The following is a 271,297-nucleotide window of genomic DNA, read 5'->3' on the forward strand; positions in this document are numbered from 1 at the left end:
ATTTTGACATTCATAGAGAAGGAAAGATATTTAAAGCTAAACAAATACTGACCTGCCACATGGTGACAGCATATTGCTGGACATTTCTCTCTATCTGCAAGATATCTTGCACTTTGTGCCTTTTAGTGCTCAAATACTTTTCTTCAAAGGTTTATTAAATGAAAGCTGATTTAGAAACACTTGTGACTTTGGGTATGTGTTTGTGAAATTCAGTTTGACATAGAATGGAGATAATATTGGTTTACCTAAGGCCATGGAGAAAATCAGCTTCAGTACGGCCAATCCCAGATCAGTTCAGAAGTGTGTGATTTTCAAGTCTGAACAGATATGCTATAAAAATATAAGGAGAACATTTCAGCCATCCAAACAAAACTTTTATGGGAGATCAGAATCAGCCAAGAGATTGTAACCCTAGTGCCAGTGAAATAAAAAATGACAGGACTTATAATCACCAGGACTATTTAAGAATTTTAATTAGCTTGCAGGTTAATATTTAACACCCACGTCATTCTTACCAGGAGTTAGCTGGAAAAGATACTCCTGCATCTTTAAAATATTTGCATAAAATATAATGAAAGCATATAAGCCAAGTATGTTACTGCTCATTTTAAAGCAAAACAAAACACTAATTTCAGTAAACAATTATTGACTGTGCTCTTGGTGGTTAGAATCAGAAGCAAGGAATCAGAGCCAAGGAATCATAGAAAGTCATGAGCTGGAAAGGACCCTCAAAGATCATTGAATCCAGCTCCTGGCCCTGCACAGGACATCTCAAGAACCCCACCATGTGCCCAAGTGTCTTGTCCAAACATTTCTTGAGCTCTGTCAGGCTGGTGCTGTGACCACTGCCCTGGGAAGCCTGTTCCAGTGTCCAACCTCCCTCTGGGGGCAAAACCTTTTCCTGATATCCAACCCAGACCTCCTCTGCCACAGCTCCAGGCCATTCCCTTGGCTCCTCTCACTGGTCACAAGAGAGCTCAGAGGTTACACAAATCTCTGTTGACAGTTGCTACCTTTGCTGGTTTAGGTTTCATCTGTAACACAGAAATGTTGCATGAAGTTCTGGATTCAGCTAGCCTGAAATGAAGAGGTAGAGTTTCATTTCAGACTAGCTGAATGAGGCAGAGGTAGAGAGGAAGAGGTAGAGAATTTCAAGCATAGCATACCTGCTATGCTTAAAATTAGTTAAGGAGGTGTGTACTTTATTTAAGCTAACATCTTCTGCATTAATAAGGATGTCATGATCTGCAGGAACACTGCCATGAGGAAAACACCAAGAAACCAACCCCTCATATAGAATACCTCCCCCACACACAGATTATTCAAATATATAAAAATTTTCAAGTTCATATAATTTCTGCATCTTCACCTTGTATTTTATTACCAAGGACAACTATAGCAAACAATCAAAACATTCTCATTTATGCTAATGTTTTCTTTTATTGTGCTTTTCATTCAGCAGAGTTGTACTAATCTTCCTCAGCAACAGGAACACTTCAGTCTATTAATAGAACTACTTGTTCAGTGTTCAGCTATCAAATGATTTTAAGCATATTTCTTATTCTAAAAATAAACAGTAATAAAAACGAACAGAGGGCAAAACTTAATTTAAAAAGCCCCTAAATTTGCTCTAAAACAGTGATGGAAAATTATGACATTTATGAAGATTTGATGAGTAACTAGTGGTTTGTACCATGTTTGCAAATCATAGATAAAAGGGCACAGATCAAAGAGAAAGATGTGCCTGTGTTAGAATCACGAGTCCAAGAATTGGGCTTTAGTGACTGCTGGCTTGGCTCTGGAAACCACACCCCAGTGAGAACCCCAACCCCTGCACCCTGTGGGAGCCCACAGGCATTGCTGCAACACTCCTGGCAGTCCCCGGGCAGCTCCTCAAAGAGCTGACAGGGAACCACAGGCCCTCCTACCCAGGGGATAAAGGTACACCAAGACCCAGGAACTCTAAACTATAAAACCAGGGAGCCACATTGCCAGGAATGGAAAAATGAAGCTAATGTTTAACTGAGAGGGCAATTAACCAACTTCATGATAAATCAAGTAAAGTTTTCATCATTACAGGCTTTTAAACCATGGCTGAATTCCCTCCACTATAAAAATTTTACGTCAACTCCAAATTATTGTCCCTGCTGTGCCTTGTGATATAATATTAACAACAGCATGATTGACCCCTTAGCTCTCTACACATTGAGTTACCTGCTTCTCTTTCTGAGGGAAGTGATTTAAGATTCCCAATACTCTGAATTTCATCCTTTGCCTTGCTTTCCTACTTCCTACTATCGATTCTTCTTGAAGACCACCATGAACTTCCCTGGCTGGCAGCACAGACCAGCTCCACTGCTCCTCTGCAGTCTGTGATGGATGGGCCTTCCATGGGCAGAGCAGGAGAGGAAATCACTTCCATTTAAATAGGGGGAGTTTGGTCTCTGGGTGGAGGTTGGGTCAGTCATGTTACAATTCTCTGAGAGCCTTCGAGCCCTCCCACAGGAGCCCTCTTGGATTATTTAGCCTAAAAAACAACAGACAGATCTGATATGAAAAGGAAATGGAACCAGTACTGAGGGTCATGATCACAGGCCAGGAGTATGAGTCACTTGTGAGTTAAAACTTAGATTTTCAGCAACTTAGGCTGTCAGAGAAGTCACAGACGTCACATCTTGTTGAGAGCAAAATTAGGGTTGTTGCGCAGGGTGTTCGGAAATAGCACAGTATGCAAATGCAATTAAACCAGTAGCACTGATGACTCTGAGAGACTATGCCAGCAGAATCAGCCTTGGCAAAGCTGGGACTGGCTTTGAGAGCCGTCTTCAACTTCCCTTGTGGAACAGCTACTCCCTTGGCAATGAGGTGTGAAGAGCCATAAAGACAGCCTGTGGCCTTTCACAGCTGCTGTGGCTTTTAAGCTGCATCCCAGTGGGGTTCTGCTGTCAAGACCTTCCTGTGCCCACCCAGCAGGATGAGCCTGGCACCAGTTCCCAGAACTGCTGGGGGATGTCCTAGAGCCAGGGGAATTAGAACACTGAGGACACACAGGGAATGTTTCAGTTCCTCAAGATCAGAACAGCTATCCCCAGACTTTGCTCAGCTGTTTGCCTAATGTGCCTCTAAAAGCAGCATCTATTGCCACATTGTTTTCATTGTGCTGTAGACTAAAGCAGCACCATTTGTTCTGCCCTCAGTGGGCAGAAAACATTGCTTATCTCTTCCACAGCCACCTTGCCTATATGCCAGGACTCCTAAAAGGCTCACTCATCACACTTTCCAACTACTTCCCAGCTGATCTTCTAGGAAACACTGCTCTTCTTTGGACATCTCGATCTAGCTAATATCTTTCTAAAAGCTTCTCTTAGAACTAAACCTGAATTAAAATTGAATTTGAGATATTATATTTCCTTAGGGCTGTGCAAATGTTTGTGGAAGGTAGTTCCACTCCAGCAGCTAAATTCAGCTACATGCACCCACCTGCAATTTTCTTCAGCCTAGCACTAAGCCTTTTTGAAAAAAGGTAGCAGGAGGATGAATAAAATGTTTGTTCTGCTAAAGAAGATGAAACCAAGGAGTGGAGTGGTTTACTGTCATTGCTAGTGTTCAGTCATTATATGGGAAACAAATTTCCCAAACCACAGTATTAAGGAAGATTCTGTAGAGGTCCCAAGTACAGAGCCAGTACAGAGAGGGCAGAGACATTTTAATAGCCAACCTTGCCAAAGATACAGATCCAGACTGAAAAGAACTGTCCTACTTTAGAAGTGTCTTTTTAGGATGCAGAAAGAATACAAGACAAAGTGTTTCAGTTTGGATATTCTACTCTTGTTGCACTCAGCTTGCGAAATGCAGTGCCAGTAATTGCAAGTGCTGATGAGGTACAGAGAAAGCTGGAGAACACTGAGGCATTTAGGGCCTTGTGAATCCCAGTAATGACAGCTGGTGAGCTACAAGACGCACAAAACACAGCCCTTTGATGGGTAAAGTCTTCTTAGAAGTTTAAAATAAGAGCAGGAAATTAAATGGGATTCGTGTGAGAGCACATAGGTGGGAAGGAAGAAATCAAGTGAAACACTGAATAGGAGACAGACAGTGGGAAAGCAAAAACAATGAGGGAGGCAGCAGGAAACCACAAACAGTGAATTAGGCATGGGCCTGAAAAGCAGTAGGGAAAGTACAGTTTTTAAAGAAGTCAGTCTAATTCTGGACAGACCCAGGTTTCACCTACTCCAGATTTCATGGGAAGCAGTTGTGAAGCAGCAGCTCCTGACTTTACTGCTTGCAAACATTACTCTCTGTAATTATTCTCTGTAACGTGTTCCTCCTTCCATTTTCACACTTTGGGGCTTGTGAGCCTATTTGCACTCTCAAATTTTAATTTGTGTCCCTCTGTCTGACATATTGATTTTACTTTTGTTCCCCTATTCTTAGGGCATTTTTGTTCTAGTTTGTTCAAGTATAAGGACAAAGAGTATTTCTGAATGTTCTGGTAGCATGCAAGCCAAATTCTTATGAAGCATACCTAAGTCCTCTTCACAACTTTTAGATGAAGTGTGAAGGACTTTTATGTTCACTAACCATGTTCAAAAGACTCAGAAAGTTTCTGGTCTTTGGTGCCAGCCCTAGTGGAGTTCTCTTGAGTGTACTGAAAGGAATATGTGTAACTATGGACTGAGATTGGTCTAGTTTGACTTTTGCAGCATGCAACACAATGAGAAAGGATAATGTTGCTTTTTCTTTCAGCTCACTGATTATGCTCTGGTCTTGCATTCTCAAACGGATCCACATCCACTCCAGAAATTTTAAGCAAGTTGGAGACAACTTATAACATAATGCTAAAAAGATTTTGGCAGGGAGAAGTGAGTTTTGAAGGACAAAGCAATCACAGTGGGACTAGTTTGAAATTGCTGGCTTAAAGGCAAACAATGAGAAATAACAAGGCAAATCCTAAACTAGCCGGTTCAATCCTTATCCCTGAAGAAAACCCTCCAATGATGTCCCAGGCAGCTGGTTTAACAATGGATAGGATAGGATAACAATAAAACATTTTAAGAATTGGTTTGTTTGGACTTCAGTAGTGTCAGACACCTGTACTACTTTTAAGAAGTTTAACAAAAATATGATTTAAGAAAACATGCAGTATTTGGTTCCATATTAGTTTACCTGGGAGATGATTTTATTTGCACAAAGCCTTTAGTTTGAGGAGCTGTCCCAGATGGATGTAAAGGGATACAGTCCAGAAGCATCACCTTACTGCAGTCTGCTTTGAAGGGATGAGAAGAATGTGTCAGATCTGTTTTGATACAAGGTTGAGCAGTAAAAACAATAAAACTCAGGGATATGACAAATCAACACCTAACACCACAGGGTTTGTCCAGATTGAGGTGTTCACTGTACCTGTGTACAGTGCTGTACCTGTGTTTGACAGTTATTCTGCACAGTATGGAAGATCAAGTATACATAAGCCTATATACATCTATAAGCATGTAAATATATAAATCTCTCTGTATTTTAAGTCACCAACACATCTGCTGACAAAATTTCCCAAATGTATTGTTGCAACATTAGCTATTTCTTCTGCAGGCAGCCTAAAACCCCTCCTCTGAATGATGCCTGTACCTCACACACACTCAGACCCTTGTTAGCAGCAGCTGCACTATTTTCTCCACCGTGGTAGTTCCAATGTGACTCGTTATCACTTACTGTGCCTCACAGATACAGGGTGAAAATATGGTCCCTGTGCTAAAAAGCATGCAAGGACTATAAATGCCATCCGACAAATTTCTTTTTTAAGGCCTGGAGCTGACTAATAATTGCCAAATCCAGAAGATACAACTAATAAAAGCTCTGCTACTGACTGTGTTGCCAGGTGGGGCAGCCAGGGAGACTGCAAGAGAGGCAAAAAAAGGAAGAGGTAAGGAAATCCAAATCAGATGCCAAAGGAGAATAAAGCAGGATGATGTGCTGCAAAGGATGTCATTGACTATAGCCAGTGCAGTATGTTAGAAGTAATGAAGATTTTTTCAGAGTTTACTCACTACAGGAATGCTTTATTCTGCCTTTGATCTCTGCAAATTTCTGCTTGATATCAGTGGGAAATCCCCTTGCTGTCTTTATCTGCCTGAGGATGTCAAAAAAGACTTTGCCAATCACTTCCCAGTGTCAGTCACTATCCAATGAGCACTACTCTAGTTAGAAATTGCACTCCTTCTCTCCTCCCACCCTTCCCCTTTAATTGATACATCAGCTAAATTGCAGCAAATGTTGCCAGACAAACCTTGAAGTTTTCCAATTTTTCCTTTCTTTAAGCCAGATAACCATAGGCAGCAGTGGTGCATTTTGCCTCTGCTCTTCTGCTAATATTCTTTATTCCCCAATGCCAGGAACCTGTAGGGAGCAGAATAAATTGAATTCCTGGCTTCCCTGTATTTATGTTGCTAATGAAAGAAGCCCATGGATACATTCATTCTGGAATCCATACATTACCTGTTTTTTGAGAAATGGGCTCTGTACATTTTTTTCTGGGTAACTCAGCACTGAGTACAACCACAGTTGTAGTCAAACCTCCAGGCTGCTTGCAGCCTTTCTCTGGGAGTCACAGGGATGGAGGGAAAGCTGTGTGACAACATTCAGCAATGCAAGGGTCTGTGTACTGCTCCCTGTCAGGGAAGGGGACCCTGTGGAAGGAAGGTGCTGAGGCAAATGAGCAGCCACTGCAGAGATAACAATAAACATTCACTGTGTGTAGTACACACCATGTGGCTGGGGGCTTTTTATCCAGGTTTTCTGCTTGCAGAGTGGTTGTTAGATATTTTCTGCTCTCACACCAGTGTGCTGCCTCAGCCATGAGAGGGAGAGGGGCCTGGGGCACAGGCTAAACCCCTCAAAACTCAATTCTGCTCCATACTGGAGAAATGCTTGCCTGGATCCTTTCAGCCCACAAACATTACCTTTGCCTTGCTGCATCATTGTGGCCCTGATCTGTCTCCATCGAGTGCCTGCAGTGCCCAAAAGGCCCCTGGGTTTATGGAAAGTTGTGGCTGGGAATACTAAAAGCAGGTAATCATATTTTCTACAAAGAGGAAAAATCCCATTGAGACATTCTCAAATCTTTTTCCTTCCATCTCCCAGAAATGACAAGAAATTCTGCTAAGAAATGCATTTGTCAAAAATATAATTGAAAAACAGATCACTGCCTTAGTATGCCTGTGACTGGAGTGGGGAGTTCTGCTCTTCTCTGGAAATCTGGAGCTGGTGTTGTACCCAGCCTGGCACTGCACGCTTCTGTGAGCAGCCTCTGCCAACAGCTCCCAGGAATGGTTCCTTTGGAAAACTGCTGGAACACATACCTGTGATAACCTAACCAGCCACTGAGTGTCCTCTTTGCTCCAGAAACCCGGATGGAAAAGTACTTGTAGGACAGAAAGGAGAAGGGATGGTTGACCCTCAAGGAGAGCTCAGATACAGCGACTATTAGGAGCCAGACCCCAGCACAAACCCTGAGGAGAACTTTAAATAACTAACCTGCTAGAATAACACAGTGTTCAGCCTCTTTGAATTTCTTTCTGATGTATTTGAGCTCAAAGATTGTTTCTAGAAAATGAAAAGAATAAATTTATTTTTATTTTCCTCAGCCTTTAAAAACCAGGGATGGATTTGGCACAGTGACTCATAGACTGAGCTAGTGTGCACCAAAGATTGCTTTTATACCTCTCTCTGCATGCTAAGGGGCTGGGTCTCACAATACAGCACTTTTTCATTCCCCATTAATTAACTGAATTCTGAAATGGCCTCTGTCTCTCTTGCGTTGCAGTAGATGGCCTGACTCTTTAACTCCCAGTGAACATTGGCTGAAGTTTTCTATCCAGGGATCCAATGCTACATCATTTGAACCAAGACTCCACTCAATGCCCATAGCTTTCATGGCAAATTCAGTCTCCTTCTCAGCTCTGGTTGCTCTGGCTTTTGGAGGGCGCAGGTCTGTTCCCTGCTGAGACCTCAGAGACCTGCAACCTCCAGCATGTCTTTTCTAGACCTTCCACTTATGGTCCTACATGGGCATGAGCATGCACAAAGCCATTTCCAGCTGTTCTGAGATGTTCAGAGTAATTTTCATCTACTATTAATGTGCTGACAACACCTTTGCCTTTACTCAGCCATGGGACTCTCAGTATCTTCGTTCTCAGTTTTTACTCCCCCTCCTTTACCATCTCAAGATGACTCCACACAGCACCTCCTCTTTGTTGCTGGATCAAGAGGCACAGCTGAGAACCACTGCAGTAATCAAAATGCCTTTATTGGTTTCTTGCTCCTATATATAAGATGTTAGGAAGTTAAAGTTTGAACCCCTGCAGGGGCCAATCAGGAAATCATTCGGCTGAAATAGAGGAAAATTAAATTCTAGAGAATATTGTTCTTCCTAAACTGTACCATTAGGACGCAAAAAAATACGGAGAGTCTTGCAAAAAGAAGGTCCAGGATGCCAGAGGAAGTTGTCCCCCAAGAATTCCTGATGGAACATGTCAGTGTCCATGGGTATATTTGCTACCTTGATTCAGTCTGTGTATCTTCTGTGCTGACTTCTAAAGAGCTACTCTGTTGAGACCCCAAATGAACAGTACTCAGTCCCCCCAACAATTTATCCTTGTCTAATAATGGCTGTAAACTCAGAACATCCTTCTGCTGCTCCTGAAAGAGGGCAGATCTTGCTCAAATCTGAACAAGAGCCCCTGAAGATACCCAAAATTGTGAAATTTTTGTTTTGGCCAACTGGCAACAGTCTAATCTCTAGAGGACATCCCATTGTCAGATACATTGTCCCAGTCTCATAGGTGGAGGACTGACCTTAAACTCAGAGACTGGCTCTAATTCCAAGGTCAGCTACTGACCTCTCTCGTCTTACCCACCACTCCAGTTAAACTTATGAACAATCTCATGTTTAAGAATAAAGTAACACTATTGTGTGTGCTAGAGATTTGAGCATGTCAGACCTGTAGTACAAGCCCTCAGGTCTTAGCTTGGATGGAGGCAGTGACCCTGAAGTGTAACTCCAGAGAATTTGTTCCATTGAAGAACCAAGCAAAGTCCTCCTGTCACTTGTTTTATACATCCTCAGAATGTAAGCTATACAGCGACTGACTTTCAACCAAAGAATATTTATGAATGCTTTTTTGTATCCAGGCACTGGGCAGTTGGGCTGAATCTATCTCACAAAATCACACAGCAGCTGAGGTTGGAAGGCACCTCTGGAGCTCACTGAGTCCAACGCCCTGCTCAAGACAGGGTCACCTACAGCAGGTTGCCAAGGGCTATGTGCTGTTGCATTTTTATCATCTTCAAGGACGGACACTTCACATCCCTAGAGCCTCCCCGGGGAACACATTCCATTTTCAAATATCCTGGCAATACAAAGGCATTTTCTTATTTTAAATGGAATTTCCTGTATTTCAATTTATGCCTATTATCTCCTTTATTGTCACTGAATGCCAGTGAGAAGAATTTCTGTCACCTTCACTCCCTCAAAACTGGTATTTATACACAAAGATAAGATCCTCCTGATCCTTTTCTTCTGCTGGATTAGCAGCCTGACCTCTCTCAGCTTCTCTTTGTACAACAGATGCTCCTCATCATTTTCACAGCCCTCCAATGGACTTGCTCCAGTGTGTCCATGTCTCTCTTCTGCTGGGGAGACCTCTCTGCTCACCACTGGTGTGACACAACCTGCAGATGTGTGCCACCAGTGGTGAGCAGAGAGGAAGGATCAGCTCCTCCAGCCAGCCTGCTGGCACTACTCCATCTAGCACAGCCCAGGAGCCACTGACCCTCTTTGCTGCAATGACAAATTTCTGTGTCATGGTCCCATGGGCCCCATGGTCCTGTTGTGCCAAGCTGTTTTCCAGCTGGTTGGCACCCTGTCTATCCTGGTGCAGAGAAGTGTTCCTTTGCAGATGCAGGGCTTTCTACTTCTGTGTATTGAATTTCGTAAGATTCCTGTCAATCCATTTTTCCATACTGTTGAGGTCCCTCTGAAAGGCAGCATGACCCTTTCATGTATCAATCACCTCTTCCAGTTTTGTGTCACTTGGAAACCTCCAGAGGGTACACAGCCAAGTCATCTCTGTTAGCTCAGCAGGTGTTAAACAACACTTGTGCCAATGTCTACCCAATGTTACACCCCAGGAGACTGACCTGTGTCCAGGCTGCTGCTGACCTGTCAGGGTGGAAATGGGGGTGTGTATTCTATTCCTATCTGTTAAAGGTGGGGCAGTTATCTTCTGTTAATTGGGAGTTCTTCTTTATCTCTTCCACAACCAATCTTCCCTCCAGGAGATCTCTTCTCTTAATGGCCACTGACTCTCACTGCAGGACTGATAAAATTACATCATCCCACTGGGAGATGCTCTGCCCAGGGGGAGGAGCCAAACATTCCTACCTGGATAGAATCTGAGATTTGGAACAACACAGGCAGCCTTTCCCACTAGATTCCCACCTGGCCTATCTACACCACCACTGGACCTTCAGAAGAAAACTCCACCCTTCTACAGGATCACTGCTCCAACAGAACCACACCTGGCACTGCAGGAGGCTGCAGCCTCCATTGAATGGGACTGCTGCCACCTCCCTAACCCACAGGGTGTCAGGGCATATTCTGACTGTCAGTGGGTTGGTGGTTTTTTGGTTGGTTTGTTGTTGTTGTTGTTGTTGTTTGTACTATTGCATTTGTATTTTTTTTTTTAGTTTTCCTAGTAAAGAACTGTTATTCCTATTCCCATATCTTTGCCTGACAGCCTTCTAACTTCAAAATTATAATAATTCAGAGGAAGGGGATTTACATTTTTCATTTCAAGGGAGGCTCCCGCCTTCCTTAAGCAGACATCTGTCTTTCAAACCAAGACATGACCACAGAACTCTGAGCCTGGCAGTGGTTTGTTTGTGACCTGCTGTGTTCCCCCTTCAGAAGATACCAGAGTGATTCAAGCCCCTGCTGGAGAGCAGAGTCAGTGAATGTGAGGCTTCTGGAAGCTTTTCCAGCTTTTTTCAGTAGCTGAAGCTGCTGCTTTTTCAGCTCCAATGGCCTTTAGCCATATCAGCCATGTTTGTCTGAGCACTGCCCTTGACCTCTCAGCTGGCTCATCACCCATGCCTAGGCAGAGCTCCATGCCTTTCTGCACCTCACACAGGGCAATTTGCTTGACTTTCCAACCTGTCCTTCCTGAAAATTCTTTATCCTTCCACTGCAGCACTCCAGCCATCTTCACCATCTCACCACAGCTCTGTGATCCCAATGAGACTGTCTGACAAGGTTTCTCCTACAAACAGGCTATTTGGGGTTTTTTGGGGTTTTTTTGCATTAAAGATAAGTGGTCAGGGTTAGCAGCTTTCAAATTCATATCAAACCTTAATGAATAACTCTTAACAAAAAAACCCAAACTTAAAAGATGAACTATATTGATGAAACAGAGCAATGTGGGAAAGATGAAGAGACAGCAGCTCAGAAAACAAATACTCTCCAATAAAACATTAATAGAGTGGGGAAGATTATGATTTAGTGAAATTTAGAACTCATGGAAGCCAGCAGGATCTCAAAATCCCCTTCAGGGAAGAGTAGTAGGAAACGAAGGCAAAGAAAGACTATTGGCACATGGGGAGACAGTCCTTACCTTAGGACTTGGAAACAGAAATGTGCATCCCCTGTGGTGTTTTCCTGCAGATGTAAAGGTTTGCCTTGCTAGGACAGCTGCTTTTGTGCCAGGACTGACTTGTAAAAGCTGTGTCAGATGGAGGTATGTGATTGTTACTATTTTTTCATATTCTTGGTCTATGCAGCCAATTGGTAAAACTTGTGCCTAGATGAGGTTGTCTCCTTGGTATGGTTCTCACTCAATGATTTCTTTTGCAAATACAGAGATGCTAGAAAGGAACTAACACACCCTGCTGTTTTGAAAGTTTTTCAAGGTTTTTTTTTTTTCTTTCTGCTTCATAGCCATGCATGTGTTCTTATGCAAATTATTATGCATTTCCTTCCCCTTTCTTTTTCTCCTAATTATTTTCATGTTTTCCCTATTCAGCTTGGTGATTTTTTTAAACATTGGTAATTATTGGAGGTTTGAATTAATCATATTTGTGTCAGTTTGTACCCAGAAGTTCAAGAAGAATGAGTCCTTTTAGTATGCAGGCAAAAACAGTTCCTTTAATAAAAACTGCCAAAAGAAGAGATCCCCCAGACAAACAGAGTATTTTGTATTAGACAATGTACTGTCCACACAGGGTGTGTTAAAATTTTCTCTGCTTTCCTTTCTCTGCAAAAATTGTGCCCCAGGTCCAGACATGCAGTTCAGAGATGATCAGCTAGAAATATAACGGGACACCTTGAAAAAAAACAAGTGAAGAGTATTAAAAAAAAAAGTGCTGAAAATGTGGGAGCAGAGAGGAAAGACTAAGGCTGAAGTGAAAAGGAGGAGAAGGTTGAAGTGAATCCTTGTGAGAGGAAAACAGTGTCACACCAAATGCCGTGGGCTGAATGGAAGCTCTGGGCAAGGCTGATCAGGGAGACCCTCCCATTTAGTCACAAGGAGCAGAAAGGACCCACTTGCTCTCTAAACTCCTTAGAAAGAAGTCTAAGTGTGGCTGGATCATCTTCTAGGCCCAGACTTGGTCAATGATTTGTGTCTAAAGGATTGTATAGGTGTAATTGACCCTTCATATGACTTTGTCCCACAGGATTAAGCATGTTAAGACAAATATATGAATAAAATAAATGATTTATTTTAATTGATTATGATAATGATAATGATTAGACTAAGAAACTTTAATCAGTATTATTAACTACACAGTATAGATAGTTATAACTACTAATATAGTGCAATATTTATCAAATTAACAATTCCAAAGCTTAAGAATTTTTAACTAGAGATTGCTGCTACTTATCCGTATCAATGACTTTGGGCAATTCTCTTTTGCTCAGCATAGGGAGGGACATCCCCACTCTAGGGAGGAAGCTCCACACACTCCTAGGAGTATGTCAGAAGTCCCTGCCATTAAAAAGTGGGACTGGACTTTTGTAGTATGAAGTGACTGACTTGTCAGTCAGATATTTCTGGGTGAGCTGCAAGGGCCACACCCTCACCAGTGCCAGTTTCAGCTAGAAAACATCCTCTGAATGTTTCACTCAGGGATTGATGGGTCAGGCTGATCTCAGCACTCTCCAATACCACAAGCAGTGTGACCCTACTTCTCCCTCCACTGGTAACTTTTGTACATTGGGCAAAGTTTGAGTTGATTTACCCCCACTTCAGCAGAACATCCGGCTACACCAGAGTTTTCAAAAAAACTACTTTGGAAGTGCTCCTATCAGAGGGGCCTCCCCAGACCTTCATGACAAGGATTTAAGGTGCAGGTATTATCTGGGATGAGGAAGCACAAAATGTTCCCCTGAACTGGAAATCCTTGGAAGAATTCGCTGTCATTATACAACAGCTACAGGACATAACAACCCAGTATGAAGTAAAAACAACTTGACTTTCCTCCCAAGCTTCTTCCCCTGGAGCAATTTTTTCATTATCTCTGTTTACTAGGAAAGACTTAAGGAATAAGTACAAGAATCTTGTCTTCTCGATAAGCCTTAAAATTGGTACAGAGCTTGCAGTGCTGATATTAATAAAGGATCGCAACAGTTTAGCTATTAATACATTTTCTCTGGCAGAGCTTAGCAGAGTATGATGAATTCTGGGTAGACTATGTTATGCTAATTAACATAAATATAGGAAAGCCCTTTTCCCTTCTGAATATCAGAATACTCCAAATGAATACTGCAGTTAACATATGCACACAGGAACACAAGATTATATGTATCACTGACAACATCATCTTATTAGCTAGGAGCATATGTTTTGTTCAAGGAGAGGCTCTGATTGTTAAAGGAAGGGCAGGATACTGGCAGATGAGTTGAAGAAAAGAAGGAGGGAGTGGAGCTCCTTGGATACAGCTCATAGTACAACCTTGGAGACTTCTTAGACTGAAAACTGCCAGTATCTACAAACATAGCTCTGCAGAACCTTCAGGTCCTTTCTGGGGGGAAAAAATGACCCATCCCCCTCCTCCCCATCACATAAATATCAGTTAATTAATGTGAACTGTTTTTTTTTTTTTCCTTTTAATAAGAGCTATCATGTAAAGAAAAAGGGAAAAAAAAAAAAAAAAGAAGCCCCCAAAATGTATCTGTCCCCTCAGGACTTCCTAAGAAGAAATGTCTGGGGTGGGGGGGGCAGGGGGGAGATGTTCTTTGCTTTCATGTAAATACTGTCTCGAAATAAGAATTGGAGAAACATCCAATCCCTTTGTACTCAGTTGACAGAACTAGATGCTGGTATTAAATACTGCTTGGTAATAACCAGGATAACCAGGACTGGGTCACAGTGGGAGCTATAGTGGGATAATGAAGCACAATCCTTCTAATTACAAGACTGAAACAAAACAAAATGCTAATGGCTTCTCAAATCATACAAAGTACACAGACACAGTAGATGCTGCTGAAGGGGAGGTCTCTATATCTTTTCCCTTTGTTTTAAAAACCTTTTTAAAAACCAGAAGCTCTCTGCTACTATGGTTGCTCACAAAAAGCAAAGTTTGGCTCATATCAACTGATGGTACTGATGGAGTCATTTAAACCCCTGAACCAAAAGTAGAGATTTAATGAGCAGCAGGGGCTTTGGATTTGAAGGCATGTGGGACAAGTTGGGTCAAGGGTATCTAACAAAAAGCCAAGGATCTCTACCATGCATTGCTGAAGTGAGCTCCTGCTGGCACTACACTGAATTTATATAGGTTCCAGTCAAACTTTTGTCAGGCATCTGATGGAAAAGTCCATCAGGAATAGTGGAATTATTAGGTGGCCTTGAGGAACCTGCTCTAGGTGCAAGGTGTCCCTGCCCATAGCAGGGGGATTGGAGCTGGATGGTCTTTAAGGTCCCTTCCAATCTGAACCATTCTATGAATTTATATTTCTACTTGAGGCTGAATTGCATTTTCTCAGTGAATGCTTATGAGCAATTTTATATATGAGATTGGCAAGAGGAGGTGTGAAGAAACGGGCAGTAGAAGTTCCTTTCAATTTTTTTTTTCATAAGCTGCTTAAAGAGCCTTCTTCATTAAGAGTTTTCTTCATCTCAAGTTTAAGAAATGACATCAGATGCCATATGTGAAAGACTGAGAAAAGAAGGATATGAGCAGCCTGATATAGCACAGAAGTCAAAGCAAAGTTTCCCACTGTCTGGAGTCTTTCTACCAGAGTCCCACTTTCTGTATTTCTAAATTTTTACAAGTTTAAGCTTGTTTTCTTTTTTTTTAAGAAAAGAAAATTTCTATTTGACCTGTTTTGTGGTGCTGCATCATAAAAAATTAAGATGATACACAGTATTTTCTATTATTCTATATACTCTAAAGATGCATCAAATGGAGTATGTTTTTCATACATGAGATGGTCTGTCTGCTGTAACTTATGCTGCAATAAATTCTCTGGGGGATACATTAGACAACTCAGAATCAGTTTGAAATTACACAGTCCCACTTGGCTCCTGGTAATCACATTGGAGGTGCACTTTGCACCATCCTATGCACAGAACTTCTTGCATTATTCAGACACATCTTTTCACTCTGTTTTCTTTCAAGTGCACAAAACATAGGAGTAGGTTGTAAAAAGTTCAGGTTTTGGTGAGTCAGCAATTGTGATTATGGTTCTAGCCTAAGTGTCTGCCCATAGTAAAAGGAATATATGTATATAAACCTAGGCCACAGGCCTGACTTCACAAGTTTTATCCTTTCTTTTCCAGTTTGGAGGAAGGAAAGGAGAAGCAGAATAGAACCCAGCCTTCACACATAAATTCCTAGAAAATTTTGTTTGGTCTTTTTCGTGAAGTCCCAGACACCTTTATGCAAAAAATGTCTCTATCACCTATTTTCAATCCAAACAAACTTTTACATGTACATACCATGTAAGTGTGATAAAAATTAAAATACTCTCCAAAACCACATATGGGTTAAAGACAAGCTAGTTAGCACAAAGGTAATACCAATAATTTGCTTTGGCCTTAGGGGCAGATGCTTCAGAGAACAAGCGTGACTCCTTCTGCCCCAGCAATAATTTATTGAAGATCTATATTTAGAACCACAGACAGTAAATGTCTGGGAGAGGACTGCAGAAATACAGCTGCTCCAATCACAGTCTGTATCATTTTTATTACCAGGATCTAAGGGTAAGACCTGCTGCAGTTCTTTGAGCTTCAGGGTGGCCTCCTGCAGTCCAAGAACTAAGTGATCCAGGCTGCCTAGCAGTGCTTGGGATTTAATTGCAGCTCACCCCGTGGTCACAGGAGAGGAGAGGTGTCGGCTAGCTGCTCCTTTTGTGACCGGAGAGCCACAGGAATGGCCACTCGAGAACTCCTGAGCAGGGGCGCTGTCCGCGGCGTGGGCGACACAGACGAGAGCGGGCTGCAAAATCCCAAAGCAAAGAGAGAGCAGACACTTGTATGGGTGACGAGGAAACACAAAACACAGACACGACCAGGAACAAGTGCCAAACAAAATGAGGCTGGGGAGGCACTTAAAAAGGGAGTGGGTGTGATGGGAGGAGACATAAAGCAGCCAACAAATCTTTAAGGCCAGGGGAGGAGTATGAAAGACGCTGAACCTATGAGGGTTACACGGGGGAGGGAAGAAGCCCCAGAGGCAAATCAGGTATCCGGTTAGGGATAATTGACACAGAAAATTCTGGAAATAAAGGGGGGGTGGTTACAATGACAGGTAGGGGGAGTGGGCAACACCATAAGGGTGGAGAGAAACTTATAAGGGCATAAAGGGAGGAATAAAGGATCAATCCCTTTGAGGGGCCAGCCACTGGCGGGAAAAACAGGCGGTAAACAACTCGGGGAGAAACCATTTTGAGGGGATTACACGGGGGGGAGAACTGAGGATTGAACCATTTCTTGAACTAAAGAGAAAATAACTATCTTTTACAACAGAACCAACATTAATATTTTGAGAACACATGACGCTACATTTAATTGCTCAGAAATACATTGGGATTTTTTAATATACAAGGTCTTGAATACTGTAGGGTTTTCTTCCTTTACATGTGTTCTCTGTCAACCAGGTAAGGTTGAGATTTCCTCTATCTCACTGCTGCACTGTAAACATTAGTTAAGTGGAGAGCTGGAAGTATTTAATTATTGTGATAATATGAGACCATTATATCCCATTGATTGCAGGTAACTGGCTCTAGGGAATGCACTGTATAAACATCTGAAATGCTTTCCAGATACTAATTATTGCCATATCATTTCCATTTGAAGGTAGGGAAATTAAGGCATGAAACAGTGAGCGCTGAGACTTTCAAACACCACAAATCCCAGTCTTGGCACTGAAATCCTCCCTGAAATTTTCCAACTAATTGCAAAGTTTTGCTCTTTCCAAGCTTGCTGGAAATCTGTTGGGGAAATACAGAGGTATTCAGAAGATCTGAATGAGGCTTTTTAGTTTGCCCAAGTCATCCTTGCCTTCAGCTTTCCATCAGTTCTGTTAGTGCAGAGCTTCTGCTTGTTGTGAACAAGTTCACACTTTTGAGTTGTTTGTTCTGTTGTTAGTTTTAGTTGTTTGTTTGAGTTGTTAGTGTCAATCTGAAAACTGTAACAAGTTGTGTTATTTAATTGTTAAATGTTAAACTTTTAAGTTACCCTTTCCCTCTTACCCTGTATTTGTATCCCTTTCACTTGTGAACAAGTTAGCAAGTTAATACTGTTAGAGTTGTTAGTTGTTAATCTGAAACTGTAACAAGTTGTGTTATTTAAACTGTTGTTAAACCTTTAAGTTATCCCTTTCAGTCTTACCCTGTATTTGTATCCCTTTCCGTCATACTCTGCATTTGCACCCCTTTCCGTCTTACCCCGGAGTTGTCTCCCTTTCCGTCGGGAACCCTTCCCCTGCTCCCAGGAGGACTTGCACCCGGGCTGAATTTTAATGAGAGGCTGAGGGTATTATACAACAAACCAGCACAAAAACTGACTTAAACCCAGCAGAACCACATGAGATCACCCACCAGTAACCAGAGCCAGATCCCGTCCTGCCACCATAATTTAAATAACACCCAGCCTGGATGACACCCCTAAGCTGAGAGCCAACATGGTCTTCCTAAGGACTCTGGTGAGGACAGAAACCCCAGCTCTGCCAAGAGACAAAGCTGCACTCCTCCTCCTCAGCATCGTCCTGTTATAAATGATCAAATCTGCAGCCAAATTATTAAAAAAATTAACAAAGATTTATTAGATCAATAACAAAATATAATTTTGAAAAACCCACCACAGCCAAGGCAGTGTCAATTCCGGAATTTGGCGCCGGGTGAACCTGGATCCGACTGACAGAGTGCCAGCGTCTCCCCAGTGGTTCACCCTGACTGTCTCATTCAGACAGCTTATATCCCGTGTGTTCTGCCTGGGGCAGAAATGACAGAATGTCCTTTTGTGTCCCTTCACATGTAGAACTGGGACCATATAGATACAAAGCCAGTCCAGGTGTCCCAATGGCTCTCTGAGCTTCTCCGGAATAGCCTTCTTTCACACGTACAACTGGGACCATACGGATACAAAAGCCAGTCCAGGTGTCCGGATGGCTGTCTGAATTTCCTCTTTCACATGTAACCGAGTGGTGCCAGTATTCGAGATGGTAGATGCAATCTGCTCCAGGTGCCGGTCCTCGTGAAAGACTCAGGCATTCCTGGGAAGCCCATGGTCCAGGAAGCCTTCATTCTGAAGCTAATGGACTTGATATTATCTTTTATATCTGGTCTGGGAACTAATTGAATAGAAATAGGACTCTGCTCCCAGCCAGGGTGGTCAAAGCCATGAGTTGGATTTTTACAATATTTTATATACACGTATATATATAAATAGCATTAATTAACTCTATAACAGTCCTGTGGGAGCAGCGGCGGTGTGCGCAACCCCTCGGGTTCCCCACCCAGAGCTGTCTTTAATAAAGGCCTTTTTAAAGGAGCTGGTCTCCTGGCCCTGTTTATCACACTGCTGATTAATACAGTGTGCCTGGATGATGTAAGGGCAAATTTTAGAAACTGGGAGCCAAAAGGCTTGTTCTCTGTTGTGCTGTGAGCTGCTGCAGTGAGACCTGGAAATACCCAATTCATCTTCCCACACTTCCTACCCTTCCCAGTGGGACATCTTTCAATGTCCAGTGGCACCAAGTCCCAGCTCTGGTCCAGCACAGCCCAGTCACAGACAGAAATGCTGAAAGGCAGCTGAGGGAGTGGGGAGGAACACGGGCTTCCCTCCAACATCCACAAACTGCAACATCGTGTTAATGCATTTAAATTAATGCTCTTGTAGCTTCCTGGTGAGGCCAAAAATATCTTGTGGTACAGCCACTTTCCTTTTCAGTGATGCCTCCAAAGAACAAGCTCTTGACAGTCTGAAAATATTAATTTTCTTTTTGAGCAGAAAGGTCAGCTACAGGTGAAGGATCTGTGCTGAGAATACCTTTAAACTGCTCTGTCTCTGGCCTCCATTATGAATTGCTGAGAGCCCTTTCTCAAAGCCTGGATATATTTAGACTTTCTTTGATACATCATTTTTCTAAGGGCAGACTGATTGAGCCAAGATAGGAGCAGCTCAGTTGTAATTCAGCCTGGAAGTTGATAGTGATCTGGCCAAATGGATCCTCATCTGCATCTCTTCCTCTGAGCTCTTCTTCTTATTCACTTGCTGGCTTCTGTTCTGAATTCTGAGGAATCCACAAGTCCTACCAGGACACAAAGGAACAAGAAAGTACCCAGGAAGACATTTAAATGCATTCAAATCACTTGAATTTGTGGTATTCAAACTTCAAGAAGCTGCTGAACTGGAAACTTCTGCAAGCAGTAGCAAGTCTTGGGATGAGTTCTGGACCTTGCACTGCCCAAAACCTCTGACATGCAAGGGAAAATAATTTCCAAGACCTGACATTGTGGCGTTAAGAGGAAGTAAAACATTTTGTTAGAACCTGCTTTTTTCCCCCGTGAAATTGCAAAAGTGGGTTTGCAGTATTCTTCTGAAGCTACAGAAAGGTGCCTGAACACTGCACCAGGTAAGTGCCCCCACTAGGAACAAACATGAGGAATGGGAAGTCTCTATGGCAGAAAAGAGTGACCATCAGAACCCCCAGGATGTGAACTTGTCATTAATGTTCTGCAAACAGAAAAATGATGTCTTTTTACCTTAATAGAGCAACAGCCAGCTTAGGTAACCAAAATCTATGGCTGCAGCAGAGTTAAATGTGGTTTCTCTGTAGTCAATCTATATTGCTTGTGCCCTAGGGAGGAAGGCCCAGCACCCCGAACTTCTTCTGCTTGAGCAACACCCCTCAGCCATCATCAGTCTTTGCTGGGTGGAGTTTGGGGTGTCTGAGGCTGTAAATGGTACAACTACTCACACTACATGCAAACATTTGGAGAAAAAGAGATGCTGCACTGGAAAGGAATAAAAATTGGGTTCTGGCTGCTATCATGTTGCTGAATTCAGAGAAATGCCACAAAAACAGTAATTCCAAATTCATTTGCGTTAAAGGACCTCATGTAACTTCAGCAGTACTGCAAGCAATCTCAAGGCTCAGAAAGGACCGTGGGAGTAATCTGTTTCAGTTGTTCAAAATGCTGCATTTTGGCTTTGGCCACTTTTCTAATTTCATTACTACTGGTTTGAACTCCTAAAAGAGAGCTTTGAACTGGTAAAGCACACAGCTCAAACCAATCTTCCAAAGAAAGTTTTTGACTCTGTCTAAGCTACTGCAAAATAGGTAAAAACCCTTTACCCAATTTTTTCTTTGTTATAATTTTCCTATTAATATGTTTTGAATTTGACAAAAAGAAAAATCCCCTCAGCTCAGCTTAAAGTCCCACCATGAATTCAAGAGTTTGAAAGCATTTATCTCACAATGCTTTTGTTCTCATAGCTTGCTGGAAACATCTACCAAAGACTTCAAGATCCCAGTGTACCTGGCTATCACAAATGATCTACCCAACAAAGATCAAGCTGTAATTAAGATTGAGTGCTCCTCAGTTTGATTTCTGTGTCCAAGAAAACAATCACAGAATCATAGAATTATAGAATGGTTTGTGCTGGAAAGGACCTTAAAATCATCCAGTTCTAACCTGCTGCCATAGGTGGGGACACCTTCCATCAACCCAGGCTGCTCAGAGCCCCATCCAAGCTCCAGCCGTGGTCACAGCCCAACATTTGCTGCTGTGAAAATGGGATGGGACAGCAAGATGAACATTCAGCCATGCATGGAAGAAATATTTTGTCTTTTCATCAAAAAGTGATAGAATAGAAGTGATGTTTATCTTGGAGCCCAGGAGGTTATGACACCCTCTTTAAAAACATGAAACTTTGCAACACTGAGTGTGAGCTCAGGCTGCCTGAAGATTCAGACAGATATGTGGCCTTGTTACTCAACCTCAGTGAAAAATGTATCAAATCTTCCCAGTTTACAGGGCTACAGATCAGCAAACAGACATTGACTGACTGGAAACAGCCTGTTCAGTCCCAGCTGCTCCCTGCTGCTGCCCTGGCTGCCCACACATGTCCTCACTGTCCACCCCAAGGACAAAGTACTGCCCTGTGTTAAATCTTCCTGAAGCTCTGAGCATGAGGAACTGCTCAATGCTGAAACCTTGAATAATTGTTTGCTCAGCCTTTTAAAAACTTCTTGCCAAACTTCTCCATTTTCTTGTTTTTACTTTGCTAAATTGAAATAGAGTCAGCTTTCAAACTGTTTTTAGTGAGCAAAAAGCTTGTTTCCCAAGCAAAAAAAACTTTTCCAAAAATTTGTTTCCAAGAAAGAATTATAATAGAAAGAAAGAGCTGAGCTTAGCACATATTAATAAAAAAAAAAATTATCTTTTTTCAATTAGGTCGTTCCATTCAAAAGAAAACTCTGAGTTTCTTTAACTCATTGCTGAAGAATTTCTATAGGTTTTTGTTCCTGTCAAAGTTTTCAGGTGTCAGACCACTATTCCCCTACCTAGGATGTGTCCATTCCTCAGTTAGCCCTGAACTAAATTACTGATGAAATAAATGACAGCAACTTTGGGCACAGAAAGGAACCATCTGGTGGAGATGGGACTAACAGATGTGCTCTCACTGTTGGTGCCTCAATCCACACACCTCAGAACTGCACTGCCATACCCCTTCTTGCTCACCTGCTCATTAATAATGTAGCATGCTTGCTCTTGACATGCAGAGGGACCCCATTCATCATTGCTAGGCTCTGCACAGTAGCAGAAGTTGCAGTCCCAAAGCAGTAAAGCCCTAATGCTCCAGTGAACTGTGTGCACTGGCTTTAGAAGAAAGCGAAGCACAGGGCCAAATTCTCAGGAACTGAGACAAAAAAACTGCTCCCTGAATGGTACCTGGAGTAATATTGATCACAGCCTCACAGGGCAGGAGAAGAAAGCAAGAGCTCTTAAGTGCTACACCTACAAAGTAATTTCCAATTCAGGTCCCCTCCTGAGCAGATGAGAGCCATTCCTACTCCTCCCCACTCTGTCTTCTAGACACACAGTCTCTGTTCACCGTTTCTTTGGATTTTTTGTTATGAAATCAAGCTCAGCAATAGTATGATTTAAGGAGCACATCCATGCTGTCAGGTACCCTGGACTCACCCAGACCCACATTTGCAGTGGCCCAGCAAGGCTGACTGGATGGGTAGGCAGAGGGTTATACCAAAGCAGATCCTTGTTCTCATGGCTAATTCCTAACCAGCCCTTTGGAGCAACAGGAAAGATGATGATAGTAGAAAAATGCTGCTCTGATGGTGCAGGGTCCCACATCATTCAATGTGGGACGTGTGGACATTTGTTTTCCAGAAAAGTGGAAAAATATTTAATTTGGCAGATTCTCAGTGCATCCCTTGTTCACTGAGCTGCAGGAATTATGAGATATCTGGTAGCTGCAACAAGGTTACAGCCACACCATATTTTTTTGCCTGAAGTAAACTTTGGCATTGTGCAGGCTGATCAACATTCATCTTTGTGCAATAAAATACAATTTTCTACAATTAATTATGAACCCTTCCCCTTCTGAACACAGAAGGTGCGAATTATAAAACAGAGAGACAGCATTTGAGAATGTGCTGGTTCTACAGAAGATGTAGGTTTGACAGCATCATCATTCAGAAGGAACCTGTGTATTAGGGTGGGCCTGTTCAGCTGCAAACCAAGAGGAAAAAATGTTGTGAGCTACTGGTGCTGTGCAGCTCACTGCTGCTTTCAGCATGGAGAAATTGCATGGGCTGGGGAGCTGTGCCTGCTTGTGCAGGAAAATGTCCATGTTGAGACAAGCCACCTAAAAGATAGGATATGTGAGGTGTGGACTTGGGGATTTGCTGCTCCTTCAGAGCTGCAGTGCTCAGAAAGCCCTGGAGGAGCCGCTTGTCAGAGACTGCTTCCCATGGGAGAGGGAAGCGTCGTCTTGGAAATGAGTGGGCAAGGAAAAGGAGGCTGGAAATAGATTATCAGTTTTATATTTTTGAAGACAGAAGTTGTCCTAAGACAGGGCAATTTCTCCTTCTGTTTGGGGATGTGATAAGTGACATCCTTGGAATGATTGGAGTGAAATCTTGCCGTTACTAAAGGCAGTGTAAGCAAACTTGCCCTTAGGATCATTGCCAGCCCATGGGATGTGCTCTTCCCAAGGGCTGAATTTGAAATGGGGATGGGATACCTGTACAAACCAGAGCTGGGTTCCACGTGTGAAAGACTGACAGCTGTAAATCATAGTGTAGTTCTGGGCTAAATTCCTTGAAATTAAAACTTGTGTCAGGTGCTTCAATCAATCTTTTGTGAAACTGTGTGTTCAGAAGCAAGAAATGAGGTAATATTTAACTGGGGAGTCTCCAGCCTTGGAGAGACTCAAAAGCCATCTGGACAAGATCCTGAGGTTTTGGTGGCCATGCAGGAGGAGGAGGGGTGGACTGGGAGACCTCCAGTGTCCTTTCCAACCTAAATCAGTCTTTGATTCTGCGATTTTAGGAATATCTGAAGACTTCTTTCACTGAGTTTATTAGGATTCTACTGGAATAGGACTGTTGAGCTGTTGAGTGTTGTAAAGCAGATTGTACCATGAGGGCTTGCCAGACAACTATTTCAGTGTGTGTGATGCTTTACACAGCCACTCACAGCTCCACCCACAGCTGGTGGTGAAGTCGTACCAGTTATTCCATCATCCTCATATTTCTCCATCAGTGATGGAGCCCAAGTCATGGAGAAACACAATTCTGGCACACAAGACACTCAGAGCAAAGGCCTTTTCTGTCTTGCTCCATTAAAAAGGACTGAGGAATTTGCAGTGGATCCGTTTGTAGCAATTTAAAACTGATATTCAGAGGTTTCTACTATATGTAGTGATCACACCTTCCTCTTTTCTACTTCCAATTGTGCCACATGGCCATTCCTATTCTGCAGAAAATTGGAAGCATTGGATAAATATTTCTAGAAAATACCTAAGGTTTGCTGAGCCTGGCTGCTTCTTTGTATGAAAACAGGCAGCATAAAGGAAACCAGAGGGTAAATTTCTTGCAAGACACATTTTTGCAAGAGTGACTTTTACAGGTCTGAAGGCAAAGAAGGAATTTGATGGGAGCCCTCTGTAAAAGCAGTCACAGGCTGCACCTCCTAGTAACTCTATAGTGACTGATGTTGAATCCAAACCACAATCAGATTTCCACTGATGACATTCCAACTGATTATTTTGATGCTAAGGGAAAATATCCAATTGAGAGACCCTCTTTGACAGGGAAATAGAATACTATCTTAGGCAAAATACAGAACCTTAAAATTATCTGAAATGAAATGGAGAAAACATTGGAGTCAGTAGCGATTTCAATACATATTCATCAGAGTTGTCATCTGTCATGATAAGAGTTCAAATGTCTGGATTTGGGGTTGATTGTGTGATGTCCCAGCACCTGGAAGGGACACTCTCATCTTACTTTCATTCACTCATAGTCAGGAGGGGAAGTGAGAAATTCCAGGAGGCTCAGAAAAACTAATAAAGCATGAGACTGAGTGAGAAAAAGTGAACGACTCATGATGACCCATCTTTATCTGCTTCTTTCCTTCCCTGAAGAATTTTTTCAGACAGCCCTTTTACTTTTAATGATTAAGTGCTGCCCTGCCCTGTGTGCTAAAGGGCCATGCCTGAAAATAAATCATGATAAGGTAGATTCAAACATATGAAAGGGTTAAGCTCACTGGGTTGAGAAATGAAAAAGTTTTGGATGAGTAGTTTTTTTGAGAAAGTCAAGGAGTGGGATGGTCAGCGCTCAGCAGAGATGGAAATCCAACTTTTGAAGGTACTGATGTAATGTAAGAACCTTGCTGGCTGAAATCCTTCTTTCTGTCTCAAAAGAAAGGACTATGCAAAATGCTGGGACAAGATTATGGATGCACACATACATTGTGACTGTGACAGGGATTCAGTAAGGGGAGTATGAGTGAATTATGGATGCTCTTTTGATTGGTTTTCAACGATCTTTTAATGGCATTAAAGCAGTGTGAAGTTACAATGTATTGATTTTCTTTTGCCCATGCAGTAATTTGCAGTGGTGGAGATTTATTTTCCACTTTATGTTTTCCATGAAGCTGGCAGGCAGCAAGGCCAATGGCAGCTGGCAGCTGGTCTTCCATTCCTATGGATGCTCTTGTGCTCTGAGGATGGGAGTGCCAGGGACAGCAAAGTGGGCATGGGGGGTTTCTGTGGCCTCATTTCCACACTGGCATACAGGGATGTTTTCTGCTAGGCCAAAGATGCTGAAGTTGCAAACCAGGGAACACTTTTTGTGCTAGCTCTTGACCAGGGGACCTGTTCTGGCAAGTCTTTTCCTCAAGTGAGCACTGTGAAGGTATTTTAGAGTTGCTGGTTTATTTTGTTAGTTGTTCTTTTTTCTTTTAATGAATTTTATCCACTTTGGGACCAGCAACACCAGCCCTAGAGCTATACAGCTAATATAGTCTCTGGCTTCCACTGCACAGAAAACAGCTTGGAGCAGCAGCTACTTTTCATTAGGTTCATCTGCAGTCTGGGGAGGGCAGAGCTGCCTGTCAGAAAAACATTTTATTTTTTTTGCACAGCTTTGGGATTTCATGGATATCTCAACCACTCTTCCACCACCAGATTTAGGATCAGACACTGATCTCAGTCTCCCTAAAATTATTGTTGTGTGCCTGGCCTGGTTTCATGAAGCTCATGTAATGATCTGGATGTCAGTGTGACATTTTTATCAGTTTGACCACCTGCTGATCACAGAATACAGCTTCAAGTTAGAAACTAAGCTATAGATTTTAAAAATAAAGATCAAACCTGCAACTCTGACTTAAGACCAAGTCCAAGAGTGCTTCATGCTTGGCTAGTTTATTCTGTCTTGTTCCAACCAGTTGTTCTTTTTGTTGGTTTAAGCCACATCTTAGATTCCTTCAATGCTAATCCTTAAGAAACAAACCCTCAAAAAAAGTTTGACAAGTAGCTGTAAGGAAGGGGGATGTGGAAGCACAAAGAGGGGAAAGAAAATATTGCTGAACACAGAAGTCACAGGACAAGATTCAGGCTGGGTGTTTGAACAATGCAGCTGAGACAGCACAGCCTGTGTCTGAGCTAGCAGCTCCCCAAATCAGCCCCCATGGGGCTTCAGGTCTCTTAAAGCCAGGCTGCTCCTGCTGCCTGAATGATCTGGGCTCTCAGGGGTGTACTTGCATTGTCTCATTTGGCATTCATCAATAGGGGCTTCCAGACCGTGCTCAGTCACAGTAGTAGATTTTGTGGGCATCCAAGCAGTGAGTTTTAACAAAATTATTAAAAGCAAGGTAGGTTTGTGTGTGAATGGAGTCCTCCTCAAAGCTTTTGGAGCTTCCAAGGAAAGAGCACAAAGATGCTTGAAGGAGCTTACATCAAAGGTTGAGTGGAAGCTGGTGTTAGAGACAGCTAAAAATGGGATTAGTTCTTGTCACCCTAAATAAGAAACTAGAAGCCTTGAAGTACTGCAAAAATTTTGCTTGATAAGATAGAGAAGCCAGAAGAAGGATAGAAAAGGGCAGTAAAATTCAACGTCAGTGCTTACACTGAAATTGAGATCTCACTTACTTCTATGGTTATACAGCTTCACCCTCCATGCACTGGGTCTAGCTCCATATACAAGACTCCTGAGTCAAGAGGTCCTCAAGCTTCAAATCTCTCATCCCAGGAAATGATCCCCGTGGTTCTGCTCTTCACCTTTCTCAAAGCATGCCCTACTAGAGCAGGACGTGACATTTTAGTGACAGTTTCACTCGCAGTATAGACAGTGTTACTTTCTGTTCCTAGTTCCCAGATAGCCTGACCATTTCTTCAAGTAACAAATCTCTGTTCCTCTGACACCGGAGCTCATGAGCAGGTGTTTGTCCATTCTTTTGCACAGTAACTGATTTTCCACTTGCACTTTCTTTCTAGATGGTCCAGCTGAGTGTTTATGTGGCTCTACCAGAATACACTCTGTGTGTTAATGTGATGTTTACCAAGCACTCCTGTGTTTGTCATTCACAAAAATCCAGATGACCTATGAAAAAGCCAAGATAAAGTCATATTATCTTGACCAACAGATGCAATCCTGTTTTCCTCTGATTTTAGGCTATAACCTCTTTGACTGAACCAGTTTTCTGTTTGATGGGGGCCAGCATAACCTACTTGGAGATGCTTATCAGCAGTCCCTCTGCAAGTTCCTGTCAGAGCCTGTTACAGCCCAGCCTCCTGGCTGCCGGCTCCAGCTCGGCAGAAGCACTTGCTTTGGATTACAGAGATCTCCAGTGTCAGCCAAGGAGGTGGATATCAAACCTGAGCACGTTGGGTGCTGCCAGCAACACTTCATAAATAACAGTAATGGAGTGTAATTGCTCATTAAGCCAAATCGCAGCCCTGAGCCCTCCATCTGGCCAAACTCCCTCCAACATCAGCAGGAGCTTTGCCAGCAGGTGTGCAACAGGAATGTGGTCCCCAGCAGCGGTACCATCAATGGGGTACTGTAGAACCACTGCTGGGGGCTGATTCAGATCCCCTTGAAACTGTTGTGTGTCTTTGGATTGATTTAGAAGACTTTAGCCAACCTCCCTTGCTTTACAGTGCTCAGCCAGTCCGGCTACATCTGCGCAGCAGTTATCCCAGACGGAATATGGAGGAGGAGGATTCCTGACACTGAGCTGTGGGATTTTAATTTTAGAGAGGTGATAGAAACTCTTTCCTGTTGGGTCTCAAGTGGTGGCTTGTATGGGCGTGATTTGAGGCTTGAAAATGTCTCAGAAGCCTGCGACTGAAAAACCCCTACATGTAATTGATATTGAAAAGTGTTGTGTCTCTGGTGTAAGTGTTATAAAAGCCAAACAAGCTGGTGTGCCTTCCTATCAATCACCTATTGCTATCTGACATTGGTGCAACCCTTTGCAAGTGAAAATAATTTACTGCCTCCCCCCCCCCCACCATGAAAATTATTTACCATGCCCATTTCGGTTTGAACATTACTGTTGTGGTTCAAAGCTGTGATGAATTGCTTAGCTATAAATTGTCTTTCCTCTCCCCTTCTCCTCCCACCTCTTCCTAATGTAGCACTGGGATGAAGGTTAAGGCATAGGGTGTTATCTGAAGCAAGTGCTCGTTCTCAGTGCCCCATACATCCTCACTAATGCTTATAGCTCCCCTGTGGCACTGGGAAGTGTAATCGCTATTGTACTGAGGTAGAACAGGAGCTGGAGAGAGATAAATGGCCTAGTTATCAAAACTTCCTAGCCTCCCACAGCCCTCCTTGGGAATACAGCTATAAATGACATTCAAATGATGCTGATAGATGTTAGCTGAGCAGGCAGCAGAACATGTGCTGTGCCCAGGCCAGCTCCTTCCTGCTGATAATGCCAGGAGAGCTCAGCATCCCAACCCTGACTGCTGACACTGGAGGCATTGTATTGAGATACCACTCTGCTCCCACTGGCTTCTAGATAAATCCCTGGGGTTACAAAGGTTCAAAATCAGTTGGTGACTGAGACACATTAATGCTGGAGCTTGCAGAGCTGAAGGAAGAAGTGTTTTTTCCTTCTTTGGCACAGAATTTGCTCAGTTTACACCCTCAGAGGGTGAGATATGGGAGGGAAAACAGCCTTTCTTCCACCCAGCTCTGCAATGACAGAAGTGTGGTTTTTGAGTGACCTGGGATTGTTTGGTCGAAAGTACTATGGCCTGTGCTGGGTCCAGAAACCACCTCCAGCAGCTCCCTTTGCATCTGTTGTCCTTTCTGGTGTGTGAAACAGGGGAAGGACTGCTCAGATCATAAATCCCTCAGGAATGGAACAGGAGCAGATAGAGTAGGTGGCAAATCTGCTTCTGAGTCTGGAAGGGCTCTTGGGTGTTTTGGCATCTCTTGAGGAGATACCAGGAACGCTCCCCCATCTGGAGGAGGAGAACCTCCCATGAAAACAACCAGCAACCTATAAAGCTTTGCATTTATTTTATTTTATTTTATTTTATTTTATTTTATTTTATTTTATTTTATTTTATTTTATTTTATTTTATTTTATTTTATTTTATTTTATTTTATTTTATTTTATTTATTTTTTAGTGTATTCAATTTTATTTTTTCTATTTATTTTATTTTTTAAATTTATTTTCTTTTTCATGTTATATATAATTTTATAGTCCATTTTATTTTATCATTTATTTAATTTTATTGCATTTTATTTTATTTTGAGACCCCTTTTATCCTCCCAAGGTGTAGCTATGCGGACGCCCAGCCCTGAAGGCAGGTTTTTACATGACAGCAGCGCTCAGAGGGGATGTTTCTAGCGCGTTGTGGAAGAAAACCGAGGGCATTAAAGGTGTAAGGCACACAAAAGCTTGTCTTTTCCCTTCTTCCTTACAGGCTAAAAACGAAAGGAAAAGGGTCCGCGGCTGTTGATCACATCCCGTCAGGTTTTAGGTCCGAAGATGGACCGGGGTGCGGTTCTCACGGCAAAGCGGAGCGAGGGGAGCTCTTGGGTCGCAGGGTCGGGGCGGACTCTCCGGTCTCCGCTGTGCTGGGACCGGCGCCGCTCCCTGCAAGAGCCTCCCGGGAGGGCACAGGGGCAGCATCTCGGCGGCAGACCCGCGCACAAAGGCGCTGCCCGGCGGGGCTGGGGCTGCCCGGCCGCGCTGCCCCCAGTCCGGTCCGCGGGCGGAGGCTCGGCTCGGCTCGGCTCGGAGCGATCCGCAGCGGCCGCCAGCGCCTCCAGCCGCCCACTCGCCGCCTCTCCCGGCATCCCTCATCCCCATCCTCCGCTCCTTCCTGCTTCGGCGGTGGAAGCAGCCCCCCGCCGGGGGCCGGGAATGCCCTCCCCTCCTCTCCCTCCCTCCAGCCGCAGCGGGGGAGGGGGGCTGTGATGCTGCAGGGGGATCCCCGGGAGCCGAGCGGGGTCTCCCCTTCCGCCGGCTGCCGGGATCTCCCCGCTCGGCGCCGGCGGCCCCGGCGGCGGCTGCTGGGAGGTGGCACCCGGGGGGTGGGGGGACAAGGTGGGGGGTAGCACCGGGGTGGGGGGCCGGTGCCGGTGTCCCCCACACCGCGGATGACTCGACAGCCGGGGCTGGGGGAGCGGGGGGCGGGCGCCCGGCTATTTGCTGGCTGCATACAATGGGCCACTCCCTAACGTGAGGGCTGGGGGGAGGCAGGAGCTGGGAGGAGGAGGAGGAGGAGGAAGAGGAGGCGGGGTGGGGGGGGGAAGAAGGGGCTCGGGCATCGGGCTGGTAAATAAACTCCGCGATGATTCCCCTCCCTCGCGCCGGCCCAGGTGCGCGCCGCGCTCCTGCCCGCGCTCCTGCCCGCGCTCCTGCCCGCCCGCTGCCCGCCGGCGGCGGTGACCTGACGGGGATGTGACCGCCTTCCCCTGCCCACCGCTTCTTACCCCCTCCCTCCAGATATATATATATGTATGTATATATATATATATATATATATACACACATACATTGACAGATGAATATATATATATAAATATATAGAGAAGTCATTTTGGGGGGAGGGACGGGGAACTCGGATCATGGCCCTGGGGTTCCCGGGGCTGTCGCCGCCGATCTGCAGCTCGCCTCCGGGGCCCGCCGGCGACCATGGGGCTGAAGGCGCGGCGCGGCGCGGCGGGCGGTAGCGCGGCCGGCGGGGCGGCGGCGGCGGCGGGGCGGCGAGCGGCGGCCGGCGGCGACCCCGAGCAGGGCTCGCTGGCCCTGGGCACCGGCGGCGACCGCGACGGGACGCTGCTGCTGGAGGGCGGCGGGAAGGAGGAAGGCGGCAAGCGGAGCCCGCCGGGACTGGGGCTGCTGGCGAAGACCCCCCTGAGCCGCCCGGTGAAGCGGAACCACGCCAGGTACCGCCGCATCCAAACTTTGATCTACGACGCCCTGGAACGACCCCGCGGCTGGGCGCTGCTCTATCACGCCTTCGTGTGAGTACGCGGGGCACGGAGCGGGGCTCCCGGGGGCGCGGCCGGGGCTGCCCCGGGGGGCTGCGCCCGGGGCCACCGTTTTGCTTTATCATTCTCGGGGTGAGGCGCTCCGGGGGCCGGCTGTGCGTGGAGCAAGGGTCTGATACGGGGGGTGGGTGCTGCTGAGCGGCTTGATTTCTTTTATGTCGTCGGGTTTTGCAAAAGGAGCAGCTGCTTTTAACTCCGTGTTTCTGTCTTGCCCGTACTTCCACGTTGCCTTGAAGTGGCATTCCCGAGCCTGTGTGTCTGAGGCACTGGAGGAGGGATGCCAGAAAAACCAAGCTCTGAGCGGTTTTAAGGCTCGAAGTGCTTCAGGGGAACGCGGCCAGTTCAGCTCAACCTGAAGCGTGAGGTTCAACTCGCTGTTGCAGACCGCGAGTGAACCGGTCCCTTCCGTAGCTAAAAGCGTCAAATGAAAACCATCGGGTTTCGGTCCGATACGCATCACTCCGCAGTGCATGAAACCCGAGCATTGCAGCGCTGTCAACCAGAAAGTTACACTGACCACAAGTGAACCGAGAGGAAATACACTCTTTTTATGGCCCATAGGTGATGAATCAAGAGAATGACAACTGGTTTGCATTCCTAAAAATTCTGTTGCCTTAAGTTGTCATAAAGAATATCAAAAAAGAGCATTCTGTCAACATCGCAGAATGGAGTTGGCAGAGTCATATTAAAATAAGTGTATGTTTTAGTGTTGCGAATGTGTTTGAAAACCCAGGGGCTCGTCAGTGATTGCGGTGGTACTGTTTTTCTTTGGCATTACAAGGTGTGCAGAGCTATGTGTGACAGAGGATTTAAGCAATGATTTTTGAAATTGGTTTATTTGCCAAAGACAAACAAAGCTCTCTAGGCTTTATGGGTTGTGAGCCTGGATCTCAGGAAGTACTGATCATTGGCATGGTCCTTGCACCTGCAAATAAACAGCTTGAGTGTAGGGCTGTGATTTTATTTTCAGGCACATTTTTATTATGTTCACAGTGTTTTAGCCCTGAGCAAGAGTTAAAAGGCAACCACCACTACTAGAGTGCTGCTTGTGTACCACTCATCCACTGCTGCTCCCCTCTTTTCAGTGTTTATTCATCAAGTATATCTTGGGACTCAGGTCCTGTTTTCCAACTTAAAGCCTGAAACTGGAAACTGGATGCTCTGACACTTTTTTGGTTCTTTCACCTCTTTTTGCCATAGGAAAACTCATGCTGGCAAGCAGGGAGTGACAGTACTTGAAGTGTGTTTTGCTGGGAAGGCTCTTAGGTCTGGAGCTTGCTGTTGTGTTCAGTATTGCATAATCCTGCTGGGGAGAGTGACAACTGGACAGAGGGGCACCCCTTTCATCCTGCCTTGGCCAGCCCACACACATCAGTGAGGCTTTAGCACACAGCAGAGCATTCCAAGGAGTTTGCACCTCTCTGTGGCAGCTGGGTCAAATCTGTGCAGGTTCCTGTGTGCAGGTTCATGTCTGGATATAAGCAATAGGACAGTGGATGTGTCTGGAGGGGCTCAGGTGAGCTGAGAGATTCAGACAATTGGCAATACTATAATTGAATATTGAATTCATTGAATTGAATTGAATTGAATTGAATAAAATAATTTACAATTATTTGCAGTGGTATAAGTATTTCCAAGTTACAGCATTCATTTTAGATAACTCTCTAGATGTGTGGTTGACCTTAATGTCCTTATGCAATAAGGATCACAGAATGGGAAAAAAAATTATTATTTTTGTAAGGTTTGATTCTTCTTAGGAGTGGACCTGACACTCTTTGGTCAACTTCTCTTCGATGACTACTCACTCTTGCAAAACTGAAATGTCAGTCTGACTCACAAAAGTCAGTAACAGTCTTGTAAAAGCCATCAGTGCCAAATTCAATATTAATGAAAAAGAAACAAAACAAAACACTTCTATAAGTCCTTATCCCTAAAGGAAGTAAAACACACAAGTCTGTCAGCCCAGCATAGAGACTCCATCCCTCCCCAGGACATCCAGAGGACCTTGCTGTCCAAGTTGGCCCCACTGAGTTTCTGTACAGTCTCAGCTCCCTCTGAACTCAGATGAAGCTGTGGGGCCTTACCTCACTGTAGGATCCAACCCTACAAAAGGAATCTGCTGAGAGTGATGGAAGAGTGTGCTGAGATGTGGCTGAGAGGCTTCAGAGCTTGTTCCTGCCACTGGATAAGGAAGACCTGCTTGAGAGCAGGGGCTCTGGGGAAGCAGCATCTAAGTTTTGTTACCCAAATTCTTTATTCTTGCCTTCAAATGAATTGTCTTTTAACCTTTTTTCCTTCTTTAAAGGAGTCTCTCTCGTTTGGAGGTGCACTGTGACACAGTGTAGTTCCATCCCTGCAGTCTCCCAGTGCTTCTTTTCATGCTAGAACAGTTTACACTTTTCCTTGGGAAGGTGAGAGATTGCCAGTCTTCCCATAAAAACTATAAATTTGATCTTAATTTTCAAGGAAAGTCCCATTTATGTTACGTTAATGGCATATTATGATTTGTCTCATTTGAGTAACTTTGCAGTAAGTGCCATGCACCCAAAATTAACCAGTAAGATCATGGCTGTCAAATACAAATAACTAGAGAATATACAGCTGAGGGCCAAAAGGGATTTGAGGATGGCTGGATGTGATGAATTCCTTATAGATCCAAGCATTCAGAGGTGTTTAACGAAGAGATGATGCAAAGCACTCCAATATTGTGTGCATCCCAGGGTTTGGGAGGCAGGCAGCTGCTGATGCAAGAGGGTTGCAACTTTTCCATACATGCTGAGGGTGTTGTGTGAGGGGCAGGAGGGGGCTTTGACAAGCTCTTTGTGAAAAATTTGGATGCCACAACTTTTGAAAGAGTGGCACAGATGGGATCCCGTTAAATCATACAGAGATGCACATATGGCTGCAGAGGGTCAGGATCCTGTGTGGATCTCACTGCTGTAATGTGCACATAAAGGAGGCTCCAGGGTCCTGTGTGGATCTCACTGCTGTAATGTGCACATAAAGGAGGCTCCAGCGCTGGCTTTGGTCGGCATTGGGTGCTCTGGAATGATTCTGTCTGAGGAAGCCATCCAAGGAGAGCTCATAAAGGGGATCAGGCCCTGCCAAGCCCTAGGGACAGAGGAGCAGTTGAGAAAGGGACTAATTCCTGAGGGCAATTCTAGCATTCAGCTTTCACTGGCAATAATTAAGAGAAAGTGTTGTGAGATACTTTCCTTGTGATTCTTCCTTCTTCTTTGCTCTGCACAAGTGAATTTATCCAAGCCTATCCTTGGGGATTTGGTCCCTAAAGAAGCCAGCTCTTTCCTTCACCATCTTAAAACATGTGCTCTCTAGTAGCTCTGCTACCCAAAAGATTTATCTGTCACTCATGATGTTCCCCTTTGCTGGGTCACCAGGATTCATGGTGTTCTTGTCAATATGGCAATGTCTTAGTGGTCCTACTTGGTAAGAAAAAAATGTTTTTCCCCATTACAAATTTCATGTCTGTAAAGCTAAACTCTAGCTGAACATTTTCAGTATAAAGTAAAATAAAATAAAATAACCTGAGATTTTCATATGTTTTTGAGATATTTCATTTTGAAATGTCCCTTGGGGGTTGCAGGTCAGGCTGCAGCCTATCCCTGTTCTTTTCTGAGGTCATGTCACTGTAGGTACAACTGATGTTCCCATGATGTTCTGTATTTTCTTTTGTGTTAGGCAGTGCAATATTTTGTAGGAAACCCCTGCAGTTGTGCCTTATGGGATGTGTGCTGTGGCCAGGGAGACAGACTCAAGACCTGTCCGCCTCCACAAACCATCCAAATGCTTTATTTATGCACAGAAGCATTAATGAGTAGAATGAAAAATTGAGACAAGTAAGACTTTTATTTTTCCAGTGTTGTTTTTAGTTGTAAGCACAAGATATTTGGTGGATAAAGGACAGAGTATAGAAAGGTAACATAATACAGATTGTTTGGAATTGCAATTTGTGGAAAATTTTTAACCTGACTTAAAGAGAGGATGAAGGAGAGGTAACTAGGAGATATTCTCATTTTCATATCATCTGCTGAGACAACTACAGCCTCTACTTTAACGGAAAAAAAGATTAGGTAAAGGTTTGATTAGATTAAATATTCCTTTTTGGGGAAGTGTGCAATATCACCTGCACTCTGCTGGTGTAGATCCCCACGATGTACCTGCTGATGTGAGGGGGAAGCCATGGGGAACATTAGAGAGCCCTTGTCTGTTTGCCATGCACATCTTCTCTCAGTTCTGCTTCATACCTGGAATAAGAAGAGGAGGCAGAGTCATGCGATCCATCAAATCAGCATTTCTGGGAAGCACCGGCAAGCACCTCTTGCATGACTGATTGTAGGTGGGCTGTTTGCAGGAAAGAGTGTCACGGGATTTGGGGAACAGGGTGAAGGTCTGGAGGCTTTCCATTATTTTCCTCTTCACCCTTCAGGAGATGCTCCATAAGATGTGCTCACTCCCCAAATGCTGTGAGCCAGCTGGAGGGAGATGGGAGAAGGTTTGGGGTAAAAAGAGGAATAATATGAATCCTTTCTTGGCTCTTTTGGCATGGACTTGTATTTAAGTGAGTCCCTAGAGCAGCCGAGCCAGGCTGGTCCATTAGCAAGTGCCCTTTGCTTATGTGTGTGCCAATATGAGTTCTGCTTTAATTATTTATGCTAATTCATCATAATGCATGGATAAATATTCTGCAGTATACTTTGTAAAAACTAATGAAGTCTTAGTCATTGGAGACCTTACCACACACCTCTGCTATTGCAGCTCCACTGAGGCTTGAGGAGCTGCCCTGGGACTGCGAGTGTCCTGGGGGGATGTGGCTATAGCTCAGCTGCTGACATCAGCTGGCACAACAGAAGAAAGCTGGGATTTGCTGGGGGAATGACAAGGGGTAGCACAGCCTGGGTAAACCAGTGCCTGGGTAATGAGTGGCTGGTGATCCCCAGCTGCAGCTCGGGGGTCCCTTCAGCAGCTCACAGGTGCCCAATGCTTGTTTAAGCATCTAGACTTCCTTTGAAATTGTGGACCAGGCCCTTTGGTGGGAATAATTGTTCATCTGCAGCCTCAAATCTTTGTGCTTGGGCATCAGTGCTCAGAGCAAGACCCACTCCACAGTGGGTGCCCTCAGGTTGGATCGGTTTGCCCTGTGTTCAATGTTGCCATGGCTGCGCTGCCACTTGCCAAGTTTCGGCGCTGCCATGGCTCGTGGGAGCTGCAGGCACAGGGCTGCACGGTGCCCAGGGTGTGCCTCAGCGTCCCCAAGGTCCCTGAGCACCCTGCCGCAAGTTCCCTGCCCAGCTCAGACCAGCCCCATCTGGATGGGCAGTGGAATCCCTGGTGCCTGGCGCGTCGGGGGGAGCGGCGCTGCCAGCAAACACTGCGCAGTTGGGCTTGCAGCGCTGCCAGCTCAGCTGAGGAATAGCCCCTCAAATAGAAGTCATAGTCCCTGGTGTTAGGTCTATAAAACTGAACAGTCCCAAATTTAATCAGTTTGACAAGCAATGATATAGCAAAGCCACTGCAGCAGCCAGCAGATCACGTTTTTCTTCTCTTTTGAGAGACTTGGTGTGAGGAGCAGCAGCATCTCAGTGCCACCCCAGCAGTTCTGGAGACACTGTCAGTGGGAAAGCCCAGGACTAGATTTATCTCCAGCCTGGACTCTGGTCAGAGGTATCACTCTCCATAAAAGCCATCCCAGCCTCTTCACAGGCCTCAGTTTGTTCCTTGCTGCAAACAATGGATCATGGTAGGGCACAGCAGGGTCTGTGCCCTTCTGGGACAGCTGCTGGGTGCAGAGGACACCTGAGCTTTACTTCTCATTTTCAGCTGAAAGAGAGATGAGGGAAATGGTACAAAAATGAGCAGGGAGAGGCTTTCTACACTTGTTTTGCTTATTTTGCTGTAAAATGCAAGAACATTCAAAACAAATTTAATGGAAAAAAATAGTAACTAAAGACTAACTTAAGACTAATCCATTTTAACAGCTGGATTAAAAAAATAATACGGATAATGCCAGCCATCTATCACTGGGTGCTTTTCTGTGCAGGTGAACATGAAGGTGCCCAGCCATTCCTACTTCTCCCAAAGGTCACCTCAGGATCCACTCAACCAGCCCTTTTTTTTTTTTTATAGTCCTTATCTTCAAAGAATCACTTGATTGAATCATTTTTATTTATAGCTTACCCAACATGCAAACCCGTGCACGTATGTAGAACATAATTCTGTATCCCTTGACTGTCATTGAGATGCATGTGGAAGGTCAGACAACAGCATGCATATTCTGAACTGCATATTCTGAACAAGGTCTGCACTTGAGGAATTTGATTTAATAACTGGAAGAAACTTTCTGATCAAAATTGATCAAATGAATATTAAGATAATTTATATGTTGCTTACAAAGATAAACAATTGATGACCTTAAACACAGCCAAGCTACTACCATGATCAGCCTTGCATGGTATCAATAAATGATAATGTTTATTCTTGTGTTTAATAACATTAAATTCCCTTTTTGTGTTTAAGAATACCATACTCTCTTGTGCATAAAACTTTACAGAAGGAATGGATCCTGCTCTTGCTTCTGGCAGATACTGTATTAAATGGGATAACTTAAATATTAATAGCTTTGCAGGGAATAAGCTCCACAAGTGCTGTTAAGTGTATGATGTCTTCTCTCTTAGGATGGTAGCTGGGAAACTTAGTATTTTCTGTGGAGAGAGGGACATGCCCTGGGATATTTAGGTTTTGGTAACCTACTTGGAAAAAGGCACTTTTGGAGAACTTCCAGTCTGGAAATCTGTAAACTGACATCCGCGGTCTTAAGTGAGCAAATTGCATAAATGTGTGTTTAACTTGGAGCAAATGAAAGGTCCCTCTGAAGTCAGGAGGAACCTATCCAAGGTGGCACTGAGGTAATCCAAAGCAGAAGATTGTGACTGGGGTTGAAAGCAGCATGAGGTAACATAATCTTCCTCTGTACAACCAGCTCATTGTTCTACTCAGGCATGGTGGGCTCCTCCTAAGCTCAAGTTCTTCACAGGTTCCATCCCTCTTCAGCCTTCCCACAGCTCAATAACCACCTCTGGTTGTAGTCACCAGGAGACCACCTTGTCCTCCTTACTGGTGCAAAACATGCAGAAGTGAAGTTGTAATATCTTTAACTCTGCTAAATCCCTCTCAGGAGAGATGCTGAGACCCTGACATGAGGCACATCTGGTGTCTCTTGAGATGGCTTTTGCTCTCTCTCCCCTCTACCTCGTGGATCATTTTGCCAGTCTTTCCTGCTTTAATTTTTCTCAGCTGCATGGTGGTGGAGCTGTAGAGATCCTTTGTATGGCAGTGACAGAGGAGGAATCCTCATCCTCTCTGGGTTGCTGTTGTCTTTTACTTCCTTTGACTTCCCACACTTTATTTAATTTCATGGATCCTTGGATCTCACTTGTCCCTGTGTTTTCAGAGCTGTGGCTGAGAGCTGCATGAATGTGCTTGGCACTCCTTTGGCAACCTGGGTTAGTTTGTGATTGTCATGTTGACTCTCCAGTGGTGCTTTTTTTTTAATCTCAAGTGCTTTTATATTTACTTTATTGTGTCCTCACTAGTGTTGTGATCACCTTCTAGATTAGTACCTCCCAATTTTGCTAACATTCAATTTAGTTCTTTTTCTAGATCATTAAGGAAACAGTTAGTAGGGCCAGAACTAACAAACACCATTCAGCATTTTATTAAATAATATCTTCCCTGCTTCCTGGTTAATACAATTTAATTTGTTAGAGCTTTATTTATAGCTCTGGATCCAGTTTTTAATGTCATAGAGTTTCTCCCAGTCATCTGAATTAATACTAAACCAAAGATTTTATGAGATATTGCGCCTGTGTCGAAACTGCAAATATTTCCTCCTGTCTTTTTGTTCAAACCTGAGTTTCAGTCCATGTTTATCTGTTTATTTCTGTAATGTGCTTTTAATTGTTATCTCTCCATCTCAGATTTTTCATGCTTTTGACATGGTGTGTATATCAAACAACAAAATAATTAATTGTTCCTGGTGCCATCCACCACAGGAGTAGAGATAAAGTAATGGTGAAAGCTTAAATATCCCAAACCATCCAGGTTCTAGCTCTTCTGTGTTTTATAGGAGCCATTAGAGTTAGGCTGTACCTAACTTTAGGTCAATGACAGAGATGTTAATCTTAAACCAGAAGACTCTTTCCAGGACATTCCCCACTGACTGTAAATTCAGAGTGTAAAATTTTCTGCCTTTCATGGGGATGGAGGAGAAGCAAGTGCAGCTGCTGAGAGACTGATAGTGAAATCCCCAAAGCTCCTGGTGGGCAGCTGCCCACCAGTTCTCAGCAGTGCAGCATCAGCTCTGCTTATCTTTGCTCCCCTCATGCCCCTTCATGCAGGCTCAGAGTGTTTATGAGGAGGGATTACACCCTAAGGAGGGAATGTCAAGAGCAGCTGACTGAATTGCAAGGGAATTAGTATAGGAAGGTAATTACACAAACTGGAATTTTGCTCTTCTACCTTTGCCAACACTGTTGCTCCTGTGAGATGTGCTGGGAGGATCTCAGTGCACACAGCTGAGGCTCCCTGATCACACCCCAGACACCTTCTGTGCTCTGGCACCAGATGCAGCCCAGGACCTGCCCTGCTCTGCAGCTGTGGCAGCAGCCTTGCTCATGCCCAGAGGAGTCATTGGCCATGTCTTGGCTAATTGTCAGAGCTGTGCCAGGGGTATTCCCAAGCAGTGCCACACTCCGGCTGATAGCAGGACACTGCTGGGTGGTGGGCTTGTTCTGAGTGACTGAGCATAGCTCAGGTGCTGCCACAGACCTGGCATCACTCCCAGGAGGAGTCTGAAGGGGTTCCCTGCTCTGGAGGCAAGTGAGGTCAGTGGTGTGGACACTGGTCACGCCAGCTGGCCTCAGGGACAGAGAGCTGGGATGAGCATCTTTGGGTTAATAGAACTGACATAATTCTTATATGTCAGATCTTACAATTTTGAGGTTTTCCTCCTGGGTCCATGCAAGAAGTCACTTTTGTGATAGAATCTTTGAATAATTTAAGAAAGGAAGAGACCTTTAAAGGTCTAGTCTAACCCTGCTGCTGTGGGCAGGTGCACCTTCAGTTTCAGCAGGTTGCTCAAAGCCCCATGCAACGTGGCCTTAAATGTTTCTGGGGATGGGGCATCCACCTGGGCATCCTCTGGGCAACCTGTGCCAGTGTTTTATCACTCTCATTGCAAAAAAAATCTTCCTTATATTTAGTCTTAGTTAATGCTCTTAGTTTCAAACCACTACCCCTGGGATAAGATCTTTCACTTAGACAAAGGCCCAAGAAATCCTACCTCACTGAAATAATACAGGTTTCACCCTAGGTGTATGTTCCATACAATATTTTACATTCTACCTCTTTTCTCCTTCCTGTTCATGGGACTTTGCCATGGCTTTTGCCTCTTGTCTTTCAGTGCTGCTGGTGCTGATCACACTCCTATGGAGGTTTCAACACTTCACCCCCACATCTTGGCATATTTACAAAAAAATACATTTTAGTATTTTAATAGAAATCCAGGAGGAAGAGCCCGCTGATCATTCATTAACAAACTTCTTGTGTGAAATGGGAAGATGTTCCTGGTTGTGTGGAGGCTGATATTTGGCTATTTGTCCTGATTGTGTCTCTCTCATTACTGTAGATGCTGCTCCATTACCTTGTCAGGTCCTGGGTGCAGAGATGGGATCTGGCAGAGCCTGGCTCCTGACAGTTCCTGTTCTCAGAATATGGTGCTATCACATAGTACAGTGTCAAATACACTGCTCTCTTCAGTGTTAAATTACTTCCACAAACTGCATTTCCTTGCTCTTCCTCAGGGCTTGAGTGTCAGTCTTTCCACAGTGGGATCCATCCATCTAGCACATTATCTGAGGTAGCTGTCTGGAATTCTTTTATAGCTGCTGAAGAAAAACAGGAAATGGAAATTTCTGGAGTGCAATTAATCTCATTCTAAAGACAATTTTAAAATGGGTGAGATTAATCACGTCTTGCAGTGCTTGAAACTCTTCCCTGACTACAGAGGAGACCTCATGGAACTAATTTAAATTTAGGTATTTGCACTGAAAACACCTGAGGAATGGAAGACTTTCTGCCTGACCTGAGGGGCAAGGATCAAAGCTACATTAGGACAGTTAAATGTAAATATGTTCATGTACAGTTCTGTGTGTGCAGTAGGTATTTAGCTTCTCTTTATAGTCAGTGGAGATTTAGTCAATACAATCAGTAGATTTTAGGGTGGAATTCATCCAACCAGATGTGAGGGTCTGCTTTACATGGAGATAAATCACAGCTTCATCTCCACTGAACAACTCTCCCTTGTCTATAGCAGGAGCTGGTCTCTGGTAAATGTCTGCAGTAAAAGCCACGTTCAGACAAATGAGTTGTACCTCTAAAGGCAAGAGGAATATGATTCATATTATTACATGGACTTTTATTATATGAATTCTAATTATATTATGTTATATCAATTCTAATTCTCTTTCCTCAAGAACTTTATATGTGTTGCTACTTAGTATACCAGGCCATGACAGGCCTGCAGCCATCCCTGACATTATGCCAAAGAAAATAACGTTTCAGTAGTTTTAAGGTCTTTCTCTAGTTGAGATTCTGGAGTTTAACTTTCCACCTTCCTTTTGTTCTCTGTTTTGCCTTGGGCTTTATCTCCCTGAGCTCCCACATAAATTTTGCTTTTGATTTCTGATGGTAATTGCAGTTGATCTTGAGGTCACATTCAAACCCAGTACCTGTTGTACTGGGCTTCACATCTAAGGCTGTGATTGACTGTGTTTTCCCTTTGTCTCTTGTATTTACCTGGGCACAGGAGCTACTGTGTTGGAAGTTTGCCAGCATTAGTCCTCCTTCTTCCTGTTCCTGAATTTCTGTCCATTTGCATTGGTCCTCTTGACTACATCACCCAAAATTACCTCCCAAAATCAATGAATGGGAATCACTGTTTTCTAGGTTCCTTTTAGAGATCAGAAAACATTTTGAGGGTGCCTTGAACATTGTCCTTTTAAAGCCTGTAACAGGTGTAGAAGGTCAATTTGAAGGACCTGGTCTGAATGAGGGTGATCATGAGGGTCATTTGTGGGCCCAGACAGTTTTTTAAGTGCTACAGTTTTCTGTATAAAATTGGAGAATTTGCAGATGTGTGAGCACCTCTCAATATTTTCAAGGGCATGCTCACTTTCATACACCAGCTGAAGCAGGACACCAGCATAATTGAACCTAATGTGGAAAATTATTGGAAAACTGTATGAAGTCTGAATGCATGCAAATGCCCTGACATAAAGAAGTGTATTTGGGTGGTGGTGTATTCCTTGAACAGCTGCTAGTTTGTGTTTTGCTTGTTTTTGCAGAAATACTGAGCCAGCAACTGCTTTTAGTCATGTCAGTGCAAATGTAGAGTAAATCTATTACAGTCAGGAACAATTGGATTTGGCTGCTGCACCACAAGCGTGTTCTGGACCCAATACAAAATCTTTTTATCTTTATGGATATTCTGCTAGTATCAGAGGCCAGGATCAAGGTCTTGCACACAACACACTTGTCCTCCCAGTAGTGTAAGACAGCTTGGGAATGAGGTAGATAGGAGAGATGGAGATCCCCTGGCAGAATACCAAGTGAGCACCAACCTATCCCAGAGCTGCCAGTATTCACACCGTGGCGCTCACAGCCTCTTTCCTTCGTGCTTGGAGCTGGTTTATTCAAACATGGAAGCTTTCCTTCCCTCCTTGCTCCTCAAAGACGAGAGAGAATTGTTTCCTCCCTCATAAATCCAGTTAATTGGGTGACAAATCCAGTGCAGGTAAGCTGGGGAAGCTGTGCCAGCAAAGGGCTGTCTTTATGCACATTTCTTGGTGTAGGTCGTGTCTGATATTGGGGCTGTAGGAGGGAGCTGGTGACTGCAATTATAAAACCATTTAAAATGGAAGGTTTTAGAGGTGTCCAGTCCACAGAGCAAGGTTAACCTCAAACTCAAATCAGGTTGCTTGGGGCTGTATCCAGTTGAGTTTTGTGCATCTCCAAGATTTGAACTCCATTATATTGTGGGGAACAATAAATTTGGTTGCTCTTTGCAGAATACATTCTTTAATGTGTTTCACATAATGCGCAGACTTCTGGGCCCAGAGTCATGGAGACTTTCCTTCCTCCCCATTTCATTTAATCCTCAGTGTGCATGGTCAGAAGTGAGGTGTAACATCTAGACAGAGGTGCTGGGCAGGTCAGCCCGTTGCAGAGCAATCAATGTTCATATTTAGCTACAAAGGAAGTTGTGTGTCTTTAGGCTAACTCAAACCAGTATTGTTTGTGTTTGGGGTACTGACACTGGGAAATGTTATGTATAGTTTTCATTAACCAGTAGAATTCATTGAAGATAGGAAGTCTTTCCCAATGTTTTTTTTTTTAACAGATGTAATTTGCTATTTCCACCATTTTTTCATCATTCAGAAGAATCATTCAGTCTCAACTCTCCAACTCCTTCTCACTTTCCCATCTCTTTCTCCCTGTCCCTCACTCAATCCTGTCTTTCCTCTTTTCCTTTGGGGCATTCATCACCTCACTACTGAAGAACAGCACCAGTCACTGGATCCTTCAGCTCTGCCTTTCCTACATTACATGACTGGGACAGCAGAATTGAATTTGACTTAAAATCCCTCAACCTAAATGCTGATAGCAGGGTGATGGAGCTGACATGTCAAGTTGTCTCTTACTCATACATAGCTGTATTTTTCTTTTTTTATCTTTTCTACCCCTCTTTTTTCAACTTTTTGGATTTTAACATTGGGTTCACCCATGTCAGGATTAAAACTGTATCTCTGTTCCCCCAGAGTCAGGACTCACCAAGAATTCCTTTATCCTTATGGAGCAAGGTAGTTTAGGTGCAAGAATTATCTCTGAATCCCCTTGTGATGGGAATATGGCATCCAGGGGTAAGGTCCTTCCAGTGGGCCCCCTGTGACTTTGGGCAAGGCTTTTTGAGTCCCTACACAAACAAATCCTTGTAGAGCTGTTGGGATTCAGGCCCACACACCTGTGAGTCACAGTTCCTGATCACTCTTTGCCCAGGGGTGGTGATGGTGTTTGGAAAAAGTGATTTATTGATGACCTGTGGAGGTAACAGCTTCCTTGGGGTGACTCAGCTGCTCTCTCAAGAAAGAGGGAGTAAGAAGTGGAGGTGGACACCCATTTATCTTCCCAGAAAGGATACAAGTGGGACTAATGCCTGCCCCTGGTCTCAGTGGTAGGAAGAAGTGGTTTAGGAGCTCAGCATAATCCATGGCCTGATATCACAGCTGCAGCTTTGCTCCCAGAGTCAGGATGATAACACCATGTCCTGGTTTGCAGCTCCATTTGCTGCTGGTGTTGATAACCAAGAAATTAAAGATGGGAGCTCTTGGTGTGACAATAAATGGACAGCAACTTTCTGTACCAATTGAGCACTTAGCCAGGGCTGAATGCCTGAGTCACCACATTCCTCAGCAAATGGGATGAGAAAGAACATTGCTCCCAGAGACCAAAGAAGGACATAATCACCTCCAAAGCAATGTGTTTTGGACACCATAGGGAAAATCTGCTGTTATAGAATAATACCTTATAGTTTTCTGGAAACAGTAACTCTAAAGAAAACATCATTAGGAGGAGTGAAGAAAAAGAGATTTTGAGCAGATGGAAATCTGTCTTCATTGGCAATGCTTGTTTTCACTTACTCTATCATGAGTTAATTTCCCAGCAACTTGAAGTAGATAATGTGTTTATTAGCCCTAATCTGAGATTTCCATCAGTGTTTGTTCCAGGCTATGAAGCTGGAGTTTCTGTTTTACTAGAGGGCTTTTTAATTGCATAAATGATGATATAGCATGATTGGAAGGTGATGCAAGATAAATTCAGGCTATACATAAGGCCTAATAGCAGATCAGATATCTGCTGAAAGAATAAGTGCAATAATTTATCAATTTTCCACTTGTCATTTCTAAACCAAACTTGGAGAATTTTCTAGAAGACAGCTGTAGACTGTATCTTAGCTGCAAAATATGGGCTAAATCAATGATTTTGTATATTCTTGACTGATGATTAAGCAGGACTGCAAGGTATAGCCAGGAATATGATGGGTTTGGGGGTTGTTGTTTTCTTGTTTTTGTTTTTGGTTTCTTTTTTTTTTAAATTTAGCAAGAGATAAGCAAATGAACAATGAATTAACTCAGGAGAAGGAGATTTGCTTGTATCTTAATTGTATTGTTAACATCATACTGTAACATAAGAAGTAGTAGCAGTTACAGTAATTGTGCTGGGATGCTTAAGATGAAATGCAGATGTCTTCCCTGTAAATGTCTAAATGTGTCATTTCAATCTCCTCAGATGCTGATATAAACCATGGCTACAGGAGCATTGCTGATGTTGAGCTCATCCTGAAGTAAAGGAGACAGTGATTTACCACACCCTGATTACCAGAGATTGTGCCAAATAAATAGGGATCCCTTGACTGTAAGAGGAAATCTACATTACAAACCCTGAGGTGAATCTCATCCTAATCACATTTTTGAAGGCCTTGCAGGGATAACTTTGTGAAGTACTATGGACAGGAGGATAAAACAAGCCAGCCTTTTTGGCCTTGAGATGACTTTGCCAAATGCTAAAATCCCATGCAGTCTAAAGTCTGAAACACCCTTCTCAAAGCACGTAAATGCATGAACCAAGATCACCAACTTTCTACACTCCTGGATTCTGATTCAGTCTTGTTCCTAAATCTTCTTGTGATGCCCTTTAGGCTCACCTTATGGTGACCTCTGCTGACATCCCCCTGGTTCCATGTGCATTCAGAAGGTAAATCTCATTTAACAGGTTTGCAGGACTGGGCTCAGAAATTGTCTCTGGTCTTTCTGGTCAAGGTAGTCCCTACGCTGATAGCCAAATAATGATTGCCAGAATGTGGTGTGGGGTTTTTTTTGTTGTTTTTTTTTTTTTTTTTTTTTTTGTCTTATTGGAAAGGGCTCTAAGTCAATGTTATTGTATTCAGAACACAAACACCTAGCTGCTGTATCTCTTCAGTTATTTTAAAAAGCAATTGCAATGTGGTGATTTCTTCAGCTGTCAGCTCTCTTGAAGAGTGGGATGTAAGTTTTAGGTCCCTATGCAGTCTCTTTGCCACTGATCCTCTAAAGAGAACAGATGGACCTGTCTGATATCTGCCTTGTCCAGAGGGAGAAAATAATGATTTTCAGCCCACTTGGTTAAAAAAAAAAAACAAAACAACAAAAAACCAAAAAAACACCAGAAGAAAAAATAAGCAATAAAGCCCATGTTTTTCAGAGTGAGGTAAGACAGGAGACAGCAATAGCTCAGGGAAGAATCCAGCAGCTTTGAAAGCAGTTCCAGTGATGGTGACAAAACAGCAGCTGAGCTACAGAAGGAGGAAAGGGAGATGCTGGAAACAAACTTGCAAAAAAGAGAGGCAAGAGGAATAACCTCATTGTGACATGTAGAAGAGAAGGAGGAGGGGAAATAAGTCTATTCTTGTAGGTCAACATGTTTAGAAGCACTAAATGAAAGTTCTGCTTGTATAGAGAAAATGACTCAGTTGCCCACCTGGTGCTTTGGGGGCTGTTCAGGCAAGTTCCCCATTTTTGTCTAATCCCAAAGTGTGTACAGTGTGCAACCTGATGTTGCTGTTGGTCTGCAGGGAGACTCTGTGTGCTCTGAGTGAGCTGAGAGCAAGCCCAAGACCTGGTGAGCAGTGAGGAGCCTTGCCCAGGTAGTGGAGGAATCCAGCTGTTTGCTGCTTGAACTGCTCCTGCTCTGCAGAGAGCCAAGGCTGGGATTTCATTTTCAGGGTGGCTCCATTGTCTTTGCACATGTCATGGTTGTCATCTGCTCTTGGCAGCACAGAGCTGTGAGCTCTGTCCTGACACCCAAAGAGTAGGAGATTGAAGCTTTGTTTGTTATTCCAGTGCAGAGCTGAGCTCTCAGAGCTGATCCTAGGAGAGTGTGCTTTGTGGCAATTTGGGCTGTCCTGGAACAGTGACCCTCCCTCTCTCCACTACGTGCTCATGGGTCAGCTCCAAGCCTGAAGAAAGTGTGAAGAATAAAGAGAGACACGAAAGGAGCTGCATCTTTTAGGTTAAATGTAAGATAATAGAGGCATAGCTTAGAATCAGTCGTTAGGGTTGGAAAAGACCTTTAAGGACATCATTCACTGACTGAATACCACCATGCCCACTAAACCACATGATGAGGCGCTACATTTATGTATTTTTGAACATTTTCAGGATAGTGGCTCCTCTATTTTATTCTCAAAACTAAACTTCATTCTCAAAGCTGAGATTTCACAGGACTGGGAGAAGCACATAATGAGTTGATGATTTCAGCTGTTCTCTGTTCTCATAGCCTGACAACACTTCTCTTCAATAAGTTTCAGTTTCTTTACTTCTGTATTTCATAAAATGACCTATCCTGCAACATGGTATCAAGGTGCAAGATCTTTTGTAATTCTCTGTTATTGCTTTTATAAAATTTACATTATGTTCCCTGCAGATTGGTCATTGTTTGTTGGTTTTTTTTTTTTTTTTTTTAATTTTAAGATGAGAGAGAGGAAAGTCACTGGACTCTCTATGAGTCAGCAAATCTACCATAAAATTAGGGTTTTAGTCTGAGATTAATCTCCATGTCATGACACTCTTTTTAAGCTCCCAAATAATTTTTAGTGGCCATAAGGATATTATTAGCAGTGTGCAGTCATGTGATAAGTCAAAATGAATAGGAGGTGAATGTGATGGCACAGGTTATGTCTGACATACCTATGAATGTGTGTTTGAAATAGTGTAGTACCACACAGTCACTGCAGCCTCTATTCCTGTTTGGATGCAGCAAGTGCTTTTTTTACTAACTCAGAAATTATTTGTTGTGTATTTATATATGTCATAGAAGTTGTGATAATACACAATACTTTGTCCTTGACTTTCAGGGACAAGCAGAGATGAAAACCCATTGGGCTGTGCATCCTGGTACTCCCAGAGTATCCCAGGCTTCTTCCAGTACTTCTAGGTTCCATCACAGTTCTTCCATAAAATCTCCATCCTTCTTCTGATGAGGTGTAGACGCACCTGCCCTCCTCAGAGAGATGCTGCTCACCCTGCCCAGCCATCCCCTGTGCTCTGCACTGCCCAGACAGAGCAAAGAGGCTCCTTGGCCCAAGCTGGGGCCAAATTTGTGCATAACAAGACACAGAAAATGACTGTGATTACCAGCTGGGGAAAGTACAATTTAACAAGAAAGCAGTTGTGCTTACTGTAATAATTAGTAGTCTCAGTGTTTCAGTATTATTATTAGTGTTTTTCATGTATGGCACAGAGAAAAACATCCTGCAAGGGAAGGCTGGAAGGAGCACAGTGCTGGATTTTCTTGCTGGAAGGAGCATAGTGCTGGATTTTTTTGCTCCCACAGACTCCTTCCTTGCTCAAGGGACAGAGAGTGAAAAGGACAGCATGAAAAAAGTGGGCCAGTGGGAAGGAGAAGATGGTATCTCTGGTGGAAAAGAGGGTGGTGTCACTCCAGAACCATCAATGGTTCAATATTAATAAATGTTCTCTGATAACTGGGGATTAAGCCCTTCATGGTTGTTCTGGGAAGACATTGGGAGTTAAAGGTGAGGGATCACTTGAGAGACTGTCCCCTCCAGCTGGCATTTAAATTATGTTCAAAATTTATCTGCAAGGCTGGCATCCTTACTGGCAGTGTCTTCACTTATGCCACAGATTAAATGACTTTCTTAAGGCACCTCTGCTTTGTCACTGTTCCTGAGGTGGGGCTCAGTGAGAGTGCAAGTTGTGGACACACAAACTGCTGTTAATCCTGCTATTTTCACTCACAGGAGGAAAAGACAAACCAACTAAAGGCTGTCATATTTCAAGGCTAATTCAGCTTCTTTTTTATCACTTCAGCTCACCATGGATGGAGCTACTGAATTTGGGACCTGGCAACTGTTTTGCTCATAGTGCTAAAGAGACAGGAGTAAAAATTTTATGACATTAATTCAAGAATATGTATTGTTCTATGGCTGGTGTGGCACACATGGTCAGTCTAGCAGCTGCACTCATATGCAGCTAGCTGCTCATACAGCACAGGGTGGGATATTTTTGATTAGTACCCCTCTTTGCTGGGGGTGGTTGGGTTTGTGTTTCTGGAGGTCCCATCCATTTTATTCTCAAATGTTTTTTAGTCACATCTCACTCAGATTCATATGCAAGCTCCTGGTAGATTAGGTAGATTTATTTGATTCACTTAACCTGAAATCTGTGGTTCCATCTCATTTTCCTTGGCCTATTAACACTGAGAGACTGTAGGATTTAAAAACGCAGCCTGTGTGCATCCTGTGCTCCCACCTGTGAACTGTCTCATCTCTGCCTTTCCTGCAGTGACCCATCTCTGATGGAAATGCAGAGGGTTTAGGGAGGCAATCAAAAACAGAGAATCATATAACACGGAGGTTTTCTTCCTTTCCTGGGCCACCCTGAGCTGTTGAGCTATAGCCTTTCATGGCAGTTGCTGCTGCATTTTGGAGATATATGGGCTAAATCTGATGCACAAACCTCAAGGTGGGTTGTGATCCTTCAGCTGGCAAGCGCTCATGCATGTTGTTTTTATTGTTGATTTATGCAGACAGGCTGAGGTTGGCTTTGTTTCTGGCAACTCTGGAAAGCAAAGCCTGCTTTCGTGTCTCTGGATCCCGTATGTGGTGCTGCTGCAAGCGGGGAGTGGGGGCAGGATTGACACTTCCATTGAGCTGCTGGCCCATCCATCTCTCCCAGACTGCATTGCCTCAACAAGTGGGTTGTGCTGCACAGTGTCTGGTTTAACTGGGGTGGAAAGCAGCTGTGAGGAGAGAAGGGCTGGAAGGGCTGGAAAGGGAAATGAGGTTTTGACATTCGATGCTCAAAACTTGTTACAGTGAGGTGACAGAGGTAACTGCAGCTTGGAGGGTCAATGGATGAACTTTGCTAATTTTTCTGTTATTAAGGAAGGCAGAGCAAGCAAGGAAAATGGAAGGCCTGTTCATGGGAAGTAAGACTTAAAATATTTGTGTGGCAGCAGCAGCAAGAACCTAGTTGTGGTCTGTGATCTCACTGCAAATGCAGATAAAAAACTGCTCTTTGCTCAAAGACTTTACAATTTTAGTGTAATAGGGGTATTTACAAGTGGATCCAGAAGAAGAGGGGTGAAACAAGAAGCATTAGCAATACTCAAAGTTTGCCCTCAGTATAAACTGTTAATAATGTTGTATATACTACAGGAACAGCTTATTTGAAGAAAAGCTATTAGAAAAGTCAGCAAGGCAGCTTCATGCATCTTTGCCTCTTCCAGCTTATGCCAGAGCAACTAATAGATTTGGGGTGAGTGCAACAAAGATCTGACACACGATCAATACAGGCTGGCACAGATCTGTGAGGAGCTGCTCTTCCCAGCAGGGAAGCTGGGCAAGGGAAGGCACAGCAGGAACCACGACTCAGGGCTAAGTCAAGGGGGTCTTGTAGTGCTTGGGCTGTGCTCTGGCACCAGGGCTGGAGCCCAACCCTCAGTGGTAAAGCTTTCCTAAGGACAGTGTGCTTTAAAAAACATTGTGGGTGCTCCCAGTGGAGCTCCTCTGCTCCATGTCAGCTCCTCAGCCTTAGCTGGAAATACCAGGAGATAGATCCTGGATGAAACTTGCAGGGTCCAAAGGGCTCCCTTCAATAGCAAACAATTGGGCACTTTCTGCTGGAAGGTGTTTGTGGTGTCTCAGGAAAAAAGAAAACTATGAGCCCCATTGGCTCTCTCAATTCAGCTGAGAAGGATTTTCCAGAAGGATCCTTTTCTTATCTGTACATACATTGGAGGTTATCCCTGACAACAGCAAAGAAAAATGAGTGAGCAGCTCTGAATAACGTGCTGGAGGCTCTCAGAGAAACAGTGTGACTTCAGTGTAGCATAAGCTGAGCTGAAACTTGGCTGAATACTCTGGTGAAGATGAAGTGAACTAAAAGATAAACTGGCTGGAGAGAGGCCTGTAGTACATAAATGCCAAAAAGATGTTTCTGGCAAAGCCAAAAGACATCATGCCTGTCTTTATCGTTCAGTTTTGTGTCCTTTGGCTCTGCAGCCTGAATACTCCAGGGAAGAGCAGAGGTGGGAAATCAGAATTATAAGTGTGCAACTAATTTTAGAAATGCTGCTATGGCACATCACTGCTCACTGATTTATTTAAATCTCTGGCTAGAAAATTGCTGGTTGTGGAGGAATGAGCTTATTCTGGAGACAACAATTGCAAAACATGAAAAATGAGACGGACAAAATGTCTTTCGGATTTCCGTCGTTTCTCATAGCAGTCAGCTATTAAAAACCCAAACAGCTTCCTTTAAAAAACCCCAAAAGATTTCCAAGGTACAGACAGCTTGTATGCTACAATTCTGAGTTGGACAACTGAAGAGGTACCAGAAGAAGCTGCTCAGTGTCTACATACAACATTAACTTGGGAGTGTGACCATTTTAAATGTCACCATTGATTTCATAAATGGCTCTATTGATGTTGCACAATGTGGCCAGAGAATACATGTATCATAAACAAGAAAAGTCTCTGGTTTTTTCTCCATTTTGGTGTTTTAAGACAATGTCATTAAAGCAGCCATTATTTTCCATTACTCTGAACATGCTGTTGATAGGATTTTCCGGGATTATAGTACAATGCTGATATCTTTCAAAGGACAGCAGCTATCAAACTTATCTCCTGGTGTGTAATGCACTTGTACAGGCACTGGGAGCAACAGGGGCACTCCTGTAAACCCAGGCCTGTAAGGCACAGGCTCAGCCCCTCACAGCTCAGATGGAGAAGGGTTTCCAAGTTGTAGCTGCTCCTATTTCTGCACTACAGTCGCCTCCCAGGCACCAGCCCTGGGCAGGGGAGGGAGATGCGGCGGCTGAGCCAAAGCAGGGACCTGCTCCCCCTCAGAGGTGCCACATCCCTGGAGTCTGTCCCTGAGGCTCTGTGCCTGCAGCCCTGGGCCTCCAATAAACCAGGGAAGAGCTTCCTTATGAGCCCCTGCTGTGTGACAGGACAGTGAATTTAATGGCATTGTTGCCATGGCAGGAAGAACTGAATGGTGGTTACAGCAGTGGTTTGGGCTTGCTACCTCTTTCCACTTCAGGTAATCCTAGTCTCCAGTGCAAAGAATATTCTACCCAGAATTTTTATTTTCTGCTTTAAGTTGTCAGTGCTTTTTTCAACAGAGCATTTTCTATAAATTGATTTTTTTTCCTGGATACAATCAGGTTTTGGACATGAGGGGTTTTGTTTGGGAGGGAGCTTTCCTTGTCGTTTTAGACAGCACAAATCCTTGGATATATGAGCTCCTAAATTCATTGTAAGGTACTGTATTGTTAGCAAAAGAGATTGATATTCCAAATTTTCTGGGCTACCTGGGGAACAGTAGTGAATAAAAAATGTAGTTCCAGAGAAGGAGAGGAGAGCCTGTAATGGAGCAAACATCTTTCACTGTTGTGAGCTGAGTGGTAACCAAGGCAAGTAGATGCTGGAAACAATCAAGTGTAATTGGTCTGTTGGCATTTTAGTAAAACCTTTAAAGCAATAAAAATGTTTTTATGAAAAACAGGTTTGGGCATCTTTTTAAAGGAGGTCTTTAACTGCTGGTTTAAATGTTAATTATGGTTTTGTGAAACATCTCTTCACAGCAGGTGGTGAGCAGCAGAGAGGAGGCCTGGTGCAGTCAGCCCTGTGCCTGTGTGATTGCGTCCCTTTGGAACGCAGGGTTCCACTGTGGGTCCTCCTTGTTCGTGTCCATGCTCTTCATGAAATTTGGCCAGCTCAGGGAAGATTTACAGACCCCTCCTGCAGACTTCTTGGGGTATCTACACTGTGTAGAAATGTGAGGAATCTGTGGGTTTGCTGTATCATGTGAGTGAGGGCTATTTATAGCCAGGGAAGCTGGAAGGTAGGTATTGAAAATAAGCAGATTATGTAAAAATCAGTCAAATAGTCATTTTTCTTCAGGTTATAAAACAGCCTTTGTTAAAGTAGAAAAGCACAATCTTTAAGATTTTTTTTCTGATATTGCCTATATCTTAGTGTTTGGAGAAAGCACAGGGATCCTTCTTCAAAAATAACTTTCATAGATGTTGTTGCTAGCACCTTTTTAGGAGTTAAGAATTGCAAAGCCATTTAAAAATCTTTCTTTTGCATCTGCTCCTACTTAGGAAAGAAACCCAAACCAGCCAACAAAAAACCCTTTAGACCTATATTGTCTCTATTGTGTTATTAGGCAAAAACCCTATAAAAGCAATTTAGATAATTTTTTTAAATCGAATTTTGAGTTATGGGTGACCTGGCTATCTCTTAGAAAAGGTCTCTGAGTGGTGGTGACTCCCAGTTTGAGTACAAATCCTAAGATACTTGCAGAGTTTCCTGCAGTCTTAACCACAAGGGGCCTTTTGTGACAATTATAGCAGCTTTTTACATATATGTTAATCTTCTTTATTTATTCCTTTTGCCTTTGGAAGGTTTATGTTACCAGGCAGTCAGAGAGATGTAAGTGTATGTATAAGCTTTCCAAAATACTGGGAACTGAATACTTTCAGCTCTCTCAAATTTGCTTTTTTTAAAGAAAACTTCGATAATATAGAAATGATAAACTTCTCATTTCTCCTGAGGGCTCGGTTCTGATTCTGCCCGTGAAAGTCTGCTGCTGTTGTATCTTTCCAGAAGAGCAGAAATGAAGTTTTTTGAAACCTAACAGATTCACAGTCTAAAAAAATATAATGGTGTGGGTGAGATTAAGAGGGCAAAAGAAGAAATAGCTGATACAATAAAGTGGGAAAAGTGACAAGTCTGTTCAGAAGGTATTGTGTGAAACAATATCCCATTTACTTGTGAGTATTACAAGTGCACCTGGTCAGTGGGGCTGCAGTGGGCTGCTCATTGCACAGCCATGAGGTAAAATTGATCCTTCCCTCATATGCTCAGGCATCTCTCCCTGGGCATCAGGAGACACTTTATAGCACTCAGACCCCCCTGGCAAGCTAATGACAGAAGGATTTGGAGGAAGGAGATTTTAATTTGTTTCTCTGAAAAGAAGCAGGCACCCATAGAAGAATCCAGGACAGGAAGGAAATCTTTGCAGGCACTAAGCTCTGCTCTCTTCTATCTGAGGCAGGAACATAATGTGGTCTTTTCCTTCAGTGGATAAAGTCTTTGTGGAGGCTGATCAGAGTCTGTCCATACTGGGCTCAGAACAGGAGCAGTGCACTACTGGACTGGCACTAGTTTTGGATGATGAGCTCAGGTGTCAGTAGCAGCTGAGAATGGAGCTCCATAGGGACCATGAAGGAGGCTGAGAAGGAAGCAGAAAGGCTGGAATGCTCAGCAAATTACCCCAAACTGAGACCCATGTTGCTGTAGCCAGGCAGTTCCCAAGAGTGAGCAGTGCTCAGAGAGCCTGGGCACATGTGCACATCCCTGCCGGGTACGCGGATCCCGCTGCTCTGCTCCCACGGCTGCTATTTGAAGCCTGTTCAAGGCTTTTGCTATTTTAGTGGCTCAAAACCTTTCAAATCCGTATCTATATTTATGCACAGCCTGTGTATATTCATTTCTGTCTTTTGCCAATGCTGGTTTTCAGTTCAAACAGCTCTTCTGCTTTTCCCATTCCTCACTTTCCCAGCATAATTAAAGGGAATAGTCATCTTCTATCTTAACAGCTTAGAAAGATAAAGTTTGTGTATCTAAAAGGAAAATACCCTAAAAGCAACCTTGGGATCCTTTTTTGGGAATTTCTTAACCATTTCTTGACACCTTGTTTTATAATATTTTGTAATATTTATAAATACGAGGGACCTTGATACTGGATGTACTTCTCTTAAAGGTTTCTTGAAAATATTTAAACTTGAGTTCTTTTTGTACCCTTATGATTTATTACAGGAAAAATAATATAGACAAGAAGAGTGCCTAAAAATATGCATATTGCTTTTTTCTTACTTTATATTTTAGAATATTGGAAATGTCAAGGCTAATCTTTGTTATTATGGAGGAGGCTCTGGCATGTGTTGAAGCCCAGCTGCTGGAAGCTCCTGAGATCTGTCTAGCTCTGTTCCCTGAGTACTGGGAAGCAGAGCCAGTGGCACTAGAGAGTTCCTTGGTGGCCAATGCCTCACTGACACCTCCCCTGCAACAGCAGCAAAGCCCACAGTCTTGGCTCAGCTGCTTTTCAAAAACAGGCTGCAACACTGATCCCCTGAGGCAGTGTCAGTGACTTTGCCTCTCTGATTAGCAGTTCCATTTGGGCTCCTTACGAATTCCCATAATTTCCCTTATGAATTTCTCCAGACTGTTTGAAGATGCTCCAGGTATAATTCTGGTGACATTTTGCTCTTTGCTTAATCAATTTCTTTTAACATCTCCTCCTTAGGTAGATCTATGCTTGATTCCCACTTTTCTATATTCTTCCTAACAGATTAGTATTTCCTCTAAATGATAACCTTAATGGGACAAATTAACTTTCTAATTTTGATTTAAGTTCACATATGAATGATTCAATGCATGGGATTGTTCAGTGAAGCTAAGCCCCAGCATTAGGAAGGGATCAGTCAAACAGATTATCTTTGCACAGATGTCACGTTTATAGTCCTCCTTTACCATAAACTGCTAAATTAACTGCAGACATGGGCTCAGGTGTGACTGAGCTTCCCTCTTGATTCGTGGTCAGAGCAATCCAGGTTGCAATGAGCTGCTGTGTCAGTAGAGACAATGTCACTGGATGTTTGTGACAAGGCTGGGCACTGGTTTTACAGCATTGGTTTCAGATGGTGGAAATGCATTAATTGCAGAAATCTACTCTGTGATTTCTGGTTCTTGTCACAAGGTAGTTGCAGAGGTGGGGAAGATGCATAAATCATTTTGCAGGAATGCTGAAGCCTCCCATCAAAGCTTTAACAAGAGCAGGGAGACAGGTGATGGGAGCAGTGCACAAAGGGGAAGCATCTGACGCTGTCTCGAACAGCTTTTGTTTTTAAAGCTGTGCAGATAAATGGTGACAAAGACAGCAGATAAAAATGGTTGTGATTGACTGGCCCCTTTGTGTTAGGTTTGGGGCCAATGATTTAATGGAGAAGGAGGAGGAAAAAACCCCAAGTAACTAATAGGCATCCAGGATATTTTAATTTTTTTTTAATAGCTACTAAAATTTCATTAAAATCCAGTGGATGATTATCCTCTGTTATTAACGAGCTTCACTAGATGTCATGTGGAGTTTGGGAACATTAAAAAGCCACTGTAGTGACACAGGGCTGGGAAAAAACATATCAAAAGTAGCCTTTTCTCTCCTCTGGAGTCCATTTTTATTAAACTAGCTTGGAGGGTAATTTTTCTACTTTGTAAGGGAGGAGGCAGAGCTTTGTGAAGAAGGCTTTTTGAAACCTCTGAGTTTTAACATTTTTAAAGCACCTTCTTGAACTCCTCCCATTCTTTTCATGCTCTTCTGAACACCAGGAGCAGATATATAGATAGATACCACCAAATTCAGTGTAATCTCAAAATGTAAGATTGGGTGGGACTTTGGTTATCTTGTCCACTGCTAAACTAGAAACCAAAGCACACCAACATATCTCAGTCATTTACGAAAGGTATTTGTCCAATCTCTTCCTAAAAGTCAGAAATCATGCTGAGTGAATAATGCTTTAGATTATCTACCTCTATTTCATTACCTTTTCTGCTGGACAATTTTCCTCCATTTCTATTTGGAATCCATTTCTTCTCACATTTGTCTCTCTACTCACTTTTGTTTGATCATTGCCTTTTTACTACCACAGCTAGAATTCATGTCATGACCATAATCCATGAAAAATTTTCATCTGAATCACCTTTTTTTGGGTTAATGGTTGACTTTTTAGCTGTGGCAGATGATGTATTTTGTAGTACTGACTTATTCTCCTTGCTTTCTACCTGATGCCCTGTGCATCACTTCAGGCTTCCTTGGTAAAAGCAATCTGTCAGTGATCAAAGAGCTAAACCAAATTTCCCTCAATTTTTTGTTAATATAGTCTAGAATTCAGTTTTATATTATTTACCCAGGATCAGACTTAGCTTGGTTAGTTTGTAATTCTCTAGTTCATCCCTTCTCTACTTATGGGTATTCAAATGATGCTGATTCAAATGCTGCAGTCATTTGAAATTTTGTTTCCCAAGTTTTGTTGAAAGTAACTTTATCAGGAGTTTCTCATCCCCTAAAGGCTCTTGGTGCAAGATATGTGTCTGTTGTTTTTAAAAAATGTTTAATTTTAGCAAATGCTACCTCACATCCCCTTTTCATCACAGATGGCAACCTTTCTGTTCCACCCTCAGTATAAAATTCCTGCTCAGTTTGATATACAGACAAAAATATCTATCCTCTGAACATTTTTACTCTTTTCTACTTTCCTAAGAACAGTTTTTCTGTGTACCTGTAGCAATAGCTGATGTTGAAAAAAATTGCTGTAATTATTTCTATCTGTATTGGTCATTTAATTGTTCCCTTCATTTCCTTATTATTAGTCAAATGTTTTGTAAATTATAATTGTCATTTCCTTTCCATTTTCTTCCTGACTCTATAAATATATAAAAATTAATGCCTTACTGCTATTTCCATATCCCCTTTCAATATTTAAGAAGATGTTTTTTTTCTCTTAGAGCAGTGACATGGCTGGGGATTTCTGGCTTTTGGAGTCTCCACCATGAAATTTGGAAACAGTTCCCACTGCAGTCTTCTTTAAGGATTTCTTCCTTTAAATTTCTGTTTCTGTCAGTAATGTTGCCAATCTGACTACTTTGTCCAAAATCAGCCCTCTCAAAAATTCTTACACTGCTGGTCACTGGTGTTCTCTGTTGGCACACAATAAATGTAAACAGATTGCCCCCATCATCTTCAGTACCTAAGCAACCACTCATTTTTAGGTCATAATTGATTTTCCTTTCTCCATCAAAATAAGGTCTATTATTAAGTTACACTATGCTAGGTGGAAATTTTGCTCTTCCAAGAAATTACCTGTTATTTTTAGAATGTTTGAGAAAATTTAATTGTTCCTTGCACTTGTTCAAAAAAGGGCTCTTGAGTGAGGTCACCTGTAATGAATATGAAGCCCACAGATCAGGTTTCTTAATTCTCCAGTGAGATGGAGAAACTGAAAACAGGCAGTATCCAGTTCTCCTGCATCAGTGAAATTATGATCCAAAGTGTTTTGTTTGTTTTCCTCAGGAAGCTGATGGCATTTTTAGGAGAGTTTACTCCTACCCTGTCACTGTGCTCCACCTGGGAAATATCAGAGCACTGAAGTGAGGGGCTGTGGCAACTTCTGGATCCAGTGGGTTAACAGCCTTCATCCATGCCCCCAGGTGAGGCTCAGCAGGCTGAAAGACTTTACCCCAGGTTTCAAAAGTTTGGAGGTGCCTATTTCTCATGGCAGCACATGACTCTTTAGCTCTTTTCAGTGCCTGGGAAATCCTGAGAAGATGAAGCCCATAAACTTTTAATCTGAAAGTCTCTTTTTCAGCCTCCTGAACATCAAATACCTCTTTCAGGTATCACAGCAGCATTGTGGTGGTTCTTGTTTTCTTTGCTGGTGTTCCTTCAGCAGGAAATTGGAGTTACTGCAGGCACTGGAGGGCCTGCTGAGCTATTTCGCTCTTGGTAGCCTGTGTGACTCTTCACATTTGGTGGAACTGCTCACATGTTAGGTGAACATTCATTCATTTGAAGATGACACGCTTCCTTGAGAGGCAGCAGCAAACCACTGAAGGATTAAACACCACAAGCTTTTGGGACCTGAAGTCCAAAGATAAAGGCTGGCATATGACAGAAGATTCAGACCTGTTTTCTGAAGGATCTTGAGACTTTGGGGAAAACAGGAGAGATGGAGCTCCAGTCTTGGTTTCCTGTTGGCTGCTTCAGGAGAAGTTCACAGTGAGAGAGACTCATCAGGTGCAGGGGATGCTGGGCTGGGTGATGCTGCTGAAGCATCAGCTCTGCTGACAGCCCAAGCACCCCAGCTGCTGTGCTCTGCAGCCCCCCTGTGTTTGGGGCTGTGGCTTAGGGAGTTGTCTGATGAATCCCAACCTGCAGGTCAGGAGACACGTCCAGGGTCACACAGAAATTTACCCCAGGGCTTGCAGTCACACCCAGGTCTCTTCTTCCACATTGGCACAATTTGACCCTGGAGTCTCTGCTCTTGTACAACACTGCTTTGCCCTGTGTGTGGTACACAGCTCACACAACTGTATTTGTGTGTGTATCTGTTCATGACACTCTGTCTTATCCTTGGCACACCAGGGGTGGAAAAGCAATTCTGCTCCTGAAACTCCAAATGAATGTTAAAACACATTTATTTATTTGTAGATGCTAATGAATATTATGGATAAGGGATTCTAGGGGATTTGGAGAGGGAAATAATTTCAAATAAGCAAATTATTTAATTTAAAATTACATTTACTATACAGAATAATGGACAGCTTTCTTGTGGTGCTTTGCAACTTTGAAGTACTTTGCAACTATTAATTAATTAACATGTGCTCTTTTGGAGGTAGGAAACTAATTATTACCAGCCCAGTCTTTCACACAGGGAACTAAATGACAAACATTCATGTTATTTAAACAATTTAGCCATTGTATTGCATGCTCAATTTGTCACTGCAAGTACCACTTCTCCATACAAAATGTGGATTCATGCATATGCAAATGAATAACTTAAACAACTGCATTAGTACGACACATGATAACCATCATGAATAACGCCCAGTGATTTGCCCAGTGTTTTATATCTTAGAACTCCCTTAAAATGACAATTTGTCATCCTTGTTTGTGTTCCCTGAAGGTCATTTGAGATGGATATTTGTCCCCAAATGGGAGTTGAAAGATGATGTGGGCCAGGAGTTGTCTGGGAAGCTGGTCTCTGATGTAGAAGGCTCTGTAGGGAATCCTATTACATGTCGGGAAGAAAAGCCCCTTAGACTGAAGCTGGTGTTGCACATAGCTACACATACTCTTGAGCCAAAATCTCCCCAACTCAGTCCCAGTTTAGACAAAGGGGGAAAGACCAGTAGAGAATCCAGGCTCATTTAGCTGGTGGCAGAGCAGAGGCACAGTGGCTCAGTCAGTGTGCTGTAGCCAAGCTCTCTTTGCCTGCACCTTGTGGTGCTGTTGCTGTAGGCAGCCTAAGCCAACCCTCATTTTAGCCTGTGCACAAATCCTAGCAGCCCTCTGGCAGAGAAATCTCTGAGCAATTTAGAGAGCCTCTGTCTCTGCCAAAAGTCGGTCAAGGGATGATGCTGTAAAGATGGGTGGGACAGATGATTCTGCTGGAACAGGAGCTGAGCACCAGGCTTGTGCCTCAGCCAGGAAACTCTGCTCCTGTGGATCATTTGAGGAGGGTGAACTTACATTTCATCCTCCAGGAACACCAGGTGATCATCCAGCAGTTTGTGCAATGTGTGGACAGGCAGCAAATCTAGACTGAGGTTGCTGCTGCAGAGCAGCGCTGGCAAAGCTGAAGAAGCAAAGTGACCTCCTCAGGATCCAGCAAGTTATTTAAGGCAGGTTGATAATTTTTCTTTCCCAATGTCCATTTGGGGTTTGAGATGCTGGTGATGAGAGGCAATTTTCATCAGAGGCACAAGCAGATGCACAGCTTATCCTGCAGCTCTGCCAGGAGCAGAAGGCAGCGTGTAACTTGCAATGAACTTCCCACCTCTCCCTGATGAGGAGAGAAGCTGTGCCAGGGAGATTTAAGACTCCCTGAAGAAAACAGAAAGGACATAAGGAAAGCTGAGGAAAGCACCCTTGGGAAGGCACAAAAGGAATGTGACAGCTGAGGGAGGAGAAGCAACTGCTAAGTAAGCAGAAGTGTTACCAGGCTCAGACACTTGGAGAGCTCAAAAAAGGCAACAGGAATGAAGCACCTGGGAGTGTGAGAGAGCCTAGGGGATCTGAGCAGAAGTGAAGCAGTGCAGACCCTCCTCAGGCTCCCAGGACACCTGGTCTGTGGGCTGGTGAGAAATTTCCAGTGTGGTCCTCTGATCTCTGCATGGCTGTGTGTGTTCCACGAGGCTTTCTGTGCTGGAACACGGACTGTCCTTATCTCAGCTCCTGACTGTTCCACTAAGAGTTTGCTTCAATTTTCCTATTTTCCAGCAATCTGATTTCCTTTTTCCTAGTCTTTTCTAACTCAGCAATACCTCTCTGTCATCCTTTGGCTTCCCAGTAGCTTCCACACCCTCTGTTTAACCCATCCCATATAGAAACCCACACACACAAAATTCATGACCCTTGGATGACACTTGCATCTCTCCTTGCAGCTCTCCTGCTACCTGCTGTTCCTTCCCCTTATTTTTATGCCTTTTCTGGTATTCTCAGCTTTTTCTGCTGTACACTGTCCTGTCCTCTTTTTACAGTCCCTGGCATACTTATTTCTGTTCCTACCTCATGTCTCTAGGCATTGCCTTCATGCTATTAGCAATAATGACCATGTGGCTTTTTAATTTCTTGATGCATTTTTAAGAAAACCTATGTTTAGCTCTTAATCCTGGCATAGACAGCATGTTCTTGTAGATAATTGGCCTATTAGGTTATGGGTACAGCTGAGTAAATTTCATGCTTATAAAACTGCTTGAGCAGGCAATGCATTTAGCTGACTGCAGACTGGTATTTACCTACTTTCAGGAGAGTAAATAAAGCCTACTGGGTGGCCATCATCATCATGTTATTTTACCTCCCTGCTTCCTTCACTCTGAATTTCATGCAAAAGCCCAACCTCCTGCACAGGCTTGTTCCTCCAAGAGGGTGTTCAATTTCTTCAGCTGCTACCAAAATGAATGGCACAGGGAATGTTCTCTGCCCTCCAGGACCAGACTCCAATTCCCAAAGTGTAAGCAGTTATGAGATTGTTCCTAATGTCCATTCCCACCACAACTGATGATGTTCTGTGCAGGACTGGTAATCCCTTTGCCTGTTGAGCTCCTGTTGTGGATTGTACTGATTTCACTCAACACCATGTAAAGGGAGTGTTTTGGAATGCTGGGCAAAGTTGAGATTCCACACTTTTTTCTTCTATTATTTATTGTTGGAATAAATTCTGCTTTTCTTATCTTGTAAGTCATTTGCAAAACAACCTTCTACAGTAGATGTTTATTTTGAATTCATTAAAAAGAAGGCTACAAGCCCCTGTATCTCCCAGAAGTCTGTGTGCTCGTTGCTATTAGTGTCTAAATGCCAGCTCTGTAAAACTCTCAATGTGTGCATTGCCTTATTTCAGTTTTAACAGTTTAGGAGCATCAAATCATGGAATCACAGAATGGTTTAGGCTGGAAATGACCTTAAAAATCACCTGGATCCATGCTCCCTGCCATGGGCAGGGACACCTTCCACTAGACCACTTTGTACACTCCCAGGGATGGGGCAGCCACAGCTGGTCTGGATAACCTGTGCCTCACCACCCTCACAGTAAAGAATTCCTTCCTAATATCTGTAATATAAGTTGACTTTCTTTCAGTTTGAGGCCATTCCCCCTTGTCCTACCACTGCCTGCCCTTTTAAACAGTTGCTCTCCACATAATGTTCCTTTCCACAAGATTTCTCTCAAGATGCATGAGCAGACCTCTTCAAACTTCTGTGTTGGTTTAAAATTAAGCACAACACTGTAATCAATGTGTTTCAAGGTCTGGGTCTCCAAAATGGTGTCCTAAGCAAAAAGTGATCAAGAGGTGGTTCCCAAAATAATGAAATCTATCTGTTTAATACAAACCCACTATTTTTTATTATTTAGGACTTACCTGTCTGGGTACTTAAAGTAAGCTGATATAGGCAGAAATGAAAGCACATAAATGTACTAAAAATCATTGAAAGCAGATTAGTAATGGCAGTCAACAGCTTAATTATAAGAGACTTACACAAAGATATGGAGAGTTTCTGAAGATAATGAGACCCTGGCAGCTGCTGGCACTTTGGAACAAGCCTTTGTCTATTCCCAATGGACACCAATAACTTACCAGCTGATACCAAAACAATTGCCCAGTTTAGAGCTGTCGAGTACCAAACTGCAGACATGCCATTTGCTTGGACAAATAAACTGAAATTAGGTTGTTGTGTCACGTAAGATGCTTGTAAGAGAGTGTGTGGAGCCTGAGGAAAAATGAGAGTCAATCAGTCCCTCTGGAAAGAGAAGCACAGCTGGAAGCACAGTGAGCCTGCAGAAATAGCTGAGAAACCAGATAAATACATGACAGCATGAACTGCATCTTAGCTGTAGATTACAGACACTAGTTTTTATGGCCTCAGTATTTCCCAGCCCAGCACATCCTTTTATGAGGATTTCCTCTGTCTTTTACCATGTTGCACTAAAAGTGGAGGTTTTTTGCTTTTTCTCTGCAAATATCTCTTTCTCTTTCACTTAAGCAAAAATGACTGGATTGTCGATAATTTGTGTGTCAATTTCTGTGTTACACCACCAAATCAGGGCAGACAGTCCTAACAGTCCCCCAGATTTGCCTGCACTCCCCCCATTATGATCAATCAGCCTGGCCTCTCGTGTCATATGGATTGGGGATTTCACAGTGGGGATTTTCCAGCACCAACCCTGTCCCTTCTGATCTCCAAATGGATGCTTCTCACTCTCTCAGGCTGACACATGGAGACAGTTGGTGCTTGGAACAGAGTAATCCAGATCTCCTCACTCCCACACCCCTGCTGTGGTGCTGTCCCTCCGATAGAGCAGAGCCACAGGCAGCAGAACAAACACATGGATCAGCTCTTCTGGCTCCAGAGAGCTGGTGGTTCCTCTTGGCTGCACAGGCTTAGAAAAGACAGGGAGAATTTTTCACAATGAATTATTTAAAATGAGCCTTTTTGACCTCATTTTCTATATGCCTCTCCTAGCAGAAAGTTGAAGCTAAAGTCATTTGTCACGGCTGAGTGTAAATCCAAGGGGAGCAGATGGGGGTTTCCCTGCCACGTAGCCATGCAGGCAATGTGTGCATGAAAATGGACTGCCTGGCATGAGGCAGGCAAAACCTCCACAAAACAAAATGGAGCTGCAGCTAAATGTTTCATACTCCAACCCCTGAGTTTACTGGTGGGACATTATTTTCCTGTGAACCTCATCCAGGTTTTGGTCAGCCTGAAGGCAATGCCTTCATCAATTAATTCAACATCTTCACTGATTTTTTTCACTTTGAAAAAACTCATTGTCCAATAAACTGTTTTTCTTTCTGGGATGTGCTGGTAATGGCTTTGTAGCATGCTGTGGAAAGGGCTGAGGAATTTTCTGGGGCTGAGTTAGAGTGTGGAAGATTCTCTGTCATTTGAAATCTTTACACGCAGTTTAGTGCCTTCTTGTGTTGTCATGCATTTACAGACTTGGTGAAGAAACTATTATCATATAATCAGTGGGTTCCTAATGGTGATAGAATAGCTTTCTCTCTTCCAGGGAAGCCCCTTTTAGCTTTCATTACTGTGCATAACTGCAGAGCCTGCCAAAGAGCAGTATCGATTCCTGCGCTTCGAGCAGATCAGGGCTGGGTTTGTTGTGCAAATAACAGCCCAGCAGCAGCACTGCAGACACCAGGAGCAGAGTGAGACACAGCTCTGTGTCAGGCATTTGGATTTATTCATTCTGCCTGCTGTTTGCAGTGCACCATGGTGAGCTGCCTTAGTCTCCACACACGTTTTCCATACGAGCTTGACGCACTGTGGGGACTTCTGACTGTCAGCTCTCAATGGAGCATGCCCTTGGAAATGCTGGCACAAGCTCTTAAAGATGAATTATTTAGACAGCTCCACAAACATCTCTGAGCCAAAGGGAAAGATACATCTGCTTGTCATGGGCAGTCAGAACCTGTGATGAGAGCAGAGGGGTTTCCCCGTGCACAGCCCAGCCTGTTGGTCACTGCTGCAGCGCTGCTCAGCAGGAGGAGCAGGAGCTGTAGGAACGGGAATGCTCTCCCCATAGCAGGGGTTTGCTTTTCCTGTAGGCTGTATCACAACAGGAGCATCAGCTGAATCAAAATGTCACACTCTCAGAGCTGGGTTTTGCCGAGTTTCTGGCTGGTCAAGTGCAGGACTGGTTGGACTGGGAGCTGTTGCCCGTGCCACCCCTAAGGCAGCTTGCACGTACAGACAATGTGTTTAATCTGAAATACACTCTGCTGGGGTTTGCAGCAGTTTAAGCCCTGCCTCGAGCCAGTGCAGATGACTGCATTATAGATTTTTCACTGATGTGGTCACATTGTAGGGAGTTTCCTCAATGCAAACACAGCCCTAATGCCTTAGGCAAAAAATTAAGCATCCTGTTCTCCTTTAGCTGTCAGAATGACAAGGTGCTGCCTGTCTGCCTTGGGTGATGAACAATACCTTATCATTTTAGCTTCAGCTTCCAAAGAACGTGAGGTTAGAACAAGAATTTCCTTTAGGTTGAAGTCCTCTGTTCTGGGTAGCTGTGAAATTTCTGATACCTTTCTCTGAACTCTCCTGTGGGAGATGATATGCTGTAACTGAGGAGACCTAAGGTTGAGCTGAACAGGCAGTTCCTCCCCTCCTGCTGGTCTGGGAGTTAATTAATATTTTTATGCGACGTGCAATCATGCAGTGGAAAAGCAAAATGATGAAGTGATTCATCACTGAGTTTGTTTTAAAGATATTTCTTGGTGCAAAACCTCTTTTTGACTGCTCAGTGCTGTATTTTGCACTGCTATGAAGCCTGTCTGGAGGAACTGTAGTAGTACTAGTAATAATAATGACAATAATATTTTCTAGCTCTTTTATAACCCTCCTTTGAAAGATTTCTGAAAGTGCTTTTACAAGGAGAATAATGTGTTAACAGAAAGAGAAAATTATTTTCTTTGGATCCTTTGAAGCTCATGTGATGTAGGTAGGAGTGGAAGTGGATTTTTTAGGCTTTGTATCCTGGCAGGCACCACCTCTGGGGACACCAGCTGTTGTAGGTTACTCCTAGAGATTGAAATGAGGTGTCTGAATTGCTGGTACATTGGGTTTGGGCTGTTTGTGCAGGCTGCAGTTGGAAACTGGGGAAAAGAATTATAGATGCCTCACCTGCAGGTTTTGGGAAAAGAACAACAGCCTCTGCACATCTCAGTCTCTCTGCCCCAGTTTTCTTCTCTTTTGCCTGGGTTCTTCCATAGCTTGAGTAATTAACATCCTGGGTGGGAGGCATTAAGTAGAGCAATGATGACTCTGATGCCTGACTCAGTTTGACACTGAGTGTCAGGAAATGGTGTATTTTCATTGGGAAACAATGAAATCTAAGTCAAAGTTAGTCCTAGGTAGGAAACTTTAAGACCCTGTCTCCACCAGTGCAAGAACTCAGGGTTTAGCCCTGCCAAAGCTCCTGGACTGAAAAGGGCAGTAGATTTCAGGAGCTTTTTCAGACAAGCAAAATATCAGAGGAAGAATCAGGCCTACTCCTCATTCCAGGGATAAAAGCTTTATCCCACAGACAGGTACCTTCAAAGCAGAGATCCTGAGTGAAAGTAGCTTGAGGCTGAAAAAGGGGCATGAGGCAAGGGAAAGGGGGCACATATGGACAAGCACAGGAGGATGCTTGGACCCACATTGTTCCCACACCTCCCTGGGACTGTTAAAATGGCTCAGTGTCTGTCCCAAAGAGGGTTACCTGAGCTGGTGGCTCCCTGAAGGAGAACCAGGACCTTCTGGACATGAATCAAAGCTGATTCAGAGGTTAATCTCCTGGAGAAATGTAATGCTGAAAGGCAAGGAGATTGAATTCCCATGCTGGAACTAAGATACAGAAATTCTTCTAGGGGATATTATTCTGTGTACAATTTGAGAAGAACGTCTGAATTCAGCTTTTAGTTGGATTTTCAGTTTTATTCAGTGCTCACTTTGGTACCTTGAATGTTGTGCATTAAATGCTGTGTACAGGCTCCAATGCACCATGAGTCAGCATCACCAACAGGTGTCCTGCAGAGTTCATGTGCTGTTCTCATGGTTTTTTAAGAACTGTTGCTTCTTACAGGAGCAGCACATTCTGGTGAGATACATTTCCTGCCTGTTCACAGAAAAAAGAGGAGTCTATTTGAGGATTCTAATTTATTGGGAAGATAAACAGTTTATGGCTAGTATCTTAGAGCTTCTTTCCTATTCAATCACAAAATACACATGCTTCTCTTGCTGTTGAGAACAAAAGATGAAATAGTTGCTGGGAAGATTGAATATGTTATTTTCAAAACCATTTTGTTTTGATGTTTTGAGGAACAGAGAGTGTACATTTGAGAACGGTTTAATTTTGTCAGAGAATACTTTTGTCTGTTTGATCTTGCTTTTTTTATTAGGGTATTACCAATCTTTTGTTATGCATTATTAAAACAGATAAGAAGATACAATTCTTGCTTCAGGGTATTTTCTATCCTCACAACTAAAGGCTTTACAGCCAAAGAAACTGCAATTAACAGGGCAAACAAATGGGGGAAGGAAAACAGTATTGTCTCCAGTCCTGAGGTGGGTAGCAAATTACAAGGAGATTAAAGATTTAGGTTACCATACTCTTTAATGCATATACCATGCCTAGATCCAGTCCAAAAAGGAAATGAAGGTGTCTTTAAGTCTTGTTGATCTTGGGTGACTTCTTAAAAGAGCCATGGAATCCAAATAGCACAAGCAGTCAGACATGAATTTGTTAGTTAAAGATATGCTTTTGGACATTTGAACTTCAATATGCAACCTGGGATTTAACACATGCTTCAGATGGGACTGGATTGGGTTAGACCTTTGGGCAGGGATTAGATGGGATTAGATCTTCATGGAAGATTTCAGGTTCTGTTGCTATTTTTGATAGTGACAGTGTGAAGTGCTTCTTCTAGGACCTCCTATTTTCTTGTCTCATCTGCCAATATGGACAATTTTCCACCTCAGTAATGTTTTTATCCTGATCTAACACTTCCTGTTACTCCTTTGTTCACAGAAGATGCAGCTTCATGCTTTTGAGATTTGCTTCAATGTGACTTTGAAATCACTGTTGATACAGATGATTCCCTTTTCAGGATAGAATAATCCCTTGTAGTCTCTTGGCCAAGCAGCCAAAGTATAGGTCAGGCACACTGATTTTTTCAGTTGGTCAATCCTAGATATGTGCTCTATCTACTCTCCTCTTTCAATCCTTTAAATCTCTCTAAACATGGTTTAAAAAAGGCTGTATTATTATTTTTTTTCATCCATCAAAAGACAAAATTTCCCCTGGATGCTTTCTGCTCTTGCAGTCAGAGTCTGCATTGAATTCTGCCTTTGTTGTTAGGTCTGTAGACTTATTTTCTTAGCTTTTATCTGCTATGCAAAGGATATATCAGCTGCACAGCTTCTGCTGTGGCGCTGGCTGAGTCATTCCTGCATTCACAAATAGCCTCTGTCCTGCTGTGCATTGATAATATCAGTGCTCATTGATGACCATTGCTGGGGCCCTGCATCTCTGTCCTCTTGGTGCTGTCCCACTTCCCTTCCAGGCCCTGCACAATAAGTCTGAATTTTCCTCTCCTCTGTGCACTTTGGGCCTCTGATGAATTTTCTTCTCCAGGGGATGGTCCTGCAGTGGTGCCTGGGTGGGATCTGTATCCAGACAGATGATGGGGGCTGCACTCAGGTGTCCCTGGGTGGTGTTGCTGAAGTGGGGGAAGTCTCCACCTCGGAGGCACCTCCTGGACGCTTTGCCAAGTGCCATGCTTCTCTCCTGCCTCCAGCACATTTCTCTTGAGGCCCTTTCCCTTGCATGCTGGGGACGGCTGGCAGATTGGCAAAGCACTTCTGCTCCTTCTGTGGTGTCAGGGGACACGAGAGAGGGCTCACCCTGCACTGCCAGGGTGGGAGGTGCAGGCAGTGTTTGGAGAGGAGGGAGCAGTTGTGTGAGCCCTGTGCTCTGTGTTTGACCTCTAAAGGTCTGTGGGACAGAAGGGTTTCGTTTTCTGCTTGATCCCTCGGACCTGAGGCACAAATGAGGTCTGTGCCAGCCTGGCAATGCCCTTCTGGAGCACACACCCCTCACTGTCCCTTCTGGGCTCAGTTTGAGTGATGCAGCTCTTGCTTGAGCTCCACACTTGTGCACCCCTTGCTGTTGCCACCTCTGCTACTCTCAGTTAAGCTCCTGCTGCCAGTGACAGTTCCCAGGTGCCTTTTTAGCCCAGAGGAATATGCTCCTGAGCATATCCCCTGCAATACTGCCTCAGGAGACAGAGCCCAGCAATCTTCCCAGCTTTGCCTTTTGAACACCTTGGTTTTTTACCCTATCATAGTACTCCAATCACAGCATGTGGCTTGAGCCACTCTTTTAAGATCATCTATAAGTTTTGACAGCTTTTATCTCCTTTCCAGAAGAGTGGCCACTCTTTTTTAAGATCATCTATAAGTTTTCACAGCTTTTATCTCCTTTCCAGAGCTATAATCAATTCCTGAAGATGGAGTAAGTGAAGAAAAGTTAATTTCAATGTGTCCTTCCCAATAACCTCATTTGCATGAAAATAGCTCAAATATTGTCATTAATCATTCCTTTATGCAATCACTTGGACAGCTGACTTTCTTCTGTTTTCCTGGTCAACAGTTTTATAACAGACTGCTCAGCTGAGCAAATGGCTGCAGCCCGGGGCAGGATGAGGAGGGGAGAAGTGGGGAAGGGGGGTTACCTTGTTGCTAAATCACAGCTAATTTGTCCTGCTCTGTGAAGGGCAGGATGGTGAAGGGGTTGGTTAAAACTTCTCCATCCTGTAGTGCTCCAGTGAAAGCTCTTTGCTTGATAATGAGCCTTTCCTACCTGCAGATCAGACACCTGAGCAAATATTTTAACAGCCCTGGAGGGTTTAATAGAATCACAGAACAGTTTGTGTTGGAAGTGACCTTAAAGATCACCTGGATCCAACCCTCCTGCCACAGACAGGGACACCTTCCACTATGGAATCCTGTGGGTGGGAAGAGGCTCAGAAAGGTCATCAAAACTCACTCCTGACTCCACAGAGGTGAACAGAAAAGTTAAACCAAGTATCTAAGGGTGTTGTCCAAATGCTTTTTGAACACTGGCAGGCTCAGGGCTATGACCACTTGCAAAGGGACCTTGTTCAGTGCTCATCCATCTTTCCAGTGCAGTTCACACTTCAGAAGAGCTGTGTGAGAATCTAAGCAGAGGTTTGGAATTGTACATTGCTGGCTGTAGTGGTAAAAAGGTATTGTAGGTCTGGTTTGAGAGAAAATGCAAAGAGAAACACACAAGCAGGGCTGCTTTATTTTTTCATGAGCTTTAAATGCCATGCAAGTGCTAACTAAGATTACTAGATGCTGTCTCCTTTTCCATAGTGAAGCTTTTTGGTAATGGGATCTTTCTTCCAAAATAAAGACCTTTGGTTTGTTAAGGTGTCCTTGTTTAGGTACAGTTCCTAATGTCACCCACAATGAAATTGTATTTACAACAGAGCATCTTACAGTTACTCTACAAAGGACAAGACTCTCTACCCAAATTTGTCCCATTCCTTGTCCTACACCAGGATTTCACTGCTTTGCTGTTTGAGGTGCCTTTACCCACTTGGCCACTTCCTTCCCTACCAGTGTTTCCATACCCAAATTCAGACCAGGTTGCTCAGCACCCTGTTTATCCTGGCCTTAAACTCTTCCAGGGCTGGGATTTGCCTCTCCAGTTGGAGGGACACCATCACAATTAGAGATATTAAACTGGGCAAACTGGGTGCCAAGTGGGAAGAGAGCTGTGCCAGCACTGGTCTTTGCACAGAGCATCTGAGGCCAGGGGAGTTGGCTACAAATAGGCAAATTTTTGTTTTTCTTCCCTGAGTGCAAGCACAGAGGTTTGTTTTCTCTCATTTATTTGCATAATTCCAGCACATATTTTGACAAATATCTTTCCCTCTTCTCATTTTAATTAGATTATTTGTGAGAAATGCACAAGATTTCCCAGGCTGTTGCCATATGACGTAGGCACGGGATAACCTCTGTATCTCAGCTCTCCTGTTGGCATTTGAAGCTCCTTCCTGGTTTCCATTCAGCCACAGACACAATTAATTTTTAGCATCTGGCTGTAAACAGCATTTTGTCTGGCTGTGACAGGGAGGCAGGGAGCCCAATTAACACTGCCTTGAATATCTGCTAGTTTACTTTCCAGAGCTATTTCTATTTTGTGTTAGAAGGCTTAAAGCTTAGAGCAAAAGGCGAATAATAAATTCTAGATGCAGCACTGTCTTATTTAATATTAATTTGTGAATATAATATGATAAATACTGTTGAATTCGTTAAACAACTCTTTCCCTGCCAGTCATACAATAGTGGTAATTACATGTGCAGAATGCAGTGAAATATTTCCTCCAGTGAATTGCTTTCAGAGTCATTTGGTGGGAATTCTTAGCCAATCAATAGATAACAGAGAGAATAGGATCCTGACTGTAGGAGTAGGAGAATTCTCAGGAGGTAGCTTAATTTCATGGACACTGTACTGTGTCCAACTTTAAGAGAGCTTGTTGAAAAAAGAAGAAAGGCATTGGTAAAGCCTTAAAGGACATATTTGAGGTTTTCAGAATGTCTTTTTGAGAAACACACCTCAGAAGATGGAAATATTTAATTTATCCAAGGAAAGATTTTTGTTAAGCTCCTAAATTTATTTAAGAGTTGTTTGTGGAAAACTACATGGGGAAGACATTGCTGGGAGTTGATTGCTCTGGCAGAAAAAACAAAAGTGAGAGAGTGGTTAGAAACTGAGGCAACTGCTATGAAAAAAAGACACAGAGATGACATCTTGGACTGAAAAAAACTTAGTGGATATGATACTGGTAGATTGTCCACTGGTTTTAAAGTTGCTGTGAAATATGCTCCTTCCACAATAACAGGCACAATGTCAGACAGGTGGTGTTTTAAGCAAGGTGTCTGTGGAGGAACCTGCACAACCCTGTAGTTACCTCAAGGCTTAAAACCTCCATGTGTGTAAGACAAAATATTGTTAGTCAGACCAATAGAGCATTTTTGGTGGTGGTGCCCTCAAGACAATATATGTGGAAACAGAAACTTCCCTTTTCCTACTTTGTATGCTTTCCTGAATGATCCACACGAGTTTTGGACTGTAGTGTGTCCACTTCAACACTTAAAGCTGGGGGTAGTCACCAAAAACCTGGAGTTGAAAAGGGCATTTCAATACTCTGACTTTTCTTCTCCAGCCCCAAAATTTTTCAGGGTCCATGACAGGAGAACACAGGTTGTCTGCTTTTCAGCATTTCTCAAATATTATGCAAATATTCAAATAGATTCAATTATCACAGACAAGATTGTTATTTCAATTGGCCCACAGACTCTCCTGGGGATGCTTTCCAGGATCTGGATCCAAAGGGCTCCAAGAAAATTCCTGCCACTTGAAATGGGATCCCAGCACAGTAAATTGTGTCAGGACATCATAAGGGCTCAGAGGAACCTCTCAGGCTTTGAGGAGTCAGGTTCCAAGATTTCCAAAAGTCCCAAGATTTCCAAAAGTCAGGAGATAACAAAATGTGTGGCTGTTCTTCACCAGTGTTTGAGCCATCAGGCTGCTCTGGCTTTTAAGAAGCTGTGACAAAAGCAGCACAGTGAAGAAAAATCTCAGAGCAAGGCTCATCCCTTATGTTTTCATTGCCATCAGAAATTATAAAATGTAATGGAAGGTGCTAAAGTCATCTCTTTGGCATGGGTAAGAAAGTGCCTGTGCTGCAGGATCAGACCCTTTAATTGCAATTTCAAGTCACAGAGACATTTTTCCATTTTTAACATATATTTGGACACTTACAGCATGACCCTGAATACTTACTCTCTATTGAATTTTGTAAAACTGATAGACCTAGTGGAGATATTTCTGAAATGAACAATTTTCAAGCAGCCCAAGGAATGCTTCATGGAGAATTTCATGTTGAAGGTCATTCTAGAAATAAAATCTGGTTTGAACCTTTCTCAGCTGTAGGTGAAAACAGCAGCTTTCTGCAAGATGGTTGCAGAGAAGTGGTTTGTGCAGGAATAAAATAGACTTACTGCAACATCTGCCCCACTTCCCACTCACTGCTTGAAAGCTTCTAATCAGAGACTGACAGCTGAGTCTTTTCCAGGTGACTCTTGTTGGGAGAGGGGGCAAATGCATCCTGAAACACAACTGAGTGTCAGCAGTACTGTTATGAGAAAAAGAAAATAATTCAAAAATAGCAAATTGTATGTTCTGAGATTGTTAAATTCCTCTTCACCTACTTCTCTGACAATTGCTAATTCTTTTTCTGGGCTCATTAACTATTCCTTGGTCAATTAATGAAGTTCATTTTCCTGAGCTAAAACCCCTGTATTATGCTCATTTGTCTTATACCAAGTGATATCAATAGCTGAGCTGAGACAAAAAACAACCCAAAACTTGGTCACTATGACAAGTTCCAATGTTTTTGGAATTTATCTATAACTGCAACCTAGAGTTAAAATTATATTCTTGGGTTTTTTTTTTAATTGTGGTTTGGGGTTTTGTTTGGTTGTGTTGTTGCTTGAATTTTTTGAAAGTGCTCAAGAACATTTTGAATGGGAAGCATCAAAACAAGAAGCACCAAGTTCTTAGACCAAACCAAAAAATATTATTGACTCACCACTAAGCATTTCAGATGCTGATTTGCAAATGACTTTCAGCTGAAACTGATGTTCTTGAATTTAAATTTCTTTGGATAACTTGAGGAAGCACATTTGAAGGAAACATAAAATGCTACCATATCAGTTTTATTTTGCTTGTGTCAGTGTTCCCAAAGCAAAGGGTTGTGTCTCAAATTTCCTCTTAAGACCTTAAAAGCAGATTGTGCAGAATCCCACAATTCCCCAGCTGAGACTCCCAAAGATAACCAAAGCACAGCTGAGGAGCAGTTGCCAGCTGATGCATCACCATTGTTGCTGGGCTTCAAGCTGTGGCCAGGCACTCTAAAATCTGATCTTTGGCTGAAAAAAACAATTCACAGAAAATAACTGAAACACTGTTTTTTGGGTTTTTTTACATTTGGTAGGAGGGAGACTTTCCCAGTGTGAGCAAGTTCACTGATGCTATATTAAGTCCATGTGGTTTGAGAGAACCTGGCAGAGATGTGTAGGGTGGAATGATTGCATTAATGTCTGAGTTTTTGCCCACATACACTGTCATATTGATTACCTGTGTCAATCTCTAATATACAGCATCTAATATTTTCTTTTGGCATCCCCACCTTACTGCAGCTGAGAGAATTGTATTAAATATTGGTTTCTGAGAGAAGAAGGAGCCCACAGACAGGATGAGGGAGAAGCCAATCCTTAACAGCCCTCAGAAATCAAAGTTGAGCCAAACTTAAGGGTCACATCCACACTGCTATTCCAGGTAGTGGTCACCAGGGCATCAAGTGTGATACTAAGCTGTCTGACAATATCAATGTACTGAAAGTGACCAATTGAACAAGAACATTGAATTTTTTGTCAGTGTAAGCATTCTGTATGTCAGCTGGATGAAAGCAATACCCACCCTCCCCCTCCAGTGCCCACCTTCCTGCTCCATTCAGTCACGAATAGGGCATTGAGCAGATGCAAACAACTGCCCCCACACACATCCTGTTCAAGATTTACACTATCAAGCATTAACATGTTTTAATAAATCAGCAGATTAGACTTTTCTTCCCACATCTTCCCAATAACTGACTCTTAGATCTAACTGTTATCCCTGAGATGGTGGAGATAAAAACCTCAGTTTACAAAATGCAGGAGTAAATCTGGGATGATGTGCAGGCACCTTTTTCCCCTTTCTGTTTGGGTACCATACACTCTTTACTCCCTATGAAGATGTCCTAGTCTAAATAAAAATATAGATGGTAAGAGCAAACAGAAGGTTCTTGCTGATATCAACTAGAGTACATTGGAGGCACATTGACACCAAATAAACCCCAACAACTCTATTTTAAACAAGTCTCCTTCCACTGCATTATTTATCCCTTAATATCTAGGGAATGTTCTTTCCCTGAATATTCTCCCATCCTTTCCTAGAGCATGCCATCTGCCTCCCCATGTGAAAATGGATGCACAAGTGGAGAAGCATTAAAACATTAACATTCAGAGAGTTGTGGTGCAAAGGGATGCACATGAGAATGGATTTAAATCATGAGAGATGAAGGACATTCTTTGAAGACTGGGCACTGCACAAATTTAGCACAGGTTCATTCTTACTAAGATATTCTGTTCAATTGAGTGTTGATGTTTAAGCACTCATGCAGAGTGGCCTTTAATGCAAACCCAGAGGTCCTCAGGCTCATTAAGAAAAAGAAAAAACATGGTAAAAATATTGCCAGCCGAGCAGTGCAGCTGTACATCACAGCCCAGTGCTCTTGACTTCAGCTGAAAGAGCAGCCCTGCCAGTGCCCTGCCAGCTTGCCCTGAGTGTGTCTGGGCTGCCCCAGAGTTGGTGGGAGTCTGAGCTTTTGTTTCATGGGTGCTTCAGATGAGCTGATGGAAGGAGCTCTGCGGGAGCCCGCAGAGGAAGCCCTGGCCCACTGCAGGAAGGTGGGAGTTGTTTGCTCAGCCTGAGCTGGCTGTGCAGCAGCCCTTGCTCATGCTCCCATCTCAGCAGCTGCTCAGCTCACGTTTGGTGCAGTGCTGCTGTTACTCAGCTCCTGTTTGCCTCAGGGTGAGCAGAACAGTGTCATACCTAGCTGGGAAAGTACTGACAAACCCACACTGCTTCGTGCCATAGCCCTCTGAATGCTGCCTTTGCTTAGCGCCTTATGAGCATGCAGCAACTTGCCAACAGCCACACACAAGTTTATCTAAACTTTTCACTGAAAAGACTACCCAGGGAAGCAGTGAAATCACCATGCCTGGAAGGGTTCCAAAGACATGTAGATGTGGCACTGTAGGAACATGGTTTAAGGGTGGATTTGGCAGTGGGACTTGATCTTACAGGTCTTTTCTAACCCTAAAGAGCAGGTAACTTCAATGGGTTAACTGACCTTTCAAAACCCACAAGCAGATAACATTTTTTCATGTATGTTACTGTTGACTCTTTTGCAGTTCCCTTTTCTAATGGTTTTAAGGTGAGAGAACCTTGAGAACCCATCCTTCCTAATCCCACTCCCCTTTCCCTGCAAGACTCAGGAGAGACTCACCTTTGACTCAAGTGGCAGCTGGAAGTGATACTACAGCTTTTAGTTAATGAGCTGAGTCCTGACTGCCTGAAGAGGAAGTCACACACTGTATTTTGGGGTGGTTGCATCAGCAAGAGCAGCATGAGCCAGCAGTGCACAGGAGCTGGGATGCTGCGAGGCAGAGCCGGCAGTGGGAGCAGGGGGCTCACACAGCCTTGGTGCAAAATCCTCCTTAAGTTTCTGGTGCCTTGAAATTTCACATCTCAGCTGCTCTCCTGCCTCTTGGCAGGTAGTAGGAGAAACAAGAGACTCAATGAAAAGAGGAATCTGGTTTTTTAAAGAAAAAATTTTTAAAATGGCTGCACTTTTGTATCCCTTGGTGACAGTAAGTAGCAGATCCTTCTGCATAAGATATAGGCAGGACTGGTACTGATGTCTGTCATTAACAATAATTAGACAGGACTGGCAAAATTTTTACCCTTGTCTTCATCTGAAAAATCTCATACTAGCCTTTTTTAATTTTCAACAAAAAACAACAAGCTATTTCAGAAAATGAAATCAGGACATATTTTTTGTTCATGCTAAAAAAGGGATGCTACAGTGAAACTTATCACATTTTTATGACTGTGGGTTTAGCACTGGTAAGAAGTATTACCTGTATGTCTGGGATAATTAATTTGGTGTTCCTGTAGAAGTTTCCATATGTGAAGAAATTATGAATTTTGGAAAATTCTGGTTTATTACAAGAAACTCATTGAGATTTGGCAGCTGACTTCTTCCCAGATTCTTCCAGCTCTGATTCTGCTTAAGGTGGAGGGTCTTGGCTGGTCTTCCCTAGAGAAAATTTCTTCCCAAGGAATGTCAGGAGGCTGGAAGAGGAGAGTTGCTTTACTTTCCTCCTTGATGGCCCAGGGAGGAGGAGGAGGAGTGGGTGTTTATGTGGGAGGACATGGGACAGCACTTGTGCAAGTCAGAAGTGCTCATCACTTCCAGCTGCAGCTAAAGCCAGAGAGAGCTGTGCTGTGGACTGATAAAAACCTTGAGAATAGAAAAATGAAATATGGTGTCCTTATTCTGAGATGTCAAAAATTAAATTGTTCTTTTGATCCAGTCCTCCCGGCCTCGGTTCCTCCCTCAATAAAATAAATCCAGGATTGCTCTGATGTCACAGCAGATTTATGAAAAGGAATTTGTGTGTGTCTGTGAAGTGTGCAGGGGTTTGCCAAGCTGGGAGTGAGGAAACCAATGGTCTTATTTCCCAGCAGGGTTTTGAAGTATGCAGCAAGGTTATACTCAGTGCACATACAGGGTGCAGAAAGGAGGAAATATATTCAGAGGTTTGCCCAGCATTCCTCATTCTCTCTGTGCACTGAGTTGTGAAAACTGTAAAAATAATAATAGATGTTCACTTATAATTAAAGGCTTCATCATAATGCATGAGCACAAGGGAGGCAAATGAAGGTTTGTGAATGTGCAATTATTGAATAACTTTCTAAATTGCAGCATCTTGCTAAAGCAGCAGAGGTTCAGGCAAATTTAGGGGGTCATGGAAAAGGTCTGTGCAGGAGTTACCCCCTGCAAGAGGATTTTATTTTCTTTACAGGTTATGGAAAAGGTCTGTGCAGGAGTTACCCCCTGCAAGAGGATTTTATTTTCTTTACTAAGACTCAGTGTATTTACTTTCGTTTTTATTTTATTCAGGAAAGGGAATATGAAAATATTTCTATGTTTTTTTTGCAGGGCAGAGACCACTTGCTACTTTGTATGGCACCAGGGCAACCATTCTTGGTGGCTCTTTGCTCCTACCCTATGAAACGTAAGAAATAATATTTTGAGCTCCAGATTGCAGTGTGATTTGATGTTTAGGCATATATCTAAACTCATGTGCTTCAAAGAGTGTTGTACTTTAATTTATTGTTATATTTTTTGTTTAATGGCCACAGTTAAATGGAAAAAAATATTTTTTAATGGAATTTTCTCAGGACATGTGTACAAAATTGGATAGTGAAGCCTTTCCAGAATGTCAAAGCTGAGATGCCTTTACCTCAAATAAGGACCATTTGGATTAAATTTCTACTTTTGTGTGAAGACATTGGAGAAAAGAAATAGGAGTGAAATCCTGACTACACATAAAATTAATTTTTCCACAGCTTTCAATGAAATTGGAATTTTTTCTTAAGTATAGGGAAGAGCATTTAGCTGTAAACATTAGGCCTTTGTTTGTTGCATTTCATTCTCTTGAAAAGATGAATACAGTTATTTCTTAGTCTCACCTGTGTGTATTTATCTGTGGCTTCTGAAGTTGATGCTCCTATGCAAAAGCAGTACCTGCCTCCCATATTTCTTGCACAGAAACCTCTACAAGGCTGAGATATGCCTGAAAGGATAAACTAAGAAAGTGCATTTACTGTGGAGGGAGCTGCACACTTGACTCCCTCTGACTCTTCTTAATGCCCATCTGTTCAGACCACACCATAAAATCAGTTTCTGCATTCCTGGACTTGTGGTGGACATTGGAGAGGTCAGACTCTGCTTCCAGCAGGGGTATGAAACACTGTTTTTCTGGACCATTTAAGAGCCCTGGGCAAGGCTGTGGCAGCATAAAACAGTTTTGTGTTTGTCTGCAGTGACCTCTCTTGGGGTCTAAGAGGAAATCACTGTGATGAAGTCTCCATCTTAGTGCAGGTTAATTGGGTGCAAATGCTGCAACCACAGAAAAATGTTCATTTGCTTCTGCAGCAACTCAAGTGCCCCATCCCTGAAAGTGATTAAGGCCAGGCTGGATGGAGATTTGAGCAACCTGGTTTAGTGGAAGGCAGGGGTTTGGAACTAGGTGGTCTTTAAAGTCCTTTCCAAGCCAGTACATTCTGTGATTCTATGAAATCCATTGTGGGTAACTTTCCAAAAGGATTTTGATCCCTGACATTCACCTGTTGGGTTCTTTTCCAAATCAGCTGAGAGAGAAACCTGAGAAAACCCTTCTGGGAAAGGGTGGTCATGTGGATAAATTCTGGTGCACCACCAAGATAGCTTGCCATCCCCAATATGGGAACAAGGCCAGCATGAAAAAATACGGAAATATGGAATCAGCTTCCATCACTCCTTGTAAGACATGTGAGATGTTTCATACAGGCAGTTTTATTGGATTACCCTCTGTTCTTATTTTCAAATTGGAGACAGAAAGAGCAGAGTATGACAGAGGAAGATGATGTTAGGATACTTGGCAGTGCTGCTTGGATTCATTGCAGCAGTGCCCAGTGACCTTTCTCAAGGACAAAGACTCATCCACTGGTCAGTGTGGAAACAGTGTGAAATATACACCACACTCTCTGTCCCAGGGAATCTCACAAGCCACAGGTGACCAATAGTCAAAGCAGGGAGGTGAAGAAAAAACAAGAATTAAAGTAAAGCAGGACCTTTCCCTGGCAGCTGTTCTAGGTTACAGAGGTAGGCAGTTGCATTGAGGTGATTTTAAGAGTCTTTATGTTTTTTTGCTGGATGCTTGGTTGCAGGACATGTCTAAACATCAAGAGAAGTTTGTTCCAACATATTCCTTTGCTTGGCTTAATAAACCATTAGAAAGATAAGAAATTTAATAATAACATAATTTTATTTTTTGAGTTCCAGAGGCCCAAAAATCTAATAAGAGAGGAACACTGCATTTCATGTTATTTATTTATGTTGGACCTTTGCTCCAAAGTAACTTCAGCAAATAAAACCAGAACAGCATAAAAGCAGAAGCATCCTGTGGAAAAATAAATTGATGATCTGAGCACAAATCATATTTATTAGAATGATTAGGGTTAAGGGCTTTGAAAAAATACAATATTAAAAGCAAGTTTTCAGTCTGCAACTGTGGATGGTGGTCTTGTCAGAGAGAGCCTGACCTTAAATCATGCAAATGGGCTTGCTACAGATAAGAGTCACTTTTTAGAAGCTAATTAAGAGTATTAGTGTTCCAACCATGGGATTATATTATAATGTCGGTTTAGACAGCAGAATCTTCAAATGCCCACACATAAGCACTGCTATGCTTACTAGGGAATCATCTGCAAGATTATTAGGACAAAAGTGATCTGGAAAAGAACTGGAAGCAAAAAACCTGGTTCTGTCATTGAGTCTTTCATTGGTTTGTTTGGTGTAACTTATCTTTTACCTGTTTGGGTCCCAGTCAGGATGTGGGGACTCATGAGAGCAATTGTGGCGCAGACAAGATGACAATGTCACCAGAATCTCCTGAGTGGCTCAGAGGCTGTTGTATGGAAACAAGCAGGATAGCGCCTTCTACCAAGCAAAGGAAACTTTTCCCCTCCAATCCTGAAAATTTTTCAGTCCCAAAGTGACAGAAATTGGGAAAAAATGGGAAGAAATGGTTCCTTGGTAGATTGAAATCCAGTTTGACATCAAAAATGAAGTTTTGGCAGAAAACTTCCTAGCAGCTGCACCTCAGTCTCTTTGGAAGAAGCAGGTAGTTCTCACGAGCAGACATAGGTGGCAGAAAGCAGTAAGTAGGACACAATCATCTGTGGACTTCTTGTGCTGTGCTGTCTCAAGGAATTCCTGCCAACCCTATGCTCTTCTCCTCCTGGCTAGCACAAATATCCTGAGGCACATACATGTACACTAAGGCCAGAGACAAATATTACTTCTGAGGTAACAGACTTTCAGAGGTTCTGTTGAGCTTACCCTCTGTAGTTTAAAAAAAGGTCTGATAAAATTAAAGCATTAGTTGTATCATGATGTTCTTTTCTTTTTCATTAGTAAATTCAAGTAGTTCTTAAGTTGCATGCATGGCTGAGAACGCTTTATTGGTTGTTTTAATTTCGATGAATAAGATCCATTTTAACAGTAGCACAATATTTATTTTCTCACTGAGGGATTAATGTGTCATAACACAGTGCAGCTTTTGTCACATTGCTATATTCATGGCCAACTATACCCTGATTTGAGATAACATATAAAAGTACATCAGGGAACATCTGATTTTATAGCTTTTAAATTCAGTATAATAAAAACTCAGCTCTCTTACTGAAAATTAAAGTCATTGCAGGACAGAGGATTTTTGACCAAAGAGCGAATCAATTACTCATTATGTAGAGATCCAGACACAGTGTTTTCCTTTAGATTCATTGCCTTTATTTGCAAAACTTTTTGTTTTTCTCACAATATGAAAGTAACTTCTCTGAGTAGGGATTTTTATCTTGTGGTTTTTTTTTTTTTTGGGGGGGAGGATCTTTTTTACCTTTTTTTTTTCCTTTTTTTTTTGACCAAAATGTTTCACAGAGATTTATTGGCCGTGTTATGTGATACTGAGAAATCAGAAGGAGGATCATGAAATCTGAGTCCCAAACTCTTTGCATGTTTGAGACAAATCAGAAATCATGGATGTGATTTTCAGTGTCAAAGGCAGTTCCATTGTTTGCTACAGAAGCTCTTTATGTTATAACCAGGGACTGTCCATTAAGTAAATAATTCCCAAATAACGAGCAGTAAATACTAACAACCTGTGAATGAATTAATTCCTGAAAGAAGTGGTTACAAAATGCAATTTAAGCCTGGCTAAATACCAGTTTTTAAAAACACATCAGAAGAATTAAACTTTTAGGAATCAATACTAAGGGCAGTCAGATCAGCAAGGCAATTCTTATTTGTGGGATCAAGATATGGAGCTTGGGGAAAGATGTGGACACAGATTCTGGAAACTTCAGCATGAATTGGGTAAAAAATGCTTCTGCAAATGGATTGCTTTGTTTCCTGTCTAGATCTAAACTAAATAATTTTGATTATTACAGTGCCAGTTTTGTTTTTCTCTCTGCACCAAGGCCTTGATAGACCCCAAGAAGAAGCTATAGGCTGTGTTCCCTGCTCCTTAACTTAGCAGTAGCCCTCCTGTCAGAGGAGAGATGTTCATTTCTCCCCTTCACCTAGCCTAATTGTAAATTCTAACCACTTGTTCTTGAATGGAACACAATGTTTTTCAGTCTGCCTCATCATTCATTTTGTTGCAAAGGGAAAACTAATGACTCTGAGGAGAAACCTTTGCAAAGGGATGTGGCATTTTCTGAACTAACAAATAGCCAACAACTTCATTTATATATTTCTTACTTGGCTTGTGCTTATTGCTGATGGGATGTAGCATCAGAGTTTGTTTTGCCTCTTGCTGCACTCCCACATTCATTTTACTCTATTACTCATACACATTGCCCCGTGTATGTTTCAGTGTATATTGGGGTATCTTCCCCTTTTATGTGACTAATTAAGTGCATAGTGACCTCTGATCAGATGCCTTTGCAGAGAGCCTGGAAACAGAGAGCAAGTTTTGAGACTCAAGGTTCTGTTATCAGAGATCACAGGATGTGGTGGCAGGTCCCTAACCTCCCTCACATCCACGTTCCCTCAGATCAGAGAGCTTACAGGCAATCTGCAATGCAATCGGTATTTGCAGCACAAAAACTTTGCAGTATGAAAGTTTACCTGTGACAAACTAGAAGAAAATGAAGTTTGCAGCAAAAATGTGAACATCCTGCCTTTGGATACATGCACAATGGCTTGATAATGTTTTGGTACTTGCCAGTTGGTGGAAAGCTTCAACAATGGCTTTAAATAATTTTCCTTGCTATTATTATTAAGTACTTTAAGTGAGCTTCACCTATTGATATATCTGTGATATATTCAGGGACATGTTTTTCCCTTGGAGATACCAAATCTTGGTACTAAGCTGGAGAAAGTAGCCTGCTACAGATCATTGACTATAAAGTCATGAGTGTTTTGTGGACCCATAGCTGACAACTTACAGGTGGCATCTGTGCTGCCATGACTGTGAAACTCTCTTTGGGAACTGCCTATTTAATTGACAGTCCCTGTCTGGTTTGCTGCAATGTCCATAAATAATAGTTGTAACCAAAAGGACTTTTGTGGCAGAAGGTGGAGCTGCCTTTGACCCTGGAATTCACATTTATGTGGTTGGTAGAGATTAGTTTGTATGAATGTTGTTTTAGCTGAGCCTTAAAGTAGCTAAAAGTTTATTGAAAAATTACTTTCACAAATCAAGCAGACAGTTGAAGTCACTGCTGTGAATTCAGGGGTCTCTGGAAGGAAACTTTTGTTGTTGTGATTGATCTGAAGGGTTTAGAGAAGCATTTTCTTCCCACAGTTTCCTCCCTTCATTTTATCAGCAGCTCTGTGCTTTCTCCTGTGATCTCAGCATCTGTTTCCTGTTCTTTCTGGTTCCTTTTCATCACTGAAAAAGAAAGGGTGAGACAAAGAAAAGAGACATGATGAAGGTAAAGGGATGTTATTAGTTTAACTTTTTTTTTGGGAACCTTTTTGATTTCAACCGAAGATTTTTTTTTTTGGCACCCAAAGGAAATAGTTCATTTTTACCAACCTGTCTTGCACAGATTATTGCTTTCAACTTCTGTGGAAAATAAATGAAGTGAGGCTCATCTGCCTTCTTTATATGTGAATATATGTAACTAAATTCACAGTGCCTGAAACATGAAAGGGCTCAAATCCCTCAAACAGAAAACTTAGGAATAGCTCTGCAACTGGCTTTAGTGTTGACTCCACTGACCAAACATGCTGGGGTCACCATTCATCTCTCTGAGCCATCAGAGCTACCTTGGGATATCCAGCCCAGGCTCCAGCTGCCTGTCCAGAAGGATGTGGCATGCTCAGAGGTCCTCAGACACTTCAGAGCATCTAGATGGCACTAGCAGCCTATATTTAGGCACATGAATCAAGCCCCAGGGCTATGATTCAGCTTCAGAAGTCGACATTTGGATGTCTATAGTGTACTTCAAGTGAGCTTAAAGTGCTCTTGGTGTCTACACTCTCATGCTGAGCAGAGACCCAGGTCTGAAGGTGTCTACACAAATCCAAACCCCTAAAGGCAGGTGAAATGCCCAGGAGCATCTCTGTGGGGCTGGCAGATCCCAGAGTGGGTGAGCTGAACCCCTTCCAGCTGCCCTGGGCTCCTGGACGTGGCTCCCAGCAGACAGCTCTGCTGGAGATGTTTCCATTGGAATCTCAGCCTGGATCTGGCAGCCCTGGGGGCACCTGGGCTCCCCCACCCTGCAGGCTCAGCCAGGAGCAGATGGGAGAGGTGCTGCAGAGCAGGTCCTGACTGCAGCTCCCTGAAATGCCAGCCTTGTCCCCTCCTTTGACAGCTGTTCTTGAGAAATCAAGGCAGAGAGCCAGCATGCCTCAGCCAGGGTGGAAGGAAGGAGCATCACTGCTCCCTTTGACCTGAGAGCTGATAACAGCCATGAGCAAGTGACTCCCTCTAGCTCTGAACACCTTCTTCTCCTGCTGCTGATCCGAGTTTGGCAGGCAAACTGATCATAAAATTGATTTATAAGGGAAGAGGTCGCAGGAAATCCTTTTACAACACAATTCATCTTGTATATAACGAGGAGGCCAGGGCAAATTTTTGACACATGCTCCCAGGCTACTTTTTGGAATTGTGAGTGGGTAAATCTGCATCATACTCTGAACTGGACTGAATTAACACTGCACTGGGAAATGATCTAATTGTACAGATTCTTGCCTGACTCCCTGAACTGTATCAAGGCTAATAGTTTCAGGGTCACACTTCTGAGGTATAGGAATGTTGAAAAATAGAGAAAGTTTGAATTTTAAGTATCTCAGAAAGTTACATTTGCAGAGAGAAAAGAAAAATACCTGTATATCCAGGTGACAGAAAACCTTGAGGATTATGCAATGAACCCTAAATCACAAATTTTTTTCCTGGGTTTTCTCATATAACAGGTAGGGAAACTGAGGCATGGTACAATTGCAAGTTTCCCATGCAATTCCTCCACTAGAAAGGCTGATGTGAGCCTCATATGTGTGTCTTTACATTGATCTCTTCTGCCCAGGAGTCATGGTGAAGTAGGAGTGCTATGATTCTCCTCTCTAGTAAACCCTGAAATGCACCAGGAGAGTGTGTGCAGTTAATTACTGAGTTTCAGTTTAAACTTCTCCAACTAAATCTCCATAGTGAGAATGCAGGAGCACTCCAGACTAGGAGCCCTAATGAAGGAAATTCATTCCTTTTCTTAGAGAGTGAAATGAAGTGGAAACTTCCTCATCTCTTCACTAAATTCTTGATGAAGAAGACTCAAGACTAATTTTCCAAGTTCCCAACTGTGAAATATTGCACACTTAATATTTTAATAACATTGTAACCCTCCCACACAGGGGAGGAATAGATAATGACCCTCCTTTTCACAGTATTCCTGATTTATACCCATGTGAGATGAGAGACTCTGGAGGTTCATCATAAAAGTGATGACCCAGCAACTTGTGGGGCTGTGATAAATATTGCATGATACATCCATACATGAAAAAATCTTTTATAGGACATTAATCACTGCTAAGTTAATGCTGTGGGATGTTTTACTATTTTGTAAGTACTAAATGATTCATTAAAAAAGCTGATTTACTCTGAACTTTGACCCAAACTTTTGGAAGGGTCAGAACACAGACATGCAGGAGCAGCCAAACTTCACTATGCACGTGAGTTTCCTCTCTTTTTTTTTTCCTGTCCTTTTATCCTTCCCAGAAGCTTCCTGTGGATTTCTCACCCTACAATGTGGGTGAGCTCACATCTCAGTTAGAACCACAGAGTGAACACTCTCCTTTAATTTATAATGCTGGACCTCAGACACTGCAGCAGCACTTCTCATTTTCCCTTGCAAACCTTTATTCCTCTTGGTACTTTTTTCTTGCTCCAGGCTTAGCCCAAGCCTTAGGCAATATTCATCTGAGTGAATGCAAAGGCAGGATTCATCTCTGCAAAGGCAGACATCTACTCTGACAAGTGTGACACCTTGAACTTGTGTCTCCACAAGCCTTTCTTCAAGCTAGAAGGGGAATGTAGAAAGGAGCCTTCACCTTTATAGCCATCCCCAGAAAATACTGCACAGATGACATTATGTTCTTGCAGCTGAGAAACTCCAATTTTAGCTAGGCTACCCCACATCTGAGCTTCCCATCTAATCAATGAAGAGAAACAGGTCTTTTGGGGAATAGTTCTCTCACCCTAAAATAGGGCAGAGAAGCTGTGAAAGCTGTGATCTACATGCACCTGCTTCTCTTCACAGTCTTAAAAAAAAAAGCCAAGGCAATTTGCTCAGATACAGACATTTATAGATAGATGAGGTGATCTCCTCCCTCAGCATCAGTTTCAGCCATATGGACCATGTGAGATGCTTTAGAGCATCGTGGCTACCCCCAGTCTCCCCCTTTGGAAGACCCTGATCCTGTCCTTCAGTCAGCCAGTCCTGCAGCTCTCTAGATTATTGTTCTCCCTTGGATATCTCCAGTGGCACCTACACCCATCTGTGGGTAAATTAATTGAGTCCTTGGTATCATTTATTTTTACTCTACACACCTTGCACAGTGTCTATTTGAATTAGAAAAATAATCCCTCTTTTTCATGTTTTTTTTACAGAAGCCTGCTGCAAATGCAGCAAAATAGAGTCAAAGTTGAACTGCTGAATTGTGGTCTCCAAAAATAAGACTCCTTTTTACCCCTGACAGGCCAGCAGATCAGCAGCTTGTGCAATCCAGTTGCAGAGCAGTGGTGTCCAGGCTGGAAGGGTTTTGGGGTTTTGGCCGTGGCTGACTGAACAGATAACAGACATCCTCGGCATCCTGTGGACCATGGCTGACCTTCATGTGCTTGTTTCTTTTCTTGGCTGACCCAGTTTATTTGCTTCACTCAGTTTGATTTCCTTGGCAAATGTGGAAACTTTCTCCTTCCTTTTACTACTGCCCCAGCAAGCAGCATCTGATGAGCTGTGGGCATCTGCCAGCTGTAGCTGCTGGCACAGGTCTGCTCTGTGCAGGTGTCTCATTGCACTCTCATGTTACAGCTGAACACCTGTGTGGCATAAGACATTCAAGGATTTATGGAAAGCAGGACAGTATCTGTATGGAAAAAAGCTTCTGGTTTCAGAATTCTTTTTAAATTTTGATGGGAGAGCTTGAAACAGAGAATTTGGGTGCCTCCTATGGAGTGCTCAGTGGGGCTTTTCTTTTGTTCCAGAATATCCTTGCTAGCAAACTGCATAACTAAAACAAGAGGAGTTTATGACTGCACCAGATTAGGAAACACACAGAGAGGTAGGAGGAACAGACCAGACAGAATATCTTGTCTCTTTATAAAATGATCAGTGTGTGTCACAATTTAGACTTGATTCTTCATACTGAATATTACTTGACCACAGCAAACCCTTAACACAGACCAGAATGCACAGATGGCCTTTCATTTGATTCTGGGTAAGGTAAGCTTTAAGATAGAAATCACTCCAGCTAATTCAGAGATAAAAATACAGAAAACCTTTGCTTCATTTTAGCAATGCTGGAATCTCATTCTATCCCTTTTATTGTAGTCTTCCTTTTTCCTGTCAGTGTCTGTATTTTTGAATTATCACACAATCCAACCACACAAAACCCCTCATACTTTAGGTTGGCTTGAAAGAAAGGTAACATTGTAAACATTTTGCTGGAGGTTTTAAATATTAATGAGCCAGAGTGAAGTTCTTGCTGTGGGCAACCCAGGCATCCCTGAGAAGTGTAAACAGCAAGAAGGAAGGGGAATTACAGAGGATGGTGTAAGGTGGTATAATTATCTGGAATTATCTGGGATTACTGAAGGGGAGATTTAGGGGAAGTGTCTGTGAGCATTGGTGTGATGGGGCTGCTCTCTGGTTTGGACCAGCATTGCTGCAATGGACAACAGAAAACCTGGTTAAAGGGCAAGAAAAAGTTGTGCAGCAGCAAAATACTGTATTTAAGAGTGGTTCTCTACATCCAGCCAGCTGTTTTGGTCCCATCCCTGCCATGTGATAATTTTATATCTGGCAACATGAGAAAAGGGAAGAGAGGAGCTGGTTACCACCACTGAAACTGTTAATTTCTCTGTCTTCTCTCAACCTCACTCCAGAATACTCTGAAGGACCAAGTTAACCAATTCTTTTTTGCTCCTGTGGTCAAACTAGAACTACTGGTGTGTGTGTATTGCAAACAATGTGCATTGAATGTCCAGTAAATTCAGCTTTTCTAGGATACCTTAAATTTACTGAAGAGATTCCCTGTGTTGTCCATACACCAGAGATCTAAGCTACCCAGAGGAGGAGCCATAGCACAGAGTCCTTTTGGACCAGTGCATCTTGATGAGCAGTCCTTCCCAGAAAAAAACCTGTAACATCATTGGTCAACAGTAGAAGTTTTTAAAAGAAAATTCTTGTTCTTTGAGATGTTTTGCTGTCATGAGGAGAAAGGAAATCAAGAAACTGTTTAAATTTCATGTAATTTGTTGAATAAAGAGAAATTGTGGCTATTACTAGAGTAAAACAAGTGGTTATGTTCATGCAAAATTATAAAAGGTTGGAAAAGACATTGTGATGCTGAAGTCAGACTGGACTGAAATCTAATTGCTAACATAATTCTAGAAGAAACTAAAGCTATTACAGAAGTGATTTCCTGCTTGGAGAAGTCTGTGGGAGGCCAGACTTCCCTGCCTCTTATCACAATTAAAGGACCTTTTTAGAGAGGGAGTTTTCTCAGGTGATGGGACAATGATGAAAGACAGGACCTGAAATTCTTCCTGCTCTGTCTGGTTCAAATCATGGACCTGACCTTGAAGCTTTGCTTTCTTAGGTGAAAAAGAACCATAAAAGAAGAGTGAAAATTACCCTAATCTACATGTGGGAACTGTGGAATCATGTCACAGGGTGTGTGACAGCACCTGGGCTTGATGGGGAGTGAAAGAGGCCATGGTAGCAAATGCACAGCCTGTCTCTCCCTCTCTTCTCCCTGTCAGCAGTGGTTAGGAATGCAAAATGGAGCAATTCCCACAAGAAGCTGGAGAGGCCAGGGAGAGCCTGGTTGCTGGAGGGGGTTTATAATCCAATTTCTTTGTGCTGTCTCTCTCTGCCTTTTGCATTTTAATCAAACCTTTTGTTTCTGTTGAAATTGGTACAGGCATCCCTTAAAAATGCTCCCATTGTGAAAGATCCTTATTTTCCTGCCAAAAGTCATTTTAGTGGGACATGCTGGAAAATCCTTTTGTTTGCTGGCACTCCCTCCTTGTGGAAGACCAGCTGCTCATTCCTGGTAGCAGAGCAGGTATTAATTCCTCAAGGGCAATCAATACATTGGCATGGCCAAGCCCAAAGGCAAACCCAAAAGCCACTGGGAAGGATTGCACAGATTTAAAGACAGAGATAATTTTTGGCTGCAGCAGTCTGGTTTTCCTTAGGAAATGACTCATGACCTTGGGCAGCATGCAGGGCAACTCCTCCTCTTGCTAAGAACATTTTTGGCCATGCTGGACCCCATCACATCAGCCTGTGATGCTTCTTTGGGCTTTTGCCATTTCTCCTCCAAGTCAGGAGCTTCTGACACCCAATTCAGCCAGTTCTCCAGAAGGGGCTGTGGGAAGCACACCTGGGCAGAGTGGCTTCATGGGGACACAGATGGTTGACTTCATCTGTTAGGATACCAGTCAATAATGTACAAAACTCTGAGTACTGCAGAATTGTTGGCAGGATTTTCAGATGCAGACATCATACAGGCACCAATGAGCCTCTAACACCTAATAAGACAATTTTCTCACCAGGGGCTGTTTCATTCCTTTTATCTAGTATCTCTTTTCCTGGCTGCTTTTCATTTCCCTCTTCCCTCCCCTCTCTTTAGTCAAAATAAGCAGAATTAATTTCTTTCTTTTATTATAGATGTTGGTTGTCTTGGGAAAAACCTACTTCATTTGTCTAGCTAATGAACCCTCTGTTAAGAGCTGTGGTATTTTTAGGAGTTGCTTGCATACATATTCATGCTTTGCATTGCCAGGTATTCTATAGCATACCAGATTTTCCAACATTGTCAGACTCTCTCTATTTCTTTACTGATAAATAGGTACATATACCTCACTGGCAGTGATGCTAAGCTTAGCTGAAGGAGTTACAGGAGTAGAAATCAGAGACCAAACATGACTTTTTTTGTATCAAAAATCCTATTTTCCATTATTGGGCTAATGCTGGTAGAGAGGCTCTAGACTTACTCAGGGGAATTTGGAGAATATAGATTTCTGAGAAACTAAATGTGTCACAGACAGTGGCAGCAGCTACCCTGCACTTAACTCAGTGAATGCTGGACTGCTTTGTCTCTGAGAGGAAATAGCTCAATTAATGAATAGCTGTATGCCTCTCTGAAAATAAGCTCTAATATGCAATTAAAGTGAAAGGTTTCCCTTTTGAGGGTGTGGGGAGCTATTAGATAAAATTATAGGAGGGCCAGATGTGAAAGGTACTGTTATTTAATATATTTTAAAATGAGGATAATTAAAAGAAATGAAATGTATAGAGTCTGCCTTTAAAGGAGAATGCATTTGTAAGCTCCCCTGCTAACATCTGTATCACTGGGGAGAGTGTAAGGACTGGCTATGCCACATGGCAGAGAGATGACTAATTACAGAACATGCACACTCTTGGATTTCCTTAATATAATAATGAGAATTTATTAAGCAGTGGCAGAGAACAGCAAGCTCAGTGCTGCAATATTATTATTATAATTATTATTATTTATTTCTGTTACAGTGCTGCACATAGGAATGAATGGAAAAGGGAATGCCCATTGTATTGGATGCTGCATAACCACAAATTGGGTGATTGACTCCTGCAGCTTAAACATTGCTCTCTGTAGCCCTTTCCTGTGAGGATTAGAGTCCAGCTCTGAGGATAGCTAGAGCAGTTAGCTTTTTCACTTTGACTTGTGGGAATCAATTTTCCATTAGGTGTGTCAAAGGTTTGACCAGTGGAGCACTAGCTGAGGGATCATGTAGATCTGAGGGTATACATGAAAGGGTAGAAATGGAAGGTGCATTGGATAAGCAGCGTGGTAGCACAGCCATATAAATTAAACTATTCATAAACCCTGGATGAGGAGGTTGGATTATTGCAAGAACTGCTTATTTCAGGGAAACTTAGAAATTCAAAATTCCTGTGGCTTCCTATGTGTCCCAGAGACTATGAAGTACCTGACAACATGTCTCCATGATGTAACCAGTTCCTAATCCTTTCTCTTTTTTTAGGGACAGGATTTGTATGTCCTCCTGGAAAAGAAAGGGACTTGAATAAAAAGGAGCCATGGACCAGCCTAATCCCAGGTGATGGGCAGGAGGTTCAAATTCTTTTCCCCATCCCTGTCCTCTGCTTTGGGAGCACAGTGCCATGCTCTGCCTGCTCTGTGGGCAGCCCTGCAGCAGGCTGACAGCAGAAGGCATTTCAGATGAGTCCCACTGGTCAAGGTTCATTCCCAGGTACAGCCCTGTCCCATAATCCTTCTACTGCCACCTGTGAAATGAGAAAATGTGTAGAATCTCACCTGTGAGGTCATAAAAATATCAAGACGTTTGCCTACAACTGAGACATCTGTCAAGGGGAAAAATTTTATTTGGATGGTATTTCCTTATGCTAGGAAGTCATAGGTCTTTTGCAATCCTGCTGATTCACAGCCTGTGATGTAGATTGTGTAGAGGAATAACTGAGAAAGGAAATGAGGACACGTTTAGGTCGTTACTGCCACCAGTATTTCTTTGTTTCCAAAGAACACTTGCTGCATTTATTACACTTGTACTTTGCTAATCTAAGAGTCTTCATTATCAGAAAATATTTACAAGCTCAGGATGTTCTTCCCAATCCTTACCTGAAATGGATGCAAAGAAAGAGATTAAGGATAACTATATCCTGATCTTTCCCCGGGATCTTTTCCCTGTTTTCTAAGACTTTTGGCTCAGTAATTTCCAGATTTTTTTTTTCTTAAGCTCATCTGTTTTTTCTCCCATTATATAATTGATTCTATCTACAGTCACTTATAAGCACGGCATGTAATGAATGATCTCATTTTTTCTTAATTTTTTTAATTTGCTGGTTTTATGTTATTCCTTTTATTTTGTTGGAAAAGGCAGCTGGAAGTTGTTCAGCCTTTCACTGTCTCTTATGTGAGACAACTTATGACATCACAGAGCTTGTTCAGTTGTTTCATTTCCAGGCAAGTAAATGAAGTAGTTCCTTAAATTGAGACTATAAGTGTTCTTTGAGAGGTATAGCACTGTCTTGGAATGAACCATGTTTGTTTGGGATCTTAAAGATTTCCTTTGTCACTAATTGGAATGTGTATGTAATTGGATTTACTTTGGAAAATCAGCAGCAATCAATATCTTTGGTCAGGATCCAATATTGACTCCATAAAATTCTGGAGTTATCAGCACTGCCTAAGCATGCAGTGCTGCTTGCTGATTGGAAATGATTCAGTTGCCCAGACACAGGTGTGTAGTGTGGGAAGGCCTGGGATATCCAAGATAAAGCAGGAAAAAATGAGATGGGGTCTAAAGGGAAACTAAGATGCTGGAACCTGCTCTGGGCTGTCTCAAGGCCAGTGAGATAAACAGGACATTTCAGGTGACATATTCTACCTCCTTTTATCCAAGTGATTCTTCTCTACACTATGGACAGCAAACCCTTCTTTATGAAGGCACACATATAAGGAATTAGGTGCCAGCTTTCAGATAATTCAGTTTAAGATCATTATTGCCATAATTCTCACTTACAGACAATTTTTATCCTAATCTATATGAATAGAGGGAGAGTTGCTGTAAGCAACTGTTTAATGAATCCACATTTGGTTAGCATTGCTGTCATTTCTCTGGATGCTCTTTTGTGACTTGCTTTGTATGTTCCAATTAAAAGCACTTAGAAGCTCTTGGATGTCTTCTTTATTTATGCATCTTTTAATTAGAAAATTCAATAGTTAAGAATTGGGGCATTTGAAGATTCAGCCATTTCATCTCCTGCTGTGATCTTGTTATATGTCCCAAATTAATTGGTACCAAGGCAAGTTAGAACTCGGATAAAAATGCCATTAGGGATTAATCCTGAGGGTACTTGCAGGTCAGGCTGATGATTTAGTATTTGTCAGCAGTACAAGGCTGCTGAGTTTTGCATTTGTTTTTGTCTTGTGGGTCCAGACACCCTTGTCCTGGAGATACACACTCACTGAACACCCTGTGATGCATTTTCCAGAGAAGGAGGTTTTGGTGTGGATGGTCCAGTGCATTTCCAAAGGCCTTGTGACATCCAGAGTTGCTGCCACACCTGTGTCAGTGGGGCACACTCTCTTTTGTCTCTGCCAAGGCCAGGGAGTTCTGGGTCCAAGGGAACTCTGCCAGCTGAAATGGGCACAACCATCTGGTCCAGCTGGGTTCCACAGATCTCTTCAGAGGCGCCATCCTCCGCTCCCTACAGAAAAGTAATCACGTGAATCAGCTGGATCTGTGAGAAAAGTTCTTTTTAAAAGCACACATATGATGATGTCATTTCCTTAGAGAAGATCGCTGTGCCCCAATTTGTGGTTGTAGGAAGGAAAAGCTGCTTACAGGGGTGTTTTGGACACTTTTATCTTTCTGTTGCCATGGATGAGTGAAAAGAACAGATCGCTCCCTGCTACTGTTTGCCTGGAAAGAACAAAGATGTGGACAAAAGGCTCAGCTGGTTGAATACCCACTTATTCCTGGCAGTGAACCAGTATTCAACCAGCTGTTTGGATGGCTGGAAGAGTAAAAAGGATCAAAGGGCTGGGCACTCCCACAGGTTCCCAGCCTGTTCAGTTTCTCAACCTTTTTCTTCACTTGCAGCCTATAAAAAGGAAACACACTGACAAATACCATGAAAGACAGCATAACTCCACTGCAGTTTTCCTGCAGAGAGCTGAAATTAAGTTTTTCACCTTTTCTCTTGTGCTACCTCTGAAAACAAGGGCAAAAGAGCCATTGTTTCTGGCAAAGCTAAAACTTCCACCTGCATTCTCCTGACAGTGATTCTGTGTAGCACAAATCAGAAATTATGCCAGAAGAATGCTTTGATACTCTGCTATTTATATGTATGCAATACTAAATGAATTAGAAGCTATCTTAGATGATTATAATGTGTCAGCATCTTGGAAATGATAGAAGTAAATTACGCTCTTGCTCACAGACACAATACTGGTAGGAAAAGGCTTGAACGTGCAAAAAAAAGTGGGATCCCCATTTTCCCCAAAGGAGAGAAGCCCATTGAGGCAAATCCTGCATCATGATTACTGCTGCTGTGTCTCTGTTGTAGAGCCATGGAGTTACAGGGAGGAGGACTTGATTGCAAATTTGTTTCCTGTCGGGTCCATTTCCCTGGTATTCTTCTGCTTAGAGTATTCTGAGTTCTGCCTTTGGTCAGCTTCTCATGCCATTACATAAACAGTGGATCAAAGTTATCAGTCCCTCTCTCACTCAAATACCTGTAAAAATGACAGCTGAAATTGATCAGATATTCATGGTTGGGGTCTCACCACCAGTTTGCACACGCTCCTAATCTGATCCTGGTGCTGTTTTTTGGGTTTTTTGTTACCTTCATTTGATTAGAAATCTCTTTCTTAAAGCTGCTGTAAACATGTGTTCTTTAATTCTATTTTAAATTCTCAGTGGACTAAGAATGTGTCTAATTTGTCCCTGCATAATGTGTCTAGAAGAATGCTTTTCAGTGCTAAAATGCTTTATGGAACATTTTTAAAACCCTTTCTGGAGGCACTAATGGAATTTTCCTCCTTTCTACCCAGTATTCCCCTTTCTAAAACTTAAAAAATATACCAAACAGCATAATGTAGAACATGAATTGTTTAAAATCAGGCATCTTTCCTCTCTCTCCTTCCCCCATGTAAAGCAATTCTCTTTTTAAATGTTTCAAAATTTGCAGCTGTGCACTTCTGACAGGATGTCCTTAGCTATGGAAAACATATGAGCATCTGTATGCTTTCTGACTCAAACTGTTTTAATTCAATTTTAGTGTACACTTGATGTGATGAATTCAAGTCATGCAACTATTGAATAAGCATTGGAGAAGATGGATGGAGATGGGGAAAAGTAATGTGTCATCAAATGACAAATTTTCTTCCACCCTATCTCAATGTCAAGGACATGAAAGGGAATGAATTAGTTTGAACAAATATGCTTAGAGATCTGTATTCTTTTATCTGTTGCATTGGTCCCAGTTTGAATTCAGACTGTCAAGGATGCATCTGGGTACTGAATTGAAGATTTACAGGGAAGAGGCAGGAGCTAGGGGAGAAGTATGAATAATGGGGCTCTTGGTGACTTCTCTGTAATGTTTTATATTCACTGGAGTTGCCAGTGCTGCCTTTTTCCAGGTTTCCTTTGAAATGATGAAGGATGATCCCAAGACCAGACTGCTGTCAGCCAGGGGAGCCCTGCTGCCTGTTCCTTTTCGTGTCACAAAATTTCCAGGTGATCTTGGGCTAACCACACAACCAGGCTTGAGGCACAGCCCTGGGAGGGGATCAGTGCAGCTCAGGGCATGCTGTGCTGGCTGGTCACGTTTGTGCTTTTGGCTGCCCCCAGCCCCTGCTCCAGGAGGGTCTTGTAGAAGCAGAGTCTGTGTTTTGTGTTCCACTGAAGGGTCATCTGCAATGCCATGGTAAATAATAGCTGTGAGTAATAATCTGACAGTACAGTGTGTAATATATGGTCAAAATTATTATCCGTTGGTTTTAAAACAAAACTGACAGAAATTTAGTGAAATCCATCCTGATTTATTGATTATTAAACAGGACACTCCAGTTCCAGTAAGCGAGAGGATAAATTCTATATTTCATCTTTTGAGGGACTGGGGTCAAAATTCTGATTCAAGGAAGAGTCTGGTTGTTTAATATTCATATTTAGAACCTAGTGCTGCTATAAATGCTTCCTGTGTTGGTTAGTTAACTGGTGTTTTGTATTTCTGATGTATTGATTGAGAGATTAAATTGAATAGCTCCTGTTAGATTAGCAGTTGTTAGAGCATGGTGTAAATAATGCCATGGTTGTGGGATTGATCTCTGTAAGAGCTGGACTTGGTGATCCTTGTCAGTCCCTTCCCAATGGATCCCCCTTGGTCTACAAAGGCAGACTTGGTGCTGTGATGGATGTGCAGTGAATGCAAGAGCCTGCCATGTGTGCCTCCCAAAGCTTGTATGGAAAAGCTTCATAGGAAGGGAAACACGGCAGGGTAAGAGCATGAATCTTCACAGCTTCTGCTTCCAAAGGGTTCAGGAAACCAGTCATGATATGGCAGAGAATCACTGACTGATGGCAATGTGTGACCACTGCCAAGGAAATTCATATCTCCACAGCTTTTTCCTCGATGAATTCCACTGATTGCCTTTCTGAATATGATGGGGCTTCATCTGTGCTTTGCAAAGTGCTCTGCAGGTCTTCTCTGAGCTGGACAAAATGCCTGATACTTGCAGGGCACACTGCTGTTTAGTAAGGATCTGACCTTGTGCTACCAACAGCTTTCATTCAAGGCCTCTGTTCACTGACTGCAGAGGTGACCTGGTTACAATCCAGGCTGGGCTCAGACCAGGCTTTCTCATGGATTTTTTGCCATACCATGGTCAGTAATTGTTTTGAATAAGTCACCTGGTGCCTCCCTGAATCTGTTGCGGATTTTGTTTTGTTCTATTTTGTTTCATCAGCAGTGAGGGATGGGGGTTTTGAACAAAGCTGCTCACAGCAAACATGTCAAGTTTGCCTGTTCCTCAACACACAGCCAGGAAAGCACCTCTGCCAAGATGCACCTGGACATGCAAACAACATCCAAAGAAAGGGGTGGCCCCAAGCAGAGCTTTCAATGTAGCTGGTTTTTAATGCATGTGAATAAAGGAGGCTCAGGGAGGCATTGTCACTCTCTAAACTCCCTGGGGAGGGTGTAGCCAGCTGGGGGTCACTCTCTTCTCCCAGGTAACAAGTGGCAGGACCTGAGGAAAAGGCCTCAAATTGTCCCAGTTGATATTTAGATTTGATGTTAGGAAAAATTTCTTCACTGAAAGGGTGGTCACACATTGGAACAGGCTGTCCAGGGAGCTGGGGTGATTACAGCCCCTGGAAGTGCTCACAAACGAGTGGATGTGGTGCTGGGAGATGGGGTGGGTTGGGCAGGTGGGAGTGTGGGGTTGGACTCAGTGACCTTAGAGGTCTTTTCCATCCTAAAAGATTCTGCAGTTCTATGAGTTGGGATATTACCTGGACTCAAGACAGCAGAAATTTCCCCTCCCTTTTCTCTGTACCTCAATTCATATCCCATAAGCCAAATCTGTCACTCCACATAATACTTGTAGGTATTTCTTAGATAAACCCAAACTAAATTGCTCCCTGTCCAAAACCAATTGCTTTTCTTTTAAAAAATATAAACATCTAATATCTCAGTGTATCTTGTGTATTAAGAAGATATCCAAAGTTATAAGACAATCAGATTTTTGTCCAGAAGAAAATGACAGACTTAAAACTGTGAAATACCACACTCCTGACAAAAATAATGATAATTAAAAAAAGGCCGAGATCTCCAAAGTGGAATTAGATTTTAGATATATACTGCATTCAATGGAAGAGTATCTGATTTTTTAGATTGCTTTGAAAGATAATAATAAAAAATGGCAAAGGGCTCTTCAGAAGTTCACCATTAAGATGCAAATCTGTGGGCAAGAGGGCTTGGTTTGTAATTATCTGCCAAATCAAATAATAGGGACAAAGCATACCTGAAGAAAATTTGGATTAGTTAAAAACCATGTTTTGTCAAGTCGAAGTGATTAAAATTTTTTATATATTTATGTTTTTTCCAATGTCTGGAAGGAAAAAACTGTAAAATGGCATGTATTCACCCAGGAAAACCCTATACTCTTTAAGGCTGCATTTAACAGCTACAAAGTGATTACTTCATCCTTTCTCTTTCTCTCTCTGGGCTCATTGTGCCATCAGATACTTTTCTGAGCCTCCCATGATGGTGTTAGCATCTCTTACACAGGGGAGCAGTTTTGTCAAGATAAAATATGTGGTATTTTAACAGCACTATTGTGTTCTAAAGAAGTTCACAGCACAGTCTGGGTTCTCCCCACCATGCAGTGCTTTTCAGCAACTGTGGAGTGAAATGCATGAACTTGCTGCTGTGGAAAAACCACTCAAGCAGGCAGCTGGGATTGCCTCTTCACTGAGGTCCCATTCCCCTTCTTCAGGCCCCCTCCAACCTTTGTCACCCAGAAATTTGCTCTTGCTGCTTCCCACAGCACCCCTCCCACCTCTCTGTCCCATTCAACTCACTGCACCTGCAAAAATGCATGTCCTTCTTTTTGCTGAGGCTCACTCTTCAGCCCAAAAGCTCAGCATTTGCAAACTTTCATAGATGCCCTCACTGGGGTGAGGTGCACTGAGGGATTCCCTTGTTTGCTCCATTATAAATTTCTGAGTTGGGAGAGGCAATAATTCAAAGTCTGTATCTCAGCATTTTTTTCTCCCTTGAGTTCTGTGTTATTCAGAGGACTGTCCCAAGCCATTTGAGAAAGCAATTTACCTGTGTGCAATTTTTACTGTGATGAATTGTCCCATGTGTTTTGTGTCAGCTATTATGCCAGATCAACTCTCTGAGGACTTTGCTGTTCCTGTTAGTGGCAAATGGAAAAGTTACCTCAGTGACATAACTTGATTTGCTGAGGAAGCTGGTAAGAATTGGAGTCATGTCTATTACTGAGCCCATCCATCCTTTTTAATTTTGTGCACACTGGCATTTTCTTGTTATATAAGAGTTTGCATGCTAAGGAGGTCAGCTTGGTATAGACTGCAACAGGGGATTTAAACACCTCTTGAATTTTGTGGAAATAGAAACCAGACTTTGGGGATGGCATAGAGCTTCAAGTGAAAGCTGGGGACTTTTGAGGTTTTAGCCTTTCAGAGCTCTTTCCTTGTGAAAATGTTTTGTTGTTTTTCTGCTGATTAACAGAGGAAATAAATAATAAAGAGGAGGAAATTATGGGAAAGCCTGCTTTCATGGCACAGCATTAATAGGCATGAAGGTTCATCACACAAGGAGTGAAAAATCCCTAGAGGGTGAAGTTTAATTTCTAACAGAAACAAAACTCAAAAGAAATTGAAGAGCTCCCTCTGAGGCTGAGCTGGTTGCTGGAGGGGACCCAAAGAGCCAAAGTGCCTACCAGATAAAGCCTTGGGGTCATTCTCCCAAGAGAGCAGCAGTCTGGCTGTCAGAGCTCATGATCTGAGCTTCTGCCTGTGGTTTTGGCACCTGCAGCCTGGTGATGGCTGGGCACTGACAGGTTTGGGAATTTTGGAATTGTGCAATACAATTTCAGCAGGGGAATTCCCATCACAGGTTTTCCCCACCAGAGAAACTCATTCAGTTCTCCTTTTTCTTTCTGGACACCAGCAGTCAGGAATCTCGTGGGAATTTCTGTCTTTAATGTTTTCTCTCCCATCTCTGAAGTGTTGGAAGAAGGTTGAAATGCAACAGGAGAAAAGGGCAGAAGGAATCGACTAAGACGTGGGAATGTGATAATGACATCAAAGAGGCTGATTTCAGTGTAAAAAATCTAAATAGTAAAAAGATAAATAGGTTAAAAAAGATAATTGTCCAAGCAATAGTATGTTTTTCAGTCTTGTATATGGTTGCAGAAATCACAGCATTTTTATACTTATTTTTCTTTCTTTTTGCTTTGTTCTTTGCCTCCAGCACATTTACTTTTTAAGCCTAGCAGGTCCTTGGTGTCTCAGCTTTGCAGCAGCTGCATTATTCCTATATTTTATTAGAAAACAGGCACACAACTGAAGAGATGGGAACACATCTTTTAGTAGGGCCTGCTGCAATAGGCCAAGGGGTAATGGGTTTGAACTGAAGGAAGCTGGACTTAGCTTAGATAAAAGGAAAACATTTTTTACAGTGAGGATGATGAAACCCTGGAAGAAGTTACCCAGAGAGGTGGTGGATGCCCCATTCCTGAAAGCATTCAAGGTCAGGTTGGATGGGGCTCTGAGCAATCTCTCTAGTAGAAGGTGTCCCTGTACTTTGCAAGGGGGTTTGGACTTTTTGAACTGGGGATTTAAGTGTCCCTTCCAACCCAAATAATTCTGTGGTTCTAAGATGTTTCAGCTGGACAGCACTGGGCTTTGCCATAGATGTGAGCACTTCTGCCTCCCTTGTCAGAAGGTACAAATCTGACTGCAAATACTGCAAAAGGAGGATGCAATGTGAGTGCATGATCTGGAGAAAAAACCCCACCCTGCAATCATACAAGGCATCAATGCAAAACTCTCCTCTAATACTTTCAAACCAAAATTATTAACATTAACGTGCTCCAGCTGATGGATTTTCTTCAACACCCACCAGGGCTACACAGGGGAACCTTCTCCCTGCTGTCCTGGTGAAAGCAAAGCTGAATGTCACCTTCTGCTTTCTCTTGCCCCTCCTCTTCATAGCTCTCCTTTCAGTGCAGGTCTAACCCAATTCTGCTTAGTTTGTAAAGCTTGACAAGATCCCTGCTCAAGGTGCTAAGTTTGTAAGGTGCATTCATTTCTCATTTCAAATTCTGCCTCTCAAGCTATCTATAGTTCAGCATTTAGGCAGCACATAAAGCTGTGGCTGGTGAGCTGAGCAGAAAAAAGAGATGATAAATGAGTTAATACTGAGTTTGTCACAAGGCAATTTGCTGTATGAATTAAAACACAAATTGGCCCATGGGTTTAGGGTTTAGCAGCCCTGCTACAAAATATGTTAGTGCAGAAATCTGGTGATAGTGTGTTTGAAGGTCTATTTTTCTTAAAGCTGGGCAACTTGGCTGTCCTCTCCTTCTGGCACAAAGTCAAAAGAATAGAGCAGAGCACTGTGCTCATATGAGTGATGCTTTAAAAGGGGAGTGTCATATACATGCATTAAATTAATCTCCTCTGGTCAGGGGAGCTGTCTGCTGAGCAGCATCTGTCCATAAAGTATTATGTACTTGTGGTCCCATTTCCTGAGGTCTAGTGCTTTTTTATGTTTAATGGTGCTCTGAGCTGGCCTTCTCTTCTTTTGGCAGTCACAGTGACCATTGCTGTTAATTAAAGTAGTACCTGACTCCATTCTAGAGGGCAGGACCCCATGCCATGGACCAGTCCATTCCTACAGCTCACAACAGCTCCTATCATGAAAACCTGAGGACAACCTAGACCTGTAGGAGGAAGGATTTAACATGGAAAAATTATAAATGCCACTGTAACCTCCATTTTTTAAAAATTTGATGCAGTGCAAACATCTCTAAGAGGACAGCTCACCTTGCACTCCCTCTCTTGCAGCCTGAAGACATCAGGCCTGGGTTCATGAGGCCTGGGCTCCATCACAGTATCCCTCCATCTCAGGCACTGTCTCTGAAGGGCTGCACTTTTCAGCCACAGTCTGTCTTCACTTGGTGACTGAAAGTTCATTTCATCCTGTGACAGCCTCTCCAAAACTCATAATTTCCTTTTCACCCATGGCAAACTGAATAATAAGGAAAGGAGCACACAGCTGTGTGTATATTTGGCTAATGCCTACCATGAATGTCCTAATGAATTCTCATAAATCCCAGTCAGTCCAGGAAACTCCATCTCAATGCATAAGAGTTTGTAGTGACATATTCTTTCCTCTTTTGCATGTCCCATGGGGTCCATGTGCCTGCAGAGCATCCACCGATGCTCAAGTCTTTTCACCATGGGGCAGCTGTGGTAGAACATTCCTTAGATCCCTGCTGGAAGCTTGGGGAGAACAGACTTTGGAGGACAGTAGGACCTTTCCATGAACTACACCACCCCCTTGTTATTCCAGGAATTGTTCATTATTAATTATTTTTTTTCCTTTACCCAGCCATCCTGAGCAGTAATGCATGCATGTAAAATAAAATGCTTGTTAAAAATAATATGCAGAACTCCTTCAGTCTCCTGGCTGCCTGCTAGGTTACCAGCATGCTACCAGTCATGGTGCATTTATTTTCCCTAACCTGCCTTCAGATCAGGGAACACTGCCTTTATCTTTGAGAGGGAAAGCTGAAGCAGAGTGGGTAAAGCCTTGATCTTCAAAGATGCCTGGGTGAAATGGTATCATTAAAAGCATGAGATTCTGAACTAACTTGAAAGTTTTGTGCCTATGAGACTTCTCAATGTCATGCAAGGAAGGTTGTGCAAAAGCAGGGGACTGAGCCCAAGGTTCTGTGCGCTTAAACAAACATTTTGTAGTGATCCAGACTTGATCATGGAAAAGTAAGTAGCTATTCAAGTGCTAAATATTCTTTTCTCCTGAGTGAGTTTGTGAGGAGCTTTGCCCTTGTCAGCTGCAAATGTGAAGAAGATTAAGCCCACAGAATGAGGGTACTTTGTTACATGTCACCCTGAGAAGTTTTCTAAGAAGCAGATCACTGAAAGAGGCTTTCCTGCCTTGAAAGGCAGCTGCCAGCTGTGGTTCTTAGCTCCTGTTGGGGTGTTTCATCACTGAAAAATTGCCTGGATCTGTCAAAGATCTGAGATCTTAATTTCTGTGGCCCTCCTGGAGACTGAGGAGATTAATTCTCCCACAGGTTCTAATTATGTTAAACTTCATCCTTCCTCCGCTTCTTCTGCTGTGTTGTTGTGATTTGCATCCAGCCTGTTCCCCATGCTACTGAGTCAGTGCCAAAGCAGAGGCCCCTGGGTTCCTGATCTTTGACACTGCTATTTGTTTGCAAATACTCAAAAGCAGAGTGACAATTGTTAGTGTTCCCAAGCCCTCTCATTTTGTTACCAACACAGTGTAGAGGAAGAGGGGAAGAAGGTCTGTCTCACCCCTGGGAGGGCTGGGTGTTAGGGAAAGTTGTAAAACAATTAAATTGTTTTAAACAAGATTTCCTGGTTAACCAGAGGGCCATCTGCCAACCCTGACTTTCACTAAGCCTTGAATCATATTTTTATTTAAGAGTGGCAGATTGTGATTTGACCACAGTGGTTTTCTTTCATGAGGTATGTAACACTTGGGGCTTGGGGTTCAGAAGAAGAGAGGACAAGCACTGTGATCTTCAGCTGAAATCTGTGGGAACTGGTAACAAGATTTATGGACCTGAAGTTACTGGCAAGTTAAATGTATGCAAATCAAGTTTTTTAGTTCTAATTGGCTATGGTTCAATGATCCTGGTGGAATGACGAGGCAGGAGATTCCTGGAAGTGATCAAATTGTGCTTAGATAAGGCACTTGTAAACAGTAAACAGAAATTATTCTTGCAAGTGCAGAATTGATTATATGGGCCAGTCCTTTCAGTGTATTTATTTTGGAAATGTCTTATATAAGGTTATGATATATAAGTAGTGATAAATCATGTTTGCTGGGGTGTTCACATAGAATCAAAGGCCAGCTGGAATACAGGAACAGAGCAGAAGAGCCTTACCCAATCCAGATGAAGATGTCACTGCAAGGATATTCACAACAGATTCCCACCATCAGTGACAACAAGAAACTCCATCTGTTTGAGAGATTTGACCCCTCACATGTACTGTCCTGGGCCAAGATCCCAATAAACTGTTCTCCTCTTCAACAAATGCTGTCCATGAGTGTCTGTGGACAGAGGTGCTACCAAAATGTTCCAGAAGGATCAAATCATGGGCATAACACACTGGGCTCTCAATGCTGATGGTGTATTTAATGATATCTCCCTCAACCCCAGTTCCTTGTATTTAAAATGGGGATATTAATATTCTTGAAGTCTAATGAAAACAGGTCCCTCTTGAAGTGCATAAGGACAATCATGATGAGCTCAGAAAAAAGTCAGCAATGAATTCAAACTGTGCAGAGTTTGAATAAGTCATGACAAAAATGGTGTAAAGCTGCCATTGAACAGGGGCACTGAGCTGGAGTTTTGAATACATACCTGGTCTTATGTGCAATGAATGGGGAGGTGGCCCAGTGGAAAAACTCAACTATGATTAAGTCATTCAAGACTTTAACAGTACCCTTAAAGAATTAATAAAAAGGAATGGAAAGTTACATGGTTGTTCCATTTTTGGTATTTTCTTGACTGCTTAATGCTTTGACCATAAATCTTGCTATTGTGTCACATACATTTCTGGACATTAATGGTAATAAAAATCAGTTCATTAGGGCCAAAAAGCTCATTTACCATATTCCCTTAGAACTTCTTGATGGAATACTTTGTGTCCCATGAGACTGGCTTTATAAGAAGTGGAACATTTCTTTTTCTTTTCATAAAGTTTTACCATGACACATGCAATAACAAACTCTGTGCTATACCAGGATGTGTTTGTGTTTACTCTGCTTGAGATTCCCCATCAGCCCTCACCACTGTTAATAATTCTGTCAACGAAGCTGATATTTCCATGGGAAGCATATAGGCAAAGTTAAACAGTGAAGGACTGAGGAAAAACAAGCAAATTGCATCATGGAAATCTGTGTCCCTGCTGTGTCCTAACAGCATACCAGCATATGGAAGAGTTGCCAAAAAAGGGATTAGGGAACTTCAGAGTTCCTTAGAGAGGAACCAGGGCAGACAGACCTCACTAAAATGTAGATTGGTTTCTCTTGTGGATGCAGATAATTCTTTTCTCTGAGCTCATTTCTGTCTTCCTTCATTCAGTGTCACTCAGAGTGTCTTGATGTATTTCTGTATTTCTGTCTGAGCTACCCCATGATTTTAGATTTACTTTGGCAACATTTTATCTGAGCTGATATCTCTGCAACAGCTACGTTAAAAAAAAATCAACAAACCATCAAAAACCCTTACAAAAACCCAAAATACCAAGTGGTGCCAATATCAAGTTTGATTTAAGAATCAAGTGGATGTACCCACCTCGAGCAGGCATAAAGCAGTCCATTGCCTGTAAGTTACTGCTACTGTGAGAAAACTTCCAGATATTAATGAGCATCTTGTAATTCAGAGTTCAGGATTGACAACATTTGTATGTAATTCTGCATTAGTCTTGAGTTACAGCTAGCCTTTGTTTTACAGCTAATCCTGAAAGACAGGGAGGGATGTATTGCCCTTGCTGTGCAATTGTGTTACAGAGGTTCTTTCATTAAACTCTACAATGGCAGCTGAGCACTTGTGCAGTGGGTGCTTGTGAAGCACAGCAGTGACCCTGCCTTTCAACTGCACTTCAGGGAACCAGCAGGAATGTGCATTCCTGCACATGCAACACAGCCACAGCAGAAGGGAAGAACATCTTAGAGAGAGACACTTCTGTGCTTCTGGCTGTTTCCAACCCTGTTTGCCCCAGAGCAGACCACAGAGAAATTAAAGATCAAACATGCTATAAGTGATGTGTCCCTGTACAAGAGACCTCTGAGACCGGTGATGTTCTTTGCCCATCACAAATCACATAATGGGAGTGAGCCCTTGCTGGGCAGCAATCTTTTTCAGTTTAGACCCAGCAGCTGAGTGCTTTGCAGGTGTGGTCATACTGGCCTCCAGAGATGCCTGGCTAGAAGTAGGTTCACCTTTTAAAGTTTCATGTCATTGGTTTGATAGGGAGAGTTTTCTCCTTCTCCATTCGTGCTGAAATGACAGCCAACACAGACAAGAACCTGCTCCTCAGCCAGGTTCTTTCCCAGTTCTTTCCCCTGCAAACATCAATCATAGGTTCACAGAATGGTTTGGGTTGGAAGGGACTTTTAAAGATCACCCAATTCCAACCTCCCTGCCATGGCAGAAACACCTTCCACTGGACCAGATTGATCAAAGCCTCATCCAGCTTGGTCTTGAGCACTTCCAGGGATGGGGCATCCACAGCTTCCCTGGGCAACCTGTTCTAGTGCCTCACCACACTGACAGAAAAGAATTTCTTCCTAACATCTAATCTAAATCTATTCTCTTTGGATTTGAAGCCATTGCCCTTGTCCTCTCACTACATGCCCTTGTAAAGAATCCCCCTCTTGCTTTCTCTTCTGATTAAAGTGGTTTTCCCTGGTCTGAACTAGGTTGGCTTGTCCTACAAGTGCCAAGGATCAGGAGGGCTGTGCCCTATGTGAAAATTGTTCAGCCTGCCTTTGCAGGTTGGCTCCTGATGAGCGCAGGAGAAGGAGCAAAGCAGAGAAGATCGAGCTGTCTGACATTGCATGTTCCCATCAACCTTTATCTAGGCAGGCTGAAGCCTGCCAGTTACAGCCAGGAGTCAGAATAAGATTCTTAGCTGGAGCTGTGCATTTTAATTAGCTGCTGTGCACTTGGTGGCTGAGCGGTGACATAAAGCAGCTTTTTTAGCTGGATTTTTAAAAGCTTTGAAAAGATACTTTACAGGGAGGATTTTCTCATTTTATTAATTTTCTTTGAGCAGGTGCAGACTCTCTTTAGGTAAATATTTCTTACAACAGGAATGTTAAATTTTTATGTGCCAGATCTTGAGATACTGCCTACCAATACCATGCTGTTGAAACCAGGAGTTATTCTGATTTATTTCAGCAGCAGATACAATCTGCTCAGGAAAACAAGGGGAAAAAAAAAAAAGAGAGAACAGGGAAAGTGAAAAGGAAAGGACAAATTCTGGCAGTTTGCTGTTTTAATTAACTTCACTTTTCAACCTGCAGAACATTATTTCAGCCCCATTTGCCCTGCTGTAATTGGGGTGTGATAGCTTACAGGCAGTCATTGTAAAATCTTTGGCTAAGCTTGGTGGAGCTCACCTCATTTTAGTGAGTCTTAGGGTAGACACAGCATCACTGGATGTTTTCAAAGACCCTTATCAATTTTTTTTCTCCTGCTGTGCAGGGGAGATGTCTTAGGGCTGTTGTTGCCTTTGTTCCATCACAATGCTCCTCTGCCAGCCTCAGTGCTGTCAGAGGCTTCTTGCAGGGGAGGATTCCAGCTCCGGAAAGTGATTCCCATTTCTTTTATTTTTAGCATCAAGATGTCTTTTATTCTGGCTGAAGGACAAAATCCCTTTTCACAGAGTCTGCTTGAACAGCAGAAATGAGTGGCTATTAAAAGAAGGCTTACTGTAAAATAGGATAATAACCTAGTTATTTTGCATTTCTAAGTCATTCTTGAATTGATATTTCCTTTCCTACAATGTACACCAATTAAAAGCCACTGAGCAGTAAAAAAAGGCAGTCTATGCAATAATCTGACAGAGAATCATGAGCTGTGAAATGAAAGAATTATTTTGTTGCATTAATGTAAGAAACCATAGCAAATTCTTACAAAGCAGACTTTGTCCAGGACTATTGCTACAAATGTCTTTTAAGTCTTGTAAATGTCTTGTATATTTTAATGCCTTTTATGCACAAATAAACAAAGGTGATACATTAGGTTTCAAGGACACCTTCTCTTCTTGCCAGTCCCCTCAATGTTCCTTGAATGTCCTTTATACTTCTACTTGAGAACAGGTACAAGGGCTGTGCAAGGCTCTCTTAATCCTGATGCATTAGATCAGACAATACAAAAATATTCCTCCAGAAAAGTGGGGGGTTTTTTTTGGAGGGCAAAGCATTGACTAGGAATGAGCATAGCAGGATAGTCTCTATTCCTTGCTAATAGTTAAGAATGATGCATTTCAGTGCCCCTGAGGTTAATGGGAGGTTTGGGGCAGCCCTCGGTCAAGCTGTTTTGCAAATATCATCAAACCCCAGCCGCAACTGCGCCGCAGATTTGGATGCAAGAATGGAAGAGGACAGATGAAGCTTGTAAACAGACAAGGCGCTCATTATGCTAACTTGATTGTAGCTAATTAAAAAGGGATATTAGCTGATTGGATTACAGGGGATGGAGCAGAATGACCCTTTGTTCATGCCTGTGCTTGCATCAGTAGGATTCTCTGTTCTGTCCAAGAGCGTGTCTGCATTATCCTCACTCTCCTTTCTACTTGCCTGCTTTCAGGGACAGATGCTCCCTCACAATCTGCTTTCCAGAGCAGCAAGCCAAGCTCCCCAGAAGCTGCAGTGGCAGGCTAGCTGGTGCTCTTGTTGCTGTGCTGTCAGACCATGGCAGGGAGAAGCTGCCACAGCGCTGTTTTGCTTGCTGGCTGTCTCTGTGGGTGTGCAGAGCTGCCGGCTCTGATCTGAGCTTGGAACAGAGAATCAGGAAACCACATCCAGCACCTTTCAACACCATGCCAAGCAGGGCCCTTATTTCTTTCATGTTGTTTGACATCCTCAGTTTCCATAACAGAATCTTTTGCCACATCCCTGGCAGCGTTCAAGGCCAGGCTGGATGGGGCTTTCATCAGCCTGGTCTAGTGGAAGGTGTCCCTGCCCATGGCAGGGGCTTGGAACTGGGTGATTTTTAAGGTCCCTTCCAACCCAAAACCTGCTGTGATTCTATGAAGTTTCTTGTGCAAACTTTGTAGAATAATTAGATGGAAGTATTGTGCACCTACTAGATGTGAGACATTACAGACACTGTCATTCAGGTTAGAAAAGCAGCAATAACAGAATATGGATTTTGGAACTAAATATGATAAAAGCTAAAACAAAGCCTGACATTCCTGTTTTAGTTCTTTGCACAAAATAACAGGATACCATTGCATAATCTTTTTAGTTATTGACCTGTGAAAACACAGCTCTTAGAAATGCAGTCTTGACTGTGTACTAATTCTCTCGCCTTTTGGAGGACTGAGGTTGTTATGATTTGCCATGGCTGTCTCCTGTTTTAAATTCAGAGCAGAATGGCAGACAGACAGAACTGCCAGAGCAGGCAGCAATGTTAAGAAGCCTGAAGGGAGGCTTGCATATATATACTGGGCAAGGAGAGAGGGATGTGAAGTCTTCTTCTAAAAAGAGATGAGCCAAGCAAGGCTATTTCCAGATTTTCTAGCTGTCCATGCCCCTCTCATTCTGTTAAAAAGGCAGCCATAGAATCACAGTATTGACACTAGAAACTGCTCAGTTCATTGATCATTTGAAAAGAGGGTGACCACCAGAATTACAAAGAAAAGAGGAATGATAATTAAAAAACCTTGGTATTTATTGATGAACCAGCATATCTTGGAGTTGGAACCACACTATGGCTGATTCACGGCGCACAATTGTTTGTTAAAAGCATTATTTTTGCCCCATTTGGTGTCTCTGACTGTTAAAGTCACAGAACATCAGTGCAGATCTCATCTCCCCCATCTTTAGCCCTACTGCTGGGTAGGTCCCTAATGTGCACAGCTCATTTAGGCCCATGGAATAAGCGTGGAGAAAGGCCAGGGCTTTTGGAGGGCTGTGATCTCAGGGCAGGTGTCCAACACAGTTGAACATATTCTCTTCTGGAGACACCTTTCTCCATAAGCTGCAATTAATGGCTTGGTACAAGGAGACTCTTAGATATCCAGGGTGAACTTGCCTGACAAATCTTTAGTATTTATGATCTGATTTGAAGATTTAATTGAGGCTTTTGTTATAGTCAAGGCGAGTAGAGTGTGACAGTCATCTGAGGTCTTCTTGAGATCATCTCAGCCTGTATGGAGATTATTCCTACAACTCATAGTTTGTATGAATAATAAGAATCATTTACTGGATCTCATCCTAGATTCCATTGAACACCCTGGTTAGGTGTCTGTTGACTACAAGGAAGCTTTTGGTGACTTGCTCAGATACAGACATTTCCAGTTATAGATTTTCTTGTGAAATAAGAAAAATGCTATCTCACAACTGATCTGAAGTTTCTTATCAAGAAAATTGTTGATCACTCAGTAGTGAAAAAGTTTGGATTGCCATTACCCCATTGAGAGATAGAACAGTTGTCACAGTACATGCAAACATCAAGACCTGAGAACACAAACCCATATTTTTTTCATTTTAAAATCACAATTATAGTATTCATCACCCTTGTTTTTAAAGCTGCTGGTTATCTAATTTTGCCTAGGAAGTTTAATTTCATTCAGGGATCTGGAAATGCAGAGAGAAAAAAGAATCCCTTTAAATAACAAAGGATCAGGACCTGGCACTGAAAGAAAACCTTTGATATGGGGAGGATTCAAGTATGATCCAAGAGCTGTTAAGGGAATCTCAGTCAGATTCCAGAGATGCTGCTGGCATTGTGGTTAGAAATGAAAGGTGCTGACATTATTCCTCTGAATCCTTGTAGATTAGATTGGTAACAGCATACCCTGATATGACAAAGTAGGGCAGACACAGCAGGGAGCAGGATTACTGAGCAGTAGATTTTTGGCTGCCCTAGGATAGGTGAATAGCAGCAGATTTTGTAGTCAGAAAATAGGGCACTCTTACTGTGGGGGGCGTGTGACCCAGCAACAGCCACCTCGTTTGAAAGGAAATATGGTCACTGGTGTCACTCCAAACAGCAATGCAGGCAAGGGAGGCTATGAAATCTGCTTGGAAAGATGGAGATTTATTTTAAAAGTGGCTTGGTGTTGGTTTTTTTTTTCCTTTATTACTTTTTTATTTGCAGGACTTGGAAGAAATATTTAAGCTTTTTGTTCTGTGTGGATTGTTGCCTATTTCATGTTGAAAATACCATTTAGTTGCAAATCCTATGAAGGCAAACTCATTGCTCTGTTGCCTGTATAGATTTTTGTCTCATCTGCAAGGTCTAAATGAGAATTTTTCCACAAATATCTGTCTCTCTTCAGTGAGAAATTAAAGATAGTGATAAAAGGATTCATGTACAAAACCTTGATGCACACTTCCCTATTCTGCTTAAGTTCTGAGTAGTGCCAATAATGCTGCTTTGGTTTCTCACAGGTCCTTTCCAAGTTTGCTGTTTAGAGTTTTTACTGTTTGCCTAAACTTACATGAAGTTCATGTCCTCTGCTATGAAATGGGGAGAATTCAACATCTAAAAACATTTCAGTAAGGTGTTTTAAATTCAGTAAATGTGTTGATTTTATATTTTAAAGTTCAACTGAAGGTGAGGACCTTGGGAGGATTGCTTTGAAAAGGTAAAGTAGCCTAGCATGAGCAGCTGAAACATCTAAATTATAGATTTTACTCTTGAATGCTGTAACTGGAAGAAATTAGGATAAGAGTGGATTTTGCTGTGTGAGTGTACACAAGATGACCCGTTAAAGACCTTTGCCATCCTATTTTCTGTGATTCTCACTGTAGAATGAATTGGAAAGTATGTGAGCAATTTGACTGAAAACTTTCATAAACCCCCAAACTTTCTGAAGGTCATTTTCTTGACTGTGTCCCTAGACATACAAATTTGGACCACACTGAAAACCAGTTTCCCCTGAATATGGGATTGAGATAGAATGAATATAGAACAATTTAGCTACTTAAATTCCAATGCCTGTTTCCCACAACTATAAAAGTCATCAAGCATCTACCCTACACTATCCTTCTAAAATTGGAAAATAAAATTTTCCTACAATTCCCTGAGAATTAAAAAGCAATAATGGGTGACATAATTTCATGATATTCATCATGAGAATAAACCTTTGGTTTAGGTTTTTTTTGTTGTTGGGTTTATTTGACTGTTGTTTTCTCTGGTGATTTTCTTTAGTTAAAATAGGTGAGATGAGTTGGTGCAATTTATTTCATCCTCCTGTTAATGATAACCAACCTGCCCATCTTTACCTACATCTCATCCAAACCCTGAGCTTTATTGATTTTGAGAAATGGTCCATGTTTTGTTCTGGAAGTGAAGTTATTGTCAAACCATACTGAGAGGCCAGATATTTGATGGCTCTAAGAATTCTGTCTTTAGGAAGTGTCAGAAACTTTTTTTTTTCTTTTTTTTTTTTTTCTTTTTGTCTGTGATTGACAATTTCAGGAAGAACTACAGCTTTCCACTTTCCTTGCAGACATTATCTCACAGAGGCATCAGCTGCTTTAACTTTCTGTGAGTTATGTGCCATGCTTCCAATGGCCGCAGAATCATGCCCCCAGATGTCTGTAGCTATGAATCAAACAGCTTCTCCACATTAATGGATTATTGACTAAGAGAGCCTGGAGTTGCTGTATGATTCATTTTGCCATTCTTGTGAATGCTGAGCTTCAGTGTGTCATTTGACCTAAATACTAACCTGGGAAACTGCTCTACAAAAGACATTCAAAGTCAGATTTTGCCTAGTTTATGTTAACAGAATTCCCTAGAGATTTTTATCATGCAGTGGATTAATTTATTACTAGAACACATTATAGGCAGCACTGAGATCATTGTTTTAATTTACTTCTTGTGACCCATTCTGCCCTCCTTGTATTTCAGTAATTTTTTTTCCCTCTGTCTCTGATTAGTAGTTTCAACCCAGGTTCATAGAGTCTGCATTTGAAAAATATGTATTAGGTCATCTAGGACAACTTTTGTAATTACTAAAGCTGCTCTGTAGGTAACACATGGGGGCATCATCATAGGCATTTCTGTAGCAAGGATGTGTCAGAGTGTTTGGCAGCGAATTCACATCACAGGACAGAGTTAACCAGACTGTTTTCCATCCCCTGCTCTTTGCTAGGTGCCTCTGCCTTGAATCAATCACAGAGTGAAAATTCATCTGAGCCTCTGATTTGACCCATATTGCTTTTCTGAGCTACTTTGTAGTGGATTTGAACACAAATCACACAATAAGTGGCTGTAGAAATAAAAGAAGAACCCAGGGATCTGGGTGAATATACTATTTTGTGAGTCATTAGATCTGGCTTTTCTGTGTGATTCAGGCACATTTCTTGTCTGCCACATTTTGAGTCTGAGTTTCACAGAGTGAACTTGTCTCTCAATAAAGGAAGCAATGATGTTCAGCCTCATGCATTACTACCAAAAATACCCTTCAAAACAGCTAAATTCTGATCACAAATATCTTTATTCCTGGTGAAGGGGAACTAGGCAGAAAGGTCACAATTTGACTTTCAGATCTCCAATTACATCTGAAAGGCTGGCATTTGGTGCATGTGTGTGAGGATCATTTCACTTGCAAATTGAGCATATTTATTGACGGATTCTCCTTATGTCTGCCTCTTTCATACATCTCCTTGTCCATCTCATTCAGACATTCTCAGAATAAGGATTTCTTTTATGGATTGGACGGGTGAAAGAGAGTTACCAAAGGCCAGTTCCTGTGCTGTCATTTCATACAGCCACTTACTTGAAGACATCAAGCTCAGTCTGAAAATATTTTAAATATTTCACTCTCACAAGTCCAAAATTAATATTAGTTATGGAAGCACCTGATATTTAATAACCTTTGTCTATATGCTTTTATTCCCCCTGGCTTTTATCAGGGTTGGTTTATGGCTTGAACACTTCATCTTTCTCTCTACTCTTTACATTCCTGATTAATTAAAAACCCCTAATTTAGCAAAACTGACCAGATTTTTACCTAGTACTCTCTTCTTAGATGAGCCTCCATTCTCTTCTCCATGCCTTTGGTCTGTGACTCACTTTAGCATGGACTGCATTCTCTTGAACACCAGTGACCCCACCTAGACATAGTGTTTCAGAGGGAGCTATACCAGTTGCACACCAGTTTGCAACCACAGCAAAAATTGAGAACTAGTACCTAACATAATATATTGAAACAGCTTCTAGAGCAAGACTCCATCCTTATAAGGGAATAAAATAAACAGAAACACTTTTTTTTGAGACCCAGGGAAATTTTAGTCATCTGACGTGTATAGTCTCTTACCAGTGCATGAATAGAATTAAATAGCAATAGTGATGTTCCTTGGCTCTTCCATCTTCAATAACCTTTGCTATTGTTATCTACTTGTTTCTCACTGCATACATGAAAAGTAAAGAAAGTTGCTTTCTTAACAGAGACACCCTAATTATAACATCTATGAAATAATTTGACTATTTAAAATAGAAATATTTCAGAAAAATATGCAGTGACAGAACATAAAAGAAAATTATATGCTAAAAATGATATCCCAAAATAAGAATGGTGAACCCCTTCCTTGAATTTTTTAATTCTTTTCTTAAAACATGACTAAATTTATAAATTACTAAAATGAATAAAACAGCCCCTAGACTATTGTAAGAAGTTTTTTCATAAGAAACATGGTATTTCTCCTTAACATTGGTGAAATGCTTCAATAGTGAAGCAGTATTGATGATGGAAGTATTAGCCCATGACACCAACTTGGAACCAGTGCACCCTTTGACTCACCAGCTCTATGCCTTAAGGCAGGAAGGAGTTTAAGCCATCCTGGGCCTGACTGTGGGGTCCCTCCATCCTTTTAATACTGGTCATGAATTTATTGATCAACTGGCAGGAGGGACCAACCATGCTGGAGACGGAGATCTTAATGCCTCGTGGTTGGGGTCACTCGGTGGCTAACTTCTTGGAGCAGCTTAAGAGCAGCTTCCAAACCAAAACCAAGCTTTTTTTACTTGTCTCAGAAGATCCAGATCAACTCACTAACCTTGGATCTGAGAATTCTTGGGAAAGGCAAGTTTCTGTGAGATTAATTATACCAAAAAAAAAAAAAAGGAAAAGTCAATCCCTGGCCTCAGCTTGGGTTTGAGCTATTATGTGGATCTAAGAGTCTTCACTCATTATTAAGGTAAGCAAACTGTTCCCTATGATGATCATCTCAGAACAGCAAGAAACAAGGAGGAATCCAGAGCTCACTGGGTCAAACAGGTTTTGCCTGTGGATTTTTTCAGGGATAGCACCATGGTGTCTTAAATTAGATATCAACAAGTCTGACTCAAGTTGATCCTCAAGACTCCAGCCAGATTGTAAACCGTCTGCTCCTGATGGGAACAGATACTTCTGAAGAGATTTCAGTGTGCTCTTGCTATCTCTTTTCTGGTCCCTAAAATAATTCCTAGATCAGGTAGGATTTCTGTATATATTCCAAATTTTCAGATAGAAAATGATACCACAGGGTTCAGATGGTTTCCTAGACCATGCAGGAAGATAGAACTGAATGCTTCTGTAGAGGTCCAGACTTAACATCACCCAAAGTATTTAAAGACTGATTCAGATTGATACCAGAGATTGTTCAAATGTCAGCAAGAGTTAAAGACAGATCATCTATATCCAAACAGAGGTCTGTGGATGCCAATCAAGGACAGTGCTGAGACCCTGTTTTGTAAACAAGTATAGAGCTGGAAATCAGCAGATTAAATTGATGTATTGGAAAATATGCCTAAATAACACAAAAAAAATTAGTCAACGGGAGCTACAACATTTTTCCCAGAATCATGGACTCATAGAATACTTTGGGTTGAAAGGAGCCTTTAAGATCATACAGTTCCAACACCCCCCCACCATGGCTGGGGATGCCACCCATGAGATCAGGTTGCCCAGGGCCCCATCCAACCTGGCCTTGAAGACTTCTTGGGATGGGACATTCCCAGCATTCCTGGGAAGCCCATTCCAGTGCCTCACCTAACAAGGGTTTTAGGGCTAATTTGTTTGATATTATATGAGTGATAACTGAAGAAGAGGTGGAAAGGATCAGAGTCATTCCTTCTGTCTGCTGAACTCCAAAAATCATTGATGTTGCTGAACTTTCATATATTCACTTTGAGAGATGACTGGGCAAATTGGATGTGAAGAAATGTGCTTAGCTTTTTTTCCTTCTTTGTCAATTGACTTTTGCTAAAGCTGGAATGGCTCAAGGTTATACAGCCTCTATACTATCTTTTCTTTCCCTGTCTACGCTTACTTTTTCTCTTTCCCATTTTTTCTTGCCATGTGCTTAAAAATGGATCATGTTCAGAGAACATTTGGCTGTGAACTCATCACCAAAAAGGCAGCTAAATAGCAATGTTCTAAAGAGCACCACAATGACATAAGTTTGCCAGGTCTCCAGGTGGCCTGAAAGTATGTTGTGTCTGTCTGTCTCCTACAGTGAGCATGTTTACAAGAGTTAGCACCAAAATCAGAAATGGCAGGTTTTATCCTTGCTGTTCTTTTCTCTCTCCTATGTGCATCCTGTTGTTACTCTGTCCAAGGAAACTGCTTACAACTCAAATAAGAGCAACAGAGATAATTCTTATCTTGTCTTATTTCTCCTTCCCTAAAGGCAGTTGCATTTGAGGTCAAAGGCTCTTTCTAGCTATTACTTGCAGGAGAAAAAATAAGGGATGCTGTTTTTCCAAAGAAGAAATTTCAAAATCTAGCAATATTTTACTATGAAATATTTGCACTGCTTTCCCCCTCATTCTCTCCCTCCTCATTCTCTTGAGGTCCAGCATTGCTCTGAACCAAACTATCAGTTTTGTAAATTTTAGTAAACTGGTGATTATACTCTGTTATGAATGCACTACTGGAATTAAAGAGTAATGCTGATGTGCCTTGGCATTTCCATCTTCAATCTTCCCAAATCTGAGATTGTCCTTCTTCCATCACCAGATTTCACAAGGAAACAAGCTGCAGGCAGAATCCAACCACATGAATAAAAAATAATGATTCACAATGTGAAATCTGCTGCTAACTTTGAAGTAACAAGATTTCAGACTTCCTGAGCCATCCCCCTGCTTTTTGAAATGATGGAGATGTTAATGCTTGTGACTAATGCATCATTGCCCGAGGCTGGCTTGTCCTAGTCAGACCATATACAAGGGTGCCTCTGTCTCCCAGTTTCTGAGGTGAAAGCATCATTTTAGATGGAAAAAGCTTGTTCAACTACCTTTAAAATCAGAAAAGTAAAAGCAATGCATTTTCCATTCTGGGGTAGCCACTGTACAGGCTCTTCTCTCCCATGGCAAGTCTGAATTGCAAAAACCTGACCCAGTGCCACAGAAAAGAAAAAAAAGTCTGTCACTGACTTCACTGCACTTTTCATCAGGGTCTGAGTGGGTCAGATGTAAGTGGTTTGTGACACCACAAACATCCACAGCCCCTCTGGCTGATGTCCTTTGGACAGATCAAAATCAACACAAACCCAGGAAGGGGCACAAATATGTCAAATATGAGGTGATTTCATGGTGTTGTTTTTACCTTTTACCTAGTACATAAATCCAAGGCACAGCATGCTGGGCTGTTCCTGAGCAGTGAATTATGGTGGTTCTTGAGGAGGAACATGGGACAGATGTACCTGTCTGACTGCTCTCCTGCAACTCAGTGTGGGAATGAAAACCTGATCTGACATCAGAGCTAAGGATGGAGCATTTCCCCTGGTTAAGCTAGAAAGAATCTCTTTTCTATTGCTCACTCTCATCTTTTTATTACATGTTTTACATAGCGGTTGTCTTCAGCATTTTTTGCAAGTGTATGCGGGGAAACTGATCCTCTGACATGAATAAACCTTTAGTAAATTGACTTAAACCTACCATATTGACTCTGCCATTCTCACTGCTGTTTTGAAGTCTTGAATAGTCTTGAACTTTTGAAGTCCCTCATCTCATTAGCTGTCGGTGGCCGTGTGATGTTCCCTTTGCCTTTATGAAATCCAAGTACAATATAAAACTCTTGTTCACTATTTGCACATGTTCTGAGCCAGTATGGCTGGTCTCTTATTGCCTGTTACTTGGAGAACCTGCTTGGCAACATCAGCCTGATCAAAGCTTGTCTGTATTTGTGTGCCTGACAGTTGACCTCCAATGAAATTGTTGTTATTTTGGATGCACTCAGTGCATCAGCACCATTTACAGCAAGAGGAATTTTCAGTAAGAAGCTGTAGATCTGAGAAATGTCCCTTCAGAGAACAGGAGATCTCTCTCTCTCTCTTGTACACAAATTTCTTATCTCATCTCAAGCACTGAGTGATAATGCTCATATTTTCACTTACAGTATTGCAAGTGTGCAGAAGGCCAGAGAATCTTAAATATGCAGAAAAATAGAAAAATATTCTACTGTTCTGGCAAGTTTTATCACAGAGCAATGGAGAAATAACTTTCTCTACTGATTCACAGAATGAAGTTTTCAAATACTGATGTGTCAGCATTTGAAAAACTTTAAAAAAAATTTAAAAATAATGTTGCTGGACATTTGCTCTGAAATTGAAATATAAGAGAGCATTTCAGAGTTTTCTGCTGTATTCACTTGCACATCCCATGGGGGTTTTTTGTGATTATATCCACATGCAGACTTATCTATGATGCAGGAAATACAAAAATAAGTAGACATATTGAAAGCTTATGGTAAGTAGAAATGTATTTAAATCTTATCCTAGACATTAAGTCTGGAGAAACTTACCCTCAATAGCTTAAGCTGGAATAAGTAATAATATCTGAATTAATAAACTGCACAGGGATATGGCATGGGTGCAAGAACTGTCCAGACTGTGCAGCATTTCCTTGCTCCTTGGCATGCTGTGACCAGGGCAGGTCCCTCAAAGACCACACCTTCAGGAGCATACAGGCAAACATGATTCCCAGTGAGGAGTAGGGATGAGGCCAGCCTGTAGCAGAGGGAGAGGGAAGTGACCATATGGGGCATAGAATCCCAGAATCCCAGAATGGGTGTGGTTGGAAGGAACCACAATGGGTCACCTGGTCTAACCCAGAGCACATGGCACAGGATCATGTCCAGACAGTTCTGGAATATCTCCAGTGAGGGAGCCACTCCAGACCCTCTCTGAGCAGCCCATAATGCAGTGCTGTAACCATGCAATGTCAAGGTCCCATTAACGAGAGGTGCCTCTGCCCCAATTAAAGTGCAAAGAAGGCCATATGCTAAAGACAATAATATGGATTTTATTTAACTATGAATGCGAGGTAAAGAAATAGAGGGATAGAGAAGAGAAGAGAAGAGAAGAGAAGAGAAGAGAAGAGAAGAGAAGAGAAGAGAAGAGAAGAGAGAAGAGAGAGAGAGAAGAGAGAAGAGAGAAGAGAGAAGAGAGAGAGAGAAGAGAGAAGAGAGAAGAGAGAAGAGAGAAGGAGAGAAGAGAGAAGAGAGAAGAGAGAAGAGAGAAGAGAGAAGAGAGAAGAGAGAAGAGAGAAGAGAGAAGAGAGAGAAGAGAGAAGAGAGAAGAGAGAAGAGAGAGAAGAAGAGAGAAGAGGAGAGAAGAGAGAAGAGAGAAGAGAGGAGATCAAGCAGAATGTTGTCACCATCCATGGATCCAGCAGTATCCCATTGGTCCTTCTTCTCCCTGGTCTTCTTAGTGGTGGGGCTCCAGAGTCATTCTTCTGAGGCTACCACCTTTATAGAGTTCAAGTTATGGGTGTTGCTGGAGTGGTTGCAGAAGCTTTTCCCATAACTTGGGGTGATGTGTAGGAGCAGAGTCTTCCTTTCCCACACTTTGTCACAGTGGGAGTATCCATCTGGAAACACTCACCAGATCTTGGCTTCCCCAGGCCTGACATTTGTTCCTCACTGTCAGAAATTTCTCCCTTCTGTGGTTATCTCAAGTTCCTGCTGTGGTGGCTGATCTTATGGCAAATTCCTTCTGTGGCTTTGATGGTGTTTGAGACAGTCAAGTGTGCTCTTTAAGTCCTTACACAGGGACAGCTAATGAGTCCTGGTCCTTTTGTAGACTCATATAGATGTAGCTAGTGGATCCTCATAAACTGGCTGGAGAAAACAGATGTCTAATGGCAGCAGCATCTGAACTTCTACAAATGAAAATCGTGAGAGACTATCAAAAAGACAAACTGGAGGAGCAACCAAAGCACAGAGCAGAGAGAGGAACTGCTAAGTAGCTCCTCCTCAGCTGAAAACATCAATTAGTGCCTCCTTGGTCACTGAGGGACTTTGCTCTGTGACTGGCAGATAGAAAAAGACTTCCAAACCGCACAACACTGTTGGTTTTATTCCCTTGATCAGCAAGGAATTATTGTTTTCTCATCCATTCTTATGGGCCATGTCTAATTTCAGAGCAGCTTTACCACCTCCTGCTAGAGTTAAGAGAGGGTGAGGTGACTTTGAGCTCAGTGCCCAAACTGAGCCAGGAGGCTCAGCCAGTGCCACAGAAAGGGCTGGATGAGGATGGGAGCTAGAGGGCATGATACTCTGCACTGGAAACTTGTCAGAGTGCTTCAGAAGTCTTGCTCTACCAATGGGCAGGGTAGATGTAAGAGGTGTCAAAAATGCTGCAGTGATTGAGGGCTGGACTATGCTTGAATCCCTTGAAGAGGTGTTGAATGGAGTCTGGGACCTGCAAGCACCAGAAAAACAAAACAGGGTATGAAGGAGCACCCCTAGCCAAAACCAAGAATGATCAGCATTTCCTAATTAATTTTGCCCTGTTCTTCCCTCTCAGGGACTCCAAAGAGCATGAGAGAAGGCAAGAAGCTTAAACCTTTGGGTTTCCACCTGCTGTCAGGGTAAGCAAGTTCCTCAGTGGAGCCCAGCTGGGGGTTGCTGTTTGTGGGTGCTGCTCTGAAGGAGGCTTTGCTGCACTGCTCACAGGGGTGTTTTCTTTTGGGTGTGCTGCTCTCAGACATAAACAACATTTTTCTCCCCTCAGCTAGACATTATAAGGAGCATTAGTCTTACTGTTTCCTTGTATTGTCTCTGTGTTTTCCATCTTGATATCAGCAGCTCTGATGTGCTCAAGGAAAGCAAATGGTTCTGCTTTAGAGCCCTTTTTTAGGGGAAGGTACTTCGTGTCCGTCGACCGTGTGTCTGAGCCAGGTTTCTTGTTGGACAACAACATGAGCCAAGGCCAGGCTCCTCTCTGGGGAGCTGAGATGTCACACACCATCTGCACAGAGAGCCTGGAGAGAAACTGTGTCCAGCCAGAACTGAGCTGCACACCATGAAGATAAGGAAACCAAACAAAACGAAGAACACACTTCAAACATCTTTCTTGACTTGCCTTCCCTCCTTGATTCAAGCTGTTCTGGGCACACGTGGGCATTACAGATCTCAGAAGTAACCACATTTCTAAATCTGGACAGTTTTAGGATGTTTTTCTGTCCAAGCTTTACTGCATTTGGTGGAGACAGTAGCACATGGTCCATGTTCTTGGCTTAGGACTTGCTTTGCTTTTCTAGTACATAGGCATTAAATTTTAGGCCTCATTGGATCCCTCAGGAACTTCTTTTCCTATTTATTCAAAACACACAAATCACAAGCACTTTCCCAGCACAAATGTAACTCATTCTAAATCCCTGCTAATTCAACAAGACACCAGTTTTACTGATTGCCACCTTGATTAATCAAAGTGGAAATAATTTAAGATGCCATCTGCTTCCAAATAGACAGGTCATTTAAATTTGTTTAACTGAGTTTGAAATACAAAATTTGGCCAACGTCCCTCTATTAATCAAGCTCATATTATATATTATCATTTTGCCTTCCTGATTACCTCTTCAGTAGGATCATATGGTTGTGTTCATGACTTCAGCAATGATGGGGACTGTTGCCTAAGGCCTATCATCCTTTCTAGAGGACCCAGCAAACTGAAATTATTCTGCTGCCTGTCAGTGTAGGCTTTTAAAAGACCCGATTTCTTTAGTCCTGAGTTTAGCTGCAACGTGCTTAGATCTTAAAAACAAACAAACAAACAAAAACCAAAATAACAACAACAACAAACAACAAACCAAAAGAAACCCCAGTTTAGTTGGGGAGATGTGAAGATTTGTCACCATCACATTGAGCATATACCCACAGATTCACTCAGTGATGGGAACAGCAATTTAGAAGTTTTTGAAGTTCATCTGTCCTGCAGCTCAGGTCTGGAAATGCAGTCAGTCCCTGGGAGTGCTGGTACAGCTCAACACCATGGGCTGGTGACACAATCTGCCTGCTCCAAAGTGAGTGTAGGCACATCACAATGCCAGTATGGATCTGTTCTTATTGATGGGACTAGTGACACCTTGCTGCCTTATAAAAATTTTAAATGAAGGGTCCAATCAGGCCATAAGCAATCTGACCCACAGCCCCCTGATGCCAGCTGGTGAGACTTCTGCTATTGTTCCTGGGTTTTGGGGTGTGTTTCTTCACAAGAGACTGCTGTTTGAAAGAAACAAGTGCTTCAGTAGTTTCTCCAGTGTGCACTGTGAGAGCTTTAGGGTAGAAGCTGCATTTTGACAGCAAAATTCTTCTATTGAAGTATCTTTTATGTACTTTGATCACAGTGCTCAAAGGATATGATGACTTTGGTCTTATCTCTTACTCTCTTCCACACAGGCATTAAGTGAAGGATTTAAAGCAGTCACCACTGTCTGTTTAACAGGAATATTTTCTGAACTGACTTTTACAGGATTTTAAAAATTATTATTAAACACTAGAAATATCATGTTTGACAGGTCAACAGATTATTGGGTTTTGGCTTAAATATCAAAAGCCACAATTCTTGGCACATTTCAGCACGCTGAGGAAATGCTTGAAATTCACAGCAAATAAAATATTTAAAAGCTGATTACCAAATCTTCTGCAGGGAGACTGATGAGAAGGCATGCTACAACTTGGCACCATGTTTAGCTGAATTTTTAGCTTCTTACTTACTGATCCACTTTTACAAAATGTATGTGGGAATAATGTCTAATGCCTTGGAGACTTCAGCAAACATGAGGGTATCTCAGACCTCTCTATCTTTCCGTCCTTCTGCTTCTGTTGGAAGGGACCTCAAAGATCACCTGGAGTATTTCTGTTTCCATTTTCATGGGAATGTGTCGTGATGAGAAAAATGCACAAAGATTACTCTACATCTCTCACTCTTCCCAGGAATAATCCAACAGATCACTGCTGTGGTCTCTGCCAGCAGACTCCTGTTAAAAAAAACATGAGAGGCAACTCACAAAACAATGAGAGAAATGGGATGAGACTCTGCTAATTTCAGATGTACAAGATCCCCTGATTTCTACAAGCCTGGAACAATTTAATTCAGCTGAGGATTTACCTTACCATTAGATATTGACAGTGACAGTCTCTTGAAGCCTGTTCCACTGATCTTTGTGGGAAGTTTGCCACTGCCTCTAGTCCTTGGCTGCTGGACTGGAGTTCAGGCACATTGGCCAAGACTCACAAAGCACCATTGCTCTGGTCTCCCATGAACTTCAATGGGATTCAGGCAGTGAAATTACTTTATGAATCTGGGCCTTCATTCCAAGAAATTTAAAAATTTGAAGAAGCTTATTTGGCACACACTGTCCTCAGAGACTGTGGGTCATTCTATTTGTTTGTCGAAGCCAATCATTCTTTCACACAGCTAATGCACAAATTATTGGGATTAACAGACACATACCTTCTTCTGGTATCAGGGGTCTTTAGATACCTTTGCTGACTCTCCTGTTAAAAGCACAGAACCTGGCTTTTGGCATAAAATATAGGTCAAATCTCAGAAGCAGAAGGTCAGAGCAAGCAAGGTGACAGGTGAAGAGCCATCCTGGCAGGAGACGTAGTCATAAACTCCAACACCACATGCACTTCTGGAAGCTGGTTTTTTGTGGGTTTCCCTTTCTTTTTGAGCTTCTGGCAAATCATTGAGGTGAACTGATCAGCAGAATAGGGCTGAAACCCAGGACTTCTCAAATTCCTACCCAGTGTCATCAGTTACCCATGTGCTCCCAAGGCTGGTGGCCTTCAATGAGTGCAGCTTGCCTTATGATGGGAGAGAAGGGTCTCTGGGATTGATATATTTCTCAGAAACTCCTCCCTATTGAATTTGATATTTTTTACTGATGCATGACACATACAGAAGGTCTCTCTGTGCAGTTGTCCTTGCTGTAGTGGAGCAAGACCAGTACACAGCAGGGTGGTATCTTAAAGAATGCATCAAAGAAGGGAGCAACTGGGTAAACTTCTGAGCAAGGAGTTTGGGACCTGGCTGTAAACCAGGGCTTTTCTCTAACTTTGTTGCAGCCATTTTAACGGGGACAGGTGCTAACAGGGAAGAGATCTCATGTTCATCTCTGCCTCAGCTCTGCCTGGCTTTCTATTTCTGAGTTGGTGTAGAAATGTGATATATATGCTAGAGAAGGGCTGCCAGAAATAGGATTTTCTCTTTGGGGTTCAGCTGGCCCACATTAGGTCCTTCAGACCACAGGAAGACTGAAGAGCTTTTATGTATACAGGGCAGCATGTAGAGAAATGATGCCATAGTTAACTGCTCTGTGAGACACCCCAAGGGGAAGCAAAGGAAAAATACCCTGGATCATCCCAAATGACACTGGGTAAAGGCCCACATGGACTACTGAAATGAGCCAATTGTCCTCAGGACCCCACTGCTGTCCCTGGAAGTGCAGTCAGTGAAGCTGATGCAGCCCAGAGAGTAATTCAGCTCACCTTGGAGTGGGCAGCTGGTGTCTGCATGGCTGGGTCACTCCTCAGGCCCATCAGCTGTGTTCACTAAAGGTCTTTGCTGCAAAAAGAGTTTAAAATAGCCAGCATTTAGACAGGTACCTCTGAGGACAAATGTGTTTCTTTACTCTTGAACTGTCTTCCACCCAAGACAGCGTTGGCTTTTTTCCAGGGTGAATGGTTGAGTTCAAATCACAGACAAAATTTCAGCTATGAGCTCAAAGTGGAAAAAAAAAATTCATGCCAAGAACTTAGTTTTATGTATAGGACAGGTATCTATACTCCTTTATCCCACCTGTAATATAAAAAAAACCCCAAAAAGTTCCCTCAATCAACACATTTTTGTGCTGGATTCTCATTTGATTTTAGTGCAAGCACCTTAATTGGGAGCATAATTCCTCTTTTGGAAGTGTTAAGTCAAGGAATAAGGACTTTCTTGTTGACTAGGTGAGACAGTAACAACAACCCAAAGATGCACTCAAAAGACTTAACAGCCCACATCAAAAACAAACAACAGAAGGAAAGGAAAGATGGTGTTGGGAAGTCAGTCTGGCAAAACAGGAAACTAAAGGCAGTGTTTCAAGTAGGATCTAGGGAGGGTAGGGTTTAACAAGAAAGCCTTAAATGAACCTGGAGGGAAAGAAAAGTTTTAATTTTCAAAATATGGCATGGCATCTCTCTAAAGCTATTTGTGTAATAAAATAATGCAAGAACTAGAAGCAACTGATTTGAGGAAAACTGCTTGAACATCTCTGCATATTAGTCTGGAGAAACCTACAAAAATGGTTTATTATGAATTGAAGTCTGCATTGGCCTGTCTATTATTTCCTAGAGGATGGAATAGGAAACCTACTTAGGCAGTTTGCAGGTCCCACCAGGTGGGTCTGATTAAACATGCTCATGGGTGGGAGTCATTTAATAGAAGTTATCCGAGAACTTTTTAAGAAAATGGAGAAATTGCAGTGCAGAAAATGTTTCAGACGTTTCAGATTCTCTGCCTTAGGCAGAGCATCTCAATTATACAAATAAAAGTGGGAGGAAACAGATCTGCAGGAGACGTTCTGGAAATTGCAGTGGGTGAGAAGCTGGCCTTGACTAAGTAACCAAACTCATGGCTCCTGCAGCAAAAGCAGACACAGGAGAACAATAATCATCCTATGAGGAAGACCTCAGTCTGAGGTTTTGTGAGCACCATGTGGAAACAGAATTTGGGCTAGCTGGGGAAAGCCCAGGGAAGAGATGTGTCAGCTAGAGACACTGTGCTAATGACATGCATTGGGAGGTGGACAGGACTGGGGTTGCTCAGTCTGGGGAAGACTGACAGGTGTCAAGAAACAGGGGTCAATATACAAGAGATTGCTGCAAAAATCATCTGTTCTCCGTGTTCATTCCATGTGGGACTTGATGCAATGAGGAAGTATCTCAAAGAGAAGACCTAATTTGGAAATTAGAAGAATGTTTTTTAGCAGTGAATCTAGCTAAATAAGCAAAAAGAATGTGGGAGGCAAGGAAATGTCTCTTCCAGGATGGGAAGCACTTGATAGCTGTCTATGCAGAATAGATTGCTGCCTGGAACTGCCAGCTGTGTGCCCCTTCCAGCCTCATTTCTCTCTGATTCCACAGTGCTGTAACACAGGGATGGCAGAACAGCTTGATGGATGTACATCAGTAGAACTTGACAGCCCACTAATGTGGCACAAAATCACAGGCAGCCCAAGGATTTGCCTGTATTCAGGAAATTCAGTAGATAATCCTGAAAAGAGCTTAAAGCTTTAAGGGATGTTCATTTGTTTCCCTTTAAATTTCATTTTATATTTTATGTTGGTTTATTTGTAAGCAGGATGCTCCATGAAGTGCAGCTCTGTTGTGTCCCACAGGCTGGTTTCCCTGTGGTTATTCACCCTTTGGTTTCTTGTGACTGTCCAGTTAGTCCTTCCCAAGAGGGTTGAGGGCATACAACTGCAGGTGTTGCCTGCACTCTGCCTTGACTGAGGAAAACCTCAGTGGGGGCAGCACAGGGTGAATGAGGCTGTGTAGGGAACCAGTCTGTGCTGAAGTTTTTGGTGTCTCACCCAGTGTTGGCCCTGCTGGGCATTGCCAGGGATGGCTGACAGCACGAGCCAGGCACCCACTCCCAGCCAGGCTTTTACCAAGATTTAATGTACATAAACTAACACAAGCTTGGGTATTGACCAAATTAGCAACCTGAGGAACAGGTTCTAGCTCAAGCAGGCCATGGAATTTAATTATCTTGCTGACTCCAGTAACTCCTGCAGTTTCATTAGAGGCTGTGTACATAGATCTGGCTCTCACTTCCTAATGGGAAGAGACAGAAAGGCTGAAAAACCAAATAAGTACCAAAAAAAAAAAACTTTAATAATTTTCCCAGATCTGCTACAACAGGGAGATGGGGTCAGGAGCAGTGAATGTCTGCCCAGATCTTCTCAACAATAACCCAGGAGAAGGGAAACCCCTCACCTCAGAGGGAGACTTTTCTTCTGTGGGTAGAAAACTGCCTCTGACATCCATGCAGAGGGTTATTGACACCTGGATTGATGTAGGACTCATCCCTGCCTCCTGCCCCTGAACATGACAGGCACTGGAGGCATGTCTGTATTTATGATTTTTCTCTCAGTCTCAGCTTTCATTTCTGGCTTTCCTGTACACAGCAGATAACACCAGGCAATACATTTCTTGAGCACCACATAAGGGGAATCATGCACTAGAACGTGAAATTATTGCATTTCTTGATTTATGGCCAGTCATTTGTGCAATTTTTCATTCCAACAAAATAATACAGAGTCTTTAACAAAGGAAGATAGGTAACATGCCTCAATTTGTCAGAAAAGTTTGGAAACTGTCAGGTCCTGCCTGGGACCTGAAAGAGTAAAAAAAACAGATGGTGTGTTTTAGAAGTGGCATAGTTGGTCATTCAGACAGGAACTAAACAAAATTTACTTCTGTCCCAGTCTTGCAGGTCTGTCACTGTGTTGACTGGGTAAATCTGGAGTCACCCCAGACAGGTTATGCAGCTACATCACTGACTAGAGGGGAGGAATAACCGCCTGTCTTGGTAGGAAACTAAAAAAAGGGGTTAGCAGCTGCATGATTTTTTTGACTGACTTTTGTTAATCAGTATGTTCTGTTAAAAATTGAATCTTCCTAACATTATCTTTGCTTTTATGAATCAGCTTTTGTTACAAGTGGTTCTGTTAAAAAAAAAAAAAACAAAAAAAAAACCTGTTAAAAATCCTTGCTTCAGTGTTTACAGGGCTCTGCATTTATAAGACATTTATGAAACCATTGCCTGGTGTAGAGCTCATGAAATGGCAGCATTTTATTCAGCAATGGGTGATTAAACCTCAGAAGTCAACACAACCTTTCTGAGCAGGCTGAAATTTCAGTGGGAAGTCTCATTTCTCTTCTGTTGATAATAAACAGGAGTGACATTCACTTGGGTTAGGTGGTGATCTGCAACACCCACACCTGAGCAAACGTCCCTGCTCCCCATTGCATCCAGGGAAAGAGCTGGCAGTGACACCTGCAGAGCTCAGGATGCAATGTGCCTTGTCCTTGCCCTCCTGTGCTTGGTCCCTGTTGGCTCCATTGGCTGGGTTCTGACCCAGGGCTGGAGATCTGACGTAGCTCAGGTGTAACAAAGCTGGGAGATCTTGTGTCTGTGTTTGCTGTGTCTGAATTTCCCAGCAGTGGGGCAGTAGGAATTTTGAACATATTATGCAGAGAGAAGGCGCCTGCATTTACCTGACCTCAGGAATAAACCTGATATTGTCAGCCTGCTCCAGAACAGTCTGTAGCTCTCACAGATGTGGGGAGAAGCTTCTGCAATGCTCTTCTGCATTGCACAGTGACTCCCCCCAAATCTGCTGTAAGAGCAAAGACATTTCAGAAATAATTAGAAAGGCCTGCAATGGGCTAAGGCAGGTTTATTTCCCTTTGCATCAAGAGTTTATTGGCTTCAGGGTGAGCTGTGGGTGTAATTCTGAAAAGGTCAGCAGCATAGCAGAGAGAGTGAATCACTTTTATAGCTAAATAAAGGCTGACAATGACCATGGAATGGTCCTTCCCAGCCATGAAGGAGTGTGGTGGCCCTAGATGTATGGCTTTGGTGGGGATTGATTGTGAATCCATCTTTGCAACACTGGAGGGTGGCTGGGACTTGGCTTGCAAGGAAGGAAGATGGAATGTGCAGGGAGGAGAAAGTGGGTTGTAGAGAGGACCATAATGCTGCAGAGGCAGGTAGAAATATGTCTTGGGCTACCCTTGAGGGACCACAGATGTAAACAGGCAAAGGCAAACTGAAAAGTTCATGAGAGAATTAATAACCAGTGTCTGCTTTGGCTGCCCTTCTTCTGACACCCCAGACCAGTACCTCACTCTTTGAGGCTTTGACTCTGGCCTCTAGACTTTGTCTGCTGCTGCTAGAAGTGAATGGCAAGAGTTCAAAAATATTGTACCTTTACAGTTAATCCAACAGGATTCAATATTTCTTTCTTTTTAAAAAATTAGTATTCTATGCATCTCTATAAATCATTGGAAAATGTTAAATAAAAATAAAGAGGTGTTAAAAGCACATTGGTAACAGAAGTGGCCATATTTTATACATGGTACAATCCCATCACATTAGCAAACCTGTGAACCTCTTAGATTATTAACTGCCATATCCACTGACCAACCATTTATTGACAGTCATCAAACATTTATTATCTCTGCTTGAATTATTTCTAAATGTTTCACTAATATAAATTTTTCCTTCAAAATTCAGTAATGCAGTTGAACCTTACCTGCAGTGCTCTCTTTGCCCAGCATTTAATATGTTTAAAATCCCCTCTGAGTAAAAAATCTCAGTCAGAAAGTCATTAGAAGGAGAGTGTTCTTTACCACAATAATCCCCCATGCATGTATCTCTGTTAATTGATCGACTTTTCTAGACAATGTGGTAATTATAGCTCATTGAAGAGCATCAAAGAGCTTCACTGTTATTTTACCCTGACATTTTCCCCATCAGTGCGAGGTCTCACCAGCATAATAGGGAGTTTCTCCCTTGAATCACAGGGCACAGGTAGGAACTCTGTTGTTTTGTCAGTGAAGGGAAACAGTGTCATAGGCACAGGCATTTTTTTTGCCTGAGATCATTTTACACAAACCCTTCCATCCATGCAGGCACAGCCCAGACCACACTGAGCTCTGTGGTTGTGAGACTCCTGCCTTGGACAGCAATTCCGTGTATCAAAATAACCAAATAGATTTAAAAAAATCTCTTACTGTTTTTATCTTATGATATTTTAAGATCAGAGACATGGAACTGTATTTACAGAGTGGGATTTCTTACATAGTGAGCCTGACTGTAAAGTTGGAGTTTCCTTTTCATGTAAGACAAACCCAACCAGGATAGCTTTGTTCCTGCTGAAGGCAGTGGTTGGACCCCCATTGTTTTGGCCAGTGACTGTACAGGGAATCAGATTTGGCAAGTGCAGCATCTGTAGCTTCCTGAGCTTGGAGCTGTTCTGCTTCACAGATCAGAGACACCACAGATGAACATCAGCAAAACGTGAAAATCAGCTTAGTCAGAGTACAGAAACAGGACATGGGAACAAGACTTCATGTTGAGTTTTTGAACTGTTTAACAACTTAGTTGACTTTTGTCAAAGGTCAGCTTTAATTGACTTTTTGTGATTAGTTTTCCTGTTCTAATAATTTACTTGATCATTAAATCTGCTTCTCTTCCGAAGTTATGTAATTCTGGATCTAACTTCTGGAGAAAAGCCATCTATTTGCTTATTAGTCAATAGTCACCTCTTAACAATATTGAGTACTTGTTAAAACTGATTTGAGTAATGTGCATGCATAGAGGAAGGTTTGTTAAGTATATATTGGGTAAGAGTTTTGAGGGAGAGAATAGATCAAGTCAAGTAATAACAAAATAATTTTCAAAGTTAATTAGGTAAGGGCCACAAAAGTAATCATTATTTATCAGCATCACTTCAAAGCACATCTCCAGTAACTCATGCTTCTCCCATTACCACAAAGAAAAGAATCCAGAGAAGAACTCCAAACTCCAGCAGGGAACTGAAGCCTAGTTAAGGATGTGGTGGCTCAAGGTTGTTGTTTTCGAATGGATTGTGTGTGTGGCACATACTGAGCTGGATCCAAAGTGCTGCTATTGAGCACATGGCATAGTTGGCAGTTTTGGTGATACACATAAAGAAGGATTTTTGGATCTGGATGTTGGCCTGAGCCTTTGTGAATGTCTGGCAAAGCTCTCTGGAGCCTGATAATCCCCTTGGGGACTGAGCAAGCTCCCCATTCGAGCTGATGTGACACCAGGTTTTCCTTAGTCTGTGCTGTGCCTTCTGACTGCTCCCTGCACATCCTGCCAGTGCCCATCCTGTGCCTTTCACTGCTTGTTTTGGTAGCACTGACTGCCAGCTCCTTGTCCTTGGAGAAATGCTGCAGCTCCTCAGACACAGCTGGGCCCAGATCCTGAAGAGCCCAAGTGAATTGTGTTGTGATCCAGTGGGTAAGCTTGCAAAAGAGGCTGGAGGAGCTTGCAGAGCTATCATCCTCGTTAGATGAGCCAGAACTCATACAGCTGCTATTGCTTTGTAAACTGGGAGCTTTCAGCCCCACAGTAATTATATCTTGCTTTAAATTACTTTGGAGTGGCTCTCAAGATATTGTCATCAAGGCTGTCATCTTAAGGGACAAGCTCAGACACAAGAGAAATAAGCTAAAGTGAATCAGACAATGGTGGTGGCTCAGTTGATTTCATGGAGCTTGTGCAGTCATCTTGACCTCTATAAAAGTTCTCCATTTCAATTTCTGTCTGCTGAGGAAAAAGCTACATCCTTCCCCTTCTGAACTTTTTCAAGTGGAGGAAAAGTAGGAAAGGTGTTTGGTTTTTTTTTAGCCAGAAACAAGACAAGCCCATCAATGCTTTGACAATGAAACCCCACTTAGAATTTCTTGTTGTTACCTGCCAGGTAAATCAAATTTCTTCTTGCCACTCATTTCATCACAGAGCTGACAACTTTTACCTTTTCCTCTGTTGCACATGTGAAGAGCAGTGTAGAGATCTGATATTTACTGCTGAAATTTTTAATATGGAAGTAAACATGATTTAATTATTGCTCTGGCTACTCCCCTTTTAAGCTGCATCTTGGACAGGATGCTGTTCAAATGCCCTTCTGGATTCTATTTTGTAACTCTTCATCTCTAAAAAATAATGTGCTTAGAAGTGAGATCTGTCAGGAAAGTTCTAATGGTGCATAGCAATGGTAAGCAGCCTTTAAAAAATATATTTTCTAATGAGATACTTAGGAACAAAAATAGTATTCTGAATCTCTGATAGTCTTGTAATTGTAGCATTTAGCTCAGAAACGACACAAAAATGAAATAGTTTTACTCCATTATACTTGGTAATTTGGCCTGTGCAATTAGAAAAATCTGGAGTAGTGTATTTTGTAACTTTTTGTTATGAAGGATTATAAAGGCTCCGTGAACACACACAAAAGGAGCACTACAGTATGTGAATTTCTGCCTCTGAGCATCTCCCTGTATTCAATCTGACAACTGAAAATATAAGGGGCTCTGAGGCTGCCCTTATGCTCCATCATATCAATGATCCATGGATAAGGAACTGGCACAAGCACACTGAAGAGCTCTAAAGGAGCTGTAATAGCCTACCTTGTCAGCAGCCAGGGGCTGTGGATTAAAGTAGGAGAGCACTGAACCACACAGACTCCCTTGCTTGTCCCATGCTGTTCACCTCTTAGGATGGGAAGCTTGTCCACTTTTGGAAACATGATCATCAACGACTGTTGGTGAAAGCTGGATGCCTTTTTGTCATAAAAAGAACTTCTGTGGGCCAGCTAGGGAGAAAACTGTTGCTAAGAGGGATGATGATGGTGGTGGTTTGTCCATTGCAAATGGGTTTGTGATCACTGTATTGCTGTCATGTGGCCAAGTGTCCCTTCCATGGTCACATCCCTGGCTGTTCTCCAGCAATGTTGCCAATGACAGTCCCTTGCCAGGTCCCTCAGCCTGCCCAAGGACAGCCATGCCCCTTGCAGGGTCTGCTGCAGGCACCTGCAGGTGAGGGAGAGCAAGAGAACCTCCAGTGCTCAGTCCAGGCTGGCTTTGCAGGGAGCAGGTCAGATGCTGAGCAGCAGTGCTCCTTCTGCTTTGCCTTCCCAGCGTTTCTTCCTCTGGGACAGCAGCATGGCATTGCAAAGGAGCAGGCTCTGTACATTTGTGCAGTGGTAGACACCCTCCTTCACCATTCTTTGGGGCTGCAGGGGGCTGGAGTGACCAGTGGTTTTACGAGGAATAACCCAAATCCTGCAGAGCTGCAGCTCAGAGCTGATGAGTCCTGCAGGAGCCAGAGTGACTCTGTACAGGGCCAGACTTGCATCCATATCCAGAGTTCCTTCTGTTAGTGCAATTATCTGAACCCACCATCACCCTGGGTAAATGAGGGTTGGTCTTTAAGATAATAATCACAGTGTCATGGCATTTTCAAGACATTTTAGACTTAACCTAAGAAATTAGGTGAAATAGTAATTGCTCATTTAAAGTTTTATTGGGATCCACTTTTGATTTTTGTAATGAAACAACATTTACCTTTGGCCACTACTGACCTGGAGCAGACCCAGCTCAATGACCTACATGGGAAAATATCTATATCTATTGCTGAGCATGAGCCAAGCATACCCTACTGCAGTGGGTTTACAGTCCTTAATCCTGGAAATAAATTCAGAGAAGCAGAGTTTTCTGACAAGGCTAATACTTGTTGGAGGTTGTGAAGTTTCTCTAAGAAGAAGCAGGAACCACAGTCAGGGCTTTCAGGAAGAGTAGCATATCTGTGTCAGGTGAATCCAGGATGCTGCAGAGCACTGTGTGATCCAAATCTCAGGGTTTTCAGGCACACAAAGTCAGAGCTGTGCACTGCTGTATCAGAGTTTGATCTTTGCCATTTATATCTTAGTCCCTTCCTCTTTTTTATCTTCTCCTCTTTTTCTCAAGTTTAGTGGAAAGACAATTTCATTCCAAATTCATAGCAGTTGCATTTTTAATCTCTTCTATTTTTTTATTTCTAATTTATGAGACACTGTTAAATTAATGCTACCTCCATTAATCTAGAATCACTTAGAACCTCTGTATTCCTTGGACAAGATAAATAAGAGTCACTCTGTCATTACTATATTTTTCCTCATATGCACAGTTGTGAATTTCAAGACCTTAAAGGATCCTCTGAGACCTACTACAGAGGGAGAAGGAGATGATCTTTCTGCAAAGGGAAATCCAGTCCACATATCTTGGTGATCTATGCCACAGCTTTATGTTGAGATGCTTTTCTATTATTTCCAGTCAAAACTTTCTGCCCAACTTTAGAACCCCTTTGACATTTTTCTGATTATTAATATTTTCTGTTTCTTTTTTCTTTCTTTCTTTATTATGGCCCTCAGTTTGTTCCACTATGCCTTGGAAACCAATGCACATTTACTCCTCTTCACATCTCTCAATCACATTGCAGTTACATAAGAGACGTAACTATGGTTATAAAATGTCCTTTACTCTGAAAGAAGGAGTTTCAGTACAATGGGATTGAAAGAGACCTTGTTTTTTAATATAAAAATATTTTGATTCTGCACTTCTTGCACTCCAAATCATAGGCATGCCCCATGTTTTTGTCTCCCTCACCCCTTTTGTAAGACTGTGTGAGAGCTGCTGCCATATCATTGTTAGCTATTCTGTAGCCTAAAGTTTTCATGGCCAAAATTTACTTTTTTTTAAATTTCAGTCATTTGGAGAGGATGATCTCTTACCCCAAACAGCTTCTTTTGCTTATCATTGTTTCTACCTGAATCATTGTTTCCATCTCCCTTGCTTGGGGAGGTTGATGGTTTCTCCTATCAAACAATGCAGGTTTCATCTCATTGGCATTTATGAAATGCCAGGACTGCAGTATCAATGCAGGGAAATAATTCTGAAATATGGTGGGTTTGTGTGTTAGGTACACACCCCTGCCTCTGTGCAGTCCAAAAATGCACTGTCTGCAGTGTCTACATCCCCACTCAGCCCTTCTGTCCCCTCAAGAGGTGCCCAAGTGCATTGTCCACTTTGAGAGGGGAGGTCTGGAGTCCCAGAGGGAGTTCCCCATGGACCAGGCAGCCTCAGCACACAAGGGCCTGGCTGCTGGAATATCCTCCCTCCCTTCTGAAGTTTTTGTAGTCACTTAAGGGATTTGATTCTCAGTCTTCATTAAATTGAATGGGATGAGGGCATTCAGACATCTGAAGTTTGCTCTGAAAATCTCAGCTGTAAAAGGCAGCTTATTAGGCCATTTCCCCCATCTCTTACAGGCAGAAAAAGAAGAGCCATTGTGAGTGAAAGAGAGAGACCAGTACATCATAATAAATAAGAGAAATATCTACTATTTTGTAATTCAATTGTAACCTCCTATTAAATTTAATAATGCATACACTTTAACTTCATTTTGTTCTTATTAAGAGAAAAGAAATTGGTCCAGGGAAGCAAGCAAATAATTAAATAGAAATATTTAAAAATGCATGAACACTGTAGAGCTTAAACATGTATCACTTTTACAGCAGCAGACATGATTTAGAATCTGAGTCCCTAAAAATGAAACATTTTTCAAGCTTTTGAAAGCTCTCTAGGAATTCCAGCATCAGAAATGAGCTTTCACCATGCCAGTACCTCTAGAGTCATAAGGTCTCTTATTTTTCCACTGTGCCCAGCATGGGCTTTACTAAACACAGGAGCACCAATGGAAAGTCCACACTAAGTGATAGAAGAGACCACAACATAGCCCTGGAATACCTGAGCTGCCTTTGAATTACCTGGGATATTTGCACCTTGCTTCTTTCTAGGCTGGTGGAAGACATGCTGTTTTTCAAGTGAAGCAGCAACTTTTCAACACAACAAAAATCACAACAGTGCCCTGCAGTGATTGACTGATGGACCAGCCCTACCCAAACAGATCACAACATTCAGAGTCTGAAAATAGGGACATGAAAAAAGTCACTGAGCAAAATTCCAGGGCTCTCTAAGGGGCTTCATGCTAAGAGAAATTTGCCTGAAGAGCTTGAAGTGAAGCCAGTGGGGCTGATTTCAGCCAATTTCATCTTTATAAATAGATCTAAACCTGACCTTTTTTAGGCCTACTCACATTCACCGCCAAAGGATTTTCCAGATGTCACAGAACTCTTTTTTCACATATATTTCTTCTTCAGGCAGAAAGCTTTCGGTCCCCACACCTGACAGATAGAACTGACAAAAAAAGGACAGGAACATTTAAATACACATACAGAAATACCTACTTAAGCTGATGGGCCTCTCACTTATATGCCTGTTGAAAACTTTCTTATTCTTTCAAAAAAAAAAAAATTCCTTTTGCAGTACATAAACATTATCTGGATACTCCAGATCAAATCACTGCAAAAAAAAAAAATTAAGTCTTGACATTGAAATGACCAGAATTATCCTGTTAAGGAGAATTGAACATTAATTCTTTAATGGGCCTAGATCATCTTTTATATGCAGAGTACAAGAAATGCTGCTGCAAGGCCAGACAGAAAGGCAAGGTACAGGAGAGGGAATCTTTGCTTCCCCAGTGCCATGTCTGCAATAACTGTTCACCTTGATGGTTGAAATAAACTTTACAGTAACAATATTCCTCTTTATTTCCTTTCCTCTGCTGGGGAACATTACACTGCATCATTCTACACACTGATTACACATCCCTGTGGGAAAGGACAAAAACTCTGATTCTTTCTGCTTTAAAATCATTTCTGTTCTGCTGCCAGTGGCCCTGTGTGGTATCCAAGCACTTGGGCTGAGCTGTGCGAGCTTTGCCTTTGAGTCTTGTTTTCCTAAGGAGTTTGTGGTAAGATGGGGGTCAGTCCCTTCTCTCAGGCAACTGGGAATAAAGGGAAATGGCTTCAAATTGCACCAGGGGAGGTTCAGGCTGGATATTAGGAAGAAATTCTTCACTGTAAGAGCGTGTAAGCCTTGGAACAGGCTGCCCAGGGCAGTGGTAGACTCTCCATCCCTGGAAGTGCTCCTGGCACTTTGCAGTGTGGTTCACTGGGCAGGTGGTGTTGGTCAAAGGTTGGGCTGAACAATCTTGGAGGTCTTTTCTAATCTTAGAGGTTTTATGACTGGTTTTAGGCATGTCTGTGCTAATTTGGGTCTGGAGGCATCCCTCTGCAGTATAGAAAGTCTAGGAGGTCTTATTTTAAATGCCAGGGAAGGGAAGCACCGGAAATTGGAAGCACCAGTGACTACTACTGACCTTTAGTGTTATTATAAATGGTGTAAGATGGAGTGATTAAAGGCAGCTAATACAAGTACCATAAGTAGGTCAGGCAAAACAGACATCCAGAGAAGCCAAACTAACTTGATGCTTTTAGGGAACCCCCACAGCAGACAGGGAAGAGTGGAAGGATTGATCAAACTTAATGCTGCACAAAAGGGAAGAGAGGTGGCGTGAGGTCAGAGCATTGGAAGTGAGGTGTGTGTCTTGGTAAAGACTCGCTCAGCAGTGGAGTCAGGGGGCTGGAAGTGGTGTAGGTGTCTTTTAACAAGGAAAGATCTGAGGAGCTGCACAGGCAGAGCCAGATGTACTGTACATTGCACTGCACAGCTGGGAGACAGATTGGGTTTCAAAAGAAAATACATGGCCTATTTGCTAAAGACAGCAAGAGCAGCAGGCTGACCACTGACAAAGGGGAGAGTCTAATTTTGAGGTGTCAAGGCAGAAGCAACAGGACAGGCCAGAAAAAAATATCAGTGAGATTGTTGTAACTAGGGGTGAAGTTAAAAGCCTTCCCAACCCTTTGTTCTGTGGTGTTATTTCCCTCAGTGACACTGTGCTTTAATGCTGTAGGAGGCCCAGTTTTTATTGGCTATTTCCTAGTGAGCACAGAGGTTCTGGGAATAAAAAATAGTTTTTGATTTAGTGCCAAAATCTACAAATCACTTTAAATTTCCAAACAGGTGAACATTATTCATGGCAATACATGCCCTGAGCCTGAAATAGAGCAGGACATGACTTTGTTCCTGTCTCAGTCTTGCAGTGGGGACAAACCACATGAGAATGACACGATCAAAGGTGAAAGAACAAAATCATAAAGCCATGACTCCAGCATTTCACAGCCTGAAAAGCAGATCACAGGGAAATCCTTTCTAACCATCACAGCAAGAGCAATATTTGCCTGTATTTTATCAGCCCAGTGAGAAAATCAGGACAACCTCTTTGCATTGGCAACCTGCCTTGCCACCACCTAGGGCTGTGGTTGGCTCAGAATATCAGCTTGTTTGAAGCACTCTGCAGAAAAGCCAATTTTTAAATGACATAGGGTCAGACTCCAACCACCCTAGAATAAATGGAACTCTTACCATATATTTAAGTGACTTTTAGATTAAGACAAAGGGATGCAATTTATTTATCCCAAAGCCTTTGGAAACCTCCATTCCGAGAAAGTTTATCAATGAAAGTTCATTGATAAAAAGGACCCAGAGAAATTAACTGTTGAATAAACTTTCTTATATACTGTGAGGCTGTCTGATCTTTTGAACCCACATTCAGGTAATTATTTACTAAAGAAACTCACAGTTTTTATTATTAAGAATTATTTTTTTCTGTAGTTTGTGTCATTGTGAGTCCAATGTTCTCCCTTAATGTTGCAATATACATTTTAAAATAGGGCAATACTTTAAAATATTAATTTATCAACATTAAAGAATGTATTAGTAAGAGACACAAATATACATCTTTATGGGAGAATTAAAATTATAGTCATATGTCATTTTTCCTATGAATTCTAGAGCTAGAATGAAGAACAGAGAGATTCCAGTTTCAGGTGCAAAATTAATGCATCAGCATGTTAATTTGCTGTGCCTTGAAAAATGCACTCATAAAATAAACTGGAAAAAAATTCTGGGTTATTTTTGAAGGTATTTGTTTTAATTTTAATAATAACAACCTAAAATGGAACCTTTTTAAGCTAAAAGTATCAATAATCACCTATGACTTGAAAAAAGGTACTTCCTTTCACTACGCAGAGAAGCCTGTGATGACGTTTGTTGCCTCTGCAGCTCTGGAAGCAGCAAGATCTGGAGTCAGTATGTCTGGTAGCTCTGCCAGTTCACAGGGACATAAATCAACAGCTTGCTGACCTCAGAATTGTCTGTCCTTCAGCCATTTCTATGCTCTTCACTGATTTATTCCTTACCATATTTTATCTGGTCCAGACTAACTACCTTTTCTGTGTGCACTGGTTAAATATGAGTCTGATTCACAGCCCAGTGGATCCTTGTTTTCCTGAGTTTCATTCCATATTTTTTGTCTCATATATATTGTTTTCTTTGGCTTTTCCTTCACCCACCATGCTGGTTGTTTTCTCTGGTGACATGACAGATGCACCTTTAGAAGGTGCAGCTTTTTAGTTAAATCCTGTCTAGATTTACACTGGATTTTGTCAGCGCAAGCCAGGAGCAGGACTGAGAGTCTGACCCACCCAAGGATTTAATTCTTTTTCCCACTGAGTCCCTACCCCACTGGAGCAAGATAGTAAACAAATGTGTGTTAACAGTGAGTTCTGATCCTCCTCTTCTCTTAGATTGTGCTCATCCAACGACTACAGACTGTGATTTCCCAAGGGAGAGGGTGGGGCAGCCTCTCTCATCCCTACGAACTCATGGGACAGCCACAGTCCTGTCTGCTTCTCTGCCGTGAGTGCTGAAGATGCTCATTTTAGTTTTTACAGCTGTTTTAGTAACCTCCTTGATTTAAGACTTAGCTCATGCTGGGCCTAACAGAAGAGACAGATTTGGGAGTCTTAGGTTGTGCTATAACTTGTCTCCTTTCTATAAGGGGTGAAAAAAGACAGCAGTGCAGAGTCCTTAAATAGCATAAAGAATTATTATAATTTCTGATTTAGATGTTAAAGGGAAATGCCATCAGTGAACTACCTGTGCTTCTGGAAGAATAATTTGATATAGCAGTTTTTATAAGACTGAGATTGCAGCATTTGCAGTTGTGATTTTTAGATAAACACTTTATCTTCCTCCTCTCACATTGCTAGATCCACAGCCCTTTTCACACCCATAATATGGGCTAAGCTTTGTTAATCCTTATCAATGCTTCCAAATAAGACTCTGGTGAAAACTACCTGGTATTTTGGTATTTAGGAAAAGCAATCCAACAATTAAACATATACAAAATATCTGCAAGAAATGTACTTTAAATGAGGGATTTTGTGAGGAAAGCTTGGTGATTGTAGAAATTTCAAACTCTTGCTGCCAGCAATTATTAAATCTTCCATTGCTTTGCTCTATTCAAGGCAGACTCAGACAAGGAATTATTCTAGTTATGAGTAGATGGATATTGCCTTGTCTCTTTTATCAGAATGGGGTCATCAAGACAAAGCAAAACAGAGAGATCCTGGTGGGGATCAGAAATAGTGAGTATTAGCATCTGTACAGTTTTAAGAAAGTGAAAAGCATATCAGGTTCAAATGGGAAAAGAGTAAGGGATGATCTAAAAATTGCAAATATCAATGCTATATTCTTCATTTTCTATAAAGCAGGAAAAACATTTTGCATTCAACTCTATTAAATAAGTTTCACCACTTTCAGCTTTTGACAGCTTATGTTCCAATGTAATGTGGTTTAGATTAAAACAGAAATGTTTGACAGATTCATTCCAGTACTCGGATGTACAGTGAAAAGTCTCTTGTGCCTTTGCATATGGTGGGGTTTGGAAGAAAAAATTTATACAGAAAGCAATTGAAACTGTAAAATATCTGCATTAAGCTGGTAAATTAAATAAGGTCTGGATACTGCCATGCAAAGCCGAGTTCTATACTGGCTGTGGGAGTTATATTTCAATATGACAAAAAGGGCAGGGTTTTTGTGCTTCATTTCTGTTATGTGGTTTTCTGTCACTGTGGGAAGTGGACCAAGCATCCTGATGGACACTGTGCCTCCCATGCAGACCATGCTCAAATCCTACCTCTGTTGAGAAAGAGATTGTAAGTTGATTACAGTGGATTTTACCAGGGATATAGGATCTGCTCTGAGTTGTTTCTCACTGCTAAACTTCACTGAGCAATTAAACCAAAGTGTCAATTTAAGTTTGCCATTCTATGGGGTTTGAGGGAGATTTAGTCTGGAAATGAGTGCATAAACACACAAAAAAACCCCTCAGTGATAGTTGCAAAAATCTACCCATGCTCCAACAATCACCCAAGTGGAAATCAAGGCTCTTAGAGAAGCCAATGGAGTCCTTTACCATGATATGATGTAAAATGCCAGCTGTTCATGTGAAGAGCTTTCTAAGACAGATGTTATGATTCTGATTCTTGGCAAGTGTTTCTCTTGGCAAGTGTTTCTGGAATTCACCATTTGAATGACAACAGACTTGTGCCTTAAAAACCTATTAGCATGAGCTAACTTAGAATTAGAAGCATGTTTTTTCAAAATATATTTATTACAGAAAATTTAAAAAATAGGCAGAGAAGGGAAGGCAGAGGTGGTATGAAATTGCATCCATGTATTTCAATAGGTTGTAATCAAAAGGTGAAATTTTGCAGTCTTGTATCTATAATTCAATTGACCTTACTGTCAAACTGGCATCCCTCCAATTTAATCCTAAAACTAAAATTTCAAAGCCAATGTTGAGTAAGGGAAGATGAACTATTGGTCATTACCTCATGGATTTATTTATAACTGCAGTCAGTTTTCCAAAAATATGGCAGGCAAAGGGCAAACCCCATCCTGGGCTGCATCAAACCCAGCAGGACCAGACAAGCAGCGGGGTGATTCTCTCCCTGTGCTGAGCCTTGGAGCCCTGTGTGCAGGGCTGGGCCCCACCAGTTAAGAAAGATGTGAAGGTCCTTGAATGTGTCCCAAGGAGGGTAAAAGAGCCAGTGAGAGGGCTGAAAGTCACCTATGGAGAGCTGCTGAGGGCTCTGGGCTTGTCTGGTTTGGAGAAGCGGAGGCTGAGGGGTGACCTCGTGGTTCTCTACAGGGAATGGGAGGTGCTGAGGGCTTCTCCCTGGGTTCAGTGATAGAACACATGGAAATCACCCAAAGCTGCATCAACAGAAGATTAGTGTTGATATTGGAAAGCATTTCTTTACCAAGAAGGTGGTTAAACAGTGGAACAAACTTCCTAGAGACGTGGTAAATACCCCAAAGCCCATCACTGCTTAAGAGACATTTGGACAATAGAGTTAATAACATGCTTTAACTTTTGGTCAGCCCTGCAGTGGCCAGACAGTTGGACTAGATGGTTATTGTAAATCCTCTTTCAACTGAACCATTCTGTTCTACTCCATTCCATTCCATTCCATTCCATTCCATTCCATTCCATTCCATTCCATTCCATTCCATTCCATCCCATTCCATTCTGTCACGAAGAATTTCAATTACACAAAAGGACCTCCCGACTGGACAGCCAAAGTGAACATTTTTCTTAAATTTCTAAGTTTGCTTCTTGTTTCAGCTGCTTTTCATATGAATGGCTTTCCACTTGGAAAGTGCTAACTTAAGGTTTGCAAGCTCCAAACCTACAAGAAAGACTGTTTTTTTAAGGTGGAACAGCATTTGAATTTAAATTGCTCACAGTCCCTGGAGGAAATAGCCTCATTCACTCGGTAACATTTTGGCTGTGGTACCACAGGCATTGCAATGTGATGCGTAACGTTGAGTCTGCAGCACTAATGGGCACCAATATACTGCCCAAGTCATATTTCTCTTTTGCAGCAGTGTTAATAAAGCAACTATGGAAGCTATAAACTGCAAGGGGGGGAAAGTTACAGCTAGGCAATGTTTCAGTGAGGAATTTGAGATGGCTGTAACAGTTCCATAATCCATCAGTCATTTCTGTAAACAGGAAAAAAACCCTCAAAATCATGACGATATGTTCTGAAGATTAAAAAAACCTCTCAGTCTTGGGAGTGAGCAGTGACCTTTGAGTTGCTGCTAATTTGTCTACCTGGCAAGTTTATCAGCCTGCTGAGGCTGAAGACTGAAATAAACACACCTTTAAGGAAAGGTTTTAACATATTTTGAGTGTTCATTGCTTTATTGACAGAAAGTTCCTACCTTTCTAGGGCAGAGAGAGACAAGGCTGAGACTCAGTTTGTGCTCTAGAGCTGCTGAGCTCTGGCTGGGGCTGGCTCTTCCTTGGGAGTTACTGCATCCAGATAACCTGCAGCTCCTGCCTTGCTCTGCAGTAGTGTTGCTAGGCAGTTGCTAAGGCTGTTTTTGCTCCAGGCTAGATGATCTACCTGTTTACTGCACTAAACTGTGGGATTTAGTGATGGAATATTATCCCAAGCCTGGGCAGTGAGCCCTGGCATCTCTTGTGGGTAAGCAGGATGCCTGGTTGCTGTGCCCTGGCAAAGGTCTGCATAGCTCTAACACCTCTCACCTGGGGTAAGAGCCAGGCTGCAGCAGGAGACTCCCAGGGCCACAAGGAGGGATTTTCCTTGTGGAATTAACTGCTCATGATGAAGACTGGGATTTTTTCCTCTGAGAGTAGCTGTCACAGGTCAGCACCTGAGTGCAAAAATTGGTGTCACATAACAAGGACCAATTGTTCTGCCTGAGTTTTCCTGGGAGTTATGGCTGATTTTGTTGCTTTAATGTTTTATCCAGTTGTTCTGGTCATACCCAAAGCACTTTTCACTTAAATAAGCAGAGGTCTTTTATGCCATAGAGAGTAGCTTATATACCTTTAGTGAAACAACATTATCTGAAAAGAATTTAGAGCAGGGCCAGATTGGTCAGATCTGTGTTCAACCACTGATGACAGCACTCATTTTTCTATTGCCAAGGCATTGCCCTGGACTTGCATCTGCCTTACAGATAGATAAATGGAATGTGACTATCCCTCAGTCCTGCAGTCCCAGTAGAAGTTTTGATAAAATTTAATCTGACAAATTGGATTCAAGACATCTGGGATTAATTCTCAGTTCATGTTTTGCTGGATATCTATCAAATGAGCCTATCAGGCAAAGTTCACTCTCAGGTAGCTCACTTAATCCACTTTATGATTTGGTTTCTCCTCAGTGAAATAAGGCCTATATAACTACCTTAGCAGAGGAGTCAAAAAGCATTACTGAATATGAGCTGTTCAGATGTTTGGAGAGCTGTGAGACAGAGTGAAGAGGATCAGCATTTTTTTCTTATTTAGTACAGTGACATTATCTAAGGAAGCATTCAGTTCTCAAATTTCATTCCAGAAGAAATATTTCACATGGCCAAATAATTCTTTATCAAATCAGTTCTTTATAGTGCCTTTCTAGGAAGGCTTATTTTACAGAGCTTTCTCTGTTCCATCTCTTAATGTGGTTGACGTCCCGCTTGGTGCTTCATCACTTCTCCCCACTCCAAGTTTTCATGTAGTTTTCGTTTCCCTGGTGAATTATCTTGATCACTGGTGATAGCTGAGAAGATGCAACAAAGCAGAGATGCTTCCTCTTTTCCTTGAGCCATGAGTTTGCATTTTTTTTTCCTTTCTATGTGATTGCTACAAAAGTTGACTCAATTAGAAGCAGAGAGAAAGATCAAGCACCTATGTGATAGGAAGTGAAATGAATGTTCACAAAATTAGTACTGTAGGGGCTTTTGACAGATTTATGTAGGCTCTCTGCAGCTGGTCATTGTCCACTTCAGTTTCAAAACGTTTCTTTTACAGAAATCATTGCAGTTGCTTTACTGAGATTTTTATAGGCTGGTGAAAAGAGCTGTCAGCTCCAGATTGCATCCTCCTCTCCCAAAAACAGGTATAAGATCAGCCCAGAAGGGATGCAGAGATGTTGCCTTGACAGTGTTATGCCTGAAGGAAAGCTTAGCATCACAGAAATTGTTTTTGACTTGTCCTTAGCAAGCTTCAAGTGATGGAGATGGTCACTGGCTGTGAAGCAGGTTGGTACCAGTACATTCCTGGTATTGGACCTCTCTGCTGATGGGCAGATGTTGTTTGCTGTCATTCTCTCTGTCATAACACCATCCACATATCTCCACCAAATTAATTATTAGGGTTATGCAGGCAAGAAATTACTCTTTTGGGAATTATTCTTTGGCCTTTGTGCTGGGACCACTAAGAATACTCTAATTAGTTTCAAAGAGCATAGCAATAGCCTTAATTTACAGGATTATTAGCCAGTAACAGCTCTTTAGCATTTGCTGCCCTTCTTGGTGCCAAGCAATTGGACAAGAGGGAATGGGCAGAAACTGATGCACAGAAAATTCCACTTGAATATGAGTAAGAATATATTTACTGTGTGGATGACCATGCACTGCAACAGATTGTCCAGAGAGGGTGTGGAGTTCCCCTCACTGGAGATATTGCAGAACTGTCTGGACACAATCCTGTGCCATGTGCTCTGAGCAGGGAGGCTGGAGCAGATGATCCACTGTGATCCCTTCCAACCTGACCCATTCTGTGATTCTGTGAAACAACAAAGAGATATATCTCTGGGACTTGCTGTATTTGCTGGATACACACCAGGTAAGCCTAATGTAGAACTGTTGCTGTTGTTGGACCCTGGATCACCAGATATGACAGCAGTTTCTTTGCTCATGGCTTACAGGTGACAATTATTCCTTCTGCCAGCTCCCTTTCTTCCCAAATGCTCTCCACAGACCTTACAAAGCTTTCTCTCAAGTAGAAGTTTTCACCTTCTGGTTTTGTCCCCCATCCCAGCCACATCTCTCTTGAAAGGTGGAGATTGTTCCTGTGCCAGATCCCATGTTCATCCTACAGATGCATTCTTCCCTAGGTTGTTTCAGTGTGGCTTTGTCTTTGGAGCAAATTACTTGCACTGGAATTGCTTTTGCGTATTATGGAAGTTGGTTGGAAAAAGAGTTCCTGTTATACTCACTTGTGAAATTCTGGGTGAACGAGGAGAAAGCTATAAAAATACACATAGGTATGGAAAGCCTGAAGAAAGGGAGTGATTTGGTGGGCGGGAGAGGGGGGAAATTAGGGAGTAATCAAGCGCCACTGAGAAATAAAGAATTTAAACTGACTGTTGATTACACCAGAGTAGTTCAACAAAAGAAGCAATAGAAAGTCTGCTAATCACAAGCAGATCATATCTGACAAAATGTGAGATAGTGAATAAATTTGTTTATCTCCTTGCCTGTTCAGCCAGAATTTATTTGCACTAAATTAAAGCATAGAAAGTGAATATGGCAAGAACTACTTTGCTTTGAGCTCCTTTTATTAGTCAGAGGAGATATAAAGATACCTCTGGAATCTGCAAGAATTGGCAAAAAGTGGGCAGGTTCTCCAGCAAATGGGCAGAATATACCCCACAGAGCCCTTCTTATCTCTTCTTTCACTAGGAAAATTATTCATTTTGGGGCAGCCTACCAGATTAGGGCCAGTTAACTTGTATGACCCAGCACCACTGTACCTCAAATCCTTACCCATCAGATGTGCCTTTTCCTCATGAGAGTGAAAAATGTTGTTAAAGCTCTTTTCTGGCAAGGTAATTTGAACATATTAAGGATGATGCAGCAAAGCCCTTAATTGCATGTCTCAGCCTATCACTAATTAACAGAGATCTTAAATTCTTATACCATCCTAAGCCTATCCTTGATGTTAACTCAGGCACATACCCAAACTGCTGAGTATGCCTGGGGGAAAGCAGGTAAGTTGAGCCAGTGTTTCAGTAGCAGGCCATATAATGGCTAAAGATGCATGAGATCTTTGGTAAAAACAACAGCTGGACCTACAGCAGCTGAATTTCTTCTTTGTTCTATAATCAAAAAATTAGCATTCCTAAATACTTCCTAAAACTTCACCCCCTTTCACTCTTCTACTGTGTGGACATGAGTTTTCTCCATCTTCCTGACACTGGAGCACTGTCTGCATATTCCTGGGTGTTTTGTGCTCAAGAATGTTTTGAAACACAGAAGTTTGAAATATCTTTGAGAATCTGTTTCTTTTCACTGCACTTTATTGAACTTGACTGCCTTGTGTTGCACTCTGAGAATGACTGACTCTCTTTTTCCCAGGCTTCTGGAGTTCACTTTTCCAGGGTTGGGAGGTTGCTAGCATTGACTTTTTTCCATCTCAGAGTTCCTGAATTTCTGCAGGAGAGAAAACAGAGTTTTAATAGTGAAAATTGCTCAATATTGTCTGGTGTTCTGATGGATGGCAGTATCCTTGCTCTGTGTCTCTTGGTACAGCAAAACACTTCAGCTGAAGAGGTTTTAAAAATCTATTTTCTCTGCTTGAATGCACGAGTTCTGTGGTAATGAACAGCTTTCTTACCAAGGTCAAATCAGACTAATTGCCACTAAGCAGATTTGTTAGTGAAAACAAGGCTGTATTATTTCCTAAGAGAGTAAGGATTGGGGTTATCCTGCATCTTGCTTCTTTTGGTATATATTGAGAATTTCGGAAACTGGGAGGTTTATTCCTCTTTCTTTTGCCCTTCCCATTGCCCAGTGTGGGCACAGTCTGCATCCTGTACTGGCCATCACCAGTATCCATTTATACAAATCGTGGTCAGGATGCAGCCCAGTGCTATGAATAGTTCTGGGACACCTGAGTCTCAACCAGCTTTTATTTTATTTATGACACTTATTTTGTTCCATACCCACACTCTGGCTGGTTGCCTGTGACAAGTACTATGGGTATCCTCCACCCTTGGTCTCCCAAACCTGGCATGTCATTTGCCTTCATAGAAAAAATTGTCACCTTCATGTGAAACTGTAGAGATTGGCTATGGCAAGAGATGAGATGATGGCCAGAACCACACTGCTGCTCCTACGGGTGCTATATGTTTTTGCAGCGTTTTTTTCATTCAACATGGGTTAAAAATGACTATCAGATATATGGTTTAGAGAATTTTTTTTCCCCATTTTGGATTATTAAAACCTGGGATGTTGTTTGTTTTTTCTCTTTTGTTGTTTCTGTAGCTTAGAGTGTAATCCGCATCTTGAAAGGAGAGGGTATTTTCACTTGAGTGTTTTTGCAATTGAAGGAATTATCTCCTCAACCTCTCCTGTGATCTCTCTTCCCCTCCATTGTGTAGTTCTGGTCATTCTTGGTCCTTTGTACATTTACATTGCTGTAGTCTGCAAAGATGACTTCAGCTGAGGTTTTGGGGGCTCTTCCAGATGAAATGTTCCCAGAATTACCTGCAAAGACTGAGTTCAGGCCCAGCTGATCTCATCCATCCTGTGTTCCCAGTGTACCTACATACCCACCCTATAGGCAAAGAATCAGACTTATTCTCAGAAGCCCCTTTGAGCATCCTTGCTTAAGCTCTGCCAGTGTAGCCTCAACCTTCATTTCTGCCTGGGGCTGCCATTCTGGCCCTGGGTAGCATTGCCTTCAGTGCCTTTCATTATGTGTCATACAAGGGAATTCCTTACACATTAACAGTACAGACCTTTGACTGGGACAGGAAAATGACTGCAGCCTAATTCTTGGAGTTTTTCTAGCAAATACTACATAATTACCACACCTGTAGCAGCCAAGCCATCCAAGGTGAGTTGTTTTAATGACAGGGTTTTAAGCCAGGGATGTTTCCAAAATAATTTTATTTAAAGAAATGAGACAATCTGTTCAGAAGACAAAAGGCACCACTCCACTGCTCCTGAGACCCCTGGCATGAGTGAGTTTGCTTTTGAAATAGGTCCCAATCAGCTGGCAGGACCAGAAAATGTTTATAACTCTGGTTTTCCTGGGTGACAGTGTGAGGCTCCGTGTGTTGGCAACTTTGTGCAGGTCTAACACAATGGAACACTCTGGTGACAATCTCTGTTGGTTTCTCTCCTTGAACTGCGTGAGGCTCATGGCAAGGAAAGCTCTCTAAATATACTTCTGTCTTTCCTGCCTCTCCTCCCAGCTGGGAAAGTGATTTTTGCATAATAAAGAATGTCTACCTTGCAGAAACCTGTGCTGCAGGCCTATTCTTCTGCCTTTTTGATTTTCTCCTTTTTAATTTGTTTGGGTTTATTTTTAGTTAAGGCAATTCAGAATTGATTCAAAGCAGAGCCAGACTCACAAGGGTGGGGTAGGGGATTAGAAAGGCACAGTAAGAATTTACCCAGAAAAAATTAATTTGAGGATCTACCTGAATTGAAGTAAATGAACCTCAGAAATACTGTGGAATTAAATTACTGTAAAATTTCTTCAGGCTTAATCATTAAAGGTCTAATTAAAAGAACATTATTTGGCAGTATAGTGTGCCACTACCTCATGAAATATATTAGTCTGGGACTTCCTTCCTTCCTTCCTTCCTTCCTTCCTTCCTTCCTTCCTTCCTTCCTTCCTTCCTTCCTTCCTTCCTTCCTTCCTTCCTTCCTTCCTTCCTTCCTTCCTTCCTTCCTTCCTTCCTTCCTTCCTTCCTTCCTTCCTTCCTTCCTTCCTTCCTTCCTTCCTTCCTTCCTTCCTTCCTTCCTTCCTTCCTTCCTTCCTTCCTTCCTTCCTTCCTTCCTTCCTTCCTTCCTTCCTTCCTTCCTTCCTTCCTTCCTTCCTTCCTTCCTTCCTTCCTTCCTTCCTTCCTTCCTTCCTTCCTTCCTTCCTTCCTTCCTTCCTTCCTTCCTTCCTTCCTTCCTTCCTTCCTTCCTTCCTTCCTTCCTTCCTTCCTCCCCTCCCCTCCCCTCCCCTCCCCTCCCCTCCCCTCCCCTCCCCTTCTCCTCTTCCTCCCTTTCTTCCCATTTCTCATTCCCAATGTCCTTCTCTCCCTTGGTGTCCCCCAGCAGTCTGTGCAGAAAGAAAAACTGTTTTATTTGGAATGCAGAATTGCAGTTTCCAGCCTGGGGTTTGCAGACCCTCAGGGTTACTTGTAAGAAGGGGAAAGTATGAAAAGGAACTAGGAAAAGCAAATTGAGGTACTAAATCCCTGTATGATAGCTATGGCCCTGAAAATAAAATTGGACCTTCAAAAAGTAAAATAGTTGGAAGCTACCAGAAAAAAAGGAATTATTACAAGAAAAAACATCAGGAGGTTTGGAAGGTCATTATGGTCAAATATATAGTGTAGGTAAACTTCAGAGGAAATCTGTTCAGTGTTAATACAATTTTAGATCAAAGGAATAACATAGTGCCTGAGCTGTAGACAGTTAGTGGAATTAAACTTTTGAACCTTTTTAAGACTTTCCTGTCATTTTATATAGCCAGTAAAAAAGAAAAGTCTGAGTTCCTTCCCTGCAGTAAATTTACAGAAGTTCATTAATGAATCTGCACTCAAATATTAAAGCTCTGAAACACCATGCCTTTGCTTATGTAGGAACTTGGATCCAAGTGGAGCTCAAAATAACTGGTGGACATGGATTTCTTAGGGCACAGGTGGCATCAGAAGCCACATTTCACACAGCTGTATCTTGCACAGCCATAAATAACTTAGCAAAAATATTTAGGTAGAATTTTTTAAGAGCTTAACAAACAAGTGATTTTTTACAAAACAAAAAAACTGCCAGTCTGGAAGTCACAAATTCTTCATCAGGTGAAGGCACAAGGATGCAGAATAAAAATTATTGCAATTCAAGTAATTGAAAATAATACCAGAAGCATTATACAATTAAAGAACCCAGGCTTTAGTCAGGGGAATCTTTGTATGCAAAACTGTCCAGCACTTCTTGAAACAGCCAGCAGTGTCCCAGCTGTTTGTCTAAGGCACTGCAATTTAATAGTATTTGCTCTTGAGAAGAGGTCTCAGGCTCTTTGCATAGACAGGTTTAAAGGAACACCACCTCCCCAAAAAGAAAAAAAACGCCCCAGAACAAAACCCCAGATCATTTCACTGCAGATGTTTGCCATGCCAGGGGATGGCACAATCATTGTCTGCATCCTTCCTACCCTTACCCCTAGGAGTGGGTTAAATGCTGGCTAGCTTTAGGGCTACAGATTCTAAATCCTTTTGGATTTAAAATCTAAACCCAAGCAAAGTTCCCAGCTTTCTGAAGTTGGAGCCTTCGTGTCTGATTCTCTCAGCCTTTTCTGTATAGCTGTCACATCAACAGATCATTTTTTTTCTTTATTTTGCCCAAAGCAGAGATTCTTGTGTAATCATATAACTCAAGGAGCTGGGGCTTTAGAAAAATGCTGAATATTATGTTATGCTGCTGCAATTTGTCAGAAGAATAGCTTCTCCAAGCTATTGAGATCTACAAGGTTCAGTTTAGATTATCCAGAATAAATTGTCCCTTGACTGACAATCCAAAAGAATGGCTCCATGATTAGTGTTTTGGGACAACCTTAAAGTAGGATTTCCCTTCCTTTGCCCTTGCCCTGCGTGCAGCCTCACTCAGCTCTCTCCAGCAATCAGGTAATTTCTTTGCAGAGATTCCCCCAGCCACAAGCAGGGTTTCACAGGGGTTGTGGGTGCACAGTTGCCTGCAGCAGTGGAAATGTGTGCAGGGAAATCAATACTGTGTTTTCTGAAGCGCAGCCTCAGTAGTTGTGCAGAGTGATCACCTTTGGCTCTTTTCTATATCCTCAATATCCATGTTGGGCAGAGCCTAAATTTGGAGCTGGGGAGCAGTTGCAGAGGGGTGTATTGAAGCCAAACCTCTCACACTGCAGCACCAGGGAACATTACACAGGGACGCTTCAACTCTGTGTTAACCATTTTTTATCCTGTCAGGGCAGCAGAAAAACCTTTCATGTGATGGAGATTCAGCATCTTTCTGTGCAATCCCAGCACTGTTTCCAGCTGCACAGCTGAAGACTTGACCCACCCTCTCCATCCAGATCCCCACTGACCAGACAGAGAGAGCCTGGTCCATCATGAGAGCCTCACCAGTCTGCAGACACTCATTTAATCGCCTGCCAGGACCTTTGTGTCTCCAAAAGGGAGGATTTATAGCCAAAGAGTGCTCATATCCCTGCAGTGGGGAGCCAAGACTTGTCAAATCTGTTGCTGGCTGCTGGTGACTCATGAGATGTCCAAGACAAGCAGCTTAACTTTCTTTTTCCTCTGTTGCTGTTTTCAAAGAAACCACTTCTCAGCTGCACACCAGGGGGCTGTTGTGAGTTTGAATTAATTTGAGGCTTCCAAATTAAAATTGCTGCAATACAGCAATTCATTTCACCCTGTGAGGAACATCTCAGATCCGCTGACTCTTCCTGTGGAGGCACCTGTTTCTCTCCAAAGCCAGCTCAGCTAAGCTCAGGCACTTCACTGACTCTGATGAGCTCTCTCTGAGCGTTAACTCTTCTCTTTGCAGGTCTTAGGACCCCATGGACAGGGAACAGAATCCTAGCTTGCATCACATGGGAAGTTCACTGAATATTGTGATCAAAGCCTATTTCCAGCAAGCACAGGCCTGCTGCTGTTATATTTATGCCTTGGCTTAAAAAACATTCAATTGAGGATGCCATTAGGGGGTTAATGGAAGCATTGTGCTTAGAAAGTCTCTCTGTGAGCTAGGCTAGCCTCCTTACCTTACTGTGTGATCAAACTCATTATTTTCCAGCTCCTGCTGGGATTGTAAACAGTCAGATTTGAGCAAAGGAGCTGCAGATGGATTTATACCAGGACAATAACATCGGGGGGGGGTGGAATGGCATGCTATGGCCTGCTCAAGAATTAATGTAATTAAATTATTGTTTACAAAAAGAAAACTGGCACTTCTGGGTAGACAGTATTTTTAAGCTTTCTTGAAAAGAAACTTGAGTCTGGAGCATCCTTTAAAAACAGCAATTAGAGGTCAAACACTGTATGAGAAAGCAAGAATAGAGGAATTTCATCTCCAGAACTTGATTAACAGCACATACACCTCAGACACATACAATTATATCTTGTGTTTGTGCAGAGCTTAGGCAGAATGAGACCATCTGTACTTTCAAGGCATCCCTCACTTAAGGTTGTGCTAGCAATTACTAAACACACAATTTCCCAAACTTCAGGAGACTGAGTTTGCCCAAACTTGACATAAAAAATGTGTGCAATATGCCAAAATAGTGTCCTCATTTTATGAATGAGGGAATGCATTGCTCAAGGTCTTTTTGGCTTTGTTTTTCTTTCATTTGGGGAGGACTGGAGTGGGGCAGGAGCAGACAGGACTTTGGGAGATGAGGGCTAATTTTCTTTCAATTTATTTTCTGTATGTAAACAACTGGTGACATTTGAGATGACCCAAAGTATCAGTATGGGGTGCTAAGTAGGACACTGAGAAAATCTCCCATTACAGCACCCTGTCTGTGCAAACAAACCAAGCCCTAGATCTCCAGTAATGATAAGGGGAAATGTAGGCACCTTGCCTACACATAGGTGCACACACATGAGCACAGCCTGTGTTAAGCCTCAGAGTTAACCCTGGCTTGATGATGGTTGTATTATTTTTGGGATTATTATTTCAAAGATTGATCATTTTGATACTCACAACTCACAGCAGCTGGGTTACTACTGTGAACAGGTAAATAGTGCTGAGTGACTTTCATGGGCTCCTCCTCACTGCCACTTGTCCTGGTTTAGTGCTGTCACGACACAGGGGAGGTGTGCTGTGACCATGCTTGAACATTGTGCAACTGTTCAATTTTCCTATTTTAGCTTCTGTACAACATCCTAGACAATCTCTCCAACCGTGGATGCCAACCCCCAAACACTTGACAGCTTTATCTGATGGCATTTTGTCTGAATTGAAACATGTGCAAAGCTTGGCCTCCCTCCAGAGGCAAAGTAGAGAGCCACCTCCACCACCACAGGCTGTTTGCATCTTGTTCTTGTTCCAGGAGAAACTTGAAGGCCAGGAAAAACATTTAGTCTACTATGCAGTGTCTATGCCACAGCTTATGCAGCCCAAACCACTCATCCCTGTTGTGCCTGTAGCAGCTGGGATTGTGAACTCTTGTTTCTTCACCAGATTTCATCAGGACCATGGCTCAAAAATGAGTCTCTGCTGTAGGTCACCTCCTATCTCCATACACAACATTACTCCTAATATCTATTGACCTTTTCCTCAGAAGACATTTGGATGTGCCCCTTTTTTTTCTTCCCAATCTCAGTTTGATCAGCCCTCCAGTTTTCATGCTCAGATTGTGTTTTGCTCCTCAGAGTGGAGAGATCCAACACTGCTAACACAGCAGTTGTGTGTGTTGGAAGAGTGCAGAGAGCAGACTGGAAAACACTCTTAGTATTGCTCCTACACAGCTCCTACTCTGTTTCTGGCAAAAGGACACCTGGATGGACCAGTAGTTTGAGCTAGCAGGACACCTCTATGATATCTCTTTTCCAGAATATTGTGTACTCAGGTGGGTCATGCAGCTCTCCTGAAAAATGGTAGGGGAAAAAGTTTTTGGCTTCTCAAATTGCAGACAATGTGCATTTTAAGGAGATGTGTCAGATAAGGAGGTTAATGGCTTTTTCCCCACCTCAACTGAATTCCTACCTCCCTCCTTGACCTGGAAATCCACACTTGCAGGGCTGGTGGAAAAGATGTGTGATAAACTCCTGCCCTGTTTCTGTCAAAATGACCCACACTAAAAAAGACATCCAAGCTATCCTGAGCAACCTAACACCTTTCAGCTTTCCTTCCCAAAATTCAAGCAGATATTATCAATTGAATAAATCACAGCAGCAACTGAGAATACCGTGGGCAGGTTCAGAGGTGTGGTTTGATCCTCAAGGCTGCACAGAAGTCTGTTCCCATTAAGGAAAGAGGTGGGAAGGAGACTGAGAAGTTGCTGTGGTTTAACCCCAGCCAACAACCCAGCCCCACGCAGCCCCTCTCTCTGACTGGGGAGAGTCAGGATGGTAAAAGCTGGAAAACTCGTGGGTTTGATAAAGACAGTTTAAAAGGGAAAGGAAAAGTCAAGAATGCAAACAGAAAAAAACAGGGAATGAATTCTCTCCTTCCCACAGGCAGGCAGGTGTTCTGCCATCTCCAGGAGAGCAGGTCCCTGTCACAGGTAATGGTAATTTGGGAACACAAATGTCATCACTCCAAATGTCCCCCCAACCTCCTCCTTCCCCCCACTTTATGCACTGAGCATGATGTCACATGGTCTGGAATATCCCTCTGTCATTTGGGGCCACTTGTCCTGCTGTGTCTCCTCCCACCCTCCCCTGCACCCCCAACTTCCTCACCAGAATGGCAGGAGGGAGAGCAGAAAAGGTCTTGGGTCTGTGTGGGCCCTGCTCAGCAATGACAAAAACATCTCTGGATTATCAACCCCCTGTTCAGCATAAATGCAAAACACAGCCCCACACCAGCCACTGTGAGGAAAACTAACTCCCCCCCAGATGAAACCAGCACAGAAGGCAAAAAGGGAGGATCTCCCAGTGAAATGCTCTTACCCATGGAAGGTGTGTACACTGCATTTCAGATAAAGTCAACAAGTATAAAACATTCTGGTTAAACAGAGACATTTCACTCTTAAACCAGAACAGAGCTGCTCTCCTTTATGTACTGAGGAGAAAATCAGTTTTTAGGTTTTTGCTCTTTTTGAACACTACTAAAGAGGTTTCACAGAACAGAATGTCTCAAAATGGAGTAGTATATTACATTTCTGGTTCACTCTTCAAATGAAAACTCACATGTTCTCATACTTGAATTCCTTATTTTTAAGTGAAGAAAGGATCCTTCAGACCACTAGTATAATCATCTCCTATAATGATAAGAAGGCTCACAATGTCATTCTGCATCCCTGGAAGAATTCTGTGAATTTTGGAGTTTTTTCAGAGCATCTTTTTTTAAGAAAGAATCATATTTCATTTTCCCTAAAATCTGTGAAGGAATATCTGGCATAGTACTCCCTGTATAAAAGAAGCAAGCAGGAAATAAATCTGTCTTGTCCTTTATAACCAAAATGCATTTAATAATTTGAACACCTTAGATAATTTGTTTTGCTTCTAAATTGATACTTTGGCCTCACTAAGTTTTCAGAGAATGCTTGATTCCCTGTCAGAAACTGAAACAGGGACCACAAGTCCTGATTCTCAACCCCATTTTAGATCCAAGGGAGCCAGAACTATCCCTGAGGAAAAGTTAAATGAAAATTAATTTCTAATGCACTCCAAAGGCCACAGTTCTGTGGCTCTCTTCATCACTGGATTATTACTGATGATCTGCTCCAATTTGGAACAGAGACAAGATGATAATTATGTTTCCTAACAAGTCTTGAAATAACCTATCAGCTTTGAGGTACTACAAGAAAATTCTCTTTTCACATATTATTGTTGGCTGAGAGCACCAGGTTCTACTCCCATTTCTCTGCAAGGATCTCTTTGCACCAAATTCCAATTTCTTACCTAATTAGTGAGCACAGAGCCACAAAAAGCCAAAATAAATACATGACAGAGGAAGCTATCAGATCCAAGATGGAAACAAAATTCAAAGAACTCTAAGAGAGACATGTAAGAGAACATCATACTCTTTGTCCCAGAATCCTGGAAAACTGGCATATTGATTGTCATAGGAGTGTTTTCAGTAAATCTATCAAAGTGCTAGAGGAAGCCAGCATGTTACCTGCAGCCAAATGGTGAAAAAAGGCCAAATGGTCTGTGCAGAAACCAGCTGGCACCCTGGCCTCAGGAGCAGGCAGAGCTGTAAGAGTTTCTTTCTTTTAAAAGACAGAGGAAAACAGAAAATGCAATGAGGCTATGAAAGAGTAAATGCACTTTTAAGAGACATCAGAAGTTTTTGTCCTGGAGAGGGAAAGTATTGCTAAGATACTAAGGTTCAAAACACTGCAAACATATGATTTTTTTTATTTGAGGTCCACTGAGAACTTGTAGAAATTGACCAAAAGGCAAATCAGAAAAGCAGCTTTGCTTTCCAGAGGCCTCCAGACACTTGGAAAGGATGCCCAACTTCATTCAAAAATTCCAGAAAGATAGAGACTGAGAAAGCTACAGTCCATATCTGTGTAAGAACCTGGCAACACTGGGAGCAGAGGAGTTCAAACTAGATCAGGTGCAGAGGTGGACCACGGGATAATGACAAAACCAAGGGATTATTTTCTTAAGAGGAGAGACACTCTGAGTCAGCTTGTTTTACTTCAGCAAAGTGGAGGCTGCAGAAATATATGTTGTCTGTCAATACATCAGTGTGTGATCACTGGGGAGGCAAACACAATTGTTAGCAGACAGGACAGTGCTGGCTGAACCAAATGTGAATATATTGCTCATGATTCTTTTAGGCTGAAAACAAGAGGGTCAGACTAGTTGAGGAATAAGGTTATGTGACACCCTTGCATCAGAAGCATCAGAGGAGAGATGATCACAGCAATGGAGATGCAGCCTGACCTGCTTTTGCACAGGATTATGTGACACCCTATGGTCGGAGGGATGTAATGACCCAAAGGATTAATTTCCCTCAGTTGTTTTTCTGTAATTTACCTCACTGCTCACTGGTCTCTTAACCCCATAACCTGTCAGATTGAAAAATCCCAGTACCATCAAAGTTAAGAAATTTCCTCATCAGTTTAGAAGAAGGAAGACAGAGCTAAACCATGTCAGTCTAGAATGCCTTGGACATTGGTAGATGTCACAGACTGTGTAGGTGAGGCTCCCCAAGACTGTTAGACCTGTTACACATTCAAGCCACCAGAAATCCTAAAAAGATGTGATTATTCAGCCAGAACCACCAGACTTGCCTTCCATCCTAGAAAAGGAGGGCCAGAATTAACAGCAGACTAGATAATGGGCAGTTCACCAGTCTCCTTCCCTGCATATTTTAGTACTGCTGACAACATCAAAGATCCCTTGTCATGGGTGTAGCAGAATCATAATATTAAAGCAAGTGCTCATTAATACAGGGGGACAACTTAATGCTGGAAAGATAACAATGACAGAACATACAACTTAGTTGAATATTTGCTTTTAAGATCTCTTCAGCATCTCCTCACTTGAAAAATTAATTCATTAGAGCTGTCAGATTTTGAAACATTAGGGAAAATCAGCAAGAATTTTAGAAGGTTTCAGGAGACAAACAACAAGCTTTTATTTGCCATGTTGTGACCTAATCTGTTAATGAATCAAAAAGTGTTGCTCTGTGGGTCCTTGCAATAAATGAAAGAACATTCTGCAATCCCTTACACTCCTTCTTTGTGTGGGGTGTCTGCTTTTAGGGGTCTGATTTGCCAAACAGCTGTTTGGTGACATATCAGTTTGTTCACAGGATTCATTTCCTCCTTATTACCATAAATTCTGGGAAATTTTCTGGGATAAAAATAGATATTGGTCTTGCTTTACAAGAATCATACAGAGTCAGGTAGACCTGGGTGAATACTCTGCAGGTTTCCTCTCTCTAGGGGTCAGCAGCAGAATTTATAACTGGGTTTTAATTTGAAGCCATTCATTCTTTCAGCTCTCTTTCAATTGCCTCTTCTCATATTTTGTTGCCTTGTCCTTTCCTCATGCAGCCTAACACCATCCTTGTGGCTGCCCAGCACAGAGCACTGAACAGATGTTTTCTTTGAGCTGTGCTCAGCCATATCTAGGCCCTTTCCCTCAGTAATTACAGTTAATTCTAGGAATCCTTAGTGAATATTAATGGTGGAAATGGTTCATCAAATATCCATAACATTACGCTGAATGCTCTCTCACAATGCAGTGCTCAGTTAGGCAGATGCATTACATCATCCTGAAGTTGCATGCACTTTTTTAATGCTTAATTAGATTGAAAAAGAGTGCCTGGAGGAATGGGAGAATGTGCTCTAGCTTCCCATAAATCCCTATAGCACATTATACCCCACACTCAGAAATGTCTTTCTCCCTAGTATTCCCCTCTATTTTTTTGATATTTTCAACATTTATCATCTTACATGATATAAAGGAGCTGGTTGCCTTGAAATATGCAAAGGTTTTCCCTCCTGCACCCTGCTCAGTTTCTCCTGTTTGATCCTGCAGTGAAAATGCAGATCTGCCATCATTACAGCCAGACCAAAATACTGCCTATAACTCTGTCATTGACTGTCATCATCACAGGCTCAACCTGTGACTTCATCCCGGGGCCAGAGAGGGGAGTGGAATGGGAAGCAAAGGAGAATGGCTGTGATTAAGTACAAATCACCAGAGCAATTGGAGAACGTGAGCAGACTGTGAAACGCACATGGAGGCATCTCTCAGTCTGATGAGTTCACAGGTTTTTTTCCTACTTACAAAAGCCTATTTTTGATGTTTGCCACCTTCTTTGCTGTTACTGTGTTTTAGGAGGGTTGGCTGGGCATAAAGGAAAGCTACAGAGGCAAATAGCCTGGCCTTTGTACCTAGCAGCTGCAGCACTGCACCATGGTGGAGGGCAGAGAGACAATTCTGTGAAGCACACCCCTGCTCCCTGAAGCCAACAGGAGCACAGCTCTCTGTCTGCCCTCTGACTCAGGCAAGCAACTCTTACAGGTCTCTCTTTACTGACTGGTTTATTGAAAGAAATCTCTGATGCATTCCTGTTGGCTTCTGTTATCAAAAGAGGCACTCAAGAAGACATGGTTCTCTTGCAGTCATGCAGAAATTTGCTCTAAAAACCTGGAATCACAGTGTATGTAATTAGCCCTCTAGGTGATTGTCCATACCTTGCAGTCAGTCATTAAGCAGGACTGAACACTGTACAAGGTCTTGTGAAAATAAGGCTTTTCTTAACACAATAAAAATTTGACTAATGGTGTTTCAGATCAAAGAAAGTAAGACTTACTGTAAAGGATGGGAAAGAAGCTAAGGAATTATATATTGCAAGGATGTCAAGCTGTCCAGATGCCTTTGCAAAGTGTTGCATGCAGCAATTTGGGATACCACAAATATCAAGTAATTGTTTCTTTTTGTGAAAAATGCAACCAGTGCTAAGTATAATCCTCGTTAAATGACCCAACCACTCAAGGATCCCACTGCAATCATGCTCCTGTAAAAAGAGAAGTAAACCCAGTGGCCCAATGCTGTCCAGCAAAGTGCAAGCAGCTGCATTCAACTTGCATGCATTATGTTATAGGTTTGGCTTTCTCATAAATATTGATATTGATCCTTGAGCTCTTTTTGTCCAAGGATCCCAAAGCAGTTGAGAAGTACGAATTACCAAAGCTTTGCAACACCCAGAAGAGCAGGGTAACTGCTACATCCTTTTAACACTCAGGCAGAAAATGGCAAAGAGAGGTTAACAGGCTTGTCTGGGGTCAGGCAGTGAGTCAGAATGAGAGCTGGAAAGTGGGACCCAGGGGTTACTGTTCTGCTGCTGCTGAATATGCACAAGAAGAGGAAACTGGGGAGCTGCCTGAACAGTGTTAGCTGCAGCTGGTGCTGATCTCTGTGCATGTGCCCTCAGGAGCTGAAGCACAAACACATTCTCAGCCCATATGCTTAGATGCTGGGAATACCCCAGAGAGCTCCCACAGGTGCTATGAAGAGGATTCCTCTGGGCTGATGAATGTAGAGAATTATTTTAAACATTGTATTAATTCAGTATGGAAGGGGAACAGGCAGGACTCCTTTTTCCAGCAACTTAATTTCTGTTGCCACAGTCCCCTAGTTAAGAAAAGATGTAGGGAATTTTTTGTTTGTTTTGTTGTGGTTTTTTTTGTTTTTTTTTTAATCTGCATTGCTAACAACCACAATAATATTGTTATGTTCCTGATTTCAAGTTGCTGAAATTGCAGCCATTTCACTGGTCTGAAATGTAGTTACATCATCAAATTTCCATTTCACATATGAGTAAATGGAGGCTGAGGAAGTGCACCTGTAGTAGAATTAAGAAGCAGAAATCCTTTACTAACACTGGACAGTTCTTCTTAGTTGGCTACAGTGAAGTTTTATATACATACATGTTAAAAATTTAGATAAATCTGCTGAGATATTACCCTGTAGACTGACATTAAAGACACTGTCTTACCCAGAGAGCAATAAAGATCATTACCATAATGTCCATCCTAGGCAAAGCTAGTACCAAAGCCAAAGCTATGGCTGAAATCCCTGATGGTACCATGGCTCAGAAGTTCCTGCTCTAAGCTGGAATATTTCATTTCACAGCTGCAGAGGGCTATGGGTGCATGGCCACTTACCATGCCCAGCTGATACCTGTTAAACAATGATGCACTGATTGTTTTGGCTTAAGCAATTGTTTAGACCTCTGGTCTGAATTTTGGCTACATTAAAATAACCTTCATCTACCAGATTTTTTCTCAGTGTAAATGGGGTTTTTCCTGTCCCACATAGGCACTAGGCAGTGGCTGCTTTCCTGCTCCTGTCAGATGGCCACTGGCCATGGATCTTCCACTCTGTGTCATCCCAAAATAAATTCTGCCTGAGTGAGCTATAAATCAGTAGGTGGCCTCTGAGGCACAGTGGCTCTGTGTTGCTCAGCCTACACTGATACAATGGAGGGCACAGTGCCACTATCCAGCTGTTGAGATATGAATAAACGACAAGGAATTATGTACAGACAAATTTAAATACTGCTGACTTAGGGGAAATAAAATCACTAAGCACTGAAGGATGCTGGCAGGCTTGAAGCCAAGATCACATTTGCTTTTGTTCTGCTCTGACATGGGGTGTAATAGGGTTACAGTGAAAACACTGAAATAATCTCTTTTTTTTTAAGGTGAAGAACACAGAAACACTTCTGACAGTGGTCAGTAGCATGTGAACAACACTAATTGTTCATCAAGAATCAGATAGAATCACAGAGTCATTGAATATGCTGAGGTGGAAGGGACCCATCAGTATCACAGAATCCAGCTCCTGGCCCTGCAGAGGACACCCCAAGAGCGTCACACCATGTGCCTGAGAGCATTGTACAAACACTTCTTGAGCTCTGCCAGGCTTGGTGCTGTGACCATTTTCCTGGAGAGCCTGTTCCAGCGCCCAGCCACCCTCTGGGTGAAGAACCTTTTCCTGATTTGTGCCCTAAACCTGCACTGACACGACTTCAGGCCATTCCCTTGGCTCCTGTCGCTGGTCACCTGAGAGAACAGATCAGTGTCTGCCCCTCTTCTTCCCCTCTTGAGGAAGCTGTAACTGCCATGAGGTCTCCCCTCAGGGTCCTCTCCTCCAGGCTGAACAATCCAAGTGACCTCAGCTGCTCCTCATATGGCTTCCCCTCCACATCTTCATAGCTCCCCTTTGGGTACTCTCTAATAGCTCAATATCTTCAATTGTGGTGCCCAATACTCGAGGTGAGGCTGCCCCAGAGCAGAGTGGGACAATCCCCTCCCTTGTCCAGCTGGCCATGCTGTCCCTGATGTCCCCCAGGACAGGGATGTCCCTCCTGGCTGCCAGGGCACTGCTGGCTCATGTTCAACTGTCCAGTGATCAGGACCCCCAGGTCCCTTCCCACAGTTCTGCTCTCCAGTCTCTCCTTCCCCAGCCTGTCCACACAACCAGGGCTGCCCCTGGCTCTGACTGTGGCTCTGACTGTGGCTCTGACTGTGGCTCTGACTGTGACTCTGACTGTGGCTCTGACTGTGGCTCTGACTGTGGCTCTGACTGTGACTCTGACTGGCTTTCCAGACACTCAGATAGCCACTGGTTATTACAGTCAAGGTCATTACAGCTTACTCCACTAAAATACTAAAAACAACAAAAACAAATCCTCTAGAATGGGTGTCCAAATAATACTTTTTCTCTCTTTTTTCCCCTCTTTTTTATCTTTTTTAACTTTGGATTAAATAACAAAGAAAAGACATCCAGAATATTTAAATTGGTTTACCAGTGATGGCTGCCCCAAACTTCCTGAAGAGAAATATGAACTGAAAGCACTTCCCCCTCACCTTGAGGATGGGGCTGTGGTTGGTCCCACAGCCCCTCTGGGCTGCTCCTCCTGCCTCTCCCCTCTCCCTGTCCCAGCACAGGCCATTCCCTGGGCTGCAGCCCTTCAGTGGGGAGCTGTGCTCACAGGCAGCTGGCACAGCTCCCTGGGACAAGCAGGAGAGCAACAGATGGCTGAGACAGAAAAACTGTGCTGAGACTGGAAAGGAATTCCATCATTTCAAAGCCTTTGGCCTTTACAGGGCTAGGAATGAGTTTGGAGGATAGTTGCAATTCTATTTTTGGCTGTCTGGTTTGGGGACTCTTGGTTTTGCCAAACTCACAGAGCACCAGGCACTGTCTGCAGGAGCCAAGGCAGGTCCAGCTGTGTCATCTCTTGGAGCCAATCCACCACTGCAAGTGACAACTTCCCAGTATTTCACTTCGACACTTACTTGGCTCATGCTATATTGCCATTAACACAATTCTGGAGCCTCCTTGATAGATACACAGGACAACAAAAATACCTTTAAAACACCTGTTTCAGCCATAAAATTCCTTAGCTAAGGGTGAGTTTCTGTCATTGGGTCATGCCTGCACCGTGCCCTTGGCTCTCCAGCCTTTCAGACTGAGTGGCTCACCCTGGGCTGCCTGGTGGCACTGCTTTTACCCTTGTGAGCACTTGCAGAAGGTGTTGAATTGCTACCTTCCTCTGCACAGCTATTATTTATTAATGTATTAGACCTTCACTCACTGTATATTGTTGGATTTAGCTTTCAGTGAGATACACAGATATTCAGCCTGTTCAGCTAACCACCAAAAGTCAATAAAATGCTGCAACCTGAGGAGGGAGAGAAGTTGCACATGGAAGGGTCTGAATCAGTCCACCTGAAACCACGTGGTATATCTTTCCCAGTAGGATTAGAGTGGTGATTATCCCAAGAGAACTGGTAGGTGAGGGAAGACTTCATCCTTTTAAGTGTTTAATCTCTCAGAGCCAGAAGGCTGTATATTAAAATGAGAGATAAATGGCTAAATATTTAAAGAAGACTAGGAAGGATTCATTTAGATGCTTTGAAAGTGGTAGCAATGTTTTGCTAAGATGAGAAAGAAGTTGCTAGACAGATATCTTGTTGGTTTGATTTTTTTTCCCCAGAAAAATGTTTTGTTTTGGTTTTTTTTTTGTTGCTAGGACAAACTCTGTATCTCTTTGTAGTGTACAGTGTGTCCTCAGGGTGGGATGGAGCAAGAAAGAGATTAAAAAAAAAAAAAAAAAAGCAGTGGGCAGTTACAAGATAAATTTCAAGGTCTTTTGGCACTAAAAAGCCTTAGAGGAAAAAAAAAACATTAAACTGTCTTTTGTGTACATCCCAGGAGAATGTTTTCTCCTTTGGTGTGTTGAATCTGTGTGTTTACTCATGTATTAAAATTGCTGCTTGGTCTGCAGTGTAAAGATAACATAAAATGAATCCTAAATGCCAGATATAGGTTTACGGGCTGAGATGCTCTCTAGAGTTGTCATCACTTCTGGGTTGTGGCTGTGATGGGATGTAATGTTTTATGCTCTGCAGCTTCTGGACAAAGCCAAGGCTAAAGGGATTTAGAGAAACCAACCAACAGATTCAGGCTAGGAGACTGCTACAGAAACACTCAGCAAGTAATGAGAAATTGCCAAGGGAGAGAAACCTCCAGAGGAACAAGATTTAAAATGCAGGCTACCACCTTGCAAAATTCATCCTTCCTCACTGTGTTGCAGCTGTGGCTGTGGACTGGAGCTCATGGGGACTTGGGGACACGAGTGGCCCCAGACTGTCATGGGGAAGAGGAGGGGGAGCAAGGCACAGAACTCAGGCAGGCAGAAACTGATCTCATTCCTTCAGCAAGGTCACAGCAGCCACTGTGATGAAGTTGTTTTGCCTCTTGTTCATAGAGCCCAGATCACTCAGTGGGGCTCAGAAAGGTCAATCTCAGAATACAATGGCACCCAAGGGTGGCTGTCTGTGATGAGGTCCTACAAAACCAAAAGTAACTCAGCTTTTGTTGTGATGAAATTCCCTGTGATATTGTTGCCAGTGTCACCCTTTACATACTCACAGCCTGGGAGTCTGCAGTGCTGGAGAAAAGAGCTTTGCCCAAGGAGATCCTTCTGCTTCGTCTGACATGCCATGTCACATGTCCCAGGGATGATTTTTTCTTCATTTCTTGGGAGGATAAGTGCTCCTGGAAGTGGGAAAGGAGCTCTGGTCATCAAAATGGGCTGTGTTGGTGAACACCATTTGGGCCAGGTGACATTTGGGGAAGGAGCAGAGGGGGCCAGGGGATTTTTCTCTGTGCATACACTTCCTCCTTGTGCTGTGAGCCTGTGGCTGCTTTATGGCAGGGTTTCATTTGTGATTAATGAGCTATTATCAGCATGGTTAGAAAATCCACCATGGCTGTCACCAAATAACATTCATCTCCTGCTCAATTCCTGCCTTTGGCTGTCAGACTTTGGCTGAAATCAGACACCAAGGTGGAAACATGGGGAAGCAATGGATGGCTTCAGTTTGGTGGCATAAAGAGACCAGTTGCTCTGTGAAAGCCCACCAGTGTGTGTTTGGTATTGATAGCATTGGTGCAAGGTAATTAATATTCCAAGATTGTAAACCTGCTCCAGATTCAATAATATGTCCTGCAAAGGAAATTACCAGGACATTGTTTCTTAATAACAGTGAACAAGCATTTATTTTCTAAATGGATTTTTAGTACTAGCCTCACAGTTCAGCACTGTCCCAACAAGCCTCCCTTAATCAAAGTTTCATTAGTACAAGGGTCCTTGAAATTTCCAGAAAATATTGGACCTGTAACCTTTGTGAATTTGTACTTCCTGAGGCCTCCTTCAGCCAAACTCTGGATTTGTGCTGCCTGCCATGGATACCTGTGTAACTCAGGGGAAAGCAGCTCTAGGTGTGGTCTGACATCACCCCGGAGAATTGTGAAGATTGAGCTGTTATTTTACTGGGTTACTGTTACCGCAGCTCAAATAGAAACTTGGTAATAGAAATGTTATCTCCCCCCTTTTGGATCCTGCCTCTGTGGAGTGTTTCAGAATTATGGAATGAGAAGACCCCTGCCAGACTGCACTGAGAGGCTGTACACAAAGTTACCCCTCAGCTGTCTGTCTGCTAGAATAAATTACTGAGGCACAATGCCTTAAGAATGCCGGCAGTCTGACATCAGACTGATACCAGAAGGCACAAAACCAGAAAATCATAATTTTAAGAAATGTTATTAGAGTCAAGCACCTTCTTTGAATTATTTTATATTCAATTGTGTGGACAATATCTCATACTCATAAGATAGAAAAGTGTAACTGTAAATCTTCTGGCCTGTATTTGTGACAATTTCAGTTCCTGCTTGAGGTCTCTTCCTTGTCATCAGCAAGCAAACATCAGGCAGGTGAAGTAACCTGCTGTCAGCCTGTGGAAAGCAGCAGGGCATGCAGCACAGAGAGTTTAGGCATGTCTTCATCAGCAGTAGGGTTTAAATGTCTGGAATGTGGATATGTTGAATTAATGCAGCTGTTTCATTTTGACACCAGCCCCTATAGAAGCCAGGGGCTCACTCTGAATGTAGAACTATCTGCTGGCTGTACCCCACTCTTCTGTCCTGTTCCTCCTTCCTTCCATCATTACCTGCAAGACAGTAGAGATCTTACTCAGCTTGAAAGTTCTCACCACAAATATTTGCATTAAAGAGGATTGCAGAGACAGCATAACATTGAGCTTGCATAAGGATGCCTTCCACTTTCTGGCTTTAAATAGTTTTCAGGTCCCCTTAGCAACTGGGTTTTGCAACAAAGTGCTTTTCAGGAGTGCTAATCATCAGATGTTGGTGTCCATGCTGGAGAGTTAACACTGATGCTCTCTCCATGCTGCAGCTGTTATTCAGAGATTTGATCACATTATATGATTAGATCAAATGATCCTCTCTTTAACATTTCCTTGAGGGTGAAGGGAAGGTTTTACTTAAGAAATAATTTTGTTGTTTATTTTCCCCTTAGCTTTGAAAACAGACACAATTTCAAATCAGCACTGATACCGATGGAAAACTTTGCTCCTTTAGTTTGGGGTGGGATGCCATCCCCCAAACCTATGAAATTATCCCCATTGTTTATTGAATCACCACATTTTAAATTAACATAAAGCTTCATCCACTTATAAGCAGCTCTTTTCAGCAGGTAATGCCCTCCTTCCTTTTTACTTTATGGTAAAACCTCCACTGTGTTGCCAGACAATTTGATCCAGAGCTTGATTTTGCAAAAAATAACCTGAAATCTCTTATTTTTCTAACACTTCTCTCTCTCCACTTTAAGGTTATATATTCTTTCTAGTCTTTAACTGTCAGTTTCCTCCTAGAACAACAAGTGCTGATTGTTTTTAGAGAATTAGTTAATGGAGGCAGGGAGGAGAGCCTACAATGCTATTTCATATTCTCCTGCAAAGGGGCAATGAAGCATCTCAGGTTTTTAACCTTGACTTTGAAATGGTTTTGTAATTATGCCTTCTTAAGACAGTAGATTTTAAAGTCTGCTCATCACTGGCTGAGTGGGAGAAGGAATCTTGTCATTCATGATGGCTGATAACTCGCTTGCCAGATCAAAATTAAGAATAACCTTTCACCAGCAGCTCTAGCACTGACATCATCCTTTCTGACTTCTCAGTGGGTACCAATGAGATTACAGCCAGATTGCACATGACAAACCAAAAATATCCCCAGCAGTCTGTTAAAATTTAACTCCCCCAAAAGATTACATCCTCACAAGCTCTGCAGCTTGGTGTAGTTCAGCTGATCAATGGGAGCTGAATCATATGCTTTATTATTTCAAAGTTTTCAGAAATCTCAATCAGAAAAGAATTTGTGCTGCAAACAGGGAATGATGCATCATGGTGCAACTTCCAGCACAGATTGCACAGTAAATTCTTTGCAGGATTAAAGCCCCAGGCCTTCAGAACTCACACTGTAAAATTCAAAATAATTCTTCTAATAAAATCTTAGCTAAATCCTGTCTGCTTCCCTTCCCTGAGCTTTTAATTGCTCTAGTAGGTTTCTCCTGTTCAGTTGGAAAACACATAAAACTACAGCATTAGCCAAAGGCACCTCAATTTATTGCCTATTCTAAGTCATTACAATGAAAAGGGTTTTTTTACAGTTGTAATATCCCTCTTTAAGACTTCCCCCAGTCACCAGAGATGTAGGTACTCAGAATTGGTGGAGTAAAAATTCCTGAGCTGACAGCAGATAGACTGAAAAAATAAAAAGAGAAAACTTCAAAGAAGAATAGACAGCAACTTTGAACGTCTTGAGTTCAGTGCACAGCGATAGTAGGTTTGGGGTCATCTTCCACATAAAGGGAAATTACCAGTGCTTAGGTCATTGAAGTGTGGAGATTTTCACCTGAAAGAGTTTGGCCTTGGGCTTTGCTCTCTGTCACCATTTCTCTGTGCTTACTGTCTTTCATCATTGCCCTGTTCTTTTCTTCCCTTCTTGGGCTCATGCTTTGCACTCTGGTATTTTCACTATTAAAGTCACCAAGAGTTTTGCCAGTAATTTCTAAAAGCATAAGAACAAGCTCTTAATTTTGTTTCATACTCTTGTTTCTTTCTAGGCTTCATTCCCCAAAGCACAGGTGTTCATTCTGCCTCTCTTTTGCCTTTTTTTTTTTTTTTTTGTGAAAGAGTATAAACATTTCAAAAAAAATCAATTAATAATTTGATTTGTCAGATTTTTCCAAAGCATTCTGGGAAATTCTCTTTAGGATAGGGATGAGGATCAAGGTAGTTTAGATTTCATCTCTCCTTGAAATAGCAAACCAATGTCTGTAGGATGTTTAGTTGCCAGAAAATAAATTCAGAATACACACGCACATGCTCACTCCCACATACAAACTTTGCTGAAAGTAATTTGGTATTCATGTTTAAAAAGAATTAAATAATTTCTGGTTGCTCTCATCTAAGCCCTGTGAACAATGTATGCAGTCAAAGCTGCTAAATTAAACCCTCCTGACTCCATAACGCTGCTACATGGAGCAGATGTGTTCCGGAGTGCTACCCACTGCCTCCATATCTCCTGAATAGCTGCACATAAATGCAGAACACTCATGTAGCTCTGTCTATAAATATAGCAGCCAGAACACACTCCAGAGATGTTGTGAGGGCTCCAAAGTTAAGTTTGGTTTGAGGTTTTGAGCTCAAATCAGAGCTAAAACTGATGTTATAATGATTGAATACACTTTCCAGATTTAACATCTTCACAACCCTATTTAATTTCCTGTAATATTTTTAGCTCACATGAAAAGATGTTCTCCCTATTCATCAAAAATTATTTTAAACCTGACAGGAGGAAAATGAAGTTACTGATGTCTGCTTCCTTTATTTAGTACTTTTCACTTACATCCTGTGCTCTCACATCAGTTTTTTACGTCGGTTACAGGAACTGGGGAGAAGAGCTGGTCAGTAAAGTTGTAGGAAGATAAAATAAGGAGACAGATGTGCACCTTGGATCTGAAGTTATACTGAGTAAGTTTGGTGATGATACAAAATTGGAAGGAGCTGTTGACTCCCTTGAGGGCAGAGAGACCTCAACAAATCAGAGACATGGGCAATCATCAACCAAATGAAGTTTAGCAAGGGCAGATTTTGGATTCTGCACGTGGGACAAGGCACCCCTGGCTGTGTGGGGAATGAGAGGCTGGAGAGCAGAGCTCTGGGAAGGGACCTTGGGGTCCTGGTTGACAGAAAGTTGAACTTGAGCCAGCAGTGCCTGGCAACCAGGAGAGACATCCCTGTTCTTGGGGACATCAGGCACAGCAAGGCCAGCCGGGCAAGGGACGGGATTGTCCTGCTCTGCTCTGCACTGGGGCAGCCTCACCTCGAGTCCTTTGTACTGTTTTGGTCACCACAATAAAAAATAAAACCACATTAAACTATTAGAGAGTGTCCAGATGAGACCATGAGGTGGTGAAGAGTTTTGAGATGAAGCCAAAAAGATGTAGCTGTGGTCACTTGGATTGTTCAGCCTGGAGAAGAGGAGACTGAGGGAAGACTCCATTGCAGTTACTGCTTCCTCAAGAGAGGAAAAGGAGGGGCAGACAGTGACCACTTCTCTCTGGTGACCAGGGACAGGACTTGAGGGAATGGCCTGAAGCTGTGTCAGGGGAGGTTTAGGCTGCATAACAGGGAAGGATTCTTCACCCAAGGGTGGTTGGGCACTGGAACAGGCTCCTGAGAGAAGTGGTCACAGCACCAAGCCTGACAGAGATCAAGAAGCACTTGGACAATTCTCTGAGGCATAATTCTTGTGGTGCCCTGGGCAAGGCCAGGATCTGGATTTGATGATGTTGATGGATCCCTTCCAGCTCAGCATATTCTATGATTTTTGATCTTTCTGGTTTATTTCAATGGTCTTCCACTGCATGTGCAAGAGTTACAGTCTGCATCTCTTACCCTTCGTGGTCAGGCTCCAGGATATGAACATGGGGTCCTCTGATTCATTGCAAAGGCTACAAGGACCAACAGCTTCAGTCACATGCAGTTACAGAAAATTAAGTATTTTCTGCCGATGATATCAGAGACCATCTACTTATGCACTGCATCCACCACAACAATGACAGTTAGCTCTACAATGAGCCTGAAACATTGAAAAAGCAAAAAGGCCTGTATTGAAGGCAAATTATTTCCTGCTACAATAAAATAACTCCCAGATTAGCCTAAGAAATAGACTATGACATGTTCTAGGCAAAGAAAAGAAAATATCCAGGCCTAAGCCAATGCTCGATGCCAGAGTGAAATGAACAGATATCCCTCCCTGATGCCAAATCTGGCACTTGAGTTAAGTCAGACTGTGGAAGTAAGATGTAAGAGGTGTGTCATCCTGTGCATCAAAGACTTCCTGGATTTTATTGCACTTCTGCTCAAGCTGTCATTACTTTCTTTAAATGGTGGCCTTTATATATGTACCGCTTCTAAGAAACAAAAAAGCAAATATGGAAGAGGTTTCAGTGGGATGTAGAAATACCTGAGCCTTCTTTAACCAGGCTACAATGATAATGGGAGCAGATTAACTGTGGAAACACAGGATTTTCTGCCCTCGTACTCATTAATTACTTCTTAGTATGAAAAATTAACCCATTCCACTTCAGCTACATTTGTCTTAATGCCCTTGACAGACTCGTTAATTCTGACACTCACTTACTAAAACACTGCATAATTTAGAGGTACTAACAAGCATGTGTAATAGTGTGGCTTGCTATTTTACCAGGTCTGGTTCTCCAGCTTTAAGGTAAGGTTTTAAGGGTGTGTGTACACAAACTTCTTCTCAGGGACCACAGTAAATTTATTTTTTACTCACTGGGATTGAAATCCCATTGCAGAGTAACCAGAGGGATGTCAATGTAAATGTGACAGCTTAGTGAAGACTGGGCAATAGATTCACATGGCCTGAACTCCCCTTAAACCCAGTATTGCCAAGGTGATGAGATTCAGCCCAAAGGCTGAGGGTGGGGTGGAGTTATCTGAATCTTTCCAGTTTAATATTTCAAGTTTTCTCAGTTCCCATTGGGCACTATAGCAGTGACAGAGAAGAACTTGTCATCTTGCAGGTGGAGGGGATGAAGGGGAGAGGAGAACCTGAGGGCAGGCAGAAGCTTACAAACCACATAATTGCATGCTGACTCTAAAAGAGGAGCTGGTAGCTCCCAAAAGCATAGTGGTATATTACATGTATACCTGTGAAATAAATGTGGATTTTTATGTGTGAATCCTAGAAAATTAATCTATACTTTATTTGTTCCCAGCTGAATGGAGGTAATTATGGAAATTCATGCATGCAAAAAAATGTCTGATCTGATGCACTGCTACCTTATCAATTAGGAGCATTGTGTGACTCCAATCTAGCTAACTTGCTGTACCATAAAAGCAAGTGGAGAGGAGCCAATAACCCCTGAATTCAATCTGGTTTTAGCTGTTATTTCTTGTTTCTCCTTTTATCATCTAACTCATGAAGTTTGGATCTGTGGGCCATCAACTGACTGATTAGGATTGCTGCTCAATTAGCCGATGAAGTCATTGCTGGATCTAATGGTTGCAATTTAAAACCTGCTTTTGAGCAGATAATGGAAAGGTTAATGCTGTAATAAAGGATGAAGAAACAGACATGTGCCATTTATTCCCTGCTCTGTAAATTATGGCACTAATAAAAAACCTGTTCTGGAAATAAATAAACTGATTAAAAGAAATGAATAAATAAATAAAACAGAAAAACCAGAACTACTTCCAGGAGGTGAGAAAACATTTCTATATGACTACATCCTCCAACATATAGAACTTCCACATGTTAAATAATTACAGAAAGACTAAAACTGATGTGAGTTTAAGCAGTGGAGCAAGGTTGAAAGATGCAACACAATGCACAAAATAACAACTGCAATATTAATTTCTACTGGGCAGGCTCAAGGGAGAAGCTGCTCCTGTGTTTGTGCACAGTGTGACATTTCTTGCATAAAGACAGTGACTCAAAATTCCTGGCAAAACAATATTTGTGTTTGAAATGTTTCCCACACTTTTGTATTCTTCTGTCCTGTGAAGGAAAGAACATAATGATCCTTGCTGGAAGAAGGAGCACAAGTACCCTCAAGAGTCTGGAGGGTGAAATATTTCTTAGCCTGCCCCATGACTCCAGTAATGGTGTGTGCAGACCTTAATTACGTGCTTTCTATTGTGGGAATGTTGAATCCCTTGTGCTAGATGAGCAGCATCCACAGCCACATTTCATCTGTCTAGTGTACACCTAAAGCAGGCACCTTGAGATGTATCTACTAACTTTACAAGCAAGCTGAGTACAACGATGTGCTTTTTTTTAAAATGCTACAGTGACCAAAATAGTGTCAGTAATTTAATGTGAAGCATTCACCATGAACCTCTTTTGAATTTTGTTCTTGTGAGTAATTAGCTTTATCATTAGACTTACCACAGCATCCCCAGAATTCAAATGACTTGAAAACTTGTAGTTATCAGGCTACTGGCATTGCAGTACTAGGGTTGTTTTTTTTTTTCTTAGCTAGAACTCTCCTTCACAGGAGAAGCTAAGCTTTCTTTCTTTGGAAATTCTTACTTTTATAGTTGTCTTGTCTGTGGAAAAACAATAGAAGTCATCTACACTTGACTGTAAAAATGGTATGGGGAGGTATTTGTAAGAGCAACTCATTATCAATTTTGGCTCCCCAGAACTGCCTGGGACTGGCTCCTTAATTTCCTGTTTGGAAAGAATATGGATTACTTTGAATATAGACCAGAATCCTGAAGCTTTTTGGGACTACTGATGCTGATAAGCAATAGAACAATCAATGTACAATCAGTCATGAGCCTCTTGATCAAGATTACTCAGAAAACACCCCTGAAACAGTTACAGACTATGAGATTAAAAAAGTCAGTGTTGACAACAACTTCAAACCACTTCATAGCAAATAGAAATGTGTAGCCAGTGCTGTAGATAGCCAAGGCCATGATCCCTGTTTAATCACAGAACTGGTGTACTGGTGTACTGTCTGAGTCAATAGGTCTTTCACCCAGGAAGGAGCTACAGCCTTGTGCTCACCTACTAATGCTCTCTGTAGCCACATGGCAAGTGTAACTCCCTGTCCCTGGACATGTCCTGGTGGGACATAAAGGGAGAAAAACCTGACTTTTCACACCTTTTAGACACCTGTGTCAACCATCATGGTTGTCTGGGAGGTCAATAAAAACCTAGGCCTGAAATTTGTCTCTCTGCAACAGTCTTAATTTTACAGAAAAAGGGAAAAGCTCTATGTGTCTGATGCAAAACTTCCCCATCACCCCAGTATTCAGAACTGGCCCTGCAAGCTGGGGCCTCTGCCAGTTGCCAAGCAGAGCACCAGTATTGTTAATTTCTGCTCCAGACTTTCTGCTTTTATTTACCTTCAAGGCATGATTTGGGTATTCAATTCAGGCACCCAAATATCTGTGTGTGTACAGATGATTTAAGTGTCTGCTGTCCCACCAATGTAGCTGGTGCTGCCTGTGGAGCTCAGAAGGCTGTCCAGCTCACTGAGTGAGCTTTACTGGCTCTCTGGCTGGTCAAATCAGTCATGCTGTACCTGAAAATGGATTTAACACTCCACTCTTACTGATTCATTATTATGCTGAAATTCCAGTCACTCTCTGCACTGATACCACAGCAAAGAATGTGGCAAAGCTTGAATTAAGAATAGGAATTCCTGTTCCCATGGATGTCAAGAATTGGAAATTTATGTCAAGACTGAGTCTCACTGTGCCCAGTATTCCTCTGTTACAGAGAACTTTCCTTCTGTAAAACCAGCTGTTCCACCCAGGAGACACACAAAGATTCCTGGGTTTTGAGGACATGAACATGGTAGTCCTAACAGAGTTTCTTAGCACAGGTTTAATTGTTTTGCTAGATTGTATTCTTCATGCAGGACTTCTCATTACTGCATTTTTTTTCTATTTTTCTAAATGTACTTTACATATGCTGAAATTTCTGCCATTTTCAACTTATTCAACTCACTAGATTTCTTTCTTCAAATAAAAACACAAATCTCTCCTTCCACATGCCAGTTTTCCCTGAGGTTTTGATAAAATTGTCATTGTTTGAATCTGTCAGGTTAAACAGGGACAATGCAATCTGAGACATTAACAAGTCGGTTGAGCAAAAGGGCCATCATACATTGTGTTGAGAAGCATTGTTGCAGATGCTGGTGAAACATTTCAGGAATAAAAATCGGACAGGTCTGGAAAAGACTGATAACCTCCTCCAAAGGCTTCAACTTCAGGCATCAAATGAAATGTTACATGCTTACAGAAGATCCTTCTGAATTTTCAATGCTGCTTAATTGTTTATGGTAATGCAAACCAGCAGAAATACTTTAAAACATCATCAGATTTACATAGGTACAAATCCTGTGTGCTAATGCCACCATTCCATTGTGTCAGTCAGAGTCCTGATGGTACAATGACCTCCAAAGAGCTTATCCGAAGTTCACCTCCAGGGAGGCTGTGATTCATTTGCCATGCTAACACAACTGATCATTTGCTAATGAATGTGAACTGGAGATGGGAAAGGAGCACAAATAACTTATCTGCACCTCACACTTCAGCTGTTGCTGTGTTGTCCTCCACGCTTCATCAGCACCATGGGTCTGCAGCTGCAGACCCTTCAATGCTCTTTCCTAAGGAGATGCAGATATTACAGAAATTTCACGTAACACAGCCTCTGTAAGCACCTTTGCTGAAACATTTAAAAGTTATTGACGTATTCTCATCAGTTTAAAGGCAAGATGTTGAAAAAAAAACTATTATAAAGGGATTTGCCTTTAAACAACTGATCATTCTCCTCACATTTCTATCCAGACCACATATCTTGTCATGTGTTAAACCATCAAGGCAGCAGCTGACATTTTAGGGTCAAAAGCCACTTTTTGTCCGTTTTATCTTCCCAATAAATAGATATTAAAAAAATTTCCCAGTGTTCTTATAGAAGTATGAGAGAAGAGAAGCCCTCAAATATACTTTGAAAGGCAGGTATTCAAAGACAGAAGACCTGTGGCAGTGGTTTGATTGGTGTGAGGCTGAGTTACAGGGAGTGGTTTCATTTCTGCACTGAGAGAAAGGGCCTGGCATCAAGCATCTTGCTGGGGAAGGTGTGATTGGGAGACCATGCTCAGGTCTTTTTCATCCACGTGACACTCTGCTCAGGGCCAGGACTCTGACATGCTCTTGGGTGGTATAATGAAGCCATCTCCTTCAAAAACACAAAAATTCTGGGGCTTGTGTCACGTGCACCAGGTGCACTGGGAGAGTCCATAGAGGGCTGGAAGTATCCAACAGAACCTAGGGGAGGAACATCTGTTTCCCCATGGAGGAGCAGCATGAGAATGGAGTTACGTCATGGTGTCCATCACTACTGGAGAGAAGCCCATCCCTTGGGATCAGACTGAGATAAGGCTCCTACACTTGCTTAAAAATGCTTAATTTGCTCAAAAATTGCTATTTTATCTGAGATAACCTAGAGCTTCTGAGACATTCCCTGTTCTGTTCTGTTCTGTTATGTTCTGTTCTAGGGAGAGACTTAAGAATATTCTGCATTCAGTTGCCTTCCCCTGGCTTCCAGCTAATGCCATTTTCTGGGGTATTATTCTGGAAATGAGCCAGAGCTGTGAATCCTTGTCATCTGATCATGAGTGCCAAACCACAACCTGCTATGGAGCACAAAGGAAAGGTGAAGAGTCTGGTGCAAGAAAAGGTTTATAGGAACAGCATAAAATCAAACTAGATTAAAAATCTGCTTTAATTTCCAATGAAATTTGGTCTATTAACACAGTATTTTGTCTGTGTCAACTTATGTATTCCAAGAAAAGGCATTCCTCAATACCACCACTGCTCTTTTTATCCACAGCTCCTGTGACATGAAGTTTAGCCCTTGCATCTTTCAGCACAGATCCTTTCTTCTCTTCTTCTCTCCCTGTAGATTGAGGGCAGCTCATCCTCTTTGCATTCTGCACAGTAAGAAATCCTTCCCTGACTGATTGATGTGAGTTTGTTTTGCAGCACCACTGGATCTGTGAATGGGTCGTAGTCTACAGACCAGATTGTTAAGAAAAGCTGATGTGCAGTGTTGTCAAATGATCAAAGTTGCAGTAATGACTCTGAACTCTTCACTTATAGAAAAAAATTCAGAAAATCTTCCTGGATTTAAAAAACCCAACTGGATGGTTCAAAGTGAAGATCTGAGACCTTTGTCTGATTTTCTCCAGGTCAGGCAGTGACTAAACACTGTGGGGAAAAGATCTTCCATTTTAGCCACAAGGCTTCATGATTTTAGCTGAAAAAGCCCTGACTGAAGTGCCCTGTGTCACAAGAACAACTGTGACCACCTCAGGTGCAAAATGATAGAGCTCACTGTGGAGTGAATGTCAGAAAATCCAGAGATCCTGCCTAATCTGAGAGAACTGAGCCATATGTCTGACTCCACAGGATCTGCATTATCAGGACACTTCATTGCCCATAATGGAAAATCCAGAGCTGTCACCTGGACCTGGAGTGCACTGGCAGAGTTGTTGTGGGGTGCAGGTCATGTGCAGCCATGCACCTCTTCCATACACAGCTGCAAATCTTTGTCCAGGCTAAAAAGTCTATTGGGCACCATGCAGCTTTTCTTCTGAATGTCCCACTCCAAGTGAGAGCTGAGATCCTTGCAGAAAGTGCTCATGTTCTCATGGAAGGGTGACTGTGTCGTGGGTTGGAGAAGGCACAGGCAAAGGAGATACAGTCCCAGCTGAAATATTTTTTTTCAATTGGCAGTCCCATGTGGCTGAAGGGCTACATTGGGTTGGAATCATTGGCATTTTTGAAAATATGGGGTTTTCAATGTATGGTAAAAAACAGAAAAAACCCAACTATCAATGCAACCAAATGGGTTGAAGTCTTACATGAAGGGGAGAGATTCTCTTTTCAGTTCACTGTAAGAATCTGTCTGACCACCAAATTATTACTATCAATTTCCTGCCTAGTAACTCTGTATTGGAGACTACAGAGGCTTTTTCTGGACACTGCTGCTTTCTTATTAGAAATTGACTTTCAGCTGTGCCAGCTTTGGAGGACCTAATGTATTTGATGTGTGTGCCTGTAAGAAAAGGCAGTTTGGTCAGGTTGAAGAAAGGGTGGATGGGTTCTTTGACTTGTTTTTTCTGTTTGTTCTCTCTGTCTGCTACAGTCTTCTGATCTTTATTGATTTCAAATGGGAAAGTAGAAAATATCACAACATTGGGTTCAATCAAGGCAGAAGTCACAACTGTGTGTTTAGAAGTTACTTTCATTTGCATTTTTTTGAGATTTCTAAAACTTTATTCAGAGGGTATAATTCATTCTTCTCCTTTCTAAAGAAACAAGGAAGGGTTTGTGGGGGAGATCAGTATATGTCCCTGTGAGACATCCTAAATCTTGTGTACCCCTGAGATTTTGTCGTGGTTGGAAGTAGATTCCTAGATCTTTTGTCCCTCTGGATAGAGCACTCTTGGGTGACATTTGAAAAGGTACTTTCCTAGAAACTTTTCTCCAGATGTTGAAGCATGTTTTTCTCCATGTTTAAGATGTTATGATGTTGATATGGATGATTGCTAGTCTCACCTTAGGCTCTTTCTATCATCCAAATTCACTTCTTTACAGAGTTTGCTGTAGTCTGGGCACTTAACTACTCAGTCACAGGTTGGCTTTTAAAGGTCCAGCACTTTTATTTTGCAAAATTTAGCAGAAACCAATGTAGGAATCTTAAGGTTTACCTTCAAATGGCTCCACACCAATTTTTTAATATCTTTTGGAGAATGCCCTGTCAGAACTCATTTGATTTGTGGTTTTTGCAGCTGGGGCTGCTGGGTGATGTGGTTTGGCTCCATGCTCTCCCTGCTCTGCTGCACTGAAGGCTCACTGTGTTCCTAGTCTGTATGTCTCAACTCAATTAGCAGCTTGCTGCCAGCCAGAGATAAGCCCCTGGATAGGCATTCTGGGCATGGCAGATAAAAGCTCCAAACAATAGTTCAGTCTGATATCCTTCACTTGATATAAAAATAGAATTTAAAACACTAATGAAGCAATTCAGGACATTTAGTTGCAAGTCAGAAGCTTTTGCATCCTTATTTAAGCTGCAGGGGATAGGAGACATGCAACCCCTTGGTGGCTAATGCTGTCACTGCCTCTCCTTTGCTCCTGCCATCTGTCCCCCACTCAGTCACCCATGTGAGAAGATGCCTTGGTTTCTCCCAGTAACTTACATGTGCCAGGAATTTTGGACCACTTTTTTCACTTTCCCCAGGAGGGAAATAGGATCTTGGTATGTGACTCTTGTCTTCTAAGCTGAGAAAAAACAGGCAGGGAAATGTAGTGCTCTGGGCTCTTTTGCAGTCTCATACCAGCAGACCTGGGGAATGTGTCAGGCCATTCTTCTGACAGAAAATGCAGATTGATGGTATCTGTGCTATCTGACACTGCTGACCCAAATTGTACCAACGTGCCAGACCCTGGGAAAGATGGCAGTGGTGGTCAACAGGCCTCAGAAGAAAAAGGTTTTTAGGACTGGGCCTGAAAAAAAGCAAGACAAGGGAGCTTTAACCTGGTTTGGCTAGTACATGGAGGAGTGGAAAGAGGAACCATCTGATATAAAAGCTGTTCTTTTGTACCCTAGGTGCCCTGTTGTGAAGCACAGCTTTCCCTCCCAGGTCTTGATTTAAAATCTTTCCAGACTCATGAAAACAGCAGTAGAGCCCACTCAGAGCATTCCTGCCAAAGAGAGTTCAAGGCCATCAAAAACCCAGCATGAGTAAGGGTTTGGGCTTTTCTGTTTCAGCTTCCTGCTGTGCCAGGGACAATACCTGTCACTTCTGTCACCAATGGACAAGTGTCATTCTGGCTACTACCTCAGCCCCTGCCAGGTCAGCTTGCATGCTAGTTAGACTAGGGCTCTCTTGGGGATCTTTCCTTACTTCCTAGGGTTTCCCTCAGCAGCATGTGAAGGAATTTTTTCTGCCTCTGCTATCACAGCAGAGCAAGAGTGCAATACACCTTACTGAGCATGGCATTGCTGCCCTGTCCTTGCTGTACAATGGCACAGGGACAGGGATTTCTGCATGGAGCTGTGGTGTGCGCTCAGGGAAATCTGCAGATGCAAGGAAAGAGGAACCTCAGAGCATCCCTTCTGCAGGACTTGTTGCTTTTTCTCTTCACTTCCAGGACTTCCACTTAGTTTCTCAGCACTTTTCCAGGCATCCCCAGCCCTTTTGTAGCCTCAGAAAATGTCTGGATTTTTTCTGTCACCCTTATCTCAGTACTGATCTCTGGCCTATTGCTTGGAAGTTCAGAGATTCAAGAATCTAAATATTAAACAGTGAGTATTCCAGAGTCTGTGAAAATCAGGCATGCATTCCCTTCTCTCTGAAGAGCTGTTCTCAAATATTTGGTAATGTAATTTTTTTTTAGTGTTAAAAACCCTGACTCCAGTTTCTCATTAGCAACCATAAAGCGATCAGTGCAAGATACTGCAGATGTTCTGTGAAAAATGGAGTTCTGAAGAAGAGAAAAAGATGGTGGGTAGGAATATAGAGCAACTGAAAGAAATGTGAGAAAAGATGCATTTTTAATCCTTATGGGTAAAAGCCAATAGCTGAAGAAAATAAGGTTTTTCCAATATGAAATTTGGGAAACTGTGTGGGAATCATGGTTTAGAACCATATTGCTTTGGATACCCTAAACCAAAAATTTAGCAGAACACTGTCAGATTTTCCTTACATATCACAGTCTTAGAGAATTCCATTAGCATTTACCAGGTGGCAGAGCATAATGAAACCAATGCACAAGATTTAAGGGAAGAAAATAAAATACCAAATGAAGCAAAGCCGAAAAATCTAAGATTCATAAGAACATTTGGAAACAGAAAAGTCCCCAGTGTCTTGCAAGTAGTGGTATTGAAGATGAGAGAGCAAAAAGAAATCTGTGCACTGTTGGACTGGGGTGATTTCTTACTAGTAACTGTTCAGTTAGAGGCTAGAGGCTTTCTTACCCAAAGCCTGGGTTAGAATTTTGTAACCAGGATCCCTGACCACATGTAGATGTGATGCCTAAATTTACAGCAAGGGATTTCAGACAAACCAGAAATGCTGTGGCTGGCTGGCTAATTTCAGTAGCAAAAATACATAAACATTATGAAGAGGTGGTGTTTATAATTATATCCAAATCAAGGGTAAACATAAGGGGTGGCATTCAGCTGATTTACACAGCAAACGTCTCCACAGGAGATCATCACCAGTCTGTCCTTACAGTTAAAGAGAAGAAATATCCTCTCCAGGCACTCCTGACCAGCTTGAGCCATTTGCTTTAACTCAACCTGAGCTGTACACTGGAAACACACATTCCTCTCTATTAACTAAACCTTACTGGGGCTTAACATTTTGTCCCACAGCACAAAAATTTGTCAAAATGATACCAAATGCAAATGTAGCTTGGCCTGCCTAAGGCAGACTTACTGCCCAAAAGAACTTCATAGGAAAACTGTTTTGGAATAGATTACAGGCAAATTCCTACAGGATCTGCTTCTACAGTTTTGAAGGAAGGGATGGTGAATAGAAATGTGATGAGCAGATGTATATATAAAACACATAAAGGTTCTCAGCTAGATCTGTGTTCTTTTGGTTTCAAATGAAAACAGATATAGAAGAAAAACTCAAAGAATGGGAAATAGCAAAATAAGTAAAAATTTACCAAACAAAACAGTCTGTGATGTTCATACAAGAAACATTAGATTCATTGTCATGCATAGTTGTAAATTACTTCTTCTTTTCTGGGAAAGAATTTCTTTTGAATACTCTTTTTAACACAACAAAATAGTGCAGTTAGAAAATATGAGTATTAAATATGTAATTTCTAAAACTAAGAAAATATATTGACCTGAATAATATGTGATTTGTGACAGTAACAAGCAAACACTGCCATTTAGTGGTCTGGAAGTTATGTATACAATAAACTAATCAGGTCTTTAAGGCATAATGCTGCAAATAGGAACCATGTAATACCTGTAAAAAATTATGTAAAATAATGGCAAGGATGATTCTAAAAAGCTGGAGAGCACATTCAGATCCTCATTTAGCATATGTGAGATACATTCTTGAAGTCTGGACTGCCACCTGCTGAAACACAGTTTAATAGGAAGCTTTAACTTAATAGGACTGAGTTTTCATTTTAAACCTTGATTTTTCACCCTATTTCTTTCTTCCAACCCTTAGTGCTCTATATCCCATGAATTGTTATAACTGCAAGTAAATTTCAGATTTTCTCCTTCTGTCCCTTGATTCCCCAGTTCAGTGTCAGTCTTCCTCCTGCTCATCCTCTGTGATTTCAGTAGTTTCTTACCCTGTGATTTTCCTGTTACAATTTTTGAGCCAGACTCAACCACTCAGCCTACACTGCTGCCTCTACAAAATGAAGTTTGGCATGGCAGACTCAGGCATTGTCCTGTTGCCAGCTGTCTTTATGTCTGCGTGGCCACCATACAGGCAGAGGTGTGCCCAAATTACGGGCAGCAGCAGCGAGGGGAAGATGAACCTTCTTGTCATTGCTGGGCAAGGGGGACTGATGCAAGAAGGGTGGAATCTGAGTGACATCTTCCATAGAAAGAGGATACAGGTAGACTTGCAGGCTTCAAAACCATCAAGATCCAGACCAGAAGAGGCTGGGCTGCACAGCATCAATGCAGATTAAAACTGATGGCGTGCTTTGAGCTGCAGTGATAATTATTGCAGAGGCTGAGGAGGACTGCTGAGATGTGAGCTGATTAACTTGTGGGTGTTTGCAGTTGGTGTTTACCCTTCAGATGTGGTGCAGCAGGAGGAAAGCAGACCCTTCCAAGATGGGTTATGGGCACTAACACAGGCTTTTCATCCCTTCATACCCCGAGTCCTGCAGGAAGGAGCCCAGGGTGAGGCTCTGAGGGCTCCGTGGGTTTGGGAACTGCAGCTCCCACTCGGCAATGACACCTCTGAGGGGCTCTCATGCCCTTCCTGCCATGGGGGGTTCAGGCCACCATCCCTTCTCAGATTTCCCCCAAGATTATTCACAACAACTTGTGATCTTCAGTGTGACTCTCTCACCCTACTTTTAGTGGGTGTTTTGTCCTGCATGACCTCTTGTCCTCACGGGTGGGCTCTCAGGTGGAGCTGGGACTTGCAGCGTGCTCAGTGCCACGCGGAGGGATTGAGCAGGCAGCACCCCCAACAGCACTGAACAGCTGTCCCTTGGTGTCAACATCTGGGATTTTTATTGACCAAAATCTTTCATCACTGTAAGACCCCTTTCCTTGTACCAAATACGTGGCTGCGACCACCTGAGCATCTTTGAACTGTTTTGAGCCTGTTCCTACAGGAGGGAGCTGCAACCCCTCGCTCTGTGGAGCACCGGTACCCTCTAGTGGTAAAACCGCAGGCATTTTTAGGCAAAAAAAGATGATTTCACTACTAACTTATCTTCTGTCTTCCTTTTGGACAAAAATCTGTACATCATCTTTAATTGACAGTGGTGTTTTTTTAAATGACATCTTAATTTCATGCCTTGAGTTTAAGTACCTATGATGTAATGCGATGATGTAATTTCCTTGGACTGCTCTCAGTGTGCTTCACCTTTCATTAAATCATCAAAATGATTCTTGTGAGCTGATGGGTGACTGAATTTTTGCATAGTATAAAGAAGTGTCTGTAATGGAAAGTACCAAGCAGCAGCTGCTCAAGGCTTTAAATGGGGTGTTGGTGATGGTACCACCCTAAAGGCTCTAGTGTGGCAGACCACAGGTGGCTTATAGTTAAACAGAGACATCATGTTGTCTTTGCTTAGTTTTCACCTGTTTGCTCCTGGAGGTTCTGGAGAGCTGGATCATGGGTCTTGGGAAGCCAGGGAGCCACTGGCTTTATAACTGCATGGAGGGGACAAGAAGATATGGTGTGACAAAGCTCAAGGGCATGGCCAGAGCACCACAACATTGCTAAGTGAACTGCCAAATGTCTTGAGAAGCAGTAGTGTGGTTGTAGGTAGATGGCAAAGGACACATTTTGATCTGTTTCCTACCAACTACATAACCCATGCTCTAGAGCAGGGCTGGCGAGTGGGAAAAGGTGAAACTTGCCAAAGAAATCCAAAATTATTTAGCACTAGCAAACACATTTACTTCTGTTCTAACCTTGCTCAAAATGGCTGATCTGAAATTTTCCTGGCATAAGAACAGTGAATTTAACAGAAGCCACAGCAAAATAATCCTTCAGGGTTTGCTATGAAGTGTTTAACTGTTGTCTTTTCCTTGCATGTAGGGTGCTAGTGGACTCTGCTTGGAGGAAATTCCCCCCAAAAACCATCAGGAGCTATCTGGAGCTCACCTCTGTCCTTTCACTCCAGCTGCAAATGATTTGCACATTCTTAGACTACCCCTCTTTAGCCCTAGGTTTTCTCAGACATGAAGGAAATGAAAACCCAAGGTTTTCCTGTTGGTGAGCTGAACTGAGTCCCTTGTCACTGCCTCCTCTGCACGCTCTGTCTCTGCTCATTTCACCCAGTGAAACAAAGTGGAGTTTTTCTCAGCAAGAGATGAAATCACACTACAGGAACCAGATTGAAATTCAAAGCAGGTAGTACACATAAACACAGCTTGATTCTTCACAAGCTTTTTTCCCTGGGTGATTTCAGTACCTAATGCCTATCATTTCTTTGATGCACCCTAGCTATGAAAGCAGGGGATCCAGAGCTTTTACAAAGACATCCTTCTAATTTATTCATTAAACTAAAAATATTTCCATAGCCACCTGCCCCTCTGTTCCTGTGGATCAAGTTTTGGAAAATGCCCATGATCTGGGTACATGAAGTACCAGAATATGAGCTTGCCCCTTTGCTTCATAGTAATCACTTCTGTAAAAGATTTTGAATAGCTTGAACCTGGGAATAATTTTGCAAAACAGATCAATTAGACTGAATTGGATTTGCCAGCAGTGGGAGTTAAATTTTTAGTCAAATCTCTGTGTTCTGGAGCCTCATAGACAGAAAATAACACAGTGGCAATGATTTATCACACACTTTGTTTACTGGAGACCAGAAATTTATCCTCTCTTGTTACTCTTTCAAACCTTTTTGTCTTTTCATCTGCATAGAAATGAGTACAAAAAGAGAAGAAAAAAGAAAAAGAAATGCAATGCAGTTTTCAAGGGAGGGTTTGTCCCAGTGCTGCCTTGTAGTGAAGCATTTACTGTTTCCCAGGGAGACCCATTGTCAGTAACTGCAGTGCCATTCTGGGCAGTACACAGCTTGGAACAGACCTCCTGAGCAACACAATCCTCTGCATATCACACAGCCCCTTCCCAAAATGCAATATCACCCATCTCATTCCTGAAGAATGTGGGTTGATTAAAGCATGTCTGTCCCAGGAACTTTCTGACTCTGGATCTTGCCATGACTGCCACTTCCCACTGCTCCAACCTGGTTGAAAGCTTTTGATCTTCATCAGAACTGCCCCCATTCTCACCAACAGGCAGCAGCCGTCCCATGGAGGTCTCTACTCATGATTTTATGGGCAATATCTCCAGTGCAAACACAGAGAGGGTTAAAAATGCTGTGCTTTTTATTTCATTTCAGGTTTCTGATTGTCTTGGGGTGTTTGATCTTAGCTGTCCTGACAACTTTCAAGGAGTATGAAACGGTTTCTGGAGACTGGCTCCTCTTGCTGGTGAGTAAACTGTGGCTGCTGCATCACCCTGCAAAGGTCCTGGAACTGAAATCAGCCCCATCAGCAAGGGTGGAAACTTGCTCCCAGCTGTGCATGCAGTGAGGATTCTGCTCCTGCTCCTGGAGCAGTGACTGTGCACTTACATATTGCAGAGTTCCCAGTCCATTGTCAACATCAACTGAGTAAAAAGCAAGTGAGATTCCTGAGCAAAAAGAAAATGAGAGGAAAGACCCTAGCCTGAGGCTTTTAAATAATGGCATTTCAGCATTTGTCCACAGTCCTTCCATCAGATTATCAGGAAATTTCCTATTGACCATGCCAGACCTAAGCACACTTGAAAACTATTTTTTGGAGGAATCTTTCAACAGTTTTGATTCATTCTATAGTATTCTGTAAATCCTAGTATTTCTTTCAAGGGAGGTCATCAGAGTTGGAGTCATGCTTGTGTCCAATAGCAGCATAGCTGAAATTGCTGCAGGCAGTGCCTTTGAGAGAAAATGTATTCACAGCAAATACATTCCAGATTGCTCATTCTATAAATGCTGAAGTTCATGCTCAAGACGGTATTTCAGCAAGGCCTCCCATTTAGCAGAAGAATTAAAAAGTAGAAAAAACCCTCACTAAATATAAAATTGCAAATTCAACATTTTATGAAAATGACCCTCAAAATAAATTTCCTTTGCTCCCAGAGCTATCATAAAATACAGGGCACAATGTCTCGCTTAACCTGGCCTTGTTTAAAGTATCCCTAGAGAAACTGCACACCAAAATTAGTTCCAGGATCTCAGTTTCCATTTCCCCTTGTACCTCCAGAGACATATAGATTCGAGCAAGAGCTAAATGCCAAAAGGAATGAGAGGTGAATTCCCCTTGCATGTTCTTTCTCAAAAAGTGCCTGTATGAAATACCTTCATCCCTCAGGGAATGGGAAACTCGCTTTTGGTCTCTGTTACACTGCTTTTCACATTTGAAAAAGCCTGAGTTTATCCTTCCTTCTCCTGTGCTTGTTTTTAGGTGTCTCTCAGCAGCTTTCAGAAGCTGTGGGCAATGAGCATGAGGAAAAGTCCCCTTTTCCCTCTTGCCAGCAATTCACAGAGAGGAAAAGTAACCACGTGCCCCAGGCTGCCCTTGGCACCCCACCCTGCTAAGCCCCTCAGAGAAGCTCTTTGCTCCCCATTCCCTCCCCATGCTTAGAAAGGTTCTGGAGCAAGGTGGAAAATCCCTTCTTTCATCCACCAGAAATTTAAGGGAACAATATATGCCTTTAATTTGTCTTGTATATTTAAACTTATGGCCATATGAGTGTCCTGTGTCCTGCTCTGTCTGGACAGATACGGCTGCATGACCCTGGGGGTGGGTACAGAGTGCCTGGGGACTCTGCAGTCACCCCTTCCTACATTTGCTCATTTTGTGTGGAGCAGGAGGTCTTTTTGTGAAGTAATTGTCCTTCCATTAAGGCAGGGTAAGCACTTCACTTTTAACCAACAGCAGGGGCAAGTCCTTCCTACATAGTACTTGGCAGGCTGGAAAACTCTGTCCCCACTTTGCCTTGCCCTGTCATCAGTCTTGATTCTCCTCCACTTTTTTCCTCTCTCTTGCACATATCCTAACACTTGCACCTCTTCTGTTTCCTTCAGCTGTATCCTTATGTCCAGAACAACTGCAAAACTTGTGGGGCTAACAATGTTGTTTGTGTCTTGATACAGGAAACTTTTGCCATTTTCATCTTTGGAGCAGAGTTTGCCTTAAGAATCTGGGCTGCTGGCTGTTGCTGTCGCTACAAAGGATGGAGGGGGAGACTCAAATTTGCCAGGAAGCCTTTGTGCATGCTGGGTAGGCACATACTCTCTACTACTGTTTGCCTCATTAATGTCCCTTTTCCTTTTAAACCAGTTTGGGGGATGTCAAAAAACTGGTGGTTGGCAGTGCAAAGAGCACTGAAATCAGATCTGCCCTTTATGCCAGGACCTGTGTCCTGCTTGAAGTAATTATTTGAAGTAGCCAGAAATAACTTGTAATTAAGAGACACTTGGCTACCTAGTTAGTGAGAAAAATAATTAATCCTTCTACTCTTCAAATACAGTTTCCTTGTCCTGAGCCCCATTGCACTTTTCTTAACCGTATCCTCAGGAAGACCCTCTCTGCCTTCAGTTTCAAGCCCAACTCTGTCCGGGCTCGGGCTGTTATTTGTCTCTGCCCAGACAAGGGTGAGATGGGCTCGCTTTTCGGGCTCCAAAAGACAAGGCTAGACTCTCAGGTTCGGTCTTCAAGGTTGTTTATTATTTCTTATCTACAAAATTTTCTTTATGCCCAGCTGGGGTCTGACCAGCAAGGCAGCCAAAGGCACTCTGACTGCCCACAGGGCGGTCACATCTTTTTATAACAAAGTCTACGTAAACTATATTTATCTTTTGTCTCCAATACTTATAATTTTTATTACTAAGTGTACTTTTACTATAAACCTATCAAAAATACCTACGTCACCCGGAAAATGGAAGACAAGAAGAAGGAGGAAGAACCATGTGTCAGGCCCTAACTCCCTCCATCTTGTTTTTTCCAACCCCCCTGTACCAAATCTTAAAAACTATGCTTTAGCTTATAAATGTTCTATTTCTATATCTTTTACACGCCAGTGATTCTTATATCCCCACATATAGGTGGAACATCTCTTGCAGGGTCAAAGTTGAGCCACCAGGTACTTTTTGCAACATCCCAAGGCTCCCGAGCTCCCCAAGGGTTCTCTCGGTAGCTCTGGCCCTCAGGAGAAGTGCACCGAGTTCCCACACAACTCTATACCATCTTCCCCAGCTCCCTTTCATATTTGTGTTTTGTTTTACAATTCTATTGTTGGTCTGTATTTGCGAACAAGTATCTTTGTGATTTCACCCATGTTGTCTTTCAGGCTTGGAAGGCACTGCCTATAATTATCCACACAATTACTCATTATTCATGTTTGAATACCCTCCTGTAACTACTCATTATATCCACAAACCAACCAGCCAACATTCAGGAGCTCACTCTGCCCTGAACACTGGTCATTCCCATTCATTCACTGATTTTGGGATACCTTCACTTGTTTCAATTTTCTTCAGGCCAAGTACTGGGTTTTTTTCTTTATTTGTACAGTATACAACACTCAGAGCCATGGTGCTGCATGAATGCAAGCCTCTCTTTTCTCTTCCTCCTTTTGTTTATCTCATCGATCTAAATGGTAGATAAATTGTGACAAATTTGCTTTGTGCATCTGTGCTATCCTCAATTTAGTAATGCTCCTTTGGGTGCTACTGCTGATACTTCTAGTAGGTTTGTGAAGGCAGCAGATGTGAGCAAGGGGGATTGATTCTGTCTCATTCCTTCTCAGTAACAGTGTAATCTCACTTCCGAGTATGAATCTTCATTGATATCTGGGTAAAAAACAGAAGATATCCTGGATTTATTAAAATAATCTCTCAGTTGCTGCTGGTACAAGTTTGTTTTGAGAATGATTGGAAGTGAATAAATCTGAAATGCACTTTTTTGGCTGGAAAGAGAATATAAAGACAATTTAAAGACTGAGTGCACAGAGAATGTTTGAAGCTGTTTAGCACTACTTTCTTCTTGTATGTTTATATAGGATCAAAAAGCAGGAAGAAACAAGGAAAAGAAAGGAAACAAAAAGAATTTATTCACATTTCAAACCTCTTCAGTTTTCAGCAAATTGGTCCTGTGAGCACTTTCAAAAAAATAGTAGTACTGACTTCAAGATTTTAGTGGGAAAACTCAGCCAAAAGAATAAAATGGTACCATCAAACTGATTTTCTCATCTGCTGACCAGTTCACTGTGGTGTTCCAGTGGTACAGATGAAGTTAAGGCTGATTTTCAGTCAGCATTAGGACACTGTTTCCATGCATCCCTAAGTGAGCTCAGTGTCTCAGGTCCAGTGCATTGATCTGTAAATAGATCTCAAGGATTTCCAGGAGGTTCTGTGCCTGATACTGATGTGTGGCAGCTGCAGATATCTGATTAATTGGCAAGAGAAGGCATTTTCAGGCAGCTCTGAAACTCGCCTAGGGAAATCTGCAGCACAGCCAGATGGGATTAAGAAGCGGGTGATGGGGCCACTTTTGTTGGCAGGCTTTGTTCTTTTTGCCTTGCAGATATCTTTGTGCTGATTGCTTCAGTGCCAGTGGTTGCTGTTGGGAACCAGGGCAATGTTCTGGCAACGTCCCTCAGAAGCCTCCGCTTCCTTCAGATCCTCCGGATGCTGCGCATGGACCGGCGCGGCGGCACCTGGAAACTTCTAGGATCAGCTATTTGTGCACACAGCAAAGTGAGTGAGGAGCTTGCAGGGCTCAGATGGGGCTTGGGGAGGAAGGTTAAAAGGAAAAAGAGGGGGTGCACATGTACAGCAGTGCCTTGGGGTTATGTTTAGCAGTTCTGTTTACAGTTTTGTTCTTTCAGCTTTATTCCCTTTTTCCATTCTCTGAACCATTTTGCCCCTGTTTTACCTTTCTGTGCTCAATAGTGGTGCTGGGAAGTGAGAGCATGTTCATTCCCACACATTACAGCAAGAACTTTGCCTTTACTGTGAATGGAAGCATGGACATCCCTTTTGTAGTGAAGGATGCTGAAATCCTTTACAAAAAAGCCTGGGAAGTTGCAACATGTTCGTAGTGGCTTCTCAGACTTGTCTGATCAACACATGGAGCAGGCCTCTGAAGGGATGGAAAGAGGCTGAGTAGCCTGAGAAATGTGCACAGAAATGTAGTTTCCAATGGAGCTGCTGGTAAAATTTCTCCTTGGAAGCTTTGGTCAGACAATACAGAGATGGACACAGTGGGAACCCAGACAGGCAAAAATTCCTGAAGTCATCTTTGCTTGGTCTAACTTGATGCTGTAGGCAGACACACCCTGCCTTGCACCAGACAGATACTTGTGTTCTTGCATTTTTACAAAACATTATTACAAGTTAAAAACTATCTGCTTAAAAATCCTCTAGATGAGATTTCTCATCTGCACAGGATGTAGAAAAATGACATATACTCCACTACTTACTGCTTTTTCTTACCCATGAATGACATCCCTGACATCTTAAGGGGTTTTCAAAGTTAAAATGCCAGCTGGCATAGCATATTTAGACTTAGCTTCTGTATAGGGACTAATGGGGATACCCACCGTGCTTCATTTCTTACAAACTTCTGCTTCTTCCTCATATAAACTTGCTGCAAGACAGGTGGCAGATAAACACTTATGTCAAAAATCTTTCTCAGGAAACAGATCATGATAGAAGTCTATGTAACAAAAACATTGTTTAGAAATTCTTAAAGGCTTCATTGTATGGGATTTCATTCAAATATTACTTGTTTGGTTCCCCACCATGCACTTTTAGACCTCAGCTGGCTGGGGAGATTAGAGTGGGTTGTGAGAACTTTGCTTTACTGGAGACAATGACGAAATAATTTTGCTAGCATTTTCCTTTTGTGATTGCACACCAGAAATTAGCAAAGAAAGTTCTTCACTTGTTTCAAAATTCAATTACAAAGTTATCAGCTACAACTTTTTTCTCTTTTTTTTGTCTCAAGACAGTGAATTGAATTGGATGAATGACTAATATGAATGATAAAAATGAATTGGAATATTGATTTTTTGACCTCTGAAGACCTTAAAAAAAAGTCTCTGCCTTGTTTCAGATATTGCTGGCCTTCTGGGATTTTAACTTGGGTGGCTGTATGCTCCATCTCTGTGAGACACTCCACTTTAGTCATTCTCCCTAAAACAGCAAAGTTTGGGGCTTGTTTGCACACTGAATATTTTCAAGGTCTGTTCTTATTGCATAAATTCATTTTGAAACCATCATTCATGATGGCATCAGCTTTGTTATGGCTGAAGAGATGGAAGTGCACCCTGGAGCCTTCGCTCTCTGGAGGTAGGAAGAGGGCAGAGCTGTTGATTTTTTTGCCAAGACTGACCAAGCCCAGGGGCAGAAGGAAAGGAAAAAGTCAAGGTCAGGGTCACAGCCCTGCAGCCCCCTGTGCCACAGGTGCAGCTAAGCCTTAATCTAGTTTAATGCAGAGCCACAACTGCAGATTCTTCCAGGCTGCTCCTAAGACAGATTCTGTGTAAGGACAAATTCTTGTAAATCTCTTTATTTGCCACTAAGTGCTGAGCTGGGCTGGTCATGGATGTGAGCAAAGCCAGCAGTGACAGCTCTGCTGTTACCCTCTGTGTTTCTCTCTCCTCCTGATGTTTACTCTGCCACTCTGGATACTGAGGCTCTTTTCAGCCCCTCTGTGTTCATCTGTTTCTTTTGCAGGAGCTCATCACTGCTTGGTACATTGGGTTCCTGACGCTCATCTTATCCTCATTTCTTGTTTATCTGGTTGAAAAAGATGTTCCTGAAAAAGATGCTAATGGGGTGGAGATGAAAGAGGAGTTTGAAACCTATGCAGATGCTCTGTGGTGGGGGCTTGTAAGTAACTCCAAAAATACCTTATACCCTTCTTAAAAACTTCATCTCCAAGAAGACATAAAGTTTTAGGGATTACAGTGCAAGTGCTGCTATATTTGGGTGAAAGGCACATTACGCAGGAACATTACCAGAGTAGGGGTGCCCCTACAACCAATTAACAGAACCTACAACCCTGTTGATTTTCAGAAAAAGGCCCTTATGTGCTTAATTTCCTTCAGAAATCAATCTGTGGTCCTGGTGCCTGGGAAACCTCTTTTAGAGGAGCATCTCTTTAGGTGTAACTGCACTATGGGAGACAGAGCTCTCATGCCAGCAGTGTCCTGCAGTGAGAGCTGTGTTCCTCAGAAAATGGCAGAGCCAGAGCTGCCCAGTGGATGGGTCTGTTGGGCTGCCAAAAGGCACCAAATGTTTGGGCAGTTGAGGAATACATGCATAGCAGGTTTAGTTCTTATGGAGCCAGTGATTGAAGATGCCTCTGGGTTCAGATGGAGGAAGTAAAAAAATATTTCTGTAAAGTATTTCTGTTAAATTTTCATAAAAATTTTCATGTCTTACACGCATTCCCCAAAGATCAGGGAATGCCACTGGTGGTAGGATACTGAACAAGAGGGATTTTTGATACATCTGTTCTTGTCTCTTCTGATTAAGAGAGAGTATTGGTTTGCACCACTACTCATTCAATCACAGATATTCCTGCCATTCCAGAATTCATGTTGCTTTGTTACTGATATTTAAGGAAGTCTGTGTCATGCTGACTTAAATTCAGCAGCATATTTTTTATTCAATGTAGTTCACTCATAAATATAAAATACTCCCCTTCTCCCATTATTGTTCAAAAGATACCAAGTGTTGCTTAGAACACCTGGATGTTTCCATGTCCTTTTATATTCAGGACAATTAGATGGAGTCTCAGTGGTGAGAAAACGTACACAGCTGGAAATTAGCAATTGTGCCAGAAAGGAGAATGTTTTCACAAAGATATCTTTGCTTTAAAAAAGTCCAGGACTTCAGGTAGAGCCAGTTCTGACAGGTTGTTAAGGCTCTGCAAGCTGTTAAGTGGCAAATCTCATTCCTGACTGTGTACTAATGGCGGGCAGGAGATTTACGTGGAGCTCACTTGCAACAAATGCATCTGAAAAAGGCGGCTGCTTTGAGACTAAAGCCACTCTGCATGCAGTGCCTGGGGACTATGATGCCACCAAGATATTGGTTGATCCATCTTCAAGATCCAGTTTCACCAAGCTGTGCATGAGCACCCTCAGGGCTGAGTTACATGCACAGCCTTCATGGTGGCATTTACACAGAGCTGTTGGCTTTGTTTTTCTCACGTTAAACCCTGGTTCTTGTGCCCACAGATCACCCTGGCTACGATCGGATATGGTGACAAAACCCCTAAAACATGGGAGGGACGGCTGATTGCAGCCACTTTCTCTCTCATTGGAGTGTCCTTCTTTGCTCTTCCTGCAGTAAGTACCTTCCCCTCCTCTGTTAGACACAGCCCAGCTCTCTGCATTTGCAAAAAGAAGGTGAAGTTAAAAAAAATCACCAGTGGAACCAAATCCCTTTTTAAGAAGTACTCCAGATTCTTGAGTGGGTCTGTATCAGTAAATGGAACTTGCTTCTGCCCAACTTTGCCCAGAGCCTATTGGGAATAACATAACTCCCCAATACTCCTCAAATCGCTCTGTGGGCATTGCCTGACAGTGCTAGTTGGCACAGGACAAAGTTAAACCAGCAAGTGAACAATCTGGGAAACCACAAGGCAGTTCATGAGACTGTACACTGGCATGTGGTAATTTACTGGTATTAGCATAACCCCCACAAAACATATTTTCAAAGGAATTGGAGTCCACTATTGTAATAATTAGAATTTGATCCATCTTACCCAGCCCTTTATTTCCTTTTTCTGCAATGTCCTCAGATAAGAATGAGACAAAATGTGACTGAGCTGGGCTGAATAGCAACAGAAACTGCCCCAATTACAGATTTTAGGATATTTTCCCTCTAGATCTAGACATGGAAAGAATTTCACAGAGGATGACAAGTCCTGCACTCTCAGATCCAAAGCATGGTCTAGCACAGCCCTTGTACTATGCAAGCAGAGTTTCAGTGGAAATGGAAAGTAATACAGCAGGCTGGACAGACACCACCAGCTTGGAAAGGCAGTAGACATTCAAGAAGCCTGTTGAAGACCTTTAATGATTTGGTGTGGCCTGTGGTCCTTGAGAGGATCATGTCAACCTCCTGTCCCAGGAGTGGAGCAGCAGGAAAGGCACAAAGACTCCATGCAGTCATCTCCACCTCCACCCACAGACCTGCATCCTCTCATCATTAATCCCTTTTGTTCTGAGTAAGAAATGTCTAAAATCTTGCATCACTCTATGCTTCCAGGGCATTCTGGGGTCGGGGCTGGCACTGAAGGTCCAGGAGCAGCATCGCCAAAAACATTTTGAGAAAAGAAGAAAGCCAGCAGCTGAGCTCATTCAGGTTTGCAGCCCTTTCCTCTTCCTTGAAAAATGCTGTGCAGGAAGACTGCTGCATCATGTTAGCAAGGGCCACCACTCCTCCCCTGCCCAAATTTTCACTTCCCATTGCAGGGGGTGAGAATTTTTGTTTGTCACACTGAGCTGGATAATCCAGAGGCCTTTGCAGTTTTGAGGAATCTCTCAACTCCCAGAATATCTTTCAGAAGAACAGTGTCTTGCAAAGAAAGGATCTCATCTGCTAGCTTTTGTAAACCAACTGGCTTCTGCAGCACTGCCACAAAATCACAGGAAACAAGCTGTTGAAAACACATTTTTTACAAAATACATATTTTTTTTTCAGTTCCCTTGAGAAAATGCTTTTCTTTGAAACAGTTATGTTGTTATTGATGTGAAAACAGCAATAGAAGTAACACAATAGACAGTGACTATTTCAATCAAGGCTAAAAATATTAATAGTATATGTGGGGTTTAAAAACTAAACTACACCCTGTATCCTCTGTTATGTCACTGGATGATCCAAAAAATTCATTGGGAAGAGAGCCCTTACCTCACTTGGACATCAGTTATGGCCTTTGTTATGAATTCAGGATATTAAGCTTAAAATCATTAGTCTGTCTGCTGACAAATTTGAAATTTATTCTTACTAGGTATGGAGCACATCCTGATAGCAGTTAAGTAAATGACAGCATTTTCACAGAGGGACAGAGAAAGTTTCTGTGATAACAAATGGAAGCATTGGTGCTCAGGATTGAACCAGTCCTCAGGAGAAATAGGCTGAATGGCATTAAAATTCATGGCTGTTCTCATTAAAAACATGCTTTAGCAAACAGAGGGGCTGCAGGCATGAATTGTGAATAGAATTTGATGGAATTTAATTTTAAATTAAAGTATCTCCACTGATCAGGTAGCTTATGTAGCCAGTGGGTTTTAGGTTGGGGAATTTTTTTTTTGGAGAATTTTAATTTGAACTAAATGCTGAAGTAGAAAATTGCTCAGCAAAATTTCTTCTGATGATACATTAGGAGGCAAACTATCTTAAGAAATTCCAGAATTACTGGACAAGTCCAGCAGTGCTTGAAGCTCTTTTAGACATTCCAGACAGGACAATAAAACCATTTTAGTCTAATGTAATGTCATGTTCTGATAATGGTTGTCTCCATGTTCTGTCTCCTTTAACAGCCCTCCAAGATAAAAATTCAGTGTCAAAAGCTTTTCCATACAGTGGCACTCATTTGGTATGGCTGATTAGTAATTAATTTCCAGATAGTGACTAAGGTGCATTGTTATGTTCTCTGACAGTGTCTGGATGCAGTCAGCTGGGAAATAACTTCACCTAACACTAATTATTTCCTCTCCCTTGTAATTTAGGCTGCCTGGAGATACTATGCTACTAACCCCAACAGGATTGATTTAGTTGCTACCTGGAGGTTTTATGAATCAATTGTATCATTTCCATTTTTCAGGTGAGTGCATTGTCCACCCCTCCATCATCATTTTCTGCAAAGTATCATCCAGGACAGGGAACACAGTCTATATATATATATATATATATATATATATATATATATATATATATATATATATATATATCAATATATCAGTGAGGCTTTTGTAGGCAACAGATGTTTTTCCAGAAAACTCTTCTGAAGAAGAGGAATCTTTTCTGAGGTAGTGGCTTAATTTCAGTCACCACTTCAGAGTTCAGTGAAAGTATTCCATACATAAAGACATTCAGATAAAATGGATGCTTATCTGTTTATGGCTATTAGATTGATCCTCATACTCCTTTCCTATCCAACAGGCATCTTTCTCACGTGTAGGTCTTAACATTTTTAAAAAAGCATTTAAATATTTTTTTTTTTAAATCCTATATGGTCCTATGAATAAAGCCAAGACCTTTGGCTACAGATTATCAGCTGATAACAGTGGGCATTACATTTCCAAGTTAGTGCTTTAAATGTTCCTCCTGCTCTTGCTGTTGTGCCTCATTCTGAAAAAGAAGTGCCCTTAGACTACTGTTCAACTCAGAAGTCTCCATGCATAGTTGTGCTGACTGATACTGAAGTTACAGCTGTCACTCAAAACTGATTTGAAATGTTTCAGACTCCTGCTTTCACAAAGGGCAAATTACAAATACTCGCCCTTTCTTTGTTTTAGTCACAATACATTTTTAGAATCAATTTCACCTGCTTCAAAAAGGTAATCTCAACAAAAAAAAAAAAAAAAAAAAACCACCACAAAAAACCAACAAAAAACCCCAACAAAAAACCCTAGCACCAAAGGTTTTTAATTAAGGCTCAGTGCATTTCTTTCCTTTCCTTTCTCTCTTTCACTCTGTCTATCCCACATTTTCCATTACAGAGTAATTTCTTCAGGATTTCTTGTCTGCAGGGTTTTTCAGTGAATAATTCTTGGATTCATAAGGAGTCTGGACTCATTACTATGACTTCAAGTTTGCTCATTTTGCATAGGTTCTTCTGTAATTCAAATGCAACCTGAAATTTAATAGGTATTTTGCAAATAAGATCCTGGGAGAGAGGGCAGGGGAGATCACTTCTCACCAGAGACTGGATTGCCAATCTAAGCAGCACAGACTGGTTTCAGGAATCTATATAACTTCTTTTTTTGCTTTATAGCTAGTTGAAAATGTAGCTTTTATTCTGTTTTATTTCTGTCAGTTATGGTCACAGAACAAAAGAGGAATAAGGTATTAGTAGTAGATTAGCAATTTATATTTTAAAAATATGCTGAATTTATGATGTGATTCTTCTCTCCTTGCTTTCTTGTAATGCGTCCTCTCTTCTCCAAAAGGAAAGAACAATTGGATGGTACTGCCAGGTATGTAGCTGTCATTATTATATATATATGTTTTAATACAGCTCTTGGAGGATGCAAGCTAAATAGTTCTATGTGGATTCATGAGCTGTTAACTAAATCATGCTACTAACACCACAGGTAATCATTAAAAATTATTAACAAGTCCATTTCCTAACTGCTTGCTTTTTTTCCTAGTTTAACAACACAGCAAAAATGCTAATTGTACAAAGGCAGTGTTGCTTGCTGACTGTCTGTAAACAGCTTTATTGTTTGTTATGACTAATCATGGTCTAGATTTCTCCTGATCCATGCTGCAGAGCCAGGGTTTAGCATCCAGGCTGTTCTGGGGGGAATTTAAGACTGGTTGCTGTTGTTGCTCCACAGTCTTGCACAGAGCAATGTTATGGTGTGAGTCAGTGACAGTTCACCAAGTGCAAAGATTTGTTGACAGTAAATACAGAGGTGGGTGTCTAAGATGGAAAAGCAGGACAGTCAGTCTCTCTGACAGTACTGTAAAAGCTACATTAGGTTTGAGGGTCTGGTGCCACCCATGCTGAATAAAACAGGAAAGCTCCCCATCACACCAGGGTATTCACAAGCAAAGAGAATGAGGGAATTTTCAACCCCAGCACTGGTCAGTCACTGAAAAGTGCAGCAGAGCAGCCACTGTCAGCCAACCTGTAAAGCTTCAAATGGAAATGATATCTTTATAACCCTCTTCAGATAAGTAGAAGAATCAAATGTATATACAATAATTGTAACTCAAAACTTAAACCACTATCAATGGGTCACCCACAATGAAATTCAAAAACAGTTAAAGGATAAATAGCTCCACAGTGCTGAAACTACTTCAGTTTACTTCACCATTTACAGCACAGAGAAAAGGAACAAAATTGCATCACATTTGAAAACTGTGAGCCAGAGGTCAGGTCTGGAGTTCTAGTCCCTGACTTGATGAAAAATTGTGTTTTTCTTTTTGTTTTTTAAATATTCCATGTAACACACGAGAACTTCAATAAAGGAAGTTTACAAAAAAAAGAATAAAGATTACACTTGCTGTTCTCCTAGAAACTTTTGGGGTTCAAGCTTCATTTAGCAGAGAAGAAAAGCACACCTCAAGTTTTCTTACAATACAAGCAAGTGCTCAAGTGACAAATTATTGGAAAAAGATGTCTTCCTCCTCTTTCTTACCACCAAAATCATGAGCTCACTTGCACCTCCTCAAAGATGACTGGGCGGGAGGTACCCAGGTTGTGAACCCCCATGGACCTCAATTACTCTACAACCATGGCACTCCCCAGGCTGAACAGTCAGGAGCAAGCAAGTTGCATTAATGCAGATGTTTGGAGATATTAGCCATCTCCAGTCTTGGTAACAGCTGAATTTTGGTCTTTAATATGTAGGGAAGAGCTTAGGAGCTGAAATCCTAACTTGCATCTGGCTGAGATGCAGCAGCAGATTGAAATAAGAGAATGCCTGCTGCAGTTCACTGTTGATCAGAGCCCCACTAGAGAAGCTCCTGCACCTGCAGCAGTTCTGAGTTACTGTAGCTTTCAGGCAGCAGAAATCACTTGATGTCAACACACTGAATTAAAAATGGAAAAGTATGACTCACAGCTCAAAATCTTTAAAACTATAATCCCAAGGCCCCTCATTCTAGCTGGATATAACTTGGTTTTATTTTATTAGATATATAATAACCCTCAGCAAAATCATCAGTACACCTGCATGGGAGCCTTCCTGCTAGCAGAAATGTGTTTATGGAATGAGGCATTCAATTAAAGGGATTGGAAACCCTCCAGGTAAACAGACATATGATGGTACTTGTGGGAACATCCACTGACTTCAGTAGAAATGTGATTGAGCCATAAAATCTGGTTGTTTTGACAGTACCACATCCCATCTCTCATAAAACACTTATTTAAAAACCAGATAATTAAAAAAAAATCTTCTTCTGCAGTGGTTTAGTATTGAAATTATTACTCGTATTCCACTGAAGTTTGTGCTTTGACTGTATTGAAATAAATGAGCAATAAGGGAACGTGGTCCTAATGGGGAAAACAACCCTTAATGTCCTCAGTCTCCAGGTTCTTCCATCAGTTAAGTATTTAAGAGAAAGTAAATAAGTAGTAAAACTGCTGTAGCAATCAATTGCATTGTCTGATCCATGTTTGACAAAGGAGAGAGAAGAATTGGTCCAAAATTTTCACACAAGCTTTTAATAAACCAAAAATAAGGCTGGCTGTGTCAAAATTTGAGGACCAGAAGTGCTTTCAGTGGCAGAGTTTTTAGTGAGTAGAGTGAAAGTTCTTTAGCAATTCCACAGTTCTACACAGGAGTTGAACTCTGTGACAGATCCTTCTAGGATCTCCTCTGGATCAGGAGAGAAGCAGGAGCTGGCATAATGATGAAGTCACAGACAGATCCAGGACCCTGTTCTTAGACCATTTGGGAAGAACACAGGGGTCACAAATGAGTGGAAAAGTCCATTTCAGAAGTTGGATCCCAAGGCAAGGCTGCAGGGAAGGACTTTTCACAGTGGAAAATCAAGTAAATTTTGTCAGCAATCTAAGGCTTTACTGAAGCTCCCTTTAAAATAAAGCTGTGAAGATATGAGATATGATGAAGAGGACATTGGACTGCAGCTTGACTCTGTCCTGTAAGCAGTGAAGTGGTAGTTATGATGCTGATCTCAAGAACAGCACCTTCCCTAAGTGTAGTCCCCCAACCCAGCAGGAACTGAGCTGTGCTCTCTGTGGCTCACTGATGGGGAGTTTACTGACCTCATGCCAGAGGTGCCACTAGCTCTTTTTTCCTTAATCTATGCCTAAACCTCACAGTCCCATGAAATCTCAGTCAGCAACTGCTTGGCTCACGGTATTGCTAAGATTTTTCATCTCTTCAGCTCTCCAGAAGGGAGATTTATGAGGAAGAGATACTAATGCTCATTTCTGCAGGCACACTGCGAATCATTCAGCAAACATTTGGGACCTACATTTAGGGTAGGCATTTGCTTGCCAGACATATTTTTATTCTGAGCAACTTTTTATGTCTATATTTCAGGAATTAATATGGGCACCTGATTTTTCAGTGCTGTTGTTAGCAGCTGTTCCACTGACTTTGACCAGAGTTTAAACTTGCATGTGCAGGCACTTTAGTGAAGAATTTTGAACTTTCTTCTAGGGTCTTACTCCTGATCCTCATTGTCCAGCTTTAGAACCAGACATCAGGAGAGCATGTTCATTCCTAGACCTATTTTTATGTGATTGCAGAAAAGTCATTTATCCCTGTTTCCTTATCTCTACAAGATAAATAATATTTCTGTGCCTTTGGAAAGGTGATTTGATTTTTTCAAGTGGCATAATGAGTACCTGTCCTTCCTATTACATGAGTATGAAAGAATAAATGAAATGTGGTACATTTTTGTATTGCCAATGCTGACAACAAAATCAAAATAAAACCCTACATTTCAAGGTATAAAATTTTGTTGTAAACTATTCATCTTAATACATCTGCCCAAAACAGGAAGGAGAAAAGGCCACTCTGATCGGCACACTACATTAACTACAAATGAAAGGCTCCCATTCCTTTTCATAGAGCTTTTCATGGGTAATCAATAATGTCTCATCTTAATAACTTTTCTTCACTTTACAGTAATGTCATGATTAGTAGGGAGTCATTCTTTGGATCAAGCCTCACAAGAAAACTTAGGTATATATGTTCAAGTAACAGTTCAGCCTTATTCTTTTCATATTTCTTGCATGCCATTCTCTGCCTGCACTTTCTGTTTTTACTACAGTAGTTCACCTAACCACCATCAGAAGTAAGGGGCAATAAGACTGAAAAGTTATTAAGCATAAAAAGAAAGTTGCATGACCTTGCAAATAGTTAATTGTTCTACTGTTCAGAAAACATGGGATATTATCCTAGCTCTCCCAAGAATCTGCTTAGAAACAGGTGCTTTCCTCTGTTTCTATCAAATGGAAATTAAACTAGCCTAGTCTGCAAAGAATTTTGAAATTTACTGTGATAAAAATATACTGTAAGAGCTAAATACTGCTCTTTATGTGGTCCCAACCCTGCCAACACAACTCATGCAAGTTACTTTGAATTTGAGTTCAGTGGAACAACATCTTTGCATGTGTATTTGCAGGTTCTGGTTCAGCAAATGGAAAACAAGTGGATGCTTTTGACCACCTGAATAAAGTTAGTGACATGCTTAAATATCTTGCTGAACTGTGACCTGAGATGTGGGGCAAGAATTTTACCTTCCTGCAAAGAGACATAGACATAGCTTGTGGCACTTTAGGAATATAAAAGACACATCATTAGAAATAAGATTTTGACTGAATTGCAAAGTATTTTACTCTATCCCACACCTTGCTGTCATTCAACTTTATCTGGTTGTTCTCATTCCAACTTCATTCCACAAACATGAAACCATCCACCTGCAACTCCGCTTTTCTAGCTGGAGCTCTTCAGCCTTTGGAGATCAGCAAGTAAAGCACTCCATTTTTTCATCTGATGATTGCCCCATGCAAAATAGCCAAGAGACTTTGATTTGGCAGTTTGATTTGCTTTCTAGTGTCTGATACATGATATGTACACTTTGAAGTAAAAAGTGGGTCAGCATCCATATGGTTCCTACCTACAATGGCTGCATCAACTGGTGAAAAATATCCATCCTGGTTTCACAGTGAATTGGATGTGGATTATTCTTCCCATAGATTTATGTGACATCATTTATTTTCATCCACCTCCAATCTCTTTAGAAAGTGGGGATGAGAGAAGGGGCTAAGCAAAGGCCTTTAGTGTATGTGAAAGCTCTTTCTTTTGCTGAAGGGCATCAAAGTTGAGCTGAAGTTTTGATTTGTGCTCATGTTTATGGGCAGATAATCTGGATGGTAGGTGAATCTGGATTTCGAGTCATACCCATCCTTAAACACCAGTGAGGATGTACACCACCAAGGAGTGTGGAAATTTGACTTAGAAAGGATGTTTCCTCCTCACACATTAGAATCTTGTAAATTTAGGCCTCAAGATTCAGGGTGCAAAATGAAGTCTTTAGTTTTCAGGAAGGTGTAGTCAACTATTTTGGGACAGAACATTTTTGTGAGATCTTCTCTGAAAGAAAGAATGCTACTCAATAAAAGGGAAAGTTGATTGGCTAAAGTTTAGAACCACCTCGGAAGTGTGGAATGTTCTTTATTTTATCTTAAGAAATGTCATGGACTGTCTGAGATCAGTTGAACAGGTTCACTGCAGAATTCATGTTTATCATAACATTAGTTTGATGTTAATTTCTATTAGGAAGTGTTCAAAGCAGAATATGGAATACTTCTGGAAACCTCATTCAGAATGTTTGATTTTCCAAAGCTAAGTTCACCCATATAAGTTCATCTGATAAAGTACAAAAAATGCTGGAGTAAACATGACTTCCTTCTGCTTCCAGTTACCTGAGACTAAGTACCTCTAGTGATTTCAAACTGTAAAAAATATGGAAAAATCTCCTGATTATCATTTGTCCTTGTTGGGTGAAAGTGGTAAATCCATGGCAGAGAGCTGTTTGGCTCACTCTTAGAATTAATTCACTTTTTTTCTCCTCACACATGTACCATTTGTTTATGAAACTCCAATACTAGGAAAAGGATAGAGAGGAGAGTATCTGGCTTGCATGATGAGATGTAAATGCATTATTTCTTTGCATGACTGTTTATGAAAAATATATCTAGTTCAGTGGTTCCCACTCTTTATTCTGAGCAAGAGTAAAACATGTGCTGCAGAAGCCAGTCGTCTCTTGTATATCAAGCCGCCAAAATAATCTCTTAGGCGGTCCAAAATAATTCCCACTGCTCTTGGGGAACAAAAATTTAAGATCTGAATTTTTCTTTAGGTAGAAAGAGACTGCACTGCTCTCACCTTCGTCCCTTTCTGGTGATCTGTATCTACCACAAAGTTAAGGAATTCTCATCCTGGGTCCCATTTCAAAGACACAGGGTTTGAAACCCATGAGAGAGAGCATTTAATAGCATGCAAGACAAGAAATGGTGATTTATTCAAGCTAGTCAGAGAAACTACCCTGTATTTTTGTCAGCATGCTTGGGATGGATTTGCATCTCCCCAATTTCTGGGGCTGTGCTGGAAGTTGAGAATGTTATTTTATTGAACGTAAGGAATACAAATGAAGTGAGACCACTGTTCCCAGGGGAAGAAGAGTAGCTAACATCAGAAGGGGGAGTCTGAAAGAGGAGCAGCAGTGCATGAGCCTGTGGGTGGGAACCACTGTCCTAGCCCCTCTCATGAAGGATGGTGTGGTCGGCGCATGCTTCACGCGCCGGGACTGAGCCATGCGCATGCTGCTTTAATGAGGAGATCGTGTCATGAGAACAAACATTTCCTCAGCACTTTTATAAAGATCAACGAAAACTAAAACCCCAGCAGACCCAGATTTCATTCCTTGGAAATGACAATGAAGTCCATTTTTTTTCCCGATGAGTTGTTATCTGGAAAGAAGCTTGGGTTTTGTTTGGGGTTCTTTTGTATACAACACATGGTTGAATATTTTGATGTGAAGTTGATGAATTATTGTCTGATGATTTTACTGCTCTGGCTGCCAGATAGAACACAATTGTCTATATTTGTTGCATAAACATATTGTTATAAATCTGAATGTTACTTCAAGGGTTAACCTTCAGTATTCAATTAATGAGGAAGGCTTCAGCTCAGGTAACCTTAACTTAGACTAGAGACCTGCTTTTTGGATGACTTCTCATCTAGATCTTTTCATTGTCAATAACAAGAGCCAAGTTTCCCAAGCCTAAAGTCATCCCTAACTGAACAACATTCTCCCCACTCACTGGTTAGAGTTGCTGACTTCCCGCTGATTATAGAAATGGGTCTAAAGAGTAGTCTTAGATAACAAGTTTAACTTCTTTAACAGCTTAAAAAAGATCAGATGAGTTCTAGCTCATAAACCTAAGATACTCAAGTAATAGTGTTTGGAGAATAGTTTCTTCCTAAACTGACTGTTATAAGCAAGGATAGCTGCAAAACTCTGAAAATAAAATCTGGGAATGTTTTCAGTTTGTATTATCTACCTTAACCCCACCACACTGAAAAAAACAACAAAAAACTCCACCCCACAAATGTGCATGCCAACATATGCAGAGGAAAATGTTGCTGCAAATAAGGGTTCTGTGCTGAATGCAGAGGGACTTTTTGTTCTGATTTTATCTATGAGGAGGATATAAAATCTTGTTCAGCCCCGGTCTTGCATAGCTCTCTGATAGATTTCTGCATATCTTGCTTATACTGCTGTTATATACTTAAAAAATTTCACTAGATTAATATTTTGGATACTTCGCATCATCTACTGACCCTTTTCCTTCTGGTCTGATCCCTACAGGTCCTCACCTCACTTTATGCCTCCATTTTTTCTGGTATGCGAGGCAGTTATCACAGGAATTTTAAGAGGCAAACTTTGGGCATCTGGATATGTATTCTGAAGAACTAAGCAAGTTTTTGGAGAGGGAGTTAGAGGCCACATGTAATGACAACTGTATTATTATAATGTAGTACTAAACAGCCTTTTATAAACAACAGCAGCCTTTTGCCTCACCTATTTTTCTGCTTCTTTGCCTTTTGGGTTCTGTTCCTTAAAGATGTTTTTCTCTTGAGAATTTCTCCATAGTGTTACTAACTCAGATCTTGTGACATTCAGTACGTTGCTCAAAGCCAGTGTGTAGTATGTGACCACTTGGCTCTTCCTTTCATTTGAGATTCATCTATCAATCATGTATTGTCACTGACCTGTAATGCCCCCACCTGGAGTAAGCTGATCTCCACAACAAGCCTGTTGCACAATTTTTTCAGACCCAGAAGCAAACTTTGTCATTGTATTATCATGGAACAGATCTCCTCATTCTAAAACTTTTTGGTTTTTCCTTTCTTCTATCTTATTCCAGAGTCTCCTTCAGTCTGCACAGATCACCACCAGGGTGTCCATGCCTCATTGCTTTTTCTTTATAGTAAAGAAATTCTCTCTCACAAGCTCGCTCTCTCTAACGCTTCAGTCCCATCAGTTTATATTGCCTGGCTGACTCTGTTATCACTTAACTAGTTTTTGGTTAATTTCTTTGGATTAAAATTATTTTCAGTGATGTGTCATGATTCTATACTCTTCTTGACCATACTTCTCAAAATTAATTCCTACTTCAGACTTTGATTTATTAATGAGACATGAGAATTTATTTTCCCTGCTTTACCTGCCCAAATATCCCACATGCAAATCATTCCGTTGACTTTTACTTCCTCACCTTTATATTTCGTGCCCTTTTCAAACTTCCTCATTAGTTTTCTTCTCCTGTATATATTTGCCCTATGTACGGCAGCTGAGAGCTTGAAGAACCCAAATTTCACAGAGAATTGAAATATCTGTCTTGTAAAGTAGTACTGCTCTCAAAAGTGGTCAAAAATAGAAGGGAAAGTGATGCAGAAAAAAGGGTGCAGGACCTGCCTAAGTTAGTAGAACACAAATCACTTGCTGAGCCTCTGCACTCACCATCACTTCAGTGTTGACAGAACCTTGGTGGGCAAAGCAGATCAAGATTCCACCCCAAAAGCAAGAACTATGGAAATAATTTTTAAAGCTATTTTATACTTTAAATTACATTAAAATATTTTAAAGACATCTTGCATTTTAAATAATATTTAATTTTTAGAGAGTTCTTAAGTTCAAATGTGAGATTTTCCAAAATGTATTTTGTCACAAATGTCAACAAGCAACATCTCATCTTTGTCTACAAAGAAGGAAGTAATCCCCAATTTTTGCTTCATACGTTTGTCTGCACTTTGTGCATCTTTCCCCCATGCTGTGAATTCTTCAGGAATTGACATTAGGGCAAAGTCTGAGTAATATAGATATGATTCATTTAGACTTTTCTAGTTCTTCACTCAGATCCATGCTTTTGTCTCCTGGAAATGCTGATATATCAGGACTAAATCTGTGTCCCCTTACCCAACTCCTCAACATGCCACTTCAGGTCTCACATACACATGTGCACTTCATCCATGCAGTGACAGAACAAGGGTCTGGACTTCCTAGGCTGCAGAAATTACATTCACAAGTATTTTCATATCAAAAACAAAAATCAGAAGGGTTGGAAAAGTTTCCAAAACCCAAAGATTTAGTGCTTGCAACTTTTCTGATACGGAATCCCATATTTCATTATCCCCTGGGTCAAAGATAAAAACAGTAGAGAGGAGAACCCCAGTAATTCATGCAAAAAAACCAAAACCCCAAAAAAACAGCAGATAAACTTGCAACAGCTGCGATGCTCAACGCTCAGATAACACCCACTGTGGTGGGATACTGCAACAGACAGAGCTCTGAGATAGAAATGGGTCTTTCTTTCCCACTTGCAAGGTCTGCACACACATCTCCATCTCTGGCCACGATGTTCTTGCACAGTGGACCCTCCCCACGCTTGCCTCTCCTGCCAGCAGGCTTAGTGGCTGCAGCTGAGCATCCTGCAATGAGTCCTCACCTGTTAACTCCTTCTGGTAACCATGGCTGTTGATCCTTCAGCTCTGCTCTCATCTGTGGCTCTCAGAAACCTGCCAGCTACACCAGCCTCTTCCCTGCCCCCACTCAACTTACTTCATCTGGTGTCCCAGACAGATCTGCCTCTTGCTCATGTGTGCACAATTCACCTCTCCCTAGAGCTGTCCCAGGAATGCATTATAAATCTTCCTTCCCACGGCTTAGCCCTGGTTTGTTTGGTTGATTTTTTTTTGGTGGGTTTTGTTTGTTTGTTTGTTTTTTAAAAAAATGTGCAATTAACAAATATTTGAGCAGCAAAGTGAACTAGCAAAGCAAATATTTATACTATCTATCACCTAAAAAGTGTTCAGAACATATATAAGCTGATAAACTCCCTGTCAAATTGCTATTCCTGTTGCTGTTTTAGTGGTACTAGTGATTATCTTTAAGATCATTGCAGTCATTAGGCTGTCAGAAGGGTTAGAGGTGCTGGTAAAATGGCAGGTAGATGAAATTCTCTCTCTGTGCTGTCACTGAAGGACAAATGTATTTGGACAGTAAATCTCTAAGAGGACAGACAGTGCAAGGAATCACCAGAGGAATAAAATTTGTCACTTCACTACAACTCCTGTAGGCCATGGTGGAGAGAAAGCAGGGTATCCTGCCCTACCACATCTCTAATCAGTGCTTGGTAAAGCCTTGCCAGTTTTGTTGGTGATTTATCTGCTTCACAGCACATCTGACTTTATTTCATTCTTGCCTGAGCATTGAGGTTGTTATGTTTGGATAAGAGATGGCTCTGAGGAGACTTTAGAGCACCTTCTAGTACCTAAAGGGAGACTGCAAGAAAACAGGAGAGGTGTTTTTAAAAAAGGTGTGTAGTGACAGGATGAAGAGGAATGCCCTCAAGCTGAGAGTGCAGGTTTAGATTAGACATTAGGAAGAAATTCCTCACTGAAACCACTGGAACAGGTTGCCCAGAGACATTGTGGATGTTCCAGCCTTGGAAGTGTTTTAAGGCCAAGCTGAACAGGGCTCTGAGCAACTCGCTCTAGTGAATGACATTGCTGCCCATGGCAGTAGTGATGTCTTAATAATAAAACTACTGACTGCTTCAGGTGTGCTACGTGAGCTGAAGCACTGTGACACCTTGCATGGAGAGGATAGCATGACCCTCTGGTAACATTTTCAACACTGATACCAAAAAATGCTCATAAAAAGCAGTTAATTATCTGTGGACCTTAACTGTTGCTTGCAAAGGCATTGATGATTATGGTAGCCCCAGCAGTGTCCTTGTGTACAACACAATTATTTAGCCCATTATATACATAAAGCATCATGAAAACAAGTTAATAGTGTACAAAGGAGGAAAATGATTACTTTTGCTTATTTTGTAGCCAAAAGCTGGGTCTCTTGGATCGGGTTCGTGGTACCAATACTAAAGGAAAGCTATTTACCCCTCTGAATGTAGATGCCATTGAAGAAAGTCCTTCAAAAGAGCCTAAGAATGTTGTCTTGAATAATAAGGAGCGTTTTCGCACTGCATTCCGAATGAAAGCATACGCTTTTTGGCAAAGCTCGGAAGGTAGCCCATCTGTGTTGATTTCTTTCTGTGCATCCCCTGTTCTCATTTTACTTTTTTGTTCTGCATATTCTGTTGAAGGTTTGTGACTTTCTGGGACAAGCATGTCTGGTACCTGGTTCTGTGTAGTTCATTTGGGGAAGCCCAAGAAAAAGAGTCCTGAAGTCCAGGCAACACGGTGCTTGAAATCAAATACCAGCCCTTCTCAAAACCAAAATTGATATGGGATAAAGCCAGTGCTGGATTCAGCCTATTTGGCCTGGAAAAAGTGGGCACACTGGGCACACAGTCAATCTGTATCCCCCAAAAAGCACACACCATCACAGCTTGGTTTATGAGCAGGGATGCTAAGCTAAGACAGCTCCCTCCTGGACTGCATCCAGCCCTGCAACAGCCTGTGCCCAGGCACCTCCAAAATACCCTCACTGCCATCTCATTAAACCTCGTTTATAGATTCGATGTCTTCTTCTCTCCCCCTCTCTCCCTAAGCCTGCTGCCCCTCAGAGGTTTCCATTGGGTCTCCAAGCAACATTATAGGGCGTTTGTCCTCTCAGCTTCCCTGAGCACACATTTTCCTCTTCTTGCCCATAACATCAAAATGGTCTTTAAATAGCAGGCTCCCCTTTCTTGTGCCAGCTGGCACCAGTGCATGCTGGACATTCTACCATGGATGTAGCCTGGGTGTCCACACCAGGAACTTGATTTTCTCCTTCATGAAGGTACATGAGCTCCAGGCAGTGCCAGTGAGACGAGAACTTGGCCTGTGGCTTCTACAACCTGTTTTAGCCTTTCTGTAAAATAATTTGGGCAAAGATCTATTGGAAAGGAAGACAAGTTCCAAGTGTTTCAGAAATGCTGGAATCTGAGAAGAGATCCTTCAATAATGTGTCTTACAGCTGTCCCAAAATAATTAAATCCCTTTCAAGACCTGACCAGTGAAAGAAGCTGTAAGAGATATTTCTTCTTAAATTGCACTTACTTTATGTAGTGCTTTATTCAGCCAGACATCCCTGTAAACATTGTGTGGTGAGATGTTCACACATTTGGTTTTTTGACCTCCTTTGCAGATGCAGGAACAGGGGAACCCATGGCAGAAGACAGAGGTGACAGTAGTGATTTCCCTATGGAAGATATGATCCCCACATTCAAGACAGCCATCCGAGCTGTCAGGTAAATGTCTTTTTGAAGGGTGATGCTTCAGGAAATAACATTACCATGTTGCCACATGTTGATTCACTGTTTCTGCTATTACTTTTTTAGATGCAATAGATGAGATAATTCTAGTATTTTCAAAAACATGAGACAGACCCTATTCAGTCTGTTAAAATTATGCAGAAAGGAGAAAGTTTTCAGTAACATTGACTATGTCATTTTGCGAGATACTCCACAGTGTTTTTATTGTAAAATAATATTTTGTACTGTTCCTTGTTAAAATGTTATATAAATATATCTTTCTCAATTTAGTGAGTAATATTTGTATGAAACTGGAACTTTTGCTTAACAAAAATCTCTGAGCTGAGTCAGCCCTTTATTCACAATTATATGAATGTGCAACCTACTTTTCAGCTGTCATATTTTAATACATGCTGAGGTCTCCATTTCAGCAGTTTTTGGCTTGTGACAGGCGCCACCTCTATTTTCACATCACAAGAGATATTCCCTAGGGTTAGAAAACTCCCAGTAAGCCTTGGTCATGTGTTCAGCACATCAAGCAAATAGAATTCATTTGCTGATGCTCTGTTACTCCTCAATGCAGTACTTTTTACTTTCCTCCCTTGGAGATGTAAATGTTCCCATGGAAAAATACTCTGCTTTCATTGCAATTGCTGTTTATTCCAGAAGTTGATAATTTTTGGGCCAGGGACTTACCACCTTCCAGGTGAAATACTGCAAGTCTGGAGTGTCTCAGATTTATCTTAGAAAAACTTCAGGGAAGATGATAATAAAAATATAACCATATATTTATATATATAATCATGATATATATCTTTCTGGCTCTTTTCAAATTGGGTACAGGAGAATCAGTTTCTAAAAATTCCAAGTTTTCTAAAGGATGCTGAAAGCCAGGTGACACAGGCTTTGCTCATGTTACCCGTGACTTCTTTCCCTCCCACTGGAAGCTTCTTCATCCCTATCCTCCATAGCTTTCCCTTTCTTTCCTTATACTTGCTTGCTTTCAAACACGTTATTGTTACTTTTGAAAAACTCCTTCCCCACATCCTGTCCAAATTTAATTGATTCATGCAATTTCCATTTAAACTCAATCAGGAGCCAAGATTTTTTTTTTCTTGTGTAGTGTACCCAGATCCTGAACATTAATTGAGAGTAATTCTTTCAGACAAAACCACTTAATGGATTTCAGGGTCATGATCAAGGAGATTTTAAATTAGAATTTTTAACATTGTGATCCCTATTTTTCCTTTAAGTCTTTGAATGTGTAGTTTTGCTGTTACCATATCTAATTTGGCAAAAATAGGCACAGGTATAATTTTGAAACCTTGAAATATTTATAAGCAACAGAGTTAAAGAATCAGAAGCCCTTAAAAAGTTGTAATAGAATTATCTTTGCTAAATGAAAGTTTATGCAGACTTTAAAAACAATAAAAAACTCACCAACCTTAAATAAAAAAAAAAGTTAGAATCTTAATAGATGACACCAATATCCCAGTTCAGACCAAAAAGTACATGGAGACTCTACTAAGAAAGCAAACATCCAGAACCCAAGTCTAAACCAGATGAAGATAAAGCTTTCATTGTTTAAATATATTTCTTCTATTTGCTTAATCTACCAAGATATAGATATTTAAAGCAATGCATAAACAGAAAAGGATGAAAAAAGAGTGCCAAACATTTTTCAAGTGCTCTGTCCAGCAGTGTTCCTTGTTACAAGAATTCTGTTACTAGTTACTAGCTCATTTTATAGCAATAGCAATAGTAAGAGCAATCATATTATTATCATTACAACAACAACAATAATGTGATAAAGCTGCTGTCTTCAAGGACACTTCAGGCAGTTCTAAAAAGTTTTCCCTTCTTCACAACCTGAACTGCTGCTAACTTCTTAACTTCCACATTTATATCTAATTAGCATTTCCTATCCAAAGCTTTCCCAGGTGCAAAATTAAAGCCAAGATGAAAATGATTCAGCATTGCTTATACTATAAATTTGCTTAATAATAGACTGAAGAATAGAAGAAGCAGCTTCAACTTCAAAGCTTCAAGATCTCTTGTGACTTGTGTTGTTCAAATTCAAGCTCCAACTGTAATTCTGAAGCTTTAAACCATTTTTAAGATATTAATTATGCAAAGCCAACCATCATAAATTTTCAAATATACCATGATGTTATAGAATCTTTGTTTATATTTTATTGCCTTGTTTAGAGATAACCACGCTCAATTTATGCTCAAACACCCAAACACCCATATTTTGAAAAAAATGGAAATTTTCATCGTGGATTTTGTATAAGAAATGATTTTTTTTTCTGTTTATTATGCAGAATACTACAGTTTCGTCTCTATAAAAAAAAATTCAAGGAGACTTTGAGGCCTTATGATGTAAAGGATGTGATAGAGCAATACTCAGCAGGTCATCTTGATATGCTTTCCAGAATAAAATATCTTCAGGCAAGGTAAGAATCTTCTGGTAAATGGGGGAAATGTATAGCTTTGCTGGCAAAATGGAAATATTGGCCTATTTGTGTACAAGGCCACCCAGAGCCACGCCTTTGCACGATGTACCTGGTCCATGAGAAAACTTTTTCCCAAAGACAAAAGGCAAGTGAGGGCTAGCAGGGATAACTGCAGGGAGAGACCACAGGCTCAGATATAGAACAAGAACATCAGAGTTTTAAAATCCTGTGAATTTTCTTGACCGTTGCCTTTGATCAGGATCAAATTTCTTTCCCCATTTTACAGATGATAAATAAAAGCAATAGTTGCTCTCCATGAACTTTTCTTTGGGCTGGATTCTCTGATGATGTGTTACTAGTGAAACATCACATAAAAGTGCCAAAATACATCACCACAGAAGGTTTCACTCAGGTGTAATTGACCTATCTGAAAAAAAGTTGGAATTTCAGGCCCCTGTGACTGTTCAGGTGCAATCTGCATCCACAGCTGTCTCCTCCCAGAAGGGGTTCCTTGCAATGTGATTTTGAGGCACATCTACAAAAATTTGTGCTTCTCGTCCCCTGATGCATGAGCCCAGATCAAAGCTTGGGGCTGGAAATCTGTGTGGGTCTGAGTGCACATGTGTGCAGATGTGTGTGCAGATGTGTTTGCAGATGTGTGTGCAGATGTGTGCAGCTGTCTGTGCTCAGTCTCTGCACAGCACATTCCCTGAGGCCCTCAGTGACCCTGAACATCAAAATTCCACACAATCACCTTCATTTCTCTCAAGAGTGGGCTGAGGGAGTGCAACTCTTGCTGCACATTTGGGCCATGTCTGGACTTACCTTGGCTTTGAAAGGCTGCTCTGGTCTTTCTGCTGAACTTTGTCATTTCTTATTTCAAAGTGATTTTCCATGCACTTGTCTTTCAGCAATGCCTGAGGATTCAAGCCAATATCTAGCTAGCTTTGTCAGGCTTGCCTGGAGCTTTTTCAAGTTCCATTTTCAAAACTCTACGGGGCACTGTGAAACCATGCAAGGTATCTGCATGGATTGTCCAATAATACAGATAACTGGTCTGTGGACTAGTGCTAATTGATATGTGGCCATTTTGGGGGGGATGATCTGAATAAACAGAGACTAACTTGCACCTGAGCAGTTGGAAATGACAAATGAAAGAATGTTTGATATAGTAAAAGAGTATAATTACATGTGGTGGAACATTCCAAACAATCTTTCTCCTTTTGTGCCAAATAAAAAATCAAGTAGACTTCCTTATGCAACTTCATTTAAAGTTATGTTTCTCCAGCCAAAAGAATAATTAGTAAAGACTAAAATATTGCTGACAATTAGAAACAACAACTGACAGAATGTTATTGGTTTGTTAGGAATGTCAGCAATTCCACCTTTTGCCAAGTTCTGATTTTCATTACCCGGTACAAAATCTGATGGGTCTCCTGACATTTTTAAGAGCAGCTGCTATTGGATATTTTTTGACAATCATGCTGTTTGGTTCCTTTGAAGGAAAAGAAGTTGTGTTTCAAGTGTTGAAATTTGGAAACAGTGAGCTAAAGCATTACTTAATTACTATTAAATTACCAGGTAATTGCAATTCAGTGCAATGATTGGGACCCAAAAGAGAGGAGACACATCATGAACATCAATATATTACCAAATCAACATGTGCTTCCTTTTTGAATCTTTGCTTCAGAGCTGCACAGCATATTCTGTCATGTGTTAGCATTTGGAGATGGACTTACACAGTTGCACTTTTCTTTTTTTCAGAGTAGATATGATTTTTACACCTGGACCTCCATCTACTCCCAAGCATAAGAAATCCCAAAAGGGAGGAGCTTTTTCTTACCCTTCACAACAGTCTCCCAGGTGAACTCTTTTATACCTAGTATTTAGCACAGCCCAGCACAGAAATAAAAAGTTAATTCATTCCAATAACCATGATCTTTCTTCATCCACTGTTAAAGTAATGATACTGAGAGGATATGTTGCTATGGGATACATGTGGATAAACATTGAGCCAGAAAGTCAGTAAGAGAAATGTGTGATGAAAAATCTAAACAATGCCTTCTTAATTGTCCAGCTTAGTTTCACCACAGTTTGAAAATATGGTTTTAAATTAAATGCATGCATTTGATTGCTGATGGGCTAATTTTCTAACGTTTAACTTGTAAACCCACTTAAAAGCTCAATAAAAACCACTAACAGTTTGAAAGTAAATTAGTTCTCTTCCTGAAGTGCCCACCAAATGGCAAGCAGAGATTTTTAATGCTGCAGCTTTTAAATCAGTGATTGGTGAGAGATATGCAAAACAAATTGAAATAACAGATTTCTGGGTGTGAAAGTTGCACCATATTATTGTATTGCTGCATTCCACATAGAGAAAAAATCAATAATAAATGACATTTCTTCTGTTGTTTACAACTATCAATCTGTCAATAAATATCCATCAAGAACCACACAAGACCATCAACAATCTGTCCCCAAAGCTGTTGTGGTTGTTCAGAACAAAAGCAATCTTACAGAAAATAAATTATCCCGCACAGGGAAAAACCCAAAACCACATAAATGTGAAGAAAGAGACCTAGGTACTTGGAAGAGGCAGTGATCATTTGGGGAGGAAAGCAGATTGTAAAAAACTGCATGAGCCCATATCACCAGTAACCCAATGTGGAAAATCTGACATGTTTTAGGTGTAGATTTTGCTCTAGCACAATTTATTCACAGCTGTATTTTGCATTTTGTCAGGAAAGAGAAGAACTGGCCATGTTAAAAGTCTTAGAGTATATTTGTTCCAAATCGTGTTAAAGAGCAAGTGCTCAGAAATTGTTTTTCTAGACTTAGGCATAGGTTATGGGAAGATATTGATTCCTTTGACATCAGTTTGGAAACTGTTTGATAAAGTTTAACTTGATCATGAGAATCCAAAATTCCATGAAGATATAAATCAATCTCTGTAGTTAGAAATCATCTTCTTACTAATGAATTTGGTCCATCTGATGGACAGGCAAGAGGAAATTGCATGGATGAAAACCTATTCTGGAATCAGCTTTAAATCTCCAGAGCAGACTGTCTCTTTTCAGCATTTCCAATCTCTGACACTTACTATTTGATATAATGAAATTGAGAAAAAAACCACACTCATCCTTGAAGCTCAGATTCAGTCTCCAAAGACCCTAATTATAAAGAATTAGATTTAAAAACACATGGCCATCTGTAGACCCACTAACTGCACTGTCTCAATAATTTTCACAAACCTGAAATTATTCCAACAAGCTGGAGATTAATTTTAATTTTCTTTTGAACTTATGGTGCTTTTTAGTCTTTATTTTAAACTTGAAAAAAAAGCCATAAAAAATTAAAAATCAAGATTATATTTTTTAGGAATGCATTGGCATCACATAGAATAGACTTTCATTCCTGTTTGTATAAAGAGCTAAAAGGGTTCCAAGGATCTATATGAATAAATCAACAAGATGGCAATTTTGTTTCCTGATATAAATTACTTATTGTGAGGCACAGAAATATTGAACACTAATAGAGTTATTAATTCTTTGCAGAAATGAACCATATGTAGCCAAAGCATCTACAGCTGATACTGAAGACCAAAGTATGATGGGAAAATTTGTTAAAGTTGAGAGGCAGGTAAGTAATTTCCTGACAATGGCAGAGGCTGAGGTGCTTGTTCAGAAATGATAGAGCTGATATAAATTCTGCATGACTCTGGCTGACCCAGGGAGAATTGTGCTGCTGGTGGTGAAGACACACAGAGATTTTCTTTTAATCATCACAAAACTATGTTGTTAGTTTTTCATGAAAGAATTTGCTTACCTGGGAAGTATGCCTTTTGAAACGTGTTGAATCCACGTCACTGTGTATGACAGAAGATACTAACCACGATATTGAAGTGGGACTTTTTCATTCCTCTAGCTTCAGTACTCATCACATCTGGTGTTTTGTGTGAGCAAGGCCATTTCCTACAGGGTCTGGACTCACAATGATTGTCCACTCTTGGGCCCTATCCAAAAGAGAAAGGAAACTAGTCCTGATAAGTAATCCTGATGTTGTGGGACTATTAGGTGGCATTAGGTCATAGGTTGGACTCAATGATCTCAGAGGACTTTTCCAACCTAAATGATTCTGTAATTATCAGTTAGAGAATAGTTCTGTCTGCAAAGGCAATTCCATACACTGTATTTTGGTAATAGCTATTTACCAGCGGTATCAAGACTTTGTCATAACATTATAGAGGCCTGTTGGATACTGTACTGTTAAATATCCAGCAAGACTAATAATTTTTTTTGGCATAGTTCATAGGGATGGGTCTTCTTATTCTGAGGCAGAGGATAAGCTGTCATCCATTTCAGCCCAGCTTTGAGGGAAGGTCACGGTTATCGTATGAACCTCCATGACCAATAAACATGGCAGCACATCATGGAATCGTGATTTTTGAACAACTGACTTGAGTCAATATCATGACATTGGTATTTTTCAGGTAAATGACATGGGGAAGAAACTGGATTTTCTTGTTGATATGCATATGCATCATATGGAACAGCTGCAGATACAAGTTGCTGAGATAAGTCCATTGAAAGAAACGGCTTCTCCTGCAAGGGAGAAGAGAGAAGAAAACAAATATTCTGAATTAAAAACAATAATATATAAATACACTGAGCAGTGTTCTCGTGAAACTCCTTACAACTTCCAGCAGGTTCCAGTCAACAAAGTCAGCCCCTATGGTTTCTCAGCACGGGGTCACACGGCTCACTCACAACCTTTATCAATGGGTGGGCAAAACTCTGGCAAACTGCAAGCCACACCTTCCTCAACTTCATATGCAGAAAGGCCAACAGTTTTGCCTATATTTACATTAATGGACTCCCAGGTTAGCTACCACCCCCACGGGGACCTTCAGAGCCCTTACTCAGACAAGGTGTCCCCGAGGCAGAGAAGGAGCCTAACGAGAGACAGCGACACCCCGTTGTCCCTTCTCTCCGTCAACCACGAGGAGCTCGAGCGCTCCCCGAGTGGCTTCAGCATCTCCCAGGAGAGAGACGACTTCCCCTTCGGCCCCAGCGGGGGCTCGGCGTGGATGAGGGAGAAACGCTACCTAGCAGAGGGGGAGACAGACACAGACACAGACCCCTTCACACCGAGTGGCTCCATGCCTTTGTCCTCGACAGGAGATGGGATTTCAGACTCAATATGGACCCCGTCAAACAAGCCAGTCTAAAAGCGCCTGTGGGGGCAGTCACTGGCTGACTTCTCCTTGTAATGTAAGCATACTTTGTATATCTCACTTACTCTACACCCAAAGCTTACTAGTTCAAAACACCAATGGCTGCATAAGATGCATGTGATATTAGTGGTAGTCATTCTGCACCATTTCATACAATTTACAGATGCAGTTTTTTTCATGCTACCAAAACTAAGGAGTTTAGTTTTGAGCATGGTTTGCATGACTTTGCCCTATATAAATGGTACAGCTGATTTCTTCCATGATACATATCTATCTGGTACTCTTCAATACAACAATGGTGAATTGATAACAGACAAGATACAGTGGTCCTTGCTACATTTTGTAAACAGAGCAGCAAAATAAACAGATTTTCAGGAAAAATATCCCTTTGTGGAAACATAACGTCTAAATCACTTTCCATTATAAGCAAATCAATCTCTAATCGACCAAGCCAATCAACCAAGCAAATCAATCTCTAATCAACCAAAAGCAGGGGAAAAGCTGAGTTGAACTATGACCTTATTGAAATGTTTTTGTGAACTAAATGTTTCTCATGTGATCTCTTATATAATTACCCCTGAAATACAATGTTGAAATGAAATAATGGGTAGGAATTTAAGTCATCCAAGCCACCTCCTGGGATCGATCATAGGTATTTATTTATTGTAAAATGTAAATAGAAATCCCTCAAAATACTTTGAAAATCTTCATTAGTATTTATAAAATTGCTCAAAGTAGGATTATAATGCTTTTTTTTAGAAAATCTTTTGCTAAGTCTATTTGCTACTTATGGGGCCAAATTTTCTTTGTTACAAAAATAAGGTTGTTCAGCATAGACAACGCCAGGTTTATACACTCCACTCTTCTATTGACTTAGGTGCTGCTAAGTAAGAAGCATAATGTAACTCAGCCTCAGTTTCCCAATCTGTTAATTGGGAGTTACACTTCCACACATGCTCACAGGTTGAAAGGCTCAATTCTCTACTATTTGCCAAGCGCTTTGAGCTCCTCAGATGTGCAGAAAATTGCTATTCTCTTCCCTGCAAGTGTGAGATGCTGCCAGGATCTGTTTCTCTCTGTCTACCTTTTCTCTTGGAAATGGAGTGCTCCAAATCCATGAATATGTGCTATATTTAGGATTAATGTATAAATAAATAATCACCATTTTTGTCACGTGTCCCTGAGCAACAGAGACATAAGTATGGTCCCTAGGCCTCAGCCAAATATTTTTTAATGGAAGCTGGAAATTATTGAGAAGGAGGAGACCAGGAAAATCAATGGATCACTGGAGGGAAATGAATCAAAGATCTCACCACTACAGTGGGAATGTAGTACCTATAAAGCTAGTGAAGCTAGCATATCCAAATATCCTATACAGGTCTTACCTGTGTCAGTCAATGTGTCCATGAAATAACATCCATGTGATGTCCAGCTTGGTGGCTGTACGCTCCTTACAGCTGGTGGGAAATGAAGGAGAACAGTCAGTGAGCACAGGGTACAGCAACAAAGGCACACATCAAATTCAGGATGAGATTAATCTCACCTTTAGCTCAGTTATCTACAATGACCAAATGTCTACCAACTTCAAAGAGAGCAGAAGGTGACTTGCTTAGATGTCAGATGATCAGAGACCGCACAATCAGTGTTAATTGTCTCACATCTCCCCCACTGATCCAAGGTGTTGCCTCTCTGCCATGGCTCATCCTCACCTCATGTCCAGAACAATCCCTGTCACTCCACACAATGATTTCCCCAGTGGCCAGGGCACTGACCAACAAAGCTGCCAGGATTTGGCCCAAATAAGGAGTTACAAAAGGGACTTTCTGTAGAGACTGCTTCTATTACGCTGCAGCTGCAACTGAACATCTTTGGCACATCCAGTCTGAGCCAAGAATGTTACTGGGTTTCCCAGTGCTTTCTGGGAATTGCACAGCCCTGGATGGAAATGGACAATATTTTGTTGGGGTTTTCTGACCATAGTAAACTTTTGGTTAATTCCTCAGCATTGTTGACATCTCATAGCAGCTGTTCCATCCAGGGAATTCTGTTCTTTCCCAGATGTGGGCATTGCCTTCATCTTCATTGTTTGTTCTCTATTGGAAGAGACATCTAAAGGATTAGGATCTTCTTACTTCATCTGATTCTTTAGCTAAATCATGTTTCATCCTTCTGGGATGGATCTTCAGGAAGAACAAATTGCTGTTGTTACTGGATTAAATACTGCAGATCAGTTACAGCCTTTGAAGACCGGGCTGAGTCCATGGAGATGTTCTGAAGCCAGCAACTATGATGGTATGAGGCACAATTTTGGTAATTACTTAATTGACAAAATAGATAATTGACCTGAAATTAACTTAATTGACCTGAAAGATAATCTGTGTTTGGCACAGTTTTGTGGCTAAATTTGCAAAGAATAAAACTAAATGACCAAAGTGTAATTCGTTATAATTTGGCATATTAAGAATTCTTTGGCCCTTGCGATTCTTGGAAATATTTTCATTGTACCTGTTGCAGGCTTTCTGAAATAGTAATAGATGTCTGTGGCAACTTGTGAGATTTAATCCTCACATGACTAAGAGAATGGAAAAGAATGAAAAAATTATTTTAACATTGTTACATTTCTGAAGCATATGTAAGTATGTTCTAGACAAGCCTGCTTCAGTTTTCTTGTATATAAAGGGCCTGTTGTTCCTACTGATTTAATCTAAATTTCATCCTTCTTTAAAGGCTTCCTAGAGCTAAGCAATCAAAAATGAAGGCAGACAAAAAGCAGGTGCAGTCTGATCAATTTGTTTGTGACTGTATTTGACAGTGGCTATGCCATGCAGTTCCCTGTCCAATTCCCACTGAAATTCTTCAGTTCAGGTTTCTGTTCTTTTCCATGACAGGACATATAAAAGGAATATTTTCTCAGTATTAACCTGGTTGAAAATCCATAAATAGCCTCCTTATAAAGGTATGTTCTTTCCAAGAGAAAATCCAAGCAAGGGCAGAGAGTTGGATGAATCTTCACCTGCACACAGGGTACAGCCCCAGAGAAAGCAGGATTTGGGCTGTCCTGCACTCTGCACACTTAGCAGATGAACTGTCTTGAAGTTAGTGTCTTCTCTGGCCTGCAATCACCAATTTGCAATATGCATCTTTAAGGTGTCGTGTCAGGTCAGGTGTTTGTAGCTACATCATGAACTATTTAATGATGCCAGATGAGATCTGCCTCTTCTTAAAAAGCACTGGTGATAAACTCAGCAAGATCTTCTGAAGTAGACATCTGCAGGTCCTGGGAAGGAGATCCAAGAAATGAGACAGGCAGATCTGATTAGCTTATTTCAACATTTATTTTTCTTTCTTAGCACTGAAACCTGTCCCTGCTCTGTTCATAAGGGTGTTGTTCTTAGCAGCTCTCTGCCATTTACATAATTGGGGTTAAAAATAGGGCATCCATCAGTTCTGCTGTCTGTGATGAGAACAGATAGGTGTCAAGGTGTCACCAGCAAGGTGAGATCTGGAGACCAACCCAGATCTGGGATTTGCACACGAATTCATCAGACTCCAGTCAGGCTGAGTCCAGGGAGTGCATCCACCCTGGAAGTGTGGTTCATGTGCCAGCCGTAGGTACTGGACAAAGCAGAATAAACCATGAATGATCCCCGTAACTATAAAAATGTCAAGACCTGTTTCCACACACAAGGAATCTCTAGTCACAATTTCACTTGAGAAAGGCATCTGGGTCAATAATAGTCTTTAATAGGAATAGTCTCTAATTAATAGGAATTAATTAGATTTATACCTTCTTCTGCATGATGTTTCAGTTAAAGAGTTATCAATTCTCTTTGGGTCAGACCTTTCTAGCATCTCGACTGACACTAGCATTTTGTTTGCATGTACTTAACATTAAAAAGTATTAATGACACTGATGACTCTCATCTCATTTCAGGCCTTGAGATATTTTTTTGTAATTTGAAACTGTGGAGCTTTTCTCTGCTCTCCTTCAAGTTAGAAACCTTCTCACAGTGATGCACTGGGAGCAGGGCTGGGTTCTAATCTGCCATTATTTATAAATTACCTTGTGAAGGACAGCAGTGATCTGGAGACATTTTTCTTGGCTACATTTTGAGAGTGATTTCCAGTCCCTAACAAATGCCTGATGTCTGGAAGTTTTCAAAAAGGAGAATCTGTGTTTACATTGTGTGCCTCTCTTTGCAGCATTACTATCAATTAAGCTTCCTCATTTCGGATGCAAACTGGGACTATTAGATTAAGGCAAAAGTGAATGCTTTGTTGAAGTTTGAAGGTATGATAAATGTGGTTTATGCTCTACTTAGAGAACTGGCACTTTAAAAGAAAAATCTAGTCAGGTAATGACTGTTGTCCTTGCCTTGGCTTTTCCCTGCCCTGAATTTATCACTCTGGCTCCTATCTAAATAAAAGGTAATTCAACCCATGGAGAGATTGATTAAAAAGTCCCTAAATTGTCCTTTGGCTATATTTGCTCTGTTTTTATCTGTAACATTGCTGCATTATTATGGTCCAGAGTGGAAAGAGTTTAAAATTTTTCTGCTTCAAATGGTGGCCCGTGAGTGCTGCAAACTAAAGCCCACCTGAGCCCAGGGGTAGTGGGGCCTTGTGGCTTTCAGGAGAGCACCAAGGTCCATCCAGTTTGCAAGATCACAGCCTAAAGCAATCAGAAAATGCAGAGTGAGGAGCACCCTCACCCCTGCTGGGGGCCCATCTGCTGCAGAGGTGTCACATCTGCTTAGGCAAGAGCTGAATCCATCCTGGTTACTGCAGACCATGTGAGGAAAGAGCTGGGTCTGGATTCCTTGCACCCCACAGCCCCCACCACTCAGCTCTAGGTGTCTAAGGGCTGCAAACTTACATTTCCTACAGCACCTCATTAACTTGGTGGGATGTCACTTTTTTCAGGAGCACAGCTGGAGGTGAGTGCTCCATTTGAAGATTATTTTAGGAGGTGCAGAGGAAACTGGGGCATTTTCAAGTGTTTTTAGCTGAGCACTCTGGGAACGAAGACCCTGGGTATCACTTTTCCTTCTGGTTTTTTAGGCTGTAAGATTTGATTCTTCCCAATTCAGCTTTGAGTAGCTTCCCTCTGAAGTTAACTGAAGCAAAATAGTGAAAATGGGCTCCTATTTCCATCATGAAGAACACTGAGACTGAAGGTTACATAGCCAACTGCATTTTGTTTTCTAGTTATGGCATCTTATTACTAGTATTTGTGCCTTGCTCACTGAAATTTTCTCCATGCTACAAAGATGCTTTTCTGATTCTGGCTGACAAGGGAACACAACTTTTATACAAGTGGCCTTTAGTGCTCTTTATAATATTATTTATTGTAATTTTTAAACTGTATGTGTAATTTCTATTCTGGCACTGTCCAATATTTGAACAAATTTAATATGTTTATTTCAATATATTATGCAAACAATACTTCTTAACTGATTTTTTTATGTTCTGTCTTTAAAAACTGCACCACTTATTAATAAATAGAAATTTCAATTATCATGTGGATGGATTTTTTTTCATTTAATCTTGATATCTTCACACATATTCAAAGAATATATTGTCAAATGCATCCCCAGCAGAGACACTGGCAAAGATCCTTTTGACTTCATCTAGGCAGGACTAAACGCAGCTAGAAGCAGGTTTTATGTGGCTTCTACAGCCAGCCCTGTCAACACACAGTAGATCCTATTATTTGTGACATCTTTTGATTTTGTGGCCATATAATTTATATGGCTTTGAGCATATGTGGAGGGCAAAATGAAAAGTGGGAGAAAATGTATTCATATTGGAAACATAACGTGCTAAGATATTATGAAATTCCAAACAAAATATGGAGAGAACACAGTAATGGTAGAAGCAAGATCAGAATATCCCCTGCAGGGAATTTGCTTGAATTCTACCCCTGGTTCTGTTGCTGCATTTCTGTGTGGTTCTGTGTCTGAATGAGATAGGAAGAGAAACACACGAAACATCAACTCTTGACAAAAATTTAGGTGGACACAGAGAGGTATTTTAAGACATTCTCTGTGGCTTCAGTTTCATGGCTGTCACCAAGGAATGAGCTCTGCTGAGCACTTGAAATACAACATAAAGTAAGGTTTTTTAATTTTTTGTGATAGGTAAAAAAAATATTCAACTTATCCCACTTCTAAACCACTGTAAAGTGGGAATAATTAAAATATCCTTTAGTACTGCAACATTAGGTTGTAGTGCTTTTGAGTCTATTTGTTTGTTTTAAATGATCCAATTTAAATAAAAGTAATAACTAAATAACAAAAAGGGTGAATGTTAGGCTCTTACAACGAAGTTCTATTTTTTCCAAAGACTGACAGTTTGTGTTTTTCCAAACTAATGCACCGGAGTGTGGAATTCTGAACTTTTTGGGCTTCAGGGATTTTTTTTACTGTCTCCACTTTTATGGACAACTCTACCCTGCATTACCATCACTGCCTCAGCACTGAATGTCCCAGCCTGAGCTGAAGGGCTGGGGCAGAGCCCTGCAGCTGCCAGACACAGCAGGGGCATTTCCCTGAGCATTTCACAGACTCAACAGGTGAAGCACTCGGCTTTGGTTCACCTGCACTGAAAGGTGTTGCGTTAAAATTTCCCCTTGGCTGTCACCCAAATACCAGAACCTGACAAATCACTGGATTTCAGTAAGCAATTAGGTTTTATCTTTAAGAAATAGACTCTAAAAAGGGCAGAAGGTGTGATACCTATTCCCTGCTTGTATCCAGTGGTGCAGCCTGTGCTTACCTCCATATGTGACTTTGGGGATCCTATACAATTGTCCCCCACCTAAGCAGAATAAGACCTTGTGTCAACACTTTAGAAAGGGTAAAAATTGAAATGGTGTCAATCAAGAAACAGCTTCAGGAGTGGAATTTTCTCAGTGTACCCTTCTGTTTATTTGTAGGATGCTTCAATTTTTAAGACTTGCTGGGGTAAAACAGTTGCTTGACTAACACAGAGCATCCTCTTGGAACACAGAGAAGGGATGGAATCAGGAAAGCCAAATCCCATTGCAGAGGGCAGCAGGAGAGCTAGACATTATTTAAAGAAATTGCCCTCTAAGATAATGGCTGTCAGCCCAGCAGGTTTGGGACAGCACCCTAGCTTTTCTCCTGCTTCTTTGTGTCAGGTGCAGATGGACAGCAGAGTACAGTGCAGAGATCATGAAAAAAGGTTTAATATGTGCTATGAATGTTTTGGCAGATTTGAAAGGGTCAGTTACTTCTCTGACATACATCCTATCAGAAATAAAATCGTTGGACAAGTCATTAAACATTTTTCTAAGTTCTGGACTGTTGAAATTTCTTGATATCTAATCAAGGTTTTATGAGGATCTATACTTAGAAATGCCAAGTGCTTGATCACAAGCTAACGTCTTTGGAAACCCTCAAGGAGCAGTGCAGAGTATTGTGCAAAAATCTCATGTATTGTAACTCTCACACAGATAAGAAAATCGCTAGGACTCCATGCCTCTCACCACCACACATTTTCATGATCTCCATGGCCCTCTTTTTTTTACTTTCTCTTCTTTTACCCCCTCAAGAGCATACCTGAATTCAAAGAAAGTTTCACAATATCAGACACTTCAAAAGAAAGTTTCCTACTTTAGTAAATACACAAAACACTCTTACTGAAAACAGTTTGTAGAGTTTAATGCACATTCTGTTCAGGAAGTTTTGTGGTGTTAGTACAAATCTTAGCAAAACATTGATAATAAAAATTAAAGAAAAAGTTATATTAAGGACAGAAACTATTTTCAGTTCTAAACACATGTTCTGAAATGGGAAGGAAATTCAATGAATGGGAACAAATACACATTTTTATATATAACTATGTATTTGAGGTTCTACAAAGCAAATTGCTGGGTTCTGCACTTGAGTCAAAACAACTCCTGCAGTGCTCCAGGCTGGGGCTGAGTGACTGAAAAGCTCCCAGAGGGAAAGGCCCTGGGATGCAGGCTGACAGCAGCTGAGCATGAACCAGGCTGAGCCCAGGTGGCCAGGAAGGTCAATGGCATCCTGGCCTGGATCAGCAATGGTGTGGGCAGCAGCACCAGGGCAGGGATTGTCCCCTGTGCTGGGCACTGCTGAGGCCACACCTCAAATCCTGTGTCCAGTTCTGGGCCCCTCACTGCAGGAAAGGCATGGAGGGGCTGGAATGTGTCCAGAGAACAGAACTGGGGAAGGGTCTGGAGCACAAGTCAGGAGCAGCTGAGGGAGCTGTGGGTGCTCAGCCTGGAGAAAAGGAGGCTCAGGAGAGACCCTGTCAGTCTCAGCAGCTGCCTGGCAGGAGGCTGTAGACAGGTGGGGTCGGTCTCTTCTCCCAGGTATCAAGAGACAGGACAAGAGGAAACAGCCTCCAGTTGTGCCAGGGGAGGTTTAGATTGGATATTAGGAACAATTTCTTCAATTGAAGGGTTGTCAAGCACTAGAACAGGCTGTCCAGGAAGTGTCCAGGGAATCACCATCCCTAAAGGTCTGTAAAAATGTGTAGATGTGGCACTTGAGGATGTGGTTTAGTGTTGGCAGTGCTGGGTTAATGGTTGGACTCAGTGATCTTAGAGGTCTTTCCCACATGTAGTAACTCTGAGTTTCTTTATAGAATTTTTCTTTTAGGTGATGAAATGTTATTCTACTAAAAAAAGATTGACAAAGAAACAGTAATACATTCAGAGAGTTGTCCTGAATAAAACTTGTGCCAAAAATAAATATAATAGAAGGATATTGGTAAAATCTGTAAATATAATAGAAGGATATTGGTAAAATCTATTAGTAAAATAGAAGGATATTGTTAAAATTTAAATTAAAACTTTCTAGAGTTAGTACATTTCTTAATAAAATAAATATATATCTTAAAATTGTAATGGTAGAGGAGAAACAGAGAAGTGTTGAAGTGCAATCAGTTTTTTCAGAACAAATGATATTTACTGAATTGATACTTTTCTAAACAAAATTTATTTAACAACCCCTAAAAGATGCTTTCATGGAAATATTTGCACAGTAAGATGAAGTGCAACTGAAAATAAAACTTCAGTGCTCTGGAGTAAACTTGGGTTAAGTTTGCTTCTTTGCACTCTATTTAAAAACAGCATTTCCTTTTCTCTTGCACATCAGCATCTGATGAGAGAGAGGCACAGCCAGATTTGTGTTTTCTAACCACGTAAATCAGGCAGTTTTGGGAGGTGCTTTAGGTGCTACAGTGCTCCAGGTGCCACAGCTCATCTTTTAAGGCAGAGATGGTTCATAGCCCAGCCAGGCTGGAGGGTGGCCAGACCTGAGGACACTGCCACACCAGGACAGAGCAGGTGGAAGGGGACACTTGTTCATGCCTCTGGCTGAGGTCACAGGAACGTATGGCTGCAGCTCTTGCAGTCACTTACACTTATTATTGCAATATCTGTAGAGAAATGTGTGCTTTTAACCACGTCTAAAAGCCTAAGAAAAAGCCAGAAGGAAGAAATAGTGCTTTGCTTTCACTCTGCTCTCAGCCCACAGAGAGATGGAGCTCCAACAGCCAGACCTCATTTTCTCCCTCCCTACCAGAACATCACACCACACTGCCTCTTACAGATAAACCACAGGCAATTCCTTGAATTTCTGTTTATTTAAATTGCATTAGCAGGGCCTTACCCTGTGCAACCTTCAGCAAATGGATGCATTTACTAGGTAATTTATATGAATTGTGTGTCTATACTGTGTTACTAAGAGACATTAAAAATATCTTTTTTTCCTGTTCTGGATTTTGGGATGCTGGTCATGGACACAGTGCTGCCACACAAAGGGATGCTGGAAACAGGAGGCATGTAAAGACTATACTCCTGAGAAAGCAACTTGCCCAGAGGGATGTTCAGAGTGAGAACACAGCATTGTCCCCAAGAGTCAAAGTTGGGGCTGAACAAAACCCCCCTCCCAGGTCACCTGAGCATTGCTCAGCAGCTGAGGAAAGTTAAAATTACAGAGTCCCAGGGTAAAACACAGCATGAGGCAAAACCTGCTGAAAGTCTAATTATCCTCACAGGCAAACATCAAACGGCTGGAACTGATCCCAGCACACACATTTTCCTGGCTATACCTGGTTTTGTCAGCTGTTACAGAGAGGACTTTCATCCCAGCCTTCTTGATGTGCTATTGAGCAACTGGTAATTAAGTCAGTAAAAGTAAATCTTGTCAAAGAAAAGGTGCTTCCATATTCCTTCAGCTGCAGCATTCAGTCACAAGTCTCAAAAATTTTCCTTTTTTCACAACAGTAGATTCTATATAAAATTAAATAATACTAGATGCAGTGACACCCCACCACATAATGTTTTTTTGTGAAAAGCAGAGTGAACAAAAACAAGGAAAAATTGTGCATGCATGTGCACAGACGTGTAGGCATCTTATAGACCAGCTCCAGCTCTGTTAAATGTGGCTGCAGTTGCCTTGCAGCATCTGAAATTCTTGGTTAAGGCAGGATTTTTAGACAGACAGAGACACAGCTCAACCACACACAAAAAATGGTTGCTAAAGCACTTTTTGTTTCATAATCTGACTGTGAATCCACTTAGATTTCCATTGTTAATTGCTACAACATTTTGAGTGGTTTCACAAGTTGAAATGTTTGGTGGATTGGGATAAAATTACTGAATGGATGATTGACTTTTAACCATGCTGCATCTAAACTCACTGATTTCAGAGGAATTATTTCCAGCCCACTGGAGTAATTGGTAGCAGAATTTTGCTGGCTGTTTCCAACAGTGATCTTCCCTTGGATACTACTGAACATCACTCAGCAGCACTGAAATTGCCTTCTGTCATTGCTCTGACCAGACATCTCTTCCTTCCTCACCCCTTAACCAGGATTCCAGGCAATTTTTCCTGTTGTAACTCACATTTTATTCCTTTTGAGGTTCCACACTTAAGATACTCTTCAGGTGTCATCTCTGCCCCCTTGACAATGTCAGCTGTTTTACCTGAAGGATGGCTAAAGCTTTACCAGAGGGGCTCATCACCCTTGGCTACTTCTCACCATCAAAGGTGGCACGGGTCTAATGGCTGTAAGCAGAGCTGTTCCTTTAAAAGGGAAAAAAAATCCTCCGCAATTCAATTCTACTGCCAAAAGGAGCTTCCAATCCCCACCTGACCTGCCACAGAGCCTTTCCATGCAGGACTCAACAGGCACTTTGTGTGCTTATGATTGTGTTACCTCTGGTTAGTCCTTCAGGGATTAGGATAACAATTTTCAGAGGATTTTAAGGAAAGATTATAAAGCTGCCTACTCAAAGTTTTTCACAAAGTGTTTATTACCAGCTGGCAATATCTTCCAGTGTTATATAGGCTCTGAAGATAATAATTTTTGTCATGAGAAATCAGGTAAGTTGATATTAACTACTCCAGATATTGGTGGTTTTGCTTGTACTTGGGGGAAACCATTTCAGCTGTGCTATTAATGCTCAGTGGAAATGTATCAAAATAAATTATTTTTTTAATTTAATGTATATTTATTGCATTATATTGCATTCTCACACGAATAAATCTGAACTTTAAAAGTAATTGTATCAATGTAATGAAGCGTGCAGTTGTAACACGGGCATATTTTCACATTAACTTGAAATATTTCTTTAGACTTGGTGGATGATGGTGTGCTTAAAATGAGACATGACCTTTAGATGTTGCAACTGACTGAAGGTAAGGAAATTTGTACTCAAGGACTTTCCTCTTTTATTTCTTTGTTCTCTTGATTTCTGTTCTGCTCTGTTAAGCGTGAAGATGTGAGGAAACTGCTTGATGTTGGAGAGCAGTACATTGGTACAGGAAAAATGAAAACTATTTAAACGCCATGGTTACCTGCCACATTAAAAGGAGTTCTACTGAAGCAGAGCTAATAAACACATTGGTTTAAGATTGCTGTTAACCCAGAGAGGCATTTAATAAGGGGTCTTCATGAATGTATAAAAGTAATTTGAACTGGATTAAAATCTCCAACTCAGCATTTCAAGGAACTCTGGATCAACAGTTCTAAATAAAATAGATTCTACTAATATTATTCAGCTTAAAATAAACAGAGGAGGATTGTTACACCAGCAGAGCTGAAGGAGAATTTGTAACCAAAGGCTTGACCCTCAGTCTCTATCAGACAAATGTTTGGAAGGAAAACCTTCCCTGAGTCAGTTTATGGGATTTGTCTGCCTGCCTGGGGCTGTGAGGCACCTGTGCCTTCAGTGCCTGTGAATCTCATATAGTCTGAAATGGAAATGCTGATTTTGGTCTGGAGCACAATGAGGGTTTCATATTTGCAACCTGGACATGTATTTCAGTCATCACAGTGGAGTCACTTCAAGAGAGATACAGTTGCAAAGTCATAAAGGCTTGTCCCTGATAAATAAAAATTGGATAGTGAATAACCAGAGTAACGCAAATGTGACGTGTATTACAAGAGTTAATATTACTAATATCCACATTGCTGAGAGATAAGATATTTCAGGCAACAGTTCTAGGAATAGCTGTCACACATGGTTTTGAAATTTAGTTGGATAGCATAAATTTTAGGGAGTTAATGCTGGAAAAAGATTTTGGGAAGCAACTAAAAGCTAACGCTTCAAATTTAAATCAAGTCTCTACCAAATAAGAAGCAAGGGCAGTCCATTTTGGAGTGCTATCCCTAGTATTAAAATTTATCTGCAATTTCTTTTTAAGGTCAGGGAACACGCCCGTGCTAAAAATGGCATTCAGGCAAAACAAGCACTCTCACGAATGGAGGATTTTCCATAATTTTCTAGCAAAAATACTCAATATTTCTTTGCTAGAAGTAGAACAGGATTTGTCTTACTGTGATCCATCCTTCCAGGTTATGTTTGCCTGTTGTCCCTATCATGAGATGTTTTTCTTGGCTGAGTCTCTAGTGTGATATGGCCAGGTTAATGCCTTCTCTAAATTCCTGCTGAAATCAGCACTGTGTGTACAGAAAATTGTGTGTGTTGATTAGCACAGAGGAGCAGGTCAGTGGGGAGGACAGCAGGGAACTGAGAATTCAGGTGAGCAAGAAAGCTTCACCCAGTGTGTGGGGAATGCTTCCAAGCACAACTTGTCTTGCTCTATTCTGTTTGTATTTTTACAGCTTTTCTCTCTCTCCTAAAGTAGATGATCCCTTCATGTGTCAATCCTCTTGCCTCTTCTCTGTCTTTTAGGAAGGGTCTCTCTAGACCCTGCTCTTACTTGCTACACCAAGTCCTCTGTCAAATGATTTTCCCCTGTCCTGCTGCCATGAACAGCTCTGGCCACTTTAAATAAATCAGCACTAAGTTAGGTCTCTGATAGGAAATTATGTGCTATCTACCCTTTTACTTACAAACCTTTGTAGAACAGTTGTGCTTTCACATCAGTCTGTGAAATGCTCTTACCAAGGATTTCAGTGCCAGTGTCATTCACTGGTGACTCAGGAGAGCCCACATTCCTCAAAGCAGGTCCTGGAAATCAAGTTTCCTCATGGTGGATGAACACTGGCCTTGATCTGTAGGGACAGACTGAAAATGGGGCAGGGCATGCCCTCTTCTCCCATCTCCTAGTTCTGGGTCTTTCACCTGCCATGCTGCCAAAATCCTTGTGGAGGGCAGAGGTGTGGGGTCATTCACCAGTCAGGGCTGCAGAGACCCTCAGGCTGGCCAGCCTTGCCACAGCTCAGTGGCAGCACTTCTGCTGTCTGTGTTTCCTGCTGATGTCCCTCGGGTTGGTGTGCACAGGGCCAGCACTGGCTCTGCAGCCTGGTCACTCCTGTGCGCATGGAACAGGTCAGGGGGTCGCGCTCACAGGGGCTGTGTCCCATAAACACTGAACCATCATCACAAAGCACAACTCATCCTAATGCAGATTTTGCAGACTTAAGGCGACACTTCTCATAGTACAATCAAAATTGTTCTATTATAAGCAGCAAATCACCCCACTTCTCACCTCAAACAAAGACACAACCCAAGAGTTTCCCTTTAATGGGAGACTTGATTATCTAGATGCACCAGCCACTACAGACACCTGCTCAAAGTCACATGCAGTTACAAACCTCCCTTTACATGATCACCCAACTCTCCACCTCCCAAAGTCTGCTCTCCCCAACAGCCACCTCCCTGCTGCTTTGCAAAGCACCATTTCCTCATACTCAGCTCCACAGAGGAGCATCTCTCTCTAACTCCTCTCTATCTCATTGAGCCAAGCCAAAGACAACAAAAACTTACCAGAATCTAGAGATGTGGGTTGGTTTTATTTCCCTCTCCATGCAGACTACACCTCCAGTGCTTCCACCACATCAGCTTTTGAGCAGGTTTGAGCTAACACACTGCTCTCCCCTAATTAGAGAGTCCAAAAAAAGCTGCTACAAGTCCTAGGAAGCTTCATGACACCAGAGAGTGGAAGCAGGGATAGCCTTGCCAGGGAGTCAGGCCCTGGGATTTTCATGACAGCAACATTTTCATGGTCTGTAGTCTAGCAGTTTGCCAGACTCCAAATATTGTTGCAAGAAAAGCCAGGTTTAGGATTTTTGGTGCTAGACTTGTCCATGGGATACTGGACTTTATCCATGCATAATTCCTCCATAGAATGGTGATGGAGTATGAAGTCTGGCAATGAGATTTGGCCAACACTTTCTGCCTCAGCTCTTTTCTTCTGCACATGCTGTGTAGAAATTGTGGATGACTCCAGGCTTGGGTCTGAGTAAAAAGGATTGGACAGATGGGCTGAATAGGTAGGATGAACTGCTTGAAAGCTCTCAGAGCTTTGCTTGGATTAGCAGAGCTGGCACTTCCACACTTTTGACTCATCAGCCCAGCAAACACAGACATTTCCAACACAGAAATATTCAGTATTGTTCCACCATCCCAAGGAAGAGTCTCTTTAGAGCCACTAAATACAAATAACCCATTTTTTGAATGTATCAATTCTCTAGTGACTTCAAGATGAAAAATATTTTAAATATGATTATAGTTTTCTGATCAAATAATAATATCTTCAAGATAATGTTTTTTTCTGCCTACTTGGAAGATTAGCTTCTTCAGGAGGATATTAAAAAAAATTGGGCTTTTTTTTCGCTGGTTTTCATATCATCCCTCATCTTCTGACAACTACATTTGACGTGTTCTGATATTGCAAAATCAAGGGAAATATGAGAAGAAACTTTTTTTTCCCCCTAACACTCTAATTAAATCTTTGAAACCTGGAAAGAAGCTCATGGTCTGAAAGGCAGAACGCTGTTAATCCTTACCAAGCAGGTAGGCAAGGCAGCACAGGACACAACCTGGTGATAGTAACTACAGAAATACGAAACCAGGAATGATCAGAAAAGCAACATTTCTGTGGAAGAGAACTTCAGTTGACATTTCTGGTGTGAAACTAAGCATAAGAAAATTTTATCTTGTTTTTAACAGAATGGCTTTAGGCACTTGATGTGTCAGGTGCCTTTTAGACACAGCTTATCCTGCCAGAGAAGAGGGTTGTGTTGACAATCTTACCAATCCCCCAGAAAAGCCAGTTAGGTAGGACTCAAAAATCAAGAGACATGTGCAAACAGCATGCACAGGCACAGAGGAAATACTGTGGGATTCTGCTCCTTTGACATTTCCAACCCAATCTTTCTCTGCATCACAGAAACTGAATATTTCTCTTGTGGTCAAATCATTCTGGGACAAGGGCTGGACAAAATTGCTCAATGCTAAAAATTTTAACACCACCAAAAGAGCATTTCTCTCTCCTAGACCAGCCAAACCTGCTGGAAGTCAGCATCCATAATGCAGGGGCTCTGCTGGCATGTGGCAGCGAAGATGAGCCTGGGATTTCTGTGTTTCTTTCTGGTTTTCAGCACAGGTAAGGACAATGGTCTGGTGCTCCCCAGGGAATACCCCAGTGCCTCTTTCCCAGCTGCTCCCACAGCCCCATTCCCACATCTGTGGCAGGCTTGGGTCTTTCACCCTGTGTAGGCAACACTGAAGGGCTGGAGCTCCAGGGCTGGTGTCACTCAGCAGAGCAGACCAGGTGATGCCTGCTCCTGGATCCCCTGCTGAGAATCTGGAATCAAAAAAATTTAAAAGGAAAGAGAGGGAAAGGTTATAGAAGAGCTTCTATCACCTAGATTGTCAATCCAGATTTCACTCTGACTAATTGAGGGTTGTTAATACAGATGATTAACACTACATCACAATTTATAAACCTTGGATTATACACTGCCTACTGGGAATTTCTACTTTGTAAACACACATAAAGGGGAACTTGGGCTGAGAAGCTAAAACTTCATAGGAACATGGCAAATTAGCATTTTCTAGCACTGACTCCTTTGGAGAGCCTTTTGGATTACTCTTAGGAGGCACTCAGCTCTCTTCTGGTGGAATAGGAAACCTAAATCTCAAACACATATCTTCAACTTGTCCTGCAATCGCTCATTTACTGCTGTGCACCTCAGCTGGTCACCAAGTGAGTCCCAGAAACCCACTCCAATCTCCTGAGCCCAGTTTCAGCCCATTCCTCCTGCAACACAGCTCTGGAGGACAGCCCTCAATTGCATGACTGCTGTGATTAACAAACATGCACAGAGAAGGGAAGATTTGTCTGGATTTGGCCTTATTTTACTCTTTACCTTGCAGCAAATTCTCGGTGAAAGCCTAGTGAAGATCTCTATAAATATTTACTATAATATTTTTATTTTGATTATTGAGGGGCAAACTCAACAGGGAAAGCTGTTTCTCAGTCTCTTTCTTCACTTTTCAGCTTCGTGCCTAAGAAAAGAAAATAAGAAAGAGAAGCAATTGGCAGTGCTGGCTACTGCAGGTAACAGGCAGCAGATCAGGAGCCCCAGGGTCAGGGTGGGAGGTGCTGTGCTGGGCGTGGAGGTGGCAGCAGATGGGTCCTGCTCCTGCAGAGCCTGTGAGCCCCAGCCCACCCCTGCTGTAAGGCCACCCCACCCAGTCCAGTCCCTGGGCAGGTTAACAACTGTCCTTCCCAAAATCTACTCTTCTCTTTTTCCTTTCTCTCCTTCCCAGCTCTTCATTCCCTTTTGTTTTAAATTTTCTCTCTTCTATGCTGCGGATAAGTGCTGCTTTCAGCCCTGGGGTGCAGCTTGGCTTCAAACTGGTTATAAATAGTACTGATGTCATTGGAAAATTGCATTTCTCCCCAAATTAAATTTTGTTCTCATCTCAGCTTTCTGTGCTTCTTTTTCTGTCCTGCTCTGTTCTTCCTCTCTCTGTCATGCTCTCACACACCTTCCTCCCTCACACAGACACTGCACTGCTCTGCTTCTGCATGACTTTGTGGGAGGGAAGCAAAAAAAAAATCTTTGAAGACTTGAGAAAAAACAAATAAGCAACAACAACAGAAATAAAACATGTTAAGATAAAAAGAGTGATTTGGCTACAGCAAATTTTTTCTGTTGAAGCAAGCCGTATAGCCATCAATGTAGCTGAAAAAAAAATAAATCTGTATTTTCATGCAGGTTTGGGGAAGGTGGAACATTTCCTAGGCCCTTTCTCTGCCTTTTGTGACCTGCATAGTGAGATCTGCTGCTCTGTTGGCAGCAAACACCCATTGCCCAGCAGGGGAGGGCACCAGCATGGCAGGGCTGGCAGGGTCCTGCAGCTGCTCAAGGACATGGTCAAAGGCACAGCTGGCAGACCTCAATTTTGGCCCACCACTGTTGCTGTATTTTGCTCTTTTCTAGACTCATCTCCGTGGTGGAATTTTACTTTCCCATCAGTATTTTTTTGGTAGGCCCCAAATGTACATAATCTGCTCATTTTGGTTTTCCTGTTCTGGCAGATTTCTAGCACATATGAGCAGTGGATGCACAGCTGTTTCCTTGTGCCTTCATGCACCCCTTTTCTTTCAGAGCTGCCTGCAAAGTCCCTGGACCTGGCTGCTATTAACCTGACAGAGCTGGTGAACGGGATGCTGAGCTCTGCACTCAGAGGTAATGGGACACAGCTGGGCAGGTCACAGCTGCCAGCCCAGCAGAGCAGGAGAAAAGGCACTGCAAGTGTTGGCAGGAGAAGCTGTAAACATGTGCTGCCAGCCTCCAGAGTTGCTTCTAGGAGCAACTTACCTCTGTGCATTTATCATGCAGATGGCTGTCTACCCCTGAGAACTTGGAAATTAGTGTGGGTTTATATATAGACACAATCTAATTACTTGTGGGACACCTTTCAAAAGCACTTTCTAATCCAGTGTACATTTCAATTAAAAGAAAAACAAAATAAAATGGAAGAAGCAATACAAATGATCCTTCCTTCAGTGGAAATGAGAATGGACTGAGTGTGAGGCAGCTGTATCATACTAGCACCTTGGGAATCCTTTAGACACTTAATGAGCAGAGTCAAAACATGCTGTTCTCCCTGTTTGTTCCCAGCACTATAGCAAGGACCTGTGTTTCTGCAGGTACCAAGAAACTCTTCTCTTTGCTGAGCATCACGTCATACAGCTCGTTTGCCTTCCACAAAGTGTCAGTCACCATTTACAACAGTGAGTGTTGGCTTTGCTCATCTCTGGAGCAGTTTCTCTCCCACAGCCTGTGCTGTAACACACTGATTTTTTTTCTCTGTCTCTCCCTCCAGTCTCTAATGCAAAAAATATCGACCCTGTCAAGTTCCCTATGCACCACTGCTACTGTTTGAATAATGTGACAAATGACTTGACAGGTGGGTACACAAAAGAGGTTGGCAATTGCATGTGCTTAAGCTGAATTATTCCTTTGGAGCTGAAGGCTGTAGTCTGAATTCTGCAGACTTCATCCTTATGATTGCCACCACCACACTGAGGCCAACAGCCATAACTCACAACAAGTGGCTGCTCTAAGTCCACCACCTCAGCCTCAGGTGGCTGCAGCCAGCCAGGCAGTCTGGGATGGAGCCACCAGTCAAGTGACTGGTGTGGTTTGACTGGCAAAAGGCCTCCCTTTCCTCCTTGGAATACAAAATGCAGCACAGGAGAGACAACCAGCAATATGTGATACCTCACCTTGGCCACTTTTTCTCTCCTGAGATAACCCAGAAGGGATGAACAAGGGCTTCTCTGCACCAACAGAGAAACTTCCAGTAACCTCAATGAGCCTGAGAAAAGTGAAAAGCAAGCATTAACATCTTCATAGAACTGTTGAATGGACTACAGAATACTGTTGGGCAAACCCCACCTGAAATCCTCATTCACAGCCCTGATTTCACAGAATTTAACATTTCAGGATGCATCTGAGTGTTTGGATTCTTTAGCTGGTTAATGTAGGGCATCAAGAGTAGATCAGCAGCTACAGACCAGACTCCACACCCTCCATGCCACACGTGGTGACCCTGCACAAGCCACAGTGGCTTTCATGGCTTTCTCTTGACCCACACATCTCACAAGCCTTTATGGATAATTACCCAGTTTGCCTTGGAGAATAACAGAGAAACTTTAATCTTTGTGCTACAATTCCAGAATATCTTGGGGGTTGGAGCATTCTCCAAAGCAGTAAAAATTCAGGGCTCAGGTCCATCACATAAGTGAGAACAGTGACCTGTTTCTGCTAGGAAGTACCCCCACAACACCACCAGCCATTTCTTGGGCTGACATCTGTAGCAACAGTATGTCTGAAACAGACCCCACAGGAAAAAACCCAATTGGAAGGTCCTACACAGCAGACAGGCAATTACAGCAGGGAAAGCCTGCAGGCTTTAGATCTCCTTCTATGTTTAAGCAGACTAAGTAGAGCATTACTTTAAAAAGTTCTCTTGAACAGATAAATTCCATTTAACTTTGCTTTTAGACACACAGATGTCATTTTGCATATCACCTTTGAAATATACTTGTGAAAGTATTATTGTGGCTTCTTCAGTCCACTCCAGCAAAATATTTTAACCTTTTTCATGTATGAGCATATATCTAAAATATCATCACATGTAAGAGTGAATTTTTGACTTGGCATACATGATAGGATATATGTTTTCAATAATAAACTTTCTCTATTTGTTGTCTAGATTTTACAGCTCTACTTGTTGATATCATTGGAAACTCCACCAGTTATCTCACAGAAATTTTCAAATCCACTTCTATTCTCTCAGGTTTGCATTTCTTTTGAACATTTATCATTGTCTTATCATTTACTCCTGGCATGAAAACAACCATAAAAATGTGGTTAAAGCCTATTGCTCTTACTCAACAGTATTTTTCCTGCAGCACATGGAAGAAGATCCATATATAATATGAATGTGTGCAAAATAGAGATGTACATGTTTCTATGTTATATTGTTTGAATGTTTTATAATTAATTACTAAAGATTGGTGTGTTTGAGAATTATTATTACATTCTGATATTTTGAGCAATTCTGATTCACAGAGAGCTATTTTAGCTGAAGATTTTTTCCATATAAAAATGCTCGTAATTTAGAATTTTAATTAGATAGAAAGTTTTCCCCTGAAGATACTAACATTTGGTTTTGATGCTGGTTTGAGATTTTTGTCAAAAATTAGATCAGAAGGAACATACTTGGTCAACTGCCATAGCCACATGCCATTTTTGTTTGTGTTTTCAACTGTTTAAGATAATTCCATGTGAGGAAAACTGGTAACAATTATCTCTTTTATGTTTTTTGCTTTTCAGTGCGTCAGAGCAATGACTCTGATTGTATCTACATCTGTGTTATGGCAGGGCAGACAGGTAAAAGTTAAAATCATTCCATCCAAAAATATTGCCCTAGTTTTCCTCAGTGATGATTTATACTGGAAACAAGCCATTCTTGATATTTGTAAGCCTTTCTATTTGCAGGGAAAAATCTGTCTGATTTTTTGGAAATACTAGATAAGTCTCCTGTTATTAACTACACATTTTCCAGTAACACATCATCTGACTTGGGTAAGTACATCCTGGGGAATAAAAGGAAACAGGAGCCAGAGTGAAAATCATGTCCAGATTGCTCTTGCAATGAGTACTCCATCCTCACTTCCACTACTAGAAATATTATTTTAGTTTTTATTATTGTTTACATATTTGCATACTATTATGTATTTAATTATAGCTAGAATAATATTTTATATTGTTGAAAATTTAATGCAATAATTATATCATAAATGTAAGTAAATTTTTCAAATGTTTACATGATTTGTTACAAGGTCTTCTGGTGGTGGGACAAACAAAACCTGCAGGGATGAGAGCTTTTAGAGAATTCAGCATTGGGCTGGGGAGGGTCTCCAGTGCTCTTAAATCTAACTGGGTGCCTTCCATAGCTCTCAGCACAAATGACCTCCTACTTTTACATGAGTAACCTTCAGAGTAGAGGTGAATACATTCAGTCATTGCCCTGTGTGGCTCCTCCACCCAAAACTACTTTGCCAGTTTGAGCTCACCTTTCACTCTTGCCCATGACTATCTTCCATTTTCAAGGACAGATTAATGCAGGCAGAATGAAATCAGTGGCAAGCTGTGTGTGCTGAAAGCTGTGGGATGTTTCTCCTTTTAAAACCAAACAAAAAAAAGATGACACTTGGCCAAAACCCCTTTTAATTAGAAACAACTGCTGCTTCTAGGGTAGCAGAATCTGATTTCTTTCCTTTTTCTCACACAATATGCAGTGGATAGTGAGTGCTCTAACCTTGTCTTCTCATACCTCCAAGACCTAGATTCGATTTTCTCAAGTTTTGTGAAGTTGCAGGAAGACCCAAACAAGACACTGGATTCATCAGCAGAATATGTGTGGACATTTAAATGTGAGCAAATATTGTCAGACCTAAATTTGTGTTCCCCTTGATTAATGTCTTGACAAGTGATCATGTATGTTTGCTGCACAGTTTACTGGGATGTTAACTCCAAATAAAGGGTAGCATAAAATGTCTCTGAATCAGCAAATGATGCCAGAAATACATTGAAGAGCTGGAGGACAGAGAAACTCTTGTGAAAAGCCATTTTTCCAGAAAAAATAAGTTTTCTAAAGAGGCAGGGAAGAAGAGAAAAACTGATTGTCAGTTTCAAACCAAAAAATACGATTATTTAAACCATTTCCTCTTATTTTCTATGGGTTTTTTTTCTGTATTATTCTCTATTTCTTTGTATGACATTCAGTTGTACTTGATCATTTCATAAACTTTAGTACATTTAACTTTGCTACAGGGCTACAAGATAGAAAAGTGCTGCTCTGCCCTATTTTGAAAGCCAAAAAGCAAAGCTTTGCACCTGCTAGCTTGCAGTAGAAATCAATAGAAATTCCGACCTTGACTTCACACCTCCTTGTCACTGTAGCTGCATCTCTCTCCTACAAAATGCCTGCATTTCCTGTAGGCAGTCTTCTGTCCTTTAAAAAATTATAATTTCTTAAACCACATGCCCACCTTTGTTATAGCCACAAGTGTCTCTTCTCAAACTGCAGCATCTGCCCTCCAGTGCCTGCTCACCTTGCAGACAGACAAGACCTTTCTCCCTCTCTACTGTAGTGAAGCAGTTCAGGAAATTAAGCACAAATTATGTCAAGGAAAAACCAATACCCTGCAGGAACATTTCAGTTTCTTTCTTTGTTTATGAAAACTCACACATTAAAATGTTCTCAGTTAAAATTTCAAACATTATTGGAGCTCCCTGTGTTTCCATATTTAAAATGAAATGGAGCAGTGCCTGCTCAAGTGTCAGAGAAGCACTCAAGGGGTAGATGGCATTTTCTGGTGTATTTTAGATATTATTCTCCCCCAGTGTGCTGCTGTTGCTGGTGCCCTTTCTCTGTCTCTCTTGCTCCTCCAGCTACCAGGATCCCTCTTGCCCAGAAAGGAGGGGGAATCCCCACCACGAAGTTCCCGCTGTGGCCAAGGACAGCTGGAGCCAAAGGCTCCTGGTTTCCATCACCCCACGTGGATGCTCCCAGGCCCCAGGGCATGGCCAGACCCCCCCTGAGCCCTGGGGGGAGCTTGGCCCCATCAGCAGCCCTTCAACCCAGCCCCAGTGAGTATGGCCAGGAGCCTGGGACCTGCCCTCCCCACTGCTGTGGGGTTTGGCCAAGTGTCTCTGAGTGGAGGCTGGAGGGCCCTTCAGGGACACCCCCTCTGGGTTACCAGTGAGTTGATTACTTTATTGTAGAAATGCCAAAATCAGCTAGAGGTTCCATCCTGTAGTTTCTTATCTTTAGGGGGAAAAACCTGATCTTCCCACAAACGCCTCTGCCACTTGGATCTTCCCTCACATTTAGCTCCAAATTTGGTGAGCAGACCTGTGAAAAGGCAATATAGGAGAATGAAGAAGATATAGAAATGCTTCTTTTGCCTTCTTTGTGCCTTTTTGAAACCCTGCCCTTCTCCCTAGTCCACAGGCTATTCAAGTTCTAGGCAAGTACAGATTTTGTCCTTCCCATTTCATCCAGTGACATTTTTATATGTCACTGGAAGTACTGGGGGAGGGATTCTGGCTGTTGAGCTGTCTCATACCTAGCAATTCTTCTCAGTAGACAGATAAATAATGAATAAAAGGAAGTATGTGTTTGTCTGTTCCCACAGCTGACACGTCCATGTTTTGGGTGCAGACAGTGTCTCCACAAGAAGCCAGCAAACTAATGCAAACAGAGCCAGGTAAGACTGATCTGGGATAGCAACAAAGTGTGTCAGTTGGCACATTTATGACGTAGGAAGTAATATATAGAAACAGATGACTGATAATGTGTTTATACATCACTGTCTATGTAAATGTTTATTATTGAACTGTGAGTTCGGGGTTGGTTTTTTTTATTCTTTCCTGCTGCTCCTTCAATCAACCTGCCTTTTTGTTTTAAGATGCCAAAACAAGTTCTATTATTTTCCCTCCCCTCAGATTTGCCTTCCACAGTTCTGTCTCTGCCACCTTCCTACCGACCTGCTGTGACCCTGAAACTTTACTCAGCCACCAGTGAGTAAATGCACCTCCTGCACAGAAATAGCAGTGTGTTTGCATGTCATGCCAGATAGAAACATTCCCATGCAGAAAATGGTTAATTAGCTGGTGATAGATTATGTATGTAAACCACCCCAAATGTCCAAGGGGCTGCTTCCCATTTGCTTGTGAATTGTACACAGCTGCAAATTCAAAACATAGATTATATTGTGGTGATAGAATTAACATAGGTACCCTATGTAGCAATTTTAGCATCGATTGGTTATCAGAGAATTCCTTCTTAAAAGTCATTCCAAAAGAAAATGTCGTGCTTTAAATCTCATAAATAAAATGATGAAACCAGCTCATGCCACATGAAACTCCCAGAATTGTTCTGAATGTACAATACTGCAAACTACTTCCTCAGCTAAAAAAGGATCATCATCAACTAGATTTTCATGAAAGCTCAGTTCTCATCTGCTTGTGTTTCTGTAACAGCATGGATGCTGGGCAGTGCAAAGATAACATATCAGCCTGAACTCCAGGGGTCTTCAATATCCTTTAGGCTTGATATTTTAGATAAAACCAGAAGAGTGTAAGGAACTAAAATGCTGGGCAAATGACTTTTGTTTTCATGGTCATCCTTTTAGCTCTCATAACGCTATTGAATTCTGAAATCAGATTTCATCTTCTCTCATCTTACTTCTGTTTAAAGAGCTCCAAATACAAATGGTGTGGTGTGCAACACGATAGACCCTGGAAAACCCAGGATGCTTTGAAAAGGCTGGGAAACCTGGATTTCAGTGAGATGGGTGAATTGGAGTCACCAAATGCCTCTCTGCCGGGAGCCATGGAGGCACAGGCTGCCCGCCTGATTCTAACAATCATACATTTGGGGAAATAAATTCAGCAGTGGGATCCCTAAGTAAGAAAGGGCATCCACATTGTTCTGAGGGATGACTCATGATTCCAATAATTAATTTCTTAAGTCACAGAAGTGGGTGCCAACTAATAAAATGTTAATGTGCATGTTAGAGGATGCAGGGAAGGATATTTTGAGTCTGAATCATTCACAATAACCATAACATTGGTCTTCCCTGGCAGCAAAATTTAATCTCAGTGTCACAGGGATGTGATATTGAATTAATAAAAGAGCTGTCTGTTTATTGCAAAAGTTGGTCACTTCACTGCCCCTGACAATAATGTGGCAATTTGAAACACACAGGAGGAAATCTCTGCACAGGACCTGTGGTCCTTGCCTTTTCTGGTCTCTTGACAAATTCAATTTCTTAAGAAAGAGAATTTTTAGAAAAGAAAGTTCTGAAATAAATTCCTACTTTTACCTCTCTTTATGAACTTATGTACTGAACACAAAAAATACATTTCACAGTAGAAATTTATTACAAAAGAGGTATTAAACATTACTATGAATGGGTGAAAATTTAAATTTCAATGATATGATGTGATATGTGTACTAGGCAATCAAAAAAATTAAATAGAAAATTAATTGAAAAATTATTTCATCATTAAACAAATACAGTATTATGCAAACAGTGTTAAAGTGATTGCCAAAAATGAAAGCCAAATCAATTTCCTTAGCTTTCAGCATTTTTGTTTGACTTCTCTTTCCCACATAGATGACTTCAAATTGAAATTGCCAATGTTCAATTTGCAGCTAGAAAAAACTGAATTTCTGCTGGCAAAATGCATAGCTTGAGTAAAGCATTTAATACCTGGCTAGCAGGATAGGAGGACCCACTTTTGTGGAGGCTGAAATTCATAGGAGGGTGGCCTTCAGCAAGTTTTAATTATTTATCAACTTTATTATTTCTCATAAATTTTAACATTACTTTTCAGGGCCAACTTATATTAAAACCTCATTGTCCCAGGCTCTGATATTTGGTTATTAACATGAAGTGTGTTCACTTAAGCAAGGCATCATTAATTTTTAATTTACTCTATGTAGGAGAAAATCAAGGTGTGTCAAATGCTATGAAGAGGACAAAGCCTAATGGCATTGGGGTGAAGAGAAATGGCTCTGCCTCTTGCCCATCTCTGGCTAATTTCACCTGGTATTTATGCAGTGCCTTTGACACAGCTGGTTTTCAGAGCAGCCCCTGAGTTTGGGAGCTGCCAGTGTCTGTGCCCTACTCCTCACATACTCCTGCTATCTTGGTCAAGCACTGCCAGGAGAGAAATAGTTTCATAGCAATGAAAATAGTTTCTCTTTCAGGTTGGTAGAGCCTTGATTTTCCTCCTGCCCAAGAATGCCATTCTATATTAAATTTCTTGTCAGCACTAGATGACTCAAGCTTATTTCAACAGAACTTCATTAGTCCAAATTTAACCTTCATAACCTCTGCTATCACATAACATAGCATTGCCCAGAGCTATAAAGTGTGTGAGACATGTGAACCTGGAAATGCAATTACACTGTCTAAGGGGATTATACTCAGCAGGTAAGGCAGTTTATCCACACGTGGGCAAAGCCTGCTGCTAGTTACACAAAAATGGAAAAAATTGTTGACAATCACACCCTGGCTACCCTCACTTTTCTTTTTCTTTCTTTCTTTCTTTCTTTCTTTCTTTCTTTCTTTCTTTCTTTCTTTCTTTCTTTCTTTCTTTCTTTCTTTCTTTCTTTCTTTCTTTCTTTCTTTCTTTCTTTCTTTCTTTCTTTTCTTTTCCTTCCTTCCTTCCTTCCTTCCTTCCTTCCTTCCTTCCTTCCTTCCTTCCTTCCTTCCTTCCTTCCTTCCTTCCTTCCTTCCTTCCTTCCTTCCTTCCTTCCTTCCTTCCTTCCTTCCTTCCTTCCTTCCTTCCTTCCTTCCTTCCTTCCTTCCTTCCTTCCTTCCTTCCTTCCTTCCTTCCTTCCTTCCTTCCTTCCTTCCTTCCTTCCTTCCTTCCTTCCTTCCTTCCTTCCTTCCTTCCTTCCTTCCTTCCTTCCTTCCTTCCTTCCTTCCTTCCTTCCTTCCTTCCTTCCTTCCTTCCTTCCTTCCTTCCTTCCTTCCTCCCTTCCTCCCTTCCTCCCTTCCTCCCTTCCTCCCTTCCTCCCTTCCTCCCTTCCTCCCTTCCTCCCTCCCTCCCTCCCTCCCTCCCTCCCTCCCTCCCTCCCTCCCTTCCCCCCTTCCCCCCTTCCCCCCTTCCCCCCTTCCCCCCTTCCCCCCTTCCCTTCCCTTCCCTTCCCTTCCCTTCCCTTCCCTTCCCTTCCCTTCCCTTCCCTTCCCTTCCCTTCCCTTCCCTTCCCTTCCCTTCCCTTCCCTTCCCTTCCCTTCCCTTCCCTTCCCTTCCCTTCCCTTCCACCCTAGAATGGCATTTTCAGGGATATCCCTTATTTGTTGGAGTAGGGAAGCCATTGCTTTGGAGATCATAGTCCAGACAAGGCAGAGGAAGAAATTCAGTGCTCAAGCCTTTGGGTAGCTCAGAGCTGTGTTTTGTCCCCAGGGTGCCCACAGGCGATGCTCAGAGAGCCCCGTGTGACCTCCCCTCCTGTCACCCTCGTAGTGCAGAAGATCAACCCCTGTGTGATGGAGCTCTGTAGGTTCTTTCAGCTGTGCCTCTGTGTTGGTCAGAGAAGATATTCCAGAAAGGAAGCCATGAGGTAAAACCTGGAACTGCTTGAAATACTCCTTCGGGCTTTTTGTTCCCAAACGACAATTTTTAATCACCAATGATTATTTTGGAGGGTCTGTGGCCACTGGCCGAGACCCAAGTGTGTCCCAGTGCACTGATCAGTACCTGATCTGGCTTCAGTATTCCAGCTAAGGGAAAAAAGCCCAGCTGCATCTTTCCAAACATCTAATTGACATCATTTGTTGCAATCATTGAGGTTGGAATATAGCTTTTTTTTCCCATATTTAGTAATAGCAGCATGATATACTGTGCTTATCATAGAATCATAGATTGGTTTGAGTTGGAAGGGATCTAAAGACCATTTATTCCAACTCTGCTGCCATGGACAGGGACACCTTCCACTGGACCAGGTTGCTCCAAGCCCAATCCAACCTGACCTTGAACACTTCCAGGGATGGGGCATCCACAGCTTCTCTGAGCAACCTGTTCAACAGTCTCACCACCCTCACAGAAAAGAATTTCTGCCTAATATGTAATCTGAACCTGCCCTCTTTCAGCCTGAAGCCATTCCTCCTCGTCTTATCACTCCATGCCCTTGTCCAAAGTCCCTTTCCTTATGAAAGATAACAAGTCTCTTATCTTTAATTGCATCTCCTATCTGTAACTCCATCTTCAGATACTGTGTTGAATACTACTCCTGGTTTGTGAAAAATGCAAGTTATGTCTGCGAAAAAGTCAAAAGAGTTGCTTGGTCCCACAGTAAGTACATTTTCACTTTATATCTCTATATCTCTACATACCTTGTTATGAAGATATAACAAAGATTTTTGCATATCCACAGAATATTTGCTGTCTTTCATCAGATAGCTATTTTATCAGATAATGATTTTTAAAGGATTAAACAAATTATTTTACCTTCATGCATGTTTTAATATTTTCTTGCAAAACCTCTTCTAACTAATATTTTCTTGTGTTCTTCCAGCATTAAAGCAAAAATGCCTTAAAAACATCTGTACATCAGTTTAGAGCACTGAGAAATTTTACTGCAAGTTGGAAGACTGGTGGCAGTTTTAGTTTTCTTTTTGATTTCTCAGTGTAAAAATCAGAAAGCAACATGCTATTTGTAAATATTTGTAACCAGACAAGCTATTAACCAGATGTTAACCTAGAAATGTCTCCTTCTCCAAGTCATTGTAAAAATAATGTTTAAAAACAGAGATATTTTATACAAGTGATGTAACTGCAATAAAAACATTGAAAGTCTTTAAAAACTCTTATTTTATAAAGGATATTAACATGGCTGGCTAGTGAATGCAAATAGTTTATATTTATTTTATTGACATTTGAGACATAGTAATCAAAATTAACAAATGCAAAGTAATTTAAAAGCAACCTGAAATATTGAAGACAAGCAGTTAAACATGGTGTTGAACACATGCAGATTATCTGCAAAATCAAAAACTTCCATTACTTTAGTAATTCCTGTTATGCAGTGTCAACCCAGGAAGTGACAGAATCTTTTGTACTTTGAGATGGATTTGTGTGAGCTCACCAGGATTCATAGAAACACGGAATTATAGAATGGTTTGGGTTGGAAGGGACCTTAAAGATTATCTACTTCCAACCTTACCAGATCAGGTTGCTCAGGGCCCCTTTCAACCCAGCTTTCATTTCCATCATATGCAAGTCTGGTGAACTAAAAACCAGTTTTAAAAAAATGAAAGAATAACCAAATCAATTGCGTGTCCCATATTTTTCTATGCTGCAGCAACATTATGCTACCATCCACCCAGAGTACGTCATCAAGCCATTAATACTCTTTTTAAATAAGAAGTTTTTTGCACTATAGCTGCTGCACATTGATGTTTCACTGGAGAAAGATGTTCAAAGGTAAAGCCAAGGAGGAAAGTGGGAATGCTGACCCCAGGGAGAGGTGGGATGCAGTCGTTCTCTTCCAAAATACATTTCACTGTTGTGCTCAATAGTGTGAGAAAAGAACTTCAGAGCAGGATAGATTGGAGTGGTACCAATTTCAGCAGATATTGAAAGTTAGGCCAATGGAATAAACAGGAATGCCGATACAGCGAGCATGTGCTGGGAATACGACGTGCTGCTATCCAGAAGGAGCTCAACAGGCTGAAGAAATGGGCCAACAAGAAATTAATGAAGTTCAAGAAGAGGTGCTGTGACACGCCCATGGCACTGCCATGCTGTGGCAGGTCTCACCTTGTTGCAGCAGCCCTTAGTCTGTGCCCATTGCCTCTTGCTGTGTCACTGAGCACCGCTGGACAGAGACTGGCTCTGTCCCCTTTGCACCCTCCCGTTGGGTGTTTACTGAATTGATGAGGTCCCCCCGAGACTCCTCCAGTGAAGAGTGCCAGCTCTCTTGTCCCCTCCTCATGAGAGATGTTCTAGTCCCTTCATCACCCCTGTGCCCCTTCTCCAAACTGTCCCAAGTTTTCCATGTCTGTCCTAGACTGGGAAGTCCAGAACTGGACACAGCCCTGCAGGTGTGGCCTCACCAGCGCAGAGTAGTGGGGCAGGACGCCCTTCTTCAACCTGCAGGCAGCACTTTGCCCAATGCGGGGCATGCTGAGCATTCTCTACTGCAAGGGCACACCTCTCACTCCTGTTCAACCCTGTGTCCAGCAGGACCCCAGGTCCTTTTCTAACAAGCTGCTTCCCAGATAGGTGGCCACCAGCACATATTTGCGGAGGAACAGTAATGAGACATCACGCCATGATCAATATGATCAAGTGAAGCTGATTTATTACAAAAAGCAAGCCATTTTTATACTGTTCTCTATTGTTCACGACTCAAGCTAATACATGATTGGTTAAATCCTTTTTACGCACGCATTTTAATATTTTAGTTAATTTTAGTTAGTCTTCCTTCTTCATGCATCTGGCTGTGGTTTTCTTGTCTGCCTTTGCATCCTGAACTGTCTGCTTTTGAGCGTGTTCTTCTCCTTTCGTGTCCTTCAAGGGCATGGTGACCTTACTCAGTTTCCATGTAGGCTGGATTGTGCATATGCTGTATATGTCCATTGTCCTGCAAAAAACTCTCAACACATATTGGCATATGAGGCTGCACCTCTCCAGGTGCAGGACTTGGCACTTCTTGTTGAACTTCATGGAGTTCCTGTTGAGGTCCTTCTGGATGGCAGCGTGACCCTTTGAAATCCCAGTAACTCATCCCAGTTCAGTGTCACCTGCCAGTCCTCTGAGGGTCCATTCTGCCCCATCACCCAGGTCATTCATTCATGGAGATGCTAAGCAGGGCTGGATCCAGCACTGGCTGCTGGAATGCATCACCAGGCACTGGCTTCCAAACAGACTTTGTGCCACTGGCCACCACCCTTGGGGCCCCACCAGTCCATTTTCAACCATGTCCCCAGGCACATCCAGCTCAGATATCAACAGCTTCTCCATGAAGATCTTACAGGTGACCGTGAAAGCCTTCCTGGAAACCTTGTAGGTCACAGAGTCAAGGGGCCTTTTGCTCATGTAAGTATTTTTACAATTCCCAATTGTCAGACTTCTCACTTCTCCATGCTGCAATTCAGGGGACAGTTTGTCTCTGGTGATGGACTCTTCAAAGGGTAGCTGTGTCTGGCTCTGGCAGAAAGCACACCTTCCTGATGAAAGGCAGCCTGCCCAAAGCTCACTGAACCAACCTTCTCCTGCATTTCACTCTGCCTTGGATCAGAGCCACCATGGATAGATTAAAGAAGACTTCCCAACCCTGAGGAATGCCAGTGTTTAAAGCTGTGTAAACTCTCACTCATCTTTCATCACCAAACACTACCTCTTGCTAAGCCATTAAAGCCCCATTCACATGCCCAAGAGATTTTGGGAGTGATTAATAACAATGGGATGACTGTTATTTAATTACAGCCAAGAGTATTAGGGAGTTATTATATGGAGAAGGCACCTGCAGAACAGACTTCTCAGTATAGATCCTTTACATGGCTGGAGCCATATTACAGATACACTGGGCATAAAGACTCCAAGGAATCTCATGGAAGAATTAATTAATAAATGTTGAAGTCGGTTTGATAAAGGAAGGGATCACATGGGTGAGGTCTATATCCAAGTGGGTATAAATAAGTTAGTACTGGCTTTGCTGATGTTCATTTGTCCTCCATCCAGCTGCTTTGGGATAATATCCCTCAAGGTAAGTTTTTCTGGATGTTCTCTATAATAAGGGAAGCAAGAAGAAAACAATGTAGAATAAGCTATTTGTGAGTTAGGAGTAATAGACAAAAAATATAGGCAAGAGATTTGGGAAAATAGACTATAAATATTTAGAGCTGTTAGATTTATAATCTCACTTCCTGATAAAATATTACAAGATTTTCTAATAGAAATTAATTCCAAATTTGAGTTCAAAAAAGCAGATAATAATTAGCAGGTATGTACATGTGCGTGTTCATTTTTTTGGCTGTAAAAAGCCCTATGCCTGACTTACTTGTTCTAAATTTAAAGTAATTTGTGACTGTAGTTAAAAACCAATCTATCATTTGCCATTTAATGAATACTAGTGCAACACATTTAGACAAATTTTTTACACACATTTCTTGAAGATCTCCAAATAACAGCATATTTCTCATTAGGAAAAATTAGGATATATTAGATAAGTCTCAAGACAGATTAGAATAAATGTTTGACTACAAATTTTTGTGATATAAAACAAATATAATGGATTGTGGATAAACTGCATTCCATAGATGTAACATTAGAATAACTTAATTTACACAGTGTTTCACAATATCTTCATTTAAACATAAGAATGGTTTGAACATTGTATGAGACAAAGGAAGATGTGAGAACTGTTTGCAAAACAAAAGAAACTGCATGTGCACCATTTTATTGCTACATGGCAGCTTCATAGTCTGTTGACTCAAAGCAATACCAAAATAAATATTGTTAGTCAGACTTTGAGACAACATTTGTAAAATAAGGATATATAAGGCTCATCATTCCTGTAATATTTATATATGAATATTTATATATAGCATAGTAATATTTACTATGATAAGGGTAAAAACTGAATTTTATCAAGCAGAAATATATCCAGGCTACAAAAGAATGATTTCCCAAGATGGTGTCTTCCCAATCTCAGATTGAAGAAATAACATTCTGTCTAATATTTTACTTGACTCACCAGGCACACCAGTCTGCTGTGTGACTTTTTTCTTGTCTTTGGATTAAACAAAAAATGATTGTAATTCTTCTGGTGTCTATGTCCATGGTGGTGTACAGTGGTAAGTGGCAATGTATTTTTATGATTATTTGACATTATGTCAAAATACTATTTTAAGTATGAGCATTTGGAAACAGTCCCTTAGAAACACACCTTCTCTCTGCTCAAATTTTGGTGCTCCACTCCCAAATACACTTGAAGACGTTTCTTTATGAAGTACTCATAAAATATTTTTCTTAGTACTTGTAGTGAAGCAACAAAATATGTAGTGGGGTTAAAAATACAACCAAAAAATTACAACTTCTTTTTGCTAGCACTTTGTAATTATTTAAGCCATTAAGACTCCAAATTTATAAGTTTCATATAAAGAGATTCTACTCATTAAATACGTTTGTAATGTCTTAATTCTCCAAACTGTTCAGTACATCCTGAAATAGAACCCATGTCCACCTAAAGCTCCTCTTTTGAATTTTAGTATGAATAGCTTTTTCTTCATTTAACTCTTTAGATTTTATTGTCATGAGTGGATGAACTTCTCCGAGTCAGGGATGGGCAAACATCTCAAATTTCTGCAGTCTCTGCAGAAATGTGTAGGAATGTCAGTAAGAGTTATGATGTGCAAGTGAAGAGAAGGACTCTTAGAAGGTCTATCACCATTTCTGGTCAATCCATGGAGATATTTCTAAAGGGAAGAGAAAACTCAGGATCCCAGCATAGAAAAATTCTGCACTGAGCTTCATCAGCTTCACCAGTTGCTTCTCCTCTGAGGGTTTGCTTGCACTGCAGTTCAGAAATGAAACAGGTCTAACACAAAACATACAGGCTAAAATTATAAAGCTGAACCTTAAGACTCCTACCATATAGAGAGAAATCAGAGAGAATATTCACATTTCCCACTGCAGTGACAGCAAAAGCCCAAATACCTGCACTATCTATTTATTTTAAATATATATATTTTTATATTGATGTTGTACTCAAAAATATCTGGACATTTATACATTTTTCTGACAAAACATGTGAAAAAAAAAAATCCCCCAAACCTTAAAAGGCTGTGCAACAGTGTTTAAATTCTTCCCCCTTGCTAAATACATTCAGAACATGAATATTTAAAATGTTACCCTGTTTAGGTTTGGGGAGGATTATTGATTTATATTTCTGTGGGATTTATTCCACTGATCTCTGCTTTGAGACTAAAGCAAACACCTGTGCATGAAATAGCATCTTTGAGAGGAATTAATGTGATTTACCTTGAATAAATCTAATGGCTTGGGTTTGCTGCACCCTAACTTTTTCTGGCATAGTCGAAGTTTTTGCTTCCCAAGGATTTTAAGGAATTCATCCATGCCCTGTATTAGGACATTTTAGTGAGTCATAGCTGAAAAAGACAACTGGAGGTGCAGTGATGTTTTTTGATGGGCTTGTTTAATACAACATTTCAGAAAATTGTTGTCAGGTAGGAAAATCACAGATGCAGTGCAGACACAATTTTATATGTAACATAACATTAAAAGAAATTTTATAGATGAGGGGTGCAAAGGGAAAGCCCAAGCGCTGGTGTATCATACAGGACTCTCCTCAAAATGTACTGAATTTTTTAACAGGTTTTGGAGAGAGGTGAGACAAGTTGGCATACCCAGGATCTTCTGAGATCTAAAGGATTGATTTTTGTAGTGAAATCTTTCACCACCTCTACAGTGAATTACATAGGACAGTATTTCCAAATACATGATACCAAAAGAGGAAAAGACAATAATTACTCCAGAAAGTATTTTCTCCTTCTTCCTCCCACCCCCAATTTAAACAAAAGTAAGCAATCTTGTTAACAAACATTGGTTCATTGATCTTGACTTGGTGACAATTAAAAAAGTTTTTGTTTGTAATTATAGGATTAGAAGAGCCAATGATTTACCAAACTGCTGAGCAGACATTCCTCTCCAGGGGAACTTCAAACATTTATGTGTTAATTGGGTGTACACAGTTCAGTTTGCTCAGAACAACTAATTGCAAGTGAAAGACAGTGGAGCAATGACAGCTTCCAGTATCCCTGGAATATCCCTGGGTTTTGTCAATTTTCTCCTCTGACACATTTCAACTCTATGGGATTTTCATGTTTTCCAAATGTTTTGCTGAAAGGACCAAATGATTAATGGCTCTTCTTGAACACTTAGTTTGAGCTGTGGGGTTATTCAGTGTGTCAAACCTGCTTCCAGTTGCACTTGACAGAACCTGGCCCAGGGGATGTTTGTCATTGCAGAGGAAATACAGGCTTTAAGCCAGAAAATAAGGGTTAGTTTTTCTTTAGCAAGCATGTGTACAAATATAGCATTCAGGGCTGGTTTTTTGCAAGGCATGCCATTATTTTGCCTGAAGCTTTCAACAGACTAGTTACAGTTCTGTGAGAAGACCAGCCTTTATTTGGGAGGCTTCTTCTGGTTCTGGTGGAAAGCAATTTGCTCCCCTTAGTCCTGCTGCAGAGAAGAACACTTTTGATGGATTACTCTTTATCTAAAAGCTTTTCATTGTGACCAAAAATTTCAGGAGAAAGAATAACACAAGAGGAAGCACCTCTTCCTGACTCACTCAATCCTATACCCATATTCTGCAACTGAACTTGAGAAATTAATTGTGGGGAGGATATGAGTATTACCATGAAAATCTTGTTCACATCACAAAACTTGTGGACATACTGAGAAAGCACTTATATATTATTAAAAAAAAAAATCCTATTTTTCTTAATGCTTTACTAAGCATAGAGTTAAGCCTCCTATCTAAAAACTCCATTACTCTGCTTTACTCTTTTACACCTATATTTATTGCAGGAAAATGTAACAGAGGAGCAAGTCAGCTCTTTCCCAGAATTTTTTTAGAGAAAAAGGACAGCATTCCTAATGCCAGTTATTCTGAGACATAAGTTATGCCATGAATTTAACACTATGGGCTTTTTTAGTTTTAAACATATAGATTCTTGAGACAGCAAATACCCTTTACTTACTACATTTTTTTTAAAAACCAAGGTTAAATAAATCCAAAGTAATACACTGTCTTCTGAAATAATGCAGAGGAAAAAAACCAGATTAAAAATGGGAAGGGAGAGAACAAATATTAGATTTTACTCTAATTCAAGATTTGGCCAACAGAAAAAGTGGAAGTGTTGAAAATATGCCAAATCTACCATGTCATCTTCAAAAGGAAGAAGAGATAATTAACTTAAAATATAGAGAGTTACAGGAAGAGAGACAACAAGGCAATAAGGCAATAGCCAAGATGGACTCAGAAAACCCAGATCACTTCAAATAACCCTGCCCCACATTATAGCACAGGGTTACAGAGTGCTTGGGACATAGGTGGGCACTAAACCAATTTTATATAACTCTACTAATTTGTCCCAGAAAGGGCTACTGTTCAGATGAGAACAGGAAGACAAGGGTTAGCTCATCCTTAGCAGCAACACTTGTGCAACAGAGACTGGGTTTTGAGCTGAAGGGGGTGTGAGTTACCAGTACACACCAGTCCACACCAGTACAATTCTGGGCTTCCCAGGTTGGGGTGGAGCTGAGCAAGTGCTTCATGTCTTTGATAAACCAACTTACCAGTGTATGAAGGTATTCAAAATGCCTGCAGTGTGTCATAATGATATATATGTTGCTGGTTAATTGTGATCTTTTGGGGGTTTTTTGGTTTTGTTTTGGTTTGGTTTTTTGTTTTGTTTTGTTGATGTTGTTTGGGTTTTTTGTTTGTTTTTTGGTTTGGTTTTTTTACATTTAAACCTTTTTCTTCTCAAATTTATTTGCTGAGGTAGGTGGCCAAGAACTGGAGCCACCAGCATTCCTGCCAGAGCTGCTTAACACACCTGAAAGAATCTTAAGTAAGAAAGGTTTAAGCTTTACTTTCTGCAATATTGCATGGCAGTGGGAATCCTTGTACCCCAGAAGCATCACAGGGAAGTGTGAGCAAATAGCTAGGGACTCATCTCAAAATGGTTTAACAACTGAAGTGAGACTAGGGGAAGTCTGGTAGGGGACAAAAAGAACTTTTTTAAAAATAAGCATTGTTTGTTTGTTTATTTTTTCATTTAGACAATGCCACACTCTTCAATGGAGTCTTTCAAAACGTGGAAAGCGTTGCATTATTTTTTGGTATGTACCTGTTCCAGTTGTGCTTTAGCTCTGAATAGAAATCCTGTGGGGTTTGCTTTTATATATTTACTAAGTTGAAACAGGGATTTTTTGTGGATGCAGGTCTCCCCAAAGACCACTGTAACACTAAGCACTGCTGAGTGCCAAGCACTGCCCAAAGTCACTCCTTGTCTGGGCGCAGTGCTCCTGCAAACATCACCCGTGTGTCACCCAGACCTGCCTCACCTCCACTTACCAGGTGTTTTGTGGCTGTTCTCCTTCCAGACTGCCTGGGTTCTCACTTCACCTGGTTACAGGCCATCTTCACCAACTTCCCTGCCCTTCTCAACTTTGTGAACAAAATGAAGTGTGTCTCTGGGTTTTGCCCCAGGGATTTCGAGGACTATGGTTGCTCTTGCCGGTTTGAGATGGAAGGGCTCCCCGTGGATGAAGCTGATGAGTAAGTCATAACCATGAGAGGTCCTTTTCTGCCCTGACTGGCAAGAAATGCCCTCTTGCCCTGATTACCCAAAGCATAACACCTGTGTAAATTATTTAAAAACAGTAATAAAAAGATAGATTTATTTGGGGGTAAGTAAGACCCACATCATCTGGCTCCAGTGAGAGAAAATGTAGTCTCAGGCCGGGACAATCAAATTGTTGTTTAATTATATCAGCAGGAGATGTGAAAGGAAATTCAAAGAGAATCAAGATACATCCATGTCTGTGAAGAAAATGGGTTTTCCAACAATGTAATGTATTAATTCCCTGAGTGAAGACAGCAACGGCTCAGAAAGGGCTAAGCCTATAGATAGGTGGAAATTAATCCATCCACTCTGCAGCATGGGATGGCTGGGAAAATGGAGATCTAACCCTGCCACTGGAAACAAGCCATGGAACTTCTCTGTGAAAGGTTTTCTGAACAATTGTGATGACATCCTGAAATGGGAGCCTGAGTCAGTTCAATGGATTGATACCCAAGAGCTGAGCACCTGGGCTCTTGCTTCACTCAGCTTCATTTTAGTGCAGAGCAGCACAAACCCAGAGACTGCAGAAACATCCATCAGCAGGTTTGTCCTGAGAATCAACCACACAGCCAGTTTGTATTTACAAATTGTTTTGCAGTCCTGGGGTGAGGTTTCCCTATCAGCACAGAATTCCTACTGCCATGTGCAGCAAACAGAGACTGATTATTGCTTTGCCACTGACAGAGATGTGCTCTTGCTTCAAGGGAGCCTCTAAACTAGCAGCTTACCTCTCTCTCCCAGAGACAGTTCCCACAGTGTTGCAATTTTTTTTCACTGATTTTATTTCTTAGAAAATAGTTTTTCAAATCTTGGGGCTTGCCTGTGCCATTTCTATTCCACAGAAAAGGACTCAATGCCTCACAGCAGGTTTTTTAGGCATGGGAAAGTACTAGTGCCTTTAAGAGCAACCTTTTCCCATTTCCCAGAGTATCTCATTGTCATATCTAAATTAGGAGCCTCCACAGACTTTGTGAAAGAGAAGCAGGCCCAGAAGACAATCCATGTCTTGCAATGACAGGGAAATAATCCTTTCCCTGCTTGCAAAGGGAAACTAAGTGAATTTTTGGATTAACTGTTGCAGTAAATGTTGATGTAATTGTGAACCTCTAAACAAACAAGTGCAGAGAGTTTGTGTTAGATTTATTATGCAGTTAGAGGAGCTTTTAGATGCTAGACCTCAGGTGGAGTCAGAGGAGTGTTGAGACATCACCAGTTAGGTGTTCAAAACCCCGTTCCTGATGGAGCTCACAGATTTTAGCATCACCTCTGGAACAAGGCACAGTAGAATTTGTGGTGCAGAGTAGCCATTAAGCCTTTCTGCTGAATGTTACTTGCCCTCACTTTTTTTAGATACATTCCTTGGACTCCTCTGGTTGTGAAGGCAAATAAAATATTGTGATAATTATTTATTAATACAGACAGTGATTTAATATTAATTTCTTCCTAAACAGAGGAGGTGAAAAAGTGAAGGTGCACGTGTAGCATGTGTAGAAGGGCTCTGTAGAAGGGAGCCTGGCAAGGAGGAGGTGTCAGCCTTCCTGGCAGTAGATGCTGGGTTTGGATGTTCATGTCGTCCTTGCCTTCAGCATTGTCCAGGACAAATGCAACTCAAAACCAGAACTGTTTTGAGTCCATTTCTCTGAAATGAGGGTATTTCAATCTGAATCTAACAGCTATACTGTTTAATCTATGTAGCAATTTTACCTGGGGTAAATGATGACTGTTTTACTTGGAGTTTCATTTACAGCCGATGTCAGTACACGGAGATGTTGTGGAGATTATTTATCTGTACAAAGAGCTGAAGAGAGGAGAAGATTGAAGAAGAGCTTGTTTGTTTAGTCGACTTTTTATTCATACTCAAAGCTGAAGTGGTCCCATAGGCAATTTGAGTTTGACAGGACAGCAGGGATGCAGGAAAACATAAGGTTTCTGACTGCCTGTGATGTATAGTGGCAGGAGAAAATTGGTTTGCGCCAGTGTGAGAAAAATATTTCATGGCCCTTTGCCATGGCTAAATGGTGCATTTCAATTGTGATTGTTGCATAGAAGTACGAGAAATAGAGGATAAAACTGTGTGTATTTATATAGTCCCAATGAGACAAAGGAATTCACATTGCAGAGCCATTAACCCTCCATGAGTGTCAGGTTCAGGTTACTTCTCCAAATCTGCAGTGAGGAAAGTTGGGACAGGACAGCCGAAGATCTCTAGGGCTGACCTGTGAGGCTTTACTAGTCAGTGAGCTGACAGTGCTGAGGGGAAGTATTTGTTCACTGGTAGTGGGTTTCTTACATGAAGTGCCTGTAAAGTCCTTGCAAGCACCCAGGAACAACAGCAGGACAGAAATGTTTGGTCACCCACAGAAGGCAGACCTGCTCCCACCACAGAGTTTTGCATGCAGCCATGATTATCCTGCCACTCTGACTCAGGGAAAGGCAGCACTTGGCATTTCTTTTGTCTGGGGATCAAACTGGATGGTTTTACCTCTCTGTTATTTCCTATTTAAGATGCTGCTTTCAGCACCGCAGATGCTACGAGGAAGCGCTGGAGATGGAGTGCACGTGGGACCCATCAAAGATTTCTGCAGATGTCAGCTGCTCTACTAAAAACCTGACCTGTGGTGAGATTGACCTGTCAAAAGAGCTTTACACCGGAGCCTCACCAGTAGTTCATTCCGTCTGCTTACCAGGAGTCATAGACAAATTAATCACTGCACTTCCCAGAGCTCCTCCAACAAACAGCCTCTTCCTGGGCTTTCCCTTACTTTGCAAGACCCCTAAGCATTGCTGGAGATGACTCCACACCAGAAATGCAGCAGATGCTAAGGAGAGACCTGAAAAACAATCTTCTTCTGAGGCATTAAGGCCTGATTTTTCTGCACTTTGAGGGATCAAATTCTTTGTTCAGAGGGTCACACACACTCCTCAGCAACAGCACTATCACCAGTGAGGGCAGAGATTGTGTGTTACAACAGGAGCTATTCCATACAATGCTGGTACAGGCCTGACAAGAGTGGGGTTCTTAATTGCCTAAGATGTAATATAATTTTTCATCAAGTTTTGGCTCTCAAAAAAGACCATATGCTAGAACATAGTTTGAGGATACCAGCAAAGAGGAGCAAAATTTCCAAACTAATACCCTTATGCCCTATTTAAGTAACAATCTGATCCAATTTCCATTTCTTGTTTCAAATTAAAACCATTTTTGTTATTTAGGCCAATCTCTAATTGTCCAAGTACATTTAAGCACTAATAATGCTTTTTAAGCCCTTTCTATATAGTCCCCATCACAAATACAAAATAGAAGCGTGACAGCTATAAAAAGTCAATGTTTTTTTAAACTCTGAAAAGCAGGAAATTTTGAAGAGGAAAAATAGTATTTAATGGGGAACTGTTTCATGTCCTTTGTGTTAGGAAGAAATTTTTAACTTTGAGAGCAGTGAGGCACTGGCACAAGTTGCCCAGAGAAGTTGTGGATGCCTCATCCCTGGAAGTGTTCAAGGCCAGGTTGGATGGGACTTTGAGCAACCTGTGCTAGTGGAAGGTGTCCCTGCCCATGGCAGGGGGTGGAATGACATGAGGTTTAACATGTCTTTAAATCCAAGCTGTTCTAAGGTTCTCTGATTCTTTATAAGGAGCAAATCACACATCCATGAAAGGCTTGAATTGTGGATTGTGACTTCTTGGAGTTAGGAGGAATATTTTAATGAAGTCTGTGAAATGTGAAATGCAGCATCAGCTGCATTAAGTTTTCCATGGAAAAATAGAGCATTGCTCTGTAGTCCTCAATACTCTGCAGACACAACCAAAGGGGCAATAATTTATTTGCAGCCACGCCAGGCTGCATCAGCTGGTGTTTAAAACAAGAATTGGAATATGAAACTTGTCCATGTTTTGCATGGAGAAGCACAGCATAAATAGGTTTGGACAAGCAAAATACAGACACAAACCTTACAGGGAGGAAAAAGCAGAAGGTGGAAAGAATTTTTCAATGGTGCCTTGTTTGGATTTCTGTTTTATTTCCAGAGTCTGTGGATCCCTGTGAACAGTTCCTCTGCACCTGTGACAAAGATGCCATTGAATGCTTTGTGAATGCACAGATCAACTCCTCCCTGAATGGGCTGGATGTCTCCTCCTGCCCATCTCCAGTTACAGGTAATAACAGGGATCTGACCGAGTGCCCCCTCCTGCCGGATTTTCTGCTGGCACCAAATGTGACCCAACGAGAATGAAGCAGGAGCTGGGTGCTTTCCTTCCATAGATCTGGTCTCTGTTTCACATCTCCTTCCATTTACTGCTACTTGGGTGAATACCAGGAGAGAAGGTGGTGGCAGACAGATTGCTGTCCTGGAGCAGGGCCAGGAGAGGCCTCTGAGATGGGGAAGGGGCTGGAGCCCATGAGGAAAGCGGAGAAGGCTTGGGGGGATCTTTTTGCAGTTCTCAGTACCGAGTGGGGTGTGGAGAGAAGATGCAGCCAGACCTTCCTGGAGGTGCACAGGATGCAAAGAACACTACTGCAACAGGGAAATTCCAGTTAGATGTGAAGAAATTTTTTTCTTCAGGGAGCTTCTGCCATCTGAAATGAATGAGTGATACTTGTGATGATATCACTAGCAGGAAATGCTGAAAATATTGCTAACCCAAATCTTCCCTTAAACCATTCAAAAACTGACTGGAAAAGCAAAACCAGGCTTAGTCTGTTCAGTTACTTGGTTTCCATTCTGGAAGGAAAAAGCCCTTCTAAGGATGAAGGGGAGGTTTATCCCCATGGTCACACAGTGGTGTGTGCTCTGTAGCTGAAATTACAGCCCTGTAAGACCAAATGCCTGCCCTATGGGAGCAGGCCTGGATTAAAAACTTCATTCATATGGATTGCAATCACAGCATGGCAGGGGCAGGAGCTCTGGGTCTCCAAGCTGAGGGACATGTGAAAAGGCAGCATTAGCTTTTCTAATACTTTGGGTCACAGTCACAGCCTCCAGTACAAAGGACAGACAGACACACACACCTGAATCACACCCTGGATGTGTGTGTACCCTCCTGAATGCATCAAGGGAGAAGAAAATGCTCCAGGAAGGTTTGCATCAAAGCCATCTTTTTGTCCTTTTTTAGGACAACAATCTTCTACTGGGATCAGATATCCCTGATATACAGTATGGTAGATCCAACACACCAAAAGTAAAGGGGAAATTGTCCAGTGCTAACAGGAAAATCATGCTGATTTTATCACTGCTGATAAAGACAGATTCCACTTTAGTTCACTGGATGTCTCTGCCAATTTTAAACTATATTATATTTCTTGATTATATTTCTTGATGCGGATTATATTTCTTGATGAGGAGGAAAAAAAAACAACTTTGAATGAAACATTTTCACTTAATGTTCACTCATGTTATAATCCTTCTGTGTAGCTATTCTGTCCAGTTCTGACTTTGGGGAAAAAAACCAACCCTATCTGATGAATCCATAGGCAAAGGATTTTGGTAGGTTCTTTATTACAGAGAGAAAAAAAAAGAGTGAAATGGGCATGTATTTGACTAAATCTTTAATAGGAATACATTCAAGGTACTCCTGATTTGTGCTCTTCAGATCAAACAGTGAAAAAATCCCCTTCTCACACTTTATGAGAGACTTTTCTCTTTCAGAAACAACCAGCAAGAGAGAGCTGACAACACGACACATGGAGGGTAGGTCACCCCTGTAATACTTTGTCTGGAATGTATTAAATTGAGACCAGCTTATACTCAGAAAAATAAGCTGAAGAAATGGGAATTTAAAGAATGCTGACTGCCAGCCAATTCCTCTTGTTGAGGCTGAAACTCTTTGGGATTATTTTTTATTATTATACTGCATGTAGCTCAATAGAATTTAGTATCAGCAGGGTATAAATACTAGAGCAATATTTTAATACTGCTGCTGTAATCATAATAATATTTAGAAATAAGTTCCTTTTTGATGACTCTGATCATGTTATTCCAGGATACAGTCTAAGGAGCACCCTAAGCCATGAGCTTCTGGAATAAAAAAAATTTTCTTTTTGCAGCATTGGTTCATCAAGGGACTGATGGAACACGGGCTGTGACCGCCTCTGTGGAAGAAGGTTTGCAACTTAGTGTGAAAAATGCCCTCCTTGCAGCTCCCAAAAGCTGAGAGAATACAAGATATTTACCTTCTTCCTGCCTTTCTAAAAGGACTGATGTAAAACTAGATGTAATGTTTTGGTGATGGAGTTCAAGATTGAATGGGAAGGTGCAACTTTTCCATTTGTGCATGTAATGTGTTTAACCAGTGTTTACAGTGAGTTTCCCAAGAGCTGAGAATGAACGCTCTAGAACAAAACCTGTTTTCATCAAAACAGCCTTTTTTCCCTGGGAACACAGGCTGGAGCAGGTGAGCTGCTTGGGAGAGATGCCCTCTGTGGGTGCCAGCTACTGGACCCACAGCCAATTGCATCTTCTTGTCTTTAAAAGATATTGAATTAATTAAGGTCAAGCAGTAGCATGAGGAAATTCTGAGCATGGTTTGTGCCAATGAGCCCCCAGTTTTTAGTTTATTTACTTGTAATGAAGCGATCCAGGCTTAAAGCTCCTCACTCTGGAGCCTCCTTGGTGGGTCTCTAAACTACAAGGCCGAGTGGTTGTCATGGAACTCTTCCTTTTTTTCTGCTACAATCAAAGGTTGTCTCATAAGGAGTGGGTACGTGCAAAACCTTGCTGCTGCAGTGAGAATCTGTTCTCTTGCCTGCATGGTGAGCACAGCCACGTGAGAGGCCAGGGACAGAAGTACCCAACGCCCTTGGTAGCTCTGGGAGGAGACACCTTGTAAGAGAGGGCCAAGATACGAAGTAGAGAGGGAGACCAGTCTTGGACTCTTACCCAGTTTAGCTGCTGCACTCTTGTTTGTGGCTCCATCACAAGCACAGCCACACTGCTGTACAGGGAGAAGTGGCACCAGAACTGTTTGGAAAAATGGCCTGGGGGTGCTGGTGCACAGCTGCCTCAGGAGGAGCCAGTGTGTGCCCAGGAGGCCCAGGAGGCCAATGGCACCTTGGCCTGTGCCAGCAGCAGTGTGACCAGCAGGCAGTGATGGCCCCTCAGACTCATGAGGCTGCACCCCGAGTGCTGCGCTCAGGTCTGGGCCCCCCACTTTACAAAGGACATTGAGGGGCTGCAGTGTGTCCAGAGAAGGGCAACAAGGCTCGTGAGAGGACAAGAGAACATTTCTTATGAGGAGTGGCAGAGGCAGATGGGTTTGTTTGGTCTTGAGAAAAGCTCAGGGGAACCTCACTGCTCTCTACAACCATCTGACAGGAGGGTGTGGTGAGGTGGGTGTTGGTCTCCTCTGCTGTGCCTGCAGGGAAACAATCAGAGGAAATGTCCTTAAGATGAGACAGGGGAGATTCAGATGAGTCATTAATAAGAATTTTTTCACTGTTCAGGTGCTCAGACATTGGAATGGGCAGCCCAGGGAAGTGGTGGAGTCACCATCCCTGGAGGTGTTTAAGAGGAGTCTGGACCTGGTGCTGGGCAATGTGGTTTGGTGTCTTAGGGGTTACATGGGCAGGGCTGGGCTGACAGCTGGGTTGGGTGATCTGAAGGTCTTTTCCTGTCTTGATTCTTCCATGATTCTCTATTCATAGACCCCAAATCTGCCAAGCACAGAAGCAACATGCACTGACATGTGCAACCAGGCTACTGCTTAACCCAGAAAATCGCAGAGTGGTTTGTGTTGGAAGGGCCCTGAAAGATCATCTCATTCCAAATCCCCTGCTGTGGGCAGGGATACTTTCCACTAGACCAGCTTGCACAGGGAGAGGTGGAAAGCTGGATTTTTTTGAGAACCTAAGAGCCTGATTTCAAGCTTTAGTGTGCTCCTCTGTGTGTGCCATTGCTCTAAGTGTGAATCTGGAATAACAAAAACCACATGGATTTTTTTTTGTCTTTTTAAAAAACAATGTTTCTGACATTTAAAGGTTTGTGGGTTTATTTGGTTTTTATATTTTTAAATAGCAGCACATGCACAAGTGTAGGTACCTGAAAAGGCTTTATGCTGAATGTAAGTGCTGCCTGTTCCTTCATAGCTCTCCTGTATTATCAAGGTAGGTTTTTACAATATTTTTCATTCTCACCTAGCAGCAGCTCCAGTGTTGGTTCACATTTTTCTGTCTGCTTCTGGGACACTTTGTAATAGCAAACAGAGCTCCTGAAGGAATGAGAGCACCTGCATTTGCACTTCTGAAACAATGTTTTACTTCCTGAAAAAACAACTACTCCTGCTCCCTAATGAGGCACAGTCCAGCATAAGGTTCCAACATTACCAATGTTGGAACAAAAACCCGTATTAGGAATTTTAGAAAGCTGAAAAAAATATAGATAATGTTTCTAATCAGTCTTGAAGGAAACATTTGGAGAACCGCTTACCATTTAACCAGTTGTCTTCCTGTTTAAGCCCAAAGAATCTTCAACATTGACACCTGTGGAAGCTTCATTAAACCAAAGCTAAGTATCACTGAGATACTCATTCAAAGGAGTTAACAAGTTATTGTTCACATCATAACATCCTAACAACACAGAAAGAAATGTGGAGATGATTTTTTAGATCACTTGATAGCTATTTTTATACTTTGTTAAAAGGCAGCTGACAAATGAAAATAATTTTATCAGGTAAAGGAAACAAGTTAGAGGTTAGGAAGGTATTTGGACTTATGGCTGCCCATGCATACCTGATTCTCAGTGCAGGCAAACACAAGGTGTTCACAAGGAGCCCAGCATCCTTCTGTGCGCAACACTGGGATGCCAGATCTAATCCTGTTTAGTCTATTTGTCTGTCAAATGGACTTAATACTGAATTTCTCAATTCAGCCACATTTACACTTCTTTCATAGAATCACAGAATCCTGTGTTAGTGCTATGTAATTATTTGCATGCAATGAGATTAATTTATGAGCATCACTTTGTCTACAGCCATCAATACACCACTGAGAAAAATAGGCAAATGTCTCTCCATGCTATGTCTGTATTGTCCTGTTTTCAGAAAAAGCTCTTCTCAGCAGCCTAACTGTGCTGGCAATGTGTTTCCTGAGTTTATATTTTCTATTTTCAACAGTGGTTTCTTTTGAGCCCCGTAACACAGTCTTGGCAAATTCCAAAGCCAGAGGTAAGAGTCATTAAATTTTGCTGACAAATTTGGCACTCTTGACTACAGGTGGAGATGGATTTTCGTTTATGAAGCTCTGTGGTGTCACAGTCAAAAATCTTCAGCACAGGATTTCTGGATAATATTTATTCTGCTGACTTGCACATTCTTCAGCAAAACACTTTGCTTCTCCTAATTACCATCGTTATAAATCCAGGCTGTTAGGTTAAGCTTTATAATGCTTTAAGTCAAAGTAATTTCAGAAATGCACAGCAGAAATTCAGCTGGCAGGTCACTACCATGATGCCTCTGTTTTTTGTACAGTTACCTCAAGGGACCACAGAGGCACAGCTCCTGCTCCCCTCATCCTCTCAATAAAAGGTCAGTGACCCTCAGTTTTCCTCTTTTTTTGACTGACACAGCAATTCTTCATCTAAAAGCATCACAGTTAAAACTCTGTGCGTGGTAGCAATAGGGCTGCCAGAGAATCAAATTTAGATCAGGCTCTGATAGCAGGTACACAAACAATAAAACCTGGCTGAGAAGCATTAGCTGTTCCTTGCCTCCAGCCACTCATTTGCACTCCTCATCCAAGTGTTTCTGAAAGCCTCTTCACATAAGGTTTAATGATATAATGATTGTTTCTGTAAATTACATTCACAGCATCTGCTGCCAGAAGGGTTTATTTTGATTTTGCCTCCTCCTTTATTACAGATAATTTCATGGAACTCTCTCCCAGTCTAAAACCTGTTCCAGCTTTTGCAGGTGTCTGTGCTTTGAGCACAGTAGGCACAGCTGAAAATGGAGCACCTTGGTAGATCTGGAAGTTTCCTCTGGCCCCTTTTGTGTAGAAAGGATTATCCAGGCAGGCTGAAATCCACCAGAAAAATGTCAGAGAAAACTGCATATGGAGAGTAGAAAGCAGTCATTTTTTGACTCTGATTACACTGTCTGAACAATATCCCTGTCTCCCACCCCAATGGATTCAGCACTGCTGTACTAAGCACTGGTCAAAGTCACTAAATGCTCTCCTACATTAACACAATACACAGAAAATCTGTGTATTGTGTTTTAGGTCTGCACGGCTCCCAGGAGATTATTTGTGATATCTATTCTTAGCTAAGTGTAGGACTTCCCAAACTCTGGTTTATTTTTTACATCCAGCAGGAATCACTTTCATTTCAACATTTCACTGCCAAACAAAGTGGCATAAAATGTGCACCTTGCTGAGCTATCAAAACCAGTGTGTGACTATTGATCCCTTTCTGCCACATTTCATGGGCTTTGCTGTGTTCTTAGCTGTACTTTAATTTCTTTTAATCTGTTTTCTCATCCTGTGACAGGTTATTTTCAACACATACTAAAATCAGAACATCAGAGGGACAAGCTTAATGAATTTGAGTTTAGTCCAATCAATAAATTCAGCCAAAGAATTCAAAAAGAAAGCTTTAAAAATATGAAAATACATGACCATTAGTATTTTAAAAGTATTTATTTTGTGAAATGCCACATGGTTCACACTGACATTTAGAAAAGGAAATTAAACCATTTGATAAGTGCTTTCATTTACAAATTAGTTTATATAAAAAAGGTATTAAGTACCTCCAAATCCAACAAAATATTCCTGATCAACAATAAAGTGTCAGATAATTTAAAAACAAATACCAAAATATTTTTAGGATAAAGAATCTCCTGAAAATAACTATTTTTCAACCTATTTTGCCCTCAATATTTCCTTGTGGCTACAACCCAGTAAACCCTTCAGTCACCCAGCTCTGCATCAATCAAATAATTTCCTTCTTTCACTGATGTTACTCTCAGTTTTAGAAACTTCAGGTAAACAGACACTTTTTTAACAATTTACTCAGCAAATGACATCTCACTTGCAGTTTATTTCTCAGCACAGCTGACTAAGCAGCAAACATGATTTTCAGCACCTGGCAAAACTCTTTGTCTCAGTACATAGAGAATTAAAAAAAAAAAAACCAAAACAATGAGCAGCCAAATTGGTCATAGTTAACCACAGTCATTTCTTCTGATAGGCAAGAGATGTGCATAAATGACCAGTGTGGATACTCTGCTTTGCCAATTTTCCTCTCAGATACTCCTTCTCTGTGACCATCAATTCACACTGGTTCTGCCTGAGGAAATTACTCTCACCAGCTATCTAAAATTAAAATCTTGCTGTTTTCTATTTCTTCTTCTGCTTTCTTTTTTCTGCTTATTCAGAAGAAGATGGATTTATGGAAGCTTTGGTCCCAGTGGAAGAGATAACCACCTCCCCAGCCTCATTCCCAGGAGACAGTAACACAACGCAAGTCAAAATTGTCCCCACGAACAGGAGTCCTGCAGGCACACCTGCAAGGACAAAAGGAATAGGCAAGTGAAAAATTAATTACACCTTTTCTAATTTAGAGCACTCACCTATTCCTGTTTACTGCTATCTGAGCAGCCAGCATTTTTCATGGGTATGTAGAATGAAACTATTTTATTATTTAAATCTGGAGGTTGCATACAATACAGGATGAATAGCACTGACTGCCCTGGAAAGGGCAGCTCACTGCCACCTGACCAGGAAAGCTTAACTAACCATTCATAAATAGCCCCCTACTAAGAATGAACAAATTTTAGAAGACTGCAGTTGATAATAGTCTAGAATATGCACTTTTGGACACACTCCTGAAAGAGGAGTTATTTTACTTTCACTAGTCTAATCTATGCATTTGTCTTCTCCAGAGACAAGCCCTACAAAGGGTGGCCTGAGCACAGCTTCCTCTGCCATAGCTCTGGGCCTGGGACAGTCTGTGAGAGGACCTGCAGGAAAAGGTAAATAAAGGGCTTTTTCCCCATTACATCTGATGAAATATTCAGCAATCTCTGTATTAAAAGCAGGTATGTATCACATATAAATATTATAGTTATTTTAAACCAGTTAGATAAGCATACATGTATTGGTATTTAGAAGAAGAGGAGGTGAAGACATCTGCAGAAGTTTCCATCACTTTAACCTCTTCTGACAATATGCTGTCAGTAACACTTATAAAACTACTAATTATTAGCTTGTAAGGAATTTTTTTCATTTAGTGCAGTATCTAAAATGAGCTCAGGGAATGTTTCTCCCTGCTTTTGTTTATTGGAAGTCATTTAATCACACCTTTAAGTTGCTTTGTTTTATAAGCAGCAGCAGCAATAGGAATTTTCCTGCTCTTCATTCTGACCTTTTGCCACAGTCTTGCCAGTCAGACTTCTCCTCACCATTTCTGATTCTGTTTCAATTCCTGCTCAGGGATCCCAGAGATCCTAAGACATTTCAGACCTGTCATGGCTATAAATCCACACTCATGGACTGTCCCATCCATTTTTTTAGGCTTCCCAATGGAGAGAAGCATCCCTAGAAGTGGAAAAGACCAGAAGAATCAACCCCACCTTTCACCAAACTGGAAAATACAGTTTTAAAATACCAGCTTTTAGAGAGCACAGATCAATTCCCTGAGCCTGTGGTTTATTCTGGGATTTAACATGAATGAATCAAGACCCAGGAAGGCACATGGGCAGAATTTCCTGTTGGAAACAGCAATCCAGGATTGACCCTGACAGGGGCAGGGAATCAGTCTAGAGCTGCAGAGGAGAAGATGGGATTACTTGTGGGAGAAGGGAGGATGCGGAGGGAACAGAAGCCTTCCCTCCCTCCTTCTCCTGCAATCAGCCTCCCTCCTTCTCCTGCATCAGTCTCTTACATCCTTTCCCCAGCAAAGTGCCAGAACAGGTCCCTTTGATGTCTTTTCCTGATATGGAACAATGGGTTTTTTCAAATCTTATTAATTAACTCCGATAATATGAGTTCTTCCTGAGTAGAGGGAGCCACAGAGACATTAGGATTGGGATTTGGTGTTGCCAAACCCTCAGCAGCACAATAGCCATTACAACAGATTACTCCTGCATTTGGTCTAGGGGCACTGCAGATCAAATTGGACTATATTTCAAATGAGAACAGAAAAAAAATATTGTTTCCTTCAGCAAAACATGGTCATTGCCCAGCTATCACTGTGGAAGCACAAGAGGTTAGGACTGCATTTTCCAAATCTCCTAGACAGAAACCACTAAATACTCAGCTGAGTTTGAATATTCCAAAAGAAAAATTTACCTATGAAGGATTACAAAGAACTGCTAAGTATTCCCATTGCAGTCCAATTTGACTTGTATATTCTATCTTCATAGGAATCTCTCTCCCCTTTAAACTGCCTTGCCCTTTTGCTGTCTAGCTCAGTCAGCAGTATTCTCAAGAACCATAATTCAAGGACAGAAGCAGTAATTTAGAGGTGGTAAAATGTTGTCCTTCAAAGTTTCTAGTAGCTCTGGAAACACTTCTGTCTTCACAAGAGAGCCCTCAGCAGTGAAAAAATGATGTGTCAAATAACAACTTTGCTTTGCAGTGTGTGAGCGATTGACCTTTCTGCAAGAGAGAGGACGTGGAAGAGTGGAGAGGGAGCTGCCCCAGCTTGGAGAAATGCTGTTCTGCTTAACTGAGAGATGCCCAGAGGAATTTGAGTCCTATGGCTGCTATTGTGGCCAAGAGGGAAGAGGAGATCCCATCGATGCACTGGACAGGTGTGGGCTCCTCTGTATGTGCCATTAACTGTGGGTGTTACTGTCATGCCCATGGACCAAGGAAGATCGGTACATCATTTTTCTGGGCATTGTGTAGCTATGGAGCAGTAGTCAAGTCACATTCTGAGGAAAAAAAAATCCACTTAAATACATAAAACACAAAATAATCTAATGTGACTAAACCACATTCTATTGTTGTGCCAATATTTTGAGAGGACTTCCTAACTGCAAATAAGAAAAGTGAACGATGTGGGGTGAGCAGAGCAAAAGGAGGAGTACATCAAAGGGATGAGGATAAGGGTCACTTGGCTAAGAGGTGGCTTGGAAAGTGACTTAAGAAGAGAAGAATCAACATCCACCCAAGGGCACACTGTCCTCCAGAAGGGAGCAGAGCTGGAGCAAAGTTCTGTTGGAGCTGCAGCCAAGAGCCAGCAGGGCTGACCATGAAGGGTAATGTAGAGAATTCCACAAATAAAAGCACCTCTGGGAGTGTTGCATTTACAGCTAAAAATCTCCTCCTCTGAGGAAGTTCATAACGGTTGGGGCACATCAGGTCCAAGTAGAGCACACTCCTTTTTCCTGCACTCATACACAAATAAAACAGCCCAGGCATGAAATATTGGATTAGATGATGGCATGATCTGGGTATCACGATGCAGTTTTCAGATTTCCAGCCAAGATTTGAATACTGGAAGACACTTCTCATGGCAGACTTGGCAAATTGCAATTGTGTCTTACAATTAAAACACACTTCTGTTAAACACATGACATGAAAAGAATTAGGAAGAGGAAAGTGAAAGTAGCAACAAATATAGGAAGAAAGTAGGAACAGCTTAGGTTGATTTTGTTCTTCATAGAAAAAAAAAATTCCAGGGTATGATAACTAATTTTTTTTTTCATTTTAATGGGCACTGAAAATAAAGACACACAAATAATTGTGTGTTCTGGCATTCAGGAAGACTAAGTATTTTCCATTTACTTCTACTTTTTATTTTAGATGCTGCTTCTCTCATCACTGCTGTATGGAGCAAGTTAAGAAACTTGGATGTCATGCAGAAAGAAATTTGAGATCTGAAGTTGTATGTTTTGATCACACACCAAAGTGTAAGCTTGTGTGAGAGGAAATTCTCATGTCCTCATGACAGTGTATCAACATGATAGACTGAGTGACACTATGACAGAGCTGCTAGAGCTGAGTATGGAGACAGAAATATTTAGCTTACAAAAAATTAGCAATGTTTACTATAAATTTAAACTTTTTTCCTAGTTGAGACAAAGGTTATTACACTGCTGTGTATGTGACCAGGTCAGGCTGAGAAAATTACATGCAGAAGTCAGCTATTTTTATCTTTACATCCACAAATTCAACTAAAGCCAGCAGAACCTTCCACTGCCTAGCACCTTGGTGTCAGGCTTTTGTTTAGGTAATTAATGGCGACTTTGGAGACTCAAATTCATGGCAGATTTGAAAATTTTATTTTCAAAACCTCATCTACCCGTGGCAAATTATACATGAAGTGAGTTAACAGCTTTCAAAGATGAATTGTGAAACTTCTCTTTCAGGCATTGGCTGGAGCACGTGTGAGAAGCTCCTCTGTGCCTGCGACACGGCCGCGGCCAAGTGCATGGCTTCTGCCTTCTTCAACGCGAGCCTGAAGCTGCCCCACGGGCAGGGCTGCCGGGAGGAGAAGCTTTCCTGCCCAGGAGACCCTGCTGAAAGGCCTCCAGCAGGCACCCAAACAGGCACAGGGGCTTCCAGCTCCGAGGAGAGCAGTGAGGAGGAAGGAGCCCTGCGGGGCGGATTGCGAAGAGCCAGGAGAGGGACGCGGCATCACATGGGGAACGCCAGGACTGGGGACACGAGGGCAGATAACCCTGAGGGCAGAACACCACCCACCTCCAGGGGCTTGGGAAGGGGGACAGCAGCCAGGCACTGAGTACCTGCCCTCCTCATCCTTTACACACTGCCTCACACTCTCCAGCACACAAATGACATAATCATAGACTAGGATTAGGTGTCAGGCTGTATTAACTGCTTACTGCGGGGAGGTCAGCACAATGGAGCATCTGCCTAGGTCAGATAGGACCTTAAATAATTATTGGACAGTGTTCTAAATCATTTCACTTGATTTTTCATGTAAAAACTGTTATGATAAGACTGACTTTTGTTAACTGTGCACCTGGTTCAGACTGGATCTTGCTGATGATGTCCACGTATTCCAGGTTTTTAATTAAACCAACCTGCAACTACTCCAACTCCCTCTGCATTTTTCCTTTACTGAGCTTAGCAGGAAACACCCAGAAGCAAAGCTAAAGTAATTACATGAAAGTTCCTTTGCTCATTCCTGCTATAGCTGTGTGACTCCCTTCTGAAGGCAACAGAAGGTCCAAAATGCTGGACAGATCCTTCTCTTAGGGAAGCCTCTTCCCTCCCTGGGACCCAAGTTAAGGACATGAGCAGGAAACTTCCCAGCCTGGTACAGCCCTCAGGCCGTTACTCGTTATTGCTCTTCCATATTGGGGGTGATGAAGTCACAATATGCAGTCCAAGGGTGATCAAAAGAGACTTCAGCACCTTGGAATGGCTAATCAGGAAATGTGGAGCATAGGTCATTTCTTCCCCTATCCTTGCAGGAACAGACAGATTCAGTCTATCAATACCTGGTTCCATGTCTGGAGTCAGAGCCATTATTTGGGGTTTTTTGGTAATAGGATGATCAGCACAACACCAGACCTGTTTGTATCAGATAGGATTCATATTTCTCACATGGGCAAGAGGGTCTTTGCTCATGAGCTATCGGGGCTGACTGATAGGCTTTAAAACGTACTTGAAGGGAGAGAGGTGTAATATCAGGCCATGACAAATCTCTAAAGATCCCTTCCAACCCAATCTATTCTATGATTCTACAACTCACCAACACTTCCTAGAACAAAAAAATGATGCTACAAACTTCCCAGTGATTCATTCAGCTGCTCTGAAAGGTCCAGATTTCTTCTCCGTCATCTTGTTCTACAGGACTGAACTGTGTCACCAAAGTATTCCTACAGACCAATGACTGTAGCATGTATCCCTACTATCCAATGGCTATAGCATGGACCCTCATGCCGGGTGCAGAGATGCTGCCTCTGTTCTTCCAGATCCTGCAGCAGTTCACTAAACCCCAGCATCTGATCCTGTGTGAACTGACCAGTGTGAGGAGAGCAGGTGAAAATGCCTGTGAATGTTCTTGATGAGCAGTTTATATTGGATAAACTTCTGGCTGGTGATAAGCCCCCTTCAGTATTTTTCCTACATTAAAAGTGCAAAGGATTACTACAGTGCAAACCCCCCCCAAACAAAACCCTAAACAAACAAACAAAACCCCAAACATTACCACCCCCTTCCCCCCCCCCAAAAGCACAAACAAATAAATTCTACCACACAAACTCCTAAAATAAACCTCAAAGGTATTTAGTCATGTGAATCCCTCTGGATCCCAGTGGCTACATCTTCAACCCTAGTGAAAAAACCAAGAGAATAAAAATACTTTCTTTAAGAGAAGGCAGAGGTTAAATATGTGATATGAGAAATTCTATTTGCAGACAAGATTTTAATTAACTCCCCCTTTATGCTGTACAGAAAAAGAACATCTCAGAACTGAAGCAAAATGCTAAAACTGCAAAATGCCCATTTTTGTCCTATGCTGAGGATGAGATCTGCTACTTTTATTACAGGGATGAAAAATTATTTTACATTTCACAGAATTTTTAATAAATATTGCAATGAGAAAGTGAGACAAATGATAAGCTGAAATGTGGAAAACTGGCCTGTAAGCAGGTGAATGAATTGCACTGTAGAGTAACAATAACATCAGTTCATCTCTGACAAGAGTGGTGCTGCTGCTCTGAACACTGCAGCTTAAAATAAACTCCCACTCCTTTCTGCTAATTATGACT

At 41.9% G+C, this 271,297-nt stretch overlaps 3 protein-coding genes across 4 annotated transcripts; all 3 read left to right on the forward strand.

Moving 5' to 3' along the window:
* Window positions 1–31,187: 31,187 nt before the first annotated feature.
* Window positions 31,188–216,374, forward strand: KCNQ3 (potassium voltage-gated channel subfamily Q member 3; the record flags this gene model as incomplete). Of its 2 annotated transcripts, XM_084213432.1 has the most annotated exons (16): window positions 31,188–31,519; window positions 184,553–184,643; window positions 186,350–186,476; window positions 188,781–188,953; window positions 190,937–191,092; window positions 192,448–192,558; window positions 193,484–193,579; window positions 194,947–195,041; window positions 196,390–196,416; window positions 200,050–200,106; window positions 207,334–207,521; window positions 208,586–208,688; window positions 211,016–211,147; window positions 212,912–213,010; window positions 214,702–214,786; window positions 215,637–216,374. In XM_084213432.1, the coding sequence occupies 16 exons, from the start codon at window positions 31,188–31,190 to the stop codon at window positions 216,372–216,374; spliced, it is 2,610 nt and encodes an 869-aa protein (XP_084069558.1). The 2 variants fall into 2 exon arrangements, with proteins under 2 accessions (XP_084069558.1, XP_084069559.1); XM_084213433.1 differs by lacking the exon at window positions 200,050–200,106.
* Window positions 216,375–232,191: 15,817 nt separating this feature from the next.
* HHLA1 (HHLA1 neighbor of OC90) lies at window positions 232,192–244,799 on the forward strand (the record flags this gene model as incomplete). Its single annotated transcript, XM_084219579.1, has 14 exons — window positions 232,192–232,234; window positions 233,132–233,191; window positions 234,249–234,329; window positions 234,794–234,877; window positions 234,970–235,053; window positions 236,365–236,448; window positions 236,988–237,044; window positions 237,153–237,239; window positions 237,998–238,090; window positions 239,112–239,309; window positions 239,858–239,929; window positions 243,645–243,801; window positions 244,450–244,532; window positions 244,756–244,799. 14 exons carry the CDS (start codon window positions 232,192–232,194, stop codon window positions 244,797–244,799), a joined length of 1,227 nt encoding a protein of 408 aa, XP_084075705.1.
* A 1,046-nt stretch (window positions 244,800–245,845) lies between these two features.
* Window positions 245,846–269,298, forward strand: OC90 (otoconin 90; the record flags this gene model as incomplete). Its single annotated transcript, XM_084219593.1, has 15 exons — window positions 245,846–245,953; window positions 247,926–247,950; window positions 252,779–252,844; window positions 253,056–253,115; window positions 253,380–253,554; window positions 256,127–256,239; window positions 257,645–257,773; window positions 259,264–259,305; window positions 259,662–259,718; window positions 262,724–262,774; window positions 264,983–265,132; window positions 265,490–265,579; window positions 267,187–267,361; window positions 268,359–268,465; window positions 268,925–269,298. 15 exons carry the CDS (start codon window positions 245,846–245,848, stop codon window positions 269,296–269,298), a joined length of 1,722 nt encoding a protein of 573 aa, XP_084075719.1.
* Between the last annotated feature and the right edge of the window lie 1,999 nt (window positions 269,299–271,297).

Source organism: Fringilla coelebs, assembly GCF_963513975.1.
Source record: "Fringilla coelebs genome assembly, chromosome: 1".
Classification (NCBI taxonomy): Eukaryota; Metazoa; Chordata; class Aves; order Passeriformes; family Fringillidae; genus Fringilla; species Fringilla coelebs.